This window comes from Eleginops maclovinus, chromosome 22, assembly GCF_036324505.1.
Source record: "Eleginops maclovinus isolate JMC-PN-2008 ecotype Puerto Natales chromosome 22, JC_Emac_rtc_rv5, whole genome shotgun sequence".
NCBI classification, from domain to species: domain Eukaryota; kingdom Metazoa; phylum Chordata; class Actinopteri; order Perciformes; family Eleginopidae; genus Eleginops; species Eleginops maclovinus.
The window spans coordinates 4,634,944-4,862,715 of NC_086370.1; the positions used below are offsets into that span (position 1 = coordinate 4,634,944).

General features: G+C 40.2%; 5 protein-coding genes across 7 annotated transcripts; 3 read left to right on the forward strand and 2 right to left on the reverse strand.

Moving 5' to 3' along the window:
• Positions 1-10,290: 10,290 nt before the first annotated feature.
• Positions 10,291-124,052, reverse strand: dntt (deoxynucleotidyltransferase, terminal). The gene is made up of 11 exons (XM_063875660.1): positions 123,790-124,052; positions 117,877-118,051; positions 114,230-114,334; positions 93,798-93,968; positions 87,844-87,915; positions 87,532-87,655; positions 84,417-84,549; positions 75,597-75,699; positions 56,234-56,482; positions 55,778-55,861; positions 10,291-10,711 (listed from the first exon to the last, which is right to left on the reverse strand). The coding sequence occupies exons 1-11, from the start codon at positions 123,981-123,983 to the stop codon at positions 10,625-10,627; spliced, it is 1,497 nt and encodes a 498-aa protein (XP_063731730.1). The 5' UTR covers positions 123,984-124,052; the 3' UTR covers positions 10,291-10,624.
• A 4,041-nt stretch (positions 124,053-128,093) lies between these two features.
• Positions 128,094-156,478, forward strand: blnk (B cell linker). Of its 3 annotated transcripts, none has more exons than XM_063874613.1 (24): positions 128,094-128,458; positions 128,603-128,665; positions 137,431-137,477; positions 141,452-141,517; positions 142,055-142,101; positions 145,014-145,051; positions 145,131-145,248; positions 145,508-145,611; positions 145,781-145,853; positions 147,503-147,586; positions 148,177-148,202; positions 148,295-148,323; positions 148,436-148,492; positions 149,533-149,560; positions 149,646-149,697; positions 150,314-150,374; positions 150,471-150,498; positions 151,327-151,357; positions 151,495-151,570; positions 152,458-152,486; positions 152,684-152,739; positions 152,939-153,022; positions 153,132-153,287; positions 155,056-156,478. In XM_063874613.1, the coding sequence occupies exons 1-24, from the start codon at positions 128,390-128,392 to the stop codon at positions 155,170-155,172; spliced, it is 1,539 nt and encodes a 512-aa protein (XP_063730683.1). In that variant the 5' UTR covers positions 128,094-128,389; the 3' UTR covers positions 155,173-156,478. The 3 variants fall into 3 exon arrangements, with proteins under 3 accessions (XP_063730683.1, XP_063730685.1, XP_063730686.1); XM_063874615.1 differs by lacking the exon at positions 128,094-128,458 and adding an exon at positions 137,804-141,066; XM_063874616.1 differs by lacking the exons at positions 128,094-128,458; positions 128,603-128,665 and adding an exon at positions 140,970-141,066 and having other exon boundaries at positions 137,438-137,477.
• Positions 156,429-164,683, reverse strand: LOC134858631 (zinc finger protein 518A). The gene is made up of 3 exons (XM_063874612.1): positions 164,623-164,683; positions 161,190-163,354; positions 156,429-158,374 (listed from the first exon to the last, which is right to left on the reverse strand). Exons 2-3 carry the CDS (start codon positions 163,333-163,335, stop codon positions 157,731-157,733), a joined length of 2,790 nt encoding a protein of 929 aa, XP_063730682.1. The 5' UTR covers positions 163,336-163,354; positions 164,623-164,683; the 3' UTR covers positions 156,429-157,730.
• An 11,502-nt stretch (positions 164,684-176,185) lies between these two features.
• ccnj (cyclin J) lies at positions 176,186-181,108 on the forward strand. Its single transcript, XM_063874302.1, has 6 exons — positions 176,186-176,548; positions 176,751-176,842; positions 177,650-177,860; positions 177,947-178,246; positions 179,114-179,273; positions 180,104-181,108. Exons 2-6 carry the CDS (start codon positions 176,774-176,776, stop codon positions 180,465-180,467), a joined length of 1,104 nt encoding a protein of 367 aa, XP_063730372.1. The 5' UTR covers positions 176,186-176,548; positions 176,751-176,773; the 3' UTR covers positions 180,468-181,108.
• Positions 181,109-192,573: 11,465 nt separating this feature from the next.
• btaf1 (BTAF1 RNA polymerase II, B-TFIID transcription factor-associated) lies at positions 192,574-220,637 on the forward strand. Its single transcript, XM_063875347.1, has 38 exons — positions 192,574-193,008; positions 194,213-194,336; positions 195,018-195,132; positions 195,655-195,798; positions 196,412-196,611; positions 197,994-198,118; positions 199,770-199,899; positions 199,984-200,052; positions 200,176-200,265; positions 200,352-200,447; positions 201,822-201,998; positions 202,110-202,250; positions 202,967-203,091; positions 203,257-203,377; positions 203,463-203,567; positions 203,711-203,860; positions 203,999-204,141; positions 204,713-204,887; positions 204,969-205,172; positions 205,981-206,401; positions 207,334-207,518; positions 207,609-207,765; positions 209,407-209,516; positions 210,211-210,412; positions 210,583-210,731; positions 210,834-210,986; positions 211,434-211,555; positions 213,463-213,630; positions 213,812-213,889; positions 213,971-214,100; positions 214,205-214,346; positions 215,807-215,937; positions 216,324-216,446; positions 216,741-216,893; positions 217,731-217,942; positions 218,675-218,834; positions 219,105-219,275; positions 219,777-220,637. The coding sequence occupies exons 1-38, from the start codon at positions 192,995-192,997 to the stop codon at positions 219,915-219,917; spliced, it is 5,556 nt and encodes a 1,851-aa protein (XP_063731417.1). The 5' UTR covers positions 192,574-192,994; the 3' UTR covers positions 219,918-220,637.
• Positions 220,638-227,772: the final 7,135 nt, after the last annotated feature.

Consider the following 227,772-nt stretch of genomic DNA (forward strand, 5'->3'; position numbering starts at 1 on the left):
TAACAGGATGCCATGGGGCTCGGTTCAGGGCGTCCAGACGTAGGTGTTTATTCAGCATGAAATGAGGTGAAGCCTAAAAATACATGTGGGTCGAATGGGGTGCCGGGCAGGGTTAAATGGTTGCCCCCCCATTCAGAGAACCACAGAATGAACAGTGCTGCCTCATTAGCAGCCTGATATGGAAGCAGGTCCATCTGGAATAGGAGGCAGAGGAGCTGGAGAGAGGGAGAAGGGTCAGAAATAGCTTAAAGATGAACAGACTGACTACCGGCCACACACACACACACACACACACACACACACACACACACACAGCACACACACACACACACACACACACACCACACACACACACACACACGCACACACACACACACACACACACACACACACACACAAACACACACACACAAAAGAGGAAGCAGACATAGAGGAACATACAGAAAAGGACACATATAGATGGTTACCTTTAAAGTCTGAGACAATGTCAAAGTCGTACACATTTGACAGAGACAGAAATGCTGTTGGGCAGGGTTAGGGAGTAATACCTTACATGTAGCAGGATGATGTCGTCAGGATGCAAAAAAAAAAGGTAACAGTATTCCTTTATAGGTCTTCTGCCCGAATCTGCTTCATGTTTTTCTCTTTCTTTGGTTCATTTATTCTGTTTTTAATTCAGCAGGTGAACCTATATGTTCTTTAAATAGTGTGTGCGAGCTTTACTGTATGTTTTAAACTGAACATTTTCTGTAATGTAAAACACATCTTATTGTTATTTATTTGAATCACATTTGATATTGAGGTAATCAAAAAAGAGCAGAACATATCTGGTCAAAGACTCAGACTAGATCATTATTATCTTTAGATAAAACATGTTTTACAGGTCACTAGTGATTGTAACAGATTACATTTTTAAACTAACCCTCCCAACCCTGGGATCTTGTAAAACTTCTCCCCACTCAAAGTACGTAACTTTTTCACAAACTGCCATTAGACTTGATTGGTTCTTTTTCTGGTTTCTTTTATTTGACATTTTACTTCAATTTCTTAAGTGTATATAAATATCTTTATCTTACTTATCTTCTTATATTTTTGATTAAAAAATGTGTTTATTTAATCTTGTATTGGACTTTTATTTAAACTTCCTTTGTTAATCTAACATTTCAATTGTATTTAACCTTTTTATTTTACAGTCTTACTTCAACATTTTATGTTTATTTAAATGTTATAATTTTTTCCTAATTTATCACACGTGTGCACTTAATCGGGACACTGTATGTGTAACTTTTTAAAACTATGATGCTCCACAACTGCATGCACATGGTTGACAGAGAATTTAAACAAAACAGCTTGGTTATGATTGTTGTTTGGGTCTGTAAGCAACGTAATGTAATAAATGTCAACGTTGATATTCTTTTTCACATAAGACACAGATAAAGCGCTCCTGGGTGAAAGTCCTGTTTGTTGGAAACCATCCATCCACCCTGAAATATTCCGCACATAGAAATGTCACTCTTTATACGACATCTCCTGACTTCCCGAGGACTTTCCCTAAACATCTAATAGTTTGTTGGATTTGTTTACATTGTAGTTACTTAAAAAGTGCATCTCATTTAGACACTTAGAAGAAATTAAAATCCAAAGACTAACAATCAATCAGTGTTAATTGCACTATTTTATGGATACACTAAATCAAACAAGATAGCTGAAATGCCTGGAAAAAGTTTGAAAGTGTAGTTTCTAGTGTACTGGTTTGGGGAAAGGTAACGCAAATGATTAATTATTTTAATCAAAACAGAGATACATTGACACATGCAACCACACACTCACATGTGCACAGACACACTTTAAAGAAAGCTGTGCATACACACGCTCGTGCAGAGACAAACGTGCAGATCCGCTTCTATTCTCCCGCCTGTTTGCCACAAAGAAAAAGCGGAGGGCGGAGTGGAGAGTGGTGACATGTCGCAGCAGATGGCTCATCTCCTTCACCTCCTCATCATCCGCCTCTCTTCCTCTCATTCCTGTGCCACCTGTGGAGGAGGACACACTCTCGGAAACCGTCCGCCCTCCCTGAAATCAAGGGATGCAGGTCGTTTATCATGAAAGGAGCAGGTCACCTCAAATTAAAGTTTGTTGTGCGAGCGCGTGATTCCTCCTGTGGGCTCACTGCATATTTGTCAGACTAAATGAATCTGAAAGTCACAGTGACACAGAACGGAGTTTGTCTTGCAAGCACATTATCCCCCAGATCCATCTTAGACATCTCGAGTGATCAAAACAAAAACTTTAATCATCTATTTTATTTTTAGGCTGATTAACCATTCTTGTGTCTCAGTGGTAATGAAACCCAGCTTCAAAAGTGTTTCTTATTCAGAGCCGTATTTGTTCAATATATTTGTACTTCACATACTGTATGTATACTATGTAAGATAGTTCAGCTCTCTTCAGTGAGACTAAAGTACATGACAGTGCTTTGAGAAGACACAGTGGAAGCGGCCAATGAAAAACTCCTTTATTTGTCCCGCAGAGGGGGAATTTACATCATTAAATCAGCAAAGAAACAGTGCAGATTAAAGGCAAAAAGGAAAAAACAGTAGACATACATATGAAATAAGACGGCAAGAAAAAGTTATTAAAAATAAACAAACAAATAAGTCAGAAACAAATAAGTTCACCATGGTAATAAAACATAAGTATAGTAAAAACAATTACAGTGTTCTTGTACAACAGTGGTGTTTGAGTCCCTATGTGTGCCGTGTTCTACCAGGATCAGTCGTGGTGGGACTGCTAAAAGCATGAGAAGGTCATGAGGAAGGTGAAGATGAGCTGAGATCAAAGCGGATCCGCGACTCCTTGTCTGGAGAGCGAAGGTTTGGAGAGTCGAGGTAAATTGTAGGTTTGTAGCCACATCAATGGCAAGGCTACTCCGTGAGATGTTTGTAAGAGGGAACCCACTGGCGAACAGTCAAAGACCTCTCAAGAACTGCTAAAAATGGTATGGAGGAAGATAAGAAACTCTAACTGGGCCAACACGTGACAAGATGGCTTCTAGGGAGTGAGCCCGGGACGCCTGGATTCCCTGAAATACTTTGGAGTTGTCGTGGGCCTAACAGCGAAAACTTTGAGGAAGAGGAGTGCCCTCTTCAGAACCCTCAGATCCCTCTTCAGAACCGAAAGAACACCATCACACATCCATTTCAGCATCCCGCAGAAGCATGTCTCAAAAAAGTAATCAAGGGATACTAATGCGTAGTCCTACATAAGAGAAAAGAGATTTGAACAACAGAAAGGGTTGGTGTAAGTGAAGCAGCATTCCCATTAGAAAAGTGCCACGCAGAGGTAGGAGAAGTACTTAGATCTTGTATTTAAGTAAAAGTAGAAGTACCAGAAGTCCTGCATTCAAAATGTTCCTCAAGTAAAAGTAGAAAGTACTCTCATCAAAGTAGTGACAGTAAAGGTAGTCATTGTTTGATTGGTCCATTTCAGAATAATATCTCTGATGTGTTTTATAATGATTGATCATTAAAGTGTTCTCAGAGCTGGTAAAGGTGCAGCTAGTTTGAATGACTCTGTATACTGCAGGGTAGCTGCTGGATTTACTCCAGGTGAACTAAAGTCTGATTTAAGGGCTGATTATATTTACCATCATTAATCCAAATCTGTAAAGTAAAGGGATTAAATACATGTAGTGGAGTAAAAGTAAACAGTAGCATAAAATGGAAATACTCAAGTAAATTACCTCAAATTTGTAATTAAGTACAGTACTTGAGTAAATGTACTGAGTTACTTTACAACACTGGTGCCAGGCAACTACGCAGGAGTGCTACCCTCAGCGCTGCACACAGCTTTTGTCGCTGAAAGTGCGCTTCTATTAATTCTATTCATTTATTCTATCTAATTCTGACCAAGATTGCCTATGACGAACGCGAAAACCAATCAGAGGAAGGCTGTATGTAGCCTTGCAAGCTAGCAAGGGAGTATCCATAGAAACAAAACTTAACAAGCAAGTTTAATCACAAGGCTCTGCGCCTATCATTGGGGTGAGCAAAGAACAAATCATGTTTACGAAGGCAGCTTCAGGGTCCAGGTGAGAACTTTTGGATGCCGGTGTCTCAAATTGCACAGGTCTCTTCTCTCTCTGTTCTGTTGTTTCAGAGTCGGCCCAAGCCCTGCATCGGCTTCACTTCTCTCCGGTTGAGTTGATGTCTTGACAGGCCTTGAGAGGCAAGGATACACACTGTCCTTATTCTGTCACCTTCCCCCATTGGCTTTGACTGGCCCCAACACAAGCCTTCAAGCCTCCACAGCACAGCCAATAAATCACTGTCTCATGAAACAATATAAGAGAAAGTTTGCTGAAGGAGCTCTGCAGACATTATCAGTGTTTGGTCTCCGATCTATTTACGGTCCTCTCCTTTTCAGTTGTCTGACATGAAAGGATAGACATCCCTGTGATGAAAACTGTGATGTTCCTCGCTGCATTAATGCTTCGGAAGGTATTCAAGCCGATTTGGATTTAGGTGTCAGCTCCTTCTTTTAGCGTTTCATTCACAGATGCCTGCTCTCACTTGTGAGGAATGTGTCCACACCATTACTCACATTAAACACTCATTGTTCGTCGTGACCTTTTGTCACGTAACTTTGAGAGGAAAGTGACACTTCATATTCTATCTTCAGACCATCTCTGGAGAGGCATTACAGCTGATGCATGTTCCCGCGGGTACATGTGTCCTCCTCAAAGAGCCGCCCATTAATCTTTGAGCACTTCCTATCAATGCAAACCGTCCCCACATCATCGGCTCTCTCAATCAACCTCATAATATCCACGGTGACAAATTGACAGAGCTGCAGAATGACCTTACATCATTTTACATTGCAATGTATCCATGGATGAATTATGAGACAGTGGGCCCCAGTCGTCCCTCTCTTCATTCTCTTCATTTTGCATCTCCTTTTGCTTTGTCTTTTTCTGGTCTTTTTATGCATCTCTATGTTTTGCTGTGCTCCATCAGGACCAAAACCTCTCGCCACCTGAACAGTTTCTTCCCCTCTGCTGCCCCCCCCCCCCCCCCCCCCCCCCACAAACATTATGCAATATGTGAACAACATATTGTTCTTTTTTCTTTCTTAAAACTGTGAGCCATGTTCATGCTCAGCTCTGACTGCATTTTGCACATGACTCCACTTTAAAATACAATCCACTGTGGTTTGCCAAATTTTAATTAAAGTATTTCGGTTTTTTTAAGGTTCTTTATATATTATAATTGAAATTTGATGTAAATACTTGTCTTTAGCATTTTCTTTTTTCATAAAAAAAAATATAATTTTTATTATCTTAATATTTTTCACCTACTTTTACAACTTATTCCCTTAGATTGTTTATGTTCGCACCGCCAGACACCAAATCAAATTCCTTGCATGTGTAAACTTACCTGGCAATAAACCTGATTCTGATTCTTTGTGGTACTGCTTTTCCTTTCTTTGTGGTCGTCGTTGTACATTTTTGGTAACCCTGCTGTGATTAGGCATCCATTTGTTTAGCCGTTTTTCGACCATTTGATAAAACTGATTTTAGTCTCTTCTGTAATAAAAAATCTATCTGTGGTAATGTAGCTTTCTCTTTGTGATCACTTTGCAAAACTGTGTTCATTTTGCATCGGTGATTATTTTGCCTCTTCTTGTATTTGTTTTGTGTCCCTTTGCAATCGTTTCTGGGGTATATTTGAGCTCATTTTGTGTCAGTTCATGGTAACTAATTTTTTATTTCTTTTTGTTGTAATTTAGCAGAACTTTGAGGTCATTTTGCAACACTGCTGGAACCTCCAAAAAGCTGATCTTGCTGTCATACACCATCAAGATATCAATATAAGTGCTGTCAATCGATTGAAAAAATGTATTACCTTAATCACAAAAAAACTTTTAAAATACTAGTATTTACATGTATTTTTGGGGAGATACACAAATACACAGTAGTGTCTAAATAAAGAAATGCATGACAAACTGGTGAAAGAAGTCCATTTTTTTACTTCATTATAACATCATTCCTGAATTATTGGCATGTAGTGCGTCAATGAGCTGAAGCATGGACAGCATTTTTTCTTAAGCATTAAGGTTTGAAGATGAATCGTGTGCGTTGATGTGTTAATGTTGGCAGCCCTAGTCAATATCTCAGCTCCCGTGCCATGATGAATACGTGTGAGTTAAAAGAATGGATGTCAGATCGCAGTGATTGAAGGCCTTTGGCGCCGGAATGGCACAGAGAGAAAACTGGGGATTGGAAATGCTTGCATAGGTAAAAATGAAAACTGATTGGACAGCAAAATACATTTTTGTCAGCAAATCCAGCACTTTTATGTAAATTCTTCTGAGCCATTTTTCATATATTCACACATCTGTCATCTCAGTCAGACCTCAGACTTCAAGCATGCAAAAAATGTGTTTGCCAGACTGAGAGGAGCCAAAGGCAGTGATTTGCATAGGAAATGGACATGTGATGGGCTGAAAGTGATGAATAAACAAATGAATCAGATCGGAGGCTTTAGTCCCGTACCTGAGCAAATCAATTTCTCTGAACAAGATTGGATTGGACAGCAAGGAATTAATAGAATCTGTCATTTTTATCCAAAATATGTAGCCTGACTAGAACAACAAGAACTGGTCAGCACTCCCTTGGAACTTTGTAATTAGTTTGTCTTCTAAATTTGAAGCTTATATAAAACAAAATGTAAAGGGCTGTTTTACTGGGAGAGATAATACATGCAGGGGCAAATTAAATGATTTTTGGAAGGTGGTCGGTTTGCTTTTAACTTCGTTCAGGCCCCTTTTGGTCACATGAACAGTATGCATAGTTGTTCAGAAACATCCTTTCTGTCCCCTTCTCTTTCATATGCACACTCTCACAGAAAGTATGACTCTTTACTTTTCCAATATCTATTTGGATACAGGAATTACCTAAAACCTCATTTATATCATGTGACATTTCCCCAAATTTAAACAAATATGAAGTTGTATTTTATTGAGATATATATGTAACCAGCAAATAATGTTTTACTGAATTGAAAATACATTTCTGCTGCCTTATGTATCTCTTCCTGTCTTTTTTCTGTTGCTAGGACAATTTCACTCTTACTTACTTTAAGCACTCTCATAAATCCCTTAATTTGTATGTCTAAGTACACTTGATACAAGTACTGTTGTACTCGAGCACAGTTTCGAGGCTTTACTTGAAAACCTTTGTTAAGGTAATTTATATTTCATCTCTACATCTCAGAGGTGATTGTTGTAATTTACAGTCCAGTACATTTATTTCACCTCTACTATATGTATTACTTCGTTTCTACACACCAAACATGTGATGTTATGTATTCTTATTAAATGAGCCAACACTAGCAGTCCCAAGTACTGTAGTTCTAATTAGCTGAACTTTGCGTAGTATAAACTTCCGTATAATAAAATGTTTGAGGTTCCTCACATGATGACCATAAAGAGGGCCACAAACCATAATATATTGTGTGCATGTGTGACGATAAAAGGTTGATACAATGAGCCATTTCCGTGTATAAACCCACCCAATCGATCACTAAAAGGAATATATTGAAAGCTTTTTACCCATATATCGTTCACTGTACTTTAAATATTGCTTGAGTTTTCATTTCTTTAGACTTTTGTCCTACTCCCTGGACCTTGGAGGTAGGTAAAGTTGTATCAAAAACCCTGAATTTAGTTTTTGTCCAAATACACAAATATGATCATCAAAATGACCATATTTCTGTAATTGGACGTAATGAACATTCTAAATGCAGGATATATTTTTCATTGTGGCATCTGGGCTTCCAACTCTTATTTGATCCTTTAAGACTTCATCAAAATAGAATATGTTCTGCACCTGTGTAAACACCTTTAACAAAGAGAGGTGAGAATGATGATAATGAGAATACTGAACCACTGAATATAAAACTATGTGATGATACTAATGACTGCGAAGTCCCGATAAGTGCTTTCCATAGTCATTTCTGTATTTCAATTAGTAACTACTGGAGTTCACTGAAGTTAAGTGTGGAAATACTCTGCTATAATGAGTTGTACTGTTATGCACAGCCACATTTCCGTCAGATAAAGTAACTAACACTAAAAAGACAGTCTCTGAATAATGTGTGATGCCATGCTAATGTATTGCTCCATAGGGACTGAAATGGATGGCTTTGGAGGAGATTGCATTATTTGCTTTTCAGCTTTACGAACAGTTTAAGACCCTCTCAGACCCAAACAGCAAAGTGGGGATTCTTAAATTGAGTGCTACAGCCTTTAAGTCCCTTTACACGGGTGAATATTTAATGTGGAAATTAAAAAGATCCCATTTGCATTTGGAAAGTGATAAGGAAAAAGAGGGCAGGACAAATGTACATTTATTGAGGTCAGCTCTTTTTTTTACTCCTCCAGAGAGATTTCTCATTTTTTGGCTAAGAATTCATCTTCGCTTTAAAGTGAAAACAGTAGATAACCAAGGAGACCGGAGTGCAGGAGCTAGGAACTCGAAACCTTCAGAGGTTGTTTGTGTCAGCGCGAGTTAAAAAGCAACACAGCGGGAGAGAAAGAAAAACACGGACTGAGAGGGGGGAAGGAGAAAGGGGGATGTGAGGAGGCCTGGGTCGAGTCCTCAAAGTGTCGGACTGTTCTACTTAAAGATCTTTAAATAGGGTGATTCACTAGAATGCCTTGGTTCTCATCTGTTCCTGCTCTTGTTGAGGCACCAAGGGAAGAACCGGGGGCTGAGCATCATGGGAAAGTGGGGTGGGAAGTGGACAGCAGGGCAGGTCACGTCTATCGTTTTTCCAACCCAGATTATATTTAACCACGCCCACTTCCGCATGATGAAAGCATCGAAAAGTGTCACCCTCTGTGTTTTCATCCCAAGAAATAAGAATTTGATAGCCCCTAATAGAGCAAGTTTTTAAGTAGATTGAAGAAATATCGTTTTTTCAATATGAAAGATATTCAGTTAAACCTGCACTGAAACATTGAGTTTACTTAAATGTATTATGTCAACAGATTTCACACAACTGTATTAGGTTAGTTGAAAGCAATAATATTCAAATAAACAATATATATTAGGTTCAACTTAATATCATTGCTTTGAACCAAATTAATACAGATATGTGAAATGTGTTGACGTCGTGCATTTAATTAAAGCTAACGTTTCAGTTTGTTCAGTGTGAGTACATTTAAATGAATATTTGAATATTGATTCACCGTGGATTTAAGAACAATAAACTAGCAAACAATATGTAGCCTAATAGCTCACTTCGAGTATTTGATTTTATGTACTTTGTTACATTCCAACACTGTCAGAGTATATCAAATATTCAGTTAGCAAAAGACCGCTGTAATGTTTTTCAGCATGGCTTGCACTGACTGCAATGGGAATTGCTACAGCGGCTAATAAAGGTGCGTCTCCAAAGCTCATCCCCCAATAAAGATTTCTCCAAGTGGCAGGAGATGAGGGGCAGGGACCAGGTAGAGGGAGAGGTTGGTTAGGTAATTCTTTGTGTTCTTCTAAACAGCCCATATCTGGATTTTTTCCCAAGCTAAATCAAATGTCAGCGATCTCTTTAGACATGCATGATGCAGTCATGCGGCGCTACATCGTTGCAGAAGTGAGCTTGGTTAAATCACAACTGCGTTGGAAAAACGAGGCGGGCAGGTCACCACTGGACTCAGACTTCCCAAATACACCCACACGGGCATCAATAAAGTTTCTCTGTTAGTGAATCATTGTCCTGCAGAGCCACCGTACGGGAATATAGAAATAATGACACATCTTAACAAGCAAACATCATGCATAAAACATAAGTCAGAACAATAAGATAATGGATGTTCGAAGCACTGGAGACAGAGTTGCTTTGAATGCCAAGACACAATCATGTGGTTAGTGGACTCATTTACCTTCCGTCAGAATGCTTCATGATTTCCCGGTGCAGCTGATTGCCTCTAATTTCAGCCGAGCATCAGGGAAAGGGGATTCATTGTGTGTCTTCGGATTGCTGCATGCCAGCTAAAGGATCTCCAGTGGACAGAGGCTTAAATGGAGGCTAAATGGCGACGCCAGAACGCTCCTCTATCTGAAGCTCATTACCCGCCTCTCAATTCCCAAGAGACCTGGCTCAGCTTCACGTCGAGCACTCTCCTGCCAGGAGGAGGGCGATTACAACATTTTGCTCGACAAAAAGCTCCCTTCCCCCTCGTTTCCTGCCTTCCCCCTCACCCTCCCTTTTCTCTCTCTCTCTGCGGTCACCCCCTTCCCTTCTCGTCTGTTTCCTTCCTCCCACCTGCACCTTGCAGGCACCCCGGGCGATTTATACTCTGACTGATTTGTCTTTGTGTCCTGCCTGTGATTACAACACTTAGAGACAGGCACGTCATGAATAGTAGAGTGTTTACTCGCTAACAGACAATAAGCAGAATTATGAATCATACACCAGCACACACAATAACAACAGAACAAAACTGTATGGAAATCAAAAGCTGTTTGAAAGTGAATCACAGGAGAGCGGCAGAATGGGAAGCAGATGGGATAAACACTGATGTACGCAAGGGTACCATCCAGCCAGGGAGGAGCGGAGGCCTACGCATTCCTCTGCCAAGGCTCCATGTACTCGAGACCCAGATGGGCAAAGATGTCCTTTTCAGTCGAAGCTTCCAGGAACTGTTTCTAGAGATAGGACAAACAAACAGAAGGTCAGTACAGGAATGTGTCTTGGTGACACCAAGGCCAATCCACAAATTCTCAATTTATGTAATTCCATGTCTTGTACACTCAGCCTTAACTGTACCTTTCAATGTTTCCATTTTTTCAGTGTACACTTCTATGTACGCTGCAAGCTAGCTGTATAAATGTAGGATTTTATCCACCCAGTTTGTGCAAACACGCAGTGACCGTGCAGATTTACATTTGACCGCCCGACTCCCTTCAAACCCATAAACACTGTAACCTTGCTCTAAGTGATTGCACTCTTCAGTAGATGAGTATTTTCCCTGACGAATCGCGACAGGGCTATTAACTACTAGCCGTCCACCAACACCATGTGATGGGTTATGTCTCTAAAGGAGCGGTGACGAGGCCTGACTCACCTTGAGAGCGAGACAGCCTGGAGAGAAAGAGGGCTGTGATTCTGACACATCCTGCGTTCAAGTGCTAAACTGGACCTGACATGTTGCGAAGAGATGGCAGAAAAACCAAGAGCATGTCGACTTCCACTGCCAGCTGAAGGCAGAGATAACTGAGAGTAACTTGTCGGCAGCCAGGAGAGAGGGAAACGCTACAAGGCACGTCTCCCAAAATACTGGCTTGTTCTTTAAAATGCAAATGACAGTTAAGTGGTGCAATAGGGAGGTTAGGGTGCACACTGCATGAAGCTCTGTTCATATCAAGGATCACCTTGTTTGAAAATAAAAGGGAAATTGAGTGCAACTGTCCATTAAACATAACCCATGGGGACAAAAGTGTGCACACAACTATGGTAGAGCGAGAAGTCAACCTTGTACCAGATAATCTTGGATAATAAAAGAAAAGACTTGTTTCCAATGCAGAGCGCTTAAGTTGTATTCACATGAGAATGTTTTAAATGATGTTCAAATCCCGGTTTATATTTGTAGTATTGCCTCTTCTGTGACATGTCTCCATGCTGTAGCCCTTTATAGGGCACTCAAAATGTCAACCCCAGAGTGTTATTGGAGGACATAACGAGACCTTTTTATTGGTGTGACATGTTTCAAAGTGTTTCATTTACTTGTAGAAAATTAAGGTCAATGAAGTGACCATATATGGTTCCAGATGCAGAACTACAAGTTCATCGCTAGAGGGGAGTGTAGAGTAATTTTTAATGACTAAGGATCTTCGCTGATTGGCTGGGAGAAAGCCACACGCTTCTCGACCTCACTGAGTCGTGGGGGGGACGCCATGTTTGGTCTGTGTAGAAGTTACCAAACAGGTTTGGGAGTGAAAACTCCCTTTTGAGGGAACTTTGGGATTTAAGCCTTTGCAGACCATTTACATACTAAAAACCTATAACACACTACAGGGAAGGGAAAACCCCAGGGCTTCTTTAAAGGGCTGAGTTTACGCTCAAAGTTCAAATTATGTCAACTTTGACCTCGATTGCAACTGACTTTACGACGTGCAGTCAACTGATAACAGCTGTGTTAAGCACCGCAAGCTAGCATTCGAGGTAACTGTAGAAACAAAATGGAATAAGCTGTTTTCACTGGAAGGCTCTGCGCCCAAACTTGCAGTGAGCAAAGACCAAATTGCGTTAACATGTGAATGCTTTTAGAATGGTTTGTTTTTGTTTCCTTTTTCTTCATTTTTGAACGCAGTCCGTATCATTACATAACATTCCATTTAGCTTTTATCCAAAGTGACATACATGCATTTCAATACCAAGGACTACCTTCCAACGGAGGCAATTTGAGCTTAAGTGTCTTGCCCAAGGAAACTTCGACATTTTGACTCAGGGGGTTGGGGGTTAAAACACTGACCCTCTGTTTGGTACAGTGGTAATTTTGACGATCTAATTCGATAATCACTTTATCCATTTCTAAGCTACTCCTGTTAGTGGTTCTGTACATATCCTGGAGTGTATTGGCTTCTTTTTACATTTTAGGAAATCTGCCGCCTGAAAAGTCTTGCTATAAGTTGCTTTTTGAACTTTAAAAGAAAGACATTTTAATTAAGCAACTGGGTAACAGTCAGCTTTCTCCATTCTATATTTTTTTTATACGACATGTCCACAGTAAACCTGGTTTTGGCACTTTGGGGTTGGAGATTTGAGTCTGAGACAACCTCGGGGATGTTTGAAAAAAGGCCAAAACTGCAGAAATAAGACCACAGTTTAAATAACCCATCATCTCTCTTAAAGTCCACTTGGAACTTTGTTCGGTTCCCAAGCTCTTATATTTTTCCGCAAACAAAAACAGTTAATCAGTGGATTCCAGAGAAATATTATCGCTCTTTCAAATAAAAAATAATATTGTATGGTGTGTGAAACAGTATTGTATTTGAGGGAAACCATCCCGAGGCCCATTATGTGGTCCAGCACTGCCTGTAGTATTGTGCTCATAACCTTGAACCCATTTATTGCTCTCAGCACACACAAAACACACAAAATGCAGACACAGATCTCTGCAATTTATGATGCTGTACTGTAATAAACATACAGGTGATATAAAGTGGAGGCATGCGGAGGCAGGAGGAACGAAAGAGAACAGGAAAGAAAGGAGCCTGCTGGACAAGGCTGATGTGATTTGTGGTAAATCCACAATTTGAACAACACGTGGCAGGGCTTATTGTTCAGTAACAGAAAAGAGGAAACTCAGGAGATCCAACTAAAGGAGAAAACACAAGGTACAGATGAGATTCTCAATGTTACCAATTTAGCCATTGTCCTGGATCCAGGATAAAGCCCTCCCTCTGCGGCTCTGTCCACTTTCCTCAATTCCTACAATCCTCACAAGCCCTAAGGGGGAGGCTGCTTTATTTACTGAGCACAACATGGCGTGAGCTCGGATAGAAGCCTTCACAAGCATTATGTACCGCTTCCCTTTAGATGTAGACTGAAAAACAGAAATGGTGATTTCAATTAAATGTATTATGTCAAGAGATTTTACATAACGGTATACGGTAAATTGAAAGCAATAATATTAAGTTTAAATGAAAAAAACATAGGTTCAAATTAATATAAATGCTATCAACTAACCTAATACAGTTATGTGAAATTTGTTCACATAATACATTTAATTAAAGCCAACATAGCAGTTTTTTCAGTGTATACAGAGAAACTATACTTCAAATGATGCTTAGGCGGTTTGACAAAAAACGTCAGGGTATTTTTCCAAATAATATTGGTTTCACTGTTTTCATTTATTTTTCCATGATCGGAAATATTCACACATTTATACTTACATGGCCCTACAGAAAAACACTTCACCGGTGGTGGCTTTCATAAGTTTTATGTGATGAAGAAATTAGAATGCATGAAATGATTATGTTATTATATGTACAATCTTTAGTTTGGATACCACATGACAACAACAACAGCACTGTTTATAAATGTAAACAAATCCCCCCTTCTCTGCAGAGAACACATTTAAAGACTTCTTTTATGAATGACCTTCAAACTAAGGTATACAGAGAATAAGTGCATCTTAATATAAACCTTTTTTCAATCCAATTCTTCCATTAATAATAACCTGTTCTTCAAGCCAAGGTACACTACAGAGACGATATTGAAGAATTGCAACAAAAAACTTGTCTAGCACTATTATGCCTTAATATATATACAAACATATTCAGAAGATCCCAAGGAAAGGCACTCTGAACATTAAGGCTTTGGTTAATATAAATCAGTGTTGTGGTATATGAAAAATACATATAATACGGTAGAAAATTCCCCGTATTCGGTATGAAATGGTATACCCCCAAATACTCTTTGAAATGACAAAGCTGTTTTTTGGTGTGTCAAACAGAGCACAGAGTTTAAGAGCAGAGCTGCGGTTAATTAGAAGGAGAGGTTAGCTGTCTGTGACACTCAGGTTCTCAGTTACTGGCAAGCCATCAGCACCACAAGCCAAAATGGAAGCCGAGCCAGTGTCCTTGACTTAATAAGCCGCTAATCAGCTACATGTTTCTCTGTCCACCGCATAATGACATCCCTCGTGGACGTGAACACATATCAATTCCTGCAAAACATCTGCCCCTTCTCTGCTGCCCGTCATTCTCTCTCTGCCACCCGGTCCACTGCCTGATGGATGGAGCTGATGGACATGGCTGCCTGCCCGGCGCCGGCCCCAACTCAACTGACACATCAAACAGAGCCAGGGAGGCAAAGAGACAAAGAGAGAGAAAACAGGAGAAATCTGGATCGCTATTCAACGTTATCTGCCAGCAAGCATTTGATAGACCAACCCTTCCTCATTCCCAACTCCTTACACACGGATGCTTGGTCAGGACCCCTTGGCACCACTTTCTAACACTGGGTAGCTCTATGCGTCAAACCATAACAGTCCAATGCTTTTGCACTGAGAGAGTAAATACATTTTTGAATTCAAACAGAATACTTGGTCAGGTTTAGAAAAAAGATTGTTGGGGTTTTTAAACAAAAAAGTTGCATATCTTCACCTAACGTTTTGTTTCACACAGATGTTTGAACATTCGACATGTAAACTGACTTTGGGAAGCATTCTTCTGGGTCTGGTGTCTGTCTGACCCATCCATTCTCCTTGTCCAAACACCCTAAGCAGACTTTATAGGTCTTTATCCTCTGATTTGATGTGAAACGATGCCACAACCATTCTACGCCTCTTTTTTTTCTCCCAATTAGCAAACACAACATTCAGAATAGTCAATAATGTCACATTTACATTTAAAGTTTGTTTAGATATTTCAAAAATTGTTTAATGTGTTGAGTAAAGAAGATAAGAAAGCATTTTAACTAAGAGTCTCCGTTACCAACCGTATCCTTTGAGTAGCAATGCCGAGGAATATTCTCAACATGATGAAAATACTCATAGGAGGTCATCGAACTTTTGATCATGTTGTCAGTTGAAGTTGGCTTTTGTATGTAACCTGAAAATGTAATAACATTATGGTCAACATCACACACACACACACACACACACACACACACACACACACACACACACACACACCCAGGTCATTGTTGATGACCACTCTGGAACAATAGTAGACTTGAAGTCGCCGATCCCTGCAGCAAATTTCGACTAATGACTAACAAAAAGTGGAAAAGTGTTCCATGACCATTTAAGCCCTATAATTGGCTAGGAAGAAAATTAATGGGACTGAAATTACCAGAACCTGGATGTCCAAAACTGTTATTTTCCCTCAAAACTAATATGTCATGCTTGGATTCAGAGTGGTTATAATATCCTACCAGTGTTTATTGTTCTGTATCTTTCAGGAAAAAACATTTTCATTGCAAAATCTTCAACCTCAAATTCAACCACAACAACACAGGAAGATATTTGTCAAAAAGATATGCACGTCACTTTGTGTAAACCTAAATCTTACCACTGCATTATTGGCTGCAATGAGCCTGTTTTGTACAGGTTGTGAAAAGGTTGCAGTCTTGATACTGTCATTGTAAAGTCATTTTCAATTTGCGAGTTCAGATTATCTCAGTTTCTGTGAGGCGGAAAAGCCCATCTCTGAAAGGCGGTGAAGGGAAGCAGAATTTCCTCAGCCCTCTGCCCTATGAGTGCTCGCTCTCCAAACCAGGCCAGATATCACTGAGTGTTCGAGCTGCAGACCTCGGGGTGGAGTCAGATGTTATCTGGATAAAATGGTCCTCTTCAGTGGAGCTGAAATCAGCAGCAGCTGCTGCAGTGGATGGATCTCTACCACAGTCATACTGAGCACAGTTGATTGGATAGTATTTCGGAAAGAATCCTCTCAGGACGTCATGTGATCTTTAAAACATGGAATCAATGTGGTCTACTAGGTGATAAGTTACTTGTGTCTGCCTTGGGGTTGAACATTTAATTGATTCAGCTTTATGTCTGAGATGCAAGTTAAGCAAAATTCAAGCCTTTCCTCCTCCAGCACAAGAACATACAGAAAATGCCTGAAACTCCTCTTTGACCTCAGAGACATCGCAACAACACCTCGCTGTGAAACAACACAGATTAATATTGAGCGTCCATTTCACCACAAGAACAGCTGCGCCAACATTGATCACAAATGAATTCATATAAGGGCTAAGGGCTTATGTTTTGAGCAACTGCATCAACTTTGCTAGTATTGTGAAGAGTACCGTATGATAACAGCAAGCTAACAAATGGAAATAATCAGGATTTCATGAGCACACGGCTTGTTTGACAGCATCACACAACTAAAAGCTAGCTGATGTCAGGTATGGTAGAGAAACAGAGCTAAGGGGAGAGTGAATGCAGAAAAAACGCCACTCATAAAGAATGCTAATGTTGCTCGGTATCTTGTGGGAGTGAAAATAATCAACTGTTTGCTAAGATGTTGACAGAAGATCTTTAGAAGAGTAGAGGAAAAATGTTGGTATCACACAAGTTACAGTCAATGACCTTCCGGGGTTTGTACTTTAGGGGCTCTAAAGCTATACGGTGTAAATAAGTGCAGTTTAGCTCAAAAACGCGGTCTCTGTCTATTCAATTACATTTGTATGTCTGCAGTGTGTAATGTAAGTGTATGTGTTGTGTCAGAAAGCTATGTTTGTATTACACTGTACTATGTTAAGTTGTTTCTTTGTGTTAAAAATACATTGGACTTTAAGCCAGCAGCAACTTGTCTGCTTGGTTTCTAATATTTCCCCATATTAGGGGCATAACAGTTGCTTAGGGGGAAAAAAGGGATTTTAAATGTTGGAGTATTGCAATAATGTCACAGGCTCATTTCTTCATGTCACAACTGCTAAGCTAAAGGATTTAGATGAGTTGTCTCATTTAACAATGTGTTAGCAACTGACATTGTTATGACTCATAGTAGCTTCAGATATTCACAAGTGGTATTTACTAAGCAAAACAAAACGTTCCAATATTTTACAGTAAGCTTGTTTTTTTTAACCAAAATCCCACCAGAAGTGCTAAACAGCTAGCATTTCCAGGTTTAACGATTTATATGCCAATGTTTTACAGCTTGTTACGCTGCCCCTAGTGGCAAAAAGGCCTCATTGTAAGCGTAAAATGCTTAGGTCAGGATTAACCAGAGGCGGCTGGCCCATAGGGGGCGCTGGGGCTCTGCCCCACCAGCTGTTGAGGGGAAAAAAAAAATTTTTGCATATTTTTTTTTAAATCAATGTCAGTTTTACTTAATAGTGTGTGTGCCTACATGCAATTTAAATCATTTAAACAACATTTCCACCAACTAACACTCATTAAACAGTGAATTTCCACTGACAGACAGTGTATCATTCTCTCATGGGGCGATCGGCAAAGTGCCCCTGACCGGCAGCTAAACAGCCAATCCGGTTATGGTTGCTAGGGGGAAATTATGAATAATTGGCCTATCAACTTCGCCAAATTTAACGCCGGTGGGGCGCTGGATATTTAGCCCCAACTGCTACGTAAAATGCGTGAAGGTTTAGGATTGCTGTAGCTACATAAGGAGCCAGCGATAGTTTTTTTTCGTAGTGCGACTCCCAGACTCTGTCCTACGCTACGTGGGGAAAAAATACGCGCGACGACGAAGAGAGATGATGGCGATGTAATATGTAATAATATTATAGTTTGTAATTGTAATATAGTTGTGGAGAATGCTTTGTTGTTTCTCTCAGCTGTGACATGCAATGACAACTGTATGGCACTGATGCTGTTTTCTCCAAGTAAATGCATTTTTCCTTGAGAGAGGGTATTAACATAATCTGTTTATGTAAAAATTTTCGAAAATAACTTGGTTCTAAATTCTTTGTATATGTTACATTTTGATAGGAAAGTTCTGTTTCATTCTCTCTTCTCAACCCACACTCACTCATTCACTCACTCACTGTTGATTTGTATAGATTCAGCTGAAATCATACCCTTATTGTTAATTTATCCCTTGATTGTATTGTATAGTATTTGATAGCATAAAGTCTAATATAGCTGTAAATTGTTACTTTTTCTGTGAAGCTGGAAACTGTGAAATTAAATTATTATTGTGGAACTGTAGTCATTTTCCGACTGTTCATTTGAATGCTTATGCTAGATTAGGCAGGGAAATCTGTTGGCACACTAGCCCCACCAAGAGTTTTTTTCACCAGCCGCCACTGGGATTAACCCACACAAAATTATTTTTATGGAGAGTCACACGGTAGCTATTTACACCCACACCCGGCCCCCTCATCACTCAAAAAGCCAAAAAAAACGTTAAAAAACTAAGCTGTGTTTCATGCAAGGTTGCACGTCTCTGCCGTAAAGCAAAGTTCATAGGCGCCAAAGTCATGGCCAAAGTGGGATCGAAGGATGGAAGACGGTTAATGACTGAGCATCTTTGGTGATCCCACAAACATAAAAGGTATGATATATTAAAGACAACATATCCCCTTTCCAACAACGCATTGTTTTCTCACGGTTTGCATAATTAAAAGTAATGCGCAGACCTGTTCTTGTTCTATGAATAGCGTATGCTAGGGTGACCAAACGTCCTCTTTTTACGTCCTGTCCGCAGCGTCCGGGGGGTTTATACATTCAGGAAAACCTCCGGTTTTCACTGTTTTTCATGGGACCATTAAGCGTGTACTTAAATTGACTGGCGCTTTGCACAGAATTCCACTGTACGTTGTTGCGTGACGTAATTCCAGAGAGGCTGCCGTGTGGACGGCTCTGCCACGCACGCACACAGAGGGAGCAGAGCAGACAGCCGAGCAGCATTGCACACAAAATGCTGAAGCGAAAGTGCAGCTTCACAGATGAGCTGCAAAAAACGGAATCAAGCTATCAATTTTAGGATACTCTTGGCCTTATTTTCATGATGGTTTGGTATTTCGTCTAAACTAAACTGCAATTTGGTTGAGGTTTCAATATAACTGGAATTAGCTAAACATGATAGGTAAAACCCTGTTAAGGTAACACTTTTTAATAACGATAAAGCCATACTTAATTTATAAGTCTTTACTTAATATTGAACTTAACAACAACATATTGTTTGTAAATGATTAATAAGTGCTATGTTAACATATCATAAATGTGTTACAAGTCATCTATAAACCTGTAATAAATCATGTCAAGTCATTTGTAAGCCTTTAGCTAAAAATGAACTAATCAACAACGTGTTTGTAAATAATGATAATAATGTGCTTTGTTAACATATCACTTGTGTTGTAAGTCGTAGTAAATCATGAAATAATCATAAACAAATCATTAGTCAATGATAATTCATTAGAAATATCATTAACCTCTGCACATGCTATGACCTGCCAGTGAAGGTCCTCGCATGCAGGTGAAAATAAGCGGCTGGTGATCCATGTGTGTCAGAGAAGGCATATAGTTGTCTATACCCTCTGTACTATAGTAAACACTACAAATTGGCCATATGTGTTCATTATTAACTAAAGGCATATATATGACGTATTAAAAAGTGTTACCAAAGAGGGACACTATTTAGAAGTGCTAACTCATGTCTGTGTTATTTGACTGTAGGCAAACATGTGAGGCCACTCCAGCATTATCTGCGGATGGGGTGTTCCGTGGCCATTCAGCTTCGATATGACCGGAAAAAGGGGAAACTCTGTGTCACAAGAGTGGATGATGAACACAACCGTATATATCATCTGCTTTTTCGCAAATACCCAAAAATAGGTGCCCAAATGCAGAAAAAAGAGCTGAAATTGAAAGGCTGGTACGGCTGAAGGTGACTCGGTAACACATTTTGTGAGACTAGAAAGTCAATATAATGATATACTTTTCTTTATTTTTCAAATGTTTTTACAATTTTCTTACATGTAGGTTAGTTCATCCAGCCTGAAGAACTTTTTCAAAAAAAGTCCTGGAAAGCACCTCAAGCTTAAAGACATAAGCAACATCAAACAGCAAGTTTTTAAAAATGCAGGAAATGACCAAAGTGAAGCTGAAATGATGGTGGATATCGTCAAAAACTTGAAAGAAAAGGATACACAGCATTTTCCAAATGCTTTTTATTCAGTCCCTGGAAATGTGTCGTTGCATTTGAGAGGAACCCTGACATTGTATTTGTAGACTCTACATACAAAACAAGCCGGCAAGACTATGTCCTCCAATGTTTAGCTGTGGGAAATGAACATGGTACAGTTGAACATGTTGCATATGCATTCTAAAGGCATGAGACTGAACAGTATCTTTCTAAGGTCTGCACTTTGTTCAAACAAGGAAATCCAAGCTGGCGGAACATCAACATGTTCTTTGTCGACAAAGATGCTACAGAAATTAAAGTTCTGACAGAGAACTTTGTGGAAGCAAAAGTACTTTTATGCTCTTTCATGCCATTAAGCATTGGAAAAGAAAGTTGCAGAGCTTCTTCTGACGAAAGAACAAAAGAAAAGTCTTCTGTCCACACTCTGCTCAATACTGTAGAGTGAAACACTACAAAGATATGACTCAGGCATACAGAAGCTGAAAGAGCAATGCCCAGACAAGAGATTTGTGGATTATTTTCTGACCAACTGGGATGCCCATACAGAAATGAGGGCTCATGTCTTTAGAAAGGACATGCCCACCGTGGGAAATAACACAAATAACAGGATTGAAAGCCATTTCCAAAAACTGAAGATGTTCCTTAAACCAAATCTTTCAGTTTGTGAAAGCCTTATTGAATTGATCAGGTTCATAGACAGTAAAGAATGTGAGAAGAGTTTCCAGGATTCAACAATGACCCTGTATCAGTTGTTGGATACTCGCTGTGACAGCGAGATGGCAATGGATTCATCCAAAATCCTTAGTGACAGAGGTTTCCAAATAGTGTCAAAATGCAGTCAAATCTGCATTGAAAGAATGACAAAGACTACAGTGTTTACTGGAAAGGCCAGGGTAGACATAAGACATACACAGTGGACAAAGACATGAAAGGATGCTCTTGTAAACTCTGTGTCATTTGGACTTCCATGTGCCAACATTATTTCCTGTCCGAAATATGAAAACGTGTCCCTTAATGACCCATCATTGTTTCACCCCAGATGGCATAGAGTTGGCGGCCAACCTGAAGTTGTGGTTGGTAATCACCTTTCAGGTTCCCTTCAAACCCCATAGAAGCCACCTGAACACGGTGAGAAGCTCAGTGGGAATGACCGATTCAATGCAGTCCGTCCTGGGCCATGGAGGTAGCAACTCTGATTGCAAGCTCAGGGGTTAAAGCTTGCGATCAGAGTTGACGGAATGTTCCAGATTCTGAAACAACTGCTTCACAGCTGGAAGCTTAACAGGAAGGTGGCATTACTTGAAATTGGCCAAATGTCTGAAACATCTAGTCTGGAGAGGTTGAAGTCGGATAGAGATGCTGCACATATAGTTGATGATGATGTCATGATGGTGGCAAATGAATGCACCGGAACAGAAAGCGAGCCAAAGAGGCAAGGGGGCCTTTCTTTAATGAATGATGCTGATGACATGAAAGTGACTATCAAAATCACACCAGTGAAGAACAGACGAGGAAGACCAAAGAGACAGAGAAACTTTACTTTAAAAAAAAGAGGTGAACAGAAATAACTGAAGATCTGTCTCTGCATGCAGGGTGTTTTAAAGTAAATATGATCAATCTAATTATTCTAGCAGAGACCTCATTGTGATGACGTCCTCCCCCCCCCCACACCCGATGTGGACGCTTTGCTTTCTTTCCTTGTGCCCACTGAATCTACAGAGATACTATCACCTTCTGCTGGCTTTAGTGCTGGAGGAATCACTCTATACGAAGATGACCTCAAGTCCCTCCAACCAGGAGCATGGCTCAATGATAACATGAGTATAAAAACATGTTTTAGTTTTCTTATGGCAATCAAATGGCATTCATCAAACATTGTATTGTAAAGCAATGTTACTGAATGGTTCATTTCAAAATATTTACCCTTTTTACCCATTACTTGGGCATCTGTTACACTTTGCCTGATAGCAACAGCCAAGTTACAATTAAATACTGATTACATTGTATATGAGGGTTTTCTTTTGTATCCCATGTAGATAATACATGCTTATCTTTGAGTCCTGGCACAAGAATCCACCAAGCAAGTGTATGTTATTCAGTGTGCCATTGTGAATTTTTGGAACAAGCCTGAGTACACCGCCTGGGATTACAACAAGGTAAACAAAATAATTGTAGTCATCAACAATGCAGAACTTAAGGTTCTTGTTGTGCTCTTATTAAGAACATGTTTTCTTTGAGTGAACAGGTGCGGTTTGAGGAGTATAACTGGATTTTCCTGCCAGTGTGCAGACATGGACACTGGTTCCTTGTTTCTGCAAACATGAAATCTCGACAAGTCTACATCATGGACTCTGCCAAGTCTTGCAAAAGAGCGGCAGTTCTTCTTGCACTGGAGGTATATTTACTCTTATGATAGTTTAAAATCAGTTAAGCCAATGACATGTTTAACTTGTGTTATTCTTTTAATTATGAATTAGAAACTTCATGAAGGAGAGAAGTGCTTCAGCAGGCGAGTGTCTGAATGGATGGACCCTACAGAAAGTCCCAGTTGCCAAACAGCAGGATGGCTCAAGCTGCAGCCTTTTTGTGCTGATGGAAAGTATTGTTTTTCAAAGCACAGATTTTAAAATTGCCTTGTTATTAAGAGTCTATTTGTTTGTGGGTTAAACTTAAAGCCACACAAGGGTGGGGAAATAATAAACTGTATTTATACTGTATATTGAAGATGCTATAAGGGGCGTGGTTTGTGAGTCACTGAATGTTTTCTAATTGTGTCTTTCAGAATGCTGAAGCCGTACTCAAAGATGCAGATCCTGCCATGGTCCAGCAGGAGCAGATGAAGAGCCTTAGGGGGTACCTCCAAAATCAGCTGATCGGGGCACAATTACAGAACTGATAAAATAAAGATACCTCCACATGTTGGCCTCAGTGAACTTAAACACGCTTAACCTGTGAACCTAGAGTGCTGCAGGAATGAGTCTGAAAAACCTGAGATGAGTCAGCATGTTAGCACGTATGGTTCCTTCACCTCAAAGTCAGTGTTTTTTATGGGTTTTTGGTTAGAAATAAGGTCTGTGGCAACACAAGCTTAAGAGATTTCTACGTTCTGTTACTTTCTTCTGTACGAACAGAATTTACATATCAATGTTTCAAAGGGGAATTTTATGACCTGAACTTGACTTATACATTGGTTCTTGTGACAAACATGATTAAGTAATATTTCAAAGGCTCTGCATAGATGTGCATGTTATGTGCTAAAAGCCCAAGGCCCAAGTGTAAATAGAGTGCTCCTTTGCCATGTTCATGCAAAAAATGACTTGTAATGGGTAGAACTAATACTAGGTATTGTGGGTGTTTTTAGTATTAGTGACATAGGCATACAGAGGCTGTAGTAATAAACCTCAAAGTAATGAGTGCCTGAGATGTGCCTATTTACACTTGGGTGCAAATATTACACAGTTCAGTTCAGTCACTTTATCTTGATATACTATATTATCCCAGATGGGAAACTTGACTTGTAGTCAGGGGCACTAGATGATGAAAACAAAAATGTTTCCTACATGTACAACACAGTCTTTAAAGTGCTATATTACATGAGCAGATTAAGCAGGGTTATTGCACAGGGAACAAAGGAGTGTCTACTCCTATTGCACTTGAATCGGGGTACTCTAAATCTAAGGCCTGATGGAAGAGTTTCAAAGTGAAGGGGTTGGTCTGTGCAGCCCAATACAGACCTGGTCTTTCGGAGAGCCTACTGGTCAAAGATAGCCATCAGGGTTTCTGTGGGACACCTATTACTTTCCAGCCACATTCACAATATAACAGGTGGTTTTTGTGTTGATGTTCAGGTTAGCTTGCCAAGCAATCATAAAAAAAAGTAAGACCATATACTGTATACAGTACAGAAATTCAATTTGATGCAGAAGCACAAGGGAATGAAGTTAATATCAAAGAGACATTTCCATAAATACCTATACATCAAAAACGGTATCTAATGTGTGCCTGGGTGCCCATAGCCACATTGGCTATGGGCACCCCAGGTGCAAATAGCATCTGCCTTATTTTTATACAGTACTGCAGAAGTTTACCATATAGAAATCTATTGCAACACTCACTGATATTGTATTTAATTAAAGATTAAACATGATACAGAAAGAAGTTATGAGGAATTATTATCTTGAGAACCAGGCTAAAGGTCATGTGGAGAAGTATGCAAACACAAGCCGAGATCCATGCAAATTAACATATCAACTAGTCAAATACTAGTCAAATGTATCTGAAGAAAAACCAGAGCAGTCATTTCACTGTCTGCTTAGTAAAGGCCACCACTAACATCGTTTTAATCAATTGATTTATTTTATTTAACCAAGAACATATATGAACATTTTACCTTTTATAAGTAAAAATCACGTAAAATAAATAAAGAAACAAACTCAAAAAAGACATAAATACAGTTTTCATTTTTCAGATTAAACATGTATTGAATACACAATAAGTTTGGAGTCAGCTGTCTCTTTTTCGTGAATATGAAATTTTCCCCAAAAATGAGATTAGCCGTACAAAAAAATCAGCATCATTATATCACCTTTATAGAATGTAAAAATGTATTCATCCTGTAACCATCAAACAGCATTGAGGCCAGATTGAGTGGCAGATGCACAAAAGGCTGTCAAATCAAATTAACAATTTTTTTAAAAAGGTATAAAAGTGGGGGAAGATATTCACAGTAAAGCGTTTCCGGTTTGAAATATTGAGCTTTATATAAAGACTTTAAAGCACACACACTCACATGCACCCACACACACACAGAACGCAGACAGAAATGCAATCTCTTTTCACCTGGTTTCAGGTTATCATATCAGCTAATGTTCTCAGTCTCCTTTTCTTTATTTCTTCTTCTCACCGACAGTTAAAAACAGATTACTTCATCGCCAGGAGATCAACAAGAAAAATCTTTTGATTGCTCTAAGTTAATTTGTCTTTATTGCAGCACACAGGAAAGGGCTGACAGGGGCAGAAAAAGTGGGAGTCGATTATGCCCCTGTGTCTTCCTCCTGCAACGATCCGCCACACACCCACACTTCAGTTCACTCTGCTCCGCTCACAGGACAGCAGGAGCAACGAGAGAGTTCACAGACACCTCACTAATCACACCGGCAATTAGTGCAAGCGTCATAAAGCACCGCCGCCTATAAAACAGCTATTGGGTTTAGTGTTATCGTCATTACCTATCCGTCCCCGGCTTGCTAATCAGCCCTTGCAAGGGGCACGAAAGGCAGACAGGTAAATAAATAATGAATTCCTAATAAGAAACAATGGAAGCCTGGCTCTACGTCCCAGGTGTTATGGCTCTCTGCTCCCGTGAAGGAGTAAACATTTGCAAATCAGAGTTATTTAGTTGATTAGGCTGCCCACGGGTAATACACATAAACAGCAAAGACTGAGAGAAGTGTAATAAAAGCTGTGTGTTTTTCCAGTGTCCTTGTGATGTTGCCAAAAAGAACTTCTGAATGTATAACAAAATCTTCTTATCATGGTCATTGAATTAAGGAATTGCACTGACAGTTTATGGCATATTTCTTTAAGAAGGCTGTTTACTAAACTGCTTCCTGCTCTGGCCCATGTGATATGTATACCTGTGGTGGTTATTGATTGATTGGTTGGATACTTTTATGCTTCCAACACTCAGAAGTGGACACAAGAATGTATTCACTACTCTCGTCTGTTGTAAGAGTTTTGTTTTTGAACATTACATTGTGCCACTTCATAGCACTTGCAGTTAGCCAAATGGCTTTCTATCATCATGTGTGTGTGTGTGTGTGTGTGTGTGTGTGTGTGTGTGTGTGTGTGTGTGTGTGTGTGTGTGTGTGTGTGTGTGTGTGTGTGTGTGTGTGTGTGTAAGTAGTTAGTATGATATTTCAACACAAGTTATTCTTAATGTTACTTTATTAACATGCATAGGCTATAGGCCTACGACCTTTATAACTAAAACTGTGGACTCGGGATAAGAGGTAGCAAATTATGTAAAGTATGGATGGATTGAAAATTACTACAAAATGGCTGATCTTGAGTTGTTGATTTCCCACCCTGCTGGAGTGAAGTGTAACAGCAGTGAGTGTAACAACAGTGATGTCATGGGGCTTGACCCACCCCCACAGGGTGGGTCAAGCCCCATGACATCACTGTTGGGTGTGGTTACAGGTGCTACTGAGAGAATGTATGACTACACCTAACTATGATGCTTTCTCACCCTTTGTTACGTCCACCGCACTAACACTCTATCAGTTGAGGTCAACAGCATCCCATCCTTACTGTACACAGCTTGGATGGTTCCCTGCTTCCCCATCCTGAGGTGTCGGACGGTTTTCCAGAACAACTTTGGTGCCGACCAAAAGTCCTTCTCCATGGCTTCTCGGAACTTCTCCCACACCCGCTGCTTTGCCTCGCCCGAGGCTGAGGCTGCTGCCCTTCGGGCCTGTCGATACCTTGCAACTGCGTCAGGAGTACCCAGGGATAACATATCCCAGAAGGCCTCCTTCTTCAGTCGGACGGCTTCCCTGACCACCGGTCCACCACGAGGTTCGAGGGTTACCGCCCCTTGAGGCACCTAAGACCTTGAGACCACAGCTCCCCACCACAGCTTCAGCAATAGAGGCTTTGAACACCGCCCACTCTGGTTCAATGTCCCCAGCCTCCACAGGGATGCCTGAAAAGCTCCGCCGGAGGCCTCCTGGACTTGGGATTCCTCCAGACGTTCCCAGTTCACCTGCACTACACGTTTGGGCTTACCAGGTCTGTCCAGAGGCTTCCCCCACCACTCGACCCAACTCACCACCAGATGGTGATCAGTTGACAACTCCGCCCCTCTCTTCACCCGAGTGTCCAAAACATGCGGCTTCAGGTCCGATGATACAATAACAAAATTGATCATGGACGTTCTGCCTAGGGTGCTCTGGTACCACGTACACTTATGAGCATCCTTATGTTCGAACATGGTGTTTGTTATGGCCAATCCATGACTAGCACAGAAGTCCAGTAACAAACCACCACTCCGGTTCAGACCAGGGGGGCCGTTCCTCCAATCACGCCCCTCCAAGTGTCTCCATCATTGCCCACGTGTGCATTGAAGTCTCCCAGCAAGACTAAGGAGACCCTTCAGGAGCCCCATACAGGACTTCTTTCAGGGTCTCCAAGAAGGCAGAATACTTTGAACTGCTGTTTGGTGCATAAGCACACACAACAGTCAGAGTTTTCCCCCCCATGACCCACAGGCGTAGGGAGGCGACCCTCTCGTCCACTGGGGTAAACTCCAATCCTCGCTTTCACGTGTGTTTGTCATGAGGTCTTTTGAACCAATCTTAGTCTGGCCCCTTACCTGAGACCAATTTGCCATGGGAGACCCTACCAGGAACACAAGGTTCCAGACACCACAGCCCCCAGGTTCATTGGGGCACCCAAACCTCTCCACCACGATAAGGTGCTGGTTCTCGGAAAGGCTCTCTCCTGTGCCGTATGGAAATCTCCCTCAAACCCTAAACTGTGCTAACACATGGCAACCCTTCTGCTGTGACACCTCCACCAATGCATGTGTTTGTGCATCTGTGTATTGGGCCTAATGTCTTTGGGTCCAATGTGTGTACTACCAACAGAGTGAAAACTAAATCTCCCCTTGTGGGTTTAATAAATGAGGTCTCCTTTTTTAATTTATCTCACAATGTTAGCCACCTGTTCAAAACTGTGACCAAGAAAACATGATTACTTCCAAACGTAGATGAGAATGAAGACATGACGTTTAGCTGTAGAAGCAGAGTGTCATGGCTCTACTCAGGACCTTTGTTGGAACAGAAGCCTTCCCGAGGCTCTGAACAATATCAGAAAGCTCTCACACCATTTTGACAAGGTCTTCGATCCTCGGCAATAAGATACAAGCATCAGAACCACAGCTTCCTGCCTCCGGCTACTCAATGTTTAGTGCACTTGATCCCAGAGAAATGTGCTCTCATTCTGCCTCGCACACAGATTCATAGTAAAATGACAATCAACTCGATTTGATTTACTCTTAGTACTAGAATAAGAATCTAATTTATTGCCTGGAATTTTTCTTTGGTGTACGGTGGTGAAAACATAAACAATATAAGAAAATAAGCGAAGGTCAAAAAGACATCGACTATAAAAATAAATATTCAAATAAACGAGATATTAAAAAAAGGATAAAGTATTTACACCAAATTTAAATATACGAAAGAAACAAAACAAAACGTAGTAAAATGAATATGACAATATTTGACAAACTGCAGCGAATTATATTTTAAAGTGGAGGGCTCTGCAAATATATTCAGAGAGATGAACATGGTAGGGAGACCATGTACTAAGAAGTCCCTTTTTAAGTGAATTACTATATTTTTCTTATTTGTACTGTGTATAATTCAGCATCCATCTTCTTCCTGAAGTCCCTCACTGAAGTTAGTTGGCATCTCAGGAACCTGTGAGGTGTGAGAAGGTTTTCCTGCCACAGTCACGTTGTTCTCTCTAATCTGTGCTGCCTGTAATTGTAGCCTGGCTCTTCCTCGTATGGACCCAAACAGAACACTCTTCTAATGATAACAATAAATTAGCTTTCTCTGCTCCACTGAAGCCCATAAATAATAAATTGGTTTGTTGAAAAGGGGCTGGTTTTGCATGACCAATTTGCTTCCTGCTCCAGACAGTGTGATCGGATGCTGCTGCCTCAGCACTCCTTTCATTCAGCTCAATTAAAATGGCACATTGGCAAAATAGGAGCTTTGTTTGGGAAGTATTAAAAGGTTTAGATATGAGCTATGATCTTCTGAGTCATATGACGGGTTAAACCACTGGAAAAGCAGCTAATTATGGGATTGGGCAGGAATATTCTATATCTGTTTGATAATTTGCTCGAAAAGAAATAAATAATTTAAAAATCCTCAGTTTTGGACGCATATTTGATGAAAAAATAAGCTGTCGTTTCCGTTTGCTTTTTTTGCTTTCAGTGAATGCCAAGAAGTGCCAAACTTGTGCAACAATGCTGAGAAATTTGAAAGGATAATTGAACTGTTTTGCCTTTACATATGAATGTTCTTTAAGATGGAAAAAACCTTAAATTCAATTTATTAAAAAAACACATTGTACAATACATTTCTAATTGTTATATGTTCAAGATTCACATTTCTTTTAATTATGGATTACATGTATTCAAAATATATTGATTTATAGATAACAAATTAGAAATGTATACCTGCCACACAGAACATCCACAACCAGCATGTAAAATTAGGCAGAAACCTGATGTTTATTTTCTATTAAAGCTAATAAGCTTTGTTAATTCAGCTCAGTGATTTCATTTTCTTGCTACGAATTCAGCTAATGATAGCAACAAACGTATAACAGTTTCCAGGCTGAAAGGTGGTCACTATTAATACAGGCTATACCAGGACTCTGAACGCACCTCTTTATCTTTTTTAAATGTTTTGCTTCTCTCTTATTCATTTTACTTCACTGTATTGTACTACATTATATATTGTTAAGCGATAAGGTTTCAAAATTGTTTGAATCCAATTAAGATTTACATCCGATTAATGTCCATAAAAGATAGGAATCAATGTGTCTTGTGTAAGCGTCCCACGTCAGTGAATGTTGATGCTGCAGGTAAGGTGGTGAGAGCCCAACACATGAATCCACTGCTGATCCATCCATATGGGCACTCTAGGTTCTATTTTTGTCCCATTGATGGGCTCAATGTCAGCCTTTTTGTCACCATTATACAGCATGATTTTCTTGATGGCACTCATTTTGATTTTTTGGTAATTCACTGTGATGGTGAATGCCCCATTGGCGAGCCAAAGGTGCTACTAATGTGTGTCGGTGATGATCAAGCAGTGTTTGTTCATTTCCAGTTTCCTTTTCTGTTTTATCTTCAGTCCAAGGTGTCAAACTTAAACTACATTTTCTGTGCATTTCTGCTGTGCTACTAATTATTGCCATCCAACAAAGACCTGCCAATATGCATCATGATTTAAAAGGCTGGCAAATACCTTCCTTTTCTATTATCCTACATTGGAAAATGGTTCTCCTATGTTGCCAAATGTGCTATGTCCTCCCACAGCAATTTAATTTTAGGTACCATGTATTTACTTCAGAGTCCCATTGGGAGAGGCTTTTGTAGAAAAGATCATCTTTTTTTGATGTATTTTTGCTCTGAACTTCTCTTTCCCTCACTAAATTGTCAGGGTGCAGTCGCTCAGAGCCGAGCGCTTTGAAAAGGGAAGAAAAGACTCATGTCAGGGCCTACACAGGCTGATTAATGTATTCCTCCTAATAGCACCATGGTTTCAACACAGCGTCAACGGGGCCACAAGGTGACTGAAAATCAGTTGCCCCATCCTGTGCGCTGCTGCCATTACAAAAATAGAGCCCTAGATGAACTGCACATTCATATTTTTGCTTTGCTCTTTCATATTTTATCCCCCAGTTTTGGCAAACAGAAAATGCATAGCCTCTGTGCAGGGGGGCTATGATGATGAAACCATGTCCAGAATGGCTCTTGTGCAACCTTTCATGAAGTGAGTACAGCCTGATCATTAAGGTATGACATCAACTGACAACAAGATTGCTGAAAAGCCTTATAAGACACATTTACATTTATACGTATACTATATTAAATAGTGCTTTCCCATTCTTTAAGACCCCTCAAAGCCCTTTTCATACAAGACAGCATTAGGACATTCATAAAGAGGCAGCAAAACAACAGGCCACCTGCCCAAGGAGAATCATACACACTCACACACTGTTGGCCATACCATCCAGAGCAACCTAGGGTTAAGAATCTTGATACATTGACAGGTTGAGAGTGGGGGCTGGGAAGCAAACTACTGACCTTCTGATTGGTAGATAACCACTCTACCTCTGAGACAAAGCCACCCCAGTGCAGGATGTATGTATCATATTGACACATCTTACACTGTGTGAAATGATTATACTAGATTACTACTAAAAGTTGGAAATACAAGTATTTGTAGTCACTGAGTGTAATACAACACACCCTAATAATTCTTCACTTTAGTTGCAGGTTCAATCAGATGTTGGTTTAACCCGTCAAATTAAGTTAGGTAGTTAACGTTAGCTGCTAGCAGCCGGTCAGCAGCACAGTCCTGCTAAGCTGACCATCTGACCTACATGATGATGTGTTCTAGCTCTATTTATTAAAAATAAGTAGTGGTTAAAATGGACCGAAATGATAAGGTTAGCATGATTTCTTAAATCTATACTTGTCAATAAGTTACTTTGCTTGACAATTGAATATTTAATCTACAGGTGTTTGTGGAGAGGTTTTCAAGTCAATACAAATTAGATAAACGAAAGGGAAAAATAACCTTTTAATGTTCTCTTCATAGTTATTACTGCATGTTGAGGTAGGTTGTATATTGTATACGTACAGTATGTACAGTAAATCCAATGAATAGACAAAGGGTATGAAGGAGCAGTACTCTCAAGAAGAAGGAGGCTGGAAGCTAGATCGAGGCAGAACGGAGGAAAGTCAGCCAGATGCCAGATAGGTGTGATGAAGAAAGAAGTATGCAGGAAGAACACCAAACTGACCATACCACCGGAGACTGCCAAACAAAGACTCACGGCTCTGGCTACCTGCCTGAAGAGGTATACTAAAAAAGTAGCAGCACAGAGATGAAACAGGATGTTCTCCACCAAACCCTCTAAAATATGCTCTCAGTGGCATGGCAACAGCGGAAAAAACTGAAGAGCAATACTGAGACATAGCAATACTGGAAGAACATATGAGAGAGGAAGGCAACACATAACAAAAATGGAGTGGTGCAGGAATGAATCCCAAAAAAAACAGATGACTTAGCATTTTACCGCTTCATGTTAACTTGTGTTGAAGTCAATGTTTTTTAAATGGTTTGTGTGAAGCGTGAAATAGTGTCTGTGGTTAAAACAGACCAAAGACAGTTTCAGGTTTTGTTCTACAACAGAAAATATGTCAGTAAAATAACTGACTTAAAAGTACTAAACGTGATTATTCCCGCACGAGTCCGCCATTAGGTAAGTGGTGGTGATGCGCAGTTATTTGACTGTGATGTAGTTGGTTTATGGCCCAACATTAGCCTTGTACTTCTGGAAATTCCATTTAAACTTCAAATATCACAAAGTGGTGTTAATATGTTGAGATTTAGCTGTTGATTAAAACGTGTTAGTGTCATAAATGTGTGTTTGCCACCTGGCTTTTTTTCTGCAGTACAAGGAAATCCAATGGGAAAATTCCAGAGAGATGGTGCCCAACCAGGGTAGTTGATTCAAAGCTGGAGAGTCGTGATCATGGAAAACCCCAAAAAGGAGCAATCCCTTCCAGCTTCCAGTCAATAACCCGCCTATGCAATACATGAGCCATGTGTTCCCAGAAAGGAATTAACAAAGACACCAGTGGAGTGAAACACCAGCTACTGGTCAAAAGACAAGCCAGTTGATTTGTTGTTTCCTTTCTTTTCTAACATTGGTATCAAGTTGTGTATCGAGACTCATGGAATTTTACTGGTATTGGTGTGATAATGCATCTCTGGTATAGTGACATAGTTTACATCCCCAAAAAGTTAGCCCTCATCCCTGTCCAGTCTTTTCTCTTATAAAACAGAAACATACCATGTGTTTTAGAGAGCACAGCAGCCCAGACACCACAAGATAAGCCTGAACCACCTCAATCATTGTTCAGTGGAGTGTCCCTGTAAATAAATAATGGCGCGAACTGAAACGGGAGCCCCGGATGGATGGGTGCCAATGCTGCTGCGAGGGCTATGTCAATTAATGTTATACGACAAGCGGACATGACCCACCGAGCCTTTCCTGAAACCCTCTGCCATTCACTTTCATCAATAATGGAGCAGAACCTGTCTCCTGAGCGAGCTTAATCCCAATCCTCATGTGGCCCCTATATCCAACATTATTATCATGTTCCTTAATATATATTTCAGTTCAAAATGTCAACACAGTGTCCTCTTTACACTGAAAATACAGAAAAAAAGGTTGCATGTTGAAGTTTATGGAGGTATGATGAGACCTACACTGAAAGAACTGAATTGAATTAAATGTATTATTTTACAAATGTCACTTAACTGTGTTAGGTTAGTTGAATCATTAATATGAAGTTGAAACAAATATTTTTCCTTTTCTTTTAATTATTATTGTTTTTTTTCTCCGTGTTTGGAATTATATGTTGTCAGTTTGTTGCAATGGACGTTCAATAGGATCTATAATTACTTCCTGATATACATCTTTTTTTATTATGCACTGGTAATTGGCAATGTGTGGGTGGATATGAGGCTGGAGGCAAAGGTACAGCGGTTGAGGTTGCAATGGTGAAATGGGCGACATAGGGAAAGCGGGGGTGGTAATATTCAAGTACAGTTAATGAACAGATAATATTCATGCAATTATCCATGATGTCTTTCTCTTCTTTTAGAACATGTCCCCTCATCGGGCTGTGTCCATCACTCTTCCATCCCCCCCTAATTCTTCTTAATTTCAGTCTATTTTTCAACAGCTCCACATTCCCTCCTCTATCATTACCCCCCTTCTGTCAGGCAATAGCTGTCAATATGATTTATCATTGATGCTAACTGATGTAGTTGTCCCACTGTGAAGGCTGATTAGATGACCATCCTGCTGATACCACCTCGTCAGGGAAAACAGTCTGGGGGAATTGGCGACAAACCTTCCTGTCTCTTTCGTTCTTTTCCCTTTTATTCACTTGTCACTCTTTCATTCTCTTCCCTCGGTTAGAGTTTCCTGATTGTTTGCATGGCCTTAACACATTTTTCTCATCCAACATAACATGTCAGCCTTGAGAATATACTCAACATTAGATAATAATTGCAGGTAGAAAAATTGAAATTACCACCATGCACTTGTATGCCTCAGTCAATCAGTTGAGTTTCAGTTTATACTCCTTTGAAGCACTCCTTTGTGCACCATTCAATCCTCAAATTAAATGCAGATTTAAATCACAGGTCTGATGTGCGTTAAAGGGTCTTGAACATGTTGTCGTCAGTTATTTTAGTGTAAATTCCTGTTTCCTTGTATCGTGCCTTAATATTTGTCCTTGTTTGATGTTGCAATTGGAGCCTTGTGATGCAAGAAACATTTCAGACTTGATCTGACATAAAGTAATATCATACGTCCTTGTCTATCAAAAATAACATCACTTCCTCATTTAGACTTGTGTGTGACATTGCCATAATTAGCATGTGAATCCTTATGTAATGGCCAAAAATTTGAGACCACAATGACCTTGCTCTTCAACACCCGCATTTAATCACTTTACTTTAGACTTTGTGCCAAATTTCGGAACCAGCTTCACTTCTAGTTTACCAAACAAGAAGCAAGGACAAACGCTTTGAGAAATAAATGGAAGACATCTAAAACCTGAGCCCTTGAATGGCTGGAGAGAGGAATTACAACCACTGAATGCCTTGTCATTGGTGTGATGAAATTCTTGGAGCAAAGAACCAGAAAAGAAAGAAGCACACTTCAAACTGATTTCAGACACTGAAAAACTATTGGAAGTCACTGCCGTGGAGTAGACAAAGACATTTCCTGAGACCCTGTAGTGACACAGCCTCTTCCCAACCAACTCTGAAGTGGTCTGTCCTCTAAACTGTACAGACAGAAAGCCAGTAATCAAACAGTCCATCAGCAAGCTGTTACCAGTTATGTTGCTCTCAGAGAAGCAGGTTCTGGAAGGCCTTGGTCCGATTAGGTATCACCCTGACTTATAATATATTTAGTCCTATCATTTTCTGAAAGCAACAATGTTTAGAAATAGGAAGGGAGTCTTCTTGTGTCCCTAATGAAGCCCCAAGGTCAATAACTGTACATACAGAGAAACATCGACTGTGGCAACGACAGAAGTGGAGAATTGATAGAAGAGGTAAGGCTTAATATTTCTCTATCAATTGCCCATAACCTTGGCAACCTGGAGCATGACACTCACAACAGAACATTCATATAGCTGTGGATCACCGTACACCATGGCGCACCTTGAGAACTTGGTGACGCCTGCAGGTCAAGAAAGACCGGAAAGCGGGGCGACCATTTATTAACTGGCTCTGTAACACTAGGGTAACGCCATCGCTGTGCACCATGACAGCAGCAGCCCTCCCCTTTCACCCCCCCAATCATCCTTTGTAAGTCCCTTAAGTGTTTCCCTGACCTCTATGTGCATATAACCAACCAAATCACGACTGGATCCTGAAATGAATGTCCATATCTGCATGTGTCACGGGGGTTGTCATTACGTGGATGGTTGGAGTGAAAAAGCTTCTGGTTCTACAAAACGGAGGACAAAGGAAGGGTTTGCACACATTTGTTCTCATGAATGCCCTGATTTTATAACAATTACACTGAAAAATCTGACACTTTGACTTCAATTAAATGTATTATGTCCCATAACTGTATTACGTTAGTTGAAAGCAATAATATTAAGTTGAACCAAGTATGTTTTATTTAACTTAATATTATTGCTTTTAACAAACCTAATACAGTTGACATATTACATTCTATTAAAGTCAAAGTTTTATATGTTACACTGTGTGCCAATACATTGAAAGGTATCTTGTGTGAGATTTGCTAAACTTAAATGTGACCTTTAAGTGTTCTACTTAAAACTAATGTATGGAAACTCGAAACCTGTCAATTCTAAGGTTTTGTATCTGTCGAATCAATTGTAAAGCAAAACAAATCACGATAAAGGATTGGACAGAGGAGACAGGAGTTGAATAAGACATCACTGCGGCAAACCCATTCACATTACACCCAATAAATGCTGTCAGTGTATAATCCATCATATACACTGATTTACCTGTCTGCAATCATTGCATTCGGCTTCAGTCTTACAGTCAGAGCCTTTCAAGAGCAAGCCAGCGACATAGAAAATGTCCAAACTGGCGTGATCAAAGCAAATCCCTGAAGAAAAAAATTCCTTGAACCCACTTTTGACTGGCAGAAGAAAAAAGGGAAAAAAATGGAAATATGTGCAAAGCTTTCATGGCAAACCAGCAAACTCCAGTCTTTGTAATGCTGAGTGGCAGCTCCCTCCGAAGAGAGCAGGGTTCTTAATCAGGAGAAATGCAAGAACACACTCAGACCTGTTGAGTGTTAGGGCATCCACATTGGACAGACATTTTCCAGCCATGTTACAGGATATCCTGATTAAAGAAACTGCACACGGACTGGAGGCAAACCCATCAGTGACAGATAACAAGAAGGCCAGAGTGCAACACTAAATGACCAAAGCAGGAGGTTTCAAACGTGTGTGCCGATTGAAGAGCTTGAATAAGAGTACAAAGGGAAAAAGCATTCCCTCTATTTCCAGCTAGTCAAATATGGTAATAGCTTTCATTACAGTAGACTTCTCTTTTTGGAAAGAATTAAGGTACATTTCTTATGTTAAACATGTCACCTATCCGATCTGCTCGGACAATTCACCGCTTTTTTTGTTACTACTGTTTGTTTTGAATTTGAAAGAATGCCCCATGCAACCCACTACTGTTTCTTTGGATTGAATGCTTTTGTGAAGTATTAACGGACTGAGCAACAACATTGATTAAATCAGTTGTAGTGATCTGTATTATGTCTTTATTTATTATATTATATGTGGATGTGCGAGTCAATGCCAGAACGGGAAAACACAAGACATTTTTAAGATTTTTGTACTAAACCATGATCCGTGCTACATTTGTTCTGGATTGGGAGAACTACACTACAAGTCTTTATATATTTATTTTAGTTTTAAAACCAAGCAGAGTGATCCTTCCTAAACTAGGGCTTTGAAATCCCCAATTGAAATTAGGGTTGAGGGTGGACGTTTTGTTTTGCATTATTTTTTTTCACTAAAATGGTTTAGATGCATTGCTAAGATACAGACTGCAAGATAACCTCAAAATGCAAACGTTGGATCAAGTTTAACAAAAGATTGCGACTTGGAAATGGTTCATCTGTGAGTCATGCATGTTTGGCCAGTAATAAAAACTTGTCTTACATTCAATCACTTGCAAATTTGGTTTAGCTTGTTCTGTCGCTTTTTTCTAGTACATCTGAGTACAGTGCCATCAGCACATTAAAGGACGAACCTTAAAGGTTTGCAGAGTAATCACTCCGTTTCTCGCCATCCTGAACCGGGCCATTTGGTGCAGATATCAAGAATACAGTGCATATCAAGCGAACCCATAGTACTGTATCTAGTAGCAAAGCGAAAAACAAAACTACAAAAAGAAGCTCACTGCCAAACACAACAAGCACAGCTTTATAAAAAAGCATTAGTCCCAACAGTGGAAACAGAGTGCCTTCAGCTATTGCAGCAAACCAAAATGTCCTGGTTGCCGAGTCTGTGAGCCCCTTTGGCCTCCACATTTTCTTATTTCACTTTCCTTCCACAAATGATGACTGCAGAGATTTTGCTGCTGGCCTGGCTCCACGTTCTTTCTGAGTCCTGTCATCGAACTTTGAGAGAATGCACGTGTTTGCAACATTTAAGATGTTCCAATTCTCCAAATCCCATTTCCAAATCCGAATTATTCCCATAATATGTCCTTTCCGTCTCTTATCTCGTGGCTAAGGTGGGAGCCTCTCTTGGAACGCGAGACAAGGTTTTATGCATGAAATCTGGAGCGGGCGGCCTGTAAATATGAGATATGTTGAGATTCTTCAAATCCTGTAGTCTGATCCCAGCTTAAGGAGCAACTCCTCATCCAGCTTTTCTCTGAGCAAAGATGTCTTCCTGCAGTTCTTCGCTCTAACTGGCCATTTTTTTCCTCAACAGCGCTGTCACATCACTGACCAATGTTTTTGTGAGATACCCGTTAGCTTCGAGGATGATAATCGCCCATTGCATGATATACGGCCAGCGGCGGGGACGATGAGTGTGTTATTACCCGAGATGACGTTTCTTCCTGTAGTGATGACATTGATACCCATGGTGATGACATTTTTCATCTGTGGTGATAATGTTTGCACCCACAGCGATAACTGTTCTACCCATGGTGAGGATGTCTCCAGCCATGATGACATTCCTAAATCACATCCCATGCTGATATTTAGCAAAAATTAGAACATTTCTCCAAACAGTGTTGATGAATATGTTGCAGAGCTGCGTTTCCTAGAAACACACTATAAATAGCTTTTTGGTATCACATTTTGAAATTTGACGGCTTTAAAACTTTTATTTTTTCATCCTCATTTCAAACCAAACCTATGTCATCATACAGTTTTATGAGGACCGACTCCAAATTTGGTCAGTACCACCAGAAGACTTGGAGAATCAAAATGAATCATACAGTTTTTGCAATTTCGATACGACCCTTGCCGTGTCCTGGGTGGATTATCACATCCCACGCCAAGAAACAGGAAGTAGCTGTACTGTAACTTGGCCGTATTGAGTCCTTAAATTAGCAACTCTACCATGGATGATCACAGTACCGCCACGAAGACAGCTGCATGACTAAAATCACGCCGCTATATTGCGCCCCCTGCTGGGACCAGGAAGTAACAACTTTTGAAGGGGGGGGGGGATTTGGACACTTGGATGAGCAAGGAAAGCACGCAGACGTTTGGAAAATTGTGCCCATAAAAGATTTAGTTGCATTTCTATGAATTTTTGAAATATCTGAAGTCGATTGCTCAATATGTCCAGTCTCTTTCTGCCTTCACAACCCCCCCCCCCCCCCCCCCTTCTCTTTGTGGCCCATCAGGAGGAGGGGTAACTCCCCCTATGGTGCTGCTGGAGGTGTGTGTGTGTGTGTGACAGTGTGGCTGTGTGTTTTTGTTTGTGTTTGTGTGTGTGTGTGGAAATTTGAAGTCCCAGGTAAGGCAATGTAGTGAGGAAATCATTTCAGCGTTGCTGCGAAACAAAAGTGGTGGTGATACGTAGCTTGCTTGCGCGCGTGTGCGGAACAAATTGGGTCGAGGATACGGATCGGTTAGTGACGACGCGGTTCGGTGATGCGCTTGGGGGAATTCTTGAAGCATCCCTGCGTGCGCTGACTTGCAAAGGCCGTTCATCTTTGCTCGCAGCTTTAATTTTCTCTTAGCTTTGGTAAACCCTCCTTTAGGATCTTTTTCAGCAGAACACAAATTCTTGGGGCAACTGTGACTTTGAGGTAGTGCGGTTATCTTTGGGCAAGATATGAATGTATCAAGGTGTGTCAACGTGACGTATACAGCGGCGGATGTGTGATAGTCGTGTATTACGAATCGTGGATGTGTCCCAATCCAAAAGTTGGTTGTTCAAATCCCAGACCCCACAGTCAACCTGTCAATGTATCTGGATGTAAAAGCCCTTCCAGGAATCATAAAGACTGGATAAATGATAGGTTTCCAATTTATCCATTTTAGAGTTATTATATTCTGATTGAAAAGCCTAAGGAAGCTGTAAAATTGGGAAGGCAGGGTTTTTTTCATAAAGGAATATTCCTTAATGTAACCATGCTATATCCTAAGAAGGGCCAATCAATTGAATACAAGTTGATTAACCCCTAAGCCACTGCCTGCACAGAAAACTTGCCTGATAACGCTTCACGAATAAACATCCAGGATTACTTGACCAACGCTCCAAAGGCTCGGAACAGCCATTAACTTCATTTCCTGTTAGTGTCAGTGTTTTAGCGAGGACAATATTTGTATATCAGTCAAACACTCAAGTATCCCAACACTTTTCAGATGGACAGACATTCATGTTATCCCTAGCGGATAAATCCTTGAGTGATCCCTTTACTTTTCCTCTTTCTTGAAGCATTGTGATGAAATTTGGTTCAGACATTCCTGCTGCCCTACGAAATAAACTTCTATAACTGGTAACTTTAGCCGTATCTGTTCAAATTTTTCATTTGTCAATTAATGTTTTTGACCAAATAGCATCCTCAGCTGTGTTTAATAACAACAAGCAAAATCAAATAAGACAGGGAACATGTTGCCTCCTATAAAAGATCTTCCGTTCAAATAAACCGCCGTCTCCTTTGTTTCGAGAGAGAAACATGTTTTCCCTGGCTTACTGTTGCAGTTTTTAGATACGTTGTAAATAGAAATAAAATAAAATAAATAAATAAGCAGAACTATTGGGTTGAGATGGACTGACTTAAAATAAGTTTTCCTCCAAACGTGCTCGACAATGCTGTTTAATTTAATGGGAACATTTTTAGGAGATCAGGCTGAGCTGAGGTACAGCCTTCGGGCAACTACCCGGCTGTGCACTCTAAGTCTTGTTAACTATTTATAACGCACATCTTATTAGTTTTAATTGGTGTATTCTTTTCTTCAGATCACCACTGAAAGGCTTCCAAATACGTGTGGGGCGAACATACGGAGCAACCTATTGGGAGTCTTTCAGTAGATATATATATTTTCAGATATAATTGATTTATGTGACATGTTGCTTTTTTGTTTCGTAACGGTGTATTTTGTCGAGCAACTAGATGACAAACACATGGAAAGCATGTAAAGCCACAGCATCTCAGTTGAATTATTACAGTGGATGGATCATTACCGCTGTGTGAGGTTATTCTCACTACGTTCTATTTGTGTAAGAAGCCCAGGTATTAAATATCATCTGCAGAAACATTGTATGCAAACAAACCAAAAGAGACAAGCACACCAACATGCTCCATCTTCTGTATACTGTACATCGCCATCCAAACCAAAAGCATAATACTTTTTAGATTCACATCAGGTGTTTTATGTTGTAAAGTAATCTTAATGATAAAGGAGAATGTTAATGTTGAGAGCAACCAAGAAAGTCCTCTGACTGGCAGGGGTCTGATCCCCTCACAATGGGACATAAATGCCAGAACATATTCCATCCATAATGTGTTCTGTGTTACTTTAAACCTGAAACCTTTTCCTATTCAGGCACTGACTGAATTATTTTACAAGATGAAGATGAGCTTAACGCTGAATGAAGCTTCTCGACATCATACTGCATTAAATTCATGACAAATTAAGTTTCATATAAGAGTAAAGGAAAAATTCTAGAACAAAAAACACACATAGGCAGGCTTGGGGGTAAGGGATTACATTTAAAATGAGTAGGGAATCAGGATACAAATAAAAATAGGAAGACGTAATCAGATTTCTGTTATTTTTATAAATGTGGGAATTACTAGCAGGATTACAGTGTTACTAAAACCTAAAAAGATCATCTGGTGTTTGTAGTAAATGATCAGATGTTCTCTCTCCTCTGTCAGCTGTTCTGTTCTGTAGGCTAACACTTTAAGAGTGAATCTATACGTCTACTGCCTGAATCTGCTTTATGGTTTCTCTTTCTTTGGTTCATTTATTCTGTTTTTACTTCAGTAGGTGAACCTATATGTTCATAAAATAGTGTGTGTGAGATTAACTGTGTGTGTTAAACTAAAACGGGGCATTTTCTGTCAGCTCATTTTATTCCTGCTTTTTTAAACTGTAGTATGTGCTCAAGTGTTTCAGTGTTGGTGTATACTGCCTGAATATGCTTCATGAAAGACAGCTTTTCCTATCAATAAAATCTCTGAGCATTTTTTCTGGGTAATTGTACATTTTTAAAGTAACACACCCAAGCCTGCACATGCTCACAGACATGAGGTAGCCAAGAGGAAAGAAAATAAACTAAACTAAATCCATGTCCCTGAAAACGAACACCCAGTGTTGCAATTACCAGTGTAATGTTCCTGGAATGGTGCACTTCCACAACAATAATAAACATCAATGATTCCACTTGTAATCCACTTAGTGCGCTTAATGAAATGCTACATATACCCATGTAAGACAATGTAATAACTTTACCTCTGTCTCGCACTTCCTTACTTACATTAGAATATACAGTGGTATGCAAAAGTTTGGGCACCCCTTAGGAAAACCACTGCATCAGTTTGTCACTTGCTGAGCTTTTGAAGCAGCAACTTCATTTTAACATATGTTATACCTTATGGTAACAGAAACATCTCAGTAGTGAAATAACTTTTATTGGTCAAACAGAAACATGTTTATGTGCATTCAAACAAAAATAGGCATGTGCATAAATTTGGGCACCCCTAAGAAATAATTCCATTAATATTTAGTATTGCCTCCTTTTGCTGCAATAACGGCCTGTAGACGCCTCCTGTAGCCACAGACAAGTCCCTTAAGCCTGGCAGGTGGTATTTTGGCCCATTCTTCCACACAAAACGTCTCCAGTTCAGTCAGGTTTCTTGGCCTCCGTGCATGGACAGCCTTCTTCAAATAAATCCATACATTTTCAATGATGTTAAGGTCTGGGGACTGGGATGGCCATTCCAGAACATTGTACCTGTGCTTCTGCATGAATTCCTTGGTGGATTTTGATCGGTGCTTAGGATCATTGTCCTGCTGAAAAATCCAACCCCGGCGTAGCTTCAACTTTGTGACTGACTCTAGAACATTCTTGTCAAGAATCTCCTGGTACTGTAAGGAATTCATGTGGCCCTCAACTTTAACAAGTTTTCCAGTACCTGTGCTAGCCACACAGCCCCATAACATGATAGATCCTCCACCAAATTTTACAGTGGGCAACAAGTTCTTTTCATTGAATGCAGTGTGTTTTTTTCGCCATGCATACCTGTTCATGTTATGACCAAATAACTCAATCTTGGTCTCATCTGACCACAGTATTTTGTTCCAAAATGCTTCTGGCTTGTCCAGATGTGCTTTTGCATACCTCATGCGACTCTTCTTGTGATTAACACTCAGGAAAGGCTTTTTGCACATCACCCTTCCAATGAGCTCTTCCTGGTGCAAAGTACGCTGGATTGTGGAACGGTGAACAACTACACCATCAGCAGCCAGATGTTGTTGTAGTTCTCTGGAGGTGGTCTGTGGCTTCTCTGTGACCATTTTCACCATCCTTCGCCTGTGCCTTTCCCCTATTTTTGTCGGCCTACCACATCTTTCCTTCACACGGACTGTTCCTGTGGCCTTCCATTTCACAACTACGTTTCTGACTGTGGAGACAGACAGTTTAAACCTGTCAGATAATTTTTTGTACCCTTCTCCTAATTTATAATGTTGGATTATCTTAGCTTTCAGGTCAGTGGAGAGTTGTTTTGAGGTCCCCATCTTGCCACTCCCTAAGAAAGAACCTAGGCCAGGCACAGCCAGCTATTACCTATGTTAAATAGCCTTTTTCATGATTGGTTCCACCTGTCTTTGTAATTGAAGGTCTAATGAGCTAATCAAAGCAATTTTGTGCAGCAACCTGTCAGCTATAAATCCGTACAGGTGTTGAAATGAATGCTATTTATAAGGGTGCCCAAACTTTTGCACATCCCATTTTTTGCATTTTATTTTATTATAATAAAACTATGTAATGCTACCCTAAGAATTGTGGTCTGGAAAACACTAAAACGTCTACATCTTTGTAGGAAAACAAATGTTGTTGCTGTGATCTTCTATTATAAAGGAAAAGCAAATTGTCATGAAATCTCAGAGGGGTGCCCAAACTTTTGCATACCACTGTATATGAATATTGTGAAGACGCTGTGGTGTATTGAATCTGTTCACATGTACAGGTAGTTAAATTGGTTCATATACAGTTAGTTACTCTCTGAGGTCATAGAGAGTGCAGAGAAGAGGTTGTTTAGAAAGTCCCATCTGGGGTGCCATAGGAGGTTGCATAACAAACCTCTGGAATACGTCAGAGGGCCTCCATGGATGAGTAAGAAAAGGACAAACGTATATCTCACCTTATTTGGGTACACATTCGTATAGAACATCTCCTTTGGTCACACACACACTTTGGACAGGCACACACATTTTCTCCTATAAACTGTATGCACAAAGAGAGTTCGGGGGGACTTCCACAATTGGCTCTGGGAACCTCGTATTGCCCGTGTTGGTGTATGATACTATGCTGTTGTAACAAACCTTATTATATACAAGCTGGTTTCCCCTGAGACTTCTTCATCATCTTCACAAACATCGCTACAAGATATACCTCAACACACAGAAGAAAAGGGTGCATATCTAAATTTAGCCTATTTTTCCGTGCTTATGATAAACTGAGTTGGATCCAAATGATCAAATAAAGGATTATAATGGTAACCTAAATGGTAGCATTATTGGCAGGAACTTGCTGAGTGCATTTAATTGATTTTGATCATATTCATTCTTTTCTTAAACACAGGCAGATGGGCTGGTGGTGAGGATGCTACCTTCAGTGTGAATCTGTAATAGTTTTTCTCTACCAGATAGCTCATGGGCTTTTTTTCGAACACAGGAGAACCAGCTTGAAAATAGACTCCTTTCCCATTGCAATAGACAAAAAATGCTTAGTTTTTTTGCATGCAGGGTTAGTGAAAACTGAAAATGCAAGAGTTTTGTTCTTCTTATATCTGTTAGTTATCCTTCTTTTAAATTCCTAAAATAAGGTAATGTTGGAACAGTGGGAAGACTTGAAAAGACGGTTTTCAACTAAATGAAAAAAACGCTGTTGCCCGACTGTAGTCTGGTGTCTTTCAGAAGAGCATAATAATGGTATGTTTAGTCTGTTTTAGACGACAGTTGGATTTGACTTAATAAAGTGATGCAGTGATGACGTATTTTTGTAGGTTGACCTTAAAGTTAGAATTACGATTTCCTTATTGGATTTGGAAATATTGCAGAAAATAAGCTCTGTGGCAAACACACGTTTGACTTCCAGTTTGTGATTCTGAAGCATAAGTGCAGTAGGCAGAAGTGACAAGCTAACATGATGCTAAATACTAACTACATCACAGTCACATGGCGGCGCTCCACCACTGTTAAGCTGAAGGCGGACTGGTGTTGGCACGATGATGTTGTATTCCGGGGACTTCAGAGTCTTTTGTCCAGGGAATAGATGTTACTTTTCTGACTACAGACAAACCGGTTGCAATTAGGAGTTTTTGTCCCATGGTGACAGACTTTCTTTTGGAGAAAACTGCCTTTATGTTCCACTGAGGATACAGCCTGAGGTAAATAACTGCTGGTCTTTCATTTCCTCTGTGGGGGTTATTAAACAATGCATGTGCACAACTGCATGAGCGTGTATTATCTATTTTCTCTTTTCTTGATTTTTTTTATACCATAAAGTTCTGCTTATCACTGATGAAGAGTTACTTTCCTGTTAAATACAAATATATCCAGACTAAGCACTGAAGAACAGGATCAACTTCTGTCCTTGAAAATAAAAAAATAAAAATCACAATGTATCAATCACTCCCTTTTCAACCCACCAGGTCTATTCATCAACCTCTGTTAATTAGAATTCATAAGAACAGACATGCCAACAAGGTCGGGATGAAAAGTTTGGAAACCTGGATGGTAAGCGAACAACCCACTCCTCCACCTACGGCTTCCATAAAAAGTCTCATCTCCCAGCGTACCACGGGGGTGTTTAGAGGACAGGGGCTGCACCTTTCTCACTTTGTTCGCTCAGGTGTGTGTGTGTCTTACAGGATGTGACGCCCTGAGGGTCCCTGTGCCACCATCCGCTAAATTAAACATCTCCTCCCCTTCGCTCCTTTCCAGGCGAATCCCATCTTCACCGCAAACACCAAGCAGCAGTCGCCCGCCGCTCCCCAAAGCCCAGAGCAATTGCCCCGCTATTGTCCACTCATCCACTGCTCAGAGGGTGGAGGAGGGCGGGGGGTCCATAGAGCAGTGAGCACTCTACATCCAAGATATCATAATTTGACAGTGAGCCTGTATTCAATCCTGCCGGAGGACAGAGGAAAAGAGAGACAGGAAGTTGCTGCAGAGAACATTTTAGAACTATCTCTAATTTGTGATCACTTTTAAATTAAACGTTTTTATGCTTGTCAGGGAAAATTGGGAGAGCAATTTGCAGAAGGATGTTCATTTATGTATTTTAAATTGTTAAATCTCCTGTGGGCCTTCATGCTGGCGTGCTCAATGTGTGCAAAAACTATGACGAATTTAGATATTAAAAGTAGCAGTAATATTGGTAGGACCAAATCATCCCGTTGAATTTGGTGACAATCAAAGTGATCTTTTAAAGGTTAGACATGCAAATCATTGTTCAATTTTGAGGGTCTGTGTCACAATCTGTTTATTTCCTGTTTTATTTTGAAAAGTGTTTACTTCCTGTCCCTGTGTTTCCCCTCCACTACCCAGCTCTGTCTTGTCTTGTTGATTGGTCTTGTATTTTAGTTCTGGTTTTCTGTCGGTGTTTGTGGGTTCTTTGAGTTTACAAGGGAGAGAGGGTTTCGTTCTGTTTGATATTTGCAACCCTGAATACAAGGTCATTCTCAGTTCAAGCCTTTGTCCATGCTGCACTTGGGGTCTACCTGCCCTTTTTTAAAATTCTATAAAATGTATTTTTTCAGACACATATTTTTATCTTTAAAAGCGTTTAACTTCAATAAGTCAACAAAAAAGAAAGACAAATTTGGTACCTGACTTTACATAATGTTACATTTTTGGTTGCAAATGCAAAATGCAAATGAGCAAATATTGAATAAGGTAATAATAGTCACAACTCTGACAATCTTAATTTTCCAGACAAATTGTCAATTTTTTAGTTGGACATTTTGTTAAATATGACTCCTGTAAAGTATCTTTGTGTATTTTAAAAAGTGCTATATAAAACAAATGCATTATTAATATTATTAATCAGCATGAATAATGATAACATATATTATTATCCTATCCTAAGACATTTATTTTAAAAACGAATGAATCAACTGACGAAATTTCATGGTGAATTTATTTTGTCAATAACTAGACTTGATCATTCAAATAGCATATTATAGTATTGATGGGGAAAACGCTGTATTTAGGAAAACATTTGGTCCTTTGAACACACCATTAGAGTGTATTGCAGAGCCGGAGGAGTGTCAGGCAGAGAGAATATGAGCGGCCCTCTCATATCAGTAACTGCTTCAGGAGCAAAGCCAGGACATCTACGCTCGCTGCCTTTTGACCAGAAACTCATTAATCACACTCCTACAGATGACATAGAGTAATTGCCCTCAGAGAGAGACACCTCCTGATACACACTCTCACTGTATATCACACTCTTTCTGCACACCATGTGCACACCAAAAGGCAGAACGCGCTTAATGAATTGCATTGACATGACCATATTTTTAACAGGTATACAGTGGTTTGCAGCCTGGGAACACCTGAGTAATAACACACACACACACACACACACACACACACACACACACACACACACACACACACACACACACACACACACACACACACACACACACACACACACACACACACACACACACACACAGGAGTGAAATTCAAGGGTAGATCCTGCCACACATGCAGTAGAGGGGGGTGTTTTTTCGGAGGTGTTAGGGGGGTCATGGATCCCTCCTGCCCAGGGAGGGAGTCAGTCTGTCTAGGCATGATGAAACCCTCCGCCTGTCCTCATTCATCAAGCCCACTACACATATTAATTATCACAAACCTTCAGAGTTACAGCAGAGGAACACACACACACACACACACACACACACACACACACACACACACACACACACGCGCGGACCCACCTCCCCCATCCGACACCACTCGCTCAGTTAAATATCCACTGTGGTGGGCAGATACTGATGTTGGTGGTAAGGGCCTGTGGCATTACAAGTCAGCAGTGTGTGTTTAAAGGACGCCTAGATGTCAGTTGTTGCTAGCAGAGTGTCCCAACCCAGACCGGACCGTGGGGGATCATATCCATCACAGCAGGGTGCCAAAGATTTACAGATCGGTGACTGAGTGGGGGGCGGAGTGCTGCAACTTTCATAACATGTTAACATTGTATGTAATGACATTTTAAAACGTATATACCTTTATTAAATGGTTGAGTTGAACATTTCAGTGCTGCTAAGGAGGATCGAGGGACTTTGTGCTGTCATATCAATCCACAGAAAGAAGTCTGGCATATATTACATCAGGTGTAACAAAAGCAAAACAATCATTAAATTAATCCAATATATTTTAGCAATATCGTTAGTCAAGGCGTTGGTTTATTTAGTATGTAGCTGTGTAAAAGCAGCTTAATGTGCAGAAATACTGAACATTACTTGCAACCTGAAGCAGTTCACCTCAGCTTTACGGGGCTCAAGAGTTACATCTCAGTGTTAGGCTGTTTCACTCTCAATGGTCCCATAGTGATGTTTGAGTCTGCAACCGGTCGCTGTTACCATATAACACTCGGTTGAGAAAGTAAGGGTCTGGCATGTATGGGAAGAAATATATCAGCTATACATGTTAGTGATTTCCTTAGGAGTTGGTGGAGACCTAAAGAGAAATAAAAGAGTAAACTGACAAGTTGCCCGAAACGGCACTCAGTTAGTTTGCTGACAAGTTTGCCAGACAAAAAAAAAAAAGTCAATGTTAATGTTTTTACTACCCCCAAGCAATAACCGTTTTTTAAGAATAACAAATTACTCGTTTATGAAATGTTTTGTAAAATGTAGGAAAATAGGGAAAGAATTCTAAAGCCAAGAGGACATCTTTAAACCGCTTGCTCTGTCAGACAAACAATCCGAAAAGGTTAAGTTATCATATTTGAGAAACTGGAACCAAGATGTTTTAAAATTATGCTTGATAAATGACCCACATTTTTAGATTATTATGGGTTTTCCAAAATCATAATTGCAATAGAATAATCTGTTGTCAATTGACCAATCAACAAAAAAAGTATTTCTTTCAGCACTAAATTACATTTGTTTATTCAATTACCAACAAAGAAAAACAAAAAGGAACATCTACCATGCCTCCTTTGTTGACATTGGATTCTGATGCTTTTCATGAATTTCTGCCATTTTCTTTTGCTACAGAGAAGAAGTGGATTTTAGTTTGTGATTTATATGCTCATGTCTTTAGACTGTCTTCTCAAAAGAGTTGGTCATGCTGCCAGTTCAGAGGATTTGGCAGGGGACGGAAAAACAGAACAGGGCAAACAAACTTAGCATCTAAATATAGCTTTGTTTTCTTTCAGGGGGCTAGGAACTGTGCTCCTCAGCCCATATTCTCAGGATATTGGTTTTTTTGCGAGGCTTTATGAGGACAAAAAACTCCAGCTGCCAGCAACCATCTCCTGGTACCCATAAAGCCTTGTGTTGTGGGGTCTTTCCCTGTAATTGGTTTGGATAATGTTTCCTCTATGGATTAGAAGCTGCACTTTCAGCCATTTTGCTGCGGTTTTTCTGCTGTCACCCATGTTCAAATTACATCATTTCCACCTGCACTAGCAATACAAATGACAGGAAATGCTTCAAAGTCGAAACTTGTTTGGTGTGTATGAACCCTAAGTCTGTGTGTCTTTTTGTGATGGTTGTCCAGCCCCCACCCCCTCCCTCAGCGATTGGAGGATTCCCCTTGGGCCTGTTGCTAATTGGGAGTAGATCATTAGCTTGAGTATTAGCCCTGTAATCTTATTTTAAGCATTTTATAATAAGACAGCTTGTATCCGTTGAGAGACTCTCTGAAGCCCACCAGATTAAAGTCCTCTAAATGACCGTCTTTGGTCTTTAGCTGATGTCTTGTCTTTAATCAGACATCAGTCCTCATCACTCTCCTGTTTCTCAGACATGACCAGTGCCCAGTCCTTCCAAAAACCACCAGCCAATTATAAGGAACATGGAAAAGCACCATTACGGCGCCGTCCTCTGCCATACTTTGAACCAATTAATTTTAGCACTGACAAAAAAAGGAGGGACTCATTTGCTGCCCACGGCCAAGTGACAGCGTACGGAGGGAACAGTCGGTGACAGGATGGACCCGGAACAGTTAAATGATCTTCATCACAGTAATTCTGAATGAAAAACAGGTCAAACTGTTGTGCGATTCCTGAATGTAACCCATTAAGCTCTCTGCTGACCTTGAGCCAGGCCTGGGTAGGTGATGGAGGTGCGAAAATGGTTTCGAGCTTTCGAAAATCCAACAGGCTAATGGTCATCCGCTGTAAAATCTCCAGTTGAGCTCACATTTCCCCAATTTATGGCATCTACTTTTGCCTTTCAGTACCTTAACAAGCACAACAAACAACAAACCTTAACCAGCACAAACATCAGTTTTTGTTGTTATTCATGCCAGGAGAAATGACTCTGTAGTAGTGACAGTGTTTATCTATCTATCTATTTATTTATCAGCCATCCTGACCAAATACCAAATGATGGACACACTCGTCTTTATTTTTGAAGATTATATTTAAGGTGCAAATAATGTGCTTTCCTGAGAGCTACCAGGCTCCAATCAGAAAATAGACATTTTACCTTGCTGATCAAAAAATACTAAAACACTAATCAGAGGTATAACAGATTCCACAAAGTGATCATCAACTGTCTTTGTTAAGCCAAGCTTTATTCCTCAGGCTCTGTGACTCTTCTGCAGTGCGAAATGGATCGAATGGAGCATCTTCCGCCTTATAACAATATTTCCAAGGAATATGAGCGTAGGAGACCACCTGTTGCTGCAAATAAGGCATTATGGCAAAAACTTCAGTAATCATTTCAAATCATTGATCATTTATGGGTTATCAATCTGTGCCTCCAATGTATAATTTAACAACTTTGTTTTCTCAAGCTTTGGAAACTTCAACTTGATGCAGCAGATTTAAATGATTTATTCAAGAATAGAATTCCAAGTCCAACACTGTTCCGTAATGAAAGATACGGGGAAATCAATTTAGTTTTTGACCGGATTAAATCAAAGTGAAATGAAATGTATTGATTGAATATGTTTAAAGGGCCAGTGTGGGCACTGCAGATATATTATACTATTAAAATAATTCACACATCTGAATACGAGAAAGAAAAGGAAAAAAGACTTTAAAGTAACGACACCAAACAGCACTCTTGTTCAGATGGCATGGATTCGTTTAGTGGCGCTAATGTTGTGTTCTGGCCAAATCACTTGCCAATATGTAGCCTAGTCCCTAATCCAAAAATACGTATTGCTCATACAGTAAGTATTGATTCTAAAGTGACACTATTTTGAAAGAAACAAGTAAGTGATCTGTGCTTTTGAACAGATTTCAATCTGAACATAACTTGCATAACCATGGTGAGCTAGCCAGGAAGACAGCCACCTTCGTGATATGGAAAACTCTGGCCCTTTACTGCTGGTCTACCAGAAATGGTAAAATAATCTATATCCTTTTACATTTTTACGGGATCTCTTAAAAAACCTGCATATACACACAACAAAGTCCTTGACGTCCCTTACCACCTTATCAAACACATGCACGGTTTCTGTAGGAATGAGTGTGTTGATTTCCAACTGTCCACTCAGTGCACGGATGACTGCACTGCCAGCAAGCCTGGCTCTACCCCTGCATTTAAATAAACACCATCTGAGTTGGCTGCTTGTGTATAATATCTGTCAGGAAGCTGCCACCCCGTGATCCGGAGAATCTGACCTCTGGCCCCCGAGGAATCGACTGACGGGACCACTGCGGTGACAGGGTGTCTCCCCTGTCGATCCCCCGCGCTGATACGCTTTGCACCCCTCTCTGCTTTGCTTGCAACTCAAACGTTTTGCAGATCTGCCCTATGCATCGGAAATGAGCCGGGGCCGTCTTACAGGAAGCAATGAATAGTTGCGCAGCTAGGATAAACACGAGGTATGGATGTGCCTGTCAAGAAGATTGATGGTTCCCGAATTACTGTTGTCATGTTGTCAGTGCTAAAAACTTTTTCTAGCTGAATAATTGAGTCCTTCAGCTGAGCCGTCGTGTCAATCTTTTTTTAAGTTCACACTCTGTGCTTTCAGGAGTGTATCTCACTGTCTGATAGCTGTAAATCAGAGATGGTTGGATTAAAGAAAGCTGTGCAATTCCAGCTGATGTTAGATATACAAATGGCTCCGATTTAAAACAAAAACTGCATGTGAATTCATAGATAAACACATTTCATACAAACCGTTTGAAAGAAAGTGAGTAAATCCTATTTATAGGACTTGTTCCTGCACAGAAAAAAATTCACATTCAAGGTCATCTCACATGACATGGACTTTCACTTCTCACAAAATAATTATTTGGACTGCAAAAAATATCATTTAGTTATTATCAATTAATGAGAAATGATATAAAACAGTAAACAAATAAAAAGAGTCACTTTTATTCAAGGAGTAGGAATAAGAATATTTGCAAAAATAAATGGCAACCTTGATTAAATGATAATAATAATTGTTAGCAAAAATGTCCTGTCAATAAAACAGATGACCGTATTGCTCAGTGGATTTTTGATTATTGACATACCAAATCAGGAATAAAAACCCATAACGGTTTGATTGATCAACACTTCAACAAGCATGTCTGTTTGTAGTCTTTAGTTTGCTACATTAATTAGCTACATTCTAATTATAATAAATTACATTCAACACCCCTGACTTGTTGCTCACTTCATGGGTGAGTAAATGCCTGAAATCACTAATTAACACATATGGAAAAATTACTAAAAATATCTCATTTGCCACAAATAGAAGTCTGACATAGGTTAGCAATTATTATTAAAATAGCAAAGAAAATAAATATTTTAGCTTATACTTGTGAATCAAATGATTTGGCTGTAGCATAATAAAACCCCTGGTTTGATTGGTGCACTAGACGCTACCGTGCTTTCACCATCTGCCAGTGGGTACAATCTTCTGGGGAAATAAAGGCTGGTTTTACCGCACACAAACGAAGAGGATAGCTTGTGTTGCACCTACACAAATGAAGGTAATATAACTACTAAAGGGGTGGCTCAGCACACTCTTTATTTATTCCACGCATAACAGCCAAACAAGGGATGTTACTTTTATTTTGTTGCTAAAGGTAGCCAGGCCGCTAACGATATACAGTATGACAAGATCGATCCATTTGTTCATATTGAAAAATGCCGGTTTCTACTCAAGCTCAGTAGCATTACCACCACAGCATGTCACTTTTAAATTTAGGACGAAAACACCTACCCACAGTTTTTTCCTACCTGAAGCCAGTTGTGTACATTATTCCAATAAAGACAATGTGTTCCTAAACAAAACCTAATTAGCCCATGTACTGCATGCCAGCAAATAGTTAATTGAACTGCATGAGATACTGTGTAAACAGATTCTCTCTACTTTGCTGTGAGATTTTATATCACTGTGTATACAAAGATGCAGTTAATTTAATTTGAAAATGTGTAAATGAACCTTAAACTCTCCAATGTAATTACCTTTACTCTAATAAGGACAAGCTTTTAAATACAGAAACATTAAGATGTTCCCTCAGCTTGTTCTGATGTACATTGCATTTATTTGAGAGCGTACGTGTGAGATACAGAATCACACTGCATAAAGCCTGCCAAACCCTGCACACCCCCTACTACGCACTGTGCTATAATTAAAAATGTTGTTCTCGCTCCAGTATCAACTTCCTGCTAGCACGGAGTGGAAACATATATTGCATGGAATCATTTAAGATAATTTGTCCAGGTTTCTCATGCTGTAGAGTTGAAACATGCCAGCCTGAATCTTGCCAAAAGCCTTTGAGTACCAAATCGTTGGCAGTAATTCTTTACGCAGATTCATAAGAGCACATCCAGAGGGAAGATGTATCAAATCCCACATGATAGTACTGTATAAACTCAGTAGAAAAAAACCCTGACCGGCCTCTGCATTCACTGCTCTCCTTTTTAAGATCAATTAAAGAGGAGGTTGTGGTTTTCAAGATTCACTGGCAGTAACTTGCAGAATAAATTATTTTCCTCATGTACTCCATTAGAGCAGCCTGGATTTAAGACCTCTAAGTCACCCCTTGATACTTTCCTAAAGCCCGCCCCTTTCTTGTTAGCCGCTGTTAATCTGTCAAGCTAACAAAACTACCATGGTGCCAGCATTATCTAAACTGCACTCCCTGATTATAACCATCAACATTTTAGAAAGAGGCAGACATTAGAGTCTAAGATATGTGTTTGAATGATGTGAAGCTGACTCTGCTAAAACAACGATATTGAAGCTAATCAGTAAAGATAGTCTAAAAGTGGTAAACCATGAAATGAGAGCGTACGTGTGAGATACAAATTAAGCAGCAACATATTTTGTGGAAAGCAAAGTAGACGTACGGTATATCCACTCTAACAATCAATAAAAATAAGCAGAAATAGCATTTGATAATCCCTTCAGTTGCTACCGTAGCATAGCAGTGCTGGTGTTGTAGCATGAAGAGTATGGATATATGTATTTTAGAAGGTTGTTGTAGAAGGAGTCTTTATGTCTTAAAACTGTTAGCTATGCAGCTTAAAAAAAGAAAAGCTTGGGTAAGATCAAGGAGGCTTTTCCCGTTGTTGTAAATTGAATCAGGGTAGCGGCAGCTCTACTCTTTAAATCGCAACAGCACAATGTGTCAGAGAGAGAAAAATACCATTTCTGTTGTATAGTTTGGCTCACAGCTTTACATGATTTTGGTTGAATCAATACTTTACAAGTCTTAGCTGCCTGTTGTAGAAAATAGGGTTTCAAAATGCCTATGGTTTGCCTTTACTGTAATAAATGCACACAGACAGGAAAATGTCTGGGTCCCAAAAAGAAGTTTCCAAGTAAATTAACTGTAGTTCAGAAGTGTCAAACCCTATGAATGAATTTGCTACTTGGCATGTTTACACAGGTCATCAGCCATAGTAGCTGATGAACACCTTATACTGTAAGTGATTGCTAAACTCAAAATTCTCTACCAATTTTCAACAATTAAGTAACCAACATATCTTTTGCAAAAACATGTCAGGTACTTCATACTGTGCTTTTATTCTAAGCTTGTATTTTTTGCTCTGTTTTTTGGTGCACTTTTTGAAATGATTAGCATTCACAAAAGCTATGCACAAACAGGAGTGCTGCAGAAGGGATTTCACCGTATGTGTTGATACCTTGTCTCTGTGTTAAACTAACTTTATATCGCAATGCATTGCAACCAAAACATACTTTAAGCCCACAGTGGACACTCAATTGCTACATTTTGCTCTAAATTGCAAAATGGCATATCATGTGAAGCTTTACTCGCTGCACAAATCAATATATTAGAGTAATTATATATTGATTATTGTCTTGTTTAAACCATCTGCTAGTATAAATCTCAAATAAATGGTATCTGCATTTGTGCATGCTATAAGCTGATGCAGTACGTACCTTTTTTTTGTCGTACAGGGCGTGGTTGTCCAGAAGCATCCCTCGCTCCTTCCGGGCAAACTTCCTCAGGTCTCTCTCAAACTGCTGTGGAAGGAAAAAATAAAATAAATCAAACATCTGTTTTGGGTTGCAATGGGATTTATATTCCTAAATGTTTATCCTGTACTAACAAGTTATTTCATAGCAAAAAATGTACATTGTATTGCACACTTCAAATTACTTTGTGTTGAATATATATATTTCACATTTATTCGAAGGTGTATTTGGAGTGCCAAAGATTAAAGACTGCCTGGACTTTGACCTTGACGTTGTCCTTGACAGAGCAACGTTTTATCACATGATGGTGGCACACACAAGACAATGATTGATCATGAAAGACAGTGACTTCTAAACTTTTCCAAGGATTCCACCTGCAGCCACTGCTCACTGTCATTCAGTTCGCACAATCCTTCTTACTCTGGATCCAGTCCATCCCAGGAGAGCGAAGGCGTATCGATCCATAGGCGGCGACACCAAGTCCACGCGCACTGCCCTCCAGCCCCTGCTGTCCCCCTCGGCACAGTGGAGACCCCCTTCCACCTGACTGCCCTCCAGCCGCAGGATCAGGAAGCACTTTGAAAAGTGGTCCATGGCCTCAAAATGGTGGTTTGGAAGCTTCCTCATATCAAAAGTGGAGGCCTGGTAATCACAGTACAGCAGAATGCCCTGGAGAAGAGAAAATAGCATATGCCATAAACGTTAAAGTATGTAAGGAATGCCTTTCTATGAATTTAGTTTGGTTAAACACTGATTTCAACATAAATAGTCAAATAAATGAAAAGGGACTAATAGCACATGTACTTTTTCCAGCACCGTCGAGGGAGTTTTTATTCAGGTCTGTTTTCTCCCCAGTTAGAAACATTGAGATGTGGCCATGCTGTTAGTGTTTGACCCAGAAACGAGTTTTGCACCAAAAACGGCTACTAGAAGAGATAGTACGGGGGTGCTTACGTCAAAATTAGGCCCGCCCACTTTCTGGCAAAATTATGCATGAGGGCGAAGCGGAAAATAATAGTTTCTTCCTGTCTTAAAGCTGCTGAGTCATATATTGCACCTCAAACAACAAATAAATCAAGAGTTACGGTTTCTATACTTCCTCTACAGAAAAAAAGGAGAGTAAAAGAAAGGATGTGATTACGAAATCTCAGTTTCAGTGTCAGCCTGCTGCCTGCCACTCGTCCACCAGCAGACCCACCGGACATCCATCCCCTATTTATTCTCCGTAAAAACAAAGCTGTCTCTGCCGTCTGAACCAAACTTTTCACACATCTTCATATTTCTGGATTCATTTTTGACAAATAGAAATATTATTTTCTGGCATCAATTTAACATTTTACGGGGACATCAGCATTGTGGTCTGAGGGCGCAGTGCCCGTTACCCTGTCGACTAAACCCTGGTATCCATCCCTTCTATGAATGCTATAAAAAGTGGAAAGTTGTAAGAGGCATATTTAGAAAGACATCACAGTTTGGTGCTGTTGGCTGACTCATTGGTCGTTATTAGAGGCACCTCGTTGGGAGATTTTGGTGGACTTTTGGACCTAGATTGCTTTTCCACACCAACATTTTTGGAGACAAAAGGGCGATTGTCTTCCACCACGAACAATATGCACAACTTTTTCAACCGTGCATGAACACTGAAGACTGATCCGGCCGACTGGCACAACGGATCTTCACCTTGAAGGTGTTAAGAGGAATTGCTTGACCCCCAGTTAGCTGTTCACAGAATGTATCTGTGGCGAAGGAGAGGCACAGGTTATCTGTCGAGGTGCGATTTATCAAAGGCAGGGCTATGAAGTGAAGTGTTTTTTACTGACAGCAAAAACCCACAAACATTTAACTTTAGCCAAAACTTAAGACCAGCCAAAAAGAGCCCTACTGTATCTGAGGATCAGAAGATGCACATTATTACATTATTAGAGTTATTGCATTATTAAGCGGTGTTGATCAGATTAAAACCACTTCACTTGTACAGTATGCTCTCAGTGCTGACAAAAGACCATAGCATTTAGCATTATGGTAGTCCTGATTCAAGATTCAAGATTCAATACGCTTTATTTATCCCGAGGGAAATTGAGGTGCAACAGTTCAATACAAAGAAGGAAGGAGAAATATACACTCAATAAACTAAACTACTAAATATACACTAAATATACATCAATATTACTAAATATAAACTAAATAACTAAGTATAAACTAAATCTATCAACAATAAGAGCAGCTTTGCAAATATGAAATAGTGAAATAGTTACAGTAACTACGTAGGTATATACAATATACAACAATACGTATAGTTCAAATGGCAGTACAGTAATAAGATAACTAATAAAACTAAGCTGAATACTGAATACTAAATAAAGTGACATGTGAATAAAGTTACATGTGAAAGTGAAAGTAAATGAAATGACAGCATTGCGATGAAATAAAGTCTCACTGAGTCTCCAATGTTCCTCTAACGACCTGAGGTGGATGAGTTAAAGATGTGAGGATCAGAAGCCTGCGTTATCGCCTATTTAACTGACTGGCCATTTGTATTTTATAAAGACTCATTTATTGAATTAATGCTTGAGGTTTAAACTTGTATCAAAAAGCACAATTACGGTAAAATGTTTCAATTCATGGCTTGAAGTTACATCATGTGTTAATGCCCACCAGAGTCCCTTTTGTCCAGGCAATTATAACAACTTCTGTAGTGTCATAGATAAGCTGCAGAAAGTTTGAGGACATTCAGTCTTTACCGCTGCTAAAAATGTATTTAATGCATTTCAGTAAAACTTTTTACTAGACGAATTACCTCGATTGTCAATGTGGAAATTATTGCCATAGTGGCAGACAAGGATGACTGTTGCTCCCACAGTCTGACCTGGAATTTAGTCATTAAACGCACCAAAGCCACTTATTCTGTTATTTGACAGGTGTTAGGAACGTACAGCCACAGAGAAACCGATCACTTATTTGAAGCCTATAAAAACCTTGGGATCATTGTGTGGCCTCTATGTTTGAGGATACTTCACAAGATTGTTTAATGCAATTCATTTCAGAATGCAGTCCTTTCAGAATAAATGAGGGGTTGAGTCATGTTCCCTATCCCAAAGGTGAACATTTGCATCTTAAAAATACTGAGTTTAGGAATTTTCTGTGCAGTTTCTTAAGTGAACTAGTGTATGGTTTGATATGTGGTTCATTTGAGTGTTTGTTTTGATTTTAGTAAGGTAGAGTTTTCACCAAATCAGTCTTCTAAATAGTTATAGTTGACTGTTTTTGGCATGGCGTTAGGAATTGCCAAGACTTGGTCAAGATTCAAGTATCTCTACAATGCTTCATACATTTTATGTTCCCACTTTTAATTTAGTGATTTTCTAAATACTAATGCCATTTTCAGATTTATTCATTACTTTTTAAAATTGAAAAAAACATTCATTATATTTTCATCAGCCTGTGCTGACCCAACACCATTACAAAGAGGATGGCAGGAATTTATAATAAAAAGCTAGATTTTATTGAACAAAAGCTGATTTAAAAAAGGTTGAACACAAAAACAGGTGGACCTAGCAAGGTAAAACTAAGAAAACTAAGAAAAACTGAACATGTACGTACTAGGGAGGGCACGAGGACCAGGATCAGGAACACAGATGACGAGCAGACAAAGAAAACTTAGACATACGGCATATATAGACACAGGGAGAACCAGCACCTTATCGTGGTGGAGAGGTTTGTGTGCCCCGATGAACCTGGGGGCTGTGTTGTCTGGAACCTTGTGTTCCTGGTAGGGTCTCCCATGGCAAATTGGTCTCAGGTAAGGGGCCAGACTAAGATTGGTTCAAAAAGACTCCATGAATAACACACTTGGAAGCGAGGATACCCGGCCCGGAGGAAGCCCGGGTTCCCCTTCTGGAGCCAGGCCCAGAAGGAGGACTCGTCAGCGAGCGTCTGGTGGCCGGGCTTGCCACGGAGCCCCGCCGGGCACAGCCCGAAAAAGCAACGTGGGCAACACCTCCGCTTCTCCGTCCCGCGGGCCCACCACCTACGGGAAACAACGATGGGGTCGGGTGCGCTGCCAGAAGGGTGGCAGTGAAAGCAGGGGGTCTCGACGGACCAGACTCAGGCGACAGAAGCTGGCTTTGGGGACGTGGAACGTCACCTCTCTGGGGGGAAAGGAGCCGGAGCTTGTGCGGGAGGTGGAGCGTTACCAGTTGGATCTGGTGGGGCTCACCTCTACGCACAGCGTCGGCTCTGGAACCTTACTTGTGGATAGGGGTTGGACTCTATTCTTCTCCGGAGTTGCCCAAGGTGTGAGGCGCCGAGCGGGTGTGGGGATACTCACAAGCCCCCGGTTGAGTGCTGCTTTGTTGGAGTTTACCCCAGTGGACGAGAGGGTCGCCTCCATACGCCTGCGGGTCATGGGGGGGAAAACTCTGACTGTTGTGTATGCTTATGCACCAAACAGCAGTTCAGAGTATTGTGCCTTCTTGGAGACCCTGAAAGAAGTCCTGTATGGGGCCCCTGAAGGGGACTCCTTAGTCTTGCTGGGAGACTTCAACGCACACGTGGGCATCGATGGAGACACTTGGAGGGGCGTGATTGGGAGGAACAGCCCCCCTGATCTGAACCAGAGTGGTGGTTTGCTACTGGACTTCTGTGCTAGTCATGGATTGGCCATAACAAACACCATGTTCGAACATAAGGATGCTCATACGTGTACATGGTACCAGAGCACCCTAGGCAGAAGGTCCATGATCGATTTTCTTATCGTATCATCGGACCTGAGGCCGCATGTTTTGGACACTCGGGTGAAGAGAGAGGCGGAGTTGTCAACTGATCACCATCTGGTGGTGAGTTGGGTCGAGTGGCGGGGGAAGCCTCTGGACAGACCTGGTAAGCCCAAACGTGTAGTGCGGGTGAACTGGGAGCGTCTGGAGGAGTCCCAAGTCCAGGAGGCCTTCAACTCACACCTCCGGCGGAGCTTTTCAGGCATCCCTGTGGAGGCTGGGGACATTGAACCAGAGTGGGCGGTGTTCAAAGCCTCTATTGCCGAAGCTGCGGCGGAGAGCTGTGGTCTCAAGGTCTTAGGTGGCTCAAGGGGCGGTAACCCTCGAACCTCGTGGTGGACACCGGTGGTCAGGGAAGCCGTCCGACTGAAGAAGGAGGCCTTCCGGGATATGTTATCCCTGGGTACTCCTGACGCAGTTGCAAGGTATCGACAGGCCCGAAGGGCAGCAGCCTCAGCCATGGCCGAGGCAAAGCAGCGGGTGTGGGAGAAGTTCGGAGAAGCCATGGAGAAGGACTTTCGGTCGGCACCAAAGTTGTTCTGGAAAACCGTCCGACACCTCAGAAGGGGGAAGCAGGGAACCATCCAAGCTGTGTACAGTAAGGATGGGACGCTGTTGACCTCAACTGATAGTGTGTTAGGGTGGTGGAAGGAACACTTTGAGGACCTCCTGAATCCGACAACTCCGCACTCTATGTTAGAGGCGGAGCTGGAGTATGAGGGGGGATCAACTCCAATCTCACGGGGGGAAGTCACTGAGGTAGTTAAACAGCTCCACAGTGGCAAAGCCCCAGGGGTGGATGAGATCCGCCCAGAAATGCTAAAGGCTCTGGGTGTTGAGGGACTGTCATGGTTGACACGTCTCATCAACATTACAAGGAAACCGATGGACTGTCCACTCCGGGTAGGGAATGAAGCCTTACCCCAAGTGAAGGAGTTCAAGTATCTCGGGGTCTTGTTCTCGAGTGAGGGAACAATGGAGCGTGAGAGGGGCCGGAGAATCGGAGCAGCGGGAGCGGTACTGCAGTCGCTTTACCGCACCGTTGTGACGAAAAGAGAGCTGAGCCAGAAGGCAAAGCTCTCTGTCTACCGGGCCATCTTCGTTCCTATCCTCACCTATGGTCATGAAGGATGGGTCATAACCGAAAGAACGAGATCGCGGATACAAGCGGCCGAAATGGGATTTCTCCGCAGGGTGGCTGGCATCTCCCTTAGGGATAAGTTGAGAAGTTCAGTCATCCGGGAGGGACTCGGGAGTAGAACCGCTGCTCCTTCGCGTTGAAAGGAGCCTGTTGAAGTGGTTCGGGCACCTAGTGAGGATGCCACCTGGGCGCCTCCCTAGGGAGGTGTTCCAGGCACGTCCAGCTTTGAAGAGACCGAGGGGTAGACCTAGGACCAGGTGGAGGGATTATGTCTCTTCGCTTGCCTGGGAGCGCCTTAGAATCCCCCAGTCAGAGCTGGTTGATGTGGCCAGGGAAAGGAAAGTTTGGGGCTCTCTGCTGGAGCTGTTACCTCCGCGACCCTGACGGAAAAGCGGGAGAAGATGGATGGATGGATGGATGGACCAACAGCTGAGGGCAGGAAAAGGCACATGGGCAGCAGGGCGATCTCACATAGATGGAAAGAATCAGGGCAATTACAAAGGATCCAACAAACACAAAGGCAGGAAGTAAAACCAGTCAAAGCACAGAGAGAAAATTAATTTCAAAACAAAACAGGAAACATTTAATACAAAACCTAAGCTCATGACAATAATACTCATGTTTCTTAAAATAGAAACTGTATATCAGAAATGAGAGTGAGATATCATTTATGTAAATTGCATTTATGGAGGTGATTATGCACTTAGGTTCCAGTGATGAACTGCACAGAACTTCAAACTCTGTGATGTTTTGTAAAAGTATGTGTGTTTTGATTCAGAACTTAAATAAGAAGCAATCCCGATGACTGAATGCTGTCTTTTCATTACTGCTGCACTTTTCTTTATTCTGTATTAGGACCCATAAAATATCCAGCCTCCATATTTATCACCCAATTACATTTTCATTTATAGATGTTGTACTGTCTTTATAAAATCTCCTTTTGGTGACAATGTAAATGCAAGGTATGTAAATCCCAATAAACATGCCATTGTTTTTAATCTCAAACACAAATTGGGTCTAACAGAAGCTGTGTGCTGATAAAAGAATAACAAAGTCCAACACAATAACATAACAATTTCATTCAACTGTAAATTAAACATGTCATACTTGGTGTGGACTTGTACATTTAAAGTTTTGAAGAGTAATTCATCACATTCTTTATTATTTCAGTGTTTTGGGCCATAACTACTGAGGTTAAATTACTGTTCTCTTAAATTAGTTGAAAGCCTTATTATCAAGTTTAAGTAAAAAATATTAGGTTCAACTCAACATTTTTGAGTTCAACTAACCTAATACAGTTATGTGATTTTTTTTTTTACCAAATACATTTAATTAAATCCCGTTTTTTCAGTTTAAAAGAATCAGCGGTATAAACCAATTTTATTGTTAAAGAAATAAAACACTCTCCATTGATCGTTGACAGTTTACCAGACTACATTTCCACCAAAAATGTTGCTAAAATGGACCGCAGTAAATCATGTTTGTACTTGTAAATAAATAAATGAATGAGTGCTTATTGATTGTATCAAGAGCCAAGTCAACGTTGTTGGTTAAAATACGCTTCAACAAAACATGGACATTACTGTGTGTCATGGGCTATAGGACCACAGTGTTAACATCTGATCCTACTTTTCATCAGTCTTTTTTGAGCCTTGGGAAGAACAAAAAAGAGATGTCTGAACATCCAGGAGAGAGACAAGCCTCCAGTCAGCCATAGTATATGGGGCCCATTCCCTGGTAAATGGTTCCACTCCTTAGGTAATGGAAATCTCTACCAAGTAAGATGTCAGTGTGTTGAAATGGAGACTAGAAAAGCGTCACTGACAAGAAATAAAACCATAGAAAAGAGTGAAGTCGAGTCAGTGCAAGAGTTAGAGAATAAAGTGTTCAACCTGTGAGAGAAAGTGAGAAATAGTTGAACGTGTAAATCGTGGGAAGTCAGAAAGTAGAGGGGAAAAGACAGAGAGTCTTTGAATTGATTTCCTCTGAGCCTTGGCTTGGTTGACTGTGGCTTTCTCTGGATGCACAAGTGTTAAAGCGATTAAGATTACAAATTGTCAATTTAAATCCGGAGGCCAGCGTAATTGTTGGGATACTGCTCTCCTCTCACTGGCCATAAATCGTCCTCACTCTCCTTAAAGACCAATAATTGGGGAAGTGAGTGCAGCAGGCCAACAGACCATCCGTTGACTGAGGTTAATCACAAAGCATTTAACACTTAGTCAGCATCGCCTGATTGGCTGCTGCTTAACTGATGGGCATAAAAGTATCACAAGGAAATGGCTTCATACTGACAGATACAAGGTGGATTCCACAGAGAAAGAAGATCTCAAAGAAATCACTGGCCCCTTTCTCACTTTTACTGCTCTTATTACCTCCAAGCAGTTCAAACTGTGTCTATCCGTCCAGTGAATTGGTACGACAGAGATTTGGTATAGAAACTAATAATTGTGCATTTTGTGATTATCCCGAAACAGCTGTTCCCCTTAGCTTTGATCGTGTGCATTCTGAGGCTTTACAGCTGGATTTTTTTTCCCCAATGTGTGATTTAAACATGTGTTTCTCAAAACGACAACCCTATACACTTTAGATACTTTTTAGTCAATAATATTGTTATTCTATGTACATTTTATATTCATAAATCTAAATGTATGAAAGTGAACCCTAAATTGTATGTATTTCACAATGCTTCTCTCTTTTTTTAAAGCCCTGAAATGAAGGAAAAATACAATTGCAATTAAACGGTTACGCACATTTGAAGAATATGATTATGTAACTTTACCCCTTTTTGATTTTATGTCTTGTCGATCTTTATGATTATTCTTGTCGTCTCTATGCACCTACCCCTTTTACATTTTTTCCTTTAAGACTCTTAATGCCATTTTGTTTGCACATGCCTTTTTCAAATGAAGATTGACAGAGTTAAAAAATATCTTACGGCGTGGACATGTTTTTTTTCGTGCAATTTGGGTCAACACTTTCAATGTCCGCCTCTGCCGCCCCCCTGGACCCCTCCACCTCTGCAATTACAGATAAATATTCACCTTCCAATAAAAGGCAGGGAAAGGCCTCTTTAAAGTTAGGTCCTGTAATAGCTTAGCTAAAGGCAGTGACAGTTCCCACTTACATAATGAGGCCAGAATGGCAGCATAAAAGCATTTAAGCACTGACTAATCTCAAATCAAAATCCCCAAGAGCCACCCTTGAGACAAGTTGTGGGAGAGGGTCTGCGGCCGAGATGTAGGTCATGTCTTATTCTGGCAGATATTTCAGTCCCTCCTGGCAGAGTTTTTCCTTAAGCCTTGAATCATTTCAATGCCTTTAGAGAAAAGTATTAATGAGTTATGGTGACAGTAGCACAGACTAGTAAGCTCATGAATACAGACGCCTTTTGTTTGGTGGGTGTTTGTGACCGTCCTGCCTACACAAACACTGCTTTCTCTCAGCCTCCTCTTCTGTCTGACAAACAGAAACTTACAAATCCACCAAAAAAACAGGATGTCATGACGTCGCAGCGTCGCCGGTGGCTGTTTAGCCCAATAGCGCTCTGTAATCATCTCCCACGCAGCAGGTAATGTCAGCGAGCATCTGAGAGTAAGCTTATTGCACCAGATCTGTTTACAGAGGGAATTACAGAGGAGGACAGCGGGAAGATAATCTTTCCCCCAAAGCTTCTCCTCTGAGCATTGAGAAAATAATAAGAGTCAAGACTTTTTAAATTGTGAATTTATTTGATTATTTACTTCTCTTTTGAGGGACAGATGAGTGGTCGCGAGGCCACCGGCATCCGGAGGACGGTTGAGCTGTTGTCAGGGACGTGAGGAGCTCTGATCCAATCTCGCAGCCTCTCTGACTCACAGGGAGAGACTTCAAAACCTGCCTTCAGTCGCAGATTAGCGCATGTTATCCAGGGATGTTTGAACTGTGCTCCCACTTTGATTCAGAGCTTCGACGGAATAAAAGAGTTGTGATTGCTGAAATGAAAGTGCAGCGGTTTGTGTGTCCGTACTCGTCCTCTGAATGTCAGTCAAAGTAGCCGTAAGACCTACTGCTTTGATCTGATTCATGTTTCAAAGTGACCAACTCTATGTAGAATGTCAAGATAACCAAACCAGTGTACAGTATTTCAGTGTGCACAGCAAACTAGTAAAGCAACACCAAGAACCAGATTTATTTTGTCAGGCTACACCCCGATCATAACTTTCAAAACAATAACAACACTTTTAGGTCTAGATGTTTGGCCCATCTTCATTCCTACTCTCACCTAGGGTCAGGAAGGGTGAGTCAGGACCAAAAGAACAAGATACGGATACAAACGTTTTTTTTCTGGAGGGTGGCTGGCATCTCCCTTAGGGATAAGGTGAGAAGCTCAGTCATCCAGGAGGGGACTTGGAGTAGAACCGCTGCTCCTTTGAAAGTAACCTTGGTAACCCCCATTCAGAGTTGGTTGGTGTGGCCAGGGATGGGGAAACATGGGGGCCTCTTTGACCCGACTGAGATTTTGGCAGTTGATGGATGAATGGATTCATATAGGAGGTACAAGTTTGTCGCATGCACATCATTTAATTGTGATGCTCATTTAAGCATCAGGCTAAGGTGAATTCATTTCCACTAGGGCTGTCCAAGTTAAAACACATTACAAATGGAGAAAGAAAAGTCACGTTTCAATGGAAAGTTGAGCTATAAAGACCTGCCGGGTGGTTTTCTCGAAAAGACCGAGGTAATATGTACGTGCTGCAAAGTGAATTAAGTTTCCTCCGGAGTACGCCGAGTTTAAAATATCACTCGCTGACCAAGCATAGCACTGATGCACAGAGATCCAACAGAGGACAACATAATAGCTAAATGGTGGCTACAGACTGTAGGTCAGTGAACACTGTGGAGGATGAGGCTCTGCTAGAGTCAGAACGACCATCTTAGGAGCCTTGGAGAGCCGCCACTGTAAAAAACATTCATAACCTTGTCGCTTCGTCGGATTGTTGGAATAACCATGATGTTTACTGTCTGGAATAAATGTAATTACATTATTTATAATGAATAATAATTATAACATTATAACTTATAATAAATACACATTGTTTAAACATTGTTTATTTATTATAAACATAATATACAATTAATTATAAAGCAATCATATTTATCCACCTACAAAAACTTGAAAGATATCCTTTTCAAGGAACATTTAGAACAGATAAATAATGTGCGATTAATTCGCGATTAAATATTTGAATCGACTGACAGCCCTAATTTCCACATTGTTTATTTTATACTACTTCAGTGCCTTTGCTCTGCCGCTGAAAAAAGCAGGAGCGATGTTTCCTTTTCTATTCAAATTTAAATGTGTCATTCGTACCACTTGGGTCCCCAGAAATAAAAACTACAAACGGACAAACTGTTCTTGAGATTGTACATGTTCTCCTTTTCTTTCTCCCTAGTTGTGTGAAAGTGATCTTATTACATTTCTTTGTGCATCTTTGTATTATTCTGGATATTTTAGACAAATTATACTTTTCATTTGCCATGTCCCCAGCAGAAATGACACCCGTGCTCAGTTGTATTGAGCAAATGCATGAAGGGTCGGAATGAGGAAACTCTCCCATCTCTCACCACATTGACCAAATGCAGAACAATGACGCATTAGCAGAATGGCATTATAAAGGTGGCAATGCACACCGCGCTCAGCCTTCAAAAGAGCAGCACTTATACAGTATTTAGAGACAGGGATGATAGATGGACCGTTGGTGAAACATGGCCCTCTCCGACTCTCCGTTGCAATTACCAGGGCCAAGCTGAATCTCATCTGTCTGCCACAGAGGCTGCTGACTGACCTTGCCTCTGCCCCCAAGTTATGCTTTCAGAATATCAGCAAAGGGTAGAGGGGGGGGAGAAGAAAAAAATGATGAACCCGTTTTCACAAGGACATTTCTAGATAGATGTATTTTTAACTCCCTGCAGGCTGAGTACGGGGTGCCCACAATATTAGGCCTGAGTGAAGACACGTGGGGGCCCCCGGGGGCTCGATTGCAGATGACAAGGTTACACGACTTAGAGTCAACCTCTGTTACCTCTACTTAATCATTGTCTCTGGTGTCCTCGTCCCCCGCAGACTGGTACCCTTTGCATCCCTATTCCATCCAGAAAGCGTCTGGTCCGATCACAGTGTTCCTTCCTTGGCTCCTGAAGCCTTTTTAACACCTGCCATACCCGCCTAATTCACTGTCTCAGCCGCTCTCCCTCCTCATCCCCCGCACATTCACACATACTTTCACCTCGTTCCCTCTACCTATAAGTGGCTGCAAGAGGTGAGAGCGCCTCGTGATAGCATACAATAAGTACGAGGTAATTATGATCAGGATGGACCGCTGAAGGAGCAGAGAGACATGTGGAGGTGTGGATAAAAGAGGGACGGTGGGAATTATTTTTAAACCCGGAGATGACAAAAAGGAGCCGACAGCGAGACCAGACTAGGCCCTGCTCTTCATCACACACTTGTCTCCTCTCATGACCCTCTTCAACTATGCATTTATCCGAGGGAGAAAACTGGGTCGACAAATCCTCTCCCTTGTCTTTTTTTACTTTACATTCTTTGTAAGTGACATTGCCCATAATGTGTTTGCACTGGCCTTTGGAGACCTAATACTGTGTACCACTTTCACGCTGGAAAGAGATCATAATTACATTACATTTAATTTGGCTGATGCTTTTATCCCACAGCGACTTACAATAAGTGCAAAAAACATCAGGATCAAACTCCGAACAACAAGGAAGGTGCAGATATATTCATTTCAAGCAGGTCATACCATTGTAAGTGCTGGTGAATTTGTTACAAGGCCTAAGTGTTAGGGAAACTTCTGGAGCAACGGAGAAGAAACTCAGAGGGACGCCGGAGAGCTGGAACTTTGATGGCAACCACTGAAGGTTTATTATGAAGTTAACGGCCGGAGAATTGACAAGACATTTGCTGCAGCCACGAGTTGACAGAGCTGTTGCCCAACCAATTCTGAAGATCTCTTCTGCAGTCCGAGGTTTTAACCAGTTCAGAGTGTATAATTAACATTCTACATCAGCGAGACTAAACAAATATGGACCCTGAATCTAACTAGAGCTGTCGTACATGAGAAAAGAATGTACGTCAGGGAACCTACGTTCCAGATAAGAAGGGCTTCTAGACGTCCCTGATCAATAAACTAATCATGTCAGCTTGTGCTCGGTCAGAAACTGGCATCAACAAAGCGCCCAGGCTGCCCCGCCTTAAGAGAGATTACAGCAATCCCGACGGCCAAAGAACTATGCCAGGAGAAATAGAGACAAAGGAAGGAGAAAATTATGAACTGAGTCAAAGGTTTAACATCCAAGCAAAATATTCCCTAACATTAAGCTAACTGTTTAAAGTCTTGCAAGGTTTTTTTTTTTGCAAGAATTTTATTGCCCAGATGAATTCGAAACAGATGCGTTTCAGTTTACGACGAAGATATGCAGAGTTTCTGCTGTCCTGATGTTGATGGGAATCTCGTTCCACCAGTTAGGAGCCAGGATAGCAAACTGTTTTTGAGGGGTACTCGCAGAGATGGAGTAGTAAGCCGATTGGCTGATGCCGAGCGAAGTGCACGTGATGGATTGTATGGTTTAACCAAGGCCTGGATGTAGGAAGGGGCTGACCCCTTCAAAGCTCGGTAGACCAGTGCCAGTGTCTTGAAGCGGATTCTGGCAGCCAGTGAAGGGAGCGAGGGAGAGGTGTAGTGTGGGAGAACTGTGGGAGGGTGAAGCCTAGTCGGGCTGCAGCATTCTGAATTAGTTGTAGAGGTTGGATGACGTTTCATAATGGCATTAAGAGGGATTCTACTTTACTTTAAATGTATAAAAACTGCTCAGATTAACACACTCTCATGATGAGTTTGGCACACCTGTATTTATCTCAAATAATTATTTTTTTCATGTAAAAATTCAAAATAGATGTAACCATATGTTAATACAATACACATGTTTGTATAATTATCTCCCATTAAAAGAAGACATGCACATTTCCTTTGTAAATACATTCCCTGGTGAGAAAAAAAAAGTCAGCTATATTTTTGTACAAATTGCTTTTTGAAGTCCTCTCGACACAGGAGGCATTTTCCAGTTGTCCGTCAGATGATTCTATTGTATTCAATACAGCCGTCTAGACAGCTCACATAATATTCGTTTTATTGTTTGAGAGGGCATTAAATGCAAGCTGGGGTGTCTGGAGTTGGGTAGAGATGAGCAATGAAATGCAGCACAGAGAGGGCTCACTATTTACCATTAAAACAGTTACACCCAAAACAAACTGTGGTTTCAGCTGAAGTCTACTCATGCAAATGTTCGCAATGTACGTCTCCTTCTCCCACCTGAACAAAGAAGAGCTTAATCTCATTCCATTCTCACACTAAGCTTCTTAACAGTCTTAAAGAGAACCAACTTTTTTATGGATGACAGCCAAAATATGGTTCTCAACAGACTAGATCAGGATTGTTTTGAGCATCACTGTATATTATTTTACACTGTATATGAATGACTTTGATTTGCCAAATTAAGTTGGATAGGGGAGACGCTTCTCTTTAAGCTGCACGATTTTTTTTTGCATGGCGTCATTTTGAAGGTTACCACCTCCTTGTGACGCTTTCATTGCATCATACTTTTACTGCAAAGCGTTTTCTTTGTGGAGCTCTTCACAGAATTCCTGCATCTCATGTTGTAATGGTTGATTCTGCAGGGAAACCGACTCTCCTCAGCCTTTGTGACACTGCAGGATTCCTTAAGATCTTCACAGATCATGTCCTCATTTGACGTGTCCAATACATCGTCCTTCTGCTGCATAGTATTTTCATTTGGGCAGAGGTGGGAAGTAACTACTGTACGTACATTTAATCAAGTACTGTACTTAAGTACATTTCTGAGGTACTTGTACTTAAGTATTTCCATTTTATGCTACTTTGTACTTTTACTCCATTAAATGTATCTAATCCCTTTAGTGACTTTACAGATTAGGATTAATGATGGTAAATATAATCAGCCCTTAAATCAGACTTTAGTTCACCTGGAGTAAATCCAGCAGCTACCCTGCAGTATACAAAGCCATTCAAACTAGCTGCACCTTTACCAGCTCTGAGAACACTTTAATGATCAATCATTATAAAACATATCAGAGATATTATTCTGAAATGGACCAATCAAACAATGACTACTTTTACTGTCGCTACTTTAAGTACATTTAGATGAGAGTACTTTCTACTTTTACTGGAGGAACATTTAGAATGCAGGACTTTTACTGTAACAGAGTATTCCTACACTCTGGTACTTCTACTTTTACTCAAGTAAAAGACCTGAGTACTCCCACCCCCTGCATTTGGGAAGTCTTTGCAGAGATTCAGGTCTCATTTCGCAAAGCATCTGCAAGCCTCTTTATTTGCTTTAGACGTTGTGATGTTCATCCAAAACTTTGAAATGCGGTTGCCTTGTCTTGAGCTGCAATACTTCTCTTTGTTTTCACAGATACTGTAGATGTCTCCTGTACACGCGCCATTACCTCACTGTGGCTATGGTTTGTTTAAATACGGCTTATCTCTTCACTGAGCTCTCTAACTTCTTCATGAAGGAAGGCACATTTCTGCCTTGGAGCCTGTTCCTCGGCCTTCATGCAGTCATGTTTCCTCCAAACTTTGAAAGCTAAGTTAAACGTTCTCTTGATCCTGTGAATTTGGAGGTGCTGCTGCTATCTGTTCCCGGTGGTTCCTGGCACTGGGCCATGTGAGGACTCCTGAGGACAGACGGTGATTCGGTTCTAACTCCTGTTTTAAATTCTTGAAGCTTGAGGGTGAAAAATTGTTCTCTTTTTACCACAAATAAATAAAATCAAGCTGTATTGTCAGTGCTGAAAATATAAGAGGTGATAGAAATGCAAAGTAATGCATATTTACGACCAGTGTTGTGCGTGAACGAGTTCAAAAGAACGCGTTCATTGAACACGCTCATTTTTTCGTGAACGTTGAACTGAACGCAACACATTTTTCAATAAAGAACTTGAACGTGAATTAGTTCACATTATGTGTCATGAACGGCAGACATCACTGTAAATGAACGTTGGCATTTGTTTTCCATTGAAAACTGTGTGACATCTGTTTTCTCTTTTGAAACGCAACGAGAGAGAAAGTTCCTCCCTCCTGTAGGTGCCGCTTAAATCATGTATCAACGCAGAAATAGTTTTGGCACTGTATGCGCAATGCATTGCGGGCAACGTAGTGTCCGGCTGAGAATAGTTGAGTTGAATGGTTGAAACGTACTGGCTTCCGCACGACGTTACCCATGATGAATTGCAGCAGAGCGGCTTAGGCATAGCAACGCCGAGAGCGCGGAGGGCTGGAGGCTCGAGAGATCGAGAGAGAGAGAGAGAGAGAGAGAGAGAGAGAGAGAGAGAGAGAGAGAGAGAGAGAGAGAGAGAGAGAGAGAGAGAGAGAGAGAGAGAGAGAGAGAGAGAGAGAGAGAGAGAGACCAATGACGAGAGTGAGAGAAAGCGCTGCGATTTAAAAAAAAAACAAACAAGATGGCTAGTGGAAGTGATGGCACGGAGACGGACTCCGATTCTCCTCACGAACATTTAAAACAATTTTACACTCTTGCAAACCAAGACCCCCGACGGCAAAACTCTTTCCTTCCTGTGTAAGATGTGTCCACCTGCGCAGCAAAAACAAGTTAGGACATCGACAACGTCCTTCTCGAATTTGAAACGGCACATTGAATTAAAACATCCATCCAGTGTGAATGCAATTCAAGAGTTTTGCTCATTTCATACACACACATAGGTATATATAATATCATATATATCAAATAATATATTCATATTTCATATTATATATTCTTTATTTAATTGAATGCTAGTAGATTTCATTGCACTAAGTATAGAACTGGTCTATCTTGTCTGTATTGCTACAAGTTTCAGCACCTGTTAAGAAACCAACAATAGCAGTGTTATGAGCAAATGTCTACAATGAACAGTTTCAAAGAACGTATAGTGATTTCTAGCTCGTAGTGTGAAAAAAAGTATTTATTTGAATATCTCACGAAAAAAGTGAAATGAACTGAACTTTGAACTAGTTCAGAATTAAAATGGTGAACTTTGAACGTGAACTGTTCACTTTGAGCATGTATGAACTGAACTTGAACTAGTTCAGAAAAGCTGTGAACTGGCACAACACTGTTTACGACCATGGTTTCAGATTTGAGTCTATGTATTTTCAGAAGCAAAACTTCAGTGCAGATCTATCCATGTGTGTAAGTTAATGAAAACTTTTGAAACCGGTGCCATAAAGTTTCTGTCTCCTGGGGTTGGACGGATGTGGGTTTAATATTTATCGGTTCTGCCCGGGTTGGCTTTCAAATATTAGACTGGTCTGGTTCGGTTTCAGGTTCAGTTACTGCTGGGTGTTATAGGGGTAGGGATCTTTGAAGACCTTTATGTTGAAATTGTAAAACAGAAACTGCAGACATTGAAGAGTTTCAGCAATGTCCTCCTCTCAGGTGCTGAATCTATGTATGCACACAGATAATATTTTCAAACCGTTCAGATGTTTTCGTTATCCTTAAGGCAAAAAGTGTGGTTATTAACTTTGGTACCGTTTGTATAGTTAAAGAGAAGGTCTGTTTCTTTTATGTATCGTCCTGTCAGATCATTTTGTGTCAATATGTTTAAGTGATAGTTCCTCTTGTGTGACCATACAGAGAGCAATGGAAGTGCAATTCAATGAAAGTCCAAAACGAAGTTCAATGTCCAATGTTGGTATTCTCTATGTTTGTTGGAGGGGGCTGTTGTTCTCTCAACATACAAAAGGGTTATGAACCTTTGTTCTTAAATGCACAGATATACATTTTTGCTTAAACACATGCAAATACATATACCTGCTCATCTTCTTACATACATACATCTTTATTATTTACTTGTTATCATGTAAAGAGCGTATCAAAATGAATTGTCCATTTCCTCCAAACATTGCTATATTTGTCCAGGAGGAGAAAGTTAGTTTTTCCTTATTATATCTTTACTTTACGATTCTGATCCGGTTATTAATATTTTCATTCTCATATAAAGCCACAGAGCTGGGCGAGGTAGAGAGTTGGTGTAAAAAAACGAACATGCTGTTGTGATTAAGACCTCAATGTAATGTCACAAGGTAAATGTGTTTGCATGCACTGACTTTTAATCTTCTGAAGCACATTGGTGTTTGACATATTACTGTGTTATTAGCAGCAAATAAATGTCATCATTTGAGTACAGCTTATAACTAACCCATTATGTGTCAGTAAACATAGCATGCCATTAACATTGTCTGTCATTGTGTTTAATCTCTCGCTGCATTTTTATAATAACTCTCACTTTAGGCTAACATTCTCTCAGCATTAATCAGGTTCCAGCTGTCTGTCTCGGTATCTTTTTTCCCATTCATCCTCTTCTTTTCATTCCCCCTTTTTCCATTGAAGGATCCATTTCCCATTAAGAGCTCCCAAAGCTGCCAATAGTCCCTGAAAGCCCAGCTAAAAGTTTTTCAAGTGGCCTGCTAAATGGTACCATTTCTCTTTCGCCTGATTCGCTCACCTTTACCCAATCAGTTTTTTCTGAAGGCAACTAAAATCGGCAGAACCTCTGTCAAGCTTTCTCTCCAAGTTTTATAAAAAGACTATTATAGGGTACCAAGGTCGTTTCTGAATGATGGAAAAGTGACCAACTCCATTCCAGCTAAAATAATTAATGCACTGCATTCAGAGATAGGTCTTTATGGCATTTCATGAGAATTTGACCCTGCAACACACTAGCAACTGCATGAATGCCTTCAATTTACTTTAATGATTGACTTTGGGTCAAGGCTCATTTACGAAACCAATTAAAAACCTTTTCATTTGAAACATGCCGAGTTCCTAGCAAATATTAGCAAGTTTTGAGGTACTGATTTATTAAATCTGGTCCCACCATTTAGTCCAGAGAATATTAAGCCTTTGTAATGTGTTAAACGGTTTAAAAGAAAATAATAATATAGGAAATCAATAGCGACATCCACTCAAAACCAATAAATTATAGAAAAGCAAGGTTATATTTAGCTTCATTGTTTTGAAACATTACTGCAAAAATGGGTCCAAATGATGTTACAGTGATGATATTACACTTTTGTAAATGCACATCGAAAAAATGATAATGCCATCAGTTCTCAAAGAGCACCAGAGCCTGATTGGTTACACCAGATGCTATACAACTACAACATCCTGTTTCAATTTCAGACTTGGGCCCTTTGTTTGTTTTCCTACCCATCTTCAACCCCCAAATGATTGTCTGTTAGTAATATTTATGTAGTGTAGAATCGGATTATGATAACCTAAGCCTTCTTGAGTATTGGCAAAAAACTGCAAAAAATATTTATGAAACGGTGGTCACAATTTAGCATATTACCGTTTTTTTTAGGGAAGATACAACCCTATATGACCCTTTATTTGTAATCGGTGTTATATTTGCATTTGGATGTATGTAAAATCTCCTTATTTAGTCAGACCGACTAGTTTTCTGAACTTCTTCGTATTGCAATTCAAAACTTGTAACACTGGAGAGCAAAATTATAGGGTTTCAGGGGGCTATGTGCAGTCCTCTGTTTATTCCACAATTCCTTCCTTAGTTTTACCTTAGCCTTTGATGAGTTTTGTAACAGGATTCATAAAAGAATTATTAAAAAAACAGATTTAATTGTGGTGAATTGGACTAAAACCAATACTGCTATAGTCACATCATTGTAAGGAAAAGCATCGTTATCAATAAGGCTCAATGTTTTTATTACTTCCCTTAATTGCATAGATAAGAAGGCGACATACTTACTTGTTTTTTTAGCTCATCAGTAACGTACGGTAGCAGACTCTCCTCCATCCCCAGCTCAGGTGTGGTCACGATCAAATCTACGTCATGACCAAACTCCTTTCCCCTGGATATAAAGACATAACACTGTAAATCACTCACTGTGCCCGGGAAATAATGAAAATAATTATCTTTCAGTCACGGCCCTTAACTGATGAGGAGGGAAGGTGACAGACGGAGCTATTAAAAGCACATTATGGCCTGGACTTTTTTCATTATTCTAACAAGGAATTTGTTCTCAATTAAGTGGGAAAGCTCCTTTTTGTTGCCTCTTAAGCTGTCAGAGCTGTAACTTTTATGAAAATCATCATTTTCAGCTTGGATCAGTGTCATAAAGCACACCCATATGGAGCCCGACTGAGCTTGCGTTTTCTTCTGTCAGCACTACTGCACTGTAGTGGAAGTGATATTAAATGATTCTCAGGTAGGAGCATTAACACTGAAAAGCTCAGCAGAGAACCCGCTGCATATGCATCATATATGTACGCAAAAGGCTCATCAAAGATCCTGTCAGTTTTTCAGTGCAATGATACAGAAACAACACTTTTTACGACTGGTATGAGGTCAGTAATGTTACTATTTCTGAAGATACAGCTTGAGATGATGGATGTCTAAAAACATATTTCAGTAGTCATTTCCCACACAGTTAAAGCAAGTGAATGGTATCAGGATTAAGATCTCTTGTTGCATTTTTTTTCTCTTATGACATCATGTCTTACCCTCACTAAAAAAACACTATGAGCCTGAAATTGGAGACGTTTTAAAGTGTTTGTAAAAATGCAATTGTGAATGAGCTATTCAGGAGGCCTATTCAGACTACTCCTGAATAAAGTCAACAGTTGGCAGTTTGGAAATAAAAAGGTATTAATTTTAATATGCCATTAAGAGTGTCTTGAATTAACTTTGGCAGTAATTGTCATATTAGCAACTAGCAACAGTTAGTAAGGTAGTTAGCTAGCAATTGAGAATGATTACTCCTGTGTAAAGTCAACAGTTGGCACCTTCAAAATAAAAAGGGAGGAATTAAGAGATGTCATGCCTCTTGAATCAACATCATATTAGCATCTAGCAACAATAAGCAAGCCGTCAGCTAGCTTGTGAGACCAACTGCTGCTGTATAAAGACAACCGTTGGCCGCTTGACTAAAAATTAGGAATTGAGAGATGCCATTAAATGCATCTTGAATTAACTTTTCAGCTTATTGACATATTAGCAACAAGCAAAAATTAGCTGTAAGCTAGATATTGAGACTGACTACTGCTGTCTTTGGCTCTTTCTTCTGTAAAAATGAAAATGTCCCCTCTGTGGGACGATTAAAGGTATTCTGATTCTGAAAGTGAACAGTTATACAGAAATAAAGAGGTAGACATCGAAAGATTAAATAAATATTACCATACAAATGTTCAAGTAACCTAATAAAATGGAAGTAGCGTTACAGTTTTAAAATTATTTAACGCCATTTATAGTATTTTGTGACTGGTTAAGCTAGCCCATAATGCAGAAATGCTTAACTGTACTGTGTATAGTTGCAAAACCATGCAGGCTTTACTTGTAACACAAACTGACAGGATGTCTTTCCTTTTCCTGCACATGAGACATTATCTGCCCTTTCAAGCATATTTATATTTCTATATTTAAAAGGTCATGAGAGAGGAGTTCTCTTGCTTGGCTATTATTTAAGCCCACTCCAACTCCACTTGATAATAATGTATTTCTCCTTTTAGCAAAATGTTCATCCGCCTCTTGTCAGTACGTGATTGCTCTATGCTGGACCAAAGTTGCTCTTGCAACTTCAGTCAACTAGAATTCGTCAACAGTTGAACAAAAAAGCAGACAGATGGAATTATAAAAGGTACAGAGGGTTCCTGCGATCAGGATAACAGGCTGAAACAACTTCACATGTAATCTTTTTCGACAGCTTTAATGAAGAGAACAATGCAGATGCAAAATGCTTCTATGAGTTTTGAGGTTGCCTATCAAATAACAGAAGCTTCCCACTTCCAGGTTTTCATTCTGAAGTTGGCCGCCTCCGTTTGGCGTCATGTTCTAAAAGTCCAGGTATCATTTTAAACTCATTATTAACCAATACCAGAGTTATTCGCACATTTAGGCAAATTCTCATTTTCCCATTGATTTACATTGGAAGAGAAAAGAAAAAGACCATCTTTAATTCAGAATATAATGTTTTTTTAAGCTAAATCAACTAAGCTGGATAGCCCCTATTCAAATGATAGGGTCCTAAAGCCCTAAATGCTGAGTTTTCGGTTATGTAAGAGTCAGGTCCATTTTTAACTTCCATTCAAATTAACTGGCTTCAATGCTGTATCCAGCCCTCTTTATACATGGATGTCCAACACACACCCACAATCCATTTGATGAACTATTGGTGAAATCATACACACTGATTCGCCAACAAACGTTGGTGATATGGCTGCAAAGAAGGAACAGCTGCAGCGAGGGTCGTGTTTGAGCACTCCTCATCGCCTCTGACTAATGTGTGACGGCAGCGAGAGCGACGCACATTAAGGACGACATGAATTGCTTGTGGGAAAGTTTCAAAGGTCACCGTTGCTAATTCAAGGAGCAAGGAAGTAATAGAAAACAACCATTAGAGCTCCATAAGGCATGATAATGTTAATGGTTAGCGCTAGAGGCAGAGAGCATGTACCCTCGTGGCATTAACAGTATGAGTGCTTGCCTGAGTAGATGCTGCTCCAGTCATATTATATGCACCGTGACTGCATGTAATTTGTTCTCTTTTTGGAATAATGGAAGACATGGGAGTGCCCCTTTTTTTATGTCTGTGTTTAAATTAATTTGGTAGGCCTTTATCTGAAAAGTTGACTGTTCTCCTTGAATGAGTTGACTGGTAGACACAGCTATCTGAGAGTGAAGCGCACATTTCTATCTGCTGAATGAACAACTTTCCACCAAACCTTTCCGACACTCCTAATTGGCAGAACTGAGATTCCACAACACTTCCAGCTTGTACAGTGTGCTGGAGTTCTTAAGTAAGTCTCAGGGCTAGCCTCTGCTGCGCTGGCAAAACTCACTGAAGTGCAATGCATGTGCCATGAATAGCAAAAACGCCAAAGTGGGAGAGAGAGAGATATCATCAGCATAAATTGCGTTTACCTCCAATCAGAGCGTCAAAACAAGCTGATTTTAGCAAAGCATGAGAAACATGGGAATTGGTGTTAGGCTTTTTTTTTGCTCCTTGCTGATTGCAGCAAGCTTCAGCATGTTTCGGGTCTGTGCAAATACCTACTCTGGTTCAACAACAGTCAGCAGAAAAGTAGACAACTGCACATCAGGCACATTCTCTCCAGCATAGAGGGTGTTTTTCTTCTTCTTTACCTCTAATGATGCACCTCCAGAACACTGTTTTTATTTAGCATTAGGGCATCCACTCCTGCTCAGCAGGAGATACGGCGGCGAAGGTTCCGGCTTAAAAATATTAGCTTTGATGGGCTGTTAGCATGCTGTGAACAGTAACACCACCAGTGTAACTTTAAATTAAGTACTACAAAGAGCAGAGCAGAGCAGTGGAGCTTAGCGAGTCTACTTTTTTATTGCGTGAGGAAAGGTACTCAATTATTAATCCTTTCAGCACAAAGCCTATAAAATATACATAGTTATTTACACATTTGTGTGGACGACAATGCGACACGTATGAATAATACAGATGTGGGAAGAGTTGCTGCTGCTGAAAATTTCACAGATTGGATTTTATCTGCAGGAAGGAGAATTCACGGCAGTCAAACATCAGGAAGAAGAAACATCATTTCACCTTTTATCTCAGTTTATATCTTAAGTGTCTCCCTAACACAGAATGCCAAGGTTATAATATTAAAGATATAATATAAAAAACAAAAAGTGCAAAGTTCAACATGGTTATACTTCATGTTCAGACGGATGTTTTTGCTCTTTCCCCTGCTGATCATGTAGTTTTTAAAAATCATGACACCCTGAACTGAACTGATAAGGATTACTTATCTCAGTTGTTGTTCAAAGCAAACAATGCAGCGGGATTGAGGATTTGAGAGCAGACACCAACAGGCCCCTCATCAGTGTCACTTTGAGTTCTATTCCAGACAACCTGATGTTAAATAAGATCCACAGCGGGGATTGCAGGCTTCCCACCGAAATAAACACACACTCCGCTGACACCGTGTGAGCCTTTCACACGCAGCTTGCTGTATTTTCAAGACTAATCTATTTTTAATCCTCCCCCCTACAAAAACGCTTTAGGACTTGTCAACCGCCTTCCACAGCTGTCCTTACAATAAGGCTAATGTCAGTGGCGTCAACGAATCCTCGCCGTGCCGCTCCCCCTCTGAAGTGCATGACAGCATCGAGCTCTGAGCTGATTTCGTAAAAACTTTTGGAAGCAGAGTTATTCCTTTGTGTATGTTATCCCGAGATGAAAGGTTTGGCGCAGCCGAGTATATCTATTTAAAGAGGTAGATATAAATATATATATATATATATATGCTTCTTGACAAGGGTTATCAACTGGAAAGATGAAGCTAATAAGAGACTCTTCATGCTGGAAATTATAGGTAATTAATTTGTGCTTTGACGGGACTTTAGATGGGAACATTTTCAAATATGTCACACTGGAGACAATTAGTGGGTTATTAGTGGTGGCATCTGAGAGAGCATATGATGTATTTTAATGTAATAGGCCTTATATCCCATCCCGCTTTGTATAAACCACGTCTCTAGGAGTCTGCTTTTCAGCAAGACAAAGGTAAATTACTTACTCACTGATAATCTACAAGTCATCATTTGTGGCTCCGTATCTCCCAATTAGGTTGCATGTAATACTCCCCAAGCCTGCTCGGAATATATGATGAAGTAAATGTGTGCTTAAAGCCATAAAAGCTCCCTCACAGGCCCCTTTAAGCTCTGCCGCAGACTCCTGGCCCATAAATCTTCCTCTGTTCCTCCCCTTCATTCTTAATGTTAACTACCCATGATGCTCTAATCACTCTCCCCATCTCTTTTAGCACATTATCCCCATGAGAAGCAGTTACTTACATAATCAGATATCATCCCAGCTGTCATTTATCCCTTTGAAGATGAGAGATATTGGATCTTATTTTTCCTTATGATGTTTGATACCATCTTTACTCAGAAAAGTTGTGGAGAGATAACCGTCGAGACAAATTTAATATAAACTACGGCCCGGGTGTAAACTGGGACGATGTAACTTTTGTAAAAAATAGCACAATCTTTGTCTTACAGTGAAAAGTTATATTTTTAAGCAGTAATTTTCTCATTTAAAAAAAGCCTCACTCTGTCTGGAGGGACCATTAGCCTGCCATGGCTAAAAAGCTAAAGCTAAAACTAAAATGTAACTTTTATGTAAAAAAGCAAGGTATGAATCATTTCCAGTTTTGCTACTCTTAATATACAGTGGTATGCAAAAGTTTGGGCACCCCTCTGAGATTTCATGACAATTTGCTTTTCCTTTATAATAGAAGATCACAGCAACAACATTTGTTTTCCTACAAAGATGTAGACGTTTTAGTGTTTTCCAGACCAAAATTCTTAGGGTAGCATTACATAGTTTTATTATAATAAAATAAAATGCAAAAAATGGGATGTGCAAAAGTTTGGGCACCCTTATAAATAGCATTCATTTCAACACCTGTACGGATTTATAGCTGACAGGTTGCTGCACAAAATTGCTTTGATTAGCTCATTAGACCTTCAATTACAAAGACAGGTGGAACCAATCATGAAAAAGGCTATTTAACATAGGTAATAGCTGGCTGTGCCTGGCCTAGGTTCTTTCTTAGGGAGTGGCAAGATGGGGACCTCAAAACAACTCTCCACTGACCTGAAAGCTAAGATAATCCAACATTATAAATTAGGAGAAGGGTACAAAAAATTATCTGACAGGTTTAAACTGTCTGTCTCCACAGTCAGAAACGTAGTTGTGAAATGGAAGGCCACAGGAACAGTCCGTGTGAAGGAAAGATGTGGTAGGCCGACAAAAATAGGGGAAAGGCACAGGCGAAGGATGGTGAAAATGGTCACAGAGAAGCCACAGACCACCTCCAGAGAACTACAACAACATCTGGCTGCTGATGGTGTAGTTGTTCACCGTTCCACAATCCAGCGTACTTTGCACCAGGAAGAGCTCATTGGAAGGGTGATGTGCAAAAAGCCTTTCCTGAGTGTTAATCACAAGAAGAGTCGCATGAGGTATGCAAAAGCACATCTGGACAAGCCAGAAGCATTTTGGAACAAAATACTGTGGTCAGATGAGACCAAGATTGAGTTATTTGGTCATAACATGAACAGGTATGCATGGCGAAAAAAACACACTGCATTCAATGAAAAGAACTTGTTGCCCACTGTAAAATTTGGTGGAGGATCTATCATGTTATGGGGCTGTGTGGCTAGCACAGGTACTGGAAAACTTGTTAAAGTTGAGGGCCACATGAATTCCTTACAGTACCAGGAGATTCTTGACAAGAATGTTCTAGAGTCAGTCACAAAGTTGAAGCTACGCCGGGGTTGGATTTTTCAGCAGGACAATGATCCTAAGCACCGATCAAAATCCACCAAGGAATTCATGCAGAAGCACAGGTACAATGTTCTGGAATGGCCATCCCAGTCCCCAGACCTTAACATCATTGAAAATGTATGGATTTATTTGAAGAAGGCTGTCCATGCACGGAGGCCAAGAAACCTGACTGAACTGGAGACGTTTTGTGTGGAAGAATGGGCCAAAATACCACCTGACAGGCTTAAGGGACTTGTCTGTGGCTACAGGAGGCGTCTACAGGCCGTTATTGCAGCAAAAGGAGGCAATACTAAATATTAATGGAATTATTTCTTAGGGGTGCCCAAATTTATGCACATGCCTATTTTTGTTTGAATGCACATAAACATGTTTCTGTTTGACCAATAAAAGTTATTTCACTACTGAGATGTTTCTGTTACCATAAGGTATAACATATGTTAAAATGAAGTTGCTGCTTCAAAAGCTCAGCAAGTGACAAACTGATGCAGTGGTTTTCCTAAGGGGTGCCCAAACTTTTGCATACCACTGTATCGTAAAAAGTTAGCTGCTGTTGCTAAAAGTACAGTAGGCAGGCTAAACCTGGAAGTTAGCATACAGTAGCGGTGGTTTCCTGAACTAAATTCCAGAGAGATTTTAAAATTGGATTTTTGAAAAAATGATGCTCTATGGCAAACAAACATTAGCCTGTAATTGACCTAGACCACAGTCACATGAAGTACTGTACATCAACACCACTGAGCATTCAAAAATGGAAGCACAAAAATGCTGACTCATTTCCAGGTTTTAGGACTGCAGCGCTTAAGTACTGTTGATTGGTAATTACAACAGTGGTTTGTTAACTGAGTTAAAAGTAAAGTTACTTTATCTCACTTGAAGTGCAGTTCTCACTTGAAGTTATTCTATGATGACTTTGTACCAACTTGGACAAACTAGAAAATGTAAGAACAGCAAATAAATAAAAAAGTAACACTTTTTCGGAGGCAAAAGAAAAGTCACTCTCCCAGGCAACATGAACTGTTTGTAGCCGGCCGCTATTAAAGACCATCAGCTAAGCCGAGGCAGCTCTGTCACCCCTGTTGAGAGGCAAGCGCCTGTCCTCAATGCCAGACTGCTTTTGAATTATTTACCACACACGCCACTGGTTATGGCTGGATTTTTACAACACCACAGCGCAGAGTGCTCCACGCTTACTCAGGCACAAAGCGCCGCACATAAAAACAAGAGGTGGTGGCGGAGGGAGGCTCCGCCTGTGAGCAAATAGTTGCACTCAATAGGGAGAACTCAACATGCACTTTGAGATTGGCAAAGTAATGCATTTCCACATGTTAATGAAAAAGTATTCTCTCTAGTATGTTGGGGATGACATGCGCAGAGGTGGAAGTACTCGCATCCTGTACAGAAGCTAAAAGTAGAAATATGAAAATATGTACTTTTCAAGTAGTCCTGATTTCCAAATGTTGCTTCAGTAGAAGTTCTTAGTATGCAGAATGGCTCTTATTATAAGTATCATATAATTATAGATTATATTATTTGTTTTTATCATAAAAAATACATGAGCGCATTTCTATGTTGTTATTTGTATTGTGTGCCTTCACTGTGACATGTTCACAGGCTTTATTAAGGTTCAAAAAGCTCTATCAAACAGCTCTGTCGTTGAGATTAGTCAATCTCTTAGAGAAGTCCCGCCACTTAGCCTACCACGCTCCATGTGTTGGAGCGCTAGCCAACAGAAGCACAAGTGTTACATAGTGATGTCACCATGTAACACTTGAAGTAAACAAAGGAGTCCAATGTAGGCATTTCAGGCAGGGGGAGAGAAACTCCCTCTGGAGGGAACTCTGGGATTTTTGCCTTTGCAGACCATTTACATGCACACAAACCTATATAACACACTACAGGAAAAGCATAATAAGGCCCCTATTAATAAATCTATTGCAGTAAAAAGTACAATATACTATATGCCACTGAAAGATAGTGGAGTAAAAATATAATATAGTATATATTATATAGTTCAATATAGTATTAAGATATTGTACTTGAGTAAATGTACTTAGTTACATCTTACCACTGTGAAGATATGGTGCTGGGTTTTCATAACAGATTAGACTTACTATTTAATATCAACAAATATCTTTGCATTTCCCGGTCAAAAGAAGATGAACAACGGCGGGAGACAAGAGAGATATGCATGATGGGAATCGCTGTTCCCTATCTATACTGAGAGCAGAAGACAAGTCATGTACCTGCAAAAGCCACCTGTCAGGGCTACTGCGGCGGCCGGCGCGATGGCATGGACAGCTTCGTCAATAATGCTCCTCAGGGATACGGCCTCCGCTTTACTGACAGCCCTGGAGATGTCTCCATAATGCAGAAAACCTGTAGGGAGAACACCATGTGGTTATTAGTCTAGGAGCCAGCCATCAATCATATCCTGTTCCTCTGGAGAAGTGGAGAGTCAGGGTGAATTAAAAGTAAAGTAACGAGTGATATGTTCTGCAGGAAGATAGAAGGGCACTAGCTGCTGCAGACACCTGACCATTATCTCAAATAGAGATACTGATGGATTGATTTCCATGCATCTGACTTTGTGTTTTTATTTTTACTGCGCATAAAACGTTTTTTTTCATATAACAACATTGACTATAACACATCTGTTGTGCAACATCACTTAAGTGTAGGATGCGTATATAAATATACACACAATACATTTTTACTGGCTTCTATCTCTTATTTAGACTATTCAAACAGGGGCGGTTTGTGTATTAGGGCGATTTGGGCAACGCACTACCAACGGGAATAAGAGGGAATTTTGTTTCTAACACAGCAGCAGTCGTAATCAGTGTCCTAGACGTTAGATCTGTCAAAAACGTCATTGTCCAATCAGACTAAAGTCGTGCTTCACATGGTCCGGCCCCTTTAGATGCGATTTCAGTCAGGCTGAAAATCGCCCCAGGGTCCTCTCATAGACTCTCATGTAAAATGCTTCTTTTTTTTCAAATATCAGAGCTTTCAATGTATCTCTATGGGTTCTGGGAGGGCTTGCACTTTCGTCATACGTAACTGAGAAAAAAAGCGGGCAGCTTCTTCGATCAAGTCACTCACTACTCTCAAGATGGCTAGCATTCAGTGCAACTCCATTGTGTCTTTGAAAGAAGTTCCTTTTAGTCGATGTGCAAATCCAGATAAATTCTGATAAGATTCTGGTTCCCTGGGAACAGACGAGGGCTACACATTTACAAAATCCTGAATTACATGTCTGTCCGCTATAAAATAAATAGGCGATAATTCACGTTTCTGCTCTTAAGATTTGCAGAACACAGTGGAGAGATCAGGGTTCAGACACATTTCCACTGTCAGATCTGGCATTATTCCTGTGCACGGACCGGAGACTGCAGTGTTCCGGATGATGGATTACTACCAGTGTGATGAAGATGTCTGTCAGCATAATACATCATGGGATGGAGTTTCAAACTGAATGGGAACCTGCGAGTGGTTTAATATCACGTTTTGAATTACCAGCTCATGCAGTGCTACAGTATGTGCATCCTGAGCAGCAGAAGAGGCATACAAATGAAAAAGCTGCACATCAGTACTTCCCTTTGAGACGTTTAACCACGTACATTAAATGCTCTGTGGGGTTTCTATCACTGACAACAATTGCGGCTGATGCTATCGATGTGTCTGAATGCTCCTGTATTCCTGTTCACTCAGGTATTCCTTTCAGAGTAAAATCACTGCAGGTACGCTCTGAACCAGGGGTACACTACTGGCTTTGAGTACATTAACATTTACCAGACAAAATTACAAACATTAAAAAGGACCATACCTATCCGTTTTTAAAATGTCTCTTTGTTTATTATCAAATTAAGCTAGGAATGCTAAGATTTATTTTTCCTTTTACCAGTGAGGTTTTGTTTCTGTGTTTGTGTCTTTCAGCAGGATTCCTTTTATACTCTTTACTCTTTGAACTACCAGACTCATTACTATAGACTACACTTGTTGGACCAAAGAACACCATTTATGTTTGTTTTTTCATTAACATTGAGTGATAGGGGAAATATTCTCACTAATTGTAAAAATTACTTCCGGACTGGGTAGCTCACGTGAACAGAAACAGATATCATATGTTGAATATCACTGGCCTAAACTCTAACTTATACTATTTTTTAACCAAGTCATTATCATTTGTTTTTAGCCACATTGGTGGCATAAGGATGGTCATTTCAGTCAAACCCTAACCCTGAGCCACTGCCGGACACTGATGTATTGTTAAAAAACCTCAACTGTCATTGAGAATTAAGCCTAATGAACCCTGGCCTTTTCTCCAGCACCTCCATAAGATCGTAATGTGTACGCAACTTTTGGATGGATGCGGTACAGTGCAGACATTTTAAGTATTATTGGACTTTGGTGATCCCCCCAAAGTGTGTCTAATACAGTCATCTGTCCGAAATGTTAAGAAACAACCTTTGACCAAAATGAGCGACATTCCCATCAGCCTTATCTACATTTGTGTGGCAGATATTGGTCCAAACTGATCTCGTCCAGGCTTTGAATCCAATATGCACAAACCTTAACAACTTCCAGGTCTGTCACATGAATCCATTTGGCCCAAAAGTAATCAGAGACTAACATTGGGAAAGAGAGGTCTGTTAATCAGCAGACATTTCTTTTGAGGTAAATCAATTCCCCTTAAATCACTTCAATGTAAATAGCCCTTTTTTAAATCAAAAGGTCCATAGAATTATAAAAGGTACTAATTGAAAAATACAGTTATTTTCCCTCCTCTGTTTATTTGAATGAACCCAAGAGGGAGTGGCTGGGTTAAAGGAGAAGCTCTGTTTGCGGAAGATGATCGGAGGAATAAGTCATTTTAGAAAAAAGGTCATTTTATCACTTGGCATTGCCATTTTGTACTGAATAATGATATTATATAAGGATGATTCCCCACAAAAACACTTGAAACAAATCATTACTCTCCCCCGTAAATCAGCCAGCTCCCATGGTCTTTGCTCCGATGGCCCTCTCGGCCCAGCTGATTGATGAGAGATCATGGGAATTCCACAGCAAGGGTCCCCTTCACAGTCACTGTTCATTGATTTTTATTAAAAATAACCCTGCTGGCTTTCCCATTGTGATTTCACTGTAAACTCCCATCTTGTCACATCTCATCTCACTTTAGAGAAAACACATTACAGCTAGCACTTCACATAAGGACTCTCATATGGGACCAAAAGGATTCCAAATGATATGCAAGGCCCCGTCTCTAAGTCTTTTTTTGGAAGCAGACTCTAGTTGTCATTATCAGCCTATCATTTATGGAGTGGCAGAGCTTAAATTGCTGAGATGTTGACGTACCACTTTGTTGCATCCGGTTTAGATGAATGCTGGGGTCTGTCAGAATGTCGTTGAATGAGCGCAGCCCTCTGCAGAACCACTTCTCCGCCGTCTTTGGTCCAACCCCAAACACACTTGTGAACAGCTGGCAGGAAACGAGGTAAGGACGTAATCAAGAAGACATGCTCTGAAATGACTTCTCAGGGAGGGGGTTAGCATTCAAAAGTTTTTGAAGAGCTTTATGTCCTTAAGAGATAGCAAATGCAAATCAGATTTCACTGCAAAGCACCCAGAAAATAGAGGAAGCAAAAGAGTTGTTTTTCATTTACTGACCTTAAAAGTCTGATACCTTTCATCAGAGAGTAATTCCTCGACTTCAAACGAACGGCCACATTGGAGCAACTCCTGCGAAACATCAGAGTAGATGATTATATAAGGGGAAACGCTCTCGGTGTCAGCATGTTTTCTACCCAGGTTTCTGTTCCATCAGCAATTAAGAAACGGCCTCAAATTGCTGCTCATTTGAAAACAGTTTCCATTTAAAAGAAAGGTGCTTCTTGTGTCCTCATTTCCATTTCTTCTCGAGCAATAACGGCTTTGTTGTTGTGAAACCGAGGATTTATGCCGTTTTTATGGAGTACATAAAAAACCCAAGACAACGATTTCCCCATCTTCTATTGTTTGGAACTTTTGCTACGTGTTTAATTGTTTGCCACTCTCAGCAGAGCAAGGCTAATTTGCTTGTCACACTTTAACTGTCGCCATTATGTGAACGCATAAAGCAGGGGTGACAAACATATGGCCTGCGTGCCAAAAACCGGCACGCCAGAGGGTCCAATCTGGCCCTCGGGATGACTTTGCAAAGTGTAAATATTACATAGAAGACATTAACTTGATTTTACAGCTTTTATATATTTATTATGTATACAATTTATACATTTAGACAGCAAAAATAACTCAACTGTCTTCCTTAATATTTTCCACTTTGGTTTGTATGGCGCTGTGTCAGGATTACTACACAGATGTTGAAATGAATGTAAGATCATTTCTAAATTCCGAGAAGTTGTTTGATCATAAAGTAAAATACTATATTGATCAACTAAATATTCTGTGCCTCTGTAGATACACTGTGTATAAACTGGGGCATCAAATTGTTGAACTTGCACTTATAATTTCTTAAGAAATGTCAGGTGTTCATAATGGTTTGTAAAAAGATAGTTTATTAAATGTTAACATGTTCAAAATGTTATTTTTTGCACTAAAACAAAGGCAACAATTTGGAGTTGTCGTTATGTATGGGTTATTATGCTGTGATTTTACTGGTCTGGCCCACTTGAGATTACATTTGGCAGCATGTGGCCCCTGAACTAAAATGAGTTTACCAGCCATGGCATAAAGTGAGGCAGCGGTTATCCAGCTAATATCAACCATCTTCAGTTGGCCAAATTGTAAAAGTTGAGCCTGCACTGAAATAACTGAAACACTGACTTTAATGACATGTATTTTTGTCAACAGATTTCCCAGCACTGTATTAGGTTAGTTGAATGCAATAATATTAAGTTGAACCTACATTTTTTTTTATATATAAAATTATTGCTTTTTACTAACCTTATACAGTTATGTGACATTTGTTGACCTAATACACTGAATTAAACTCAATGTTTCAGGTTTTCAGTGTGTATATCTTTGTTATCAGTGTGCATTTTAAGCGTATACATGGCGGATTCACTTCTGGTATCATGAATCAGTGAACCTGAGATCCTGACTGTGAGTACAGTGCAGTTTAAAGCAGCCTTCACTGCTCAATGATGCATCCACCCGTCCACCTCTGCTTTTCAAGCCTCCGGCTAAGGCTAACCTCAGACGCAAGGATAATGCTTCAACACACTCCCTGCTCGGGGGAGGACACACACACACACACACACACACACACACACACACACACACACACACACACACACACACACACACACACACACACACACACACACACACACACACACACAGAGAAAACACATACTGACTATTCATCCCCAACTCTTCTTCAGTGCTCCCAGACTTTCATGTCAGTAGGTTTTATATATTTTCCCCCTCTATGGATGTTCAGTGCACTTCTGTCGCTGCTGATGGTGTCAGTCCGATGTGCACAGGCACATCAGCCGTTTTGTTTTTACTCTGTTTGGTTTCACTTTGTTTTTCGTGTCGTGTCATTTTCTTGTTTTGAGCCACGATCTGTTCAAAGACACATGTGGGTACAACAAAAACTCATCGGCTGGGTGTAAGAACAACAACAGCGAGAGGTCATTCACAGGCAGTCTACTTCAGTCTCTCGGGACATTTGCGCTATTTTGTTTAATGAATGTGCCTCAGTGCTGACAGAATTGACAGATTCGGAGACTCGCTCTGAGACTCCGTTAGGTTTAATGTGTCAGAAGTTGGAAAGCACGGCTCACCTTGTTCTCCGGCGGGGACTCGGCGCTCTATCCAAGCAAACATTTTCTCGACACTTTCCCTGACAACTTGCCATGTTTTGAACCCCGAGCGCGACTGTAGGTGAGGGGATGATTGCCCGCCCCCCCCCCCCCCAAAAGACAAGATAAATTGATGTGATGCCTGTCAGTGTGTGCTCATGTGTTTTTTAGTCTGTCTAGTACTTGAAATGTCAAAACTGTTTCTGATATCTTTTTGAAAGATTGAATTTTGATCAGCCTTCAGCAGCAGTGTTGGGTGTAACGCGTTGCAAAAGTAGGCCTAAGAGTTACAGTAATGTATTACTTTTTGCTGTAACGCAATAATATATAATATATAGCTATAATAATAATATAACGCATTACTTCTGAAATTTGGGTAATATAATACCTGTTACAATGCTCAGTAATGCAGTTACAACACGTTTTAACCCGAAATGATGTGGTGTTTAGTTTCTAAGAATTCACAAACATCGCGAGACATTCCGACACCAGAGAAATAATTGTGCAGGTAGAATAGTAACTCAGTAAGTCTGTTTACTATTGGTTAAGAGGGCTGCAGAAACAGATTCGCAATGCAGAGCTGCAGATTCACAATGCAGAGCTGCAGATTCACAATGCAGAGCAGCAGATTTACAATGCAGAGCTGCAGACTCACAATGCAGAGCTGCAGATTTACAATGCAGAGCTGCAGATTCACAATGCAGAGCTGCAGAAACAGATTTACAATGCAGAGCTGCAGACTCACAATGCAGAGCTGCAGATTTACAATGCAGAGCTGCAGATTTACAATGCAGAGCTGCAGATTCACAATGCAGAGCTGTAGATTTACAATGCAGAGCTGCAGATTCACAGTGCAGAGCTGCAGACTCACAATGCAGAGCTGCAGATTTACAATGCAGAGCTGCAGGCTCAAAAGGCAGAGCTGCAGGCTCAAAAGGCAGATCTGCAGGCTCACAATGCAGAGGTGCAGATTCACAATGCAGAGCTGCAGATTTACAATGCAGAGCTGCAGACTCACAATGCAGAGCTGCAGATTCACAATGCAGAGCTGCAGATTTACAATGCAGAGCTGCAGACTCACAATGCAGAGCTGCAGACTCACAATGCAGAGCTGCAGATTTACAATGCAGAGCTGCAGATTCACAATGCAGAGCTGCAGATTTACAATGCAGAGCTGCAGACTCACAATGCAGAGCTGCAGACTCACAATGCAGAGCTGCAGATTCACAATGCAGAGCTGCAGATTTACAATGCAGAGCTGCAGACTCACAATGCAGAGCTGCAGACTCACAATGCAGAGCTGCAGATTTACAATGCAGAGCTGCAGATTTACAATGCAGAGCTGCAGATTTACAATGCAGAGCTGCAGGCTCAGAGAAAAGACAAGAGAAAGACAGGAGGAGGGCAGGTAGGCCAAAGCAACAGAAGGTAACTTTCTCTGGGTCTGCCTCTTGAACCCCGAGAAGTTCAGAGACTCATGGCAGAGTGTTGAAGATCTGCAGCCTCTGTCCTCTGTGGAATCGCCGGCTTTTAGAAAGCTTGTCAGCCAAACCCCCGTTAACACACCAATGACAAGGTGAGCTAACACTGCCATAGAGACTCGTTCATATACAGCAGGTTACAGGGCCGTGCAGAGGCTCCACTAACATGTTATTAATGACAAACAGCGAAGTAATGTTACCGGTATCACATATTATTCAGCCCATTAAACGGAGCATGAGTTTAATTTCAGCATACTGCCATAGATAGCTTTAACGAGCTTTAATGAGCTGCAATAAACTGCATTTCATCATTTAAAGCCCTACTTTTGCGGTTATTTTTGGTGAAAGTAACTCAAAGTAACTCAAATGTAGTGTAACGCATTACGTTTCAGAGACAGTAATAATGTAATGTAACTTATTAGTTTAAAAAGACAGTAATAAGTAATATGTACTGTATTACATTTTTGGAAGTAACTTGCCCATCACTGGCCTTCAGTAACTCAGAACTTTTTTTTTCTTAAAGATGAGATTCTACTTCGGTGTCATCTGAAAGTGGAACATTGGTATTAAAAGATTAAGCTACAACAATATGCACAACATCTGAGGAATGCCATACAGCTGTTTCATCCTTTTAAAACAAAATTGTGGAAAACTGTCGTATTCCAGAGTTATCCGGTCACTTGGTGCACATCGTTTTATGCAGGGTAAATTTCAGCATTTTTACACTTCTTTCAAATGGTCATAAACTGTATGTATATTTTCTTTTTGTATTGTCTTTATTTCAACTGGCTCCCAATTTTCTCTTGCGGACAAAAGATGTTAGCTCGGATTCATGGGCTTGACCGAGTTAGAAACAGTAGTGGGGACACTTTTTTCAGATTAAAACCCAGTTGCAAACATTACATCAATACATACGCTAACAATTCTTTCTTGTCAGCTTTCCTTCAGGGGAATTTCATTAGGATCACTGTTGATGTTTTAGTTCATTATTTATTTTAATATTGTTGTTATGTTTTCTTCTTGTTCTGTAAAGCACTTTGGGCATGAAAGGTGCTATACAAATAAAGTTTATTATTATTGTTCTTTATTCATTATTACTAATATTAAAAGTGTCGCAGGTCTAAACTGCACCACTTGGATTACCAAAAATACACACAAGTGTGAACAGTCCTCATGATTGTACATGTTCTATGTGCAAATATACCTTTCTCAAAGTGTAAAATTCTTTGTGCATGCTATTTTCAGAACGTTTTTAAACAAATCATCCTAATGCAAAGTGGGGGGAAAAGCTGGCCATTAACAGAAGTGGTGGGGTCATGTTCCCAGCATCCCCAGTAGAAATGCATCCAGTCACAGTTTGCTGCAACACCTTGTGCTGTAAGTGTTAAATAAACGTTTAGCTACATCAGCAGGTCATCTGCATAAGTCAGTATATGTTGTAAATTCCCAAATTTGTTCACATTTATTTGGCACTTTAAAATGTTCCCCAATAACTATTGCGACAAGATACCTGATAAGTGTGGCGAATGAACTGTATGGTAGAAAGTATTAATACAAATTCTACGGGTAAATATATTTGTATGCGGTAACAGCATTCCGAGTTTCTTGAACAAGTCACAAAATAAAAACGTCACATAAATCATCTTCAGCAATGTTCCAAACACCAATATTTTCTTCCCAACATAACTTGATGCACTTCTCTTTATGATACATAAGCTCTTATGGAGGTAACTTATTCAAAGATAAAGCTGGGGCTCTGATTATTCCTCTTATAATCATCACAACACTTTCTGATTTCCCTACTTGATCTATGGCACTTAACCCCAAGCCTACTGGTTCTGAGTGAGGAAGAACATCTGTAAAACAATATTTTTATAGTGTTTTTTGTCAATTCTGTCTCTAAAATGTTTGTAACATTAAATGACTATACCGTTGGCCTTGATTGTTTTTGCTCAGCTTTACTGCTGACCATTTTCCAGTGCATTTCCATGAAAGTCTCCATTGATTTTGAACGGATATTAGATCATTTCCCAAAAGAATGCAAATGAAGTTGAAAAAAAGGAAAATAAAATCAAAGGAATCATAAAAATGAGTGGTGATAGAGGCAATCCATCACAGTAAGTCTTGCATTATTTATAGTTTGCACACAGAGACGGATTTGAAAGCTCTCCGTGTTTGGAAATCTGATTCAGCTTCTGAAAACCTTTGCATTTCCAGGCTATAGAATCAAAGCCAAACTGGAGTGCCAAACTCAATACTGCTGTTTCATGAGACCACGTAATACAGATGGATGGCTGTCATATTGACTAGACTCTGTTTGCAGACGGGGTCTTACCTCCATCACCTCCTTGGTGTGCTGCCCCAAGCAGGGCAGGTCCTGTGTGGCCCCCAGGCACCACACCACCCAGGGCAGACACTTCAGAACAGACGCAGCTCTCCTGAAAGCCAGACATTGACCATCCATGTTGTTGAATTCATAGTTCTCCGCCAGTACTTCAAAAGCATCCTATAGGGGGGAAGAGGAAAAATGTAGAATAGAATATCAGATCAAGAGCATCAAAGGACAGGCTTATTGCACCCATTACGTCTGTTTAAAGCCATTTAAACATGAAAAATGAATGGTTATCTTTACTATTTATTATTACTTTTGTCATAGGGTAAGAAGCCAAATGCTGTAGAGGCAAGTGTAACAAAAAGCATGCTTTTTAATAAATTGAAGTTGGTTCCAAAAAAAGCAAAACTAAAAGAGCAGTCAAGGTCAGAAAAAAAGGGTTCGTAGCAAAACAAAAGGATGGACAAATCAGGATAACACGGCGAAACATATGGAGCAAAATCCACAGGTAGCAAATGCAGACACGAAACATGAACAAGAACCTTGACAAAAAGATTCAAATCGGGGAACGTTGATGGCATTGAACAGAGACGAGGAACTGACAGTCATATATGCAGACAGGACTAATTAAATTGATAAAACAGAGCAGGAGAGAGCAGGTAATAAAAAAAAAGGGGTAGACAATTACATAGGTGGGAAAACAAAGACAGCGAGGAAAAACAGACGTAACCCAGGGGTGAAAAGCTTTGCAAAGTAAAACCAGAACCACAGAGACAGAACATGACAACTTGAGGTTTAAGGAAAATAATCTTGGATAGGTTTTGAAAAGATTGTGGTTTGGGTTGGATAACTGTGAAAGTTAAACTCAAACCCTAACCCTAACATTGTGTGCACAAACATGGTTTTAACATGGACGCAAATATCCCAATACGTTTCGGACAGGCCTCTCTGCACCTACTGCTTTGTGAAACTGAAAGTGAAACCTAAAAACATGCAACGCTGAATGGAATTTACAGGCTTACTGAAACTGGATAGCAGTTCAGTTCTATGTATATTACTTGATCGTTTGGCAAAATTCTTGTATTTTTGGGGAGCACGTACAAGCATAATAATTGGGGAAAAAAAAAAACGATTTTTATCAGCCAGCGAGGACCTTCTGAAAACAGTCTGCCTGTACCGGAAGTAGCAGACCACTCTCGCGTGACTTCACGAGTGTAACTGTAACGGTGTTGCAACCATGGCTAGCAGTACTAGTGAGAGTGATTTCAGCGAAAATGTGTCTGTTTCTGTTGGTGCTGAACATGATGAAAGCGTCAGTTAGCTCTCTGATGCCCCTGAGCTGTCATCAGATGGAGATATCGACATGGCAGAGCCACTGAGGGTCCAACCATATATGTTTGAGCCCGCCGTGTCAGACGCTGGGAGTGACAGTGCCAGTGGTGAGGACGACGGAGCCGGTGGAGGGATAGACCACGATATAGATCGCCTACAAAATACAGAATGGTAATTAGTATTCCTAACCAATCAAATACGTATTGCTAAGTTGTTATACCCTTTGGGACCCATGATAATGCACAACCAGACAATCGTGCCATTGGCATTGTGAAACTGAAAGGAGTCCATTTATTAACAAATAGTAATAATAATGTCAATGACCAATACAAAAGTCAATTCTAGATACATGTACGTAACATTACAGGGGGCCACTGCCACACTGCACACAAAAGATCCATTAAAAAGCTGCCCCGGCCCTACTATGTCACAGTTCATAGTACAAAGTCAGAGAGTATGAGGACTGCATCACTGAGATGCATGGTCTACAAAGCACTTATGATAATGTGTATAGATTAGACACGTGGATTATATTTATATAAGCTGCAGAAGGCCGCAAATTCGTGGCTTCCCACTCGCGATGTTCGCCATTTTAGCTAAACAGGACGAAACACACCGGCAACAATGGATGCCAAACTTGTGGTTACACTTGTGACGTCACGACGGAGCTCTGCCCCCAAGGGTCTCAAACAAGAACGTTTTCAGGGATTTCCTGGCGCGCAATTTTAAATAATGAATTACTCCGTTAATTCGACCGCAATGACATGGGTTGCAATGATATATGTTATTCAGTTGTATATGTACTATTAGACTGTGTGGTGTGTAGTGCTGCACTTCAGTAGGCCTTTAATGTGTTTAATACAAAAAAAAGCAAGCTCTTCAAACAGGAGCAGCACCTGACCGTGTTCGCCTTTGTTCTTGTCAATAATACTATCATCTTTAAGGTCTCTATCGTTTTATTGTATTCCTGCTTTGGATGATCAACACTATTAATCACTGCTAAACTAGTAGTTGGAGTAGCAGGCCCCTTCTGACCCACATCTATAAGGCTGATAAGTAAGGGATAATGACCGCGTTGCTGCACATTATCCTGCTTATTACACGGCCAGATACTAAACAAATTAGCGACTTGACTCCCGATATTAATGGAAATTATTTTATTGACTCAAAAATGATCGTATTTCTTCTGCTATGAAAAAAAAACCCTGTTCCACGGCGCACCAACGGCTGGAATTGCGACAACAACAACTTTACGGTAGCACTGATCGAGGTTTTCTGTAACTGTTCAAGTCCATTCACAGTTTCTGATCCACTAACAAGTCTGTAAACCCTGCAGAGCCCAGATCGTGTTCCTGTTAGTGTTTACTTCCTGTCTGTCTTCTTCTGGTGATCGATCTGACGTCCTGCGCTCCGTCCTTTAACATCTTTTCCTTTCTCTTTCTTGATACTCCTTAACAACGGTGAATAAATCCTTGACAGTGGTCTTTACTACTGGATTAACAACGTGTCACGTCTTCTGAATTGACCAGAATCGAGTATTCAACTAAGCCATGTAATAACCACTGATAACCCCTAGCTGATAACATTGCATGAATCTCCATTTTTCCATTAACATCAAACCAAGGAAAGAGAGAGAGAAAACCCAGCGAAGAAAGTGAGAGCTAGCACAGATGTGTCAGTTGTGCATTCACATGTGAGACGCACTGACCCGTACAGGACACCAAACAGGGAACAGAACTCCCTCCCGCTCACCCCTTCATCACTCCTCTCTGTCACTTTACAGCAGGACACGCTGCATGTTGGTTTCATTCTGGATGACCAGACAGAGACATTAGAGGCTAGCAAACCGCAGACAGGAACCTGACATTTTCCACTTTTACACAGCAGGCTCCTCAGGGGGGGGGGGGTTGGAGGGGGTCTATGGGCTTTCCCTTGAAGGTAACATGGTGAAATGATCAAATAGGCTTCAATCAGGGTCAGGGTATGAGTCTAAGAGATCACACAACTCAGTGGCAAAATCAGCTACTAACTGGTTAAATGGGATGCGTCATTAAGCAGGTCAGAAGTATACTGTATATACTGTATATACAGCCGCGGAAAGAATTAAGAGACCACTTTATTATCATGTTCTCTTGTTTTATTATCGCATGTGAGAGTCTGGTGGTGCGCGAGCTGCCACCAGGGGGTGCGCGAGATGAAACATGTAATGGTCTGGTGTAAAAATATTACACAGTGTTGTTTTTTAAGTGGGATTTTTCCATAGATTAAAATAAAAATCAGGAACAATAAACATTTCCTTTGTAATCCCTTTTATTTTAAATAAAAAAACTATAATTCATTAGTTTTTGATAGAAACGTAGAGAAGACAGCCGCTGGCGATAAAACAAAGCTTTATTGCGTTTTGTTTTTTTTGGTTGCGTTTTTTTTCTTTTTTTGGGGGGTGCGTGTTTGAATAAATTTAAACACTAAAAGATGAATTTGCAATCCAGGCATTGTGCAAATGGCCAAATGGTGGCGCTATCTCCAGCAAACCCTTTAAGTTATTGCACTCTAAGAGAATGAAGCAAGAAAAAAAGACATCTCTGTCACACTTTGTGATATTGGCTTGCAGCTGGATATTTGTGTTGCTGCTGATGTGACGAGCTACTGTTGCAGAACCGAGTGAAAGGAAAAGATGTCACCACATGAGAGTTGGATCATCAATAGAGCCATTTATGAGCTAAACCGGTCATATTATTATGTGGGCTAAGAGTCTGAATGTCTCTGAGCTGCAGGTGGGCTCCGAACTGCCATTATTTCTAATAGGCAGCACTGAGAAATGGAGCTAGTTTTATTGAAGCAAGATGGTTAAATTCTTTAAAGGGAAGTACCAGGTATGGTTCTCCTTTAAGCCACCTGCTAAAAAAGCCAGAAAAAGAACAGTCTATTATGTGAACATTTACTGTAACTCCTCACAAAAGATTTAGGACATTTCATGGAAAAGTAACTCAACACAATTATCACGTTTTGTTCATTTATAGAAGCACAGCAATTGCTAAAGTGTTGCTGCATTCAAATTTGCAGGGCATACCTCCTGCTAAAACCCATTTTGTATTATGTGCACTAATGTGATAATTGTATTGTATATTATTTCAAATTGTAGATGTGGTATCTCACTATGTAGTTTTAATTGGTGTGATATTACACTGAATGCCTCCTACACAAATCATTTTCCAGCCCACCTATTCTATTATTTTCTAATTGCACTGAAGGAGAAACTGTCATCTTTGTTTTCTCTGAAAATCAACTAAAATCCTCAAACGTCTTTGCTCAGTCTTTGTGTTCTTTTGTGAAATAAATAAACCTGTTCTCTTGACAAATGAAGTCCAACTCCCACCCCTCGCTCCTGCCTCTTGGTCCGTCTACTTTTTGTTCTAATGTTTAATTAACGTCCCACCATTTACCTTATTTGACAGGCTTTTCATGCTGTTCAGGTTTTGTGCAAAGGTCGTGTTTTACTGCAGACATTTTGACTTGTCATAGTAGGAAAAAGGCAGGTGTGACCTAATAACAATGAAACTGTACAACTAAAACGTTCACAAGGACAATACCTGTACCCAGAAACTAAAGCACATAAATGGAATCAGTCATCCTTTGTTTCACTCTTCCACCTTTGCTTTTTCTATTGTTGTTTCTTAGCCCTACATCTGAGTGATTAGATACTGACCAATACAAAACAGGCTTCACATCAGCACAGTGGCGGTTCTAGACCAATTTTACTTATGAGAGGGGCACAATAAACGCAGCTTAAAAAAAGACAACGACAGTATAAAATAAATGTGTTGAATAAACTTAAAACCCAGTCATTGGTTTAGTAAATTTAAGTTTGGTTGTAACCAAGTAACAATTGTATTAAATCACATAAATAGTATTTCTGCAAAACTGAATATAAGGTTCAGTTCAATCTCTGCTGTACATCCAGATATCTGCATCCCAGGCTCCACGTTTTCTCTTTCACATTACAGCAACAACATTCTGAGATTTTCTCTCAACGTCTAGGTTTGAATCTGAATTGAAGTAAAAAGGGAACAGCCTCTGGTCAGAGATGCCACGTGTTGTTTTTGTTCCTGCTCGCGCTTCAGCCGGCCAGCAGCGGTGTCTGACTAATGCTGAGTTATATTACTACCACCTATCACGCCAGCGCTATAGCCAATAAATCATAATATTATAAACTTGTCTTTTGGAGGGGGGCCACAGTGGGTTCCAAGGTCAGCATTACGTGGCACTGGCCCCCCCTCTAGAACCACCCAGCATCTTTTAGCATCTTAGGCAAGCAAATACATCAAGATGCTTCTGAGAACAGTCAGTTGTTTGATGCTCATTCGGATCAACACTACCAGCAACCTATATAAACTACAGGGATTCACTGGATTTAACCAGGCCAGCAGGGGGCGACAACCCTAGTTGCAAAAAGTCTGACTGAAATGAAGCACAGTGCCAATTCGATCAGAAACCCACTCTACAAATTCTTTCTCTGACTCCCCCAACAATCTTTGTGCTGTCGCCAAACTTTAAAAATGTTCTCTTCTCTCCTGCAGTCAACTGTCATTTCAGGCATTAAAGGTCCCCTATTATACTATTTTCCAACAATGTATTAAAGGTCTCAGATACGGAACATGTCTCTGATTGGCTGAAACACCAAACAGATCGTTGTAGCATCCCATAACCCCCTCTGTTTCAGCCCTTTTCCAAAAGTGCTGATTATGTGTCTGTAGCTAATGAGCTGCTGCCGGCCACGCCCCTCTGAGGAGTGATTGGTTTGATTTGTGTTACCTTGGTTTGTTTTTGGCTAATGGTTGCATAAAACATTGTGGCGTCACCAAGTGACAGCTCATTTTCAGACTGGTTTTTATATGGATCAGGACAAAGAGGGGGGACTCATATTTCTGTAGAAAAGACATTAAAAAAGTGGATTTTGCGCAATAGGTGACGTTTAAGGGTTTTCTTCTCTACCTGCAGCTACACCTAAATATATACAATATCACGATGGGTCCAATGCCAAAGACTTATCACATTCTTATCTTGTCTTCATGTCAATAAATACACTTTCATAACAAATAAGTCTCTCCTGATTAAAATGCCCTTCTTTTCACTTCAGTTATTATCTCAGTAAACCTTTTCCTAGTGAGTTTATGGTCTTAATTGCTTTTAGTTTGAAGTCTTCCTTCACTACAGCATGATCTTAATTTTCTAAATGGTTTTCTGGATTGTTTTAATAGTGTATTAACACCAAGAGTCACAGGGCTTGCCCATTTAAGCTTACTTCCAAAGCTCACTTTACTTTTGGTCGGCTGCCTGTGGTGATGAAGATGAAAGTAATTCCCTTGTTTCTGTCTCTTTGTATTTTATCCAATGGACAAACTATGAATTACAAACAGCCCAGTGATTGTCAATCCCATTATTTAGCACTACTCTTTCTATGAATCAATTTCAAAGGAGCTTTATTTAGCTTTCCAACTATAGCCTCTAGTGAAACAAGCGGTCAACACTTAAACCTCTTTACATTGTGTTATTAAGGTCATTTTGTGTGTGCTTTAGTTGAACTTCTGGCCATATACACATCTTAAAGAATTCCCTCCTGAGAGTGTACTATCTCATCTTAAACCTTACATACAAGAGCTTACAAATAAGTCAGTTCTGTTCTTAGTTACTCATGGCATTTTGGTTAACATGTCATATTATGCTACCTGTAGCTTGCAGCTACTCTGCCCTTTCAATCCATAATGAGTAGGGTGAAGATAAGGGCAGTAATAGGAATACATTTCAAATACCAGCGGAATCAGTTCACGCAAAAGGTATATACTATAAGCCAAGGACTAAAGAAGAGGAATTCTAAAACCATGACCTGGACTCGATAGAGTCACAGCTCAGGGCAGCCTCAGACATATTCATGCCTTGGTTTCCTTTCCCCTAACCAAGCCTGCTATCCGAGTTCACTGCACCACCCGCAGTCATGTGCAGAAATGCGGCCTCAGGTCAGTGAGCAGCAGACTTTAGACCAGCTTACCCAGGAGATGCACTGACCCGTTTACTACAGCACATGGAAAAGGGAACAGGAATTTACATCCCAGCAAACAAATACAGCCTGGCTATCTGCACAGCATGCGACAAATAGATGGAGGAAGCTGGTAATTGGATAGGTGATGGTGCGTGCTTGTGTTGTGCCAGTGGTTAGTGTGCATTGTACAAATTGTTTTCCACATGTGTGTGATGGCCACAGACACGCAGGGTAAAGCAATTACTCTGCACCCTCACTTGTTTCACCTCATTTCAGTTACAGTCAACAGTTAATGCCTAACATATTGTCAACACAAGACAATTTGTTTTGGCCATGGTTAGTTTCCATGGCAAAAACATGTCAATAAGCCATAGATTCCAGGAGTTTATGCACAAACAAAACAGTACATGGGTAAATGTTCAAGCAGCAGCCCCATAATCACTCAGCAGTAACAATATCCCGGTGCTTTATGATTAAAAGAATCACATATATATTTCTTTGAGCTCCTGTATGTATTAATTAAAATTGTTGTTAAAAATGTGCTCACAGCATATGATCTGAAATGTATCCCTTAAGCCTACAAAAACAAAGCAACAAATAACATTTAACACCCCACTTGATTTAAATAGTAAACTGTACACTTGCTTTTAACCTGACATTATTCTGTTTACTTTCACACATTTTGTCACAGGTATTTGTCTGTATTAATAATGTTCTTTCTCTTTGATTTACCTTGGTTGTTGGGGAAGGTTACTTCCTGGTTGAACAAAAGACGTGGCGGAGGACTCACCCCATGTTTTCTACGTCACTATCCAGTTTACAGTATGTTCCCTTTTGCGTCATTGTGGCAGGTTGGTTTGTTCAGTTAAAACCAGTTTAGTTGCTTTTATATTTATTAGAGTTGTGTTCTGTTAACCTCTTTTATAGGCCTAGTTGTTAAAAATCTTTGTTTAGAATGTAAATAAAAACACCCAGTTTCTTTAAACAGCTTCTTTGTCCTGTTGCCTTACTGCCTGATCCCCGATAATCTGATGGCCTGGTGTTGCTTGCTCATCGCTACTAATAAGCAAAGGGAAAGCTAAAATGTCAAAAAATAACCCTCAATACTTACAAAATAACTGTTACACTTTGTGCCAAACAAAATATTCCCCTTTGAAACAATGAATACAACAAATGTTTCAAACCTAATACAACAAAAACAACATTAACATCCACACTCCTTTCTTCTCAGCTAAACATAAAGGTAGGAGGTAGGAGAGATCAATTAAGATGTACAACCCCATAGACAGCATGCTTATGTTCTTAATTTGGAACCACATACAGAAACAACACAGGCACTTAAGTAAAGATGCAATACACTATGTGTTATTACGTATCATTTATAGTCAAGCTCCAACCTCTGTTAAACTGAAGGTCTTAGTAAAGTTGATGCGGATCTCACTTGCATTCGCTTCATGTCCAGCAGGGGGCGACTCAACTGATTGTAAAGTTCAAGGTTCAAGGTTTTTTATTTTTTAATTATCATATGCACAGTAGCTACAGTGTAACCATATTAGTTCCTGAGCTCCTCCAACAATGCAACATATTATAAATAGACAAAAAAGACAAAAAAATACAAATGAAAAATGAAAAATTGTGCAAAATGAAACAGAGTAGGATAAATTAGAATGAAATAGTGCAGGTTATATTGCTAGACCAATCTACAAGTAGTGCAGATGAAGTTACATTTATAAATGTCTTTAAAAACTCAGAATGTGTAGAGGACTATGAAATAATGACCCTATTTCTTACTTTTGTTTTTACATCATAATCATTTTCCTGTAATATTTATGTTCTAAATTACTAGTTTGCGTTATACCTTGTTAAATTTGATGTCATGTAGAGTTAAATAGACAATAAAATAGGGTTTTTGGGACAGGTTATCTTATAAGTCTTTCGCAGTGTGATCAGTTTGTGGATGTTAATTGTAATGTTTTGGTCACCTAAAAAGGTCTGTGTTCGGATTTACTGAGGCTGTCCCCATCTGAGATGTTGTCTTTGTTTCCAGTGTTGAAGGCTTTTAGCTAGAACAAGCTAATGACCGTCACAACTGTTTTGGTTCACTCTCAATGAACATTTAGCAGGGTACAGAAAAATGGTGTCTGATAAAGCCAGTGAATGCTACTTATCTATCATCAGACAATAGATAGACAAAGATAGCTACAAAGCAAAATGGAGCACTTGGAAAACATTTGTTAATAAGTTTTAACACAGCATATATGTGTCAATTGGTTGTGCTGCACCAAAGTGGCCAAGAAATGGTAATTATTGCAGTGAAGTGAATTTTCGCCGATGTTTTTTCTATGGAGAGGCATCATTGCATTAGTGTATGTTGTTGCAAAATCACACACAAGCAGAACACCCCATTATAATGAGCTCACCTGTAGAAAATGATTGTAATACCTCTCACACAGACACACACTCGCTGCAGAAGATCTGTCAACTTGTCATGTTGTTTTAGCAGCTTCATGGAGATGGTGCTCCGGGCTGAAAAAACCCACTCTGCATAAGCGTTCATCTAATTAATAAAAGAGTTAGGGATGTTAGGGAGACTTGGTGCGGACGACGTTGATATATATACAAGTCGATTTACCCCCCGCCACCAGATATCACGGACTCACCTGCAAGTCATGTTCGCACAGCAGCCTGCCTCGCTGCATGCACCAAAAAAACAAAAAAGGAGGTCAGAGGAACTTGAGAAAAGAGTGACAACACGGGTAACAGCTGGTTGGATATTATTGATCCTATATTAAATGAAGAGGTACACAAATCTGAATTTATTTCTCATGTTAACCTCATGAGGAATTTAAGTTACCTCCCTAAAAAAGCCTTTAAAGGAATTAATTCTACAATGAAATCCAACACTTAAAGCAAACCAGCACAGTTTGACCCATTTCTGATCCTTTCTGCTTTTTGTTTGTTAGCTCTTTTAGTTGAAGATGTTAACTCGCAAGGGGAATGGAGGGAATCAATTTGATGCATTTAAGGTTCAGTGCTCCCATATACCCCTTCCACCCATCTCCTCATCCGTGGCGTTTGCCTTTACTATCAATACATTGGAGGCCTTTTGCTGAAGGGAAACCAATTCAGGATGTTAAGCTTTTTCTGTCTGCTGCTCTTTTTTTATCTCTTTCTATCCATGCCTGTGTTAGTGTGTGTGTGCAAGTGTGTGTGTCGCCATCAGAGAAAAGGCATTCAATGCTCCCTGTCAATCGCCCAAGACACAAATGTCAATTTTTGTGTCAGTGTATGTCAAGCTTATGTTGAAAATGTGACAGTAGAGGACTCATTGCTAAGCAGACTTTTCTTTTTTAGAGAGAGGATACGCTTGTGTGTAGATAGTGTGGATTTCCTAGTCACAGCAAGAGACAAGAAGAGTGAGAGAGATCGCAGTCAGAGGGAGTGAAAGAGTGTTAGGCAGAGATGGTGAGGGATAAAGAGGGAGCGGGGATAAATAAATCAATAAGTGCATGGCTGTGGAATGAAGGTCTGCTTGCTGCCGGCGTGTGATTGACACCTCACTGGGGTGCTGTTGCTGAGATGATGCTCATCCTGTCTTCCTGATTCTCAACACCTCTCTGCACCACCTACTTCCTTCCTCTTCTCCAGAACACCCTTCTCACCTGCAGTGGTTCTCCTCTCCTCCCCTGTCATCCTGAAAGCTTTTCAGGTTGTTTCCTCCGATATTTCCAATTCCAATTTCCATTTTTGATCCATTTACACAAAGACTGTTTGCCTCACTACACCATATCACTGTCAAATTAATTAGTTTGGTTGGTCAAATAAATTGGATTGGGTAGAGGTGAACATTTATTTATTTATATGTTTAATCTGTGTCTTACAGCCAAAGAAAACACAAAGTGCTGAATGCTTGCTGAAAAATCTAGATGTTGTACAGTAAGTCAGAATGTGTTGCATTAGATAAAAGAATGGTTTTAAACTTCAGGGAATTATTTAAGGATAATCAGTCCCACGCTCATATAACAGGTCGTTAGGTGTAAAGCTAGAAGAAGCTGGTGATGAGTTTAGCTTAGCATAAAGACTGATGCTGTGTCTCAGCTGGAATACTTTCCACACTGCCTTGTCATACAATGAATACCTTATAGTGTTGTTTTAATTCGTACACGGCTGGTGTGCCCTTACCAGAAATGACCATCGCAGCTGTAAGCTAGCTACCTAGCAACATTAATGTCTGTGCTAGCAAGTCAGCACATACAGTGGAGTCCTTCCAACAGTAGTATAGCAATATGTTTATTAAATAGTGAAAAATGTGTACATGTATAACTTGTATTTGTATAGTGCTGTGTTCACCAGAGCAACGTTATAAGCGGCTGGTCCTTTCACTTCAGTTTTGTAGTTAAGATGGCGGACATTGAGTGAGAGAAGTGTCAATCAACTTTTGACCGTTATTAGTGCACCATTCTGTTAATCAGAGTGCGCTGCATTTTGCCATTCTACACATCGGAATGCACTTGTTCTCTCGAATACGCCGCGTACAAGTACAGAAGCAACACATTGAGACACGGCATGAAAGCAAGCCTGGCTCTGTATAAAAATGGTGTTGCAAAAGTGCCCCTTCAAAGTTTCAACAGTTACAACAGAGGACAACTCCTGCATTCTCCTTCTGAGTCACTTCCACATTTTCAGTAACTTTTGTAATTCAAATCTCTTAATGAGTTTCTTTCAAAAGTTAAACATTTCTCTGGGGTTTACTGACCCACTACATCTTACAAATAAGCATTTACACAATCGTAGCTTGGTTAGTATTTTTAAAAGTATATCCTACACTATCCTCTAATGTTATAGACATTAGCGGTAGTATGTGCCAATTTAAAAATATTTACACTTTTCTGACCTCTATGTTCTGATATGATTGTAGCAATGGACACTGACTGATGTCCTATAACAATTTGATACCATATTCAAAGATTTAACATTAGCTAAAAACTGCTCACCTAGGAGGCCTCTGTACATCCACAATAGTTGTTGTGTTTCTTGCTGCGCCAATTGTCAGGGTTGGGTGACAGGATCCAAGCGCAGAGTGAACAAAGGGAGGCAGGTATGGGGGTTCGAAATAAAAGCGAGCTTTATTAAATAAAAGCTGTTAACAAACAGAAAAAGGCAAGGTACCGAAAACAGAAAAGTAGCAAAAGAAAACTATGACGAACCAAAGGAGCAGGGAGGACAAGGGAGGGAAGACCAGGAAACGCCACAAGCAACAGACTCTTGGGAAAGACGGCGACCGGACACGAGACAAAAGGGGAACCAAGACTAAATACACATGGGTAATCACAAGACAAAACACAGCTGGCGAGGGGAGGAGAAACACAGGGGCAACAGGTGAACACAATGACACAATCAGACACCGGAGGGAAACTCACACAGGAGGTTAAACTATACATGAGACAAGAGGGGAAAACATTTCAAAATAAAACAGGAAACAACAAACACAAAACAAGGATCATGTCACCAATTTCGTTTTGGAATGACATCATGAACTTTAATGAAAAACCTTTTTGGTTTTTGGATCCAAAATGATAGCGAGTGTTAGTTGAGCTTGTTTGCCAGAGTCAAGAGCTTAACTGGTGCGTGGTTATTTTTGCTTTAATAACATGACTAGCCACTGGGACAAATGGGCAGCAAGGGTTTTTTAACTCATCTAACCTTAATACATCAAGTCACGATTTAACCTGCTGTTGTGTATGGCTTATGGACACTACGTTTGTTGCAACTTCGATAAGCATCCACTGAACGTGACAGTAAATATGGACTTTTTGCAATATGCATTATTTCAGATGTCAATGTAATTTTGAATGATATTTCCTGAACCTGAACTTCTAGTTTCCTTTTGGGTCTAAAATAAATGCTTCTATAATGCTATGCATAGCTGTTGGTAAAGCTGCATTGGTTTTTGTGAGAGAGCTGCTTTGTTAATACTGGGAATATTAAATGCATTGTGTCAAGAAAACACATTAACACACACATGCATATATAATGCAGTTCTAAACACGAGCCAAGATAGCTACATTTAATTGAGCGGAGAGATTCCAATTTGACTGACTGACCTGTTTTTGCTCCTGATGAATACATTTCTTAACAACAGAGAAATAATTAACCTTCTTACAAATGCTTTTCCCTGACTGTTAGAGGTCTGCTGTTATGTAGATTTGTATTCACTCTGCAGACCGCGTTGAACATTGAGGGGCTCTGGGGTTCTCCAAAATATTCTAATTTGACTTTCTACAGGAAGGAATATTTGTTTAAACCATGTTACTCTATCTGTTGGTATGCATGCTGTGCTTGTGCAAAGCATCGGAAGTTACATGAATATCAAATAGTAGGGAAAAGAGTTCTATAGCAGAGGCAAGATTGAAGTGGACATTTGGAATGGAAAGGGGCTTCCTTTATTGTCAAAAAAAAGAATAACATACAAATGAATAATAAAGAAAACCTTAAGCCGTCACTTGAAGACCAGCTCATCTGGTTGTGGTTGCTAGGCGACAGTGGCACCGGCTAGCCAAATTATTATTGGTATGCGGTGTGTTTGAGCCAGATGAGCAGCCTGAAAGAAAAGAGTCCCCAGAAACAAGCCAGGTTTATTTTAAGGTGCTCAAGGGAAGAATTACTTTGTAACGTACTGTGCCCATATTTTCAAGTTGTTGCTGCGGTCGGTCTTGTACTACTTTTTTAAATCTTAAAAATCTATGTTTGATTAAATATTTTGCAGTAACATAATATTTGACCTTTGTTCGTTAGAATACATTAATCATTTGAATGTTTTCTTTCCAAAAATAAATTGTATAATGGGGATAAAGTACGACAATGTAAATGAGATGTAGTTTAAAAAGCTACTGGCAATTCTTCCTCTGCATTGAGGATTTGCATGTTTGGCCTATATGGAGCATGTCTAGCTATGCTTGTACATTCTCTTCGTAGAAAATTCCGGCATTTCTGAGAATAATTAAACACAATGCATTGACTATTAACACCTTTTTGCTTATTCGTAGCTTGTATGCCACATGTGCAGGCCAAATATGTATGAAGAGAACGGGATAGAGCGTTGCAGGTTGGGCACAGCTCATTTCTATGAAAGTTGATCAGTGGTGCTAAAGTGGCCTAAAATGGGCCCTATTATTGGGACTGCTGTGGCTCAGTGGGTTAGTGCACTAATCTTCAGAGCAGAGGAACATGGGTTCAACTTCATCCCAAACTGCTCCTGGATAAAAGTGTCTAGTAACCTGTAATGTAATGTAAAGCGTCTTCGTTTACTTCCGTAACATAATGACATGTAACACTTGCGCTCCTATTGGCTTGCGCTCCAACACATTGTATGTCATAGGCTAAGGTGTGGTACATCTCTAAGTGTTTGACCAATCACAACAGAGCCAGCAAGCTAACCAATCAGAGCAGCCTGGGCTCTGGTTTCAGACAGAGGGTGAAAACAGGTGCTGCTGCACAGGCAGTATGAGGAAAATAAAGAGCTTTCTGAACATTAAAGCATGGAGACATGTCCCAGGAGAGACACTAAATACAAATATGAAGCTGAATAGGGCCACTTTAAGCCCCGCCTCCAATTCACAGCATCACAGCCGTCTCGGCTCAGTCAAATGGATGGAGTGGTATTTACCCGCTGCGTCAAAGTTGTCTCTTTGCCAAAGTAAGTCAATGGGATCATAATATTTTAAGGGCCATTTGGTCACTGACTGAAGTGAAAGTTGTTCTGTGAGTTTGGCTACTATGCGAATTTGCAAGTACAAACAAGCCTTTATGTAGTCGCCTGCTAAAAATTAAACATTAAGCAACATCACAGGGGCTCCCTCGACAAAAAAAGTAAACAAATATGAATTCCCGTATATTGCAGAAGTGAGATTTGTTTACGATTTTTGTTCGGCAAGATACATATTGTATCATAAAATAATCTCCAAATAATATATAAAGTAAATTATATACAAATATTTTTTAAGCATAAATGCAATTGCCACAAGTAAAACCCTAATTTTAGGCTATGAACTACATCATGAAGACTGGTGATCAACACTGCTAAACCTTGAAATGAGTTAGCATTTTACCACTTCCGGTTCCCTCTTCTGGAAGTCTAAGTGTTTTTGAAAGTGTTTGGGGTCAGAAGCCTGAATTAAGGTCTTTGGTTAATATAAGCTGAAGAGATTTCAGGGTTGATTCTAAAATGTAGGATTTGACAGTCATTTCTCAACTCGTGAATCACAAAGCTTGTATGTGTCATAAAAACAGCTGTTGCTAAATGGCTAAATGAGACTACTTAAGTTCACCACGGCAAACATTGGCTGGCTTTAGCTTAGCAGTCTTCATGATGTAGTTCATAGCCTAAAATTAGGGTTTTACTTATGGCAATTGCATTTATGCTTAAAAAATATTTGTATATAATATACTTTATATATTATTTGGAGATTATTTTATGATACAATATGTATCTTGCCGAACAAAAATCGTAAACAAATCTCACTTCTGCAATATACGGAAATTCATATTTTTTGTCGAGGGAGCCCCTGTGATGCTTGCTTCCAGGTCGGAATACAAAGATATGTCATGACTCTACCATTCGTCAGAGCAACTTAAAAATACTTTTTACAAGAAAAAGTCCTGCATTCAAAGTCATACTCAATTAAAAGTACAAGGGCATCAACATAAACTCAAAAGTAAAAGTGGTAATTAGGCAGAATGGTCCATTTCAAAATCATATATCACTAATTAGATTATAGTTATAGAGTAGTATGATTCAAAATTGGCTGGGAAGTTGGGAATTAGTGTAATTATTTTATATACGTTTGTTATATAATAATGGACATATCTACAATATTTTCTAGAGTGTGTTAAATCACTTGGTATAAATACGGTGTAATGTTGTGTAGTCTTTGTACATCATTCATCTCCAGTTAGGTTTTGTGATCCCTTTCTGAGGCACAGGATATGAAATTGCAGTTCTGCGATGTGTGATTAGGGATGGGAATCGAGAACCGGTTCCTGTTGAGAACCGGTTCCTTGTGTTTCAATTCCATGGAACCGTTTGGCAGCTCGTTAAACGATTCTCTTATAGATTCCAGACCGCACGGTTTATGTAACGTTATTTACGCAGCAAGGTACACACGAATGATTCAGTAAGCCCGGCTTGACGTGGCGTAGTTGCTTGGTTACGCAGGTGACGCTCGTGATACTTTTTACAAGTCTGAAATGGCACCCCTAAGGTTAAAACGGTCCAAAGTGTGGCTTCATTTCACATTACATAAGGATGGCAACAGGGCGTTTTGCAACCACTGCAAATTGTTGATAACATCGGCGGGAATACTTCAAATATGCATAAACATCTGCGCACACAACACGGGATAAACTTTAACGAGTGTCGCGTTTTTGATGCCCTTCGGAGTGACAGCAGCCAAGCTTCTACGACCACCGTGACCTTGGGGGCTAACACCGAAGGCAACTCTGGTGGTAAGTAGCTATCCCACTGACTAATCCTTAATGTGATTCCTAGTAAATTATGTACCACGCCATTTCTGGAAATAAACCCATTTCCTACCTCTCCTTGGGGTAATTAAGGGAGTTTATGTTTCTGGTTAATCAAGCCGTTCCTTGCTAGCATGTTTAATTAGCTTACTTGATGGCAAGGCATCCGTAGTTCTAGGGAAGAATTCTAGCTGTTGCTATGTAGCTAATGAAACATGCTAGTAAGTTGCGCCGCCGATTCAGGGAGCCAGAGAAAGGTGACGCTCATTTATTTAAATCAAAGGGAGGTGGGAAATTAGTTTATTTCCCGAAATTGTACAGTATTGCTTTTTCATCAAACAAATGCCTTCTTCGTTAGATTTAGAACAAGATGATGACCGGGACGAGACGGGTAGTCTGGCTGACTCAGAGGCTAGCAGCACTTGCTCCCGTTTACCTCTGGCTTCTATTTTCGTCGAGGCAGGCAGAAATAAAATGTCCCAGGCAAAGGTAGAAGAATGTCACCGGGCAGTTACCAAATTTGTTGTTAAGGGTTTGCACCCATTTTCTACAGTAGACGCCCCTGAATTTCGGTAGGTGAATGTGAGGTTGTTGTCAGATTATCAAATGTCAGATTAGAATAGAATAGAATAGAATATTTCACAGCCCCGTCTTTCCCTGGTCCAGAAGGTGGATCAGGAAATCCATTCTACAAAAGCCTGCCCTCCATACCCTGCAGGAATGCGCCGCACTGTGTGTGAACATAGCATGCAATAACGCTTTGCCTTGCTATCTGGACTGGTGATCAACACTCTAACCTTGAAATGAGTAGCATTTACCACTCCGTCCCCTTCTCGAAGTCAAGGTGTTTCTGAAAGGTTGGGTAGAATAGCCTGAATTAAGGTCCTATGCTTCAAAAAAGCGAAGATGATTCAGGGTGATTCTAAAATGACGGTTGACAGTATTTCTCAACGTGAATCACAAGCTTGTATGATCAAAAACACAGCTGTTGCTAATGGCTAAATAACTACTTAAGTCACCACGGCAAACTTGCGCTTTAGCTCAGCAGTCTCATGAAGATTCATAGCCTAACACAATTAGGGTTTACATCATGCAAATTGCATTGTGCTTAACATATTTGTATATTAATGATCTTTATTTTATTTGGGATTATTTTTGATCATTGTATCTTGCGAACAAAAACGTAAAAAATCTTCACTTCTGCAAATAACGGAATTATATTTTTTTCGAGGAGCACCCTGTGATGCATGCTTCCAGGCGGATACAAAATATGTCATGACTCACCATCTCAGAGCAACTAAAAATACTTTTTAAAAAAAGTCCGCATCACAAGTCATACTCAATAAAATACCAAGGCATCACACAAACCAAAGTAAAAGTGCTAATTAGGCAGAATGGTCCATTTCAAAATCATATATCACTAATTAGATTATAGTTATAGAGTAGTATGATTCATATTTGGCTGGGAAGTTGGGAATTATTGTAATTATTTTATATACGTTTGTTATATAATAATGGACATATCTACAATATTTTCTAGAGTGTGTTAAATCATTTGGTATAAATACGGTGTAATGTTGTGTAGTCTTTGTACATCATTCATCTCCAGTTAGGTTTTGTGATCCCTTTCTGAGGCACAGGATATGAAATTGCAGTTCTGCGATGTGTGATATCCCTGAGAAGCGCCTGGCAACCTATGTGTGTGTTTGGGTGGGAGTCTGGAGACCCGCTGATGATTTTCTAGACCTATTAAGCACTTCTTACTGAGGGCCCGTGAGGCACCGGCTATGACATAATGACTTTTACCTCGCAGTGATTGTATACACACACATGTGTTCCGCAATTCACCCACACGTGCCTGCTAGCATGTGCTGTCCACAGATGCGCACACCCACACACACCACACCTGGGAAGGGCCGCTGTTCAATTTCTTATCCCTTGTTTTTTTTCCACAGCATTAACTCCATAATTAGCGATCCCACTCAATTTCCCCAACCCTATGATTAACTCATTATCTCCACATAAAGCCACACCAGAGACGACTCTGATGAGAAGGAAAGGTTGTTCTTCATGCGATAGGTAAAACGCTCCAGTGAGGCAGATTAAATGCAATTTTTTTGAAAGCCTGTTGTAAATAAAGATAAATATGTTGCTGTGTACTTTGACTGTTTTCCAATTCTCTGTTCGGATAAAAGCTACAGCAAGTCAATAGGCCAAGGGTATGATTTACTGTAAGCCAGTGCTAATGAGGGGCATGCTATTGAGCCACAATGGTAAAGCTACCCTTGATCTGTTTAGCTGTCTGCTTGATTTCCATGCACAGTAATGACGCAATCCCTGTGAATATGTGTCTATTGAGAAGGTGTGTTTTTGTGCAGGTCTTTACATTGGTTATGACATGGCATCAGAATCGATCGGAATCAAAATACGATATCAAACCCACGGGAAATGGGTTGTCTTGACAGTTACTCCATTTCAGAATGAAATTAAAAAAGAAGGCGTGACAAAAATAATAATATTGTTATATAAACACAAGAAGTTAAAGTAGGAAAGTGCAATATAAGATAAGATACACATATTTGTTGAGAATGGTAAGTACCTTTTTATATTTCCAACTTAACACTGTCGGAAAACTTCAATTTGCACATATCATGGCACTACATCAATCGGGTGCTGCCCTTGTTGTCTAATCATGTTTATCACGGTGTTGGAAAGCAGCCAGATATCGATTGCTGCTGCTCCTTCATGAATGTCAATACCATGTGCTTGAAAACCTAACTCTCACTCACTGGCAAATTAGATATCGGTTAACATCGTCAAAGTGATGAGTAGTTTCAGAGGAGGGGCATGCCACTAAAGACAGTGGTGTTTAAAAACTGTAAGGAATATTTACTATACATATTTATTTGTAACAAAAGAAATGTATACAGCATACAGCAAAACCATGTTGGGAATACCCTCAGTTTGAATTTAACATCAGATTTATTCCTGCACCACTCGACGCTACTTTCCCTTACGTCAACAATCCAAGTGTTTCTTCCACCACTGCTCATCTCAATGCAACATCCTTGCCCTTTTCTTTCACTGTCATCAACACCTGAGCCAATCAACTGGTAAATCATTCCTTTAAATTTAAATCCCCTTTAAGTGTGGGGACCTGAACCCCACCCTACCCCTCCCTGCTGCACTGCCAACCAGATGGCCAAGGGACAGATCCATCATTGCTTGTAAGGAGCGTCACGTCTGTCGGCCATCTTGGCGTAGCGCACTGCGCCTCAGGGCGTGTCCATGCCGGCCCCGCTGCCAAGGATCGTGGGCTTGTCAGCTGTTGCAGCTCCAAAAACGCTAGAGCTGCAGATGCTGCCCATTTGCAGGTTAATGTATTTCGGGGAGTTGTGTCAGAGTGCTGGTGAGTGAAGCAAGCCAGCCATCCAATTAGAGCAGAACAGATTAGGAGGTTTTTTTGCATGTGAAAGCATAGCGACAGCTTAAGGTGGGCGACATGTGAAAGTCCTGAGTCCAGGGTGACGTTACAGACGTTTCTTACTGTGAATTTCTGGTTATGGTTTTCCAGGGTTGTCCGTCTCTGGCAGGCATATTGAGAAACGGTTGCCACAGGAGGAGATGGAGAACCTTCTGTGGGTAAGGGTTCCTGGTTAGAAGAAGAGATTAGAGACTTATGAACCCAAACATATATCATGCATTGTCTCAATTTCTGAGTTTTTGCAAATTGTTCACAGGCTAAGAGTGTAAATGTGCGTAAGGTTATTCCTGACAAGTACAGAGTCAGGGCTCAGATTGAATTCCAAAAAAATGCAGCCATTAGATTTGAAGAAGTTATTTTTATCACTATGTCTCCAAGGCAACAGGCTAATGACTCTCATCTCACAGTCTGGTGGCATCCAAATCCATTACGCTACCTTACCCGTGGCATTACAAATCTGCTTGCCATCATCTAATTTGCCTCCTGTAAATTGCCTTTTCATTCTATGAAGAAATGGTTCCCCATTTGTAATACATGTGTCAAAAGGATTACCAATGTAATATTAATATTCTCGCAGACAATTAGACATCACAAAAGGGAACATTGTGTCCATAAAATTGTCCATGGATTAGGTTGGAGAACGATACAGAGAATGGAGGAAGATGATGAAGAGGAAGATGGAGTAATTGTCACCCAAGTGTTGACTGGGCGTTCGCTGCAGAAGGAACAGGGGTGTCTCAGAAAATAATGAAAAGAGCTAGTACATCTCTTGCTGCTGGGCTGAATCAGTGAGGGATTCAAAAAGTGTTCATCATTTATTTTCTGCCAAGAGCTTTTCCTGTCCTCTTAAAAAAAAAACACCTGTGAATATATTTCACGACACAATCTTTCTGCCAGTCAAAAAAGTAAAAACTCTTTCTTTACTGTGCTTCTCCTAAATACAACAGGGGGTTCTCCATCACTTTTTCTACCTTTGCTGCAGTTAGTCCCAGGCAGAGTATTCCCGTCTGGCCTGCTCTCTAGATTTTTCCCCACCTTTACTGTATGGCTGAGATGTAACTAAACTAATGTAAGCTACTGGGACAGAAAGCATTGCAGGATCTCAGCAACTTCTGTGACCTTTCTTCAAACCGTAGAGAGACTCTTTTAAACCGTGGAGACAGAGCTTCGACTAGAGAAAGTCCTTCAAACCATTGAGCAATCATTTAAACCTGAGAGACGCTGCTTCAAACAGTAAAGAAGCTCCTTCAAACCATAGAGACAATCTTTCAAACCATAAAGACACTCCTTAAAACTGTAGGGACACTGAATTGAACAGTAGATACAAACCGTAGAGACATTTCAAACCGTAGAGACATTTCAAACCGCAGGGACGCTACTTCAAACCGTGGAGACACTCCTTTAAACCATTGAGACACTCCTTTTAACCGTATAGACACACCTTCACCCCCTAGAGACAGTGCTTCACACTCTAGAGACACTCCTTTAAACTGTAGAGACACTGAATTGAACAGTAGATACAAACCGGAGAGACATTTCAAACCATGGAGACACTCCTTTAAACCACAGAGACGCTACTTTAAGCAGAAGAGATAAAACTTCAAACCGTAGAGGGAGAGAAGTGCACTGGTGGGTTAATGAAATCCTTTCAGGTCCCTAAGCAGAGCAAAGGTCTGTGGTCTTTCTACAGTCGGATAGTTTGTTTAATGACTAAATCCATAGCGGGCGAAATGAGTAAACGACCCAAAACATCATCTTGTCCTCCCCTTTCCCCGAGGTCCACCTCGCCAGAAGTAAAGTGTGTGGCGGATCCATGAGATAGTGGCCCACTCAGTTGCCACATCTTCCGGATTTCAGCAAACACAAACCCCAGCAATGGGAGCCACAGCAGACTGGTGAAGTGTAAGGGGAAACGCCTGTAACGCTGAAAGATAAACTTACTTACTTATAAGTCATGCATGTATCTTGTAACTTAATATCGGTGGAAATCAAGCACAAGTGCTGAAACATGTCTGAAAAAAACCTAATAACATTACAGCAGATATAATGTAATGCTATGTTAAATTAAATGAGCATGAGTGGTGTTTTTCTGCATTAAAGCTAATTTGTCTCCACTTGTTTCCAGAAATGTAGTTAAGTACATTTATGAATCTTTAGGGGACAATACCAGGGTGACAACAGAAAGTTTGCTGATCCAGGCGGACAGTTTGGATGGTCCTGGGTCAGCCCCCTAAGCTAGGGTTTGTGCTGGCTGGATTTGAGCTAAATGCTAACGGAATGTAGCCTCCTCTTCTCCTAGCGAAAGCAGCCTTGAGGCGGGGTGGAGGATAAAGAAATACAAGAGTCATTAATGCCACTTTGAATTGAATCCAATAAACAACTATCAAAACGTACACAGACCCTGTACGGCCAAGCTCAAGGGCAGCTCTTATTCTTCCACTTATGTTGGACTGACGGCAGACTGGATACTACAGTGACTCACTATGGCATCTCAAGTTAAAGTACATAAGACAAGACAGGTTGGGGCAAGCTTCTTATCATGCTTATTTTAGTAGTTTTCTCTGCAATACAATACATAAACGTCTTTGACATAAACCTATGTAAACCTAAATTTAGGCCATATCTCCCTAATCATTTCTCTAACAGTGGACACTTGTTGATAAGCCAGATGCAGACCTGGCAATCATTTTCATTTTCATTCCTTTCCAAGCAGTGTATTTTTACATCTTACCACCTCTTCATTTTAACAACCTTTTTGCAAGCCAGTAGGTAATGGAAAATGATACATTTCAATGGGTTTAATAGTTAAAATTCTTCCCTGACTTGCCGGTGTGGAATATTTATGATAGTAAACCACATTGCATTTGGAGACTATCAAGAGGAGCCGCAGGCAAATATGCCCAAGAAGTGGTCTGTTTGGGGAATATTTTATCTCTACATGGTAGCTCCTTAAATGGATTTATGAGTCATAAAAACAATCTACTGGAAGTATTGCGCACATAAATGCCACAGCGCTTTACCTCGTTGGCTCGGTAGAGGAAGTGCATGACAAAACAAGACGAGGACTCGGCCCGTGGTTACCTGGGGAGCTGGGTCAATAAACGTCAGCACAGGCATCATTAGCCCTGTCACCTAATGATGGAGCCGACTGCATGTGGCCATGTGGAAACAATGCTAGGCAACAAGATGTTTCACAAATGTCATCAGGCATTTAGAAAAGAGCCTAGATGGGGCTTGGCAAACGTGAGTGTTTTCCCTTCTCCACTTGGGGAGCCACAGGAGTCAACATATTTATTTATTTTGTATCCATATGCTTCCAAGCCCTCATATTGATATCCATAAGGGGATATATGTGTGACGTCCAGCTGGTGGATCTATTTGACTGTCCCATGTGATATGGGGCATGTTGTTGTTGCTATCTGCGAAGTAAAATGCGGTTGAATGAGCAGAGGGAAGTAAGAAGTGTCCTTTTAATAGCTCCCTGTCAGGAGGGGTTACACATTATATATTTGCTTTTGGAGAGGAAGAATCTCACAAGAGGAAATACCTTGACAAGCATGAAAGAGTATTCTATTATCGTGTTCCCTGAAATGCTTCTTGGGCATGCCTATTTAATTATTTTGCACTAACATGAAAAGCTTCCTGTTTTTTTTTCGTAGTGCCATCTAGTGCTTACCCTATCTATCTGGACAGTTCTGTGACGCACAAACCTGAATGAGGTGCTTGGTCTCCACAGCAACAGGTCTCCCCTCTTTCATGCTGTCGGTGAACCAGCTGATGTCCAACACATTCACCCCGGGTAGATTCTTAGGGGCACACTCCTTTAGCCACTTCCACAGGGATGAGGCCTGGCTGTCCTCTGACACCACATGAGTGACATCATCACTGGAGAGACCGAAGAAAAAAACATGTCAGAATGCTCAAGGTTCACTTTATCGATTTTTCAACTGTGTCAAAGGTCACAGATAGGACACCATTTCCATCACCTGGACCCGTGAAATCCTTTTATGTGTATTAAGGTGACATGGGCATAAAAAAGTTGTTGAAAGACCATTTCAGATAATACACTAGTTATGTAACTACTATTTATAACAACTACTTTATGCAGGCCCTGATTGGGGATTGGGAGCACCTGAGGGAGAGGCTGCACCGGGAGGGAGACAATCAGGCGGAGAGGGGGAGAGAGACACACACAAACAAAACATGTGACGTAACAAAAGTGTTCTCATCAGATCATTTTCAACAAATTAAACTTGTAAAATGTGGTGGCAACAAAAGTGTACCCCAGCATAAATGATACGGTGGTGGAAAATCATATGTTTTCAGCATTTCCTTATCAATCCAAAAACATTTCCATGATGCCGTATTATATTTTGCAGTGTATGGTTCTCACTTGTTAAAAAATGAAGAAGCCTGAGCTGATATTAAATACATTGTAAAAAGTCCATTGTACTACTTCCATTTTAAAGGATAACATGTATGCCACACAACGGCCATCAACAACACTAAGGAAAACAGTGGCCTAAAACATAAATATTTAATAACTGTTACTTACAAAGTAAGGTTACGTAAAACTAAGCAGCAAATAACCTGTTCCTTTTGGGTCTGCTAACGTTAGCTAATGTCGTCATTGATACTAATGTTAGTTTGCTAATATTCTAAATACAAAATCTAAATGATTAGCCCAATGAGTTTGGTGCTACCTTTTCAAAATTCTTGCACAAAGCAATCTAAAATACAGGCAGCATTACAATATTTATAGAAAAGTAAATTATTATACAGTAGTTCAGTATATATTGTAGCTCCATGATGTTTGGTGCTGGCTAAAGTGTACAATTAGGTTATTAGAGCTTTTTAAATAAATAAAAACACAACACAATAACTACATTTGCTAATAATGCAAATATTAAGAGTCCCAGGATACTTTATAATTGTTTGATTGAAAGGTTTCATTCACTGCCTGATTGAACAAAAACAACTTTCCATTGTCTCAGCAGCTTTGAGAGTCCAGAGCTTCAAGGGAGGCTTTTGAAATGCAGCTCGGATCTCAGTTTTCTGCTCTTCCTCGTGCTGTTTGGGGATCAACACTGGGTGAACAACAATCAGCACAGAGCCTCAGTGCCTCCCTCCACTGTTTGATAGCCCAACTCATTCAACCGGTACCTCCACCAGCACCGCAGAGACTTTCCCAACAGACCTTTTATCACTGCCTCCTCCCCTCTGCTTCCTGCCATGGAGTCTAACTAACATACCCAATCAGGGCGCCCAGCCGTGCATAATTACCCTCTGCACGCTCCTCCTCTTCCCCTCTCCTGCCGGTGGTAAATCAGTGGAAAGACTCTTTAAAGGATGTCCCAGCAGAGCTCAGGCTAAGGCCTAATTGGCCAAATCACTGGCGAAACTAATCTTCTATATGCTCGGCACACCATTCCAGCCCCCGATGGGCCATGTTTTTCAAAAAAGTCAATCCCAGCACAAGGAAATGGACAGAAAGCCTCTCAAAGAGACACATTTGAGGTATCTAAGGGGCACGGCTATAAACTCTGAAAGCTTAAATACACTAGCCGTAACAGTTGTCTAACCACAGCAATAGAGATTTGGCTCTTGGGGCTGATTTTGTTCTTAAAGCACAAGGGGTAGAGTTAGTAGAAGGAGATTAAGATCATTGAAGAAAAAAAAGCTCTTTCCTCGTGGCATGTTTACCTAGATATAAGCCTGCCCCTGAATCTGGATTCTTATTGTGTGAGGAGCCGCATAGAATGTGAAATGGCAGATTGACATGCAAATGAGCGACAATGCAAGCCCAGCAGCAGATTGTACTTGCCAGAATCAGTGAGACCCTGAGCCCGGACACAAGGACAGGCCAAAGTCAATGGACTTTGATAGAGAGAACTCTCAAGAGTCGTCTCATGTCAGCATCTCCTTTTCCTTCCAGTGAAAACCAACAGCACATCATAGATGCAGTGTGTCCATTACAGATTTTTACACCATGATAAGGTTGAATCGGTTTGTTGGGACTTGACAGCAGCTCCCATAAGATATCTTTACTGAGATAAACACAATCACACGATCATTGCAGGTAGTAAATTAGTTATAGTAAATACGTAACAACTTCATTTGGCAACTTTTTTCCTGGGAGATGCCATCATTTTGATCACTCTTTAAATGGAAATGAGAGGCCTGCCTTTGTCCAAGTATAACTGTCCAAAGACCAGGGACCCATTGTCTCTAAATTGTAATAATGTAAATACGCTACTGTGACCATTGGGTGCATTCGTATATCCAATCTGACACCCTACACTAAAATGAGAGCATTGTTGTTCTAAGAAACAGAGCGTTCCATTTTGCTCGTTTTCTTGCTTCTCAGTGAGGATGACAGATGGTTATGACGCCATGTCATAGCACGTAGCAATATTCCTAGGAAAATTACTTTGGAAAAGTAGGCCAAAGCTTAGTGCTACCTTTTAAAAATGCTTGCACAAAGCAATCTAAATTTAAAAGAAGCATTTAAATATTGACAGAAAAGTAAATTATTACGCGGTATATCAGTATATAGCTCCGTTTGGTTTTGTTCAGGAACTAGTCACCTCTAGAGTGTACCAAGTACTACGGCCAAGCTTACGTTCGAGATTTCAAAGCTATGTAAGCTATAGCTAGTTAAACTTTTTCTTAAATATTAAGGCCAAAAAGTAAATGTCAAAGAGTCCTTGGCCCTCTTTTATGCCCAGAGCACGCTCTGACGCTCCGAGTGAGCTACTCTGAATATCTGAACGCTCCGGGTTTACGAACAATCCAGTTCATGCCAGAATGAGCTCTGTCCAAGACAGTATGCAGGGTTTTTTCTAGAAAAATATAGTATGAGGACAATACTGTTGTGCTGTTACCCAGTTTAGACAAAACCCTGGTATGTGTTTGTATGTGAGTGTTGGTTTTCCGTCATCCGATATGTATGTGTATCCGTAAGAATCTACAACTTAAAGTAACTGATTTTTATCGCAATTTTCCCTAACAAACCTGGAGTCTCCCAGCAAGTTGGGAAGTGAAAGTGAAATTTAACATTCGCTGTTGTATACAGTTGGCAACATCTTGAGTTCAAACAAACAACTTGTGTTAGCTTAAGGCAACACAAGTCATTTGATATGTTTAAGGAAAAATTATAGCGTAGGTTGAATAAATCGTTCTGATCGTTGAGTTTTGGTTTCACACAAGACACGAGCTTTGTTGACCTTTTGCCACAAAACCAGACTTAGCTCTCGTCATGATTACTTATTGCCACTAGAGGTCTGGTTTGTGTTTGATTAGTATTGGTGATCAATACAAGATGATAAAGGCCACTTACTTGTAAGTGTAGCAGACCTCCTCTAACTCACACATATTTGAGTCTGTTAATCATGCATACAGCTATCAAATGAGCTGAGCTGAAGCATCTAAATCAGCCCTTTAGCGCTAGCCACAAGCGCAATTGCTGGGACATGATCTGACAATCTTCCTACTGCTGTAAGAACACGCCAGTTGAGTATCCAGCTTAAAAACAACTTCAGTGTCTTCACCACAATCAGTTCTGAAAGAGAGCAGTCAGTGCAGCTCATCAATCAGCCACGGCAACATGTCCATATTGGATCCTTGTTCATTCGTGTGCGTAAGTGTGTGTGTGTGTGTGTGTGTGTGTGTGTGTGTGTGTGTGTGTGTGTGTGTGTGTGTGTGTGTGTGTGTGTGTGTGTGTGTGTGTGTGTGTGTGTGTGTGTGTGTGTGTGTGTGTGTGTGTGTGTGTGTGTGTGTGTGTGTGTGTGTGTGTGTGTGTGTGTGTGTGTGTGTGTGTGTGTGTGTGTGTGTGCTGTGCACAGATGAATGCACACAGTGTATCTGACCATATGCTCAAGGCACTGTGCCTATAACTTGTCTAGACTAAACTAGATACGGGGAGGTGTTGCTATCAAACTGCAGCTGATATCAGTTTTGTCGGCTTGCAGAATAAATGTCAGTTTGAGGCAGGCACGCTCTACTTCCTGTCGTTGGTTTCAAACAATTGTATCAAGCCAAGTGTAACCGTAGGAGCGCTCAAGCTGTGTTTCTGGGAATGCTGCCATAGCCAAGCTGGCACACTGCTGGCAGGCACACTTACACACACATATGAACACTCACACCCATGAGTACCTTTTATTGACCTAAATCACATGCTAACTTCCCAGCCTTTTTTATATTAAGGTGATAGAAGAACAGCCTTTTCATGTGAATTTCTTCAAAGTCAAATTGTGTTTTCTCTGTGATTCCAAAACTTTAAAAAAAGAAAACTAGAAGTGTTTTCTCTTCTTCAAGCTAGAGATACAATATCTGTCTTTTAGAAACACCCAGAAATGTCCTCAATCACTCACTGGTGAATAAACCTCTCTCATGGTCTGGCCTTAGAGAAATTAATCTATGCTACAAAGGGAAAGTCTGATACCTTCTATAAAATATGGCGAAATGCATTCATTTTTTGGAAAGGAACTAGATATGACCTTTATTATTAGCAATTTATTACTTTACAAGATATGATGGGAATTGAGCTTCCTGTCTACCAGCTTTGTAACTTACTGTTCAAACCTTTTAACAATTTCACACACCATGTTTAATCATTTATGTTGTTTTGAGTTCTCTCTTTTGAATTATTGTTTACTGTCAACATCTGTAGATGTATATTTTGGTATGTTAATCATTTACGTATTCCTTTTTTTCAAATTGTAAATTTGTACTTATTTTCTCTTAAAGAGGAGATACTGCATCAACAGTATCACTAGCCCCAAGGAAACCTGACTCTGAACCCCTCGCGGATGTCAAGCAGAGGACTTCTGCTGTGTTCACAGTTTGGGATTTAAGCGATACTTCCAATCAGAGATGGATAACAATGAAGAAGGCATGCTGCTTCCATAATTACTGCACAATACTGTAAATGATTCATCATGGCAGGAAACAAGCTGACAGAACATCTCTCCTTGAGTGTGACTTCACAAATAACTCCTGACCAGCTCATTAAAAAAGTTTGCGTTTTGCTCTGTTACCTTTCTTCTAATGTATTTTAGTTTTCTACAAGCTGTAGCTGGGTGAGTTCGCCAATTTCTTCACCTTCTTAAATGTATTTATGTAGGAGCTCTGAGTTATGGCTCGGGGGAAATCCACTAAGGTGTAGCGGAGACAGGATGGATGCCCTAACCCTTCCTAATTAAGTATTCATTGGACAATAGTGTCTCTCTAATTAGCTAATTGGACCTAGAGTTCCAAAAAAAGGAACATGTTTTCAAAAAAAATGCCACAAAGTCACACTGAGTATCTCCCTGGGGAAGTTCTTTTTATAACACTGACAAGACCAGAACAGTCTGTCTTTCCTGTAAACATAAATTCCATTCATTCATTATTAACATATTGACACTGCTTCTACAAACTATAAACACCTTTATTTATGCATAAAATAAGTCTCCCTCATTGCATTTATTGGCCCGACCATTCTCAAACTGTTCTTTAATTAGTATTTTGACCTTATTTTTCCCTAGAGTTACAATAAAGGCCCTGAAAGCAGAACACAACTTTGAACCATTCTGGCTGGTAGTTGAACACAAACAGAGAAAAATAGGCAAAGTTTTTCCAACCTGAGGATGTCGTCCACAATGAAACCCTTAGACCTGGCCAACTGGGTCAGAAAGTTTCTCCTGCTGCGGCCCATTTTTCTCTCCACCAGGTACAGCCTGACATCCATAAACTTCACCACATCATGCCTGGGAACACTGGCATCCACTGGTATTGATCTTTTCCTAGCAAAAGGCAAAATAGGAGTGTGGAACATCTCTTCTGGGGTGAGCTATCCAAAGTATTTCAGCACCTCTAAGAATGTTATTTCGGAGCTTTTATTGTTGTTGTGTGCAGCTTGCATCCAGGTACACACTTCGGTGATGCCACAGTTGTTTATTTCACACACATGTTTCTTCCTTTTTTATTCTCTGGGACAGTGTGTCAGTTGGAGCAGGGTTGGTAATAGTTGAAAGACAGGAAAGCCTCTAGTAACAGGTGCTGAGGATTTGGTGTTTACCAAAACCACCTGCCAAGATCGAATGATTAAGGATGGGGGAAAGGGAGATAAAAAAAACACCCTATTGGCATGGCATGATACACTTCCAGTAAAAGTTTTTCTGCAAACAACGGTTTGGAGGAAGTAAACATTGCCTCAAAAGTTTTCTTGCTGTTGTTACTCTACTCTGTTGGCTGGAGTAAAGCCTCACTCCTGGGAGATGCCTGAATTCTGGTCACCTCACGAATCTCTCACAGCTGTCCTGCCATGTCCGGTTCGACTCGCTACTCACCGGCTCATTATGTCCGGACCCAGTCCGTACCATCTGCTCCAGCGCTTTAATTAGCTTACTGCCTAAAATGAAAGCCTTTGTGGGTATTTCCCCCGAGATCCCACAAGCTCATACACGGCCTTTGCTCACACACAGGTAATGTCGAGCAGACCATTGATGATTAGGAGCATTCATCCATGCATTGGTCAGGAACACAATCTGAAAATGCATTTAATCTTCATTCTATTCCTTTTCTTTCTAAAGAGGTAATTACAACATGAGACGTTGCTTTGTGCTGTTTTGATTTCTCCGCATCAGAAAAGAAAAGGTTTAAATGTCACTTTGTTGTAATTATCTACAATAATGCTTCTGCTCCAGTTGACCAAATAGAAATGATTTGTTGATTAAGGCAAAGTGGGGGGAGGGGGGACGATCATTATAGGCCTTGATTCTACTCTAATTCCAAAGCTGCAGTTCATTTCTTCACCTTAATAAACGCATCTTGCCTCTGTCAGCTCAACAGAATTTTTCTACACTAGTCTCATTAGCATGGAGTTCTGAGGGTTAAAGGGTGTCACAGGGCAGACGTGACTGATTGCTGGACTATTTAACACCCCGGACGCTCAGCTGTATATGAGGGTGCTGGCCCCTATTCAAACTGAGGCCGATGACATTCTACCATCACTAAGACAAATGGCTCTAACCCTGACAGCAGCAATCACTGCAAAGAGTAATGAACCCAGCTCTCTTCAGTGGCTATGTGCATGCACGGTAAAATTGTCCAACAATTGTTTTGAATCATCTTTCACAGTCATTTTGTTTAAGAAAGGATGATACGACAGGAAGTAAGATTAATGTTATTAAACCATTAGGACTAACTACCAAACCCCAGTGAAATTAAATGTGTTGTAGAATTTTGTGGAAATGTGTATGAGAGCATTCTAAAAAATGCTGATTGACTCGTACGTACAATTGTGTGGTAGGCTACTTGTAAGTAGAATATTTTTGATGTTGTGGTACTTAGGGCCTAATGCTTTTTATTTTAGATAATACAGAACAATCTACGATGCTCTGTAATAATGTCAAACCTTAGACCCATAATATTGTGTCGAACAAAATACAAGCAAAACATCTTTAAGTCAACTTAAAACATTGATATGGCTAACATGATAGCATGCAGTTGCCTTTTCAAACACATCCAGAAGACTCAGGAATAACAACAGTATTATCATTTTGAGTTTTGTTTAAGAAAGGCAAGTTTAATACCCATCCTTTTTTTACCTAATTTCAGCTCTCTACAAACCCCCTCCAAATATTAAGAGGCTAAATGCTACGCCTAGCTTAATACCATTAGCTAATTGCTAACTTTGTCTGTCAGCGATTTGGTGCTGGAAGGGTAGCAAAGCACTGTTCAAGCTTTATTTGGGTAGCCTAAGTATTGGAGGGTTTGTAACGAACGAACGACTCCTTCAAAGTCACACATAGACCTAGTAAGTTAAATTCATATGTAATACAAACATTGATTAGTTCAGCTCTAATGCTACTTAAGGGAAAACACAAGGCAAAAACTTGATGATAAGGGGTTGAAAATTCATTGCACCAATTAATCTAGAAGGATAGAAATGTACAAGGTCAAGAAGGCCTTCTGCATTCAATATTTTCAAATCCATCACCAAAGCATAAAAAGGGTATGAAAAAGCACAGCCCGAAGCTATTTCTTACTATCCAGTCTTCTTGCTGAGGAGTTGCTGTATTGCATCGTCAATATCTCAGGTTGAGAATGCTTCCTCACAAAGCATAAGGTTGTACTAAAGACATACCCTGATAACAAAACAAAGTAGCAGGGCCTCATGTTTTTTATTTGATCTACTTCTTTGTTAATTTGCATGTGTTAAGGAAGTGTTTGGCTGTGTTTTTAAAGTTGTATTCATTATCTTCGTGTGAATTCAATTTGCTGTTAGGTAATGTGAGGATCTAACGCGTGAACACTTTTACTATCACTATTACTGGAAATAATTGGAAAAGGTAAATAAAGTAATTAAAATGTTCCAACTAGAAAAGGGACACTTCTGTAGTTTAAAATAAAAATAAAAAGATGTACACAAACCCTGTTTTGGACAACACAGGCTCCTCCTCCTCGTCATAATCATCTTTGTATCTTTGTTTTAAAACCAGAAAGTTGAATCTAATTTTTGTTAAATGTTCTTTCTAAGAGTTAGATAAGAAGATCATACTTTTCATTCTGACCTAACTCTTGGCAAGACATCATACAAAGATTTTATGATATAAGATAGTATTATTTTTTGCTGAAAATTCAGGATGAGTTTCTGAGGTGCGTAGTTTAGCATAAAGACTCCCAGCCATAGACTGTATATATACAGTCTATGCTCCCAGCACATCTAGCTAAAGCTTATAAACACATTGCATCTTTTTTTTTATCCGTAGACCTACAAAGTATATTATTTTATAGAAAAAACGTGTACATGTTCAACCTTAGACGTGGCTGGTTGCTGTTAAATAGAAGTGGTTAAGTGAGAGTTAAGCTTAATGGCTTCCGCTCCGTAGTCTGTACGGAAACTTAATATGTATGTAGCTAACAACAGCAGCTGGTTAGCAAAGCACGGACAATGGCTTACCAATGCTGACAACATCTCCCTAAGTACGCCTAAGTAGTACCAAAATATACCACTCATTATCAGAGTTGGGTGTAACGCGTTACAAAAGTGACGGAGTTACAGTAATGTATTACTTTTTGCTGTAACGCAGTAATATAACGCATTGCTTCTGAAATGTGGGTAATATAATACCCGTTACAATGCTCAGTAATGCTGTTACAACACATTTTAACCCTAAATGATGTGGTGTTTAATTTCTAAGAATTCACAAATATCGCGAGACATTCCGACACCAGAGAAATAATTGTGCCGGTAGAATAGTAACTCAGTAAGTCTGTTTACTGTTGGTTACTATGACTATTGAGAGCTGCAGGAACGGATTCGCGATTGAGAGCTGCAGGCTCACAATGCAGAGGTGCAGATTCACAATGCAGAGGTGCAGGGTTCACAGCTAGCCCCCCCAAAGGACAAAATGGTTTGAGCTATGATGGAGATGCCATAGGGCACTATAGTGACTAGCTAAGATAATTTCCGCTAAGTAACTAATTTAGATAATGTTCTCACCCTGAGACCTAATGACTGGTAGGCTACATCCGCTCGAATTTGTTGGTAGTGCTAGTGTTGTTGTCAACTGCTCAGGTCATTGTTAACAAGAACACAACATGTATTATATTACCTACATTTTCAGATCTCTATTTGACCTGACATGCCTGACCACAATCCAGTCAGAGAGGCTAGCTCACAAAAGGAAAACACCACATATCCTGTTTCACAGAACATTTTTGTAAAATGGATTAAAATAATCTCTTCACCTGACTTTTATCATAAGAGGTGCAGCTTTTATAACTTCAACGCTACTTCGCCCCACTGTATATTGGAGTCTTGCACCTTGAATTAGATTACACCTCGAGATGAAAATAACTGTACAATAACTATGGTTTGTACTCTACTGTAAATAATGTGTGGGCTGGAAGGTGAAAGTCAGTCAAGTCACCCTTTATTATGACACCTTGGTTTCCTCAGACTTTTTTTTAAAGACTTTAAGGAAGTATCCGCTTCCCTTTTGTGAATGCCTCACTGCAATCTGTGTGACACATTTAGATTAGTTTGAGGAAATCATGGATTGCCGCATTACTTATGGATGAAAGAAAGGGAAATACAGAGTATGTGTTGGTTTTAATGTACTTCTCCCTGTCAAAGCTGGCTAGTTTGTTTGAGCTGTAGTGCGTGACGGGGTCATTCCGGTACTGTACTTCGAGGAGCCCGTTCCTGCTCAGAAGTTCCCTGTTGAGACAAAAATGAACCTGCCGTCCAGAGAGGAGTGTGAGGGGTGGGACCCGGCACAAGTAGCCTCCTTTATGTGCAAGGTGAGTACAGGAAGAATATTGAGAATAAACATCAGAAAACCAACAGATTGAGTTAGACTAAGCATCGGAATTAAATTCAGGTAATCTGTGTAGTTAAGTGGAAATGTTCTGGAAAGTTAATCAATATATGTTTAATGCCCTCAGAATAAAATGGCAGAGTGTGTTGTCACCGTGAACAGACTGAGAATTGATGGACACAGACTTCTGGTGAGTTAATCCCTTACATTTTCCTTCTTACACCTGAACTTTCCAAGAATTCCAAACTAATTCCGTCCAGCTTGACGTTACATGATCTACTAATCCGTTCAGCATCATATCTGGGATGAGGTAGGGCTCAGTTTTTCTAATTATGTCAAAATGGACAAATCCTCCTGAGCAATTATTGTTGTGATTATGCTACTAAAAACAGCAGAATGATTACAAATCCTCCAGCTATTTGTCTCTGTTTTGCTTAAAAAATAAGCGGCCAGAAAACTTGATGAAAAATTGAAAACATTCTCATTATTTTTAATAATATATTTGTAGGAGCTATTTTATTGTCAAGATATATAATCCTCCAAAGTAACTATTTTGCGTATAAATTGACAAAAGTGCAACCCTGTGAATGTCCAAAGTTATAAACTAGGTGGGAGTTTACAGGATATGAAACATGACTAGTGTAAATCTAAAGGATTGTACTACTTCCCGCACTCATGTAAGCTACCTTAACACTAATATGGAAGTGAGTACATCAGTTGCAACTTCTGCTTTGATATTGCAATCATAAGTGCATGGTCTCCAAACTCCACATTGTGTGCACACTCTATGAGGGCTTTTCGTTTCTAAGAGGAGCACTGACACAATGAGTGCAAGTGAAAACTGTCTTGTGTGTCAACGGCAGCGAGTAAGAACTGTGAAATGAGACTCGGGGGATAATAAAGCTGTGATCCCTACTTATTTAAGTAAGTATCATTAAATCTGATGCAGTCGTAAGGGAGGAACTGTCTAACAAGGATTTCATGCAGTGAAACAACTGAAGCATTGGTTTATAACTCCCTAATATTATAATACTGAGAAAACTAATAATACTTCAGTGATTCTTCGTGCACATTGACATGCCTGTAGAAGCATTTATTCATAAGTGTCTTTTTAGTGGCCACTTATAAACACTTCTCTCCGCTAACAAATGAGAGCATCAGTCTACTCTTGTATTCATTATTCAATGACCCTGAGCTGATTCCATTTTAGGTGGGATATTGCATCATGGTAATAGTTCCCCCTATCTCTCACAGGCCTATCTCCCACAAAATATGCTCACTGTGGAATTTTATGAGTCAAAATGAAAAATGTTGCAGTGCGGGGATTTGATGTGCAAGTTACCAGTGCAGATCTGAAAAATACATCTACATACAGTTTGTGTATTGACTGATAGATCCCGTAGATACAACCCAGCACACACGGGCTCCATTAAGCTCAGGTAAACCCACGCTTGTATTGAATGAGGATATTTCACCATGGCTGCACAGCTGGCTGAACACACACTCAATTTAACCAGCTTCAAGGCTACAGAATCATACACTCAAATACTTTGAGTGCTCTTAGTTAGGAGAAGTTTTGTTTGCTGTGTTTGATTTTTAGCCTTGCAAGCAGCGAAGCTTTGTCAGTCGGACGTGAAAATTTAAATCTGAAATATTTCAACAAGAATTTCCCAGATCGGTATGGAATTAACAGACATTCATGGTGCCTGGAGGAATATGTCGACCCTAGACTTTTCCTCTGGTGCCTCCATCAGGTTGACATCATATGTGTGGTTCATAGCGAAATAGTTCAACAACTATTGAAGGAATTGCTGTGCAATTTGCAGTAGATATTCAAGAATAGTCAAGGATAAACATTAGGTGTCATACATTGGTGTAAAACATATTCATTCACTTTTACAGATATAAAAGAGGCCTCTATTCCTCAGTTTTTAATCATAGGCTGTAAAAAAGAAGAAGTTGAAGTAGTCTATGTGACATCATCCAATGTGTTGTTTACTGTTGTTTTAAAGCCTCGAGTTTTATCTAATTGCCGTCTCCATTATGGGTTTTTGGCCGTCGCCATCTTGGTTCCTTGAAACCAGAATTGACCCAATGGGTTAGTGTAAGTACAACCGAATGCTGAACAAGACTTTATGTAGGCGACTGAAATGTTACAGTTACATAAAAACAACGCAAAAGGGCTCAAGTTCTTAGACACAAACCTCTATAACAACTGAACCGGATAACACTGTGGTAGCAGCCCAATAAAATGTTATACCACACACATACACATTACTTTAAGTTTATATATAGTTGGAAACATTTGGTATAAATAACTCAAAAAAATATGTAAGTTGTATTCATGTTTAGACATTTAAATGAAGAAACTGTATACACCATAATATATTTATTGTTGATTAGCAAAAGATGGTATGCCAATCCAAGATGGTGATCTTGATGAAGTTTACCAATTCATTATCAACAAGGTAACATTGTCACTTTAAAATTGTTAGCATGCTGATCTTAGAGTACAGCCAGCCTTGTGTCATTGTATAGGTGGCAAAAAAACAACATTTTGTCACAATTTAGATGCTGTATGAGACACGCCAGGTGTAACTACAAAGTTAACCACTCAGTGAAATGTAGATACTCAAAAGCAACTTCACTGTGGGTGGGTCTTTAATTCAGGAGACCACCACAGTGTCAGGTCCAAAACCAAAATGCAATGTGGATCTATTCTAAGTAATCTAACGTAACTTATTTGAACGCAAACCTAAATATTTTCCTAAACCTTGAATGCTGACAAATTCTACCAGTTCCCTGATGGATTACTTGACTTGTGTTCTGTAAAGACAGAGCCTTTGGTGTATACAAAGAGTGATTTGTCTTTACTTTGTCCTTGTACCCTGCCCTCACTTCTCCATGTGTGTCAGACAGATCAGTGTTAATATTTAATCTGTCATCTGCAGCCTCATGAATTTTTGTTTTGACAGCTAAAGCTCTAAAAGAATTGCTCTAAAAGCATTTGTCAGTTTTGAAAATATTTAAACTCAGAATGCAGTGCGTGCACTCTTTACCTCTTCAGTTATAAGTGCTGTTGCTGATTGTTACTAAGCAGTTCCTCCTTTATTTCTGGCAAACAGCCTGCTGGCAGTGAAATGTCACTTCCTGTTGCAAGGGGATTTTACAACTGCAACTGTCAGCTTTAATGCTTTAATGTTGGCTAAATCAAAGTTGTGTTGTGAATGCAGAAACAGGTATTTACTTACAAGTAAATTGACATCTGCTTTTTACTTCAAAGAACACTTTCATTCAGAAGTGTGGTTTACTAAAAGAGCTTAGAGCTTCACTTTGCAGAATGATCGATGTGCAGAGTTGACACTAGAAGGCTGATTTAACATTATTTAAAGTAGGATAGTTTGTCTTATATGAGAGGTTTAAAACATGTACATATAAATGTTATTTTGTTACATAACAACTAGTTTTGCAATAAGTATTACATTCTGCCCAGTCTGCTCTGATTGGTTACCTTCCCGACTGTGATATAAATCATCAACTGCTTACAGATTTCCCGCCTCTTAGTAAATCACATACAATGTGATAGCGCTAGCCAATAGAAGCGCAAGTGTTAAGTAGTGATGTAGAAGTGTTTATTAATCATTTGACAAAGTATTATGATGCTCAATTGCAACTATATATCCATCCAATAAATGTCTCCAGATGCTTTACAAAACAATGAATGTACGTAATGTTGAATGCATGTTAAACATATGACAAAAACTTAATGCAGTACATTTTTTAACTGCGATTAGTCAACGTATTGTTCAATTGACAATAAAATTGTTCCTTGATTATTGTTTGAGTAATAGGCTAAGGGGCGAGACATCTCTAAGTGGCTGACCAATCACAACAGAGCCGGCCAGCTAACAAATCAGAGCAGACTGGGCTCTGGTTTCAGACAGAGGGTGAAAACAGGTGCTGCAGCACAGGCAGTATGAGAAACATAAAGAGCTGTTTGAACATTAAAGCATGGAGACATGTCATAAAGAAACAAAATACAAATATTACCCTGAAAATCATCATAAAAGGGCACCTTTAAAGACATCCCCTAATCATTTTGAACCTTGGATGGACATTTATTACTTCTTTACATTTTCTATAGACCGAAAGATGATAAATAATCAGCAGATTTATTGTGAATACAAATAATATTTTGTTGCAGTCCTATAAAATGTGTGCAAAAACTACCTGATAGACATAAAATATATATCTCTAATAATTAGCAAATGTTCTTAATTATCATTGTATACAGTTAGTAAGAATCAACTAAAGCTTTAGTTAAGTAAATTATCATTGTTATTAGAACTTAAGTAATCAAGACAATACTATTTGCCATTTATTCATGGTTATTAATAAGTATTAGCAGCAGAAAAGCAGCAGAAACCCTGGAATAACAGTTTGTGGTGAGTTCACTTTGACTCATCAGTAACACAGCATGTGTCCATGGGCAGAAAGGGCATGCACTCTGAATGTCATCCAGCAAATGTGCTGCTGCTGAGCACTGCCTTTGGTCCTGCTTTGCATATGCACATCATGTCTATACAGTAGATGGAGCAAAGGTCATAAAAATCTTCATTTAAATATGCACAAGTAAGTAGGCAATGCGGAGCTAAACCGCTATCATAAGACAACATGCTTCGGAGGCGCCATGCTCACATTCCACCTCTTCATTCAGTGGTAAAAAAAAACAATCTGTCTGAGTGGTGGGTGGCTGTAAACTACAGTGTGGATGAGAATGACAGTCAGTCAGAACAGTGTATAGATAAAGGCGTTCTCCAGCTCTTTGATGCCTTGTCGGCTCACACAGGTAGACGGGTTAAAAGAGATATGTAGCAGATCAATCTTTGTGGCGCTGTGTGAGATATGATGTCACACAAGGCAGACTTTGCACACATATTTGGCAAAATATAACAGATGATTGCTTTGTTGATGGCTTCAAACATCTAGAGTGGCATGCTAAAAAACAAATGCCTTGTGGCCAAAATGAGCTTGTTAGCTTTTGTCATTTGGGAGCATGTTATGTTTCAACATGTTAAAAGAGTCAGGGGACTTAGCAAAGCTGCTGGGAGATAACCGTGCGGCCATGCTGCTCTCTCTCTCTTTTGAGAAATGAAACTAATTTCAAAGGAAAACTTCTTTGACAATATATTATGCAAAATCCACGTTTTCATGTCTTTTATACATGCATATGTGTCCCCTCTGTGTTAAGAGATTCAGAAAGTTTCAGGAAAAATGATTCTCCCTCTCTTATCCTGACCCATCTATATAAAAACCTGAAAATGAAAGTTAGTTGATCAGATTTTGGCATTTTGGGGTTGTGAAACCATTAGCCAATAACCAACCAAGCCCATCTTATCACCTGAATTTCCTCCTAGGGCACCAATGTGTTTTTTAAACCAAACACTTCAGAGGGGCGTGGCCAGCAGCAGCTGATAAGCATCTAAAGGTCACGTATTATACTGTATTTCAACAATATATTATAGGTCTCAGATATATACAAAACATGTCTCTGATGTGTTTTGCTCAACATACCAAACAGATCATGAATTATAGCATGCCATAACCCCCTCTGTTTCAGCCCTGTTCCAAAAGTGCTGATTCTGTATCTGTAGCTTTAAATGCTAATGAGCTGCAGCTGGCCACGCCCCTCTGTGGAAGTGTTTCTGGCTCTCCGACCCGACCAGAGCATTTCCATGGTAATGGTGAACACACAGGGGAGACACATATGTGTAATAAAGACATTAAAAATGTGAATTTTGCATAATAGGGAACCTTTAAAGATACAGACACAGAATCAGCACTTTTGGAACAGGGCTGAAAGAGAGGGGTATGAGGGATGCTGCAATGATCTGTTTGGTGTTTCAGCCAATCAGTTCAGAGACATGTTCTGTATATATCTGAGACCTTTAATATATTGTTAAAATACAGTATAATAGGAAACCTTTAACAATGCCTCTTGCCATTGTTACAGAAGAGGCCGCCACATAAAAAGCCATGTGCCTGTTTTGAGGGAAGATTTCACACCAACAGAACTCTTGTTCATCGATATAAAATGTGTGTACTTTATACTGTGTATTAAACATCCCTTTGAACCTCAAGGACATGATCCATCCTTGGCCAACAAAAAAACACCTCCCCCTTCTGTGTGAAGCATGTGAAAGTTTGGGCCTATTTCAAGCCAATGCTGTAGCACTAACAATGGTTTGGCTTATTCTAAAGCAGATGTTCACACAGGATTCTTGCTGTTTTTGTATTTTCATGGATGAATGCACTTATTGTTGGTTGTAAATGTAAAATGATAGTTTCCCAAAGAGGTTGCCAATTGCAACAACTCAGACAAAATAACAATCATTGAAATCTCTGTCCACCCCAAATGTGTTTCCTGCCATAATAGTAGAATAACTCTATTATCGGCAATCCTTGGTCTTTCTGTCGGTTCTGTCTTATCTCTGTGATTGTCTGGACAGAGTGTGTCACCATTGTAGCATCGTAACGTGCAAGATTCAGTCACAAAACGTTACAAATGTGTAGGCTAAAGCCCTACTACCATACCTTGCCTGATTTGGCGTCACTAAGTAAATGTCCTTCATAACGCCAACATCATACCGCTTGATTTAGTGTGTTGATACCCTTTGCAAGATGTATCTAGTTTATCTAGCTCCAGCAGCAGGCCCAATGTGGTCATTTCCCCAAAAGCTGGGTTAGGGTTAGCTCGTTAGCATAGAGTCAACATGTCACACACAGGTAAAGGCGGGCTCTTGTTGGCGTTTAGAAGTTTAGAGGGTTATTGAGTCACTTGATATGACACATTGCATTTTGGGGTGTTTGCTGACATTTGGTAAATGGACTGTACTTTTATAGTGCTTGATCAGGTCTTCTCGACACGCGCTTTAAATACTACTCTCCATTCACACTTTCACACCTCATTCATGCAGAGCAGTACACCTTGCTATACGAAAGCTAACATTCACACACCATCGGGAGCAACTCAGGGTTTAGTATCTTGCCCAAGGATACATCGACATGTTGACTGCTCGGACTGGGATCGAACCCAAAACCTTCTGGTTGATAGACGACCATACTCCCTCGTAGCCACTGTCACCACATATTTGATGTTGTAGAACTAAACGTGAAAATCGCTTCACCTTGTGTTTACAACAAACCTTATTTCAAAATAAAAACTCTAATTTCGACACAAGGGAACCATATGTTGTAAAAGGCTAACTCATTTCTGGGTTTTAGGACTGGTTCCTGCACGACCCTTTTTTTTAAAATCTCAGATAACAATTTGGAAGCCATACACACTTATATTCACCCAAAACAGCCTTGCATGCTTGAGTTCAAGCTTTAAAAAGATCGAACCATGGACATGGTAGTTTCTTCATATGTCATTCTGATTGGACTGCATGTAAATAATGAAAATGTGTCTTTTAGTGCTGCTTTGTACCTGACTTCCTTGTCCATCATACCGTGGATATTCTACAGCTAGTAGAGCTGTTGTGTCTCATTTAAACCAGCACAGGCAGTCTTATAAATAATTCAGTGTAGGAGCAGTGTCTGAGTATCCACCGGGACTGACTTTTTTGATATTATATTCGGTGTCAAAAGGCTAAGTCTGATTTTATACCGATATTCTCCTGTTAGTGAGTGGGATGATCAAGTGTGTTTCTGTGAGGCCAAGGTTCAGTACTTTGAAGGCGGCTAAGCCTTTCATATTAAATGATCTCACTCTCTGATTTACAAATGATTTAATCACAAGCTCTGTTTAAAGAGCTTTTACCTATGGGTTTATTCCTAGGGGTAACACCTCCTTTAGTTATACCCAACTTCCCATATACACACACCAAGGTAATGTGAGCGAACACAGCTTTGGAAAACTATTATATAATCGGCATCTTAACAGTACAACATTACATTTGTTTCACAGGAGACCCTTCTGCCGATACATTATTCATATCTGATTTAAATACCCATATTAGGCTCATACCTCAAACATTAGCTTTTCATCACAAGCCTTTCTCTATTTGTTCTTTTGACACCTTACACACTTCATCACTAAATATCAAAATGTCCCTACTTTTGTTGTCATGGATCTTACGTTACGACAAATATGAAGCAGAAAAGACACAAAGCAAGTAACGACCTAGAGCGATGAATTATGAATGACGAGGGGGATACATAATTTACCGGGATTTTGTTGCATATTTTATGGTAATCATTTCCTTTCATTTGTGAATCACAATTGCCTTACTGCACGGCAGACATTAAACGCCACAAAAAATCCCAATGGCTGAGGGCAGCCGGATAAACTTTATAAATGCTTGATGATTTATGAAATTGTGTTATATTGTGGTTTGTTTTTAGAGCAAGTGCTTCTGTTGAAGGTCAGCAGTTTTAGTGCGCAAAAGGGAAACAAGGCAACCGCTTATATTTACAAAATATATTTTCTATCTTTTGCTTTGTCTTATATCTCTGCAGTAGGCACGTCTATGGTATTGACAAATATGTAAGTTGCTTCGGATAAAAGATGCTAAATAAGATGTAATGTAATGTCAAATGTAATTTACACAACCAGTAACTTCCCTGCTGATACAATGCTGTACATACAGTATGCTGTGAAAAAGTGACTTCCATTCCTCACCGGTTCAATTTAAAAATAAGAGAGGGTTTCATTAGAAAAACAAAGTGATGGATAGCTGATGGAGCGGCCCTTAGTGAGGTGCTGCCATCTGCTGTCGGCCCTGAGGTGATGCATGACTAAAATTGTGCCTTCACACAAGCACAAATGCATGTATTTAATGTGGATGCCACGTTTGTATCATCACCTTGACTGTAAGAAATCCCAGCAAGTTCTCAAATGTTCTCCCAATTTGTCATCATGTGTTTACATTGATTTCTGCCATGCTTCCACAGAACCTGTCTGACAGTGACATGAACAAGTTTAATCTCATCCACCAACCGTAAGTAACACATTGATGTCAGCGCTGTCATCACACACTTCAATCACACCTTCCTCTATTCTCACCTAACCTCCCCCCTCCTCCTACTGTTCATTGCTTTAATTATCTGCCTGATAAAATACAAAAGTTGAAGATGAGAGCCTACCATTTGTAAAATTACAATGTTTCTGTGTGCATGAGTGTGTGTGTGTGTGTGTGTGTGTGTGTGTGTGTGTGTGTGTGTGTGTGTGTGTGTGTGTGTGTGTGTGTGTGTGTGTGTGTGTGTGTGTGTGTGTGTGTGTGTGTGTGTGTGTGGTGTGTGTGTGTTGGGTTGTGCATGCTTACAGTTGTCTCTACTTGTGTACACAGCTGGATGTGTGTGTTGTCAGCCTGGCTGCACCTGCACATTTGCCAGTATGTTGTTCCTCTTTATAAATCCCCGTGTGTGTCTTTGCGTGTGTTTCAAAAACACGTGTCTGTTAATATTAGTGATTAAGTGAAATAGGTCAGTAAAGCTAAAACTTTATATTTGTGACATGTTTATACCGACTTTGATCTAAAGAAATAAACAGTTAATCAAAAATAACAATTTTTTAGTTAACTTAGACTTACCAATTAAAAGTGAAACTATGTAGGTGAAGTCCATGTCATGTGTTATCGGGGACAAATATTATTATTAGTTTTTACCTATAAATTTAAAAAATGTTATTTTAGGTTTGATTAACTTTTAAGGCCTAACATTGAACATGCAGGGGAATGAAATATGATTTATATACCAAAACAGGATTTTCACTGAATATTGTTTGCTCTCATTTCTATTTGACTTCCTGTTTTGATATGGTTGTTCATGATCTTGTTGAACTAGGAAATAATATGTTAGAGCTAATAAGAGATGGAGAGTTTTCTCTGGTACTAACACAATGTAGAAACATTTATTTTTATTTGTGAGACATTGCTTCATATCAGAACCACATCACTTACTGTAAATATTCACCCAGACAGTTATTATAACACAACATTTGTTTACATCTCACAAAGCCAGTAATTCACCAAACTGTTTTAGGAATGAAAATGAAAACACTTGGTGACAGGAAATAAAATGTCTCAATATCATATGACTGTCCGTGGTTTCACATTAATCTCCAGGCCAAATGGTGACTAAAGGCTGTCTAAAGACTAATCCTACCATGAATCATGAACAACAGTTTCCTTAATAATCCCAAACTATCACTTAAATTCTCTATGCACATTTCTTACCACAAACAGCTCTGTGTTTTTTTTCGTCCTGTGCCGTACTTGACTGTAATCACAGGAAGAACAGACGTGTATTTAGCAAAACAGCTCCATGGTGACTGTATGATATGGTGACCACACACACTTTAGTGGAACATTGTGCCAGTCTAACGGGAAAGGCCCTATACTCATTTCTGTTGCCCTCCCATAGTTAGAAAACACTGAAGATTGCAAAGTTGAACTTTCCATGACACCATACTTGACCTGCACTTCACTCTCAATGTGTGTTGCTTAAAACACACTATGTATGACAAATCTGTCCAAGAATTTCATAATGACAGGAATAGGAATTCTACCGTTCCTTGCAGATGATGGAATGGTAGGTAATTAACTTCATCAAAGATAATTGTGTGTGAAATAGTGGCCGACCCTGGTAAAAACACAAAAAGGTTCTGAAAAATGCTTCTATTGGATGGTTCAATCAACTGGCCTATACAGTGGTGCAATGCGGACATAATGTGTAGGCCGAGCTGCAGTTAGCATTGCAAAGGTTCCCTCGACAAAAAGCAATGGAATTTTTCGAATGGATTTTAATATGTTGCAAAAAATAAGACATGTAAAACACATTCAGATAACAGCTAACGTAATGCTATAAACAAACTACATTATGGTCATGTGACTTCACAACAACATCGCTAAGCTAAAGGTGGACCTGTGTTGGACATGATGATGTTTAGTAGTATAATTTAGCTGTGTGTTAGCAACTTCCTTTATTAAGACAAGTATTTTTCTGGAGTCGAACCTCAAACTCACTCAAAAATCCTTTGACCTCACGATGAGGGAGCCTGTTAATGATAAAATGCCAACTAATTTGCAGGTTTAGGACTCATTCCTGCGCCACTAAAAGTCTCAGGGCCATTATTGTCCTTCATCTGAAAAAACGATACTTATTGAGCAGCTTAGTGTGGATCCCAGGATGTCAAATGTAGCTCATTTTCATTGCTCATCTGCGTCATGAGACTGATGTCCCCCATAAGCATCTGTATGGGACGCACCAGGCTTTCAACAAACTCCAATCCACTTCATTATAAGAAGTTCACAGCAACAAATGCAACCAAATGGGGAAGCGTTTGCATCGGTATACAACCAAAAAGCTATTTTTTACTGAAGACATTATGTCACTGTGTCATATGACATTACGTCAGTAGCTTCTGTTGCACAACCAACATATTTATTTTCAACCATACCACGCTGTATTCTCTAACCCTAATGAATACATTTAAACCTGTCCGGGCACTTTTGTCAAGTAAACCTTACCACAACTGTTTCAAGAAGTTAACCACGTGTTACAATGCTAACCACTCTGTTGAGATACTGCAAATACCAGAGCAGCACAATATGATGAGAAGGGATGAGAGCAGGTTTCTCACAGAGACATCCAGGAAGAGATTTAAAATGGCCCCCAAAATAACATGAAATAATTACAAAGAGTCATAAAAACAAGAAGCGATGCAAAATGGCTGCAAAGGGACACAAAGAGACTCACAACAACTAATAATGGGTCGCGGGTAAAACAACCGGAATGAGACCCCAAACAACTACAAAGAGACACCAATTAACTACAAAGAGACACCAATTAACTACAAAGAGGCACCAAGCGGTTACAAAAAGACAAAACAACAACAAGTTTAAAAGTAATTACAAATACGAGAAAATAGACAAAAAACTACAAAGGAAAAACACTTTACGAAGGGGACACAAAATGAACACAAAGACACACAAACAACAACAACAACAACAAGAGGCTACAACTATGAAATCTTTGTGTCAGAGCCCATTGTCTCATAATTGGCCTATTCATTAACTGGAACGCCTTATCCTAGTATAGTAGTTTCATTCAGGTAATTTATACATACCAGTTATAGCAGCATTGAAAATGTCAATGTCTATTTTGAGGTGGAATTAACGAGAGTCTGGGGTGATGTGAAGCAAGAAGCTTCAGTGTGTATGTGTGTGTGTGTGTGTGTGTGTGTGTGTGTGTGTGTGTGTGTGTGTGTGTGTGTGTGTGTGTGTGTGTGTGTGTGTGTGTGTGTGTGTGTGTGTGTGTGTGTGTGTGTGTGTGTGTGTGTGTGTGTGTGTGTGTGTGTGCGTGTGTGTGAAAAAGAGAAGTGATTTTTCCTGCAGAGAAGCTGTAGAAAATAACACCCTCCCCTCTATGGCTTAGACGTGACTTGTTGCCAAATACTGTGTTCATTTACATTTCTGCTGACGGTCTTGCAGCACACACTTAACGTTTGAGAGGTAGATGGCCAAAAATGTTAAACATGAATCTGGATACGTTAGGTAAACTCGCTGCTCCGGCTACAGCAAAGATTCGGTAAGAACTTTTGTATTATTTTATATTTTGAGTTGGTCAATGACAGATATTTTTGAAGTGCGGGATCAGAAAAAAAGTTGGTGTACATTTGCTAACTTTTTAGTGCAAGCTACAAAAACTATCAATCTCAATGTTCAAATTGAATTTAAAAAAGGATGCTTTACCATTACATAAATCCTAAATTGTGTATGAAAAGAGAATTCAAGAAAGAAGGAGGTGTGACTAATTAACGTGAGTTCTACAATCGTCTTTTTAAAGTACCCTTTAAAGCTGAAAATCATTAACTTCATGTCTATCACTTGTTCGGCTCACAATACTGCAAAACTCATTTTCTAAAGATGTGTTTCTGAATGATAAAGCCAAATGATATCGTTGTTTTTTTCAGGCAGCTTCAGAAGATTGTTCAAGACATCAAGAAAAATGATGGCAGCATCCTGGACAAACTCAGAAGGTGAGTCCTCTTAAATCTCCTAATCTTTTTATTAGTACTGCACTCTAATACAACTCATGGAAAAAACAATCAAATCCGTTTCCCTTTTATTTATATGTCTGGCTGTTGATCTAAAATATCCTTAGTGTGTATAGATGCATTATAAGAGAATGCCAATTCCTCTTTCACAAGCAGTGGAATAAGAGACAGACCAACAGAGCAAAAATAACTACAGCAGATGGCACTTTTATTTTCCTTTCCTGTAATGAGTCCCTTTAACGCACATCAGAAAATAAACTACATGCATTACAGAAGCCATTCATCCTCGTCCTGTCTTGTGAATATCCCCAGCGGTCTGCTAACTGTTTTTATGTAAATATAGACCTTTCACAGTTTTACAGCACAGGTGTCTGCTGGTGAGTGGTATGTGTGCAAATGAAATTTAGAGTTGGAGTATCATAACGCCAACCATTACACTCTGTTCATTTAAATCACAATTCATAATGTGTCAAACCCCTGTTAAGCCATTCATTGCCTCAACATCTCTCTGTGTGACAGATTGAAAAGCAAACCGGTTCCAAAAGTACCTGCGAGAGATTACAAAGGTAAGAACTAAGCCATTCACTTCACATCACTGATGCAACTGGAAGATTGAAACATGAGATGGAAAGAAACTGGTATATAAAGCTCTCATGATACATTTTTACTTAAAGGGGCTCTATTATGCTTGTTTTCAGGTCCATATTTGTATTTAGTGTCTCTCCTGTGACATGTCCCCGTGCTTTGATGTTCAAAAAGCTCTTTATTTCTCTCATACTGCCTGTGCTGCAACACCTCTTTACACCCTCTGTCTGAAACCAGAGCCCAGTCTCAAAGGAGTCCAATGGAGGGGTTTCAGGGCACAAAAAACTTTATAACAAACTAAGGGACAGACAAGACCCCAAAAAGCAGATTAGGGCCTCTTTAAAAAGACTCCAAAAATAGATTTCAAAAGGTCAGCATGCTAACAAACTCAGAATGACAGTATTAACTTGATGATAAATTGGAAATTCATGCTAATTCATTAAGATTTGCCTTCTTATTTCAGCATACCATCATTTGCTAACCAGCATTTAATGTATATTGTGTGTTACATTCCACAATAACATTTCTAACAACAACTCGACCTTTGTTGAGTTGTGTTATTATACCAAATGTTTTCAAGTATTCATAAAACTTTTCAAGTCATTTTGGATTTTAGCCTTTGTAAACCATTTACATGCACAACAACCTATAGAACACGCTACAGGAAGGGGGAAAAGAAGCTTTATAAGGCATCTTTAAGTATTTTTGTTGAATAACGATACTCAAACTCCAGCCCGTACATCGAAAGAATCATCAAACCTTCAGAGTAAAGTCTGAAGTACTTAATGTAACACCACTAAAGCTCAGCAAGTAAACCTTGTAGAAAACTAAGAGAACGTTCTGTACCAAAAGGGGTTTAGCTTTGGAAGTGTGGAGTTTTCATTTGGTCTCCCATCTCTCACATTGCAATGTTGTTACTATGGGGATTATTACAACTATGATCATGTGAGTAGTTTTGGTTTTTTAGAGAATTTCGGATTACTAAGACCCCTCTTTCATTATTGAAAATCAGCAATACTTAACTACATGTGTTGGAGAAGTGTAATAGCCCATTGTTAATAACACTTACAAGATCTGCTTTATCTTACTATTTACCCCAAAGATTCAAAGGTTTTACCATCATGTGCACATTTGATACAGCGTAGTTGTTGGAAAAGAAAATCCTAAATCCCTGGCTCCTCCAACAGTGCATCGTAGATAAAAAGAAAAGGACATCAAATATAGTTCAGGTAAAATGCAGGAATATCTCCAACCTGCAAGCTCATAAAACGTCCAAATTCACAAAAACTGCAACAGTGCGTCAGGAAAAAGCACACATGACTGCACCCATTTCCATATGCTGTTTTGAGAAGCTTGCTGTGATCAATTATGGGATGCTTCTAGTAAACTTCATTGTAAAAACCGAGATTAAGTCATGTGGAGAAATCATACAACTCTGAGTGAGAGGTGAGGAGACAAGCTCCGCTAGTTCCTCAACAGAGAGACTGCAGAGTATGCTTTCGTTCTAAAATTAGAAAATGTTCTCTGACACCTGCTTGCATAACTTTAAGACTGGAATGTAATATTTGTAGTGACCTGTTTTTTTTTTTAATCCACAATTAGAATAGTTTCTACAAGCTCATTTCTACTACTTCCCCCTACTTTCTTAAAGTGAGGACTCGTAACCGGTCCGTGGGAGCCAGAATTATTGTTGGTTGCAAGGGGATTAAAGACTTATTTCCCAAAGTTAAACAAAAATCTATTTACATCTTTTTTTTAATGTACATTTCAAGATGTTCTTTTTGATATTCTGTCTCTCACTGTTAAAATAATCCTACCATTAAAAGTATAGACTGTTCAGTTCTTTATAATTGGGTTAGGGTTAGATCAAATCAAAGCGGGGATCAAATATGTATTTCCTTCACTGTATATAGTATATAAGTAAAGATCAAAAAGGTCTTTATTTTTCTGGTGGAATAACAGTTTTAGGTCCAAAATTAAAATTATCCAAAATAGAGCGGTGCAGGGATGACGTATATTTGTAGGCCGACCCAGAAGTAAGCTGAGGCATGGGTTCCCTCGACAAAAAAGCAGTGCGATTCTTTTCATAGGATTTGGAAATATTGTAAAAAATAAGATCTGTGGAAAACGAACCTGTTTGATAAATGCACGTTTTGTTCAGCTAATCTCCACATGTGATCCATCTCTTAAATTTGTGTCAACCACAGAACTTATTTCGAGCTATTTTCCAAAATCCTAAGGAGAAATCCCATTCACTCTGAGACGAGGGAATCGAGAGTGGCAAAATGCTAACTCACTTCCGGGTTTAGGACTCGTTTCTGCGGGACTCTATATAACAAGATGTTAAAAAAAAGAAAGGTCTATACATGAATAACAGTAAAATGCTACTTGAGTCAACAAAATAAGCACTTTTAATTGTGATGCTTTAAGTACATTTAGCTTCTTTACTTAAGGAGGACATATTCGGCTCACTTTCATGTTCATATTTGTATTTTGTGCCTCTACTGGGACATTTAGCTCTTTATTTTTTCTGCTCTGATTGGTTAGCTGGCCAGATGTTCCACCCTTTAGACTATCAAGTGTCTTACAATGTGTTAACCATCACAATTAAGACGTAGTGATGTCACTATGCTACCGAAGTTAAGGGAATACAGGAATTGTAGCCTTTGCAGACCAATTACATGCACAGACACATAACTCCCTACAGGAAAGGGAAAACCAGGGAAAAGCCTAATAGGGCCTCTTCAAGTGAGATCTTGAATGAACAATCCTTACTTGTAATGTGGTATTTGGACATTAATGTATTAGTACTTTTTCTTAAGTAAATAATCATATTACATCCTTGACCACTGGCTCGTTGTAATAAAATCCCTTCACATGTCCGTGTTTACAGATTTCAGGGAAGATGAAGAACGGTCCGACTCTGATTACGTAAGTTGGGACCTATGTGAGTTATAACTCATTTAAAGTGTTATAATTCTTTGGAACATAACAAGCATGTTGTTCACAGGACAATGACATGTATGAAGATCCACATGAGGAGCAGGACGACAGCTACGAGCCACCCCCCAGTCACAGAGCCTTCACCCATACGCCCTCAGCTTCCTTCCCGAGGGGGGAGTACCTCGGTCAGTACAGTCATCTGACATCTGCATTTATTTCACCCAAAAAAAAAAGTGTGCAGATTTTTATACAAACATCATCAGTTTCATGTTCACACACAGTTAGTATTTCTTCATCAGCTTCTCCCTAACGGTGACAGTCTTGCTAAGGGTCCATTTAGTCCCTTCTCACCATTAAGAGAAAGCTGCAATACTCAGAGGGCTTCTCAACAGTGTTTCATGCAAATGCTGACGTCCTGTTCTTGCTTCTGCTTCTCCTTTCCAGACAACTGCCGGAGCAGGCCCGGCCGGCCGCCAGGCAAGCCCCTCCGCCCGGGAAAAGGCTCCAAACAGCTGCCCCCCGAACCCCCCCCTCAAGGGAGCGATGAAGTAACGTAACTTTTTACCCCAGAACCTTACTTTAATACTATACTGCAGGCCTGTTAGTCTGGGATACTTCCACATTACTATGTCATGGAGTATTTCGCCACATCCTGTGAATTGGCAAATGTTTGAGTGTTGGTAGCTGACCCCATTTTCACAATTTGTTTTTCTGAAGGAAGACTACATCAATCCAGACAGTAACGATGATGATGACAACTACATTGAACCTGCGGAGAATCCCTCTTCCAGTAAGATACACAACAGAAAGAGAGGAGGCACAGTGATCTGAAATGTTTGAAAACTAGAAGGGTTTTATGCTTCTGTCTACCAATCCAGTTGGAGTTTACAACCATGTCTGTACAACAATTGTAGGACATTGTTATAGTTATCGTAGGAATTCTTATTTTATTTTTAAAAATGTTGTGAGTTCACAGAAATGTTGACCTTTGTGTAATTAAATCACATTCATCTCAAATGTTGAAAAAAATCCCTCCAGGGGTTTCTAAGATATTGTGTGATTGGGACGGACAGTAGGACGGACTACAACGGAAAAAACAACATTCCTTTGGCCAATACTATAGAAGTGTGCGAAAAGGGAGTCCTAAAGTCCTAAAACCTGGCAAACACCACGCTTTTCACTACATCCGGTTCCCTTGTCCACGTTCATTTTTTTTAACCATGTTTTTAAGTGAGCTGTAAAGGTGCTGAATGTATGTATGTGTTTGATTTGAGTGGATAGGGAGTTCCAGTTTTGTGTAGCTGTGACCGAGAATGATGACTGACCAGAAATGCTCTTCCTAAATGGGACCGATAGGTCGCCACGAGTGGAGCTTCTAGTGGTCAGTGTTGTGTTATTACATTGAGTTATTAATGAGGTCAGAGGTGGAGGGGCTGTATTGTGCACAATCTTGTACACCAGAACGCTGTTCCTGTATTTTATTAAATCTTCCCAACTCAGGATGTTATGTTTGTTGAGGATGGTACAGTGATGGGACCTGTTGGGTTTCTGGTCAAGTACTTTCAGTGTTTGCTTGTGCAGGGTTGCTGGTGGCTTCAGTGTGGAGCTTTTAGTTTGCCCCCAGCTTGTGATCATTAATGTATAATTTGGCAGAATTAAAAGTCATTGTGTTTCTAATGTATTTAAAATTGGCCAGGCTGAACTGAATTCTTTGGCTCACTTTATTTACTTGTGTCTTGAATGTTAGATTAGAGTCAATTATGATTCCTAGGTATTTAACCTGCGGCAAAATATCAATATTTTCACCTGAAATGCTTATATTTGACACAATGTTGCATTTTCTTTTTGTGAAAAACATCCCTGCTGTTTTATTTAGATTAAGCTGTAGCCATAAGCAGTTTAGCCAGTTAGTGATCGGCTCTTAAGCCAAGGTCAGGTTAGCAGCAGCCTTCTGCTTTGTGTTGGCATGCACATGTATCACGGTGTCATCGGCATATGACATCAGGACAGACAGTGTTGTTGCTAACAAGTGACTAAATATACGACTAAATGTCGTTAAGCTTTTAGCTTAGCAGTGTGCATGATATGCATCCATACATGATGGGAGTTAGCTTTGTATCAATGCCAATTGCAGTTATGCTTCAACAATCAAAAACTGGTGTCAATATGTGGAGATTCTCCTGCTGAAAAAAACGTTTAAGTATCATAAACATGTTTTGCCACAATTTCTGCAAAATACCCAAATCCAATTGGGAAATCCTATTGCTTTTTGTCCACGGACTCGTGCGATGTTAACTTCCAGGTTGGCCTACAAAAATATGTCATCACTGCACCACTCTATTGGCAGTGGAGGCACAGAATAACTGTAGCTATATGGATGCTACTGCTGCAAGACTACAACTATGAAGATATAACAATTACCTCCACGCCTCTCCTCAGATACTATGATGCATTGTGGGAGCAAAGCAGGAAGGGACCGTCCCATAATGCCTACACCTTTAACAGAGCGTCCACCCAGTCCTGGTAGGTATAACCATGCTGTACCCCAATGCTAATTCAGGAGGGGCAATCAATAGCATTCTGGTCTTTATAGCCTGTACTTAAAACAATTCTCTTACAATCCAGAAATTCAAACCTCATGGTGAAAGAGGAAAAGTCAGGCCATCCCTAAAGTCAATAGGAGGCATTATAGAGGAAGGGTGAAAAGAGATCTAGAGGTCTAGATCTAGAGATTTTCACCGGATTAGTGAAAATGTTTGGGATTTATCCTCTAGGGACCATGAATGACTGCACAAAAAGTTATGCCCATCCAATAATAAGACATTTCAAACCTAAGAAGCCATGTTGCAATGGCTATTGGGAAGAAAAAAAGGCCCATATTATGTCTACAGTGTTGAATAAACAGATTATAGGCCTACATGAATGAATAGTCTATGTAAATACAGAGCAATCAGAGACAGGCAAGAGCAGTCAGTCCAAACACACACTCACACAAAGACGCCCAAGGGCAGATACTGCTGCGTGCTTTAGTCGTGAAAAAAAATGCAACCCCCCTTCAAAACAAGTGGTGTAGTTCTACACTGTGTCTAATTTTGGCTCTGGTTGTTTTTCAGACTTTTATGAAGTTCCTGACATCGAGGTAAGCTTTTATGTGAGAGCATTTCCAAGCATTCTTTAAAATACATTTACATGTGGAAGTCATTGTGGTTTCATTTTGTGGCCTCTTTACAGGGGAACTCATTATCTCTTCAAGCAAACAGGTCAGTGGGAGACTTTCGTCATGGAGGCTCATTCATGTAATTGTACAGACATGCAAAACACAATGACAGTCTTTAGACTGCAGTCGTGACTATAATCTTTTTAATTTTTCAGGCTTTGTCCAATCCCCACATCACAATCTCCTTCTATACCACCCAAGCCCAGCCCCAGGTAGGATTAACAACATTTAATTTATGATTTTTAACATAAAGAGTAAATGTTACGTCTGGGGCACAATAAAACGATAAAACCCAAATGCACGACTCGACACAAAAAGAGTTTCCAAAAAAAGGTTTTTTACTAGAGGTAATATTCCATAGTCACAAAAGTCTAAACACAACGCACACTAGTGTGGTGATAACTCAAAACGATCTGGCACTGGGCACAGAGACAAACACAGCTTAAATACACAAGGTGAACACAGGTGTAAACAATAAGGGCGGGGCAGTTAATCAGGTCAAGGGGAGGGACAACCAAGGAGGGGAAATCAAGCTACCGAGACACAACAGTAAATGTGCTTTCTCTCCAAATGGGTTTAATTTCCTCACATTTTAAGTGGGGTACAAATAATTGTCAGGTATTTGGTAAGGGAACTTAAGTTAAAGAGGCTCCAATTACTCATGGAAAATGCAATATGTTCGCCAGAAGGGCTTGCTTTTGCCACTGACAAGCCAAGATTGTTAATATAAATGTCGGACAAAACTGTAAATTGGCTCTTGTAAGATATATAAAACGGTTTGCAATTCCCTTTGCTTTGATCCGATGAGTTTCTGAGATTCGTATCCGTCCGTATTGTCGTAATCGGCTACCATATTCAGTCATGACCTTGAAAACAGATTACATTCAGATACACTTTCTGTACTCCAACAAATGATACACCGGCACTACTTTCCTCCACTCTCACCCACTGGGCAACGTGTCACATGACACAAAAGCAACAGTCCGTGATAGGATGGGGGAAATGTTAAATTACTCTTTAGGGTCCGTTCTGTAAAGTTACACAACACCGAGCTGGTCAGCAGCCAAAAGGAGATGATAACAGAGCTGAATTGCCACAACGGGATCACTTTGCAGCATGTTTAGCTACTCAATCATGGGACCAATATGTCATTTTCGTCAGTTACCCTTTCAGTTCAGCTCTTTCTCAGTCAGTTATGAAGCTATCACATTTCTTTCCTACTGCTCCTTTAATGAGTTTTGTTTTTTTCCAGAGCGAACCCGAGGAGATCTCCTATTCCTGTGAGTGATGGCAAATGAGCACGTGAAAGTGGTTTTCCAGAGATTCACGGAATGTTCCACAGTTAATAATATTGGGATTTTCCAGGTCCAGGAGCCCACAGGCGAGGATGAATATGAAGTTTGTGATCCAGAGGACAGTAAGTATTAAACCAATATAGGTGACTTATTGCCCTCTTCATTTTTTATAAAGAAAGACTGCTATCATGTTGTGCCATCTAGAGGATGACCAGTGGAAGAAAAAACATGTATTTCCTTAAGTTTATTATGTAAAGACAACAGAACAATGTTACTTTGGAAAAGAAGAAACTAAGTTATTTAGTCTCAAAAATGTGTCCTCTGCTCAGAGATCTTATGTCTAGGAAAAGCTGCCTTTCATGAAGAATATTCAGGCAGTACACACCAACACTGAAACCCATGAGCACATACTACAGTTTAAAAAGCAGAAATAAAATTTGAGCTGTCAAACAGTTAATCTCACACACACGATGTTATGAACATATAGGTTCAACTACTGAATTAAAACAGAACAAATGAACCAAAGAAAGAGAAACCATAAAGCAGATTCAGGCAGTAGGCGTATAGATTCACTCTTAAAGTTTTAGCCTACAGAACAGAACAGCTGACAGAGGAGAGAGAACATCTGATCCTTTACTACAAACTCTATATGATCTTTTTAGGTTTTAGTAAAATCCTGATAGCAACGGTGGTTACTTTTTTGATGATCACTTTTCATTGCATTGTTTGCTCTTTCAGGTCCCTGTAATAAACGTGCTGAGGGTCTTCCTCGACCCCGACCAAAACCTTTGCCAAGAGAGTAAGCATCTCTAACAAAACTTTTATCCAATGTTATATATTCCTTAAAAAGGGAATGACTAGTTGTCTAAACTAATTGTGTCTTTTTCTCTCTCAGGAGGTCACCAATACCGCCTCTAAAGCCGGTAGGAATATCCCACAAGTTATATTAAGTTTGTTTAAGATAGTCTTTTAGATTCATCGATTTTGGTCAGATTGTCAGTATGTCAGTCAATAGTTGAAAATGTCTATCCATGTTTCACAAAGTAAATGCTAATGTCTTTGAATTTCAAGTGTTTTTTTATGCCAAATATATCAGCTTAAGCATGGAGAGGTACAGAAAAAAAGCAAGGAATCTCCACATGTAAGAGGCTTAACACAGCATTTACTTTGTAAAGAAATACTTTAACGATTAATCGATAGTGAAATAGTCGACCATTATTTTTCTATTAGTTGACTTATCAATTATGCGATTCATCGTTGATGTTGGAATCAGATATAATAATAATACAAAATAATAAAACTTTATTCATAGAGCACTTTTAATGCAAGATGTAGCCCAAAGTGTTTTACAGAGTAAGACGAGATACAAAAAGAACATCACTAAAAACAAGTTATAACAAACAGAAAGAGTTCAATCACAGAACCATAAAGCAACAAACATGAACAGTGATACCACTCAAATTACCCCAAATTAAAAGCCAAGTTTAAAATATTTACTTTTGAAAATTCCCATGGAGTTTGCTGTTCTAAGATCCCATGGAAGGCTGTTCTGCAGTTTGTGGCCACAAAAACAGAAAGCAGCCTCCCCAGATTTCTTGTAAAATACTCGGTACTTATAAAATTACTTAATTGAAGGATCTGAATATCATCAGTATTATCAAGGCTTTAATGTGTGAGACTGTTTGGATGATGTCTGTCAACATTAGAGCATGCACTTTGGTTTATGACCTTGAAATCATTTTGTTTTGCAGAAGCCAGAATTCAAACCCAGGGAATTTCAAAGTAAGTGTTTATTGAAATACAGTATAAGCCTCGAAACAACTCAAACCTATTTACATATTTATTTGTGGAACCTGTGTTTCATTATCCACTCATTACTAAACAGCCAACCTAATTACCATGCGTCTGGTTTCCTACAGGCCGAACGCTGCCTGTGTTGGCAATTGACATGAAGCTTCCAAAAACAGCTTTTACACTGGACTCCCAACGCCCAAAGTAAGACATGCAGCAAACTGTGTTACACAATGCGTTTGATTTAAATTGAGCAGTCGCAATTTTAGTGATTCTGAACTGAGGGAAGTTGCCTTTCAGGACAACTCTATACGGTTTTGTCGTGGGGTGGGGGTAAGCAGCAAACGCAGTACAAAAAAAAGACAGCTTTATAAAAGTTAAGTTTGTCCAAAAGAGCTTGAAACTAATACAGCAGGTTAAGGTAACAAAAAGGAAAAAGTATAGAGACAAAAGGAGGGACGTTTCAGGATTACATGAGCAGCACAGCCACAGAGCGGAACATAGACTGAAAGCACGGACGGAAACATGGGCGTCAAGTCATTTTTTTCAGATAAAAATAAAACTGTATCTTTTTGTACACACTCATTTCCTTACAATTGCATTGAAACCCCTGGGACAGGATTCACAGAATCAGACTACAGACCATTCTCGGAGGAACCATTATACATTATATGAGAGGCTAGGAATAAGCCAATGATCTCCGTTCTTTTTTAAGAGTCTTGAACACGCCAGTGACAAAAATGCAGTCACATGTTGTGAAGACAATGTTTGCAAACCGAATCCCTGCATGGGGGTCTGGGGTTGAGAAATAACTAACAGATAAATTCTGGGACAGACAGGCTCATGTACACACAGGGATTGACTACATTGTCCAGACACAACTGGAGAGGGCAGACAAAAAACTCGTACAGCACAGGGATTACACTGTGGTGGGCCAGACGATCACAAAGGCGTGAAAATGCAAAGACAGGAAGGGAAACCAGACAAGACACAAGGAGAAAAAACGTATTAAAATAAAACAGGAAGCACAAAAATCAATTTCATGACCTGTGTCTAAAATACGGTATGCTCTGGTTGCTTCTCTCTTGCAGAATTCCTTTTCCACATATGACCTTTCCTAGTAAGTGTGTTTTGCTTCGTTGTCAAAGCAGGGCAATTTCTTTTCTTTAATCAGAATCAGAATACTGTTTTTACCCTGAGGAAAATAGGATTTTGGAACAGTTGCTTCATTATAAAAAGAAAAAAGAAACAGCATTTTTCGTTTCTACATTATCAAACATTGCACCCTTATCAAAATCTTTGTGTTTTTTGTCCCAGAGCCAACTGACAGAGGAAGTGTCATTGCTGAAAATGGGACAACAAACCAAGATAAGGTTTGCCCTTTCAGCATAATACTGTAAAGATGATTTAATATTCCCTGCAGTCAATATGATGAAGTGTTATTTGGCAAAATACCCCAAATTACTCTGTTAGTACATCTTTGGAATTAAAGTGTATGTAAGTTGCTTTGGATAAAAAGTTAGCCAAATAAGATGTAATAACAAATTCTGTCCTCCATTTACTTTATTTCAGGACGCAGATGTCCATAAGAAGTCTTGGTATGCCTTCTCTTGTGACCGCAAGACTGCTGACGATGCGTTGTGTCGCTCGGGCAGAGTAAGAAACTTCTCATTTTGGAGAGCAGTCAACAAAATGAGTAGCATGTGTGGGATATATCCCATAATTACCCCCTGCTGGGTGTGACTGTGAGGGCTTTGTGTTTCAGGACGGGGCGTTCATGGTGAGGAGGAGCTCCGGTCAGGACGCGCAGCAGCCCTACACATTAGTGGTGTTTTATAAGGGCAGAGTGTACAACATCCCCATCCGCTTCATAGCCGTGACCAAGCTGTACGCTCTGGGAAGAGAGAAGAAAGGGGAGGAGGTAGAGTGGAGGGATTTTTATCTTGTGGGGGTTAAACCATTATTTGTCCAGGGGTGTAATCTTGTACTTAAGTAAAAGTAGAATTACCATAGTGTAGGAAAACTGCATTCAAAATGTTACTCAAGTAAAATGTGGAAGCATCTAAATGTTCTTAAAGTAGAGACAGTAAAAGCAGTCATTGTTTGATTGGTCCATTTCAGAATAATATCTCTGATGTGTTTTATAATGATTGATCATTAAAGTGTTCTCAGAGCTGGTAAAGGTGCAGCTAGTTTGAATGACTCTGTATACTGCAGGGTAGCTGCTGATTTACTCCAGGTGAACTAAAGTCTGATTTAAGGGCTGATTATATTTACCATCATTAATCCAGATCTGTAAAGTAACTAAAGGGATTAAATACATGTAGGAGAAAAAGTGCACGATTTACCTCTGAATTGTAGTGGAGTAGAAGTACGACAAATTGAAATACTCAAGTAAAGTACAAGTACCCTCAAGATTGTACTTAAGTGCAGTACTTGAGTAAATCCGCTTTACGTCCCTGTTTTTTTCTCATATGTTATGACATAATTGTGTATGCCGACCCGGGAGTTAGGATCGCAAGGGTTCACTTAACTGAAAGTTATTTTTACAAAGGGCTTTTGGAATATTGTAGAATATTTATGTATTTACGAAACCTGTGGATAATACACATTTGGTACAGCAGAATAATCTCTGCATATCGATTGCTAGTAGTACACAGCTATGGTTAGGCTATCAACATACTACATCATGGTTGCAGGCCTCCATGTCAACAACGCTAAGCTAAAGGCGGTGATGACATTTAGACATTTAGCAGACTCATTTAGCCATTTGTTAGCAACTGCCGTTTTTAAGACAGTTGAAACTTTTTCACCAGTTTTTAACTTTAGTCTTTGGTTAACCACAGACCTTATTTAGGGTATTTAAACAAAAAACTCATTCAATAGCATTGACTTTGAGGAGAGGAAGCCAAGATAAGCTAACATGCTAACTCCTTTTCATCTCCACAGTGGGGTACATTAAACTGTACTATACTCAGGTCCATCTCCCATGTTCTCCTTCATTTCCTTTATTAGGGCCCTTTAGTTACACTACTGATTCAGATAAAATATTTCAAATATATCAAGAAATCATATATCATGTATTAGTATACGTTAATATATTACGTTAGAAATACGGTAGAGCATTAGACACAGACATAAAGGGAAACAAATAAGAAAGAAGAGATGTCAAACTCACTTTGTCGGCTACTAATTTATGTAGGTTTTAAATGACGTATAGCATGTTTTCCCCTACACACAGCCCTTATGACTCTACCAAGATCAAACTTTATTGATTCTTTGGGGAAATTCGTAAGATAGCCATATTAAAAAGAAGATATCTTCCTACAAGCTGCAACATTAAAGGGATGGACATAGCAGTGTCCACCACACTATATTAATTGTAGAAAATCGCCATTACTATATTTGATTTTGCTGCTGTTTGGTAGTTTATACAACTTTGAACTTGATGTGTTGTTGTTTTTCTCAATTGATTCATGTTTCTTTAAATAATAAACCGGGCAAACATTTTTAAAAGTTCTCCAATGGTGGATCAGAAATGCATTGTTTAACGTACAATTACTCATTTATATTCACCATGAACATTTCTTTAATCATTTGAAATGTTTAGTGGAGTTTTAAATAATTTGGTGATGTCCAAGAAACCTAAACTTTGTTTGTAAGCGTACTCGTCTTTTATTCTTTTGCAGTTTTTCAGCAGCGTCTCCCACATCATAGAGAACCACCAGAGGCATCCTCTGGTGCTGATCGACAGCCAGAGCAACAGCAAGGATGCCGTCAAACTGAGCCAGCCCGTGACGCTGTAGATGACCTCAACATGGACATCCCAATCCTGCTGCCTTACTGTCAGACAATTGTTTACAGAAGTCCTTATGTGTCCTTATATGTTGTGCATATCTCCTCTCAGTGTTCAATGAATGCTTCACCCACATAATTACCATTTGTATCTATTACTATCCCTAAGTAACGTTGCATTTGTGAAGAATCTTCCCCATGCCTCGACAGTGAACGGGTCAACAGGGGTCGCAAAACATCACATTTCATTTATCCAGAGCGACTTGAAAGTGCAATCAACCATGAAGATACAAAATTAGAACGGCAAGTCTTTTAAAGTTCTACTTACAGAAATTATGATTTTTGTTGTCTTTATTGGCCGGTGCAGTCGAAACAGGAGTTTCCAGTCTGTTCCAGAAAAAAACATGCATATAAAAAACACAAACTGACCATGCTGAGTGTTTTAAATCGTAGGGTTTTAGTGAGAATGCATGTGTTTTGGAAGTAGTCAGCATAAAACAGAAGACTTGTGTTATACGGTTATACAATGTAGTTTTCAGTTAACAAAGTCTCTCAAACTAGACTGAACCTTAAGATTTAAAGCACCACGCATACGTTTCTTAGTGGATGTTTTGTTCCATCGCAGACTGAACACGTATCATTGATAGTTATATTGATGATCATGGTGTTTTCTGAAGGATCTGTACTAAACAAATGTGATCTGTTAAGTCTGTGGAATACTATTTGTAGCCCGGGATATCTCTGCAGTTCAAAAATATTCATTTGAAAAGGTATTTTAACACATGTTTAGCCTTCAATAAATGTAGTGCTTTCTGCAATGTTGCACTATTATACCGTTTCTAAAACTGAAATGTGTTACCTCATTGATTGTAAGTGGCTTTGGATAAATGTGTCATCTAAATGAAATGTGATGTTATAGTTTAACTGTTGTTAAATGAAGCCCCGTTTACTCTGATTCAATAAGGTTTTTCTGTCATGGAGGCCTGCAGGGAAACTTTTCCCTCCCTTATTCAAGCTAACGAGAGGTGAAAAACTGATAACGTTTTGGTCATTTTGCGGTTGAAGTGTTCCTTTTATATTTAGTCCAGTAAACAGGATTGTATGCATTGCACTCAGAAGACTATCACTTTTTTAAGATGTTCTTTTAATGCTCAGTCGGTAAACAGTAATGAAATGAATGTGAGGAATGACACCTAGTTGCTGTAGCTAAAGAAAGCAGGTTGACAAATCAATTACGTATGACAGCGACACTTTAGGGAGTCAAAAATACAAGGTTGTATATTTTTTAATAAAATGAGGTTCTTGTCTTGTATAATACCTGGGCTCACATCTTTTCCAGTCATTGTAAAAAGCCACCAGGGACCGACAAACTATCCTCCTCATGCACATTTATTGCATAATAACAATTCCTAGGCACTTGGTGAAACTCAGGCAGTATTTTACAGTACCTCTATCTGGACTATATACACAATTATAAATCTTTTGTCTAAATTGAAGAACGAAAAGGACATATACACAGTGAGTTAATGACACTGAAGTGTGCTCTCCAGAAACAGGGCACAATTATTCCAACACACACACATCCTGTCCCCTAGCTGTGAATACTGAGGGATCATGGCTGCATACGGAAATGTTGAGCACAGCAGGACACAGCAGGTGAGATTGTCAAAAGCTTCGGTCTGATAAGGGCGAGGTAACAGGAAATATAAATCCTCCTTTCATAGTGCAATTAAAAGATAAGATTATCATTTCAAGTCAAAATAGGAAACTCATTGAGAGAGGGAAAATAAAAATATCGAGATCAAATCATCTAGGTCTTTTAAATTCCAGATATAAAAAAAGATTTCAGCAATTTATCCACCGACCTCACAAAACACAAGTTTAAATTAATCGTGACTTTAGGGACAATCCGCTGCAGGAACATATACATTATACAGATAATACTCTTATTCTAAGATCATTTGGAGTTTATACAAAGATTTTACAAACACGCCTATTTCAATGGCGCAAAATAAAAAGCATAAGGTTATAAAAGAGTCATAAATAAATGTTGAATACAACAGCTTATTGCCTTTTTTTGTTTTTAAACGCACAGTTTTGGTATATCTGAGAAAATTGTAGGTCTCCGCGTCCCATTCAAAAAACATAAATATGATAGCTACCACACTGTAGAGCCTACCCGTACATTAACTGATTCATACAAGTCAGATGGTATGGCAAATTAACATGTTACAGTGTTCTATAAAATATCCGTTAGACAGTGTACGTAAATCATCTTAAATAAAGCTATTTTGTTGAAAAGATTCAAACCATAAAAAAAGACTAAATTATCCACACCACGTCCTTGTGGTGATCCGAATAATCCCTAATGTACAGCGTGTGTATCGAGCTACAGGTAAATGTTCACCCTGAGAACCCTCCACGAGGTGTGATTTCTCCTCAAAACCAACCAATCATAATTAAGACTGTTAAAAAAACGGAGACTGGCTTTTTCTATGTCCATTGCTGTATTGCAACAAGTCTTTAATTTCCAGACTTTCTTTAGTTTTGAATCCAGTGTACGCGACGTTTAAGAGTTTTCACACTTCGGCCCTTTCCACTCCATCAGATGCCGCTGCCGATGGACCATCCATGTTTCCTGACACGTGAAGACCCTGCCGCAAAACCAGCAGCGGAACTCCTTCCGAGCATCCCTTCTGGGAGCCGCAGCTCCGACCACTTCGTACTTTTTCCTGCTCAACCGACGGAGTTTCAATTTCAACACGAATCTCTCCTGTACGGAGTTTTCAGCGTGCCTCGTGGTATCGGGTATGGCATTTGAATCACTGCCCGCGGCTGCGAGAGCGCTCAGGGTTCTCTGTGACAGAACGACCTTCTGCACCTCCCCTCTGTACCTGTTGATGACCTTCATGATCCTGGTGGCCTCGGGGATGTCGGCGTCTGGGTGATTTAGCACCACGACAGGCTGGTCTCCTGATGGACGCTTCACCAGCTGAGATGGATTTATGGCTACTAGCTTCAGGGTCCTCTCGTGGTCCTTTGGCAGCCATCGATTCCCAGAGGCTGCTATGGGGTCCGTTAAGATGGCTTCACTTGAAGACAAGTGGCTGAGGAAATCAAGGTGGAGGTCAGCAGGCGCTTCACTGACTCTCACCCCCTCAACACTGTCTTCTGAAGAGAGAGCATGGCTTACATCTGTATGGGGGACTTTACCTGCAAGACAAAATGTGATAATATTTATTTCTAACAGCTGTGCTTTTGCTGTTGATTGTAAAATAAAAATGAAACCATTAAGGATTGTATCTCAACTCAAATTGAGTGCACATCTACATTGTTTTGTACATGTGGGAGCAAGGAATTCATGGACAATCGGGTGTACCACGTAAACTCAGGCATTTGTTGGTGCTATTACATTTTTCATAAATTATTTTAATTTGAACAAATATCCCAGTTACAGCAGGTAAAATAAGTATTGAACACGTCACCATGTTTCTCAGTAAATATATTTCTAAAGGTGCTGTTGACATGACATTTTCATCAGATGTCGGTAACAACTCATGCAATCCACATATGCAAAGAAATCAAACCATAGATGTCCATACATTAAGTTATGTGTATTAAAATGGAATGACACAGGGGAAAGTATTGAACACGCTGACTGAAACTGTTGGTAATGACAGCTTCAAGACGCCTCCTGTATGGAGAAAGTAGTCGCATGCATTGCTCAGGTGTGATTTTGGCTCATTCTTCCACACAAACAGTCTTCAAGTGTTGCATATTCCGGGGGCCTCTTCTATGAACTCTGATCTTTAGTTCTTTCCATAGATTTTCTATTGGATTCCAGTCAGGTGATTGGCCGGGTCATTCTAGCAGCTTAATTCTCTTTCTCTGAAACCAACTGAGAGTTTCCTTGGCTGTGTGTTCGGGGTCATTGTCTTGCTGAAATGTCCACCCTCGTTTCATCTTCATCATCCTGGTAGATTGTTATCAAGAATGTCTCTGCACATTTTTTCCATTCATCCTTCCTTCAATTATATGAAGTTTACCAGTGCCGTATGCTGAAAAACAGCCCTGATGATGCCACCTCCAGACTTCACTGTTGGTATGGTGTTTCTGGGGTGATGTGCAGTGCCATTTGACCTCCAAACATGGTGTGTATTATGGCATCCAAAGAGTTCAATTTTGGACTCATCTGACCAGACCATATTCTCCCAGTATTTCACAGGCTTGTCTAAATGTTGTGCAGCAAACTTTAAACGAGCTTCAACATGCTTTTTCTTCAGCAATGGAGTCTTGCGTGGTGAGTGTGCATACGGGCCGTGGCGGTTGAGTGCATTACTTATTGTTTTCTTTGAAACAATTGAAGAGCTCTTTTCCAAAACGTGATAAACGCCAAATTTAAAAAATTGAGTTTGTCCTTTTGCTGTGTACTGAACCTATTGACTGCTCTATCATCGTTTCATGCCAAGTCACTATATTTATTTATTTTGTAGGTTTCTCCTTGTGACAAAGACCTTTTGCTGTAAACAAGCATGCTAACGTGACATGGAAAGTACTGATAATAATACTAGCCTACTTGCTATAGAGCAGGGGTAGGGAAGCTTGCTTGTGTGTGTGTGTGTGTGTGTGTGTGTGTGTGTGTGTGTGACTCCTAATGGCTTTGAGGTTAATAAAAACTGTAGAAAATCTGACGACAGAGAGAGAGAGAGAGATACTAAATGATTTGAATGTATTGTGAACGTTGTTGTATTTTTATTTAATTAGTGGTATTGGTATGTGTGTTATCTTTAAGTTTCTTTTATGTGATGGACAATATTGAAACGTGAAATTGAAAATATTTAGTTTATGTTACTATTTATTTTATGTGGCTGTGATTTATTTCATGCATTTGATTTCTATTCATTTATAGTACGAGTCCCTGATATCATACGTTGCATGTTCTCTTGTTTTTAAAATCATTGTTCAACTGTTCAGACTGAGCCAACAAACCATTTTAACAGGATCAATTCAATATTAACTAAACGTTTGGGTCTAGGTAAAACATGTCATTTTCCTGAAAACTATTCAAATGGATTTATAGCGTTTTGGAAAAGAGCCCCTCAATTGTACCTGCTAATTCCAGGTCTTTCTGAAGGTCTCCATAAGTGGTCCTTGGCTCTTGGACAACTCTTCTGATAATTCTTTTCACTCCTCTGTCAGAAATCTTGCGAGGAGCACCTGGTCGTGGCTGGTTTTTGGTGAAATGATGTTCTTTCCACTTCCGGATTATGGCTCCAACAGTGCTCACTGGAACATCAGGAGTTTAGAAATCCTCCTGTAACCAATGCCATCCGTATGTTTTGCAACAATAAGGTTGCGAAGGTCTTGAGACAGCTCTTTGCTTTTACCCATCATGAGATCTTTCTTGTGTGACACCTTGGTAATGAGAGACCTTTTTATAGGCCATCAGTTGGGACTGAACCAGCTGATATTCATTTGCACTGAGGGGCAGGATTGCTTTTCTAATTACTGATAGATTTCAGCTGGTGTCTTGGCTTTCCGTGCCTTTTTGCACCTCCCTTTCTTCATGTGTTCAATACTTTTTCCCTGTGTCATCCCTAACACATAACTTAATTTATGGACACCTATGGTTTGATTTCTTTGCACGTGTGGATTGCATGGGTTGTTACCGACATCTGATGAACATTTCATGTCAACAGCACCTTGAGAAATATATTTACTGAGAAAAATTGTGACGTGTTCAATACTTATTTTACCCGCTGTATGTGATGAAAAGAAAAATGCTCCTTCCCAATATATAAGGTGAAGTGATATTGTTTGGAATAATACATTTGTTTTTGCACATTTCTTTTTTTAATCTGGATTATTTTGTGAATTATTTTAGCCATGATAATAATGACATTTACTTTTCATATCACATATTATGAGAGGTGAGCTAAACATTGAAATATATGTCAAGAAAAATGGCAATCCATGTTAAATCGTTGACCATCATCGTCTGCATAGAAACTGTAATTTGCCGTCTTACCCTGTGCTGCAATTACGGGTTGGGAAACAGGGGATGGCCTTGTGGAGCTGCTGTGAGGAGTGTCCGTGTTACTGCCGGATGTGTGAGGATGAGCGTTCCCGGGACAGATCTCCTCTTCAGTCCCAGCTGCTACTCTTGAATTTATCTGACCCGTCTCACAAACTGCACTGCCCTCTTCAACTTCTGCATCCGGTGGCTTGTCAGACTCATGTCGGCTCTCTTGATGCATCGGCGGCAAGCCCTTGAGCTCGACAGGTGTATTTCCGTCTGTATTTTTAGACTGCGTTGTCTTTGCAGCACAACTCGGAGTCAGTTCTTCCCCTTGCTTTGGCTGAGGATTTTGAGTGATGGCTTTAGAAAGGTCGTCCGTATCAGAAGCTTTGGTCATTTTTTGCTGGTGTTCTTCAGTGAGCAGCGTATTTTGGAGAAACTCCTCTAATTGTTCATGACAGTTGGGTGGTCCATCCGTCTGACCACATCCTGATGGAGACAAAGAGCTTTGTGTCACCCACTGCCTCCCTTTCACTGGGTTCTTCTTCAACACTATCTTTAACACAGACCCAGATGATCTTTTAGCCGCTTTTTTAGATCTGGCCCTTCTTTTCCGCCTTCGCCTCTTATTATTTGGTAAGACTTTATGAATGGATGTCTGCTCTTTGCTCTCATTCGTCGGCTGGAGCTCACAGGAGATATTATTCCTGTCTTCATGCATAGGCTCCTCAGGTTTTTTTATATTATCCTCCATTTCCTGATCTCTCTTTATTCCCTGATTCTCTCGGTTTTCCTGCATTTGAGCACACGCGGATGGCTCGCACTGCGCTGGCAACATGTCATTTAGTTTGGTTTCGGTCTGTGGACAAAGTGATTGATCACTCAAATTGGACTGACATCCATTTTGATCAACTACTCTACGAGTATCATCAGGAGCACTTTCAGGGGAATGAGTTTCCTTGTCTAACGATGTCATCATTTTCAACCGTTTACCGTTCTGAGCCACGGTCATCTTGTTCTTGGCGGTCAGGAAGGCGAGATCTGACGAATTGGACACAATGCCATTCTCTGACTTTGGGTAAAGATTTATATCTTGAGGTACATTTGAAAAAACGGTTTTAAGAGCCTTGGACCATTTCTGCCCGCCAGTTTCTCCGGCAACAGATTCCATCAAAAACTGTTGAGTCTCCTCAAGTGTTGTTTGGGGATCTGACAGATGGCAGTATTTATCCAGGAACTCTTTCCCTGGCAGAGAGAGGCAGTCCTGTGTCAGCCAACACATTTCCTTAACTGCACTTCTTGTTAATCTAGGCTTCATTTTTGGGATAGGGTCATTTGGTTTCATTGCAATGGGATTGACCTCGTCTGGCTTCTTCTTCTGTCTCTGATTTTGGCCAAGGTGGACAGCTTTGACGTGCTTAGTAAGCAACCATTTCTGAGATGCCTCAAAGCCACAATGCTGACATCGTAAAGATTGAGAATTAGTTTTCGAACCTAACTTGTTCCTGCCCCTTGTGCGCAGAGAAATATAATTACCTTCCTCCAGTCCAAAATGATGTTCATACATGTGCCCTAAAAAAACTTGAACATCGCCTGTGGAGAATTTCTGACACATTTCACATGAATATCTGCCATTTTGGCTGTGATACATAGTCAAATGTGCAGTGAATTCAGGCCATGTGCGCTGAATGTTGTCTTTACAAATGCCACAACAAGAAAAAGTGTCCATGTGGCTTAATTGATGAACCTGAAGGTAGGAGAGCTCATGCGTACTGAAAGTACACGTATGACAGGAAAAAACAGGTGGGCTCCCTCGGTGGTTTACCTTGAAGTGTTTCACTAAGTCTTTGGGAACATATTCAGATTTGTCCCTGCATTGTGAGCATGTAAACCTGAGTGTATTTCCATTGTCGTTAATCCTGTGCTGTCCCTGCTGTGCTTCCTGGGGGGGCTTCTTTGATGAAGGCCACACTGTGCTTTGCTCCCACCCCTCTGCTATCTTCTTTGGTCCACGCTTATCTTCACTTTGCATAGTTGGGGGCTGAACGACAGAGTTCCTGAGGTGGGGCCGTTTATGCCAATCTCTATTCTTTTTGTTGACACGCCGTTTATTATCTCCTCTGGAGGTAGCTGCGCAAATGTCCCCCGAATCCATGTTTTAATTCTTCAGATTTCTGAAAATGCAGACAAACAAAGAATTATTGAAAAAAAGAATAGATTCATGGTCAATGCAAAAAAATGTCAATTTCAGTAGTTGGTTGTGCTGTCATTTTAAATATATATATATGTATATGAATCCTACAACTGTGTTGATACATGTCTTACGAAAGCGAGATAGCAATACGATAGCAATGTCGCCTTTTTTTAAAGAAAAATGTCGATTGACTTTCATGCATGGTAAAGAATGTGTTTAAATATGTGCATTTACAAAAATGTATTCCTATTTGTAATTGTGTTTATGTTTTTATCTTAATGGGAACATGCACAAAGAAAGTCATATAAAACATGGAAAGATATTAGTACACTACACCGCCTGTAGTCCCTCCGCAGGTATGTAGTAAAATGAGCTTCCTAAGAGAAATTACACCATACTAGAGAGTACCGTTATGACTCACATACTAAATATCTTCAAAGGTATTATTTTGAACCCCTGGCGATAGCTTAATATCTCCTAAGTGGCAACTATGCTTGAGGCTGCTGTTCACTGTAACGCCATAAGAAGAAGCTGCATACAGTGGAACTCTGCATGTTATTAATGTTAAGTCCACCTGTTGCTGGCTTTGGTTCAAAACGCCTCTGCATGGACATAAAGCCTGATGGAACACACTCAGATCAGGTATAAGACAACGCTTTATGTATCAGATCCCAGGTGCATGAAACTGCACAAGTACACTCACCTGCACACAACTTTGTGAACTTGCATTAAACCCAGCCAAATGCACTACGGTGGGAGGCGATATTTTTAAGGAAGAACAAAACAATACACCAATAAAGGCACAAGCCTGGCTCGAGGTATCACTTTTACGGAGCATTTTAGTCGGTGAATCGTGCGGCCATTGTTGTGCAGTTTGACTTGACCACAACAAAGTGATGAGACTGCTTTGTAACAAGCAACGACCGCCTTGGGAATCGTGAAGTTACGATAAAACTATCCCACTGTAATGAGAACCGTTAACCTTTCACGTAAAAATGTAGATGGCTATTCACCATACGAGCTAACTGTTATAACATTTTCTGAAATAGCGTTTGAGTGATTTATATAACGTGACGCGACGGTTAGCGTACAAAGACGAGATAACTTGAAGAATAAAAAGCGTGGCAACAAAGTTACGCCACAATAGTTTGTTAAACCTTGCATCGAGTTTTCACTGCAGTTAAAACACCCGTGAGCACGGATAAAACATAAAGCCGTAGTTGTGTGTGTAGTTGTCTCGGTTTTTACCTTTTCTTTTGTGGAGAGCTTGACAGCTCAGCGAGTGGCAGCCATGATGGTTTCATACGGGGATTACAGCCTCTGAGCTGCTTTAGCCTTTAGCCTGGTGCCTCAAACAGACAGAGCCGTGCTGTCCCGGGGCCTACAGCTACCACACCGAGCTGTGCAATGCAAACATGTATGAGGTAATACATTAATATGGTGGTCATTTTTGACAGTATATGGTTAAGCAACCCCAAAAATACAGTAAAAGAAACAACAATTTGAGCTACACCCTTCACATTAGTTTAAACTGTACCAGTGGTGTAAAGTAACTAAGTACATTTACTCAAGTACTGTAATTTTGAGATGCACTTTACTTTAGTATATTTCCATTTTATGCTACTTTGTACTTCTACTTCACTACAATTCAGAGTTAAATCGTCTACTTTTACTCAACTACATTTATTTATTTATTCATTCATTCACTGAATACCTTTAGTGACTTTACAGATCTGGATTAATGATGAAATATAATCAGCCCTTAAATCAGACTTTAGTTCACCTGGAGTAAATTCAGCAGCTACCCTGCAGTATACAGAGTCATTAACACTAGCTGCACCTTTACCAGCTCTGAGAACACTTTGATGATCAATAATTATAAAACATATCAGAGATATTATTCTGAAATGGACCAATCTACTTTTACTTTTTGTACTTAAAAGTATATTTTGATGATAATACTTTTGTACTTTTACTTGAGTAACATTTTGAATGCAGGACTTTTACTTGTAACAGAGTATTCCTACACTCTGGTACTTCTAATTTTACTAAAGTAGCTACAAGATCTGAGTACCTCTACCACCTCTGGTATCGAAATATAAAAAAGTGTAACCTGATTACGTTCTGTACATTTAGGTTAACCTCAATATGAAATGCAATTAAAATACATACAAGAGAAATAAATAACATAACTGTTTTATTTGTATTATGTAGGACAACAGAACAATGTAATACACCTATACACCAACAATGAAAGACATGAGCACATACTACAGAGCAGAAACAAAATCTGGGTTGAAAGAAAATGCTCCAATTTAGTAACATTGTAATCCTGCAAATAATCCCCTATTTAAAAAAATAACAGTAGTAATGTGATTACAGTTTTTGTTTTAATGTAACGGTAAGGGAATACGGTTACCTTTTTATCCTGATTACGTAATCCCTTTACATATAATCCATACGGGCCGAGTGTTGTTATATAATATATTATATACACTATATAACAACAATGTCTTCACAAATGTTATGTTTAATATAATATAACATGATTAGCTGTTGAAACATTTGGAAACACCATGACATTTGGAGTAAAAACACACATTTCTAAGTAAGAACACCATGCAATTTGGTGGATCGGGCTCCTGATTGAAAGAGATGAAAATGTACATTCGCTCCCATTGCTGTCATCTATAAATAATGAGTTCTTGCTCTAGTTTGTTCTTTAAAAAATAAGCTGTATTATATAATCAAACTAAGCTTAAATAATTAATTTATTACAAGTGAACAGATACAACCAGAAAGACAAGTTAGTTGAACAATATGAAGAGAAAAACACTAAGCTGAATCATTTAGAGATGGAAAATGTTACTTTGAAAAGTAAAGAGTATGGAGCGGGGAATTTGTCAAAAATTAGATACTTTTTCTCTTTACTGTTGTATTACTTGTGTAAAAAGTCATATAGCAGGTCATGGTGTGACCTTTGTTGTCTTGAATTTAAAACGTTATGGCTTATTTGCCATGACAGGTATTGTGCATCACTTATTGTCTTTCATTGTGATCTTTGTCAGAAACCCTAACTCATGAACTACATCATTCCTGTGTGACAACTCCAGCCAGACGCTGGATTAATTTGCGATTAAATTAGTCTATTTAGAGAGTGACCTTTGTGCTGCCAACAACTTGGAGCTCCCAAAACTAAGATTAAGTTAAAGACGATTTGTGTTACCAAGCATGTCTGATGTACAGCCACAAATCTGTGGTTTGAATGTACATTTAAACCATCAATTTTTGGCTGTACGTCAGATATATAGGAACAGGCTTCCAGCACTAATGTAGTAAAATAACACTGCCTGTAAATAAAAAACGTTGCACAATATACGCACAAGTATGCCCTGGTGCAATTCACACTCTCTTGTTCTTTCAATGTATTTACAATCTGCAAAAAGTATCAGCTACGTCTTTCATTTTATATAGTACTTTTAAACATACTGATACTTTTTTACTTTGTATACATTTTTATTTTTTATCATGCTGTACTTATCTGCTACTTCTTTTTCTTACTCATTGTGTTTTTTTTTATTATTTATGAGTCTGCATAGTTATTTTTTTAATTTGTTTGAATATGTAAGTCTATTCTCTTTACTTTGTTTGCACTATACTTCTACTATTATAATAATGTACATTTTCCCGTTGTGAGACAAATAAAGGAACTCTGATTCTGATATCAATAACTGCCAGACCTTACACCCTCTGCGTTGGTATTTCTGTCGGTTCATGGTAAAAACAGCGGTGGGTTGTTCTCTTTTCTGTGCAAGTCAATGGGTGTTACATGTCCTATACCAAAGGCACTGCATGACACCAGGGGAAAGAAAGCACAGAAAGGACTGCCACCAGCTCCCTCCACGCAGGACACCATTTGTTTCCTCTGGGAGACATTTCCAGCCCGTTACCAACAAGACTAGCCCACCAGCTCAAAAGCTTCTGCCACAGAGCAGCTCAAATCACCAATCCTCTTAAGACCCCCCTCCACCTCCACCACCACCACCACCCCGCATGCAGCCACAATATCCAGACTGCTCTTTTAAGCACAACATGGAACTATGGTGTCTTTACACTAATATACATCAAACCTGCAACTTCTCTACATGTCTGCCATAAAACTACAACTTTGTTTTTGTTTATTTAAAAGGTAATGGATTTAGTTTGCTGTTTGACAATAATAAGCATCTTAGGAAAAGGAGCTGTATTTCTGAAGATCTGGTGAAGCCAGCAAATATCCAGGTCCATACTTCCTATCCCTGCGCTGCTAATTGTTAATAGTCCAATATGCAACTTGAGGTGCAAGACAAATTGAGAGACGACATCCACAACCAGATGGATTTACAATAGCTACCCTCAATCAAACAAAATACCAAATCATGGAGTTTAATGCTCTCCAGTGATCCTGTTTACCTGCATGCCAAAGCCGCTCAAACATGATTTGTAAAAACTAGAAACCAATGCGCTTTGGGTTTCTGAGATTAGTGCTAAAATAATTATGTGAATTGAAGGTGGAACAAAAGATTGTGAACACAAAGACCACATCATAGTGCAGCTTGAGAAAGATTGAAAGCAAAAATCTCCCTTATGAAGAGTCCTCATTGAGTTTCTCGCTCCTTATCCTACGCCACTGCTATTTGATATTGTCATGATTAGATCTGTCTCATTTTTGTCATCGTTTTTTTGGGTAATCAACAATGTGAACTTAGGCTAGTTGGTGCAGCAGGCCCCTTCCAACCCACTTCCATGAGGCTGATAATCACTGATAATGGCCAGTTTATTAGCTGATAAATTCAAGCGAATTAGCTCATAATACATCGTCAAGTATTCAATTCATTATTTATGCTAGCTCTTCGAAGGAGCTTTGTGACTGATTCACTGTGTCCTGACAAGTGTCCTGTCCGCACAAGTTCACCTCCTTCCGTCATTTAATAAATCAGATTTTCTCAACGAAGTAGAATTCCAAACCTCTATACTGTAAAATGTCTGATTCTGTCTGAATGCCCATATGCGTATATATACATATATACATATACATATATATATATATATATATATATATATAAGACAGGGAAGCCATTGTAACATTAATGTCGCTTTAACCTATTTGGGTCAAATTGAACTGTGCTGCGCTGGTAGGGCAAGCTGACCCACTTTCAGTTTCTACTCAAAGAATGATGCAATGAATTGTTTTGTCCACATTGACTTGAAACGTGCACGTCCTCTTGTGGGTAAACAAAATACAGGATTTCCCTTCTTTTAAATAGCTATATGTCAAAATTGCTTCCAGGTTAGCATACACATTCATGCACACAAACACTTTATTCCCCTTTGTTCCGATTGCATTCCCATCAGTGTTAACTACCAGGGTGCCTTGGGCTAATAAGAGACAAAGCAAACAGGGATATTGACAGATGGGTTTATTTCCGATTATCTTTGTAGTAAAATATCAGTTAGAAACAGATAACATATTGAAAGAGGGGTGCAGGAATGAGTCCTTAAACCCGGAATACATTTGCATTTTAGCACCTCTGGGTTCCCTCTTTTTTAAGTTAATGTTTTGGTTTTTTGAATGAATTTTGGTAAGGTGCCTAATACAGCCCCGGGAAAAATTAAGAGACCACTGCAGCATTATCAGTTTCTCTTGTTTATTATTTATAGAATGTCTTTGAGTTAAATGTTTTATTATTATTATTGTACTGGCCATTTTTCTCTGTGTTGAAATTCAACAAACACTGGAGTGACTGCTATACATGTGAGACATAGATTTAAGAAATATTTGGAGTGGTCTCTTATTTTTTTCTGGAGCTGTATAAGGTTTATGTGTTGTGAATTCCCTGTGCTGTCCCAAACACTGCCCCCTAGAGGACTAATAAACATTCACCGGCCTGTCACCGAATGCTCCTGATTAGGGAAAGTGACAGCAGGTGAGTTCAGGACACACTCAGGTGGAGACTGATTACTCATACTTAAGACCAGACAGACCAGCTTGAGAGCCTCTCCATTCCTGTTTACTGCAACCTGTGTTTATTTATTCTGTCTACCACTTGTTTATTTTTGTGCCAGTTTTTATGCTTTTAACAGTATCTTTTATTTCCATACTGACTGGTTTTTAGCATTTCCTTTGTGTTTTGTGTTGTATTCATCTGCCTGTATTGTTTGTTGTAACACTGTTGTTGTTGTTGTTGTTGTTGTTGTTGTTGTTGTTGCTGCTGCTGCTTTTCTTGGCTAGGTCTCTCTTAGAATAGAGATTTTAATCTCAATGAGATTTACCTGGTTAAATAAAGGATATATATTTGTTGTATTATTTGTTGACAAAATGTCTTCCTTTGTTTTGTTTGCCACACTGCAGGAACTATGAGTTGGAGAAAAGAAATGGAACTAAACTGCACCGCCTGACTAAACCTCTTTTTAAATCGAGGCCTCTAAGTGGTTAGCAATTGAAGCCGGCAAAATATGAGTCAATTCATTTCATGGTCCTTTGAGCCGGATCCCTGTTTACTACTTAAGACTGAGGGAATGCATTTAAAGCCTAATGGAGAAAACAACACCACTGGAGGAAGAGAGGAGGACTCTTCCTTTTCCCTCTCCCTCCATTGAGCCTATTATATCCATCAGGCTCTCCCCTTCCTGAAGCGTCTGGCTGATCACATTCTGGACAGGTTGGCCCAGTCACTACTTTTTCGTGCCAGGGCCCTGCAACATCGACGCCACCCCGCTTGCCACGGCTGCTGATGCTAAGAACGGAGACACCATCTCCTTCCCTACTTCTGTCATCCTGAAGGATATCCGCTCATCCTTTGAGATAGATGTGGAAGTCTACAGCCTGAACATTCAACATATTGATATGTGTTAGGGAATATTTTGCTTAGGTGTTTAACCTTTGACCGAGTTCATAATTTTCTCCTTCCTCTGTCTCTATTCCCATGGCATAGTTCTTTGGCCTTTGGGTTGCTGTAATCTTCATTAAGGAGGGGCAGCCTGGGTTTCCTGAGCTTTGTTTTTCACCATACTGTACCAGCTTATGCTGACCTAAGAAGACTAAGGTTTTATTGTACTGGGACAACTAGGTGCCAGTCTGTCTGACACCAGGTGCTCTTGTACGCATGTTCTATTAACCTAGATGACAGTTTTAGTTAGACGTAGTGTCCGCTCTTATTTAGTCTAAAAGTCTGAAGAATGTTGATTACCTTTTTGGAACTAATTAAAACCTCTTCCTTACAGCTAGGGATCTTCAGAATTGGTCGGGCAACCGCTGTGTCAAATCGTGGCTGCAGCAAATGTCTTGTCAATTCTGTGGCTGTTAACTTCCTAATAACCCTTCAGTGTTTGCCATCAAAGTTCCAGCTCTCCCCTTGTCTCTCTGAGTTTCGTCTCCATTGCTTCAGAATTTTCCCAAACAATGTGGACCCCTGCCAAGTCAAGGGTTACGCCAAGAAATCTGCTGAACACCCTCACAAGATCCAGTCACAGCTCTCCCTGCTCTTAACCCTCGTCACTCCAGCAACTTGTGTCTAGTGGGCTCCCAGAAGGTAACCTTGGCCTCTGCGACACGGCAAGTTCCCTCTGGATAAGACGTTGCCTTTCCTCTCTCTTCTAGATGGCAACATCTACCTGCAGCTGAACCGCGAGGGGCACTCTAATGTACAGCACCAAGGCTTCCTGACCATGTTTGAGATGATCAGTGGATATGGTGTATGGCATCGCCAAGATTTCGTTCTGATGGGATGCAACGTGTCCTACTGGAACGACCCGAATGACAGAGAAACTAAGAATGCAGAGGGCAGCATTTCTCTGTCCAGCTCCTGCAGTCAGTGTGTGCGGCCTGTTAAAAGGGTCTCATGTGCTCAACCTTTCACCTTCGAGCTGGTGAGCAATGTCCCACAGCAGCAGGACGCCGGCCAGGACACCTTTTGCCAAGTGTTGGTTTTCAGCCGACTCCAAAGAGGAGAGGTTGGACTGGACGGAGCAGGCTGTTTTGGACTTTCACACATGAAAAAGGACATCAGGAACCCAAAGTCAGCAGTCCAACACGTGAAGCAGTGGGAACCTGAGGGAGAGCATACTGTAACTACATCACTAACGCACCGGATTCCGTCTGCCCGGGCTCCATGGGGAATCAGATGAGCTGGAATCAGGGTTTAGATTTTTTTTGAGAGCTGCAGGGGGCGAGCTACTGTTTCACAGTTGAATTGCAACTGACTAATCATATACACGGCAACATCTTCTGTATCTCATATTCGTTTTTCTTTTTGGGAGATTAATATACCATTTATGTTAATCTGAATCACATAAAACACATTCATTTGCATATTAAAACCTGTTTTATATTTGTACAACAGTGGATGAGAGGTCTGCAGAGGTAAGAGGGGACTGTAGTGACGCTATGTCAGGTCCTCTGCTCCTTCCTAACAAGGAATCTCTCTTCTCCCTCCCCCTGTTTGTCTGTGCTTGACTACCAGGAGTGGGATCTGGTGTGCAGGTGACAGGCTGTTGTCAATCCCAATCAATTTGGCTTTAAATACTGGGCTTCAACTCCACCAAACTGTCAGATCGTAGATTCTGCTACACAGCTAGTTGGTCACATTCCTGCCTGATAATTCACACTCCAGTTGTATATTCAAGTTTCTAATTCCTGTTTCTTGTTTCTGTAGTCATCCTGCCTGACTCCTGCTTCCAACCCCTCCTGGAAAACTCTCTGGATTCCTGCTCCCCCCTACTTCACCTGGACCACACTAGGGACGAAGGATCCCCCTCACTGTGGACTCGCTCTGCTGGACCCTTTTGCCTCAACCTTGTTTAAGTATTAAAATAAACTATTTTACAACAGCTCCCTATCTCAGTGCTTTGTGTTCTGCATTTTGGTTCAATTGGTTACCTAGCCTGACATGCGACATGAATGTAATCTGTTCTGTCTGTCATTTCCATGTCCTATCAGTCTGTCCCTTTTTGTTATTAATCTGTTCTGTCATTCTATGTACTCTATGGAACGTCCCAATAAATAAATGGAACTCAACTGCACCTCCTGACTAGAACTCTTTTATTCGAGGCCCTTAAGTGGTTAGCAATTCGAGCCGGCAGAATATGAGTCAAATTCATTTCATGGTCCTTCAAGCTGGATCCCTGTTGACTACTTATGGGTAGATCTCATGTCTATTATTTGTCATTTCCTCGCTCCTTTGTCTCTCAGAAAGTTGATTGTTGTGCTGCCACTCGCCACGCCCCCTTACTGTGTATATGTCACTGATTGGAGGCTGCAGTGCATGACTGATCCGATGCTTCTTAACATGAGAGCAGTTTAACAGCGGAGTGAAGATAACGCATTAAACTCAAAGGGCTCACTCCTCAGTTTATACAGTGTTTTGTTTCAATTAATGTATCACATCTGAACAAAGTGGAAAAAATGTGTTCATTTATTGGAAAGCTTTTTCATGATCTCCAATTCATTTTATGAACACAATTAAAAGATGGATTTAATATCTGTCTGCAGGAACAGCTTTTTCGTTTTACATTTTTGAGAATGGCTTACCTTTTTATTTATTTATTTTTTTTTAGTTCTGATTTTATTAAATGTATTGGTCTACTTAATGGAGAAAACAACACCACTGGAGGAAGAGAGGAGGACTCTTCCTGAACGACAAAAAGGACAATACCTCAATGCTACGTATTTGAGTATGAATATCCTACTCCACAAGCCGATGTCAGGTTTCCAGAAGATTTAAGGGATGACACAGAGCCAGCTGGCCCCAGGAAATCTTCTTTTATGGATATAATAGGCTCAATGAGGGAGAGTGAAAAGGAAGAAACGGATGAAATGGAACATTTAAAAAGCAAGCTTGAGGAATATGGGAAATGTGGAAAACAAAGACAGGAAATACTTGAAGACATTAGCACACAACTGATGATGCTCAGAACATTTTCCTTGCACATTGAACAGGGAGCACCTCCCCTTCACCATGAGTTTCCCAGCAGCCCTGAAATACTTCAAGGACCTCGCGAAATGCCTCTATCATTCCACATTTGTCAGGAAGAATGCTAAACTGGTTTTTCCTAACCTCCCAATCTATTTCCACACACCATATCGAACCACTAAGTCTAAATATTCTTGAAACACCAGGGGCAGTGGGTGGTTGTGAGCCACCACCAGAGGATTTGGTGGAGTTACAGACATTCTACCCTGAGCCTAACAAACCTGATAAACGTGGCATAATGGGAACATCAACTCCTCAATCCAGTCCTTCACTTTTCAAAATCCACAAACTCAGACGAGGAGAATTACACTACGTATAAACTTCATGAACTTCCTCTCAGCACTGTGAAAGGGTCAAACCCACCTGGTAGATAGAGAGGACTTGCATGGCTCTCCTAATCAAGGCCTTCAGCCAAAGCAGGCTACACCCCGGCCTTAACGTTTACCATTGCTTTATGAAGTGACCCGATCTCCAGATAGCACACTCAACCTGTTCTTTGGGTGCCAGGTCCAGCCTTCCCACGGCAACTCCTCCTTAACCGACACATTCATCAGCCAAAGCCTCCTTCACTTGAACCTGTTAACCTCCAAGAGAGATGAAAGAAAAAAGCACACCGAAACACTTTACATGCCTGCCTTTTAGCAGTTCCAACAGCCGTTTACCCAGACCCAGGGTGCTTATTCTCCCCAATTTCAAGCACAAGATTATCAGGTACCAATGCTCTTACACCCTGTGTCTTCCCAGCCTCCAGCTTGAGCTCCAACTGTCATACATCCTTTCAAGCCACCCTTGTACGGAGTGCCAAAGCCAACTATTCCTTACTTTGCTACTAACAGCGAAAATCACTTTGCCAACCTAAAGCTGGCCCTAGATAATCTCCTTAATCCTTACCCACAACTGAATGAGAAATATAAATATCATGTTCTTTTGGGATACCTCAAATTTCCTGAAGTTCAGATGATTGCTCAGTCCTGTCGTCATGACCCATCACGCTACACAGCAACAATGCAGGCCCTTCAGCTAAAGTATGGTCAGCCTCACCAACTTGCACAAAACGAGATAGCTGCAGTCCTGACAGCACCTGATGTGAAGGTTGGAGACTCACAGGGATTTCAGAGCTTTTCCTTGAGAGTCCACCTGCTGGTGAGCATGCTGAAGTCATTGGAGGGACCAACAGGTTATGAGTTAAACTGCTGCTCTCATGTTGACCAGCTACTCAGTAAATTTACTAAATATTAAGAGATGGCTGCATACAGTTCCTACAGCTTCAAGGAAAACTTACAACTGCTTCTTTAAATCCCTATAACTTGAAAGACCTGGCTGAGTGGCTACAATCAAATGCTCAGCAGCATAGACTCTCAAATCGACTCGCCCAACACTATCAGCAAGAGCAGCCTAACAGCAGCAGGCTACCTTAGGCTAAAGGCCAGACAGCTGTCCACTATGATGCTGATCCTGGATCTTCTTATGCCAAGGTCACCCAGTTGACCCAGCCAGAAAAATGTTCTACAACTACACGTAACCAATCAAATGTCTGCTGTCTCTTTTGTCGTAGCCAGGATCATTATCTTACAAAGTGCTCAAATATCAAAACCCAGACCAAGGAGAAATTACAGGAGTGGATTAAAAGGTAAACAGTTGTTGGAAATGCGGCTGTACGCAGAGTGTCAGAAATTGAAGACCTCACTGATCCCAAATGTTGGCGTGATTTTAATTCAGCCAACAACCCCGCTGATGATCTTACCAGAGGCAAAATTCTGGCTGAATTATCAAAGCCCAGTCAGTGGAGCATCAGCCCCATGATACATGGCCAGTAAAACCTGACTGCTCAGCCAAGCAGGACCCAACAGATATCCGCAATCCCACATTCTGTGGTCTGACTGGCATACAGCAGACTAATGGACATGCCTCAGCTCAGAACACTTCTTGGAAGCATCTGGCAGCCTCAACATACAGAAATTGCAAAATATTTCAGGTAATGTTCCATTGATGTTCTTTCCATATTTCATTAAAATCCCAATATATCCCAGATCAAGTGGACCTGGCTAATGCTAACATCATGAAATAGGTTAACTTCATGTATGGCTTAAGTTTTAGAATGTATCCATTCTTATTTGATCAGGTTAGAGATACTGTGTCTAACATGACTTGTTCCGTTATTTGAAAATTAAAACAGTGATGGCTATCTGTTAATAAATCCCTCTTTACAATTTAAAATTGTATTTTCTATCTCTCTGGATTCTGCCATGGGCTGCCATTGACACGGTCAAACTATTCTTAATTGTCACACAGTCTAAGAATTATTAGCAGCTTTTTTTGCAAGATCATCAGTAAACAAACGTGGCAGTATTATACCAACACTTTGTATTAACAATTGGTGCAAACCTAACTGGAAATACTGCAATTCAAATGCACAAAGTAAAGGTTTCTCATCAATAATTTAAATTCTTATTGGCCAAATTATTCGTCAACAGCATTGTGTTCATTATAGTTTTGTTTAACAGATAAAATATGCTTACATATTTAAAACAAAGGGCATATTTTGCTCTTGAAAACTAGATCCTTCCTCATTGTAATCGTATAATTTATTTTGATTAGGTATTGACAGGTATTGGAGCATTTGGCCAATGATTGGTTGTTCATATTCTCTATACTTACTTGTAATTGGCTGCGTCCTGTGCGCACTACCAGTCCTGGCAATGGAGTGATGCTTTCAAGTGCTAATCGGACACCCCAAAAGGGCCCTCTGAAAGATAGTAAACATCGTTAATATCGCTCTTTAATAGTCACATTCAACTTAAACTTTAGGGGGTTATTTTAAGAGTGTATCAAGCTTATATCCTGGCGAGTGGTATAATCAAGATTCAACCATATTTATATGCACAATAATGTCGACTTTTGATTTAAAAATCTTGAACAAAAGCTGTTTAATCACCAGTTTTTATTTTCTGCCCGCTAAACGCCCCAGCTCTTTTTGACCCGCATTTTCAGTTTAAAACTGCTACTTCCTGCAGCACATGAAGGCAGCAGTTGTGTTTGCTGAACTCGTGCTGAGCCTCGCAGCCTCCACCGACTACAACAATGACTGTGAGCATGCATGTCCGGCTAGTTTGAAGTTTACTTCTGTGAAACTGCCTGTCATATTCTCTACTTGTGCTCATAGGGTGAGTGTCCACTTTTAGCCTTAGATATCCACTGTTTTAATCCGTAGTTGAGCGAACACGCTTTCTACTTCTGATCCGCTATCGTGGACAGTTATGTGGCTGTTGCATGAAACGTCAGCAAGTTTGGGAAGTTTCCAAGAGCAGAGCATTTTCAGCATAAAGTGATTAATGTTTGATTGTCTTTCCCATCTGTTGCATTTAGAGGTTTCCGAAGCACTGTGTTCAATGGAGCTGGAGGACCAATGGTGGGAAGGACAGCTGGCTGCAGATATATACCAGGCGCTGCGGTACAAAGTGAGTGTGACACAACTTTAGTGATGGCTGCCAGATTGGATCATCCATGACAATACATTGATTTTTAATCCTGGGTCATGCTAATTTGTTCAGAGCATCTACTTATTGATTATTGTACTTATATATGCCATCGCCTTAAAAAGTCCTTTTGTATTGGATATTTTAGTTTTTGCATGTTTTGTGATAAACATGTTTTTCTATTACAATTATTTTTTTAAATTAAAAATACAATATTATTATGATGATGTGCTATTTGTTTTGTTTGTTTTTTAGTAAAGAATGGGGTGATACACAATGTAACAAGAAAGTCAGACAGATTGTGCAGTTCACAAATAAAAAATTGAATGCCAAAATCCAAAGATATTAGAATGTTGTTTTTGTTTTTTATAAACAATGAAAAGCCGTAAATCCTTATATTTGAGGGTCTGACAGCATTTCCTTATTTATTTATTTTTTAGGCATACACCAATCAAGCCGATGATACATTTTTTTTTTTAAATAATAATTTGGGAGATGGATACATTTTTGTCTGCAGCCGTACCCCTAAGTCTCTGTATTTTAAGTTCTAAAAACAACATTTAATGTAACTTTTGCATTTAAAATAAACGATTATAAATTATTTAAAATAGTAGCTTTCCATTTTTGGGTGATCGAATAGTTGACTAGCTAATCCTCTAAGCAGATCTGTTACCACAATTAATTCTATCCTTCTAGCTCCGTTTTTTTTAGTAAATGTTTGCAAATAAACATTGCATTATAACCAAACTTAAATGTAATGAACACAAAATCAAATGTGACGTCCAACAGGAGCTCAAGTTGCCTTCCTTCAAAGGTCAGTCTCCTCAGCTCAACTTGAGGCGGTACTTTGCAGACCTTATAGCCATCGTCAGCAACCGCTTCAGGCTGTGTCCTGCAGCCCGACACCTGGCTGTCTACCTGCTGGACCTCTTCATGGACCGCTATGATGTCACGGTGCAGCAGCTTCACATGGTCTCACTCTCATGTCTTCTTTTGGCCAGTAAGTCCGTAGATGACCTCCTCCTGCTCCAGCACGTGTCTGTTTCTGGTTTAAGTGTAATGATTTGTAACTCTTACTCATCGCAGGTAAATTTGAGGAAAGGGAGGACCGGGTGCCTAAGCTGGAGACCCTCAACAGCCTGGGCTGCATGAGCTCAATGAACCTGGTGCTGACCAAGCAGGGTTTGCTTCACATGGAGCTGCTCCTGCTGGAAACCTTTCAGTGGAACCTGTACCTCCCCACAGCCGCTCATTTCATAGAGTACTACCTGTCTATGGCTGTCCACGAGGGAGACCTCCATGATGGCTGGCCGATGACGAGCTTGGAGAAGACCCAACTATACATGGCCAAGTATACTGATTACTTCCTGGAGGTTTCCTTGCAGGGTGAGTTGCATTTTGTATGGTAATGGAAACCTGCAAAACACGCGCTGCCTGATCCGTCTTTCATATGGCTTTCGATGTGGGTTGGGTTTTCAGGCTGGCCGGCATCAACCTATGTAAAGGATAAAACAGGTTTAATGCCTTAATCTTTGGGCTGCTTTTTTATAAAAATAAAAAAAAACTTAATTTGGCTATTCTTTATAAAATGAGAGGAGAAATACTGAGGTATTGACACGCTTGGGCAAAAGTACTGCACACAGCTACAAAACACAACATGGTCAACAAGACAGTACAGGTATTCGCCAGAGACGCTGAATAAATTGCATTTATTTATATAAATTATAACATATTTAGATAAATTGCCAAGTAACACACTTAAATCTACATATATTATAACAAGTCACACGAATTCTACCAAAAAAAGATTACCTTAGCTGCTACTCTGATACTCTGAGCTAGTTAGCTTTAGCAGAAGTTAGCTAGGTTTTTATTCTCTTTTATGATTGAAGTGGTTATGTAAGACTTAGTGCTTGAACATTTTTATATTTTTGATTACATCTAGAAACGTTTCAATTAGTGTAATTTTAGATAAAGCTAGGGCTAGCGGTGATTTGCTGTATTTAGCTTGATGTAGCACTCTTGTTTTTAGCTGTCCTTCTGTGGCAGCTAAGAAATGTGATAACTGCTTTGACAGCCCAAACATTTAATATGGTATTTTGGGATATGTTTGTGATCTTGTGCTGTACATGGTAACAAACATCAGAGAGTTAGATTAAGGTCATTACTCTATTTTTAACAATTATACATTTAGCTATAGTGTGTAGAGCGGTGCAGTTCTTTTTTGCTCATGGATTCTCTTTCTTCCCTTAGATCATCAGTTTTTGTGTTTCTCCCCCTCCCTGGTGTCTGCTGCATGTGTGGCTACCTCCCGCCTCATCCTCCACCTGTCCCCCACTTGGCCCCCCCGACTGGTGCGCCTCACAGGCTACACCTGGGACAACCTTGTCCCGTGTGCCGAGAAACTACTCATGTGAGTGTCTGTCTGTAGTTCTGTTAGTGACACATTCATGCTAATGTTAGTTAATTAATATGGATGGATACTGACACCTTACTGTTAGGGATGGATACTGATACCTTACTTTTAGGGCTTGGTATATTATATTTCGGTGGTACTTAATGCAAGTGATATAGTTATTTACTACATCTCATGCCATACAAGCTGCAATAATGAAGTGTGCTCTGTCATCATTTAGTGGTCTTATTTTGCCCCTTATAAGAAGTCGCCTATTAAGACAAGTAAAAGCTTCAAATTCTAAATTCTAAAGTGGGGAATTGCTTTTAAGCTTGTTTTAACAACAGACCATATCAGCCCTGGGAAAAATTCAAATTTTTTCTTAAGTCTACATGTTTGGCAGCCATTCCAGTGTTTGTTGTGTTCCCACACAAAAATGTTGTCAGTAGTTTATAGAATACAATAAAAACAATTAATTTAACTCAGACTTGTATAAATAGTAAAACCGGAGAAACTTATCATTCTGCCGTGGTCGTGACATTTTTTCCGGAGCTGTACATTTCACGCTGCACATTCAACTTAATAAGGCCCTCTTAGACTTTCTGGGGGATTCCCTTTCCTGTAGTATGTTATACAGGTTTTAGTGCATGTAAATGGTCTGCAAAGGCTAAAATCCAAAAGTTCTCTCCAGAAGGAGTTTCTCTCCCACACACTCTCTTGAACAATAAAGCATGTGAACATGTCACAGAAGCAGAAAATACTAAATTGATCCTGCAAATTAGCATAATATGTCCTATTTAATACTTGAATACGCTTATCAGCATTGCATCTTTTCGTTCCTTTTCTAGTGCTCATGACAGTGACGTTAAAGACGCCAACAAGCAGAAGTGCCAGCATCCCGGCCCGCAGCAGCAGCAGCAGCAGCAGCAGCAGGGCAAGGCGGTGTACCACGGTTCAGGCCAGACAGCCAACCTGGCCCAGTACCTGCACCGGCCCAGCGTGCAGTACCCCCTGCAGGCTCAGCCACCGGGCCTGGCCCCCAGCAACAGGCCTGCTTCCTACCTCAACCACTCTGCTGCCGGCCTGCAGGCCTCCAACGCCAGCACCCAGGCCATCACTGCTGCCTCACAGGATCCAAAGTCTGGCTTCCCCAACAGGGCTTACCAAGTCAGCATGCACTACGCCTGTGCTGCTCCTTGCTTCGACAGATGATGGATTCCAGGTTTTTTTGGGGGCACAAAAGATGTGTTTTTTCTTGATGATAACGGAATACATTTAATGAAAATAAAATGTGTTTTTAATTTGGAGAGTCTTGATGAGATTAGTACAGCACTTTGAACCATAGGGTGTAAGATGATGTGCAATATGCATACTGTGCTGTTATATTCTGTGGAGAGCCTGCAATAGGATTTCTTTTTGTTTAGATATTGGGTATGAATGTTGTTGTGAGGTGGCTTGAGGCAGAGTTTGCGCCACTAGTGTCACTGTATTATTAAGCTAGAAATCAAAGGTCTTGTATTTATTTGAGCCAAAATACCTCCGAAGTATTGAATGTACATATACCCATTGCCTGTAGCCTTTAAGTTATTAAAGGCAGTTTCCAAAAGGGATTTGTGTTGCTTTTTGGTTGAGATTAGAGAGCACAGTTTGTGTTGGTCTTACCTTGAACTTTTGTCTTTCTTTTTTTATGTTTCATGTAACTGAAGAAAAGAAAGTAAGAAAAAGAAATACTCCTATCACAATTTATTTGCGGAGAAAGTTGTTTCTCTTCCCTACAAAGAGGCTTTCAGTCGGTGCTGTGCACTTCTATGATAATTTTAATAAAATACAAATCTGTGTTAGTTGAACTGAGATTTCGTTGTCCTGTTTTTCTTCGACACAGCCTCACTTCTGGTTTGGAAACCTAATGGGATGCACTCAATAAACTTAATGTTTTAGCTGTCTGTAACACACACTGCAGCGGAAACATGGAATGCTTCCAGAAAATTGATGATCCCGTATCACCTATAGTAGCAACCGAGTAATGGAATATAAGTGATTCTAAAATGGGATATTACCATAGACTGTTTATGAAGAGACAATACGCTTGAGTAATTTTTGGTTTTCAACTGTTCTTTGATTCCAATTATGTTGTATGTTTGCTAATTAATGTTTTGAATGCAGGGCTTTTGGAAGTTTATTTTATTGCTACTTTTACTTATGTTTGAGATCTGAGTAACTTACAGCGCTTCATGATTGACAACTGAAAAGATACTCCTTTAACAGTTTATGTCCTGGCGACCCACGGTCAGCAGAGGGCAGTGTGTGCCACATTTCTGTTGATGCTCCCTGGCTTCACAGTTTAATGATATTATTGTTACCCCTTTCCTGTAGTGTGTTTCATAGGTTTTTGTGCATGTAAATGGTCTGCAAAGGCTAAAATCCCTGTGTTCCCTCAAGAGGGAGTTTCTCACATAAAAGTTGTATACCTCTGCATTAAACCGCCCTGACAGAAGAAACCAGACTGGCTATCGGCCTCTCTAGTTATATAACATACAAATCAATATATTCCTCCTACACTCCAACTTTTAGTTTACTCTGAGAATCTGGCATCATTGATATACTTTTATATATAGGGGTCATGGTAGATTCTTATTTAAGTCAGTCCCCGCTATAAAAAAATGTGATCGGGTCTGAGAGAAATCTACGTCTCAACAACTGGCTGAAATAGCATTTCCTCTCAGGTTATACACTGCGGAGCTTCCTGTGGAGGAGGAAGCAGATTGATGAACCTACAGCGGATGACCTCACTCTTGCTGTTTAGCCTTCAGTATCTCCTCCTCCTCCACTGCTGTCTGTACAGATCAGATCAGTAGCCAAACTAGTAGGTGGACAAAATGTATTGTGTCTACCATGAAGTTTCATCCTGACTGCTTATTAATTCACTGTGTGCTCGTCCGGGTACACGCCTTTTCAAATACATATTGGCTCAGTGATTATAATTTTCGTGGTATTTTCACAACGGCATTGGAAAGCCTCATTAAACAAGGACGGAGGAAAAGTAAAGTCATATCAACTGCCAGTAAGGGTTGATCCCATTTTGAATGAGGTTAGACGCATTGTATATCAATAACATGAGCACCAATGTGTACAAAAGAAATCCAGGGAAAAACAGAAAGGACCTTAACAACCTTGTGGGACACCATGGATACAACCAGGTCGGTTTTTCGATACACAAATATGGAGGCAAAGGTAATTATTTTTATTTTTTTTAAGTAAAAGGAATAAATAAAAAGACAAATCTGGCTAGATTTAGTTACACGCCATTATCATATGTGTATGGGCAACATAATGTTTATATTAAACTTTCTATTATTAAGGTTATCCTCAATACCGGTACATGAAACTGGTACCGGTACCCACTACATGAAATAAAGATAGAGTATATCCAAAGAGAAGACCATACACGATACATTGATATTGTCTCTTTCTCTCTATATACAGTATATGTATATGTGTTTTCTTTCAAATGTGTTTTTTAATCTGATATTGAACACTTTGGGGCTCCATGATGAAGGTATTATTTAGTGTTTGAATAAAAAACACTGCAGCTTCTACAGGTGCAGCATAGAGCGTATCCTGACCGGCTGCACCATGGTCTGGTACGGCAGTTGCACCACCCTTAGCCGTAAGACTCTACAGAGGGTGGTGAAAACTGCTCAGCACATCACCAGGGCGGAGCTGCCATTCATGGAGGACCTCTACTCCCAGCGGCTCAGGAAGAAGGCCAACAGGATCTCAAAAGACCCCCATCTCCCCAGCAACAAACTGTTCTGTCTGCTGCCGTCTGACAGGCGGTATTGCAGCATCAGGACCAAAACCCCCAGACTCAGAGCTTCATTCCACAGGCCATAAGACTATTAAACACCTGACCTCCATAGCCCAAAGCATTCATCTGTTGTCATCTTACAATTTATTTATCTAAATGGTTATCACTGTAATAAACAGCATTTAGTTTCATCTTGCTGTACAATATTTAATTTTACAGTCTGTTCTTCTATTTACTTGTATATAGACTTCTACACTATTTTATTATTTTGATTTTACTTTTATTGTACAGTAGTATTATATTTTGTGTCTTGTTTTATTTCATTTTGTTTTATTGTTTTATGTCTTTTATCACTATGTTGCATTGTTGGAGGAGCTCGGGACTTAAGATGTTCATTGCCATTTCTACACTCTATCTTATGTGCATAAGACATTAAAGCCTTTGAATCTTGAAATGATATTTGTGTTATAGATTGTCTACTAGTGAAAACCCTGCTCAAGGATTTAATCACAAAAAAACTTCAATTTTCAACATTTTTTCTCTAACGGATAAAGCAATCCTCCTCCAGATTCATGAGCTCATTACACTCAAAGCACCTCATAAAAATCACATCGTCTATTCTGAAGGAGGATGAATAAGCCCTTCGGATACATTCAGATGATAGACTTAAAAAACCCACTTTATTATAACATTTGATTATAATGAATATTTGCCTTCCTTCTATTCAGAAGGCAGATGACAGGGCTTTATAAGTCAGAAAGTAAGACAATATTTATGTTCCTGTCTGTATTGAGAGACTTGTGTGTCATTTCCCACTCACTGTATCCTGTTGAATGATTCAGCAAAAGAAATGTGGTCAAAATAAAACTCTCATGTTTCATTTCCACATATTTTAATTCTGAAGTGTTGTCTATTTTAAAACATGAGTTTCTGTTCCTTTCCACATTCTACAGCTCTTTACACTGACATCATAGGTGGCGCACATTTCAGCTTGGAAATACCATTGCATCATTGCTAGTCCCAAAGCACATGTGCTCAATGTAAATGGGATGTAGCTTTTGCTGCAGGCCGTCAGCACCCAGAGTTGGAGAGATTTGCACATATTCTCCAATACTTCAAGCTGCTATATCAATGCAATTTTTTATTGAAGATATTGTTAAAGCATGCAAAAAATAGTTGTTATTTTTAATCGTCAAAGGAGAGCTGACAAGCAGCTGTGATACAACCACCTTCTGACAAATCTCGCCCACACTACTTTATCATTATCATACCTTTATGTCTGCAAAGGCTAAAATCCCATGTGTTCTCTCAAAAGGGAGAGAAAAGGGAGTTTCTCTCCCACACACTCACCCCCTGACTAATACACATCCATAGGAATCTTTTGTTTACTTCCATAACAAAATGACATCGCTAACTCTCGCGCTTCTATTGGCTAGCATTCAAATACATTGTACCTGATAGGCTAAGAGGCGGGAGATTTCCGACACATTTCTAAGCCGTTGACCAATCACAACAGAGTCGGCAAGCTAACCAATCACAGCAGACTGGGCTGTGGTTTCAGACGGGGGGTGAAAAGAGGTGCTGCAGCACAGGCAGTATGAGAAACATAAAGAGCTTTTTGAACAATAAAGCATGGAAACATGTCCCAGTGGAGGAACAAGATACAAATATGAACCAGAAAAATGTCCTCTTTAATGATTCCATTCTGTGTCACACTTGTTTTTTAGACTATGAATTTGTATGGCATAACTTATATAATTTTAAACTATAAAGCAGTTATGCAACCACCTTCTAACAAATCCTTTTTAAATGATCACATTTTAATTTCGTTGTTTTATTTTGTTGGTTTAAAAAAAAGGACCTAAATTAATAAAACCCACAACAAAGAGTATTCATATCTGTTTCAAATTAGGAAGATATACTTATATTTCCAGCACCACTTCTTACAATGTGTGTGTTTCAAATGGAGAACCACAAGCTGCTTTTAAATAACCATCTATAGAATTAAATGTTTTTTTCTGCAGCTGCTGACCACTTAACATTTCCTGTTTTCTATTCTGTTTTGAACTCTGAGCTGCATGTCTTGTGCCAAACTTGCTTGTTATTCATATTATATAGGTACTTTAATAAAGCTATAGTCAATGTTGAATTCAACGGTGCATTGTTCCTGTTCTATTTTGTTCTAAGACAGACTAAGACAGACTTTACTTACTTACTCATATCTGAATGTGAAAACACAGAGCAATCCAACCCGCACTGCCCTGTGCTTATTTTAGACATTGCATAACAATGTTTCATAACTAACATTTCAAAAAACAAGACAGGATGCTCATTATGCGATAAAATCTTTTATTATTCAAATTTGATTCTGTCGCTCTCTGCAGTGATGCTTTCATAATGCCACGTACAATAATTGAAATGCAACTCTGACGTGACAGATGAGTAGCACTGTGACAATCTTCAGCAGAATCATAATTTAGTTAAACTGCGCATGAACAACAGTACAATGTTCGTTTGGTTAGTAGTTTTCAGAGTATGTGGATTTGCGTTACTTTTGTTCGTCTTTTTCAAATACATTTAAATGCCATTTTCTATTGTCTCAATTGCATATTGCACATCTGCAGTCAGACTGATCATTCCTGCCAAAAGTAGAGGAAGTGTACATGTATGTATGATCTGATAATATATGTGCGTGTGTCTGTGTGTGATAGGACAACTAAGAGTGACTGTAGTAGTCGTACAATGAAATATATTTTATTTGCATATTCCACTCCTTGAATTTGAGATGCCAGGCAACCGTTGTCCACTGAATTGTCTGCATATTTGCACTGCTGGGTAATCCTACTGAAAACCACCTAACAGCTATGTGAAACACTAAGCATGATTAACCTTTGCTGAACGCCACTTGTTGTTTTGTTTTTTGCCAAAGCACCATTCTTTGGGTTTCTGATCTCAGTGCTTTGGCAAAGTCTTCTCAGCTGGAAAACAAAGCTAAAAGAGACCGGATTGGATCAAAACTAGCACTTTACTGCAAACAACCCACAAAAAGCTATCCGATGTAGGCAGCAGTAGATCAGCAACTCCTACAGTATGTTCTGTAAGGTAAAATGATTGGTTTTGTCAAAAAGTCTGTAGGCTCAGAAAACTGCATACCGGCTGGGGATGTACCGGAAAGGTACAATTTTAAATATGGTCTTTTTTTTATCCATCCATCCATCTTCTCCCGCTTATCCGTCAGGGTCGCAGAGGTAACAGCTCCAGCAGAGAGCCCCAAACTTCTCTTTCCCTGGCCACATCAACCAGCTCTGACTGGGGGATTCCAAGGTGCTCCCAGGCCAGCGAAGAGATATAATCCCTCCACCTGGTCCTAGGTCTACCCCTCAGTCTCTTCCCAGCTGGACGTGCATGGAACACCTCACTAGGGAGGCGCCCAGGTGGCATCCTCACTAGGTGCCCGAACCACTTCAACAGGCTCCTTTCAACGCAGTGGTTCTACTCAGAGTCCCTCCCGGATGACTGAACTTCTCACCTTATCCCTAAGGGAGATGCCAGCCACCCTGCGGAGAAATCCCATTTCGGCCGCTTGTATCCGCGATCTCGTTCTTTCGGTTATGACCCATCTTCATGACCATAGGTGAGGATAGGAATGAAGATGGCCCGGTAGACAGAGAGCTTTGCCTTCTGGCTCAGCTCTCTTTTCGTCACAACGGTGCGGTAAAGCGACTGCAGTACCGCTCCCGCTGCTCCGATTCTCCGGTCCATCTCACGCTCCATTGTTCCATCATTCAATAACAAGACCCGAGATACTTGAACTCCTTCACTTGGGGTAAGGCCTCATTCCCTACCTGGAGTGGACAGTCCAACGGTTTCCTGCTGAGAACCATGGCCTCAGATTTGGAGGTGCTGATCCTCATCCCAGCCGCTTCACACTCGGCCGCGAACTGATCCAGTGAGTGCTGAAGGTCACAGACAGATGAAGCCATTAGGACCACATCATCTGCAAAAAGCAGTGGTGCAATCCTTAGCCCACCGAACTGCAGACCCCCTCCCCCACGACTACGCCTCGAAATCCTGTCCATGAATATCAAACACAAGATTGGTGACAAAGCGCAGCCCTGGCGGAGGCCAACCCTCACCGGAAATCGGTCCGACGTGCTACCGAGAACACGGACACAGCTCTCGCTTTGAGAGTACAGAGATTGGATGGCCCTGAGTAAAGACCCCCTCACTCCATACTCCCGCAGCACCTCACACAGTATCTCCCTGGGAACCCGGTCATACGCCTTCTCCAAATCCTCAAAGCACATGTAGACCGGATGAGCGTACTCCCAGGCCCCCTCCAGGATCCTTGCGAGAGTAAAAAACTGGTCCGTCGTTCCACGACCAGGACGAAAACCGCATTGTTCCTCCTCAATCTGAGGTTCGACAATCGGTGGGACCCTGCTTTCCAGCACCTTAGAGTAAACTTTCCCGGGGAGGCTGAGTAATGTGATGCCTCTGTAATTGGCACACACCCTCTGATCCCCCACATATCCCAGAAGGCCTCCTTCTTCAGTCGGACGGCTTCCCTGACCACTGGTGTCCACCAGGATGTTCGAGGGTTACCGCCCCCTGAGGCACCTAAGACCTTGAGACCGCAGCTCCCCACCACAGCTTCAGCAATAGAGGCTTTGAACAGCACCCACTCTGGTTCAATGTCCCCAGCCTCCACAGGGATGCCTGAAAAGCTCCGCTGGAGGTGTGAGTTGAAGGCCTCCTGGATTTGGGATTCCTCCAGACGCTCCCAGTTCACCCGCACTACACGTTTGGGATTACCAGGTCTGTCCAGACATTTCCCCTGCCACTCGACCCAACTCACCACCAGATGGTGATCAGTTGACAACTCCGCCCCTCTCTTCACCCGAGTGTCCAAAACATGCGGCCTCAGGTCCGATGATACGATAACAAAATCGATCATGGACCTTCTGCCTAGGGTGCTCTGGTACCACGTACACTTATGAGCAGGGCTCCGAACCGGTTCAAGGAACGAAAACGAAAACCGAAAACGAACGGAATTTTACGAGGAACGGAAACGGAAACGAAAACGAAATGGTCTTCAACTGTTCCGGAACAGAATTGTTATTCTGAAATCCACAAAACCGGTTAATAACGTTTTTTTTCGTTCTCAAAACTTTTATAAAATTTCACAAAAGCATAGCCTTTGTCAGGGGAAAAAAAGACTACTTCCGGTTGAACGTTCACTTCGCTGCCCGCTAGGCTCAATGCAGGCTGCTGTCACGAATCACACCCCAGCGAGAGGCGATGCTTTTGAAGCTGAGCTATATAAAACATCAACAAAGGTAACTGAGTTTAATTAACCGAGTCCACAATAATAACGTTAACTTAGCAGTAACTCACTACAAGGTTACAAATATAAATATATAAATATAAAATCTATGTATTAGACATTTCTAGCAGCGAAAAACGAATCAGCTACACTGTTAATGTGAGCTAACTAGCCAACATTAGCTATATAGCCAATTAGGACTTAATGTTAGCTGGCTAGTTTGGTTGTTACGGATTGAATGCTTACATTTATTTTGGCTTTTACGTGTTGTTTAGATGGGACGGAACCAGGAAAACCCGATGAGAAAACATTTCTCATTTAATGCGGCGTTAAATAGGAAATTGGAGGTATATTTGTCAGCAACAGACAGGCTACAACATGTTCGCTTATAAGCGGGGTTAGGAATTATTGAGCAAGCCTTTGAAGATCTCCATATGGATAAAACTTACAACCAGGTAAGGAGTTTCTAGCAGGAGAGGGGGAGAGCAGGGACGAATGAAACAGCGATTTCCTCGAGAACAGTACACATATGAAACATGTAGGCTATTCTGTCAGTAGCCTACATTCATCTTACCCGTCGTAGTTTTTTTGTGATCAAAAGTTGTTTTAGTTGTTTTATGCAGTAGGATGTTATGACCATACAGCAGATGAATCGTTACTTTAATAAATCCGAAAGTCTGAAATGTTAACGTTGTCAGGTTTACTGACAAAAAGGATTTAAGTGTCAGTATAGGAGGACACTCGACGAATGAAACACTTGTTTCAATCGTCACCTACGCCTTAATGCTGGATCAAAATAAAACAGGAGGATCCGATCCACTATAAATTCTGCAACAGGGCTCAAGTAAGTAGCCTAAAGTAATAATAATAGAATAAGTGAATTAGATTTAATATAGTCTTCAGAATGGTAGAAAAAAAGCTTAACAGAAATGTGGATCTCGCGCATTGGCGCACGTGTTTCATTCGTCCCGTCTCTCCCCCACTTATCCAGAAATGTTTTTGATAAGAAATTATTTATCATGGAATAGGCCTACAGGCTACAGTAAGCTATGTGGGATGGATAGCCCATCAGAATGTTTTTGGATGCCGCCGGTGATTTAGCCTATTATTTTTGGGCAGAGCTACGGTGTAAATCAAGGGCAAATACTAATGAGTAGCCTACGCCTATTCTAAGGTAAAGTCCACACACATAGACTTGATAGGCCCGCCAAACACTGCCGGAACGATAAGAACGAACGATATTTTACGTTCCGAACCGGTTCAGGAACGATATGTTGGTGGCGGAACGCAAGAACGAAAACGTTAAACATGCCTGAACCGTTCGGAACGGAACGATTGAAAAATAATTTCGTTTTCAAGCCCTGCTTATGAGCATCCTTATGTTCGAACATGGTGTTTGTTATGGCCAATCCATGACTAGCACAGAAGTCCAGTTACAAACCACCACTCCGGTTCAGATCAGGGGGGGCCGTTCCTCCCAATCACGCCCCTCCAAGTGTCTCCATCATTGCCCACGTGTGCTTTGAAGTTTCCCAGCAAGACTAAGGAGTCCCCTTCGGGAGCCCCATACAGGACTCTTTTCAGGGTCTCCAAGATGGCCGAATACTCTGAACTGCTGTTTGGTGCATAAGCACACACAACAGTCAGAGTTTTCCACCCCCATGACCCGCAGGCGTAGGGAGGCGACCCTCTCGTCCACTGGGGTAAACTCCAACAAAGCGGCACTCAACCGGGGGCTTGTGAGTATCCCCACACCCGCTCGGCGCCTCACACCTTTGGCAACTCCGGAGAAGAATAGAGTCCAACCCCTATCAAGAAGTAAGGTTCCAGAGCCGACGCTGTGCGTAGAGGTGAGCCCCACCAGATCCAACTGGTAACACTCCACCTCCCGCACAAGCTCCGGCTCCTTCCCCCCAGAGAGGTGACGTTCCACGTCCCCAAAGCCAGCTTCTGCCGCCTGGGTCTGGTCCGTCGAGACACTCTGTCTTAATAGCTATTCAGGAACCATCATCAGCACACGGTTCTATCGCAACCTTAACTGAAAGTAATGTCAGCAAAAAACTAACATGTAAGGTGTAAATGCACCAAAAATTATCAAATGTAAACAGAATCAGCTACAGAAATCCTTTCATGTCATCTGCAGAAATTCTCGGATGACTCTGTAGTGGTAGGGTGTATAAGGGATGGACGGGAGGAGGAGTACAGAGTGCTGGTGGAGGATTTTGTGGAGTGGACAGGGAAAAATCATCTGCTTCTGAATGTGGCCAAGACCAGAGAGATGGTCATTGATTTCAGGAAGAAGAGGATGTCTCCACTTAGAATAAAATGTTGGAGATCTTTTACCAGTCTGCTGTTGCCAGTGCACTTTTCTTTGCTGCCGTCTACTAGGGGGCAGCATCAGGGCCGGTGACACCAGCAGAATCAATAAACTGGTCAGGAAAGCTGGCTTGGTCATCGGCATCAAACTGGACAATTTTGAGGCTGTGGTGGAGAGGAGGACTCTGAACAAACTGTTATCAATCATGAATAACCCCACCCACCCTCTCGACCTGCAGCTGGAAGGACAGTGGAGCTCCTTCTCCAACAGACTGCTCCAGCTCCGCTGTCATAAGGACAGATACAGGAGAACATTCCTGCCTACTGCCATAACACTGTACAATAATTCACCTCTGGCTGGCAGACAACTCACTGCTCCATAGCCTCTCTGTAAACTGGACTTAACATGCACTCCTTCACACTTAACATTGTACATTTACATTATACTGATTTACATTATTGCCTTTTTGTACATTTTTATATTTCTCATTTTCATTAATTTGCTTTTTAATTTATTTATTTTTAGTTCTAAGTATTTGTTATTTGTTTTGCTTCTTTTCGTATCGTGCTGCTGCAACGAAAACATTTCCAGTTTGGGATAAATAAAGTACTTCTGATTCTGATTCTGATTTATTAGTCCCACAGAGGGGAAATGTACATTGTTACGGCAAAAGTAGCCAGTAAAAAGAAGGAATGCTATAATAAAGAATGAGATAACATATTAATATAAAGAAGAAAAAGCACGCATAACTTATTCTATATACAAATAAGACAAATAAGAAGGTTAGTACACCCATGGTTAAAAATGATGAGCAGCAACTTCAAAACTTAGTGACATATGTAATGTAAGGTGTTTGGACAATCAGTGGTGGTTATACAGTCAGACCACTGCAGGAAGGAAGGACCTATGTCTTTCCGTGAGACACCGTGGGTGAAGCAGCCTGTCGCTGAAGGAGTTGCACAGTGCAGACAGGGTTTCTTGGAGGGGGTGGGAGACATTGTCCAGCAGGGAGGACAGCCTGTCTCCCACCACCTCAACAGTGTCCAGAGGGCTCCCCAGGACATAGATGGTCTTCTCTACTAGTCAAGTAACAATATGTAAGCTAAAATTAAAGTTTGATAAATGTTAAATAAATGTTAAGCAAATAAAACTGGTTGGCATATATACAGTATATAGCCTTCATTGAAGATAACATATATTATTTATTCACATGTCACTTTATTTAGTATTTAGTATTCAGCTTAGTTTTATTAGTTATCTTATTACTGTACTGCCATTTGCACTATACGTATTGTTGTATATTGTATATACCTACGTAGTTACTGTAACTATTTCATATTTGCAAAGCTGCTCTTATTGTTGATACATTTAGTTTATACTTAGTTATTTTAGTTTATATTTAGTAATATTGATGTATATTTAGTGTATATTTAGTAGTTTAGTTATATTGAGTGTATATTTCTCCTTCCTTCTTTGTATTGAACTGTTGCACCTCAATTTCCCTCGGGATAAATAAAGCTTCTTGAATCTTGGATCTTGAACATGCAAATGAGTACGTTGTATTTTAATATTGTAAAGATAAAACTAGATCTACCTAATGGTTTCAACAATGAATCTAACATTCAGACATTACATAAATTAAATTGGAAAGCACTTTTTTTTGACGTTGTGGAGATAAACTTAGGACACGTGGGATGCAGCACTGTATCAAATAGTACTCTGTAAAAAAGTGAACTATCCCTTTGCGCTTTATGTCTTTCCATTCGTTTCCTCTTTTAAGGTGCAATTTGATTGGCTCTCCCCGATGCTTCTAGCCAATCAGCCTCCGCCTGCTCTGGAGGAAGGAATAAATGCAAGATGGCTCCTCATATAAAAACAGTCTTCTGGGTCGCCCTCGGCGTGCTACAAAATAACTCTTTACACCTTATTAGGTTAAGATATTTATCCTCGAAGAGTTCTGAGGGGTAACTTAAGCTATAGATTGATATGCGTATGGTACTGGTCGATATTTTGTGGGAGAAGATAGCGAAGATACAGGAGGGACAACTTTGAAGCCATGAATCGGTGGTGAACTCTCTCCGCTTGGCAGACAGAGTTGGGCGGTCAGAAGCACACAGCCTGGGCCTCAGCTAGCTAGCCGTAGCGGCTAACTAGCTTATGACTTCATCCAGCTAACAACGTTACTGTTATCCGCCGCATTGGAAACGTTAAACAGCAGGAAGGGAAACGTCTTAAACTACTGGTTGCCTGTTGAATGCGGGGCGTGAAAGGCCATACCATAACGGAGCATGGCTGTATCAAGGTAAGAATAGCTTATGCGGACTCTTGTTTTATCTATCCGACTTTCCTCACCAATTAGCTGGCTACCCTGCTAATATAGGCTAGCGTTTAATTTGGGATATAATGGCATGTCGACGGCCGACTAGCTATCAAAGCTAACACCGTGTAACGATAACGTGTAGCTTATAGTTTAGTAAATATTTGTGGTATAAGTTTTCAGGCTGGTCACAGCATTAATGTTTACGGCAGGTGCCAAAATGCCGGTAGAATTATTTCACAATGTTGGATTTCACATCCTCTACTGACATACAAGGATTAAATAACATTCGCATTATTGGGAAGTTGTGTCTAAAAAAATCCAATTTGCACTGGCTTCTTGTGGAGAGTTGTATTGTTGTTGGTTCTCTGGTCATGGACAGGTTTAGTGATACAGTGCTCATTTTAACGCAACAAGCGTGTCAAAATGCATCTGTTTACAGCATGCTAAAAACTGTGAAATCTGTAATCTTTCTAAACCTGCTTGATAAACTTATTTTGACATTGTTTTGATTGGCAGCTGTTTTTCTGCTGATATTCCTATGGTAATTCCACGTGGTGTCTGTCGTCCTCTTTGCATAGCAAAGCAAACTCCTGTGGTTTAGCTAAGTATTAGTGCTACTCTAATCCACCTTATTAATAGACCGATAATTATCTCAGTGAAGATCAGGTTCATTAGACAAGTTATGTTCGTCAAAAGCCAAACATGACAGCTACATAATAGTTTTAATTATAGTAGTGTAAGGACCTCAATTCTATTTGTTAACCTGAACGTTGTTATTTTATATTCAATAGAGATACTGTGGGTATACATCTTTCACTGTTTATCTGTTCTACTGTTCTGATTATTTTATTTAATTCATGTGCAATGCTTTTTGAAAAAATAAATTCCCAAACTGGGATCAATAAAGTATATTTGAACTTTTATTATCTTAATAAGTGTCAGTTTGTTGTCAGGATCAACATTATAATTCCATTTTTTAAATTCCATTATATTATTTTTTGCAGAATTAATAAATGTCATCTTGGTGCACACAACAATGAAGATAATGTATTCTGTTCAGCTCATCAGGTTCACAACCTAAAAATGGTCCTTGTAAATAAAGAAGCCAGCATTTTGTTTCGTGATTTGCATTGTGTCTTAATGTCTCAGTTGACCCTGTTTTTTTTTTATTGTGACCTGTCTTTAGACTTGATCGTTTGTTTATACTGCTTGACACTGGAACAACACCAGTAACCAGGAAAGCAGCTGCCCAGCAGCTTGGAGAAGTGGTCAAACTCCATCCACAGGAACTCAATAGCCTTCTGCTAAAGGTGTGTTTGATGGCTTTTTCCAAACTGTATAACATACTTTGAACCTGGCTATATTTTGCTCTCCCTGATATCAAATATGGGAAATACTGATCATTTATAACAGTATAGTATAATGCAATTATTGCTAGTAGGTCAATGGGCCTGTACATGATTCTATTTATAAATACATTGTTGGTTAAAGAGGACATACTATGCTCATCTTCAGGTTCATATTAGTAGTTTGTGCCTCTACTGTCTCCATGCTTTAATGTTCAAAAAGCTCTTTATTTTTCTCATACTGTCTCTGCTGCACCTCCTCTTTTCACCCTCTGCCTGAAACCAGAGCCCAGTCTGCTCTGATTGGTTAGCTGGCCAGCTCTGATGTGATGGTCAACTGGTTAAAGATATATGTCCCGCGCCCTAACCCATCACATACAATATGTTGGAGCGCTAACCAAGTGTTACATAGTGATGTCAACATGTTCTTGAAGTAAATAAAGGAGTCCAATGGAGGTGTTTCAGGCAGGGGGGGACTGTGTGGGAGAGAATACTCCCTCTTGAGAGAGCACAGGGATTGTAGTGTTTGCAGACCATTTACATGAACAGAAACCTATATCACACTACAGAAGGAGAACCCCAAAAAGCATAATAGGTCAACTTTAAACATGAAGTAAATTAAATCGATTATCTGTCCACTTTCAGGTCTTGACCTACCTAAGGAGTCCTAATTGGGACACCCGAATAGCTGCAGGCCAAGCTGTAGAGGCCATTGTGAAGAACATTCCTGAGTGGGACCCGGCGCCGAGGCCCAAAGAAGGTGAGCCTTTTGGTTGAATTTCAGAAATGTTCATCTGAGGCATGTGTGCTTAACCAAACACCTGGATGCAGTTGTCTTCCCTTTTGCCCTTTTGTACTACTGTTTGCCTTTGGTTCTGCCATGATTGCAATGTAAAATGGGCATCAGTTGGCAAAAAGTCAGACTGCAAGAAAGCAGAACAGATGTAGAGACCTGCATATCCACACCATAAAAAAACTGTCAAACCAATTTCTTGTTTTTCTTCTCAACTGTATGGTAAGAATAACACTGATTAATCAAGCCTCATAAATGTTAACCAAGGGGAACTACCTCGCTGCATTTATTTGTCTGCTACATTGTAATAAAAAGAGTACTGATCTGATCAATGTTCTCAAACAGACTTCCTAATTCATTCTTAAATATATGCAAAAGACAGCACCTTCAGATCCAGCGAGAGTACTATTTTATAAAAGCGGTATATTTTCGTAGGTAAAATGGAGAAATGTGCAGTTTATGAGACTTTTTTTTCTGTCTTGCTTGCAGAGTCTTGTGAAGACTTGTCTCCAGAGGACTCCTCTTGTGACCGCTTGAGTTTCTACAACTTTGACATCTCCCGCCTCCTCAAACACGGAGCGTCTCTGCTGGGATCTGCCGGGGCGGAGTTTGAGCTGCAGGATGACAAAACTGGTTTGTGGTGATTTGTCATTGTTTGTTATTTAATTTGAACAACCTCCACACGGTGGAAAGGAAAGGTGTGACTCATTTGATCCGTTAATACAAGAGGAGGGCATCTGGACCGCTTCACTCACACTCTTTTCAATCTATCTGAGCTTGATTCTGACAAACACCCCACTTGAAAAATGAAGCTACCTAACCTTGAATTTGAATTGAATTTGAATAGGGAAAGCTACTCATCCTCTTTTGTCATTTTGACTCGTGCATTTGGTTTTTATCAGGTGTACATCCTCTGTAATCTGAGACCTCTTTTCAGTTTGGAGTGTGTACATCTGTTAACTCACATTTCTTTGTACGAGTCTGAATTAAACACAGATTTTAAGCCCATTTAAAATATTTTTTTAATGGTGGGTGTTTTATAATCTTTATAAAAAGTAGTGTTTATTAAAATGTATTTAATTATAAAAAAGTACCATTCTGTTGTTGGACTTCCTTTTGCTGACAGCCCTAATACTGTTTGTCACCCAGCTTCATACACCCCCAAATGAACCTTTGCTTATATAATCAGGACTCCTCACACATCTACCATGTACTTGTTCTGACATCCAGTTTTTTTTCTTCTCAGCTGAGATGGACCCCAAGGAGCGTTTGGCCCGCCAGAGAAAGCTACTTCAGAAGAAGTTGGGTCTGGACATCGGTGCAGCTATCGGCATGGACACAGAGGAGCTGTTCAACGATGAGGACCTCGACGACAGCTGCCAGCAAACTGGGCTCCGAGCGCAAGAAAGCAAACCCACAGCTGGATCCAGCTCTCGCAACCATGTGGTCGGTCCCATTCAAGATTTAAAGACTTTTGCGGTCACATGCACAATAGCTTCAGCATTGTTTTGGCAATAAAAAGTCCCCCGTTCGTTCAACAATGCAACAAACATGCATCAGAAGAAATTGAAAATGAAGAGACCACTCCAAATTTCTTCTTAAATCTTTATCTCTACATGTATGGCAGCCAACACAGAAAAAATGATCAGTAGTTTATAGAATACAATAATACAAACATAATAATAATTTAACACCTCTTTCAACACGTGTCTATAAATAGTAAAACCAGAGAAACTGATAATGCTGAAGTGGTCTCTTAATTTTTTCCGGGGCTGTAGTGCAAGAGAATGGTTTAAGTAAAAAGCAGAAATAGGTCAACTTTATACATGTTACATAGAATAAGGTCAAATAAATCATATACACTGGAATAAAATACTGCCTATTATGATACAATGCAATGAATAAATATGTAGAATGCAAACAGATTTTTGTTTCCTAAAGAAGAGGTGAAGAGGTTTGCCTCTTAGCGTTAACCTTTAAGCATGCCAATCATCTTCCTTCTCTTTTGTGATTTGCTGCATGCATTTCAGATTGGTAGGATGGGAATATCGGTTTTCATCGTGTGAATACAAGATAATATAAACTGAACTGTTTATTTCTCCCTAAATCATAGGTAAGATGCCAAACATGCCACTAATAATAATGTTCTAGACCAGTGGGCATTCTCTCTGACAACACTAGGGAATATGCAACCGCATAATTCTGAAATTCTGGATCCTTATGGGATTGCAACTACGTTAATCCATAGAAGCATAGATGCCTATATACAGCCTATATGTTCCTGTTTGAAAATTAACTTCAGACGACTCAATCCATATTTATTCAATAATTTCTGACTTTGAGAAAGTGGAAAAAACTGCACAATTCCCCAAAACTGCATTATCTCTGAGCTCGCCAAAAAAATTACACACATTCAAGTTATTCTGTAATCTTCTTCACGTGACTATTCTTATTGGAGCCTCTCTTCTCCGGCCTCCAACTTTAAAACCTCTAATCTAAATGTTTGTGAAGGATGTGTTAGGTGCAAGCGTACTGGGAGTAGGGAGCTTCATACACCGATATGCTGCAGAAATCCTTACACAGTGTAAATAATCAATATGACTTTGGGAGGGAGGATACAGTGAGACTGCACACTGCTGCTATTGAGCGTAGGAGGGTAGATCTATTAAAGCGATGCAGCACTTCAAAGATTTGTGGTGCTCTGAGCCTGTGAATAAACATTAAATGACTAATACAGTAATCATCTCTACATTGTAAAGCACCTAAGCCTTTATATTTGGGTTTGGTTTAACTTTAAACATTGATGATTTTCTTTTTAATCCATTCAGGCGGCTGACTTAATTGACTCAGAGTTCAGGCCAGGCATGAGCAATCGTCAGAAGAACAAGGCGAAGAGGATGGCCAAGCTGGTGGCCAAACAAAGATCCAGAGACATGGATCCCAACGAAAAGAGGTACGAATACCAACCGTGACAGCTGCTAAATGCTAGGGCTGTGTTTATTTTCAATAGCAATCCATCAGTGGATCATTGTCCAGATATGTTTGTTATATAAATCTTATAAAACGGTATATCCCAGTTTCTCAAAATCCAAAGTAACATCTTATAATTTCATGTTTTAACCAGCCCAAACAATATTTTGATTCAAAAACACTGACAGACAGGAAATCTACATTTTTATAGTGGCTGAATTTTATTTTTTGAATGGGTTTATCTATACTGAACAACAATGTAAACAAAATACTTTATACATGAGCTGATCCCAAAGACCTGAGACTGTTTCACTGTACACAAATAGCCTATTTCTCTCAAATATTGTTCTCAAATGTGTCTCTATCTTTGTAAGTGAGCATTTCTCCTTTGCCGACATAATCCATCCACCCCACAGGTGAGGCTGATCAGACACCAATAAAAGCCACTCTAAAATGAACAGAGGTGGGGAGGTCAGAAAACCAGTCAGTATCTGGTGTGACCACCATTTGCCTCCCAGTGCAGCACCTCTCCTTCACATAGAGTTGATCAGGTTTTTGATTGTGGAATGTTGGTGATATTGGCAGGAAGTGGAACACGCTGTCTTATTCGCCGATCCAGAGCATCCCTAACATGCTCAATGGGTGACATGTCCTGTGTCAATGGCTTCCAGGAATTTTGAACAGATCCTTGCAACATGCATCATCATGCTGCAACATGAGGGGATTGTTCCGTGAGACAGTTTCTGACTGTTTGTGCAGAAATTCTTGGGTTATGTAAATCGATTTTTGCATCAGCTGTCCGGGTGGCCGGTCTCAGGTGATCTTGCAGATGAAGATGCTGGATGTGGGGGTCCTGGGCTGGTGTTGTTACACGTGGTCTGTGGGTGTGTGGCCTGTTGGATGTACTGCCAAATTCTCAGAAATGTCTTTTGGAGACGGCTTATGGTAGAGAAATGAACATTCAATTCAAGGTGAACATCTCTGGGGGACATTCCTGCAGTCCCTCAAAATGTTGTGGCATTGTGCTGTGTGATTTTTAAACTGCACATTTTAGAGTGGCTTTTACTGTGAGCAGCCTAAGGCACACCTGTGCAATAATCATGCTTTCTGATCACTGTCTTGATATGCCACACCGGTGAGGTGGATGGATGATCTCAGCAAAGGAGAACAACAGTCAGACTCATTTGTGAACAATATTTGAAAGAAATAGGCCTTTAGTGTAGAGAGGAATAAGTCTTAGGTCTTTGTTTTCAGCTCATGAATAATGGGAGCAAAACCAAAAGTGTTGCATTTTATATTTTTGTGTATAAATATTTTCTGTTGCTATCATTTCAGCTCAACATGATCATTATATGCATCTTAAAGACGAAGTAGATTCTTTTCTAAAAATCTTTAACAAATCTATCTTTTTGTACTCGATGATGAAAGGATTCTAATTTAGTGGTTAAGGTTGTAGAACACTGTTACCTAAAAAAAGAATGTTTTTTTGGCCGTTGCTAAATAATTCATTTGCTCATTAGGACAATCTTCCAGAATTATCGAATAGGATAAAATGAAAAACATGCAACGTGTGTGTGTGTGTTTTGGATTGCGCGTCTGATAACATGTTTTACTTTTATTTCCCAACCCTTTAGTAACGACAGCTTTGAGGGCGAACCCGAAGAGAAGCGACGGAAAACCACCAACGTAGTGATTGACCAACCGGCAACAGAGCACAAGGTCTTAATCGACAACGTTCCGGATAGCTCGGCTCTTTTGGAGGAGGTGAGGAAATATAAAAAGCCATACAGTAACCCATTCATGTGAAGTCCTGATGATGTCACAGATGCATTGTTGCTTTTTCTTTAGATACACGAGTGGCCTCTGGAGAGCTTCTGTGAGGAGCTCTGCAACGACCTCTTCAATCCTTCATGGGAGGTAAAAACGATTTGAATGTTAACAAGAGGTTTCCAACGAAGCAGTAAAACTTGCTCACAAAGAACTAAATTTAACACCTTTTTCTCTGACCAGTGCAGAATGAATGAACTATTTTGTTTACAGATCCGTCATGGGGCTGGCACGGGTCTTAGAGAAATCCTCAAGTCCCAGGGTGCTGGTGGTGGGAAGCTGGTGGGAAGCACTGCAGAGCAGGTATGTCTTGCTCTTCTCTTCAGACTTTTTTAAAACATTACCGTGAGAATGAAACATGGCACTAACTGTCTGCTGTTTGGATCCAGATGTCGCGGCAGCATCAGGAGTGGATAGAGGACCTGGTCATCCGGCTGCTCTGCGTCTTTGCCCTGGACCGCTTTGGAGATTTTGTATCTGATGAGGTGTGTAATATTTTTAATAGATGTATTGTGGCTTGACCTAGCTGCATGTGCCTCAACATTAAGTACAAATTGTCATGTAATCTTATCTAGTTGCTGTTATGAGATGTGGTTTGGCGTTTTGCTCTCTTCTATCACTCTCCGGAAATCTAGACCACTCTGGGCTTGTGTGACAGATTTGATTTAGATGGGAACAGGGAAAGAGAGCCTGAAGGAAAACAAGTGAAGTACCAAAGTGAGATAACGGGTGTTGTGAAGCTACCAGATAGCCAATATGCGGTCTCTGCTGCAAAGTGTGTGGGTTCCACTCTGGCTCCAGGAACTATTTCTTAATGTCTCCCCCTTTTTAACTGTATGTAGGCACTGTGGCCCAAAAAATGACTGTTATTAAATTAGAAATACCCAGTACACCTGCAGTCAAGCCAGCCTCCACTTGAGAAGAATAAAATAGTCCCCCTGTTCTTTAGCAAGTTCTTATTTATTGACACATTACTTTAAGGGCGTGTTAGAACTGCATTTAAAATAAGAACAAATAAAACTTGAAAGATACAAATTATGATTTTACAAACAGTTACTGCCTAGAATTTGTATTTCATTATTTAAAGTTCCACTTATGATTCAGACAAAAACTATTTACTTTCAAACGACAGTACCTTAGTGTCAGCCCGACTAAATTAGGAGATTATAGTACTCTAATGCAGGGATTCCCAAAGTGTGGTGGGGTGCGCAAGATGAAACATGTAATGGTGGTCTGGTATAAAAATGTTACACAGTTTTGTTTTTTCAGTGGGATTTTTCCATAGGCTACAATAAAAAACAGGAACAATAAACTTTTCCTTTTATTTTAAATAAAAAAACTATAATTTATTAGTTTGATAGAAACGTAGAAGAAGACAGCCGCTGGAACGTCTCATGACAAAGTTATTTATATGGCGATAAAACAAAGCTTTGTCGCGGTTTTTTTTTGCGGTTTTTTTGGGGGCAGCGTCAACCCGGTTGGGACGTAGAAGGGGGTGCGCCGCAAAAAAAGTTTGGGAACCGCTGCTCTAATGCAACATTTCAAAATAAAAGCCTTTTTAAAATACCGTGAAGTGTTTATTTGAATGTTCACTGATGATCATATGCATTGGAGGGTTATTTTGTTAATGTTGTCAAATTAAATAATATTTTGAGAGACTGAAAATACTGAGATATATGTTGAGGCATAACACTTTGAGATCAAACTGTTTATGGAGCCTAAACAGTTTGACACTATGCATATAAGTGCAACAAATGTTATCAACGGGTCGTACTGTACCAACACTATCAAGATGTAATACCAAGCTCAATGCAGTTAAACTAAAAGAAAACCCTCTCTCTCTCGCTCTCTCTCTCCAGGTGGTGGCTCCTGTCAGGGAGACGTGTGCCCAGACCCTCGGTGTGGCCCTTCGCCACATGAGTGAAACGGGTGTTTCCATGATAGTGGACGTGCTGCTGAAGCTGCTCAAAGAAGACCAGTGGGAGGTCCGTCATGGAGGCCTGCTCGGGATCAAGTACGCCCTGGCTGTCCGACAGGTACTACCGGTTCTGTGTGTATTTATATATCAGCATAACCGGGTTCTACAATGTTTTTCACGAGTGCCATCATGAGTCCCTTCTTCTCACATCCAAACAACTCTGTCTCAGGACCTGATCTCCGTTTTGCTGCATCGGGTGCTCCCTGCCATCACTGAAGGCCTACAGGACCTAGATGATGATGTCAGGGCCGTGGCAGCCTCCGCCCTCATCCCTGTGGTGGACGGCTTGGTACAACTGCTGCCTAATAAGGTGAGGGATGCAGTGAAGGAGTGCAAAAATTGGTCCTGAAACCCGGAAATGAGTTAGCATTTTACCACTTCCGGTACCCCTCATCTCTACAACGAAGGTGTGAGAAACTCCGCTCACACGCGGTTTAAAAAGACGGAAGGAGAATGACTTTGGTAAAATAAAAAGTGCTTTATTTTTGCACAAAAGATAAACACAAAGCTCCACAAGCATGGACACGGCGTGTTTCAGTTAATTGGCGTTTTCAGCGGCTCACACGTCCTCCGAGGACCCAGCATACTGCAAGAAGACCAGAACCAGGTTACCAACACGCTTTTCTGTAATGACTTAATTACCTGATTCTGATCAGCTGTCTGGTTTCTGGCCAAGCCACTCCCATCACTACAGCATCCGACGCTCTAACCACAGCCCGCTGCCACACAAGGTTTTTTGAAAAGTGCTTTTGGTTAGATGCCTGAAATAAGGTCTGTGGTTAGGCAAGCTTAATAGATTTTCATTTGTTTCTACGGCGCACAATTACGCAAACACCTTGCCTTTGAATGTTGTTTACAGCCTAACGTTGGGTTTTTAATTCTAGCAATTGCATTTACGCATAAACAATCATACATCTAAATATATGCATCTAAATATTCCTCACCTTTTCAGCTCATCTTTCATCCGTACTGTTTTCCTCATTATCCTCGTTTTGAACGTCCTAATTAAGTGAGTCTCTCTCTCAGGTACCCTTCATTGTGAACACACTATGGGATGCTCTTTTGGACTTGGATGACCTCACTGCGTCCACCAACAGCATCATGACGTTGCTGTCCTCGCTCCTCACCTATCCGCAGGTCCGCCAGTGCAGGTCAGTCTCACGGACGCTCGCTAAATAAAGGCTAGTGACTCGGCAGCAGCTGAAAAGCCACCAGATGAAGTCTTTTGTTGTTGTTGCAGTTGAAAGACCCCTTTTTTAATTTTTTATAAGGCTGATCTTGTATTTATATTGACACACTTTCTCGTCCTCTCCCAGCATGCAGCAGTCCTTAACAATCCTCGTCCCTCGTGTTTGGCCCTTCCTGAGACACACCATATCCTCAGTAAGACGGGCAGCGCTGGAAACCCTTTTCACGCTGCTGTCTAAAGCTGACGAGGTAAAGTTGACTTAAGAGCAGTGAGACATTAGTTTGGTAAAGACAATCAGAAATGAATAAATGGCAATGTGTTTCCGTTCTTCAGAGCTGTGCGATGTGGATCAATCCCATCCTACAGGACATGCTGCGGCACATGTTCCAGTCCTGCATACTGGAGAGCAATGAGGAAATCCTGGAGCTCATTCAGAAGGTCGGTTGCATCAGTTTGATTATTGCAAACATGTGGGAATGTTGTCTCTCTATCTGGATAAGTCTCATTTTCTCCTTGTTCTCCAATGAGCTTTTTTTCTTTTTAGCCTTGAATTGTGTGATTTTATTTATTTCTGGGTGCAGGTGTGGATGGAGCTGCTGTCTCAGGCCCCGCATCAGTTCGTGGTGGCAGCCAGCTGTCCTTGGATGGGCGCCTGGCTCTGTCTCATGATGCAGGCCTCACGCATTCCCATAGACATCAACATGCTGCTGGAAGTAAAGGCCCGCTCTAAGGTAGAACACTTTAATCATGGCTAAATAAAATAATGAGTTTGTTGTTGATCGTCTGTGTTTATAGTGTCTGCAGTATTATAAGAATGAAACATGTTTGAGCTGATGTGTGTAATAATCAATCCTGTGTTGATGCAACAGGATAAGGCTGGTGCAAAGGGACGTCAGTGTACCATCCAGGTGAAGGAGACGGTGCAGGAGTATATAGCTGGAGCGGAAACGGTGACGGAGGACTCGGTGACGAGGGACTATGTGGTGGTTCGCTCCCGCCTCATGGCTGCCAGGTCAGTTTACATATTTGCATCATAAGATAGGAACATCTCCTGGGGCCTCAACTATAAAAGTACTGCATATGCTCAGAAGACGCAAGCAATTTTTCTGATTTATAAAAAAACAACTTAACGGGACAATGTGCGGTCCTCCACCGACACTTTGACCCACGCACAAAAACAGGAGAACTAAGAAACTGTGACTCCATTGGTAGCAGGATTAAAGCAGAAAACCATGTAGATATAATACCATACACTCAAATATTACCTCTAATGTATCATGTATGAAGATTTCATTTTCATAAATGGATAAAAGCCAATCTTAAAATGAATAAATAAACAGGTGTGTGTGTGTGTGTGTGTGTGTGTGGTACAAAAAACCCAATTTGAATAAATATTGATTTGTTATTGCAAACCACCCCTCGCATATGTTCTGTAATCATCACAGGCTGCAGTGCTCGTGTGTTTATAAAATGCATTCCCATATATTATTTGGTTTTATAAATGAGGCCCCTGATCTCGAAGTGAACTCTCAACTTTCTCTCACTAAACGTTTGCCTGCTCTCTCTATGTCTCTGTAATCCAGACTTCTGGGGGCCCTGTGTCGGTGTATCTGTGACCCCCAGGTCAACGCTGCGTCCCAGGAGATCCGACCAGCCGAGTCTTTAGGCCAGCTGCTGCTCTTCCACCTCAACTCTAAGTCGGCCCTGCAGCGCATAGCTGTGTCTCTGGTGCTGTGTGAGTGGGCTGCGCTGCAGAAGGTGAGGAGCTGTTGAGTTTGTTTGTTGTGGATTAAAAGTGTTTGGGATTTAGTATGAGCCTAACGGAAGTCTCTCTTCCAGGACTGTCAGGCGGTGTCATCCATAGTGCAGCCTCGTCTTCTGGCCATCCTGTCTGAGCATCTGTACTACGATGAGATCGCCATCCCCTTCACACGCATGCAGAATGAGTGCAAGCAGCTCATCGCTCTGCTCGCTGACGCCAACATAGACCTGCAGGACCGCCTCAACTGCAGCGTCTTCACTATCGATCAGGCTAACGAACTGGTAGGTGAAGCCACACACGTCAGAGAATCAGAATCCTTTATTTGTGGGGAATGTATTTAGAGTGAGTAGAGTATTAACTATAGAAGCACATTTAAACAAGAATCAAATAATACTTTGATTATTAAAGTTGGTGAACATATTAAAAGTATTGAAATAGTGGCTGGTTATTAGATTCTTACATTGTAAAAGTAGAGATTGCCTGTCATTATTTCAACAGTTTAAAACTTTACCGTGGACCAACATAAGAAAACTCAACTTGATTGTGTAATTCAGAAACCTTTTATTATTGTGGGGAAGCGGCTCATTAACAAGACTTTTGGTTCCATTTTTCAAATCTCGGTTAATTCTGAGAGGAATATCAGGCCTGAAACAAATACATGACTATACATGATTTTAAACAGGTGTGAGTCCATAAAGGTTATGGTGTATGGGGAGGGCAACTTAGAATGCATCACAGGTTTCTGAAGCATCTTCAAATGGGCCAGTGTTTGTTTTGTATAGAATACATTGAATTGGACTTTATATTGTTTTTAATGTTTCCCCAAAGCAACATTACGGTGGCTGGGGAGTGACTATTAGAATGGGCCAAAAACTGAAGTTCATTGACTCAAGGTTTTGAAGGGGCACCCCCCACCCCCCCCCCTCATGTTAAATTCCCAACTTTACTGTAAAAATGTACATTCACATTCTGGTACCAGAAATTGCTTTGGGTCTGTATCTGTAAAAGTTGAGTCTAGATTGTATAGATGTTCTATACTTGATTGATTACCTCAGTAAACATTAGATTGTGGTCGTAATTGTTTCCTAGGTAACCACCATCTTTACCGAGTCGACAGCGTGTCTGAACGTCAGGTCCAGTCAGTATCAAGCTCTGGACGGGAAGCGTCAGCAGGCTCAATCCACGATGATGGAGACGAACGCAGAGTGGCAGCAGCTGCATCTGCGCGTCCACATGTTCACAGCCTGTGCAGTCATCAACCTGCAAGTGCTTCCAGAGAAGCTCAACCCGCTGGTCCGCCCCCTGATGGAGACCATCAAGCGTGAGGAGAACACCCTGATCCAGGGCTACGCTGCTTCCTTTATAGCCAAGCTGCTACAGCAGTGTGCCGTACGCTCGCCCTGCCCCAACCCCAAGATCATCAAGAACCTCTGCGCCTCGGCCTGCGTGGACTCTGCCGTCACACCCTCCTCTGCCTGCCCCGTCCCCCCCACACTGGACAGCACCAAGGGTAAGAAATTTCAAAGCTTAGGAGATTTTATTATAATGTGCCCTCAACCAGCTGGATTTCAGAGCTGGGTTTATAATGACATCTTTACAGGGCTGTAAGGAAGTGCTTATGCTTGTTGGGGTTGTCCCTCTGCTGTAGTGTGGTATATAGATTTCTGTGCATGTAAATGGTCTGCAAAGGCTAAAATCCCAGCCCCATTAGACTCTTTGCTTTCTTTCGTCACATAATGACATCTCTATGTAACACTCGCATCTATTGTCCAATGCTCCAACACATCGCATGTAATATGCTAATAGATGGGACTTGTCTGACATCTCTAAGGTTGACCACATCACAACAGAGCCGACCAGCTAACTAATCAGAGCAGACGGTGCAAAGAGGGTCTGCAGCACAGGCAGTATGAGAAAAATAAAGAGCTTTTTGAACGTTAAAGCATGGAGACGTCACACAAGAGAAAAAATATGGACCTGAAAATGAGCATATTTTGTCCTTTAGCATCGACTTTTAAATGAACTATTAGTGTTATACTATTCATAGAATTAGATTCCAGTGGTGCTGTGTAAGGTTTTTTTTTCTACTCTCTTGACTCTCTTTGATCCAAACAGTTCTAATAACTTCCAATAAGACTGTTGTAAAGTTCAGATGTCCACATTTATTGAACAGTGGATGGATTGATGCAGCAGACCCATTTGTTTGATCGGATTAATCACTTTATGTAGTTCTTTGTTTTGGGATTGTTGTTTTGTTTGAAAAAACTTCATTATAATTACAGCCCTACATTTTAATCATTCTACTGACTTATACATACTCTACATATTGTCTTAGCTTTTTTGTTTTTGTCAAATTGAAAGTAAAACAGCAAACTGAATAATGGTATGAACACTTCACTAGCTCTCTCCACTGAAACATTTCTCTCCTTTTTATTTCTCCAGGCAGTGTGTTGGAAAAGGACTGCACGCACCACATGGTCAACAAAACCCGAGGCATCATCACGCTGTACCGCCACCAAAGGGCAGCGTTTGCCATCACCAGTAAGAGGGGGCCCACCCCTAAAGCCCCAAAGGCTCCCACCACCGAGCTTCCTCCCGGCAGCACCATCAGCTCTGATAATGATGAGGTACAGAAGAGCATCTCCCCTTGAATATAAAACAAGGTAAACACAACCTGTTCCCTAAATGGATGTCTGTATGTTCCTTTTTTTTTTTAGAGCAAGAAGCCGTTACTCATTCAGAGACGTGGGGCGGAGTTCTCCCTGACAACTGTTGCCAGGCACTTTGGGGCAAGCTTCACCAAGTCTCTGCCGTACCTTTGGGAGAACACCGTGGGACCACTGAGGACAGCAGTGACGGAGAAACAACTCATAGGTTTGTTGATTTGGTTGATAGGCAGTAAAATGACTGTATATCATTCGTGTTGTATCTTTCATGCCCATTACAATATAACCTCAGAGTGTTTGAGAAAACATCAACAGCCTTTTCTTTTAAAGATTTATCAACTATTTTGCCCAAATGGACTTTAATACAGCTAACGGCTAAGTTTAAATGCCAAATTCGGTCGAAATGTTTAGTTTTCATTATTCAGAGCCAGGTGGCAACATCAGGCAAAGTGAAGCCATTTTGCAGAACTGAAATAAATGTGTCTTTCTGCCATCAGAAAGCGACTCAAAATGATGACCAATGACCCTACTTTCCCCCGTAATCATTGTGAGCAGGTGATTATGGTCTTAACCAGGGTAGGAATTTCATGACAGCCGTGGCCGTCATTGCCCCTCGGTCTGGCCGTGATGCCCCGAATTGTACGTCCTATGGCCTTTGTGCCCTGATACTGTTAAAATCTCGAAGTTGCTTTAAAAGCGGTGGTCTGGGCTGCATTAGTCCTTGTAGCTTGGATTGGTTACGCGCATCTCACATGTCGTCATCGCATCATTCAATCATCATTGTAGCGTCTCTCTGTCCGTGAGTTTGTTCACTTCTGAGACAGGTCACTGTCGTCCGTAACCACGCCAAAACAACAAAGAAGTACGTTAATTATCACTCGTGCACACTCTCACTCTCTCTCCAGGAACCTCCCTTCTCCTCACCCAGTGGTGTTTTTATATGTACAAAACTGGTGCGGCACGAAGAACTTGGATATTTATATATAGGCTTCTTGTACCTTAATACATGGAGTAAAGAGCGCTATCACAAAGCAAAACTTAACAATAACAACACCGTGATGCCTCAGCATGAAAACACCACACTGTAGGAAAACAGACACTCGTCACCGTGGTTACAATATCAAGCGACCCAGCAGATCGAGAGCCTAAAGGCTAAACACAGACATCAACATAAACTATACTTTCGCTCCCCAGAGCTCCAGTATATAGTCAACTTCTTTAATTTTCTGTTTGTTATTCACCGCTGGTGATGTAGTCTAAGCCCTCTCGCCTCCTCTTCATACCTACATTTTTCGCACACACACTTACAGCCAATCAGCTCTGGCTTATGAGATGACATTTTAGTGGGGCTGCGAGCGCTTTGCTCCACCTGGGATTTATTTTTTGCCGCACACATTGAATGAAAAACGACTCTATTCAATGTAAAAAAGGTGATTTGTTTCCATGTCATTCGTGTGTTTTTATTTTCAGAAAGTGAAGTTATTTATTTGTAAGCTCCAAATCCACATGTTTCCCTGATGGCCTTTTGTGTCACACATTTTTTTAGAGCACAAAGGCCAAATGGCTTTGCCCCTAAAATGATGAAATTCCAAGCCTGGTCTTAACCTTTTTTTCCTCCCTAGTGTTTTTCAGTCCAGCATGAGGCTACCCTAGTAAATTATTTTAGGCTCAAATAGATGATAAAGCAGCTTGTGAAAAATGCTGAGGTCCAAAAGGTTGGATTATATGTGTATATCAAATGAATTCACTTCATTACATTAAAATGTTTATCTTCCAGGACTATGCATTATAGGAACTTCAGGATGTTTGTCGTCAGAAATGTGAACCTCTTTGTTTCCGTTTTGTTCAGACAGGCAGGTCCAGCTGGAGAGGGGGGACGCTGCGGCTCAGGAACTGGTCAACTCGCTACAAGTGCTGGAGGTCATGGCGGGGGCCATGGCTGCTGAGCTCAGGCCTTTGGTAAGACTGCTCTGCTGTGCGTTTATACCCACATCTTCTGCCTTACCTTTGGTTCTAAATGTCATCTCAGCATATACAGATTTGACAGGTAAATATTGTTGCTAGAAGCCAAAGGGAGTTTATTTGTAGCACATTTTAACAAAGCAATACAAAGTGCATTTAAGACGTAGTTCTATAGGAACACATTTTAAAATAAGGTTTAAAGAGACTCATTACAAAATCAAGACTAAAACATTTAACAAGCTAAAATGGAACAAGGAAGCTGTCAAATAATATTGCAGTTAGGAATAGTTACAGCAGTAAAGTAAGCAGCCGTAAACAGAAAAGCCTTCCACTTTAATAACAAAAATTCTGAGTTTGTCCAAGAAGTATGGACCATAAATACTAAACACTGCTTCTCCATGTTTAATTTAATAATTGTTCATATAGCAATATTCTACGCTCTACTTTTATTAGCGATTTGTCTGTGTTGTTTTCAGAATGCGTGTCAGTATGGATCCATTTTATTTTTACCTGCCACCTAAATCTACCTCGGGGAACCAAGAAATAACCTGAACATAGATTAAACCTTTATTATTCCCTAAATCATCCAGTGCTTTAAATAACCAACAGTAGTATTTTGAAGTCATGATGCATCCTAAATCAGCTATTATAATGCAAACAAATGATTGACTTTGTCTCCCCCCCCCTCTAGCTACTGGAGCACTTACCCCACCTGTTCACCTGCCTGCAGCACCCGTACACCGCGGTGCGCCACATGGCAGCGCGCTGTGTGGGCGTGCACAGCAAGATCGCCATGCTGGAGACCATGAACGGCTTCCTGGAATGTGTGCTCCCCTGGCTAGCTGCTATCGACGACTGCACCAAACAGGAGGGCGCCATCGAAGCTTTAGCCTGTATCCTTCACACAACCAACTCACTCTTGATTCAGCTAGCACAAACTTCATGCATTCCTGCTGTTTTCTAACACGTTTATATTGAGCGCTTTATGGAAGTGTACACGGATTAGCACGGACCTTGTAGCATTATCTCTCCACAGTACTGTCCTTGACTAGCGTCTCCCCAGGTGTGATGGAGCAGCTGGATGTGGACATTGTACCGTACATTGTGCTTCTCGTAGTGCCGGTGCTGGGCCGCATGAGTGATCCCAGTGACAGCATTCGCTTCATGGCCACACAGTGCTTCGCCACACTCATCCGCCTGCTGCCCCTAGAGGTATGTGCGCTCAAATGGGAAGCACTCTGCAAAATATCCTTCAATCTCTCATCCATTTTCACATTGTCATAATCGAGGTTGACATTTTTTTGTTGTCCACAGGCAGGTATACCCGACCCCCCCGCCATGTCCGCTGACCTGATCCGTCAGAAGGCCAGAGAGCGCCACTTCCTGGAGCAACTACTAGATGGCAGAAAATTGGAGAGCTACAAGATCCCGGTGCCCATAAAGGCTGAGCTCAGGAAGTACCAGCAGGTGTGTGTCAGCTTTAATTACTGTATGAAGTTAAAAAACAGACTGCAAAAAGTAGTCTGAGGTGGTGGTCTCATTACATACAAAATAAATATGTGAAATATGTTCTTTAGTGTGTAGATTTATTATTATACATTATATTAATTACATTTCTACAGGTACACCCATATTTCAATGTAAATATTTCTATATTTTAATGTTATAGTTAAATTATAATGGTTTTTATCAGTCCCAATTTTATTTTTATTTTTATGTACACAACACCAAGTCAAATCGTATGTGTTAACCTACTTGGCAATAAACCTGTTTCTGATTGTTGCTAGCTTTTTGTACTTTTATTAGCTGGTGTTCTAGAGGAATTGTAGCACTTAAGTGATGAATACACTGAAGAGGATTCCTTTATGATGTATCAGTGGACTGATCTCAGTGTGGGTGTTTGTCCTCCTGCAGGACGGAGTGAATTGGCTGTCCTTCCTGAACAAATACAAGCTGCACGGGATCCTTTGTGACGACATGGGCCTCGGCAAGACGCTGCAGTCCATCTGCATCCTGGCAGGAGATAACTACCTCAGGTATCACACCGCAGCACTGATAGTGTTTGACTTTCAGCGGCACAGCATCAGAACAGTGACTCACCTTCTCTCTGGCTCCACACAACATGAAGCTACATCACGAAGGATTTGTTCCCTCTATAGTACATTTGCAGCTTTATAATCGAAAGAACTACGCTAGGAAAATGTTTTAGCCATTAATGCAGTTGCTTATATGCTGTTGTATGTAATCAGATACTAATACTACTACTGCTGCTATATTGCAGATGTGTTACTAGAAGTGCTTAACAAAAACCTAAACAGTTAGCAAACATACCTAAGGCTGCCCCCAATTAGTCGACTAAACGCTAGTCGGCAAAAAAAGTCTTCGTTGGATCCTTTTTCATTAGTCTATTAGTCGAAAGGAAGGGTAGAAACCTCAATCTGTGCGCCTGTCTGCGTGTAAGATTTTAAAGGTTCATTATTACAGTTGTATTTACATTTTATGTGTAGCACAACATACCATGCTGTTATAATAACCTTTATCAGCCGTGGAAACTGAAAGCATTTTGGGAGAAAAAAATAAAGCGAGATTAATAATCATCATAAACATCGACTAATCGCCTGAATTGACAACTATTGGTCGACTATAAACGTTTTTAGCCCTACTAACTCCCCCTTGCTAGAGGATAAGCAGAGTAGCATATAACCTTGTGATTAAAAAGAACACTAATACCATCAAAGGACTGAATAAAATAAGCTTAAATGCAGTTCAATTATAAGTGAAATTAAAAACGTTAGTCTTAGGTTTGCCCTTTTTTCAAAGTAAGGTAAAAAAAGAAGTCGTTGAGGCTTGATTTTAAGTTAATATTAACAATTGTTAATGCAGGAAGAATCCCTCTCTCTCTACAACACTATATAATACTTGCCATCATCTGCGTGTACAAACATGTACTATTTTCAAAACAAAGACCTGATTATAATAGGAGATGTCTCATTAAAGATGAACTCCAAAAAGAGCAAGGTTGTGCTTGTTTGGTTTAAAAGAGTGGATTCCCATCAAAATGTTAAAGGTCCCCTATTATTCAAAATGCACTTTTGCTGTCTTTTATACATAAATATGTGTCCCCGGTGTCTGAGACCCTCAAAGTGTCGGAAAATACAACCCTCTCTCTGTTCCTCCTTACCCACATCTCTAAAAATGGGGGGTACAAACGAGCTGATCCAGATTTCATAACTGAAATGTGGGCTGGCCTTACATTGAACTCCTGGCAACGTCCCCCCACGTTACACGTCCCAACCTATCGTCCCCTATATACAATCGCGAGCTGAATCCCCTCCGCAGCACGTCTGTGTGTTCAGCAGGATGTCTGCAGGAGGGACCTAGAGTTGTTGTAAATATAATACATATAATGTCTCTGTTCTAGTGGTAAACACTGAGAAGTGTTTCAGAAATAATGCTGGATGTGGTTTGGAACAAAATATGGTGTTTAATCACGGCAGCGTTTAGCTGAGTGTCTGTTAGAAACTTCTCTCTTCAGACAGAGCTGCATGATGCTGCTAAGGGGCGTGGCCAGCTTCAGCTCAAATTTAAAGCAACAGTCACAGAATCAGCACTTCAGGAACAGGGCTGGAATAGAGGGGGATGAGGCATGCTACAATGGGGGATCTGTTTGGTATTTTGAACAAAACCCTTCACAGACATGTTTTGTATAGATATTGCCCTACAATATATTGTTCAAATATAGCATAATAGGAGACCTTTAAAATCATCATGTATAACATTGTGGACAATAAGCTTCTATGTGCAGCTTGGTTTGAAAGTTCTACCAGTGGTTTTTGTTGCTGTTTTCTTTCATTTGATCTCTAAAAGTCTTTTATGTTGGAATCGTTCTGAAGTGCAGTGTGAGTAGACTCCACTCAGCCTTCCCTGTGTTTGATCTATCCAGGGCTCAGGAATATGCCAAGACCAAAGCGGCAGACTGCAGCCCCATGCCCTCTCTGGTGGTGTGTCCTCCCACGCTGACGGGCCACTGGGTGGACGAAGTGGGCAAATTCTGCTCCAAAGAATACCTCAACCCACTGCACTACACTGGGCCTCCTACAGAACGCATGCGGTAAGGCAGAGTTACACGTTGTGCTCTGCGTTAAGCCTGTGTCCTGAAGATTTAACACTTGAAACCGTACAGTAGACTGTTCAAGAGAGCAAGCTACTAACTTTTATTTGAAGTTATGATTACATGGTAGTAGTTGTGAATAAACAAACACACATTGACTTATTCAAACATTATTTTCCAGGTTGCAGCACCAAGTGAAAAAACACAATCTTATCATCGCTTCTTATGATGTTGTTCGGAATGACATCGACTTTTTTAGGTGAGTATTCTTCTTATTCTCATCGGTCTTCATGCTTTCACGCGCTCAGTTATGAACATGAACTTCAATGATCTTTTTCAGAAATATCAAATTCAATTACTGTATCCTCGATGAGGGTCACGTCATCAAGAACGGGAAGACGAAACTTTCCAAAGCCATCAAGCAGTTGGCTGCCAACTTCCGCGTCATCCTGTCAGGAACACCAATCCAGGTGAGCTCGCAGAAATCACACGGTTGATGTTGTACTCCCTCCCCCCCCCCCCCCCCCTTGTGTTGACCAGTCAGCATGACCGTTTCCACTCTCTCTACCTCAAGAACAATGTCCTGGAGCTCTGGTCATTGTTTGACTTCCTCATGCCGGGCTTCCTCGGAACAGAACGTCAGTTTGCTGCTCGCTACGGTAAACCCATCCTGGCCAGTCGTGACGCCAAAAGCTCCTCCCGGGAGCAGGAAGCAGGTCTGTAAATACTGCAATCTTTAACTGAATATTGCCTTTCCTGACATTCTATCGAGGGGTGCAGAGATGTTGTCATAACAAGGGTTCCGTCAACAGAAAGACAAAGGGGTTTTTATTGTATTTTGCAATTTGCAGGATATGAAATCTGTGTACAGGTTTATGATACCACTTTTATAATCATCAAAGTGTAAATGCAATCTCCAGAGCGGTCACATGACTTATGTGACAATGCTAAGCTAAAGGGGGCTAATGTTTGCAGAGATGCTGTTTAGTTGTCTCATTTAGTCACTTGTTAGCAATGGCCGACACCTAGAAGTTTCAGTGGAGTATTTATGTATTTACGTCAGAGAACAAACCACAAAAATCACTTCATCTTGCCACAGACTTTATTTCTTATCTTTCAAAAACATGTACAATAACCATTGACTAAAAGACGAAGGATCTGTGCTAAAATGCTGACTATTTCCGGGTTTAGGTGCTCATTCCTGCAGCAGTTTTTTTAAAGAAATAAATAGGACTAGTACACAGGGCTGGGTGATATGGAGCAAATCGGATATCCCGGTATTTTTAGTCCGAATGTCTGTCTGGTCTGTCTGGTCTGTCTGGTCTGGTCTGGTCTGGTCTGGTCTGTCTGTCATCATAAACTTGTTTTTAGACTATCAAAGTCAAAACCTTCCAGGTTTTCTTTTTCTTCTCAAATAACACATGTATAAACAACAGGTGTTCCCTGTTTGAAATATGCACAGTAATATGTAAAAAATGAATGAAATCTATAGTTCAAATAGCCTACATTTTATAACAATAGACACAATTCTGCTGTGGCAAACAACAAAAATAAATCAAATCAAATAAATGATGCTTGCACTGAGCTTTGTTTTTGAGCGAGAGGCTGACACAGGCTGCGAGACCTTGGCCGCAGCAGCACCATGTAGTTTAATACTTTCTTCATACAGCAGTTGGTGGTTCTGCTGTAGATGGTGGAAGAGATTTGAGGTGCTTCCACCTTTTTAGACGCGATCTGTTTTCGGCATGATTTGCAAAACCCGTCAAGTTGCTCGACATCTGCAATACGAAAGCCGAAATATCTCCAAATGACAGAGCCATTATTTTTTTTCTTGGGCAATAACTGTTCGCCGCTATCCACCGGCACCGTGTCCGCCATGTTTTCTTCTAAAAGTTTGTTGTGATGCGTCGTTGTGCGCGTAGGAGAAGGCTACGTAGCCTACGTACACATGCAAGGGGCGGGGTTGAGCAGCAGAGTTTTGTGCTGGCACAGAGGAGCAAACGGCATTACAAAATAGCGGTCGTTAACCAACATCAAAACATATTAAATATCGGTATGGCGGTATTGTCTTGACTACATATCTCTTTCTAAAATATATCGGTATAACTCCTAATACCGATATACCGCCCAGCCCTACTAGGACATTACCTGTGGTTAATATCCGTTTGTCCCCCAGGTGTCCTGGCAATGGAGGCCCTACATCGGCAGGTGCTGCCCTTCCTTCTGAGGAGGATGAAGGAGGACGTGCTCCAGGACCTGCCTCCTAAAATAATTCAGGACTATTACTGCAACTTAAGTCCTCTACAGGTAACCGTGCCCCCCAATCACCATAGGTCACCATTGACTCTTTCTGTGAAAACATATCGTCTGACGGCCTCAGCGTCGCATGTCTTGCCATTGGCGTGTAATAGTGATCTGGGATCCCGTTCATCTTCTCTTTAGAGTTCAGTCAACACTGAAATGCTTGATCAGCAAGTTCGGGAGTCTGTAATACTGATAACAAAATCTAACATTTATCAGCTCATTTACTGTACTCGGAAACAGCAACATGAGTCACTGTATTGTTGACTATTTCCTACATCAACTCTGGAAAATACAGACTTCGGGTATCACCGATGAAAGTAGCTAATGAGTGAGCATCTCGCTCCTTCTAACCGGTGTAACAATGCTGTATGCTTTCTCTGTACCTGCAGGTTCAGCTGTATGAAGACTTTGCAAAGTCTCGAGCCAAGGCCAGTGTGGAGGACAGCATCTCCAACAACGCCCCAGAGGAGGAGGAGAAGCCCAAGCTGAAGGCCACTGGACACGTCTTCCAGGTACAGGTTTTATTAATTTGTAGTATCTCATGCAGGGATCAAATGTCAACATGCTCTGAAACTTTGGTTAAGAAACTCCCAAGTTTACATTCTGTTTTTCACCTATATCCATTCTATTTCTGAGGTCTAACAATGGGTTTTTCTTCCTTATTACAACATTTAAAAAAAGGAGATGAGTCATGGTTACAAATCAAAGCATTTGTTGGTAACACTTTTGAATTCTTACTGTGTAATTATCTCCTACAGATGCTTCTCATTATGACTCCGCAGTAATAGTTCCTCCATGTGTTTCAGGCTCTGCAGTATCTGCGGAAGCTGTGCAACCACCCGAGTCTGGTGTTGACCCCGCAGCATCCGGAATACAAACGCATCTCGGAGCAGCTGGCGGGTCAGAACTCCAACCTGCGGGACCTGCAGCACGCACCCAAACTCTCCGCTCTCAAACAGGTACTGTTACATACCCTGTCTAGACAGGTGTCCAACCTGGACTCTTTTCACTCAGGGAACATATACAGAAACATATCTGAAGGGCTGGGCCCCTCACTAGTGGCGAGGTATTTTGCCTCGTATGTTAAGTTATAAGTTAGCGAAATCAATCAAATGTTGGGACCTTGTGCTTCAAACTTGAATATTATTTTAGTTTTTTAAGGCTAGCCTCCATCACGGCTCTCCTTAGGGTTTTATTTAATTTGTGACCAAAGTGTTGTCTGCTCATTCCTTAAAACAGAGGCCTCAGACTTCTTATAAGGGAACATATGGTGGTGCTGGTTATGCAAAAACGTTTCTTTATCAACTAACATTTGTTAGAAAAAGTTTACAATTATAATTGACTGAATTTATTTGAAGTGTTCTTATTAACACATACTGTTTTATATTATGTTGACATATAGTTTTAGGAAGTACAATATAAGACAAGCACAAGTTGCATGTGTGCCGTATTCCTTTATACTTTATGAATTAGCTGAGGGCCGATTCAAAATGGACACCGGGCCGCATTTGACCTACCGGCCATAGTTGGCACAGCCCTGCCTGAGACCCTCGTAATGTGCAAGGAAAAACTCCAAGAAAAAACCCCAGTTAATGGGGGAAATTATAAGCTGCCTCGGGCGTGCAATAGATGTCGTCTGTACTGATTAGACAAAGATGAATAATAAATAAACACAACATAATAATACAAAAATAAACACTAATGTAATGTACAAAAACGATTGCTCCAGGAGGATGTCAAAGGTCTTCCAGATGCCGAAAACTAGTAATGTGGGCGTGATGTGTTTTGTTCTCCAGCTGCTGTTGGACTGTGGCCTCGGAGCTGGTGGAGGATCGGAGGGGGGCACTGAGGCCGTGGTGGCCCAGCATCGCGTGCTTATTTTCTGTCAGCTCAAGAGCATGCTGGACATTGTGGAGCACGACCTGCTGAAACCCAAACTGCCCTCCGTCACCTACCTGAGGCTGGACGGCAGCGTGCCGGCCGGCCATCGCCACTCCATCGTCTCCAGGTCAGCGGCCCATTATTTACCAGCTGTTAAGCTTTAGAATTAACTGTTATTAAGGAATTACACATTTAAGACGACAAACTAAGCATTTAGTTTAAAAATATGCTATTAGTTTATTGAAATAACAAATATTTGGGAGTTTATGGAGATCAAAATCTGCTGTTGGCTTAAAAACAAAATGCGTCAACAATGTTTTATAGTGACTCACTTCCAAAACCAGAGAGTATTCATTCATAATTCAAATTATGAGAGCTACCAATTTAGCCATAGCTAACTAGAAAGCTAATATGCAACAGCTAGCTTGTCAGATAGGTAGCTAACGTAAGCTAGCTAACTATTTAGATATAAAGCTAGCTAAGGGTCGCTTTATATCTGAAGTAGATCACTATCATTGGCTAGTTTGATGGATAGTTTACGTTCATTAGCCAGCCTGTTGGATAGATAACTTAGATTTGCTAGTTAGCCAGATGGCTAACATTCACTAGCTAAATAGCACACTGACAGATTAATGTCTCTAGGTTAACTTGTTTTTAAAAATGAACAAGAATACGATATTTGGACGTTTTCAAACGTCATCCTGCCAGTCACTAACAGAGGATGGATGAGGTATTCTGAAACCACTCAATAGGTGCTGTGAAGGATCCCAAATAAAATAGTTTACAGTGCTGCTCGTGCTAAACCGTCCATAAACAAGGTCCATTCCTTCCCTCTGAACCTTCCTCTCTCTGATCTCAGGTTCAACAATGACCCCTCCATTGACGTGCTGTTGCTGACCACCCATGTCGGGGGTCTGGGTCTGAACCTGACGGGGGCAGACACTGTGGTGTTTGTGGAGCATGACTGGAACCCCATGAGGGACCTGCAGGCCATGGACCGTGCCCACAGGATAGGACAGGTATACAGTAGGATGCTCATACATTAACACGGTCATGGCCCAGGGCTCGTCTTTATGGCTTATAAATAATATCTTTCTGTTGATGAAGGATGTGATTGTTCATCAGTGTCCTTGTTGCATTATTAAATATGTCCTGAGACCGCCTTGGGTTGTGGGACACTTCTCCTCATGTCTGAAAGCAGTGATGCAGTCTGTCCGAAGTGAAATCCTATTGTCAGGGAGGCGGCTGTCCACACATGTTAACCTTCTCCCTTTACTGTTGTGGCGCAGAAACGGGTGGTGAACGTGTACCGACTAATCACACGGGGCACGCTGGAGGAGAAGATCATGGGTCTGCAGAAATTCAAGATGAGCATCGCCAACACCGTCATCACCCAGGACAACGCCTGCATGCAGAGCATGGGCACCGACCAGCTGCTCAACCTGTTCAGCCTCGACAAGGTGAGAAACGGGAGGAAACGTGCAGCTCTGCTACTCCAAAAAAACACATTTTATTGAGTCAAGGCTGTTAAAACTTAAGGATTTTATTGAATCATAGAGTTTATTAGTTGTGCATAAAGCAAAAAACAGAATCCTTCCAGAAGAATTTCAGGATGAGGAGGATGAATAACATGGAAGGAAGTTTAGAAATGTAATTAACAATTAGACGGTATGAAGAGGTCCTCTGATGGTAGGGTGTTGTGTTCACTTGTCCTTTTGGTTTCATCTCACTAAGTATTGGTTGTAAGCAGCTGTGATTGACAGACCATCTGTTTTTGAGTTAGGGGTAAAATAAGACTTCTGATCCATCATGGCCTACAAAAACTGCTAAATGTGTTTGTTTAATAATAATGGCCATGAGTGTAATTTTAAAAAAAAAACACCACCTGAGCCCTACTGCAAACTCTATGCATTATGATAGCAGGATACTTTCAGGACTGACTGCTGTCCCGTGTGTTTCAGGGGGAGAAGGGGGAGCAGTCCGCCTCCACCTCAGCCAAGGACTCCATGAAGTCGGTGCTGGAAGGCCTCGGGGAGCTGTGGGACCAGCAGCAGTACGACACCGAGTACAACCTGGACAGCTTCATGACCTCCCTGCAGTAGCCCTGCCCACCACCTCCGTCTGCTGGCCGAGCAGGACCTGGTCAGAGCCGGGGAGGCCCCCCCCCACCCCCCCAACACCTAACCCTTAAACAATAGTCACTGACAGCTAATGGTTACACATGCCCCAAAGCAATAAATAAACCCAACCAAAATAGGAACTAAATTTGTATTTTAGTGCTTATGTAAAAAAAGAAAAAATGTACGTTTCTGATCATGGTCAGACATCCCATAATTCCATGTTGAGAGCCCAGATTTCCCAGAAGCCTTCTATAGAAAATATATTGGTATGATCCAGACTGCACGAGCACTGTTGGTTTAAATCCTCTCCGTTAGCAGCAGCATCAGTGAGGTCGCTGCACAAGGTGCTTTCTCCCATTGCCAGAGTAAACAGTGTTATTGGCTTCAGACATTATTACCCAGCAGCCCCTCCCCTCCACATCACAAGGTCTTAAAAAGCACTGCGATACCCAAAATCCCTTTTCGAGGCCTCTCTAACGGATGGATACAAACGTGTGTTTTGAATGACAAAGGAAAATGACCTGGGAAAGCACGGCACTTGAAGCAGCATTACAGACACTGAGCGCGGGGCCAGGCTGAAACTGGAAACTTCCTGAAACCTGTCACCAGTATTTTAAAGAAAAACTTGTACATATTTCTGTAACTGCTGCTTTTTGTTTATGATCGTGGAGTTGTAATAAATTCTACAGACCTTTTGAACTATATGGCTTATTTCTTTTTTCTGCATGTGAAGACCAATGGCCAGTAGATGGCGCAGTTGTACATCCAAAGATAAGACTACTGATGAGATGGATGTTGTCTTATTTTGACACATATTTATATTTTAAAGATCATAAAACGCTTTATTTCAGCCACACAGTAAATATCAACATTTAAGAAAAGATGTAAACCCCTTTTAATTTATTTTCTAAAGATTTGTTTTTAGCCTTGCCTTATATCTGACCTGTTAACAAGGTCAAGTAGAAATTATAATTTACCAGACTTGAAGCAAAGATTTAAGAAAATACATTTTCAAGCTATTTAAAGGAGGCTCATTTGAATTTTACCATCAGCTTTACACTTTGTGTTATCACTAGTGAATACTTGATTTTAAATTATTTGGTTTCTTTGAAGAGTTGAGAAAATGTCCCCTTGATTTCCAGTCCCTGATCATGTGTCTGACAGGTCTGCTTTGATCCTTTTTAAACCTAGACAATCTTAAAAATACACTTCCCCAATAATAGACACTTCACAACTTGATTCTTGATTGTAGCGCATGCAACTATCAATTATTTTCATAACTATTTAATTTGCCAATTATTTATTAGACCAGATGTCAGGCTGTCTTTTAATGTCTGGCATAGACTTTTTGGGGATTTCTCAATCAAAACTAAAGTTTATCTGTACAAAACCAAAATATATTTAACAATTCTTGCAAAAAACGGAGTGCTCTTTTCAGCCTCCATATTTGAGAGGCTGAAAAGAGCACTCCTGGCATGATATATCAATTATCAAAAATAGTTGTAGATTAAGTTAATTGGTCATCTAATTGCTGCAGCTAACATCAGACACTTGGGCTTTCTTAATGACTTTGTGAACCCAAAAGACTCTTTCAAAAGAGAGAAATTGGTAGATTTTTACAGTAAAATATGTCAGTGTTCTCCACTACCTGCCCTTACAGTCTGTGGTTTCTTTATACCACAACATGTTAACATGTACACTTCTATAACAACAGGACAGGAACTGATTATGGCAGCTGTGTTTATCTGAAGAATGAACCCTTTTTATACTGAAATGACAGATCATTATGAATGTAAAGAGGGTGAGTTGCGGAGTGCCATAATGCAAGTTAGTAGTGTCAGCTTTTTCTACGATATGAGGACAGATGACAGGTGCCATGCCAAAGACCACAAGGTTTCACAGCGTCATACAACTACGTTTAATAAGATTTGCTTATTAGTACAGAAAAAAGGGGAAATTAAGGTGGGAAATACAAACTCTGAAGCAGTAGTAAGCATTAGCAGCATTAAGCTCCATGTTTTCAAATCACAGTTATACTGCAAAAAGTTCAGACCAAGTCAACAATCTCAAAAAGCCTCGCCAAGATAGAACCAGTGTTCACGTCAGGAAATAAAAACCGTGAAAATTAAAGCACATATGTCTTAATAAAAAATAAAAAAAAACATTTTAAAAGTAGTGGGATGTTTGTGTTTGTGGGGAAGAAAGCACATTTTTTTCTTCATCTATTTTGAGACGTGACGACGAGACATGACGAGACCGACAGTGTTTACCTACCCAGAGAACGCCCGTGAAGCAGAAGTGATTATACAGTACACTAACCAAGTCTAGTTACATGAAATACATACGTATATCTATAGAGAGGAATATATAAAATCACCCAACTCGCGGTGTTTTTCATTTGCACACACACACACACACACACACACACACACACACACATACACACACAGACAGACAGACAGACAGACAGACAGACAGACAGACAGACAGACACACACACACACACACACACACACTTAAATTAAAGGCCAGGACAGAGAGATAGATACATACTTGGTGGTGGTGAATAATAAGAGCCCAGGGGGAGAGAGAAGTGAAAAACATGGGGTGGGGGTGCTTGGTATTAGCTTCAGCTGTATAAACTGGTTGAAAAGGCCAGCCAGAAATAACATTCTCACATGAGCGATGAAGTCTCTTTTTTGACGAGGACAGGAAAGAAAGTCAAAAAACTTCGGACCAAAAAAAAAAAAAACATGTTTGACAATTTTGGATTTAACTTTGTTTGAAGTCTTATGAACCTTCAGCATGAAGTTCGTTAGCTTAGCCTACTATATAGATTGTTGAACTATTCTGCTTTTGTTAACACAAATCTGCAAATGATACCTTTTTTGATACATTCATACAAAAACGTTTTATTTTTAATGACACATTCGGGTTTTTTTGACGCTTCACTGCTCCCAAACAACAAATAGCTTTAGAGCTGCTGTTGGGCAAATCTCCGGGCTCTAGTACTTATGCTATGCTACTTAAGCTAATAAATCCTTTGGTACCTCTAAAGCTTAATTATTAAGACAGTTAAACTTTAATCTGTGCTCAAACAACAATAAGTACAACGTGTTATGTTGACACTTAAAAAACAATGAACTATGTTTTTTATTTTGGAAGGGGATTTAGTGTGAGTGCTAATGCTAGGCTAAGCTAACAATTTGTAGCTTTGTATCGTAGACGGGTGTCAGTGTTCTACTCTTAATCTTGGCAAGAAGACAAATGTTCTCACAAAATGTCCAAATATTCTTTTTAAGGAGAGCAAAAGTGCATTTTGAAATGTTAAAGACCAAGTAGACTTCCATAATCAAAAGTTGGGTAAGACAAAAACACTCTAGACCAATCTCTCGTATGAATAATTAAGATTCTACAGTTACACATGCTCTTCCCAAACATTTGAATATTACACAGTGAATCTCTACATTTACATTCATACTTAAATACAATCACACCAGTGCACAATGCAGGGACTGATCCTACTACTAAGAACAGAGTATTTCATATGTGAGGACATGTTGCTCTCCACTGCACAAGGTGAGGATGAGTTATTGTAGTTAGTGGTAATAGTTGCAGCAGCAGTAGTAGTAATCATTTTAATAGTTGAAGTAGTAGTAGTAGTAGTAGTAGTAGTAGTAGTTTGGGAATAGCAGAAGCAATGCCAATTGTCAGTGGTGGTGTCCATCTTCCACAATTACATCACAACATACTGCATGTATGCTCCATTCTGCCATTTTTATTTTATTGCCCATTCATTTGTATACATTGCAAATCACTTAAACATCACCAACCACCAGTCTGCAGTTTGTGAAGAGTTTTTTTTTTTCTTTTCTCCATGGATCAGTTTCACACCAATGTAAAGCAACATCAGCGAGTTAACACATAAAGCTTAGCATTTCAAGAATCGAGACACTTTAGTAACAATATTACAAACTTTTTTTTTCAGCTTTAAAAAAATGAAAAAGGTGAACAAACGAAAAAAATAAACTTTTAAAGAATTAGCATCATAAAATTAATTTATTCCAAGTAAAAATACAAAATAATATTAATGACATTGACCAGATATGAAAGTCTCCCCCAGAAATAATGGTTGAGAAATAAGTCTGTAAAGAAAGCAATACGAAATAAAAATGAAAATATGTAAATATGTTTAAATTCTTTTCTTTTTTAGCAAAACTTTCTAAAAATAATGAAAATTTCTCAGTACAAAGGCTACATTACTACTGGAAGGTACTAGCAGGTAGAGTAGGTAAATACACAGTAGAAAATGATTTTAGTGAATCACAATGCTTGCAATGAAAATAATTCTGCAATAAAGATTTATGCCTCTTTTTCTTGTTTTCTTCTTTTCTACAAACAGTACAAACAGTATTGCACATTACAACAAAGAATCAAGGTTCTTAGCCTTAAAAAAATGGGACTAATTCAAGTCTTGCGTGAATAGAAGGCCACCAGTCAATTGATGCACCTCGGGGGCTTTCGATCAAGTTACAGGTGAAAACACGTGTGTCTGTTTGTGTTTAAAAATAACATTCTCGCCTCTCTGCCTCCAGCTGTGTGACTCTCACAAGTCTCTTTATTTTTCTCCCAACGACGTTAGGCTACCTTATCAGCATCACGTTGCTTTTTTACAAAACAAAAAGGGAGCACATACTTTTAGGAAACATAAAAAACTTCTCTTAAAAAAATAATGAACAGAAGATCTCTTTCACAACTCTGGTCAGCATAGTAAATGATTGATTATAAATATACAAAAACGTGGGAAATATGTTCAGTTTTATCTCTGAGCACCTGATAGTTTATTTTTCTTTCCTAAAGAGCTTATCTCTGATGTTTCGACCAATTCGACCAGTGGGACACTCACGCTCACTGCACTCTCACGTACTACATTATTATATTAGTTATAAAGCTCTAGCTCCTTCAATTGTTGTCTTTTCAAAAAAATAAATTCTTAAAATAAAAGCAAATAAGCATGATAAAATAAAAATCAACCATCTGTTAAATCATTTCTCTTGAAGAATTAAATTAATATATATTTTTTCATCTGAATAAACTTACTTAGAAAATATCAGTTTCTCTCCTAATATATTTCAAAATTGAGGTATTGCAAAAGATCTTGTCAGTCAGAAAGCACGCTGTATCATCTTCTTTTTTTTGTCTCTTAACAAAAATAACTGCTGACCGTTGAAAAAACTGTTCCGATACAAAGAGTAGTGCATAACAAATATCTATCATAGAGAAGGAACAAACATAGAAAACCTGTCTGGGTGGGGAAAGAAATGTCACAAAAACACCCAGAATTCACTTTCATAGGGATAGTTATTATTACTCATGGTTAGCCTCCTCTTTTTTAAGTCCTTTTGTCTATCAGTAAAAAAAGTATCTTCTGCTTAGTTTCAATACGTTTTGCTTGGACAACAAAAACATCTTTCCTAAAGCAAAAAAACAAAACAGTTTGCGACTAAAACAAGTAAGAGAAAAGGGACTAGGGGCCGCCGACACGGGACAATCACAACTCACGGACAAAAAAAGGGGACGACACATTTACTTGCAATGATGTAAGATCCCGTTCGGATTGTCCACATAACGGCTAAAACCAGTGTAACTTGTTCCCCCCCTCCACCCCTAACCCTTAAACCGGAGCCGCCTAGTCTTCGACAGCCCACGCCCACCCCTCCGTCCTGTTTGAACTGCACGCCATAACCGTTTAATTAAAACTAACAGAAATATATGTCCACCATTTTTTTAAGCAGGTCCATTACTTCAAGCTTTGCAGGAAAAAAAAAATCTGGATAAATATGGTTGCACATCCGCATGTTTCAACAATAGAGTGGTGCAGGGGTAACGTCTTTCTGTAGGCCAACCCGGATGTTAGCATCGCCCTGGTTCCCTTGGGAAAAATCAAAGGGATCTTTAAATAGAATTTAGGATAACTGTAGAATATAAATTCAAACAAACGGGATTGGGAGAATTAAACAAATGAATACCACAATTGTGATTTTTGAAAACAGATTAGTTAATCACAACTTCAAAGTCACCAATGCTGAGCTAACCGCCGTTAGCTCAGGACCTTTTCTAAGATGCGTTAAACCTTCAAAATGAGTAGGGACGTATTGACGTATTTTATGTTGTTAAGCCTCTTTAGCATGCTTCAAACACAGACCTTATTTCAGGGGTCCAACCAAAACCTTTTAAAACAACCCATCGACTTCAAGAAGAGGGAACCAGCAAAATGGTGAAATGCTGACTCATTTTAGGGTGTTTTAGGATTCCTGCAGCACTCTATTATTCCCCTGTACCCTCCACAGCCATGTAGTGAGAGCCTGTGCAGAGCTCAGTTTATCAGTCTCCAGTAGCTTAATGTTTGATTGTTAAACCCCTCCCCCCCAATTCTTATTCCAACTGCCCTCTTTCCTCATCTGAATCGACTGCCTCTTCAGCCATTACGATCTGCAGTTGGCTCTGCGTGTTAGGTGTCCGTTAAAACACGTGAGCTCTTTGGTTGCGTTCTGAGACAACAACGTGCGTTGTTTTTTTTGTGTGTTAACGGTGGAACAAATCAAAGAAAAGATCTCAGTTCTCAGTTTAAGCTCACATTGTCTTCTTCTCAGATCAGACTGTGGAATCGTAGGCCTGTTTGTGTGCGTAAGAAAGACAGCTGTCCGTGTGTGTGTGTGTGTGTGTGTGTGTGTGTGTGTGTGTGTGTGTGTGTGTGTGTGTGTGTGTGTGTGTGTGTGTGTGTGTTTATGTGTGTCGAGAGGCCTCCGTGTATACTGGTGCAAGTGTGTGTACAAGAGAACATATATACGTGTGCATACACTAGTTATGACGTTTCACAAGACTTCTATGTCGGACATTGACGACAGTTAAAGCGAATCACAGTTCTAGGCATACTCAGACCTAACTACATACGGTATAAAAAATTGCACAATTATATCAACAATCACTGCAAAAAGTTACTTCACCTATCATAGACAGTTTTAAATGGTAATCCTACATTTAGTTTGATTTGTGATTATTAAGGTTGTTTTTTCTCCCTCCCTGTCGTCTGGATGTGTTCATTGCCTGTTCTTACAGGCGCGCTACTCCGTTAGCACGTTTAGCGACCGGAGTAGTCATGATTCTTCCATTCATGACTTCCTGACTTTCTGTCCAGATTCGTGCGGTTTGAATGTATGTCTATAGTGTGTTGTGCAAACATGGGCAGAATCGAATAGTAGACATGTTACTGAAAATTCTATTGCATGCAGCAACCTGATTGAAATAAACATGCAGTTAGAGGCGACCCACCCCGACCCCACTACAAAAGTAGCCATCGTTTCACAGGGGCGCCCCCTCCCCCGGTGATAACTTGTCATTTTACAACACCAGGATCTTCTGATCTCATTATTTTAGCCTGAATAAAGTACTTATGGTATGCGTTTATACCATGGATTTAGCAGCAAAGCTATCGCAGCATTACATTTACATAACACTAAAAAATAATGTTATTATAAAAATAAAGACCTAGAAATCAAAAGCAAACTAATCTGATTGCGCATTTGAGGTATTAATATTTTCAGAGTCAAAATTGATTGCGAATATAGCCGTGTTATTTTTACTTCGGGCGATACGGGCCCGCACTACTGGATAGCTGTTTTGCTACATCTTATGCCACCTTTTCAGCTTTTCTGTAAGCATTCATTTCATTTGCCTTTGGTACTTTTTTTAGGGGGCAATATAACTACAGCTTTTGAAAATAAGTGCATGCTCCTTTTACATAAAATGTAAATGATCTATATATGTATAGATAGGT

What these genes read in the sequence shown, in the direction of transcription:
- dntt (XM_063875660.1), bottom strand. Translation starts at nt 123,983, where the DNA reads ATGTTCCACACTCCTATTTTGCCTTTTGCTAGGAAAAGATCAATACCA. An exon ending in ACACCAAGGAGGTGATGGAG is followed by an intron (nt 87,916 to 93,797) that starts GTAAGACCCCGT and finishes GATGTTTCGCAG; the next exon opens with GAGTTGCTCCAATGTGGCCG. An exon ending in TGGGATGGACTGGATCCAGA is followed by an intron (nt 55,862 to 56,233) that starts GTAAGAAGGATT and finishes TTCCTTCCACAG; the next exon opens with CAGTTTGAGAGAGACCTGAG.
- blnk (XM_063874613.1), top strand. Translation starts at nt 128,390, where the DNA reads ATGAACCTGCCGTCCAGAGAGGAGTGTGAGGGGTGGGACCCGGCACAA. An exon ending in CCACCCAAGCCCAGCCCCAG is followed by an intron (nt 148,493 to 149,532) that starts GTAGGATTAACA and finishes GTTTTTTTCCAG; the next exon opens with AGCGAACCCGAGGAGATCTC. An exon ending in GGACAACAAACCAAGATAAG is followed by an intron (nt 152,740 to 152,938) that starts GTTTGCCCTTTC and finishes ACTTTATTTCAG; the next exon opens with GACGCAGATGTCCATAAGAA.
- LOC134858631 (XM_063874612.1), bottom strand. Translation starts at nt 163,335, where the DNA reads ATGGATTCGGGGGACATTTGCGCAGCTACCTCCAGAGGAGATAATAAA. An exon ending in ACCCGTAATTGCAGCACAGG is followed by an intron (nt 158,375 to 161,189) that starts GTAAGACGGCAA and finishes TTTGTCTTGCAG; the next exon opens with GTAAAGTCCCCCATACAGAT.
- ccnj (XM_063874302.1), top strand. Translation starts at nt 176,774, where the DNA reads ATGGAGCTGGAGGACCAATGGTGGGAAGGACAGCTGGCTGCAGATATA. An exon ending in CCTGGAGGTTTCCTTGCAGG is followed by an intron (nt 178,247 to 179,113) that starts GTGAGTTGCATT and finishes TTCTTCCCTTAG; the next exon opens with ATCATCAGTTTTTGTGTTTC. An exon ending in TGTGCCGAGAAACTACTCAT is followed by an intron (nt 179,274 to 180,103) that starts GTGAGTGTCTGT and finishes TTCCTTTTCTAG; the next exon opens with TGCTCATGACAGTGACGTTA.
- btaf1 (XM_063875347.1), top strand. An exon ending in ATGGATCCCAACGAAAAGAG is followed by an intron (nt 198,119 to 199,769) that starts GTACGAATACCA and finishes CCAACCCTTTAG; the next exon opens with TAACGACAGCTTTGAGGGCG. An exon ending in CTGCTGAGCTCAGGCCTTTG is followed by an intron (nt 209,517 to 210,210) that starts GTAAGACTGCTC and finishes CCCCCCCTCTAG; the next exon opens with CTACTGGAGCACTTACCCCA.